This window comes from Equus asinus, chromosome 8 (genome assembly GCF_041296235.1).
Source record: "Equus asinus isolate D_3611 breed Donkey chromosome 8, EquAss-T2T_v2, whole genome shotgun sequence".
Lineage (NCBI taxonomy): Eukaryota > Metazoa > Chordata > Mammalia > Perissodactyla > Equidae > Equus > Equus asinus.
Window position 1 is genome coordinate 84912956 of NC_091797.1, and position 273233 is coordinate 85186188.

General features: G+C 48.4%; 10 protein-coding genes, 1 long non-coding RNA gene and 2 other non-coding genes across 36 annotated transcripts; 3 read left to right on the forward strand and 10 right to left on the reverse strand.

Annotated features, from left to right (window-relative positions):
- Nucleotides 1-7242: 7242 nt before the first annotated feature.
- GCN1 (GCN1 activator of EIF2AK4) lies at nt 7243-65903 on the reverse strand. Of its 2 annotated transcripts, XM_014862439.3 has the most exons (58): nt 65795-65899; nt 61386-61488; nt 58194-58257; nt 57488-57619; nt 56875-56983; nt 52360-52458; nt 52133-52267; nt 51199-51267; nt 50962-51070; nt 50292-50366; nt 49897-50025; nt 49323-49373; nt 48889-48987; nt 48498-48671; nt 47025-47177; nt 45807-45899; nt 44648-44723; nt 44335-44494; nt 43339-43528; nt 43121-43245; nt 42151-42329; nt 41755-41848; nt 40423-40536; nt 40104-40302; nt 39047-39202; nt 38387-38568; nt 36552-36632; nt 36066-36209; nt 35005-35132; nt 34649-34838; nt 34369-34439; nt 33596-33761; nt 33053-33247; nt 31257-31503; nt 30674-30795; nt 30210-30324; nt 29261-29440; nt 26104-26324; nt 24793-24861; nt 24453-24591; nt 24167-24363; nt 23837-23979; nt 21274-21391; nt 20945-21160; nt 19624-19788; nt 18158-18319; nt 17784-17876; nt 17405-17548; nt 17039-17308; nt 16680-16793; nt 15982-16212; nt 14098-14291; nt 13842-13956; nt 11293-11389; nt 10747-10895; nt 10171-10278; nt 8495-8713; nt 7243-7960 (listed from the first exon to the last, which is right to left on the reverse strand). In XM_014862439.3, the coding sequence occupies exons 1-58, from the start codon at nt 65810-65812 to the stop codon at nt 7835-7837; spliced, it is 8016 nt and encodes a 2671-aa protein (XP_014717925.1). In that variant the 5' UTR covers nt 65813-65899; the 3' UTR covers nt 7243-7834. The 2 variants fall into 2 exon arrangements, 1 of the variants encoding a protein (XP_014717925.1); XR_011505376.1 differs by lacking the exon at nt 10747-10895 and having other exon boundaries at nt 65795-65903.
- Nucleotides 65904-67191: 1288 nt separating this feature from the next.
- Nucleotides 67192-71404, reverse strand: RPLP0 (ribosomal protein lateral stalk subunit P0). Its single transcript, XM_014862441.3, has 8 exons — nt 71293-71404; nt 70930-71031; nt 69780-69955; nt 69585-69672; nt 69312-69458; nt 69016-69201; nt 67793-67933; nt 67192-67425 (listed from the first exon to the last, which is right to left on the reverse strand). The coding sequence occupies exons 2-8, from the start codon at nt 70981-70983 to the stop codon at nt 67264-67266; spliced, it is 954 nt and encodes a 317-aa protein (XP_014717927.1). The 5' UTR covers nt 70984-71031; nt 71293-71404; the 3' UTR covers nt 67192-67263.
- Nucleotides 71405-74323: 2919 nt separating this feature from the next.
- PXN (paxillin) lies at nt 74324-120823 on the reverse strand. Of its 11 annotated transcripts, none has more exons than XM_044775760.2 (15): nt 120638-120819; nt 86305-86531; nt 85883-85998; nt 85301-85437; nt 84988-85189; nt 84010-84145; nt 81646-82488; nt 80296-80571; nt 79729-80040; nt 79009-79110; nt 78563-78733; nt 78267-78440; nt 77597-77678; nt 77307-77455; nt 74324-76464 (listed from the first exon to the last, which is right to left on the reverse strand). In XM_044775760.2, exons 1-15 carry the CDS (start codon nt 120648-120650, stop codon nt 76198-76200), a joined length of 3207 nt encoding a protein of 1068 aa, XP_044631695.2. In that variant the 5' UTR covers nt 120651-120819; the 3' UTR covers nt 74324-76197. The 11 variants fall into 11 exon arrangements, with proteins under 11 accessions (XP_044631695.2, XP_070372277.1, XP_070372276.1 ...); XM_070516176.1 differs by lacking the exon at nt 120638-120819 and adding an exon at nt 116317-119616; XM_070516175.1 differs by lacking the exon at nt 80296-80571 and having other exon boundaries at nt 120638-120818.
- SIRT4 (sirtuin 4) lies at nt 119943-153553 on the forward strand. Of its 4 annotated transcripts, none has more exons than XM_044775766.2 (5): nt 119943-119998; nt 143345-143842; nt 146352-146646; nt 146773-146985; nt 149218-153553. In XM_044775766.2, exons 1-4 carry the CDS (start codon nt 119967-119969, stop codon nt 146923-146925), a joined length of 978 nt encoding a protein of 325 aa, XP_044631701.1. In that variant the 5' UTR covers nt 119943-119966; the 3' UTR covers nt 146926-146985; nt 149218-153553. The 4 variants fall into 4 exon arrangements, with proteins under 4 accessions (XP_044631701.1, XP_070372286.1, XP_070372285.1 ...); XM_070516185.1 differs by lacking the exon at nt 119943-119998 and adding an exon at nt 134677-134802; XM_070516184.1 differs by lacking the exon at nt 119943-119998 and adding an exon at nt 137887-138484.
- Nucleotides 122668-125153, reverse strand: LOC123288041 (uncharacterized). Of its 2 annotated transcripts, none has more exons than XR_011505379.1 (3): nt 125026-125153; nt 124363-124557; nt 122668-122802 (listed from the first exon to the last, which is right to left on the reverse strand). It is a non-coding gene; the product is annotated as an uncharacterized lncRNA (long non-coding RNA). The 2 variants fall into 2 exon arrangements; XR_011505378.1 differs by having other exon boundaries at nt 122668-122866.
- Nucleotides 134338-134478, reverse strand: LOC123288478 (U4 spliceosomal RNA). The gene has a single exon (XR_006532178.1). It is a non-coding gene; the product is annotated as a U4 spliceosomal RNA (small nuclear RNA).
- On the reverse strand, nt 135142-135282 carry LOC123288479 (U4 spliceosomal RNA). Its single transcript, XR_006532179.1, has one exon. It is a non-coding gene; the product is annotated as a U4 spliceosomal RNA (small nuclear RNA).
- Nucleotides 153554-156022: 2469 nt separating the features above from the next.
- PLA2G1B (phospholipase A2 group IB) lies at nt 156023-163465 on the reverse strand. The gene is made up of 4 exons (XM_014862454.2): nt 163300-163465; nt 159990-160149; nt 159327-159454; nt 156023-156234 (listed from the first exon to the last, which is right to left on the reverse strand). Exons 1-4 carry the CDS (start codon nt 163331-163333, stop codon nt 156113-156115), a joined length of 444 nt encoding a protein of 147 aa, XP_014717940.1. The 5' UTR covers nt 163334-163465; the 3' UTR covers nt 156023-156112.
- A 10331-nt stretch (nt 163466-173796) lies between these two features.
- Nucleotides 173797-195907, reverse strand: MSI1 (musashi RNA binding protein 1). Of its 5 annotated transcripts, none has more exons than XM_044775757.2 (15): nt 195299-195508; nt 195089-195129; nt 194448-194529; nt 194265-194349; nt 191307-191348; nt 189656-189748; nt 186122-186170; nt 184909-184991; nt 184067-184184; nt 181012-181092; nt 179752-179808; nt 176828-176896; nt 175851-176005; nt 175338-175401; nt 173797-174349 (listed from the first exon to the last, which is right to left on the reverse strand). In XM_044775757.2, exons 1-14 carry the CDS (start codon nt 195355-195357, stop codon nt 175360-175362), a joined length of 1056 nt encoding a protein of 351 aa, XP_044631692.1. In that variant the 5' UTR covers nt 195358-195508; the 3' UTR covers nt 173797-174349; nt 175338-175359. The 5 variants fall into 5 exon arrangements, with proteins under 5 accessions (XP_044631692.1, XP_044631690.1, XP_044631694.1 ...); XM_044775755.2 differs by having other exon boundaries at nt 175851-176038; nt 195299-195501; XM_044775759.2 differs by lacking the exon at nt 179752-179808 and having other exon boundaries at nt 195299-195501.
- A 42499-nt stretch (nt 195908-238406) lies between these two features.
- COX6A1 (cytochrome c oxidase subunit 6A1) lies at nt 238407-243852 on the forward strand. Of its 3 annotated transcripts, none has more exons than XM_070516190.1 (4): nt 238407-238651; nt 241060-241854; nt 241999-242141; nt 243575-243852. In XM_070516190.1, the coding sequence occupies exons 2-4, from the start codon at nt 241521-241523 to the stop codon at nt 243656-243658; spliced, it is 561 nt and encodes a 186-aa protein (XP_070372291.1). In that variant the 5' UTR covers nt 238407-238651; nt 241060-241520; the 3' UTR covers nt 243659-243852. The 3 variants fall into 3 exon arrangements, 2 of the variants coding, with proteins under 2 accessions (XP_070372291.1, XP_014717943.3); XR_011505380.1 differs by lacking the exon at nt 238407-238651 and adding an exon at nt 242279-242441 and having other exon boundaries at nt 240933-241854; XM_014862457.3 differs by lacking the exon at nt 238407-238651 and having other exon boundaries at nt 240933-241854.
- Nucleotides 243853-245347: 1495 nt separating this feature from the next.
- On the reverse strand, nt 245348-247343 carry TRIAP1 (TP53 regulated inhibitor of apoptosis 1). Its single transcript, XM_014862460.3, has 2 exons — nt 247161-247343; nt 245348-246312 (listed from the first exon to the last, which is right to left on the reverse strand). Exons 1-2 carry the CDS (start codon nt 247341-247343, stop codon nt 246229-246231), a joined length of 267 nt encoding a protein of 88 aa, XP_014717946.1. The 3' UTR covers nt 245348-246228.
- On the forward strand, nt 247338-261984 carry GATC (glutamyl-tRNA amidotransferase subunit C). 3 transcript variants are annotated; one of them, XR_001401472.3, is made up of 6 exons: nt 247338-247487; nt 247582-247754; nt 253577-253680; nt 255302-255464; nt 259328-259402; nt 261838-261984. XR_001401472.3 is itself a non-coding variant. In XM_014862459.3 (4 exons), exons 1-4 carry the CDS (start codon nt 247407-247409, stop codon nt 255352-255354), a joined length of 411 nt encoding a protein of 136 aa, XP_014717945.1. In that variant the 5' UTR covers nt 247363-247406; the 3' UTR covers nt 255355-256233. The 3 variants fall into 3 exon arrangements, 1 of the variants encoding a protein (XP_014717945.1); XR_006531530.2 differs by having other exon boundaries at nt 261843-261984; XM_014862459.3 differs by lacking the exons at nt 259328-259402; nt 261838-261984 and having other exon boundaries at nt 247363-247487; nt 255302-256233.
- On the reverse strand, nt 256756-263230 carry SRSF9 (serine and arginine rich splicing factor 9). Its single transcript, XM_014862456.3, has 4 exons — nt 262905-263230; nt 260371-260531; nt 258668-258840; nt 256756-257251 (listed from the first exon to the last, which is right to left on the reverse strand). Exons 1-4 carry the CDS (start codon nt 263090-263092, stop codon nt 257108-257110), a joined length of 666 nt encoding a protein of 221 aa, XP_014717942.1. The 5' UTR covers nt 263093-263230; the 3' UTR covers nt 256756-257107.
- Between the last annotated feature and the right edge of the window lie 10003 nt (nt 263231-273233).

The window sequence follows — 273233 nt, forward strand, 5'->3', positions numbered from 1 at the left end:
GAAGCCTCAGTGCAGCCACCAGCCAAGCACACTCAACCCTGACCAGTCAGTGCGGCAGGAGATGACTCCACATCTTCTCACTCTCCTCCAGAGTCGGAGAGACTTGGGTTCAATTGCTAGCTTTGAAATCCTGACTCCATCCCTTAAAAGATTTGAGATTTTGGATGTCACCTCACAGTGTCTCGGAGCCTCAGTTTGCTCACAGAGTAGTTGGGAGGATTAGAGATGTTTGTAAATTACCTGGCACCTATAGGCATGTGATAAACAGTAACTAATGCTGCTAACCAAGGTCATTTTGCATGGACTTATTCATACTTGCAGCCATTTCCTATTGTGGACTCTCATACACATTCCCAAGGCAGCCTCCTGATAGCAGGGCTGCAGGATACTTTCGAGAAATAGAGCAGAATTGGCCATTATAAAGACCAGATTCCTGATTTGCCTGCCTGTGTCTTCTGGAAAGCAATAGGCATTACTTCATTTATTCAGTAACTATTTAATGCATGCTTTTTATGATGTGCCACAGATTGCAGAATAGAGCCTTTTCCCTCCGGGAGCTTACGGTATCATCAGAGATAAGACATACTCATGAGGAATTAAAAATACAAGACAACACAGTAGATAAAATAGCTGTCAAATAAGCAGTCTAGACTTCAGAGGAGGAGAGCTATTTTTAGCCACAATGAGGGGGAGAGATTTCATCCTAAGATTTCATGATGGAATTGGAAATTTAGAGAGCCTTGAATGACAGGTGTATTTAGACAGCTGCTGTCACAGCCTGTGAGAATCATCAATTTTGGCTTTGAGGGGGAATTCCCTATGGGCCAGGATATGTGCCTGGCATCCCAAAAATGAAACTGAGCACATTTCCTCTAGAAACATTGTTTTGCATTTATTTAAACTACAATTCAGTGACTGGAGCTGTGTTATGGTTGATAGATAGACAGAAACTTTATAGAAATATCCACTTCTGTGATCTGAGGTGAGTGTTGGTGTGTCAGTGGGAAATGTCCGCTGTTCAGAACAGCCAGCTGACAGATGAGCTTCTGCAACACCACCTGTTTGTACCTGCGAAACTACAATGGGGACGCATTGAAAGTTTTTGAGCAGAGGAGCAATATCAAACTATTACTTTAGGAAAGTAATCTGGCGTGAGCATGCAGGATGGATTTTAGCTGCAGCGCTGTAAAGGAGGTGATTGTAAAGCCCAGGTGTGAGGTAACAGCAGGAAGGGATGGATGCAAAAGACAATATGCAAACAATATCAACCAGACAAAGCAGCATTAAAAAAAAAATCCTGTAACTTGCCTGGCAACTGGATTCATTTGCTACTTCAACAGATATTCGTGTGCCTCCCAGGTGCCAGGCACTGTGCCGGGCACTGAGGATATAACATTGAAACAAAGCCCCCTCCTCATGGAGCTTACAGTACAAGGGTGGAAGACACGGCATTCATTCTTCCACAAATATTTGAGGGCTTACTGTGTGCCAGGCGCTGATGGAGGAGCTGGAGAGGTAGCAGTAAATAAAAATTTAAAATCCCTGCTTCCATGGAGCTTACATTCTGGTAGAGAATACAAATAAATGTGTGTCTAAAGAGAGAAATAACTGAGAGTAATGGGGAAAGGAGTGTGCAAGGTTTACAGGAACAGACAGTGACACCATGGAGGTGGTGGAGGATATACTAGTCACTCAAGTGTGGCCGTGAATGAAAAGAGAAATAGAAGGGTTGGTAGAACAGTGGGGCTGAATGAAGTATTTTTCAGGGTGGTGGAGATAGAGGATTAGCAGCCAGTGAATAGTGAGGATTGAGTAGTAAGGACTGAAGATGGGTTAGGGGCACTTCTAAGAGCTTAAATGGCAAAGAGAGTTGGGAAGTGCAGTGTCACCAACAGGGAGGCTGAGAGGGTAAAGGAGAGGAAAGCTCAAGCCTGAGGCCTTGGAGACAGAGCCAGCAGTGCCTCAAGGGTAGCAGTCAGAGAGATGAAGATTAGTGCAGCGGGGGCCTGGAGAGACCTGTGAAATCCAAATTTCAGACTGGTCAGCAGTGGATTCTAACGCTGAGATAGGTAGCAAGGGAGGAAGCACATGCAAGAAGGTGGGAGTGGGTGATGAGAATTTAGAGAGGGCAGGTAAACTGAAGGTCAGATTGAATTAGGAGGGGGCTGGGGCACCCTCCAACATGCTGGTCAAGGAGGGAAGGAATAAAGGGGGTTGCATCCAGTCTCCCTTTGATGAGACTGGAAATTGGCCCTTCCCCCATACCTGCATGCCTGATGCCATACCAAGAGACTTGGCCATGGCCTTGCCCTCAGGTAGCCCCCAAAATCAAGTGAGCATTAAGTTCTTTGACTGCAGGGACCATCCTGATATCCTCTGGGACCTAGCTCATGGGGCACTTGGTGTCTGTTGAATTAAAGTGAAGCCACGAGCCAGCCCTGATGGACTAATGGTTAAAGTCCGGCGCGTTCTGCTTCAGTGGCCTGGGTTCAGTTCCTGGGCACAGAACATCACCACCCGTCTGTCAGTAGCCATGCTGTGGCAGCAGCTCACATAGAAGAACTAGAAGGACCTAAAACTAGAACATACAACTGTGTACTCAGGGAGAATTTTTCCCAGCAAAAAATAAGTAAAATGAAGCCACTGACAGAATTTAAAGAGTTAGAAGGAACATCAGAAACAATCTAGTGGAACTCTTTCTTGAGTTTGCTTTCTGTGGGGTGTGGGCCAAACTTGGGGTCTCTCACTCTAACTCAGGGTCAACACCCACTCCCTCTGCTCCTGCCAAACCCTTCAGTAGGATTTTCCCCCTCATCTTTTAGACTAGATAAGTGGTTTTCAAACTAGTCTGACCCTAGGGCTCCCTAAAACCCTTTCAAAGGATCTGCAAAGTCAAAACATTTTCATGATACTAAAATGTTATTTGCCTTTTCCACTCTCATTCACTTATGGGTGTACCATAGTTTTCCAGAGCCTACATGATGTGATATCACAACAGATTGACTGGGAATCCAGACATTAAAGAGACTTGGAAAAATGTAAAACAATGCCACTCTCCTCACTAAACTGGCTCTTGTTTTGGAAACTTAGTTATATTTGTTACGGTTATTTATGCTAACAGGTAATGGGTCTATTAAGTGAATTAATAAAACTTTTAAAGCTGACCAGTTTTGATGTCTAGGATGGTAAATATTAACAGATAAGATACATATAAGCAAGAGCTCTTTGGGGTCCTCAGTAATTTTTCAAAGTATAAAGAGGACCTGAGGGGCTGGCCCCGTGGCTGAGTGGTTAAGTTCGCGCGCTCTGCTGCAGGCGGCTCAGTGTTTCGTTGGTTCGAATCCTGGGGGCGGACATGGCACTGCTCATCAAACCACGCTGAGGCAGGGTCCCACATGCCACAACTAGAAGGACCCACAACAAAGAATGTACAACTATGTACCAGGGGGCTTTGGGGAGAAAAAGGAAAAAATAAAATCTTTGGAAAAAAAAAGAGGACCTGAGGCCAAAATGTTTGAGAAATGCTAGATTAGATACCCCTGTGCCCCAGCTTCCCACCCCCTTTTTTATGGGAATCTAAATGGTAAGAAGGATCTAATGTAACTTATGACCAGCTGCCATCTCAACCAGAGAAATCTGAGAACAGCATCAGAAAGTAACCGATGTATTCCACTCCAACACACTCAGGAAAGTCTCACCCAGAAATCCCACTGAGGTAATAATCCTTGGACCAGTTTTTCCAGTTTCCGAAGCTTTGGTAGTATCAACACCACCCTTCCACGCGGGCGGGCTGCAGGGAACGCTCCTACCAGAACTGAGGGGCAGCTCAGAACCACTCAGGGAAGTAACTGGGCTCCAGCTCTTCCAGAAAGTGAAGCCCAGTCACTCCACAGAGCCACATGCCCAAAACTTGACTAGTTTTTGTTAAATTCATCTCTAAAATTATCTTTATAGAATGGCCCTGGGGCTCAGTGACCAGGGTATCAAGAAATACAGGTTTTCTCCAGTTCTGCAGCCAACTGGCTATATGACCTTAGAGACGCTCCTTTCCATCTGTACCTCAACTTTACTCCTCATGAAATAAGCCCCATCTCCTCCTGGCCTCTCCCACGAGTGAGTCTGCTCTAACAACGATGGTACAGTGCTTTCCTGCCCAGGCACAGGGAAGACCCATTCACATGCTGACATACCTCTCATTCAGTGTTTCAGATATTCAAACACAGTAACGGTCATTCCTCAAAAGAAATCTGATTTTCAAACTTCAGGCTCAAAAAGTTAACAATACATCTGCAAATTCGGGTCCAGCAATTAACTCCTGAATACGAGAGCACTCATATGCTTGGGACACACCTGCTGCGGCAGGAGCTGCCTATGGCTCAGTCTCTTTTCCTTGACATATGTCATTTTACTCATATCATCCACGTACCGAGCACCTCCCATGTGCCCAGCCTTGTGCTGAGTGCATTACCTCATTCCCTCCAGACAAGCCTGCGTGACTGAACCATCACTGTACAGCTGAGGGTACGTGGGCTCGGAGAGGTTAAGGAACATGCTCTGGGTCACCTAGCTTAATATTAAGCGGTAAAGTTAAGGTTCAAACCTGACTTCAAAGTCCATGTGGCTCCAGTACAGTTAGTACACTAGACTAGAACTTTAAATTGCTATCTGCATTTCCATAAAAATATTTTAGAACCTAGATCTTTAAGTTAGACTAGTTCCTGTTTTTCCCTATTGTTCTAATTTAGAAAGGCTTGAAACAATTTAAGACATGTACACAGAACCTTACTTAGAAGAAAAACTTTCCTAACTGCCCATCTTGTTTCAAAATCTGCTCTCAGTAATATAATGTCTCAAAACCCCTGCAAATAAAATAGTGTCAATCCTACAGGACCCTTCCCCCCCACCTCCCCGCCCCAAGCCCTCTAGGATGAATGGAACTCACCTGTAGGTTTGGTTCCTAGAAGGCATGCCATACTCTCCCACATTTTAAAATAATCTTGATTCCAGAGGCTCCCAGAGTTAGTTGAAGGGTTGAGAATGCTCAATTTCATTTTCCCTGGACTAGCTAAGGGCGCATCATTTTGTCATTGCTTTCAGACACGTGGTGTCCTGTAAATGCGGTGAGGTATCAATCAGCCCCGCAGAGCAGTAGGTGGGGACTGGGGGGGGGGGGGGCGGATAGAGCCCCGGGCGTCATCTGGAGCCGCCTCAGCCATTTAACCGGCATGCAGCACCTGTATTTCCATTGCCTGTGTGTGCCAGGACAAAGTTCTGGAGGCACTGCTCTAAAGAATGAAAAAGCTGGTGCCTAACCAGCCAGCACAGTGGAAGTAAGAGAAAGGCTAGGAATATGAGCTCTGGGGACAAACTGCCATTTATTAGCCATATGATCCTGGGTAAGTGACTTCTCTGTGCCTCAAGTTCCCCCTCTGGAAAACAGTAGTAACAAGAGAACCTACTTCATAGGTTGAGAGGATTAAATGAAAAAATGCTAAATGTCATCTGTTATAACTACTATTAAATCCTAAAGGATAACTTTTTTAAAGGATAACAACAGAGCTCTCTTGTTCTCAAAGTTATCCTTTAGGATTTAATAGAACTTCCATTCCAAATTCCTCATTTTACAGATGAGAAAACTGGCCCAGAGAGGTTGGATGACTTGCCCAAGGCTAAACAGCTCTACCAAACCACCAGGGCAAATAGCTTTGCTTCTCTGCTGCCAAGCTCCATTTCCTCCAGGGTGTTCAGTCTGAGCTGCTGTTTTCAGGATTGCCACGACTCTGAGCTGACAAGGTCCTTTTTGCCTGCTCTGCTGTCAGTCTGTGACAGCCCTTCACAGCTCACTTCCTGGGAACTCACACCCGCCTTCCAGACTCAGGGAATGCAATTTAGCATGCTCTGGGAGCCTTTGAGTCATCTCCGTCTGTGAATCAACCTTCATCCATCTATCCTGAACAGAGAGATCTCATCCTCCTCCAGTTTCTGGAACTGGAGCCTGGTGTTTTTCCTTTGGATTTTGCTTACTATCTCTTAAGTACATCAGGTCCCATCCCCCACCTCACTCCCACCCCCACTTCCAGACTGGGGACTGACCACCAGAGGTGGACACAAGCACCTACTCTCAGATCCTGGAGGAAACACTGAAGACTACCTTAGGGGCTTAACAGAGGTTTTCCCACCCATGCCCCCTCACATAAAAACTTCATCTGCCTCCCCACAGCTAATTGGCAGAGGTAACCTATATGCATACAGCTTGCCGGACATATGCCCCAGGCAGCTGGGAGGACACTGATGACCATCTGAATCCCAGAAGCAGAGAAGAGTTACCATGGTTACCAAAAGCTATGACCGTTGGCTGCTTTAGCTATGGGGACCGACTCAGCTGACCTCTCAAGGTCCCTTCCAGCCCCGGGATTCTACAATTACCTCGAGCCAGCTGAGACCATGTCTGCTGCAAGAAAATAGGAAGCCCTGTGACATATAAGGCTCGGGCATAGAAAAAAAAATTTCATCAGAAGTATTGTAGAGGTCACCTTGTCTTATTCATCAGAAGCGCTGAGTCACAAGGCTACTTTCTGCTGCATTATTAATAAGCAAAGCCTTGTTTTTGGTATAGCATGTTAGACCTTTTACAAAATGAGTTCACTACCACATTTAATTTTTCTTCCTTTTACAACTCTGACCAGTAATTTTGATAGAGGTTTGTTCCATATTGTGACCAGAGAAACAGCCCAGGAAAACTTGCGTCACCGGGCCCAGAGGGGCGTGCTCCATCAGACAGGACGGGTGGGTCACGAGCCTTCTAAGAACCAGGAGGAAGGAAGTCATTCACAAAGGAGGCAGATGCTGAACTGCAACTTTGGTTTCCTCTGGCAAGTCCTCTGACTACAGGAATGTGGTTCTTTCTGACTCCACAGAGGGGAGGGATTTCTCTTTAAAACTTGACTACCAGAAGCTCTCTGCCTTTCTGAGTCAGGAGAGAGCAGAGAAGTGGCTACTTGGACCCTTGCCTTCTCCATGCGGGGTGAGATCGCAGGCCTGGCTGCACACCTCTTGAGACCCGACCTCAGGACAAAGAAGTCTGCAGACATCGACAAGACTCTGAGAGCAGGAGAGAGTCGCCCAGAAATCAGAGTGCCGCCAATGCTTACAAAACAGTCGCAAGCCTTGCCTTATTCCTGATGCAGGAAGCTTCATGTTAATGGATGTTTGGAGATTTTAAAAAATCGGCTTATAACAAGATTAAATCAAAGCCTTTATTAAACATTCCTCCTTCAAATAACTGCATTTAAACCTATACCCCTCCCCCAACTTGGGAAGCGCCGGGGCTGTGGGAGTATCATTGCCACCTGACAGAGGTCTGATCCAGTCAGCCCGCACAACACTGAAAAGCCATGCCAAGACACACCACACCAGGCAGACCCCCTCAGTTCTGTGCCCCACTCGGGGTCAGGAAGAAAGGTTGACAGCACTGGCTCTGTAACCAGAGCTCAAGCAGAGGAGAAGAGGAACCAGAGGTCTGACCCAACTGCTCTAGACCTGGTCATGCTAAGCTGGACGATCAGCTCTTGACCGCCACTCAGTGAGGCTCACGCATGTGCTTTTTCTTCTCTTCTCCAAAGAAAAGGGTGAGAGATGGAGGAGGCAATTTTCAGTTGTGTGTGGGTTTGATTTAAGGCTTTGGCTGTGGGCTGTTGATATATTAAAATATTTTCTGGGAACGCCATCTCCTAAGCTCCCCATCGGAACAAACGTATTTTCAAAAATGAAAACACTGAACAAAGAGGTGGAGCCGAAATGCTGATGTGGAGCCCAGTGGGCAGGGCGAGGCCCATCATGTCAGAATGGTGTCGTCCACCTGCTCTGTGGAGTCAGCCTGGCTGGCCAGCTTCTTCAGGGACCGCCGGTTACACTCACTCAGCACCTCCAAACTGGCCACATCCAGGATCTTGGAGACGGACTGTGGGGAAGATGGAAATGAGGAGACAGAGTCAGAAAATGGCTTAAGCTTTCTCTGATCAAAGACAAAAACGAGTGTTTACCTCAGTAGTAGAACCACTGAGGTGAAGTCTGGCAAAATAAGGGAATCAGATGGATCCAGGGAAAGCCAAGAAAACACTCCTCATGCTTTTCATGTGGGGAGGTGGCAGTGATCAGAGTTTTCAGTGCTTTCAAGGTTGCTAGGAGGTAGGGGACTGAGTGAACAGGGCCCTGGCTTCACAGGCAGCCCTACTGGGATCTGTTTTCTAGGTTTAGGAGCATGTGACATTTTATTTGAAGAGAGGGCTCTGTTGCTGAAAGAGTGTGAACACAAGAATAGAGGAATGTGTTTTCAGGCACTAGACCAGTCACCTGATCACAATCTGCCCCTCAACACTCAGGCTTACAGGGAGGCAGGGAAGAGAATGATGCTCAAATACTGTCATGCAGAAGAAGACTGCAAGAAAAATGCCCACAGCATGCCCTGGGGAGGCACTCCGGTCCAGGCTCCCACCTGAAACACCTCTTCTCCCTGCCTCATCTTCAGGAGGTTGACAATCGCCTGGTCACTGTAGGCCCTTACGACAGTGTTTTTATCCTTGGTGTTGTCGAGAAGAGCCTTCAAGATGGGTTTGATGGCCTGGAGGTCCAGGGGAGGCAATGGGTCCTTGTTTGCCCACCAGATCATCTTCTCAGCCACCAGCCTGATGTCACTGGATGGGTTCTGCAGACACTATGAAGAGGAACACAGGCTTTTAGTCAAGCAAATCCCATCTATTTCTCAAAGAAATTCAAAATTCTGCCCTGACACTCTTTCTTTATCACGGAAAGTGACCCCACTACTCTCTTCTGATGCCTTCCCTCCCATTGGAGGGTGACAGGTGTGATTTGGCCCTGTCTTCCCCTCCACCTCATCTCGTGCCACTCTCCCCTCTGCTCACTATTCTTGGCCCACATGGGACTTTCACTTCCTCAAACATACCATATTCCTTCCTGCCTCAGGCCTCTGCATCGGCTGGTCCCACTGCCTGGGACATGCTTGCCCCGGATCCTTGCTTGGTTGGTTCCTTCTTATCCTTCAGGTCTCAGCTCACATGTCAACCTTCAGAGGTCTCCCCTGACAACCCCATCTAAATTAGGGCTCTCCCCACGGGCTTTCTATGTCTCCAACTCCAGAGATCTTGTCTGCCCTGGTCATCTCTACACCTTCAGGGTCTTGCCCAGCAAGCACACAAAGAGTCCTCAGCAAACAAATGCTGATGACCAGCTGCACATAGGGTGCTGCCCTCCTACAGGATCAGTCTGATCGGGCCCTGTACACTCCCAGCAGGGCTCTGGGTGTCTGCAGGGAGGGGGCCATCACCCTTTAGAACCTCACTACTCAAAGCCATGTCCATGCACCAGCAGCACTGACATGCCTGAGAGCTGGTTACAAAGGCAGTCGCAAGCATGGCCCCATCTCTTAAAATGTAGATTCTGGCTCTGATTTGTGTGCACGTTAATGTTTGGGAAGCATGCTTCACTAAACAGGCAGTGGGGGCTCCACTGTCGGGCTCCCTGGCTTTCCTAACTGAGGCCTTGCAGCAACCACACCAGCCACACTAATAAGTGCCATGCCAGCTAAAGGGAGACAGGGAAGAGAAGATTTGAACCCAGGTTTGTTCCAAATTTTACAAAATTGAGGTGCCTAGAAAGAATGCCTAAAATAGTGGTTCTTTTTTTTTTTTTTGAGGAAGATTAGCCCTGAGCTAACTACTGCCAGTCCTCCTCTTTTTGCTGAGGAAGCCTGGCCCTGAGCTAACATCGTGCCCATCTTCCTCTACTTTATATGTGGGACGCCTACCACAGCATGGCGTGCCAAGCGGTGCCATGTCTACACCCGGGATCCGAACTGGCAAACCCTGGGCCACTGAGAAGCGGAATGTGGGAACTTAACCACTGCGCCACCGGGCCTGCCCCAGTAGTGGTTCTTAACTTGATTTGGGATCACAGGTCTATTTGAGAATCTGACAAAACGGGCATTCTTCCAGAGAAAAATGCACACAGAACCATTCTGCACTCCATCCTAGGGGTTCAGAGTTCCTTGCAGGCTACCCATGGAGAACTCCTAGAACAGAGCCAGTCTCAGGGCACACTTCTGGTGTTCTCTGGTCATAGGTCCTTCTCACAAGCCAGGCTGCCCCCGCTCACCTTAATGAACAGGTTGGAGAGTTTGGATGGCAACTGTCCTCCTCCTGTCTCGATGTGATGCTTCATCAGGAAGCCCATGCCCCGGACCCCGCTAACCGCGATGGGGATCTGTGGAGAGAGGAGAGAGCTAGACAGGACGACATCCCACTCCTTCCTCGGAGCAGCAGGGCCAGGCACAATCCCATTCTCAAGAATCTCCAGGACCCCGCTTCTTACCACCAGCCCCCCTACCCTCATTACTTCATAGCCAAGACTCCTTGATAGCTCTCATGCAGACAGGCTGCCCTGGCTGTGAGGCAGATGAACAAAGCCTGCATCACTGGTTCCCAGGAATAGGGATCAGAGACTTTCTGACCTAGAAGGGACCTCTAGATGCTCCCACCAAACTCCTCACTGTTTAGGTGATGAAATTGGGGCCCAGAGAAATGAAGTACTAGTCTAAGGACACAGGAGGTTACCAGCAAAGACAAAATTTGAATCCAGGCCTGGCGTTCCCCATGCTATGTGAGTAAAGCTATGGCAGTGGAATTCTGACTAGGAGTCGGGAGGACTAGTCTCACTTCCCCAAAGCCTTACCCTGTCTGCCATGGCATTGCTGAGGATCATGTCCTGAACTTCACTGCTGTATTTGCCTGCACAGAGTCTGCTGGGAGCTACATTCACAGCCACAGAGAGTGCCAGGCTCCGCCCATGCCGAACCATCCAGTCAATGCCAGACACGTCCGCTGGTTGGAAGGACACAACTGGGGTCAACCTGCACTTTACAGCATGCCCCCAACACCCATGCAGCCCACAGGTCTACCACACCCCTGAGACTAGCATGCCGACTTGGACCTGGCAGAAACCCCAGTGCACTGTACAGGGACCGCCCTGCTCAAGGTGGCCTGTTAAGGCGAGGTCTCTCGCAGACTGATGCAGACTTGCAGCTGTGCTCTGTGAGCAGAGATGCTCGGGGCTACAGGATCACTGGAAACTCCATTTTGTTTTAACAGCTGAATTCCCAAGGAAAGGGTGGCCCAGCTGTCAGAGACCTTTTAAGGGGAAGGGAAGACAGGCGCACACAACTCTCCTCCAAGGCTGGGAGGCTCTGAAGGGGAAAGCCCCAGTGGACGAGAGACCTACCCAGCAAGCACTGCTGAAGAACAGCACTAAGCTCCTCTTCTGTCAGAAAGGCACACAGTTCCCCCAGGCATCCGGCCGAGGAGACGCGAGTGTTGTCCTGACAGGGCAGAGAAGAGAATGAAAGGTGGTGTCAGCCACGCCACCAGCTCCATGGTAACCAGGGCAACCAACTATGGCCCGGATGGAGGGCAGGGAAGAAGGCAGAACAAAGCAACCCAGGAACTCTAAACCAGTCCTTACCCCAGGCACTGGTGCTCCTGCTGCCAGACTGGGACTGCTGTTCACTGCAACTGCCACTCAGCGCGGAGTTAAAAATTACACACCCGGCACTTCACTTAATTATAGAAAACTCCAGTGTGTGTGCATATGGTAATCATCATCACAATAGCAATAATAACCAGATTTACATAGCACCTTTCTTTTTAGGAAGTCTGAATGCTTTACATTTATTATCTCAGTTACTATCAACAGCCCTGTGAGGCAGGGAGGGGCACGCAGAGGGGAGGTCCCTGCCCACAGTCACCAGAGGCAGCCAGAGAACCACTCTGAGCTCCATTTTTTGTGTGTCATCTTGTGTCCAGAGCAACTCCCTGCTATCTCTCTACTGTGTTGGGGCCCCACTGCCACCTCCATTATTCAAGTTTGTCCTAGGAAGTCAAAAAGAAGCTGCTAATCAACCCCAGGAAGACAAGTGACAGCCATGCTTTTTCTGTTAGAATCAAAGCCAGATACGTGGGGCCAGCCCCGTGACGGAATGGTTAAGTTCGCAGGCTCTGCTGCGGTGGCCTGGGGTTTCGCTGGTTCAGATCCTGGGCAAGGACATGGCACCGCTCGTCAGGCCACGCTGAGGCAGCGTCCCACATGCCACAACTAGAAGGACCCACAACTAAAATGTACAACTGTGTACTGGGGGGTTGGGGGAGAAAAAGCAGAAAGCAAAAAAAAAAAAAAAAAAAAGAGTGGCAACAGTTGTTAGCTCAGGTGCCAATCTTTAAAAAAAAAAAGCCAGACATGCAAATGGCTCCTTGATGCCTCTCCCTCGTCGGCTAACTGCAAGATCCTGAGCAAGTGGGTTTTAAATTATGTGCTATATTATTAATAAGTACCAACTTGACGTGCCTCTCCCAAAACAACCCACCAACTAGGGACTCAATGACCTGTGGGGAGGCTGACACCAGGCTGGCACCCTGGAGTGCCACCTTCGATCCAGGGGAAGTTCTGAGTTGGGGGAGGATGGTCTGCCAGCAGTTTGGGCCTCTGAGCTCCAAGCAGAAGCCCAGGTGCCAAGCAAGGCTAAAGTTGGCTCTCTCTGACACCCACTCTCTCCAGCAGGATCTATTTTAATTTCCATTGTGGTGAAATGCAAATTGGTTTAAATACTAACTTTTGCTTGTACTGTGCATGGCCCTGTAAAAACCCTGACAGATTGTGACAAAAAGAAGGCCGAGTCTCCCATCTGCACCCCCAGAGAAGACCAGGGCTTTAGTCAGAGCAGGCAGCTGGGGATTAGACCAGACCTGCGGAGCCGTGATAAGTGCAGCAGCAACAATGGCCAGCCCCATGTGTAGACACACAACAAAGTGTGAAACCACGTGAACCCAAAGGCCTCTCTCCACAGATTAGGCCCCACAACAGAGGGCTGTCTGTCAAAGGTGAAAGAGAAAATTCTTATCCACAAACTCATCTCCTACTAGACCTGCCACAGTCCCGGGAAGCCGACAGGTACTGAACAAATGCCCCCAGACTGTGTAAGGAAGGGCTACACTGCTGGGACCCAGACAGGACAAGGAGTCGCAGAGCTCCGATCCTGGTTCTGACTCTACCACCTGCTAGGTGTGGCCCCAGGCAAGTCTTTCCCTTCCCAACAGTGCTAAGACTTTCCCCCCGGACAGACACCAGACACTAAGTGTATTGAGGGCTGTGACCATGCTTTAATCACCTCTGGGCTAGGCCCTTCGACTCAACAAATGTTTTCTGAACCAATAAATGAACCTCTTCATTTTTTTTTTTTTTTAGGTTTTACTTTTCCTTTTTCTCCCCAAAGCCCCCCGGTACATAGTTGTGTAATTTTAGTTGTGGGTCCTTCTAGTTGTGGTATGTAGGACGCTGCCTCAGCATGGCTTGACGAGTGGTGCCACGTCTGCACCCAGGATTGGAACTGGGGAAACCCTGGGCCGCCGAAGCAGAGCATGCGAACTTAACCACTTGGCCACAGGGCTGGCCCCTGAACCTCTTCATTTTACAAATGAGGAAATGAGAGGCAGAGAGGGAAAATGATTAAGATTAGAGATTAATGAGAGATATAGACTTTAAAAAACTTACTTTCCTTACCTATAAAACATAATAATCAATATCAATACTACCTGCCTTTTCTCCCTCACAAGCAAATGTTAGATAAACCATAAAGAGTGATATGAATGTCAGGATGATTATGACTACTGACCAGCTGGCAGCTGTACCAAATTCATCTAACACAAGCAGAGACACCAAACAAATAAAAGAAGGAAAGCAGTCAAGCCCACCAGCCCCGCCACCACCTACAGCCATACCTCGTCGTGTCCCAGCATGTTCAGCAGGAGTGAGACGATGTTTTTCCGGATGACTGTGTCCACTTTGGCCCCTGCTCCCTGAATCACAAACCTCAGGGCCTGCAGCATGGTGTCCCTATGGAACCAACGCACCCAACTTAAAACCTAGCTCTCCTGCACCACTGCTCCCACCCACACAGGTACAGCCTGGCCCGGGGCTGCTTCAGCAGCTGCCTGGCCTCCTTGCAGCCACAGCACATCCCCACTGGCACCTCACCTGACACCCGGGTCCTCCATGACACGGATTCCATTCAGCAGCTCTGTGAAGAGGGGATCCACCTTGATGTGGATGGAAATGAGCTTCCCCAGTGCATCAGCAGCCTTCAGGCGCACCCCTCGATTGGAGTCCTGCAGGGCTTTGGTAAAAGTGGTCTGCAGCTGGGGCAGGAAGGGCTTCAGGGCAATCCCAACCTGTTGGAGAAACACCCAAAGGCACAGCTGTGGTGGAGCCCCAGGCCACAGTGTACTACAGGCACAAAAACAATCCAAAACCACCACGAGCTGAGCCAGCTCTCATACACGGGCTAGGAATAGATATCCCAGAAGAGAGGAGCACCAAGCACAGACAGGTTATGCTCAGCCTCCTCTTCCGTTTTCAGCATCCTTCACTGCACTGGGAGGAGCGGGGGGGGGGGGGAGGGGGGAGGATGACGAGGGTGACCACCACCACCAAGACATGGTCAGCTTGGCTTGCTGGAGACCTATCCACGTGGACAAGTGACTGGAAACCTCCATCTCCAAATACATTAAAGAGCAGGGCAGGCAGCCGGCGGTCAGCACCAGTGAAGAACTGTTCTAGTGCCAACAGAGGGAAAGAGACTGAGTGTGTAAGGGCAGGTACCATCCAGTGAGCAACCCATACACAGGTTGAGCACTTGACAGTTAGCCCTCAACAATCCTATGAAACAAATGATCTCAGAAGTCATCCCTGTACACATGTGCACACCTCCAGTAAAAATCCAGTTTAATCCCTGACCATATATAGAAAAACAGGCACACTTGTGACAAAATACAGATGGGTCCAAGACTAAAGATTTACTTATTTGCTAAATGGGAAAATCACAGTAGCTGTTTGGCAGTCTGGAAATACCAGGGTCGGGGTTTGCAGGCTGCTGGAAGGCACACGACAGAGTGAAGCCAGTAAATCTGAGGTGGGAACCATCTGCCCAGGGGTGACATCTGACTCATGGCCTAAGGGACAAATTCTGTGAGGGAAGGGCTCCATTTGTTCAAAGAATTACAAAAATACCACAGAAAAAAGCACAAGATACAGATAATACTTACTTAAAAAAAAAAAAAAAGACTCAATTTGCTATAGAATGAGGCTGATGCTCACAATCCCACTTTTCAGCTGGGAAGTTGCTCCCCACAACCTTCTCCCAAAAGGAAAAAAAGCTACACATTTCAAGTTTGCTTTTGTTTCCAAACCTCAAGCAAGAATTCAATTTTTTTTTTTACAACAACAAATCTTGGCTTTGTTCATACTTTTTTAAATCTAAAGGGCTTAATTCTTGCCCTGTACAACATTAGAAATGGTTAATATGTTGTATCTTTGCGTCTTACACTTTTGGCAAAAACCGAAATTATTCCAGCTGCTCTCAGACTTCATTCTCTCATCAGATTCTCAGCATCTCCCTTTGCGAGGTGGCAATAAAGAACAGGAGCATATTTAAACAATGTTTTACTTGTATTGATGCGGCCCTGGATTTTTTCCTTTGAAGCAGTAACTCTTCAAAATAATAGGAATTAGCATGTATTGAGTGCTCAGAATGTCAGGCACTGTGCCTGGCATTATTTCATCTAAGTCCCACATTTCACAGCCCTCCTTGAGGCAGGCAGAATTAGCACTCTCAAATTATAGGTGAGGAAACAGGCTCTGAAGTTATATGACCAAGGTCATCCAGCCACAAGGCTACGAACTGGTGGACCTGGAATTGACCATTGTGTAGTGTGAGCCTAGAGTCCAAGGTCTTAAGTCCCTCTGCTATGCCATAATAAGCTGTCACTCTGCTGCCACGTGACACCATGTACCAGTCTCCTGCAGATGATCTGTTCTCTAAGATCCAAATGGACCAAGAGAATGAACTCGTCAGTCACTCACCTTGGCCAGCAAGAGGCTGAGTGTCTCGAGCAGAGCTGCCTTCACGTTCCAGCTGAATCGGTCCCCCAGGATTCGAATCAGAGGGCCAGTGATGCTGACCACGGAGGGCCTCAGGGCGTCAGCTGAGGTGAGGCGGATCACCAAGCCTAAAGCTTTGGCTGCTTCCTCTTTCTGTTCTGGGCTGCCAGTCAGGACTCCCTCCCGCAACACTGGAAGGATGGAGGTTACTCCCTGACAAGAGAACCACACCTGAGAGTCAAATCTCAAAGGCACTGGGCCCAAGTGTCTCCCACCCAAAGAAAGGTGCTCCTCAACTCCACAAAAAAGACTAATTCAGGCTGCCAGCATCACGGCCTGAGAGGGTGCTGGCTGGGGAATAGTTTTGACTTGACATTGACAAGACGATAAGAGCTTCCAACAGGCCTATTAACACAGAGGGATACACACTGCTGTCACCTCTGTGACTCACTTGCTCTGGCTAAGGTGGCCTCCACAGTTTAAACCAGATGCAGCATGAACCCTGTCCTCATGTGGCCACCAAGGGGAAGAAACACTGTCGGGGCAAGTGTGGAACAGCACCTAGGGTGCTAAGTCAGATTAACACATGGCTGCTCCAGCTGACCCAGAGTGGGAGTGGGGGTGAAGGTAGAAGAAGGCCACATGCCCACAGCAGCCTGCACCACGAGCCCCTGGCTTACCTTCTTTGGGAGGCAGAACCCTGGCACGTGCTCCCCTTTGCTCTCATTCCCTATGAGCCGGATTTCTTTGTGCAGTTCTTCAATGAGTGCCAGCTGGTTGCCAGCATCCAGCTTCTATGGGAAGTCAGGAAAAAACAGAGAGGATGTCAGAGTTCTAAGTACAGCCCTTTCAAGACTGCTTCAAAATAATACAGCAAGGGAAGGGGTATGGGTGGGAGTATAAACAGGACTGGCCATGGATTGATAAATGTTCAAACTGCATAATGGCTACCTGGGGGGTTATTTTAAGAGTCTAGTCTTATAAGCATCTGGAATTGTCTAAAAGCAAAAGCTGGTTGTGGGGTCAGCAGTCCCCTGACCTTGGTAATGGCATTCAGGGCATCCCAGCTCTCCTCCAGAACCACAGGGCTGGAGTCATTGAAGAGTCGGATGAGGCCGGAGACGAGGCTCCGCAGGTGGCTGGTGTAGTCCGCCTTCGAGCGGGAACAGTAGATGTTGAGGATGATGGCAGCAGCCTGCCTCATGCCCACCTCAGGGCTGCGAGTGGCTTCCAACAGATCCTCGATGATGATCCGGTGCCCGGTGTCATCCTCTACTGAGAGGATCACGGCCTGACAGTTGGCCATCTCCTAAAACCACAGCGGACACCTGGGCTGAGCACGGCCTCACAGGGGGAAGGACAGGACAGCCGTTAGAAAGCTGGCGGGAACCATCATGACACTCACCAGCTGCTCATCTGGAGTCCCGAGCTTCTCCTTCAGGGCCAACATGACCGCTGGGAGGATCACTCCAAGATGACGGGTCAGGGCGTCGCCTGCCACAGATGAAAGGAAAGCCAGCACCCGGGTATTGACAGGGGGAGTCGTCAGCTGTAGAATGAACAACGTCAACTCAATGAACGCTGCCCCGTACTGGCCACTGCACTAGGCTCTGGGAGAGCCATTCTCATTGTTTAGGGCTGAGTGTCTGCTCCAGGGCATCCTGCATCCACCACCAGCCTCCTCTAACATCTGAGTTCAGAACTGGGCTTCATGGCAGGCCCATGAACAATGATGGGGCTGTGGCTTCTGGGCCAGAGAGGGGTTCCCATGTGTTGGGATTTACCTTGGGCACAAGGTAGGGCAGCACCACACGACTCTTGATGGCCATAACTTGCTTCAGACCGTCCAAGGCAAATTCTGACACCTCCTCATCATCCTGCAGAGGGGCAATGAGGGCAACACTGAGGAGCTGGCTCCCATCCCCACCTCTGCTGTCTAGACTAGCCACTGCCAACTTCCTTCTCCACTTTCTTCCCTCCCACTGTACCCACACTTACTGACTGTCAAAGAAGAAGCACAGAGCCAAGTGTGATCCTGCCGCACCCACTCCCTCTGGGGGCCCACACTGCGGCTGCCTTGGCACAATAAGCCCCCTATGTTTTGCTTCTACAAAGATAATAAAAGCCAGACTGGTAGGTGTGTGGCAGATCCACTCACCAGCTGCTTCAGCAAAAATGGTAGAATGTCCTCCAGAGCCTGGTGGCCGATGGTGGAGTGCAGCTGCTCGAAGGTCTTGGCCGCCGCCTCTCTGACCTCCTCCAGCGGGTCACATAAAGCCTTCCTCGCCGTGGGCACAAGGGACTCAGAGAAATATAGCACCTGCAACAGCACACGTGCACTGTACCTGACACAGCAGAGACACGGAGGGAGCGGAAGCGAGGCCCTCTGGCCCAGCCAGGCCTCCACCACTTCCTTGGCTTGACTTTTAACTTAGCTGTTTTCTGTGAAAATGTGCAAGTATAAAAAAGCAGAGAGGATATGTAATCTAACCCTGAGGACCTTTCACCCCGACTTAATAATTAACAGCTTGATTTTTATAGGTAAGTTCTCCAGATACTCCCCATCTCCTACAGGAGGAACTCCTAACTCCTTGCCCCAGTGAGGCTCTCCATGATGTGGCCTCCTCTCCTCCGACTCTTTCTTTTGCTTTTCCTCTTGGAACACTCCAAGTCCTTCTTCACGTCTCACTCAGACACCTGCTCCTCTATGAAGTCTTTGGGGCTATAGCAGGGCCAAGGACAGCTCTGTCCCCTTTGTAACCAATTCCACCAAAGCAAAGCTCACTATGACTCTAAGGACGGGTTATATGTTGGCCTCACCATCGGCAAAGTCTCAGCCTTTGGGGGACTCAGTAACTGTTCAATGAATCACAACTCTATTTGGTTGAGTTTTCTTGGCCAAATATGAAACCCTAAATGTAAAACATATAACTGATACACACAGGACAAGGATCTAGTAAATCAGATGAGGATGCTCAGGCTAAGCAATTGGCTATGTGCTTACTTTCTGACTGGCCATCCACTCCACTTTGGCACTTTCATTCCAATCAACAACCCTATGCATACTCAACCTATTCCCAGGAATGCTTCCAGGATCAAATACCTTAGAATGTAAGGTCAGTGAGAATGACTCCAAATCAAATGTTGCTACTATGGGAACAGTAGGATTCCTGGAGAGAACACATTTCCACCCACTGGGTACTTACTCTTATCTACTCCACTCCTTCTAAGAACAAGCGCACTCCCCTCCTGCTCCCTGCTACCCTCCTTTCCCTGCTAAGGATATCACACATTTTAACTGAACTGACATAGCAACGCAATAGGGATTCATGTGGAGCAACCTCAGAAGTAGTGAGAAAAAGTTCATCTCTGATTTCTAAAGGCCACTCAAGACCTCTAAACCGCTTAGTTTTCAGCCTGCAAAACTGATAGGAAAGCTGAGAGGAGGGAAATCCCAGTCCATGTGTGGCCCACCAACAGCCCACTGCCAGAATGAGGTTCACGTGTCCTGAGGGGGAAGTGAAGTGTCCCTGGTGGTGCAGCTTCTCCTGTAACCGCCTCCCAGCCCTCAGAGTCAGGTCACCTGCAGGGGCAGGGCCTGTGGGGTCCCTGAAAGGTACTCACGGCGTCCCGGCTGGTGGACTTCATGATCTCACTCAGCCCGATGCACACGCCCTGCCTCTCATCACTCTTCTGAGACCGCAGGCCTTCCTCAAGGATGGGGATGATCTCGGGTAGGATTTTCTCCCCTAACTTTCGGACGAGATCTCCCAACGTCCTCGCTGCAATCTGTCAGCAGAGATCAAGCCAGGCATCAACTCCCTGCAAAGCCCAGGGCACCCAGAGGACAACTCCAGAGTGAGGGCCCTGGCACCTCTTAGACTTTATCTCAGTCATTGACTTAACTTCCCTAAATGCTCTCATCTCTGAAAAGCCCCCGCCAAGATGCTTACAAAACACTACAAAATAAAATTATGTTTGTGTCACACATACCTATACAACCTAAAGCAAGAGCTGGCACCTTACATATGAATGGGAAGTTCATCATATGCTCTCAGTCAAGGGCCAATTTCCCTGGATTGAAAACTGCAGCCTAGAAGTCACTTAACTACATGCTCTCGCCCAAGAGGAGTTGAATTTGGAACAAATGCTTTAAGGAAAAAACCCATCTCCTCTGAGGCCACATGCAAATCTTTCTTCAGAGCCAAATATGCAGTGTCCTAGCCAGGGATGGGGGCTGGGAGTGGGCCAAAGGGGACTGGCAGAAGTGATCATCAGTGCAGGCTGGGCCTCTCCTCCCAACCAATGAATGTGGCCTACCCCAACCCAGTGCGTCAGCCATATCTCACGCCATGCTTGTGCCTGCCTGCTTTCTCACTCCAGACTCACCAGCCTTTGCTCAGCCCCTACTGTTGGCCATGTCCCTGCCCACCACAGGGCTTCTGCACATCCCACCCTTGTATCTAAAGCACTATTCCCTCTGTCTGGAATAGTCTTTCACTGACTCCTCACCTGGCTGGTGCTTACTCATCTTTCATCTTCAAGCATTAATTCTTCTGAGAAGCCTCCCCTGACCTCCCTAGCCAGGTCCAATGTCCCTGTGATAAGCATTTGCAGCGCCATGTAGCACTTGCCATAGCTGCATTTACATCTGTCTGTGTGATTATTTGATTAATATCCTTCTCCTCTACCAGACTGTAGCTCCACGAGGACAAGGAATGAGGCTGCCTTTCTTCCCCATTCTATTCCCAGGTCTTAGGCCCCTGCTTAGCACCTAGCAGATGCTTAACAAATATTTGTTGAAAGACCAAGTAAACAAACAAACGTTCCCCTGTTAAGAGAGGGGACCCTAAGCACTCTCCCGGTCTCTGCAGACCCAGCTTTCTAGCCTCTGAAAGGAGGCATCAGGGCCTGCTGGGTCAGAAGCAAGGTCCAGGAAACTTACCGTTCTCTTATCTGCACATGTGCTGGCTAGGAAACCCAGCAGGAGCCCAAAGAGAGTGGGCAGGATCTCACGCAAGGTGCGGGGAGTATTGGAGACCACAATCTTCCAGACGTGCAGGGATGCTTGCCGCACAACCAGCTGGGTGTCCGAGCGGCCCATGTACAGCCCTGCCAACACCCGGTTCCGCCGATCTACCCCCAGGGCAGTGATGATCGCCTGGAGCCAGTGGAAAGAAACAGAGAACACAGGGGGTGAAGCCTCCACAGCATGAGTGCCAGGGCACGTCCCTACCATCAGCAGAGCAAGGAAAATCAACTCAAGGCACGCACCTTGTTGGACTGGGCAGTTCCAAAGTTATCATCTTCAGAGGCAGTTTCTGTGGTCATCTTGCCAGTGACTCCTGAGATGTGGAACAGGAGATCCCCAAGGAGCTGAACAGAGCTGAACCTGGGAAGGATGCCAAGAGCAGAGTCACACAGCCACAAGGGGTAATCTCAGGGCACAACCAAGCACAGGGCAGAAAAGAGACGGGAAGGAAATGCACCCAGAATATTCATGGTGGTTAGCTTGGAATGGGAGAAAAGTTACAGGCAATGGTCATTTCTTCAGACTTTCCACATGTTTTCTTGCCAAGTTTTCTACTAATAAGCTTTAATCATGGAAAAAAATAAATTTTTTTTTTTTAAGGAAGATTAGCCCTGAGCTAACTGCTGCCAATCCTCCTCTTTTTGCTGAGGAAGGCTAGACCTGAGCTAACATCCGTGCCCATCTTCCTCTACTTTCTATGTGGGACGCCTACCACAGCATGGCTTGCCAAGTGGTGCCACGTCTGCACCCGGGATCCGAACCGGAGAACACCGGGCCACCGAAGCAGAACGTGCGCACTTAACTGTTGCACCACTGGGCCGGCCCCAAAAGTAAATATTTTTAAAAAGCACATGTAAAGGATTGGTCCGGTGGCACAGTGGTTAAGTTTGCACGTTCTGCTTCAGCAGCCTAGGGTTGGCTGGTTTGGATCCCAGGTACGGACCTAAGCACTGCTTGTCAAGCCATGCTGAGGCAGGTGTCCCACATATAAAGTAGAGGAAAATGAGCATGGATGTTTGTTCAGGGCCCATCTTACTCAGCTAAAAGAGGAGGGTTAGCAGCGGATGTTAGCTCAGGGCTAACCTTCCTCAAAAAAAAAAAAAAACAAAGCACATGTGAAAATTTCTATAATATAATCTATCAAAGAACAGAAATAGAGCACAGAGGGAAGCATTAACAGGAAACCAAAAATGCTGATCATCAGAACTGGAGACATCAGAAGAGGCCTAGAAGGCTAAACTTTATTTCTCTTCCAATTAAATGAGGTTTATTGTTGTTGTTTTTTTTTTAAAGATTTTATTTTTTCCTTTTTCTCCCCAAAGCCCCCCCGGTACATAGTTGTATATTCTTCGCTGTGCGTTCTTCTAGTTGTGGCATGTGGGACACTGCCTCAGCGTGGTTTGATGAGCAGTGCCATGTCCGCGCGCAGGATTCGAACCCACAAAACACTGGGCCGCCTGCAGCAGAGCTCGTGAACTCAACCACTCGGCCACGGGGCCAGGCCCAATTGCTTTTTTTTAAAGAATGGCACCTGAGCTAACAACTATTGCCAATCTTCCTTTTTTTTTTTTTTCTGCTTTTTCTCCTCAAATCCCCCCAGTACATAGTTGTGTATCTTAGTTGTGGGTCCTTCTAGTTGTGGCATGTGAGACGCCGCCTCAAGGTGGCCTGATGAGCGGTGCCATGTCCTCGCCCAGGATCCGAACCGGCAAAACCCTCGGCCACCAAAGTGGAGTGCGCGAATTTAACCACTCGGCCACAGGGCCCGCCCCTAAATGAGGTTTACAGTTTTTAATGATCATAAAAAATAAAAGCCATATTCAAACTGAAAATTTTAAAAATACAGAAAAATGTAGAGAGAGTATAAACAATCACCTAAACTCCCACCACCCAGACAACCACCCTGACACTCTGGTGACATTCTTGCACACACAGCCTCTATAGACACACACTCCCCCGCACAATGTGGGAAGTGGGCCCGTACCACATGCACTGGCCACCGCCTGCACTGCTCCATCAACAAGAGGCTGAGGAGCTTTCTGTGTCAGCTGATATAGTCCTCTTATGCTATTCTTTGTAATGGCTGAATAAAAGTTCATGGTGTGGATGTACTGACTTTTTTTTTTTTTTTAAGGAAGTTTAGCACTGAGCTAATATCTGCCGCCAACCCTCCTCTTTTTGCCAAGGAAGACTGGCCCTGAGCTAACATCCGTGCCCATCTTTCTCTACTTTATATCTAGAACGCCTGCCACAGCATGGCTTGCCAAGTGGTGCCATGTCCACACCTGGGATCTGAACCGGCGAACCCAGGGCCACCAAAGCGGAATGTGCAAACTTAACTGCTGCACCACTGGGCCGGCCCCATGTGCTGACTTTTTAAAATCAAACTCCAATTTTCCCAGTGATAAACACTACTGCGACAAACATCCTTCTATAGACATCTTTAGGCACTTGACCAAATATGTCCTTGGTATAAATTCCTGTAAGTAGAATTTCCAGATTAAAAAGTATATTTGCGCTTAAAACTTTACTACAAACTGAAGGACTGAACAGAGAGAAGTTTTTAAAAGAGAATCAGAATAAAGACCCTGCTACAGGAAACTGGCGAGTTAGACAATGGTTAAAAGCAAGAATCTGGGGGGGCTGGCCCCATGGCTGAGTGGTTAGGAAACTGGCGAGTTAGCAAATGGTGAAAAGCAAGAATCTGGAGAAAGTTGAGAGCGTTCTTGGCAACATTCTGCTCATTTCTCGGAGTTCCCAGAGTGCAAAGCTGGAGCCATTGGGCCTTCCCACCTGAGTTCTCACCTTATTCTCCAGAGGTCATCAAAGAGGCCTTGCTCCAGCTGGGGCAGCAGCAGGGCAATGGCCGTCTCAGCATACATGGAGATGACCCGCTGGCCCGCACGCAGGGCGGTATCACGCACAAACTCGTTCTCATCTGCAAGAGCCTGCACACACAGAGGGTGGGTCAGCCAAAGTTGCCACCCCAGGCACCCAGACCCAAAAGAAAATGGGACTCCCTGAATAGCAGGATGAGGACTCCTGCCAGCCAACCCCAATTGGCAGGGAGCCCAGCTCTCTGGGAGAACACATGCCCTCCTTAATGCCATCCTCAGCATGGTCTTTGGTGCCTACTTTGAGGATACAGGGGATGATGGGCCCCACATAAGGAGTGAACTTGTCCCCGAAGGTGATGGGCAGGTAGTTGAACATCATGATATAGCCATCTCTGACATGGGGTGCAATGTCCACTTTGCTGGCTGTAGCCACAATTTCCGGCATCAGCTTCTCCAACTTCTCCACCCCTAAGCCAGCCATGACCTCAGCCAATCCTGTAACAAAAGGACAAAATGAACCCACTGGATCTGAGGGCCCCTAGAGGGCATTCCTGGACTGGCCCCTGGGCCTGCTCTTGCCTCACCTTGCGCAGCGCCTGAGCGATCCACAGAGCTCTGCTCATAGGTCAGCGTCTCCATCAGCCACGGCAGCAAGTCCTCGAAACATGACTCCCCCATGCCCTTCACCATGGCCCCAAGAGCCTTTGCAGACACTGTTCGCACCTGTCAGGTAACCAAAAACAAGGATGGTGAGGAAATCTGACTGAAAACTAGGTGACCACGAAGAAGCAGAGAGGGACCCCTCGGGTCTCCTTCCCTCTACCAGACAGACACAAAAGCAGCTTAAAGAGAATTCTCAGAAATCAATTTTCTGGGGACTGGGCTAAAATAACAAGCTCCTGCCCCATCTCCTCCCAGACTCACCTCAGGTACAGGGTCCAAAAGAGAGGCTTTCAGGCCAGGTGTCACGCTTGGCAGGTAAGGAGCCAAGTCCTGCAATAACACAAGAGGCGCCTCAGGCAGAAGCCCAATTCCTACTTTCTCCAGGTTCTGTTCTACTGTGGACCCTGATCTCACTATTCTGCTGACAAGGAGTGCTCAGTAGGGGTGCTCCCAAAACAGGTGGGGAAGGGCAAGTGGCGAAGAACTCCCCCCTCTGACTAGTTCCTCGAAGGCCCCGTGCAATTGCTTAGGGAAACCTAGAAGGGACCCAAGGCCCATTCTCAAGATGTCGAGAGAGCCACCAGCTACAGTTCAATGTTCTTCCCCCGCTGGTCCTCCTCCTGAGACCAAGCCCTGCCCAGCCTCTGGAATCTAGGAAATTATTTCTGGTACTTTCCTTTCAGAATTGCATTATCATCTTCCCTTTCTTCACCTTAAATGGTTTACATCTCTTGATACAGCATTCAGCTTAGGAAACAGTTTTAAATATAGAAAAAGCCTTATGTTCACTGAAGCATTACTTAAAATAGCAAAAAAAACTTTGGACACTATATGACCGATGATAGAATTATGTAAGTTATGGTATAAAAATTTGTTGGAATATTACAAAAGTATTAAAAATCAGTTTTATAAATAACTTGTTTTAATCTGAAAATAAGTTTATGTTCAGTAACATAATTTTTAAAATATAATAAAAATCATTAACAGTAATTGTTTTAGTGTTGGAAGGCTATCAATAAAATTTTTTGTCTTTCCAATTTCCCAAATTTTCTAGGATTGACATAACTTCCCACTTTGTCTCTTGTGTCCCTAGGCTGAGCAAGCAAAGCAGAGATGTGGTAGACAATGAAATCACACATGCAAGTCCTTGGGAACAAGTAAACAAACAAACAAACAACATAAATCTCAACTAGGCTAATTTCCTCTGAGAGGTTTCCAGAAGCAAATGCTTGTGACAAGAAAACATTGCAAGCAGTCAAAGCAGCAGCCACTTTCCCAACATTCCTGAAAGGCCAGAGGCGAGGCTGGACCTTTCCTCCCTCTCAATCGGTAAATGGGGCCCACTGGGATGGGCCTTACCTGGGGGCTGAGCTAAGAAGGACTGGAACCACTGCGCTCTGCAAGACGCCCACAGAGCCTAGATTTCCACCCTCCACCCCAAAATGGTCCGTTTCTCCCTCTAAACATAATCAGGGACCAAATGCCCACAGCCCTCCCACGTCTACTGTAGGACTCTCTGCCCTAAACCAGCATCTACTTGTCTGAGCCGGACCAGCCCCAGTGGGCTGCTACCTTCTGGTCTGTCAGGGAGTACATGTTGCCAATAATCTGGGCTGCCATCTTCCGAGTGTCGGTGGAACGGTCCTGGAAGGCTCTCTGGACGATGGGCATGATGAGGGCGAGCGACGGGGCATCAATGAAGTGGACAAACTTTGTGTCAAGCAGGGTCTGCAAGCATTTCTGGGTCTTCCTGGAGGGATCCGTCAGGGCATCTAGCAGGACTGGGGCAATGGCTGCATGTCCAAACAGGAGAGAGGCTGGTTTGTACAAGTCTATGGTGTGGCAAAGCCTCTAGATCCCCAGAACTAGAGGGGATCAGAAGAGAAGGGAGTCCAGGCCATGCCTCCCTGGAGCCCCACAAGTCACCAAATGGGGAAGCCAGCCTGTCTGCAAAGAGCAATCCTGCTCCACCAAGAGAAAGCTGTGTGGAGGCGGCAGCCGTCAGTCCTCTGCACTGTAGCGCTACGATCTAGCTTCAATGGGCACTGAGCTGGGGCCACAGTGCTGGGCCTCCACAGGAGAGCTGGTTGGGCACGATGGACCTTACTTACCCTGGAAGCAGTAACACCAAGTGGTTTTGTGAAAAAAACTTTTAAGACACCAACCAAAGGCCCCTGAACCAGTGGTTGGAGGGAAGCACGCAATGCTCAGAGCAGCCAAGCCCAGGTAAAATGAGCTCTCAAAGTCAACATCATGAGCCCAGTAGAAGGAATTCCCAGAGGAATACTTGGCTTATCTCTTCCACTAGCCCAGGGAATTTAACCACTATGAAGACCCGTGCTGGTGGTCAACAAATAAAAAAACCGAATAAGCCAATTTAAAAATGGGCAGATGGGCCAGCCCCATAGCCAAGTGGTTAAGTTCATGCGCTCCGCTTCAGTGGCCCAGGGTTTCGCTGATTTGGATCCTGGGCACAAACCTAGCATCACTCATTAGGCCATGCTGAGGCGGCGTCCAACACAGCACAACCAGAACCACCTACAACTAGAATATACAACCATGTGCTGGGGGGCTTTGGGGAGAGGAAGAAGAAGGAAAAAGAACCAAGAAGTTTGGCAACAGATATTAGCTCAGGGGCCAATCATTTTTAAAAAAAAAAAAGGACAGATGATTTGAATAGACAGTTCTCCAAAGAAGATATGCAAATGGCCAATAAGTACGTGAAAAGACGTTCAACATCATTAGTCATTAGAGAAATGCAAATCAAAACCACGAGATGCCACTTCATACCCACTAGGATGGCTGTAACCAAAAAGACAGACAATAATGGGTTGGCAATTAGAACTCTCATGCATCGCTGTTCAAACGATACAACCACTTTGGAACAAACAGTCTAGTACTTACTCAAAAAGTTAAAGTTATGACATGACCCAGCAGTCTCATTCCTAGGTATCTAACCAAGAGAACTGAAAACAGGTCTAAAAGAGTCTTGTACACAAACGTTCACAGAAGCATTCTTCTTAATAGGCAAAAAGTGGAAACAATCCAAATGTCCATCAACTGATGAACAGATAAACAAAATGTGATCTATACATACGATGGAATATTATTCAGACATAAAAAGGAATGAAGTACTGACAAATGACACAACATGGATGAACCTCAAAAACATAATGCTAATAGGGCCAGCCTGGTGGCGCAGTGGTTAACCTCATGCACTCTGCTTTGGCAGCTTGGGGTTCGCAGGTTCAGATCCTGGGTGTGAACCTAGCACCACTTATCAAACCACACTATGGAGGCATCTCGTATAAAATAGAGGAAGACTGGCACAGATGTTAGCTCAGGGACAGTCTTCCTCAAACAAAAAGAGGAAGATTGGCAACATAGTTAGCTCAGGGCCAACCTTCCTCACACACAGACACACATAAAAACCAAAAAAATCCCATAATGCTAAGTGTAAGAAGCCAGACACAAAAGGCCACATGTACGATTCCATTTACATGAAGCGTCCAGAATAGGCAAATCCACAGAGACAGAAAATAGATTGGTGATTGTCAGGAACTAGAGGAAGGGGAGGAAATGAAGAGTGAATGCTAAGGGGTACGGGATTTCTTTCTGGGATGATGAAAGTGCCCTGGAACTAGACAGTGGTGATGCTGATGTAGTTTTGTGAATATACTAAAAAACCAAAGAATTGTACATTTTTAAAAAGTGAATTTTATATTATGCAAATTATTTCTCAGTTAAAAAAAACCTAAGCTGGATTCCCAAAATGAAGAAACTTCCACTCATCTGATAGAAATGAGACTGTTCCAGGCCTTAGAATTCCCCAGGGATGTTGGACATTGTAAAAAAACAACAACAAAACCCAAGTATATCTATTCATCCCTTAAAAAAGGAAAACGGGCTGGCCCTGTGGTGTAGTGGTTAAGTTTGGTGCACTCCGCTTCAGTGGCCTAGGTTCACAGGTTCGGATTCCGGGTGCAGACCTATATCACTTGTCAGCCATGCTGTGACGGTGACCCACATATAAAGCTGAGGAAGACTGTAGCAGATGTTAGCTCAGGGCTAATCTTCCTCAGCAAAAACAAAACCAAAACAAACAAAAAATTACATCATTTTCTGAATGAAAAAAACTCTGGCTGAACTACACTGAATGGGCACTGATGCTCCATGTTGAAGCTTAAAATTTAACAAGTGATGCACTAGTCAAGGTGGCCGCTGGGCTTTGTTTCTAGAAATCAACCTCTTCCTATCGCTCAAGAAAGAGTTATACTAAAGAGGACAGTTAAGGGGAACATCCTTTCCTTATCTTCCCCTTTATCACAGGTCTCCTGGAATGAGAGAGAATAGAAAGTTCCCAAAGAACCTAACACTTTGAACGATGCTGATGTGGTCCAGAGCTTGCCATTCAGTTCTGTTTTGACAGCAGGGCTCAGCTTAGTGCACAAGGCTCTCTCGGACTCAAGCTGCTTCTGAGCCAGTGACTCAGTTCCCCTACCTGTGCAGTCAATGGCAACTGCTCCAGACCAGTGGGAAAACAGAGTGCTTCCAAACTACTTTCCACTAATTATTCTAGGAAAAGAGCTTTCCAGAATTTAGAAGTTATTTCAATATGAAAATATCTGTCCTCAGAGGGCAAAGATTTTTGCTGAACGGGTGTGTGTTCCCAGCACCATCAGGGATGGGAGGAGGAGCAAGGGCCAGAGCCCTTCTGGGAGAGGCGTACCCAGGATCTCCGGGTTCCTGATGACGGAGCCGATCTGCCTGAGTGCCTGCTGTCCAGCCTTTTGCACTTTGACGTGGGAGTCAGTGAGCACCTCCGTAAGCTTGGGCACGATGTTGGGCAGGCAGGATGACAGCTGCTTGGGAGCACAGTACGCCATCGCCCCAAGCAACTCCACCGATCCTGCAGACGATAGACACACGCCCAGCATGGAATCACTGAGCACAGCCTGGCAAGTAGCCTGGGCTGCCTGCCCAGGCAAGGGACAACCAGCCTGCTCCTCTGCAGACTGTGCTCAAGCAGTCCCTGGGAAGAAGGCAAAGGGGCTGGCTCCAGCAGAGTGGGCAAAATGCTCCTGAGGCCTGCTGAGCCATGAGATCCTGGGTGAGGGGCAAGGCAACATGGGGGAGAGAGGCGAGACCAGGATGGGGAGACTTGGCTTAGTTCTGGCGGTGATCCAAGGCAAATTCACTAAATTTTTCGGACCTCAGTTTCCCCATCCACAAATGAAGAAACTGATTTAGATCAGTGATTTTTCGAACTGTAGAGCAAAGCCTGAAGGATTGAGGGGGAAGTCTAAGTGGGAGGGCCCCAGACCTTGACCCAAACCAGAAAAGCTCTGCTTGTTATCTATATTAGAATTCCAGATAAGAATATATTTTCTTAAAAAGGGGTTTAAAGGGGGAAAAAAGCCTTAAAGTCACAGAACTAGCCACAGACTAGCTTTAAAGCTCTGGGATTTCCTGACTTAGGGCTGTGGCTCCTGTCAGAGGCTTGTTCTTTGTGTGAAAGCACACAAACTACTGAAGGATTGAGCTGTCTAACGGCTCAGAGAGTCGTGGCCATATCCCTGGGCTGGGAAACATACAGACAGGACAAGGGCTGTGGCCACCTGGATAGGAAAGTTTTCAGAAAAGGAAGCTGTGAGAGACGTGGAAGGGAGCAACCTTACCAGCTTTGGTCCTCCAGGATTCCTCCTCCAGGGCAGCCAATAAGGAGGGAAGCACCAGCTTCACCCCATGAGCACTCAGGTTGCTCATCACAGCCTTGGCACAATCATCTGCAGCCTCAAGGGAAGAGAAAAGACATTCAGGGGCTTTCTTGCCCAAGCAAGGGTTAAGGCTTGATGCCAGATCAAGAGTTCCCCCAGTGACAAACACTTACTGGGGGTCCACTGTGTCAGACCCTGTGCCCGGGCCTGCAGATACAGCTGAGAAGAGAGATCGTTTCTTACCTCAGAGAGCTTCACTACTTCACTGGGAACCAGAGGAGTCTGTCCTAGTAACCACTGCCCAAGGTATGCGCAGAAGGGGTTCCAGCCACAGGGCCTTACACCATTTGAGACTCCCTGTCGAGTCTCACCCCAGGGGCCGCCCCCAGCTGCTGACGGTTCTCACATGCAGCCTCAGGACTTACCTCACGAACGTACTGGTTCCCATCCCCGAAGCAGAGCAGCAGATGGGGCAGCACGTGAACCACATATGGCTCAAAGAGCTTCCCCAGCATGGTGCAGAGCATCTCAAAGGCAAAGAGGGCTCCTAAGGGAGGAGAAGGAGGGAGAGCTGGGAACAGAAGGTCCTCTGGGGGCAGCCACAGGACAACCTCCCTGCTACCTCCTCACCCTCTGGAAACACTCAGGCAGCTATGGGACTAAAGTGGCTGCCCCATGAGGGAGCAGCAGCATCTGCCTCAGCTTGAGAAGCCCCAGAGCAGGGATGGAGCTGAGTAGAAAGGAGGAGAGAACAGGGGATCATCCATCACTTCTTGGCACTAACAGCTAAAAAGGCAAAATCTCTCAGCTAAGGGTATTGCTGACTTCGAAAGTCCAGGCAACATCAGCAAGGACTGGATGGAATGGCTCACACACAGGTGCCCCCTCTACAGCACACATACACAAACACCAGCCCTTCGGTGAGGAAGGAAAGAAAAGATTCCTTTCTCTGGCAGCTGTGGGGACCAATTTCACACACCGGGCAGCACCAAGCTCAGAGACACTTACCCTCTCGCCGGCGGAAGTTCTTCTTATCCTGGATGGCATCGGTCAGTGCTGCCATCATCTCCTGCTGCTTCAGTGAGAGAATGCCCAGGCCTTTCACCAGGCCTGCCAGCCCATATGCAGCCCCTTTACGCTCTGCATATTTGTCAGACTCCAGCAGCTGTTGCATCAGCCTCTGGATCATCCCTCCTGCATCTTCCTTGATGGCTGGCACAAGGGGCGGCAAGCAGCTGGCCACGGATTCCTGGACCTGTGGGAGGAACCCGTCTTGTCACTGTGGCACCTCAACCATAGCCGGTTCCTGGTGTTTGACACAGTCCTCCACAGTACCTCACCACTAGATGTCCCCAAACCTCACCACAGCCCCTGCCTATCAGACAACTATACAGGGCATTGGAGAGGCAAAAAGTGTCACACATTCATAAATGACACGAGCTCCATCAAACTGAATACTCCATCTGTTAATGACGAGAGCATCAGCCATTCTGGTGCTATTTCTGGTCTAAATGGGGAACCTAGGCCTGGGTGGGTGGGAGAAAAGTCCAGGAAGACTAAACCCCTTCACAGAGAAAGATCCAGAGGGAAGCAGGCTACTGTGTTTCCTTAAAAAAGGCCCAACTCTTTCAGTTTTCAAACTTGTCCAAGTCACAGGGAAATGCAGCTGGCCTTACAGGGCCAGGCCCAAATTGAGTGGCACCAAAAGACCCTGTCAATCTTGCCTCCAGCTACAGCTCATTAAGCCCAACTTGACAGTAGAAAAATATCATGCTGCCAGGGTCCCAGGCAGGACCCTTAGCAGGTTGGGTGTTCTGAGAACTTATTTCACCGTAATTTTGTGAACCTGCATGTGATGAGAACACTCTGGGTGGTCCAAACTGCAAGTCACAGATAATTCATTCAAAAAAGATTAAATTAAAAAACAAAATTCCGGGGCCGGCCCCGAGGCCGAGCGGTTAAGTTTGTGCGCTCCGCTTTGGCAGCCCAGGGTTTCTCCAGTTCGAATCCCGGGTGCAGACATGGCACCACTCCTCAGGCCACGCTAAGGCAGCATCCCACATGCCACAACTAGAAGGACCCGCAACTAAAAACACACAACTATGTACCAGGGACTTTGGGAGAAAAAGGAAAAAAGAAATCTTAAAAAACAAAATTCCTGAGGCCGGCCCAGTGGCGCAGCGGTTAAATGCACATGTTATACTTTGGCGGCCTGGGGTCCACTGGTTCGGATCCTGGGTGCAGATATGGCACCGCTCATCAAGCCATGCTATGGCAGGTGTCCCACATATAAAGTAGAGGAAGATGGGCACAGATGTTAGCTGAGGGCCAGTCTTCCTCAGCAAAAAGAGGAGGATTGGTAGATGTTAGCTCAGGGCTGATCATCCTCAAAAACAAAACAAAACAAAAATCAAAATCCCTGCACTGTGGCTTGGAGGCTGCATTAAAAGGCCCCTGAAACATATAACAAACACACAGAGAGGGTCAGAGAATGCTCAGTACAGAGAGAGCCTGGTTTTTTTTAATCTTTGTATCCTTAGTGCCAAATATATACTAAGTGCAAAAGAACGATGAATGATATTAGTAAATGAGTAGAAAAAATGAAAATATTCAGGAGGTTGTTTAGAACAAAGTAACAAGAAAATTCCCTCTCCAGGGGTATTCTTGACTATAAACCAGGCTGTCCCCTGAGAAAGGGGTCAACTCCTCACAGGTAACTGGGCCTTCTGGACCCTGACAGCTAACTCAGCCCCAGCATCCCACTGCCTATCTGCAGTCAGGGCCCCAGGACAGGTGACAGGTACCTGCTGGGAGGGGGTGGAGAGGGCAGCGATGAGCTTGGCAACAATGGGCTTCACTTTAGGGTCACTCTTGTCCAGGTGCTTAGCCAGAGAGCCCATCAGGACCACCACGCTCTGCCGCACGGCATCGTAGCTGGCGTCGTTGGGCGCGTTCTTTAAGAACTCCTCGAACACTGGCAGCAGCGAGTTGACGTTCTCCTGGAAAGCCAAGTGCACCCAGAGCCTCACATCAACCTCATAGGCTCCATCTGGCAATGACAGTCTCTGCCCCAAGGACCAAGCCCAAGTCTGGCTCTGGGACAGGCATCCTGGCAAGCCAGCCAACAATGCCAGCAGGTTTCCCAGTTTTCTGGCAGGACTGCAACAGACTTATAAGAATTTAACACCCTCTTGGGGTCTTTTTGGCTCAGAAGAACTACAAATGGAATTTTCACGGGGGCCAGTGCCCTGCCAGAATTTTTGGCCCTCCTTGCGTCACCACTGCTCAGCCTGCCTCTCGCTTGGCCCGGTCTTCTCCCCACCCATCAGCTGGCTGAAATCTTTTACCTTCCCATGGATGTTGAGCGTCGCGAGGGCTGCATCTAACATGCATTTCCGGACATCAGGGTTTCGGTCGTTGAGGGCATCAGGGACAAAAAACTGAAAGAGTGGCTTCACCTGAGAGCTATCCAAACACTGGGAAAGCTTGTTCAGGGCCAAAGCCAGGCCACACCTGGGAAGGAAGTGGGGGCATGTCAGCGGGGGAGGGCCACCTCTGCTGGTGGGGTCTCTCTTGGTGTGTCACAAGGAGAGGGAGCTGGCCAGCTGCAAACACCCCTTTGGAGGGTAGAGCACAGCATGAAGTCTGTAACAGCCCACTTGTCAAATAGAGACCTGCCATCTGCCTGGAGTTTACCTCCTACAGGGTGACCTTGGGCAGGAGACCACCTCTGCCTCCATTTCCCCATGTGTAAGTGCAATGTCTACCCCCCTACTGCCAGGGCGGGCTGCAGGAGGAGGAGAGGTAAAGGAACTAGACGTGAAGGCACAGGAAATGGATATATTCTACAATGAGAAAGTGCTGTTATTCTTTTCGGCTATAAAGCAGTAAGAAGATCCCCGGGGCCGCTGAGGAAACAGAGGCCTGGAGGCCCAAGCTCACACGGCTAGCACAGGAGGAACCAGCACTTGAACTCAGGTCTCTCTGACTCAGAGGGAGGTCTTGCCCTTTCCCTCTACTGGTCCATTATTCCATGCTGTCTCCTCAGAGCACCTAGGCCAGCCAACCTGCTACATCTCAGAAAGCTCTGAGTGGAACAAGATTATAACAGCTGTTATACCTGGCTTCCCACTGATCTGGAGGAGATTCTGAGATAACTCGTCCCAAAGCATCCAGCACTGGGGGCGGCCGCTGCAACAAGACAGGTTGATAAATGTACTACAGTGTTCTCTCCAGCCAAGCCGGGCAAGCCAGCAACCTGGGTGTGAGGCGGGAGATCAGTCACAGCCACCCTGAGCCAGTGACCTCCAAGACTCCTGTCTGGAACAGGCCGGAGGCTGAGTAGAGTCCAATCCACCCTTACACCACCCAGACCACATCAGAGTGCACAGGCTACTCACGTAGAGCTTCTCCTGGTAAATCTCCATGAGCCTGCCCATCACCTCTGCCGCCTGTCGCTGGTAACGTGCCACTGCTTGGGAGAGGGCTTCAGCCCCAGCCTGCCTCACAGCTGCCTCGTGATAGATCACATCGTCGATCAGCAAGGAGCAGAGGTCTGGCTGCAGATCTAGGCCCATCGTCAACCAGAGCCTGTAACAGACCAAAGGCAGGGGCTGGTCACACAGGGATCTCCAGCGCCCATGCCACCAAACCCAACCACCCAGCCCTTCTCTCACTGTAGGCTGAGCACATTGGGTCCAGTTATTTTATAAGGGGAAAAACAACAGAGCAGGAAAAACAACCTTTTGGCTCTTACCTCTCAGCCAGCTTCCGGATCTCCTCCTCTTTGTCGAACTTGACCACCCAGAGCCTCCGCAGAAGGTTCAGACCATTCTTCTCATCGGTGTCAGGTGCTGGCAATACCATGTGGAGTTCCATCAGCCCCTGACGGGGGTGGGATCGGACCGTGTGAGGCATGACCTTTCAGAAGAGTCCCTGACCTGCCTCCCTGCCTCCCTCCAGGGCTGCACTGTCCAAGATGTAGCCACCAGCCACACATGGGTCTTCAAAGTTAAATCAACTAAAATTAACTCTAAGTTCCTCAGTCACACTAGCCACATTTCAATTGCTCAATAGCCACATGCTGGCTTAGTGGCTACCGCATTGGACAACACAGATATAAAATATTTCCATCACTGCAGAAAATTCCATTGGTCAGAGCTGGTCTAGGGAACGCTATGAGTCAGCTCAACTCAGTAGCTGCTTAATCTCTTCAAATAGTTTTTCTTTTGTGAAATGATGGTGTGTGGTGGTAGAATATTTTTCAATGTAAAATTTAAAGATGCAACTCTAAGCAAGACAGATAAAACCCCAGAAGAAGGGCATTTCCTCTAAAAAAAATTTACCACATTGCCATCATTTTTCAGATTTTACCAAAGACCAGTGAAAGCTCTGTAACAGATCAACAGCAGGAGGCTGCAGAGTGGCATTCGGGAATCATCATCTCATACTCTAAGGGGATCCTTTAGTTTTTAGTCGAAAAGCACCAAGAAAAGGCAAGTACAAGCTAGTAGGTTAAAGAAATGAACTACTCCTATGAGTTATGTTTCTCTATAGAAGTATCAAGACCCACATTCCATTTTAGAAACTAGGTGACATCTTTAGAAGTGAAGAAAAAAATACGATACATCATGACAACTGCTTCATTTTCGGATTCCCAAAATGACCCTTTTTGCCTCCAGGACACACTAGTGCAGATGTAAGGCATCTCCCATCAGAATTGATGGGACATTTGAGAGAATGTCCCTCGTGCAGCTCAAACACTTGCACAAGTGACAAGGGACACTGCAGTGGCCCCAAGAGGGAGTGGGCACGTACCCGAAGCACAGTGTCCCGCACACTGGCACACGGGGACTGCAAGGCAGAGAGCAGCACGTCCACCTCCTCCTGCTCTGCGAAGGCACAGCCATCCTCGCCACTGCTGCTGGCACACAGGGTGGTCAGGGTGTCTGAAGCCAGAACCTAAGGAGAACATCGATCCACTGGGCGCAGTTCAGCAAATTATCTACTTGTATGGGGCCAGGTGATGTGCTGAACGGCCCAGAGAGGGATCTGAACTGAGAACATCCACCTCACAGCCCTATTAGGGCTGAGACCCCAGCTCCAGGCCAACGCCAGTGACAGTAACCAAACAAAGCCCCTCACTAGCCGAGAACAGTCAGGCTGGCTCTCAAAAGCAGCCCTTCTGCCCAGATCCAAAACTGGGGGCCAAGAGAGAGAACTAGGACTCAACCTCAAGTGCCAGGACCTGAAGTTGAGGTTATCAACTAAGTCACAGCAACAGCCAACTGAAAACCAGATTACCTGTAGGCGGGGAGAGCCTGTCCCAATCACCCAAGTCAGAAGGCGCAGCATGGCCACACGAGGCAGCAGCTCTGGGCCATTCTAGGAGAGAAGAGCAGATAGTCAGGGTGAGGCTCTGGGGAAGGTCTGTAACCAAGTTTGGTGGCACAGGAAGAAGCATCCTCTCACACACTGGGCAACAGTCAGGGTCATATGGACGAGTCCACTGTAGAAAGACCATCAGTTTTACAACTAAATCCACAGGAGCCAACCCCAGTCAACCATAATCCTCAGGGACTCAAAATAAATAAACCCTGAAACTCCCTTGAAATTCACAGAATAAGAAATACAGATGGCCCCTAAACACACAACGAGACACTTATTTAACCTTACAAGTAAGTAAACAAACACAAAATGAGATACCATCCTTTCACCCATCGTTGGCAAGATTTCTATTATCTGAGGTTGTGTTCAGTTTGGAGAAAAGGGAACTCTTAGTGAGGGTATAGCTCAGAACATGCCACATAACCTAGCAACTCCACACCCAAGAATCCGTCCTATGGAAATTCTCACATGGGTGCACAGGGGCCATATACATAAAAGGGGGCACACCATAGCACTGCTCCCAACAGAGAAAAATTAGAAACAACCTTAAAACATCCATCAACAGGTAAAGACTTAACTAAAAGATGCTGTAGCCATTGCAGAGAATCCCACAGCGCCTGTAAAATACTTCATCTATATGCAATGACATGGGAGGAGACCCAGAGTATATATCATATGAAAAAAGCAATACTTTTTATTTTTTTTAAAGACTGGCACCTGAGCTAACAACTGTTGCCAATCTTTTGTTTTTGCTTTTTCTCCCCAAATCCCCCCAGTACATAGTTGTATATTTTAGTTGTGGGTCCTTCTAGTTGTGGCATGTGGGATGCCGCCTCAACGTGGCCTGATGAGCAGTACCACGTCCGTGCCCAGGATCTGAACCGTCGAAACCCTGGGCCACCGAAGCGGAGCATCAAACTTAACCACTTGGCCACGGGGCCAGCCCCAATACTTTTTTTTTTTTTAACAATATTTTTACAATATTTTTGCTTTACTGTGTGTGAGGGTGTGAGTTTTACATGTGCTTGCTTAAAAAAAGGTTCACGTTGGGGCCAGCCCAGTGCCATAGTGCTTAAGTTTGCATGCTCCACTTTGGCAGGCCCAGGGTTCGCCAGTTCAGATCCTGGGTGCTCACCTATGAACCACTTGTCAAGCCATGCTGTGGCAGGCGTCCCACATAAAGAGTAGAGGAAGATGGGCAGGGATATTAGCTTAGGGACAATCTTCCTCAGCAAAAGGAGGAGGACTGGCGGCGGATGAGGAAGGTTAACCTTCCTCAAAAAAATAAGAGGGTCCACGAGGGTATACACCTAACTGCTAGCAACTGTCCCCTCTGGGGATTGGCATTTCTGTACTGTTGGAATTTTTAAAAATATGCATGCATTACTTTGGCAAATTTTTAAAACATAATCTATTAAAAAGAAAACGCCTCCATGAATAAGGTCCAATCTCATAATTGTAAGTCACAGGAAAAGGCAGCAGTACTATCTTCTGAGTTAGAAATAAAACAAACATAGTAAATTGATACAAAATCCTTCAATTTCTTCAGGTCATAAACTATCAGACACAAGAAACCCATTAAGCTTCTTTGAGGCCTTGACAGCTGCACTAAACAGAACATCTGGGTTCTCCTCACCAATGGCTGCTGCTGTAGGTGTAAACACACACTCCACTGCCCCACCAAGGTGCTGAAAGCCCCTGCCTCCCCAACTTCCCTCAAGCCAAGGGGAGAGCGGAGCTCCCCTGCCAACCTCATCCACACGCCCGGGCGGGTTGCTGGGTGAGGCCCTCAGCTGGGCATGGACAGTGAGGATCTGAAGAATCTGGGCCATGCGCTCCTCCTCCTCCTCACTGTGGCAGGGCATCTCGGTCAGCACCATCTTCAAAAACGGGAAGACTAAGGAGAAGGCTGGCGCAGACAGGGGCGCGGCATCTGTGAGAGCAAGAGGCAGACACAATCCTACAGGCAGGGCAGGGCACAGACGCTGCTGCCTCAGTCTCCATCCTCAGAGCGAGTGGGCAGGGGGAAAGGCTGGAAAACCTTTCTGACACCCAGAAGCACACAGTATGATGACAGGGACGACAGCTGGTAGCCCAGTTCTAAAGCCAGTCCTGCTCCTACCCCAAACACTGCCCAGTTCCAGAATGTGAGAGTTAAAATGGACAAATAGGTTCCACTGACAAGAAGTAAACCCTCAATGGAGGTCTCAGCAACTCACAGAATGCCAGGATTGAACTCAAAAATCCTTCATCTAGTCCAACCCCCACTTTTTGGATGAGCAAACCAAGGCCAGGGAGGGAAGGAAGCTGCCCAAGGCCACAGCCTCAAGAACTCTGGGGGACGCCACAGTTCATGGATTCCCCACCCCGACTCATATCACCTCTAGCCCTTTGTCTGCCCTGTCCCTTACCTGGCTCACCCTTGCCCCCCCTGCTGGTGATGGTGTGGCTGTGCAGCAGGGTCACTGCTCTCTTCACAGCCAGCGACAGCTCTTCCTGGCACCATGACTTATCCAGGGCACACTCTGGCTTCAGCAGGCGCAGAGTCACATGGCTCACCAAAGTGCCTGTGTCCAAGAGAAGGGACTCAGCAGAGAATGACCCATGCAAAGATGCAGAATCTGGCCTGGGTGCAAACCAGGGACACAGGGCAAAGATGCCACATCCCTCTGACTTAACAGTAATCAATTCTGCCGTGCCAAAATATCCTCACCCTAACTTCTCATTTCATCTCTGTGACAGTGCTGAAGGGTAGGCAGGCAGGGAGCTGTCCCGACATTAAGAAACTAAAAGTATGCTGAGAAGAGGCAAGAGCCACCCAAGGATTATTCAGCCAGAAGTAAAGCTCTACCTGTATGGCATTCCTACCTTCCACGCAACAGCCCAGCCAGCCAGGTAACACTTCTGGCAGCTTCTATATGTACTGACTGACTTTTCCCCTCAGAACAGTTCCCAGATTCCACCCTCACCCATGGCAACATATCCTTTAGGCGAGGAAGTCTGCTCAAGGTCATTAAACAACCCACAAAGTGAGGACACCATAATTCCCAGTCACTCTACCTGGTCTTTGTTTCTCCAAAGCCAAAAGAAAGCTAAAGGTCACAGAGACCTCTAATCACCGACAAGTGGGTGCTCTGGGCTGCGCTGACTGGCCACGTGGCATCAAACCTTCCCCAGCACCACTGAATTTCTGACTCCCTAGTTTTAAAACTCCTACAGAAAGATCACACTGACTAGTACCTAAACCTTGGTCCTCAGAGTGAAAGCACAGCAGACAAAACGGGAGAGAGGTGGCATTACGTCATTCCTAAGGACATGCAGCTTGAGGTTCCCAAAGCTGCTTCCAGATGGAAACAAAAGTCAGTAGCCTAGATCACTGTGTACCTCCCCACAAGCACTCAGGGGCATCCGCTGCCCGCCTCTCAACCTGCCCCAGGCAACACCCACAGCCAGCAAACAAGGACTAACCCAAAGCCTTGAGCCGAGGGGGCATGACACAGCCAGCCAAGGACAGGAAAGGGTTCTTGATCCTAGGAGCAGCCAGCGGAGATTTCAGCAAGGGCAGGAAAGAATCAACCAAGACAGGGATGTACTGGGTCAGGCCAGATGGGTTCTTGGCCAGGATGGTGTCCAGCAGTCCTAGCGCCGCCTCCAGCTCACTATCCAGCTGCAAGTAGAGTTGTCCCAGGGGGCAGGTCAGCAGGGCCCTGCTCCAGGACAGCAAAGAGTGGGGCTGGGCTGCCCAGCACTCTCACGGCACAGGTGTGTGGTGGCAGCAGCCGCTTACCTCCTGCAGCCGCCTGCGGATCTGTGCCTCCTTGTCCAGCTGAGCCTGCAGCATCTCCTTCTGCTTGCTGGTCAGCTGCACCTCCTCTTTTATGCCCTTCTTCTTCTTTATCTCCTGATGGGAACGAGCAAAGCAATTTCATCTCCAGGGAACAGACCTCCCTCCCTACTACAGAGGAGGGCAAGGTCAGTTCCACAAGCACCATGCTAGCTCTAAGTCTGTGACCTGGGCCACCAAACCTGCCATGTGGCCTCCTCCATCTCCCACAAAGTCTGCAGCCACCTGCTTTCTACAGAACGGAGAGAGTAGTGGAGAAGGGATTTCTTACTGGACTCTCTACTGACAAACACAAGGGAGCCCTTTGATACGTTAGAAAAATGAAAAGTCCCCCAATGTGCTGAAAAGGGTATTTTGGTACACACATAGCTTCAGAATCAAAACTTCAGCCTCCCCTCCTGGCCAGGACCTCCCTACAGAAGCTCTCCCCAGTCTAAGCTGAAGTCTGGAAAAGGTCGAGAAAGCACTCATTCATTCAGCGAGTATTTACTGAGCACCTACATTGTGCCAGGCACTGTTCTAGATGCTGGGGAGACCATGGGGAACAAGACCAAGTCTCAGCCCTCACAGAGCTCACAATCTAGTGGGCAAAGATAACAATGAGCAAGTAAATAAATACACAAACAAGATGACTTCAGATCACGACAAATGTTATAAAAGGATTTAGGAGGATGCATAGTAACCAGGAAGAAGGATGGAGTTTACTTTAGATGGGGTGGGCAGGGTGGTCACCTCTCTAAGAAGGGAACACGTAGACATGTGAAAGATAAGGGATGGGAAAGAAAGAAGAACCCAGTCTGATAAAGACCGAGGAAAGAACAAAGTCTGAGACAGGAAAGAACCCTGTGTGTTCTGCTTCTATCGGAACCAGTTCTGTTAGAAGCTGAATACAGCAATCAAACCGCACTTCCTCAGAGGCTACATTGTGCCACACCCTGTGCCTGCTGTCAGGAGGAAAGACAGGTCCCAGCCTTCCAGGAGCTGAGAGGACAGGCATGGAATCAAGCAACACCACTTAGTGGAGGAACATATGAACTGCTGCCGGCACCCAACAAAGAGAGAAATTTGTTTTCCTTGAGTTAGGGGTGGAGAAAGCTACTGAGAAAGGGTAACTAAAGAGTGTGAAGGACCTGGGAGGGTGCGGGAGACCAAAGGAGTGTGCCATGGGTCTCAGGATGACCCAAGGGAACAGTATATAGTGCACTAGGAAAAGTCACCAGCCTGAGGCCACAAAACTCAGCAGCCACTCCATGTGCGATGGTTCCGCATACTCACCTCCTTCAGCTCCAGCTCGATGATCTGCTCCTTGAAGGAATAAGCTTTGTTCTCCCGCTTCATGTTGGCCTTTTTTATGCTGTCTTGCTGGGCACTGAAACACCAGAGTAGGTGATCAGCCAGCTTCAAAATAGCCAGCAGGCCCTTCAGCCTCCCACTAGCCATGAAATCCCAGCTAGCTTTTAGGTAGTATGCACCAGAAAAGTGCTGGACACTCAACATGCTCTTGTATCCCGGGACTAAGCATGTGCCTGGAACAGAGCAGGTACCTGTCCAGTGAATGCATAGGTTGTTTCATTTGTTCCTCACAATGACCCTAAAAAGGAGGTGTTGTCTCCATCTTACAGGCAAGAAAACTAAGCCTTGGGCCAACTGAGCCCAGAAGTGGGGTCTCACCTCTGGATGATGGATTTGTCATACAGTTCCCCAGCAGGAGTCTGCATGATGGCAAACTCCTCCCGGGTCACCTGGCGCAAGGCGGGGTTCTGCACAGAGGCGGTGATGGTGCTGATGAGCTGCGGGAGGACTCGGTCCGGCGACAGGATGGAGAGGGAACCCATGGCATTCATGGAAGACTGCCAGGCAAACACAGATACAGTCAGTGTGCACTAAGGCTGGCATTGGAGAGGGGTCCTGCCACGCCTAAATGCCCCTAGCAATTGGCTCCCCTTCTTGCCACTGCCTTTTCTTTTTGAGCACTGCCTGCCAGAGTGGACAGCTGTGGCATGTTCCTGCCTTCTCAAGAAGCATTTACCCCTTTGTCTGGAATAGCAGCCTGATTTGGGGGACACACTCCTCCTCCACTCTCAATCTCTATGGTTCAGGTGAAGCTGTCCCCACCCTTTCCAGAGGTGGGCACGTGGTCCAGACCAGAAGGAGAGGCTCAGCGACGAGCATAGGAGCCAAGTCAGGTCAACCAGGGACAGTGAGAGCACATGCCAGTTGAAATGACTAGAAAATACACGCTGCTTCTACTGGAGCTGATAAGAGGACAAGCTGTAAGCCTGGAACTCTAGCCACTATCCTCCTACCAGAAAGGGGAATACTATCTGAGAAAGGAGCCCACATCGTGGAAAGCAGGGATGAGACAAGAGAGACGGACAAAGAGCAAGAGAGACATCACCTACAATGTCCTGAGGACAACATCTGAGTCCCTGCAGCCAGCATCACCTGGAGCCAGTCATATCCAGGGACTTAGCAGTTAGACGAGGCAGTGAGTTGTCTCTGTGCTCAAACCAGTTTGCATTTTCTGTCACTTGCAACCCCAGGGTCCAAGCCCACATTTCATCACATCTTCAGCTGTTTCTTTGAATCTTCCCTTCCCACACTCTGACCCGAGGCCAGAACCAGCTCAGGCACTAATCACCTGGTTGAGGGGACTCTGTGTGGTGATGCTAGGAATGATCTGATCCAGGTGCCTGGTGATGAAGGCTTCGGGATCAATCTTCATCCTAGTGAGAAGTGCTGGCCAGAGTCCAGATTGCACTGCCACTGAAGGGGAGTGGAGCTCTTTGAGGCTTTCTGCTCAGCCTGCTCTTACAACAGAGCCCTCCCACCCCTTGCACACCCACCCCAGCCACAGACCTAAGGATGGGTGGTGGGAGATGATCAGCATTTCCTGGGCCAGCTGTTCAGTGTTGGTGATGTCACCCTCCAGCCCTGGCACCCCAGAGATGACACACAGAGCCTCCTGCAGGACTCGTGGAGGCACACAGGCCTTGCCTGACTCAGTCACCTCCCCAGCATCGGTCACCAGAGCCTCTAAGGGCAGCACCTGTGTGGAGACAACACATGAGCTCCCACTGCTCAGAGTGCTGTGCAGGCCTGGCACACATGGACACAACTGCCTTTTGCTCATGTTGTTCTCTGGGGCTCCTCCTACTGGATAAAGACTGATACCCAGCTCCCTGCATTGGGACCTACAGGCTGTGAGATGTGTCTGGAAGGAGGAAGCACCTGTGACTTTGCACCTAAAAAGCCCACAGGGGAAAAGAAGGCAAGAGAAACTGGTCCAGGAGACCCAGCTGACAGACCCACCCGTCTGTCACTGGCCCACATCCCTCAAGCAGGATTAGGGAGGGAGGGAAGCAGGGAAATGGGGCACAGAGGGCAGTGAAACAGGAGCCAGGTCTTTGGAATCTACTCCTAGTTCCGCCACCCACTGGCCAGGAGACCCTACGCAAGTCTTCCAGCTGCCGGAACCCTGGATAACTCATATAAAATAAGGGTAGCAAGCCTGTCTGCCTTTTAAAGGCATTGTGAAAAAGCAAAAGGGAGAATGGGCTTTATAACATTCATGAAAATGTTATAAAGGGCTTTAAAAACAAAGTGTTATTCCATTAGTCAGGGATAAAAAGGTTGCACTACATGTCATAAGATGTGGGAAGAAAGAAAAGGGTCTATGAAAAGGAAAAGGAATTTTACAAAACAAGATGTTACTGGAGCTTGAGGGCAGAGAAGATTCTAGCATCACACAGGGTGTGAGTGAGTAAGAAGAGCCCAGGAGTGGCCCAGCCAACACCCCATGGCATAAGCAGGGTCAGGAAGCAGCTCTGAATTCTGGTGCCCAGGTGCCCTCACCTTGTGAGAACTGAGGACAGTCTTCAGCTCCTCTAGGAGTCCGTACGCCAGCTTAAAGCCCCCGAGAGAGGACAGCAGCTTCCGAACTGTCTGCTGAGCCTGCCTGCGCACGTGCCAGGTGCGACTCAGGAGCACCGTCACCAGAGCCCGGTGGTACTGCCTGCGAGCACAGGGACAAACCTTCCTGGGGGACGGCCAGGCGCGGGGCTCTCCACAGCAAGCCCTCCCACCCCCTGCGCACCGCCGTTCCTCAGGCTCCTGCCAGGGTTTGCCTCGTTTGGCCCAAGAGGAAAGGTAAGTGAGCCTCACGTACTGAACTTTGTTGCCTGTGAGTCTCTGAGGGTGGTCAAGGAAAAGTCTCTCCGTCAGCTGCAACACAGTACACAGGGCTAGCAGGGGAGAGAAACAGCACACGTGATTTTAAAATAGAGAACACATCCAGAAAAAACTGGAAAGAACTGGAAAATGAACACCAAAATGTAAATGCGATTATCACTGGATGTGAAATTACAGCTCATTTGAATTCCCCTCTTTTTGCCAACTATGCACACATGTATTTTGGAATATGTAAAAATATACACTTTGTTTTAATTAATTAAAAATTACTATGCAGTTCTAAAAAAGAATAAAGACACTCATTACATACTGGCATGGAATGATTTCCAAGTCTAGACAGCATAATGTGTACAGCAGGCATGCTACCATTTGTGTAAAAAGGTAGAGAACTAACACATAAAGATATTTGCTGGTATAAATATAAAATACCAAGGATACACAAGAAGCTGATAAAATTGGTTCTCCATAGCCAGGGACACTGGGTGGCCAGAGATCAAAGCAAGGGTATAATTTTCAGTGTAGACGCTCTTGGATCTTTTATTTTTGAATTACGTGAATGTACTTCCTATACAAAAAACTAGCTAAATTTTTTTTTAAAAACCAGAAAGTGACTAACAGTTATAGCTCATTAATAGGATGTTGTGATCTGTGAATCAATACGACTTTTCAAATCATCAATTAGTGGCAGACACGCCTAAGGCAACCTAGAATTTTAAACCTACATTTAAAGATCAACTGTTTCTTCTCTGCCAGGATAGAAACCAGCAGCTTTTGTGCCTCCTGGTAGGGGAGTGGAGCCAGCCACATTCTACCAGAGCTTCTCTTAATAGAACAAAACCTCTGAGACAGCACCAATTACCCAATCAGCTATAATTACACCTAATATCACAGCCCCACAACCATTAGTGCTCTGTCTCCACAAATCTCCCACTTCCCCTCATCTTCCTGGCATTATACACGCCCCGCAGGAATAAATTCATTCTCATGACAGTCAAGCTGCTGGCCAGATCACCCTGGTCCAGGTTTTTGCAAAGCTGACTAGTCAAGACAACAGATAATCGGGGAAGGGTCCAGTCCGAAGACCTGCCAGAGACTTGGCCCCAACCTCAAGTTCAACCAAGGGGAGAGTAACTCACCATCCTCTGAAGCCATGAGCAGGAATTTCTCAGAAGTGAAAATCTGCTTCTTCTCATCCACAATCAGCTGCCAAAAATTGCTCAGTTTGGCCTCTGCAAGAAACGAAAGGTTGCTCCACAACCCAGCTCACCACGTCCAGCAGAGCTGGTCCCCTCATCCTGAAGCTGTGGGGCTGGCTTTGCTGACAGACCCTCAGCTACAGCAGGCAGGGGTGCTCCGCCAGCAGGGATAAGTCATTCCCAGGCCCTCTGCCTGCCCCCATTCTGAGAACTAACCGTCCTTCTAGTATCATCGCCTGTATGAAAACCTTTGGTGGTTCTCCGTTGTCCACAGGATCCCAGGCGAGCTGCCTCCCATCTGAAATTCCCACCTAGCCCAGGCACCAGGCTGAAATACTTGAGGTTCACACATGGTGCTTTCCCTGCCCTTCTCTGACTGGGGCTGGTTTGAACTCACACTGGGCCATTCCCTTCCAGCTGGCGAAAGACTTCCTAGCCTTCAGGACCTTAGTTCAAATGCTCCCTCCTTCAGGAAACCTTTCCTGGCACCCAGCCAGTGCCCTGGCATATACAGAGATGGCATATGACTCCATTTCTAACCATGGGAATAAGTTCAGGTATGTCTGCATGCAGAGTAAAAAGTGGACTGAAGAAAGCATGGAATAGCACATAGACACACAAAGAAGTTCTTTTTGTTGTACTGATTTGGAATCTTTTCCAAGATACGCTCAGTATATAGCATGGCATATACAGTTTGTTACCCAGCATGTTTAGTTGATGACTCACTGACTATCCTTAGACACAAAACTGGTAATACTGCCCAGGAAGGGGAACTAAGTGGCTGGAAGACAGGCTGGCTAAGGGGAAGTTTTTCACATTATATCCTCTTGTACCTTTTGAATTCTGTACTCTCTAACTGTACAACCAATTTTAATAAAACGTCCCCTACTAAACTCAGGTCAGTCTGGGCATTATCTACCGGCCCTGATCCCAGAGCACTGGATGAAAGAGGACAGTGACAGAGTCCCCTGACTGCATTCCCATTGCTCACTGCGACCCTGAAGCTTATCCCTGCAGATGACAAGCAGCCCTGTGGCTGACCCAGAGCAGTAAGTGGCCAAGCTGAACCTGTAAAATTCTAAACACCAAGACACTCCTCCCAAGGACTTTGAAAGAGGCTCTTGTCTACTACCATCCTAGACATTTCTGGACTCTTACCAGCCTGTGAGTCAGCCATGGAAAGCTTCGAGAGCAGCAAGGCTGCGGCGACTCCTTCAGTGACTGTGGGAACCTGAGTGCTTTGGGAGGCTGCCTTCTCCACTGTCTGGACAAGCAAGGGCAGTAAGTCCAGGGCCTGCAGTAGTGTGTCACCTGTGGAGAGAGGACCAGAACCTCACAGAACACTCTGATCCTTGGGAGTGACAAGATTACTCAAGAAAGGAGTTATCCACCTAGATCTGAACCGGCTGACTAAAACCCTTCAGTTACCCTGTCAAATATCTTGAAGAAGTGGAATTAGAATCTGAGGCTTAACTCAAACTCTACAGCCATAAAGTTAGAGTTAGAAGGATCCTAACTAATCCAATAGTCCAGCTATTCATTTTTATGGAAAAGGAAACAGACCAAGAGAGGTTACATGAGTTGCCCAAGGCCACATATCTGGTTGAGGGAGAGCCAGGGCCAACCTCAAGCCTATCAATTACTATCTGGGGTTCTTCTCCCATACCAGATGACCTCTGGACCCAAATTTCAAAAGCAGAACTAATTTGCTGACCTATGAACTATGAAACTCAGGAAAAAAAAGGTAGAAACCTATTAAAACTATAGCTAAATCCATGTTTTCTTAACTACTAAACTGGCGTATCAGAACATTTCACAATGAAACCAGTTTTCCTTTCAGATGGTGTCATGGATTTGAATTCAAGAAATGTTTATTTTAAAAGTTTATTTTATATTATGTTTATTTTAAAAGCATCAAGCAGAACTAACTCAAGCTGCAGAGACTAGGTTAAACCATGCCTTAGCTATCTAGAACTCAATTTAAAATCAAGGCTGATCAATGCAACCAAATTGCAAACTGATATATGAATATAGGAACTATATAAAACAGTGTCCCCTCTCTAAAGGCAGCTGTAGAATTTCCTAGACATTTCCTTAAACACAGCCATCCTAAGTTTAAACCTTTTTAAAAGACATACAAGCCTATCTCAGAGGTGGAAGTCAACGTTGGAGATTTTCCCCGTGGAGATCAAGCTCCTGTACGAACACGAAAGTTTCCCCTAGCTCTTCCTGGGAAGAGGTGGATGCCTATGTCCAAATAACAGTAGGTCTGCTGGCACTGAAGCAAGGGCAGAGGTTGTTTTTAATAGGTCCAGCACAAAGTTTATATGAAGTTGGACCTTTCCAATCAGTCCTATCAGAATCACTTCTCCATGATCTCAGATAATGTAGTGGCAGGTTCTGGTTCCGGGTCCTCTCTGAATAAGCTTTTTATTTTGAAATTCTGCTAAGGAGGAGAAGCCAGAATTTGCTGTGAAGTTGGACTCTGATTCTGAGCTTTATGGATGACGAAGCCAAATGCTGCCAGAGATGTAAAACTAAATGATGCAAAATAAGCTGAACCAAAAGGGAAAGCCTGGAAAGGTGATCACGCCCTGGAGACTTGGTCCCCTCCGCGGGGCAGGATCTCACCTCGGAAGCAGGCCAACATGCACTGCAAGTAGGCGTGCCTCACTGCAGAGGTGGAGGTTTTAAGGCTGAAGGCTTTCTTGAACCATTCAGTGAGCTTCTTGGGCACTTCCGTGGTGAATCGGTTACACCAAAGAGCCAGGACAGAGACAGCATGCACCAAGGTAACTTCATGAACTAAGGCAAGAAGCAGAAATCCAGTCAGTCTGACATTTTAGACCCACGTCAAATCACTGCCAGCAGTGTAGGAAAGCAAGCAGGAGTACCAGGGAGAGAAAACAGTGATGCTTCGGGAGGAGATGTGCCTTCAGAAGAGGTTCATGGCAAGCTGAACACGAAAACCAGGATCAAGGTTGGGTCTAGACTGCATTCTCACTATGTTGCACACAATTACCTTCTTGCTGGAGAAACGGGATGAACAGCTCAGCAACGGTCCCATTCAGGACTTGACTGGAATGCCCAGAAACCACGTGATGACTGACACTCCCAATCCCTGGAAGGTAGGGGATCCCCTGCTCAGCCCCTCATCAGCATGAAATCACCAACACATGAGTCTTTCCGCCACTGCCCACCTCCGCAGCAGCCATGCCTCTCCTCTGGCCATTACTGACCCTCCCTCAATCCCCCCGCAAACACCCTGCCTTCTGTAGAAGCCAGGCCTCCCACTAGACTTGCCAAGCAGGCAGGCAGCAGAGTCCTGGGAGCCAGGCTGGGATGTCCAAGATTGTCAGAAGAGTCAAGATCCAAAGAAGGACTCGCCTTACCCAATAGTTACATTACACCTCATCTACTACCACACTTCCTACTACCCACAGAGAAATTCAGTACCTGAGAGGACGCTGATCTTCTGGGCTACAATAGTTAGTTTTCCCTCTGAGCCTGAGAGGAGAGACAGTAGAGATACAAAATTCACATCTGCCACATTTCCCAAGGGGTGAATATTGTAGTCATGTGTGTGACATCCAAGATATAGTTTCCGATTCCATTAAGTAGTCTTTCTGTTGTGAAGCTGGGTTTAAAATAACATTTACTAGCTCTTTTCCCCAACTAAAAAAGGAATATGTTTTTACAGAAAATCTAAGACACAGAAAAAATACAAAGAAAAATATTTTAAAATCATTCATGTTCCCACTACTCAAAGACACTATTAACATGTTGGTGTATTTCCCTCTAGTTTTTTCCTCTATGCAGACAATAATATATATACCTAAAAAAAAAATGAAACTGAGAACACCTCTATCTACACTGCCCTGCAAGTGCTTCTGTTCACTTTACACATTCACAGCCTACGGCCTTCACATGGCCTTGCCACGAGCAGCCTCGGAACACCAAGTGCTAGTCAGGTCTTGGAATGCTGGAGGCCACCCCTCAGCCATCTCCACGGCCAAGAAGGCTTGCTCACCTCCAAGGATGGCAAACAGGTGCCTGGTCAGGGCTTCCATTGCCGAGGAGTCACTGCATTGGTGGGCCAAGTTTCGCAGTGCCAGCACGGCTTCGTCCATCAGGCGTGGACTGTTGGATTTCAGCTGACCTGGACACACAAACAGCCACAGCTCACAGGTTGCCGACAGGTGAATATCCAGGCTTTCATCTTTGACTTTTCCATGCTCCCCACTCTTCAATCCTAGCTCTATGTTCTCATTATAGAGGATCTCAGGAAAGATACCATGCAAACACGGTTAAAGCCTCATTTCTAATCTGAGCTGTCTCCTACCCCTTTTTCTATAATAATTGGGACAAGTACAACCAAAACCCAAGGTGTCACTCTAGGGGCTGGATAGGGGTCAAGATACTCACTGGCCAGTCCTTTCACGATGTCCAGGGCATACTGGCTGAGATCGAGAGTCACTGATGCCAGCAGACTGGAGATAGCTGAGGGGCAGAGAAAGCACTGATCATGTCAGTCTCAAGTGTAATACCCATTTTTGCCCTACTCCCCAGCCAATGTCATCAGGCTTGCCATCTAGCCACAAAGAACCATGACCACTCTTCATCTCTATATGGTCACATGAGTGGTCACACCTTTGCTCCAAGCTCTGATGTCAAGATGTATAGTGCCCCATCCCAATCAGCAAAAAATCACCCCTCCAACAGTCCACCTACACCTCTTACCAAGATTAACGGGACAGAGACTCAACTCAAATCCTATGGTTTCAAGTGCCACTTCCACACCAAGTTCAAACTGTCTAGAGAAGAGGTTCTTAACCTGGTCTCCAGAAGGTTCTTGGACCTCTAAAATTATAGGCAATATCCTAAATAGATATACTTTTGTGCATTCTTCTAGCAAAAGGGCCCATGACTTTCAACATATTCTCTTTAAAAGGGTCCCTGATCTCTCTCCCAAGGTCCCACTGAAACAGTGAATACATCCCCCATCCTCCCCAATGCTTCCTGCTGCCAAGTATCAGGGATTCAGCTTATCAGACAACTTGCCTCCCTCCCACTGTCCTGTTTGGCAGCAACCTACTTTCAATAACATTTTCTGGACTCCTCAGTAAAGACTTCTGGATGGTGGGCAAGATCAGATCCTTAAATTCCGAGTGGGACATGTATCGGAGCAGAGGGGCACAGTTATCCTACAAAGAGAAAGGAGTCAGGCACCCAGCCCTCCCAGAACAGACCAAGAATAAAGGACAGTTCTGAATTACAGAATTTAAAATGGGATTTAGCTTGTCCAGGTGAGTAAGGGCCACCTCTCACTCACCAATAGATACTTCTGAGGCTTTACTTTGCTCATCAGGATGTTCTTCATGTAAAAATCCAGCAGGGCGCTCTAGAGAATGCAAACATCTGGTTACACCCTGATGTTCTGTGGCATCTCATCACTGGCCTAAGAGACCCCTCTTGTGGGAATGCCTCTAAAAATACAAATCAGTGCCCCAAATTTCACAGTGTCAAGTAGAGAGGTCCCATTGATCATGCCATTCCCCATTTAAACACCTTCCACAGTTTTCCAGCACTCCTGGAATCAAGTCCAAAGTCCTTGGCTTGGCTCTTAGGCCTGCCTGCTACTCGGCTGGCTGCATCTCACACCTCTCTAGCCCACTCGTGCCACTCTACCCCACTCGCCTCCTCTATGTCCCTTCCCGCAGGCTGCTTTCTCTGCCCTCAAAGCTCTTCCTCATCCCTTGACCTTGCTAAGCCCTCTTCACCCCGTAAGATCCTTCGCTAGAGATGTGTTCCCCGACCTACAGCCTAAGTCAGGTCCCCCATTAGAGAGTAACACAGCTTCTTGCACTTTTCCCTTGAAGCACTTATCATGGCTTTAATTAATTAGACGACTGTCTGTCTAATGGCAGACTCCTCCTCAGACTCAGTTCCGTGAGGGCAGGGAACACAGCTTCCTTGCTCACTGTTGCATCTCCAGCACCTGGCACGGTATGCGGCGCCTGGCAGCTAATCAGCTGTGGGAGAATAAATCACTGCACTAACAGGCAGACCCTCATCCCAATAACCTTGCCAGGTTTCACCCCAAGCCAGAGCTGGAGGGAAAACTGTCTAACTCCTCAAGGTTCACGTATCATGGCAAAAGGCCAGGGTCTCACGGGAGAAAACAAACAAGCTTCAGATAAGACCAGCAGCTTGAGCCACCAGGGCAAAATCAGTTCCCCCACCTTCCCTCTAGTGAGTCCACTTGCCTTGTGCTGGTTGACCACGTCCATCTCCTTGTGGCTCGTGCAGAACTGCACCAGCAGCCCCAGCATGCCTGCATAGTTTTGGTTGGGTTCTAGGCTGAGAATGGCTGACAAGTACTGTTCCACCAGCCCGGGGTTCTGAAGAGGAAAGTGTAAAGCAGGTACATCAGATGGCAAGTGGGGTGGCAGGGAAGAAGCACTGCCCACCACTCCCTGCAGCCTCCTGTCACCTCTTTCCAGAGTTTGGTGAGCTTCTTCACAGCACCATCCACAGCATGCTTGTGGGAGCCGCCCAGCACCTCCAGTAGAAGCAGGCACTGCACCTCCACCTGCCAGGACCAGGAGAGGCTCAGGTCAGGACATGAAACGGGAATGGAGGTCCCATGGCCCTCAGAGCCTGCCCAAGCCCTTCATCTGGCCCACCAGAACCTGGGTTCATCTCCACTGGGCCTCTCCCACTCAACTCCAGCCAGATCCGCTTCCCTCCAGCCCCGACACTTAGCCGTGCCATTGAATTATATCTGTTCATTTATTGAGCACCTACTGTGAATCAGAGAATGAAGACACAAGGGGACCAAGACAGATATGATCCCTGCTTTCATGTACTTTATAGACCAGAGGGAGAAAAAGGTATCAAACAAATAAACACACAAATGAATATATAATTCCAGCAAAGCAAGTGCCATATAAGAAGAGGACAATGACCCTGTTCCGTGTATTTCTTTATCTGCCTTGGCTTTTCCTTCATTAACTCCACAAATACTCACTGAACACTGACTAAATGGCAGGGACCATGCTGGGTACCGTGGATACAAACACAAAGACTGATGTGATGGTCTCGGCCTGTGTGAGCCCACTGTCCGTCCCAGAGTGAAGCGCCTAACAGGTGCTCAACTAAAAAACCTCAGAGACTTTATGGCCACAAACACTGAAGGTCACTGGTGAGCAGTGTGAATGGCCACCCTGAGAAAAAGGGCATGCTTAAGAAGTCTGCTGAATTCTATCTGAATGTGTACAAAATGGCATATGTACAAGGTTATTCACTGCAACATTTTCTATAATGATAAAAGATTGTAAACAACATAAATGGCCATCAACAGGGGACTACTTATATATACTGTGGCACATCCACTCAAAGGATTAGTAAATACTTATCAAGAATAAGAAACCTGGTAGAAGTAATCAACAACTACAGCAAAGTTGCAGGGTACAAAATCAATTTGCATAAATCAGTAGCATTTCTATACTCTAATAACAAACTAACAGAAAAAGAACTCAAGAACACAATACCATTCACAATCGCAACAAAAAGAATAAAATACCTGTGGGTAAATTTAACTAAGGAAGTGAAGGACCTATATAATGAAAATTACAAGGCCTTTCTGAGAGAATTGGATGACGACATAAGGAGATGGAAAGACATTCCATGTACTTGGATTGGAAGAATAAACATAGTTAAAATGTCCGTTCTACCTAAAGTAATCTACAGATTCAATGTCATACCAATCAGAATCCCAATGACATTCTTTACAGAATTAGAACAAAGAATCCTAAAATTCATATGGGGCAACAAAAGACCCTGAATTTCTAAAGCAATCCTGAGAAAAAAAGAACAAAACGGGAGGCATCACAATCCCTGACTTCAAAACATACTACAAAGCTACAGTAATCAAAACAGCATGGTACTGGTACAAAAACAGGTACACAGATCAATGGAACAGAATTGAAAGCCCAGGAATAAAACCACACATCTATGGACAGCTTATCTTCGACAAAGGAGCTGAGGGCATACAATGGAGAAAAGAAAGTCTTTTCAACAAATGGTGCTGGGAAAACTGGAAAGCCACATGTAAAAGAATGAAAATTGACCATTCTTTTTCACCATTCACCAAAATAAACTCAAAATGGATCAAAGACCTAAAGGTGAGACCTGAAACCATAAGGCTTCTAGAAGAAAACGTAGGCAGTACACTCTTTGACATCAGTATTGAAAGGATCTTTTCGGACACCATGCCTTCTCAGAGAAGGGAAACAATAGAAAGAATAAATAAATGGGACTTTGCCAGACTAAAGAGCTTCTTCAAGGCAAATGAAAACAGGATTGAAACAAAAAAACAACCCACTAACTGGGAAAAAATATTTGCAAGTCATATATCTGACAAAGGCTTAATATCCATAATATATAAAGAACTCTCACAACTCAACAACAAAAACTCAAACAACCCAATCAAAAAATGGGCTGGAGACATGAACAGACATTTCTCCAAAGATATACGGATGGCCAATAGGCACATGAAAAGATGCTCATCATCGCTGATCATAAGGGAAATGCAAATCAAAACTACACTAAGATATCACCTTACACCCAGTAGAATGACAAAAATATCTAAAACTAATAGTAACAAATGTTGGAGAGGTTGTGGAGAAAAAGGAACCCTCATACACTGATGGTGGGAATGCAAACTGGTGCAGCCACTATGGAAAACAGTATGGAGATTCCTCAAAAAATTAAAAATAGAACTACCATACGATCCAGCCATCCCACTACTGGGTATTTATCCAAAGAGCTTGAAGTCAGCAATCCCAAAAGTCCTATGTACCCCAATGTTCATTGCAGCATTATTTACAATAGCCAAGACATGGAAGCAACCTAAGTGTCCAGCAGCAGACGAATGGATAAAGAAGATGTGGTACATATATACAATGAAATACTACTCAGCCACAAAACAGAACAAAATCATTCCATTTGCAATAACATAGACGGACCTTGAGGGAATTATGTTAAGTGAAATAAGCCAGCTAGAGAAGGAGAATCTGTGTATGACTCCACTCATATGAGGAATTTAAAAATGTGGACTAAGAACAGTTTAGTGGATACCAGGGGAAAGATGGGGTGGGGGGTGGGCACAAAGGGTGAAGTGGTGCACCTACAACACGAATGACAAACATTAATGTACAACTGAAATTTCACAAGATTGTAACCTATCATTAACTCAATTTAAAAAAAAAAATAGGAAAAAAAAAAAAGAATAAGAAACCTGGGGCCAGTCCCATGGTGTAGTGGTTAAGTTTGGCACATTCTGCTTTGGCGGCCGGGGTTCAGAGGTTCGGATCCCAGGCGCAGAACTGCACCACTCGTCAGCCATGCTGTGGTAGAAATCCACATACAAAATAGAGGAAGACTGGCACAGATGTTAGCTCAGGGCTAATCTTCCTCAAGCAAAAAAAACAACGAAAAATGAGGAAGACTGGCAAAAAAGAGTGAGAAACTCTTTACATCTTACTCTGGAACAAACTCTAGGCCTGGTTAAAGAAAAATAAAACAAGATGAAAGAAAAAAGTAGGTATGGTATGCTATCATTTGTATTAAAAAATCTATTTAGTGACATATGCAGAGTAGATATCTACACACATAAGGAACTAGTAATAGAAGGGACCTAAATGGTTAGGAAAGGGGTGAGAGGGAAAATAGTATATCCTTCTACACCTGTTGAATTTTGAACTGTTTATTTTTTTAATTAAAATAGTTTTTCAAGCTTGGTGATATCACATTCAGAACTATACTGTTGTTCCCTCTTCCTGGAATGTTCTAACCCTTATCTGGGCATGGTTTGCTCTTTCATATCCTGCTCAAATGATACCCTCTTCCAAAGGCCTTCCTCCCACCATCACCCTCCACCGCACTCTCTTTTCTGCAGCATAACTTTACATCTTATCATTTATTTGTGGACCAGTTTGTTGTCTATCTTCTCCACAAGAGCTGCTTTAGCCTCTGCTTCTGGAACAGCACCCAGCAAGGAAAGGGGAAAGGCCCTCAACAAATACTTGGGTGACTAAATGAACTACAACCTATGGGTATGGTCGACATCAGCAACGAGCAAAGGAAAAACCCAGATTCAAGACACAGAAACACTAAACATGGTCTCAAGCTCCCGATGCATTCTGTTCCATAAACACAAATCTCCAGGGTTGACCCCTCCCAGTCACTAACCCACAAGTATACTTATCTATCTTGGACAATGGTTATAAGAATTCATTGGAGAGAAGCCAGTGAGGGAGCCCAGGATGAACCATCTTATAAGAAGGCCTTTTGGTAACAATGAAACCCACATTCTGAAGCGGGTCCAATTCCAGCACATCCACTACCTGCGAGGTTTCAGTATCTTAACCCTCAATCAATCACTGATGGCCATTCCAGTCAATCCAGAAGTGTGCTGGATGAGCCCAGGGACGAGGCCATCAATGTGTTCTAGCTGCTGCTTCAGGGAGAGGCACTTACAGTTCCTAACGCGCTCCTCGTGTACCTGCACAGCCCTCTGTGAGTTTCTACAGCCCTTTCACACCTCATCTGAGCCCATCTCCACGACAACTCTTCCAGGTGGATGGGGTGGGTGGTACTTTTTGCCATTTTGCAAATGAGGAAACAGGCTCAGAAGTTAAGTACTCGGCCAGATTTCATGGGCAAGGATCAGATCCAAATCAAAATCCTCAGACTCCTTTTCACAAAACCGTAAGACCAGTCCTCTTGCCCTCCACTAATCATATCTAGACCTTCAAAAGAACCTCCCAACCTTACATATTTGATAAATAGATGAATGCTATTATGTTGCACTCATGCCTATCCACACCTCGGGACAATTCAAAGTGCCTGGTCACCCAGCACTGAAAAGAGCACTTGGTCAGCACATGCCCCAACTCTGTGCAGAGAGCTGACCATCGCTACTCCAAAGACCCAGGGAACTTACCAGTTTGTTCCAGAGGTCTCCTTGCCGCTTGGCTCTTGAGGGAAAGACAATGCGCACCAGTAGGCAGGTCCAGGACAAGGCCAGCAAGGCGGCCGAGCCGCTGCTCTTACTGCAGAGGGGAGGGAAGGCGAGGGGTGAGTGCAGAGCAGCAGCCTCCATCTTGAGGACGAATGCTCACCACAAAGCCCTGCCTGGTATGTAAGACCTGCCCTTGACCTAAAACTGGGCAGAACTTGAAACCACTTTCCCCACAAATCATCTGTAAAAATTGAGGACAAGGACTGCAGGCCTCGTTGGCCAACCTGCCATCTCTTAGCACTCACAACTATAAAAACAAAAAGACAGCCTCCCCCATTCACTGCCTGGTGGGCATCTGGTTTCCCCTCAAAAGGGCCTTTCTTCCACTGGCTTCCCAACTCTGTTCCTCAGCAAAGTGGTTTCTCTAATGAGCCTGCCATCCTGGCTTCTCCCTCTACTCAGAAGGCAGACTGCCAGTGTCATTCAGAGCTGGAAACGGGAAAGGGGAAGGGACAGGCACGCTCACACCTGCTCAACACAGCTCATCTGAACTCAGTTCTCCAGAGAGGGCTCCACCAACCCCTTTCCCTCTTACCTGGGGACACCTGCTTTGGAGCCAATGCCTGAAGACTGCAGCGAGTGCAGGAGGTTCTTAGCAGTGGCTTCTGGCTGGGCCTCAGCCAACTGCTGGATGGCTGCCTGTAGGGCCCTGCGGGAGGCTGCATCTCTAGGGAGAGAATGAACGGGAAAGGTGAACCTGTGGACCCAGGGAAGGAGCAAGGCAGCTCAGGCCGGGCACTGGTCTTTCTCAGGAAAATTGGATTGCGCTGTATTCCAGGGATCATAGCTGATGGGATTAGGAAATAACTAGATAAATCTACCTTCTCCCAGAGTTCTAGAAGCAGCTAGTATGGGCAAATGAGCCACTAAGGCTATAAGGGCAACCTCTACATTTATGGAGTACTTACTACGGGACTCAAACTAGGCCAAGTACTTTTACATGTATGACTGATGACAGCGTCCACACTGAGCACTCATGACATGGCACGCACTGTTCCAGGCACTTTACACTTGCTAACAACCACGTATGACGTAGATAACAGCATCATCCCCATTTTGCAGATGAGGAAATTGAGGTACAGAGAGATTAAGTAACGTGCCCAGGACCCAGTAGGTAGGATGTAACACAGCCCAGATTTGGACTCAGGCAGTCTGGCTCCAAACCCTGGGCTCTAACCACTACCCTATATCACCTCTCTGCACAAAGTGCTTCGGACACTGGGCCCTTGGCTAGGATTCACCTGTATCGATGCAGAGTCAAGCAGAATAATTTGCAGAGCCCTTTCACTGCTCCCTCCGGCAGATCTGAAACCAAAGATTACACAGAGATTAGTCAATAAAAACTACCTCACGAGCATCTGCTTGAGCCATCATTCTGCCAGACATGATCTCTGCCCCCTGGACACTCCCTGTTCATTTCAGAAATAATTCCCAAGAGGAAAAAGCAATGACAAAATAGGACTCTAGGAAAAAATCTGGTACAGAAAAGCTCTCGGGGGCACATCTGTTAAATAAATGAAACTAAGGAAACACAAGTGGCCCCAAATTTAACACGCTATGGAGTGGAGGTGCTGGAATGCTGGGACTCTTCTGCTTCTTGATCTGGGTGCAGGTCACGTGGGTGTATTCAGTTGATGATAACTCAGTGAGTTGTTCATTTTTGATATGTGTACTTTCTGTATATCCTAATAAACAGTTTTTTAAAATAGTACAAAATTCAAGGTCTACAAGGGATCAGAAAAGGGAAGAACGCCTGTAACTGGATGGTTTCCGAAGGTTTTAAGGACACAGAAGCTTGGCCTAGCAGATTAAGAAGCTATGGAAAAGTGGAAAGAGAGGGAAGTACATGCTGAGTGGGGTTAACACGAGCAAAAGTATAGGAGTGAGACAGCATAATGCCTATTCAGGACCTGTGAGAAGGAAGAGGAGGAGGAGGAATAAAAACACCCAACACGTAACTAATGCTCACAAGGCGCCAGGCCCTGCTCTAAGCAGTTCACATACATTAACTCATTTAATCCCTATAAGGTGGGTACTGTGATTGAGTCCATTTTAAGACGAAGAAACTGAGGCACACGAAAGCAAGCAGACCAGCCAAGTGAAAGAGAAACTTTGGTTGAACAACAGAGCTCAATAATGGAAAACCAACCTGTGCCAGGTCCTGCACGCCAGACTGCAGCATGCAGACGAAAGGGAGAAGGGTCTGAGCAGGGGAAATGTAGGCAGCGATGTAGGACAGATTACTCTGGGAGGCACCGAGAGCAGTGGGCCCACGAAGGGCTCGCACAGTGCCTCACACGTCAGGCATCTGAATGCTAGGCGCAAATGAAGGAAGTGCAGGGACCCAGTACCCCAGGGCCCTGAACACTATTGTGGTCCACCAGATTTGGGGCTATTTCAGTAATTGAGAAAAAGAGAAACTGGGGCCAGAAACAGTTGTGGTTTATCATAGCCGGGGACTGTGTTAAGCACCATCCATACATGTTCTCATTCACTCCTCAAACTAACCCTTTGAGGGAGGCACTATTGCCATCTCTATACTCAAAGCAAGGAGACAGGCTGAGACAGGTTAAGTAAGCTGAACCAGGTCACACAGCCTGTAAGTGGTAGATTCAAGGATAGAATGCAGAGTCCATCTGACCCCAGAGCTGAGGGCTTCATCACTGCTGCTGCCTACAGACCTGTGACTGGGAAGATCAGGCACAGGAGACGCTGCAGCAGCGAGTCGCCAGGTTCAAGCACACGAAGGCAGGATGGAGCAGAGCATCAGAGAGGCCTCAGGGCCAGGCGGAGCTGAGCCATGCTGACCAGCTGCATCCCGGGTTAGACAGCCCTGACAAAGTCTTCAACTCCTCAGCCTGGCTAAAAACATCTCCCTCCACCTTAGGTTAACTCACTTGGTTATCTGCTTTCTACCCTAAAAACAAGAGAGGCCTGAATAATTATCACTACGCAAAGGCTCCTCCTTAGACTCAGAAATTGAGAAAATTGAGAACTAATGATTTCATGCAGGGGTAGTTAACTTCCCATAATCGACTCGCACATCAAAGGCTACTAAATACTTTACAAATATAATTTGCCCTGAATTGTAGAATTTTAGGGTGATTAAAGAATAAAATCACCTTGAAAAGGTCCTGAGTAGTTCATAAATTTCACCCATACACATCGAACTCCTTACTCCATAAAATGGGGAAAAAGCGTAGTATTCAGCAGTTATTTAGCAGGGAGTCAACCATCATGGTTCAGAAGGTCTGTACAGCTACTCTCTTGTCACACGGCAGCCTTGTCTAACTAGAACCTTGTTGAGAAAAGTGACCAGAAAGACTTTTGAAGGTGCCATAAAACTCATACACTGAAGCATTAATACACAGGAGAACCTCTGAGAAGCTCACAAACAGCAATTTACTTAATTTACACACCTCTTTAACAAGCTTGGGTACGTTACCAGGTGACAGTAGATCAGAAGCGGCAAACAAGAACTCGGGGGAAAGGGTGGTAGGAAGTAGGCTCTTCACTAATAAGAAGGGAAGGTTGACGGAAGGGGCACCCAACTCTATACCGCCATGGTTCTCAAACTTTGGCAAACCCAGGAAGCACCCAGAAGGCTTGTAAAAACACAGATGTTGAGCTCCACCCCCAGAGCTTCTGAATCTGAGTTTCTAGGGTGGAGCTGAGAACTCGTATCTCCAAAAAGTTCTGGGGTGATGCTGAAGCTCCTGATCTAGGGACCAGACTTTGAGAATTAATGCTGTATAGTAAAAGCACACCAAAGGGAAACTCAAAAACTAATCAGGATTTATTGGGTGAAGGCAAACTAGGCTTACACACTGCAATAGGAGGTAGGGATAGCCCTTGGTTATGGAACAGAATCAGGATAACCATACGTGCTCAGCACTTCCCAAAAGGTGTTCCCCAGACCATGAGCAGGTTTGCAACAAAAAAGAAGTTCAAGGAAAACATCAGATTGAAGAAAGCTTAATAAAGTTAAAACACCTTCCTGGAATATGCTGCAAGTCTCCCAGAGGGCATTAGAAAACGTGACATCTCCCAAACTTATTTGATCTTGGAATCCTTTACTGGCCAATCACCTATTACCATCTTGCTGACTTCCATGGAGCAGAGATTGGGAAAAATGGTGCCCCAAGTCATAAAGAAAATTTTTTGACATACACTAAATTACTTAAGAAAGACTGTTGGTATCTTTTAGAAATACATATTTCCAATCAAAATGGTTAAAACTGTAAAAAGCTTTGGCACCTAAATGGATAAACTCTCCACCAACCCAACTGCTTCAAGTGTTTCAATGCACATAACAAGCAAATACAGAAAGTGATCGCAGAAGTTGCTGTGAGAGGAAAAGAAGACCATGGTTCTAAACAGAGAACACTTTGAAATGGAATCATCTCCAGGCCATGGGGATGGAAAATAAATACCTTTTCCAGAAACACATTTCCCAAGTTCACTGAGGATTTCTCTCCGTTCCTTCACACTGGCTGTTGTCACCTTCCCTGCAAAACGCTTTAGTGTCTCGGAAACCTGTGAAGACCAAGCCCACAGAGAAAATTTCACCCATCAGACTACAAAACAATGAGTGTGTGTATGTGCTATGGACGGGGGGTGCAGAGTTCAGTGAAGATCTAATGCAGGGTTTCTCAACTTCCACACCACTGACATTTGGCTGGCTAACTCTTTGTTGAGGGGGGGCTGTCCTCATACATTGTAAGATTGTGAGCAGCGTTCCTGGCCTCTACCCACAAGATGCCAGGAGCAGCACTCCATTCCTCCTACCCCAGGTAGGACAACCCAAATTGTCTCCAGACATTGTCAACTAGTCACTATACCTTACCTAAACTTGGATTAAAAAGAGGCAAGGCAAAAGGCAAAAACCTCACAACAGAAAATATCCTTTCAGAATTATGCAAAATCCAGTGAGGGCCTACTAAGTGTTGGGCATGTTCCCTTTCTATCAGCTCATGTAAACCTCCCACGAGGGAACTGTCAGTATCCCAGCAAGTCACTATTGGAGCATAAGCATAGTGGCTGAAGGGTGAAAGGTTAAGAGACTGAATCCCAGCTCTACCAGCTGTGGAAACTCAGTCAAATTATGTCATCTCCTTGATCTTCAGGTTCCCCATCTATACAATGCAGATAATAGCACCTCCCTCACACGACTGCTATGGAGATTAAATGAGATAGTGTACGTAAGCACTTCCTCTCATCTCAAGCACAAAGTCAGCTACAACTACCAACAAGCGTTGAACTAGGCATCAGCATCCCCATTTTACAGTTGACAAAGGAACTGACTCCACGAGGGAAAGCCATTGCTCTGACTAGAGTTGAGAGCCACAGCACCTGCATTTTTGATACTAAACCTGAAACCAACAGGTCTAGAAACTGATGCTAACAAGTCCTTAGCTTTCAACCACCAACCATGTTACCACAGCTGCATCCCCTGCACAGAGATATAAGCATAAGACCCAGAGAGGGGCCAGGTTGCAAATATTCCTGAAAATCTAGTCCTGTGCAGTATTTTACAAGCTACGAGGTAAGCAGGTCATGGATACAAGAGCAGTAGAGCAGGGCATAACAAGACCAAGTAATAACACATTGGTGCCAGGGTATTTCACAGAAAGGCTTTATTAAAATAATATTCAAGGGTGCATAGAGAAATCAAATAATGCTGAGTTTTCCTTATACTTAAAGCCCTGCTACAATTTAATTGGTAATGAATAAACTCATGTCCAAAACTCTGTCTTCTATATAAATGTTTTAATAGTCATACATGCATATAATTAAAGAGTCAAAGTTGAAGAGTTCTGGGAGGTTTGCTATGAAAACCAGTCCCTTACCCTCACTCCCCAAGGACCGTCTCTTTCACCAATTCTAGCTGGTTATTTTGGTATTTATCTCTAGATAACTTGCTTGTGCTGGTACTTCTTGATTTTTCAGTTTTATGGCCTTTCCACCATAGCTCTTTCCTTCTCCAACCCCACTACACACCCTCCCCATTTCCCTGATATAATTCCTGAGTTTCACAATGTGGGCTAGCTCAGTAGTCAGTGCTTACATGTAAATGGTATTCAACTTCCATTTAATAAACTACATTTACTACCGTGCACAGCTTTTTTATTAACCCTGGAGTTAAGTGTCTTTCCCACCTCACCTCAGTTTGCCTTGTTTTATCTAATTAATAATTCAACCCCAAACTTTCTGCCACTTGTCTAAATCCCAATACATTTAGGCAGATCAGGTGTTCTATTAAATTGCAACTTCCTGAAGAAGCCTCGCCCAGAGCTTTCTGACCTGCCCCAATTTGGCAGGTGACCCTCTACAGCTGCGACGCAGTTTATCACCCTGAAAAAGTACTCTTTCTTGTGTTTGGGTGAAGCACACCCTCCATTTTGTGTAGTCCTCGCAAGTCTGAAAATGTTCTAGCCTTATACTTGATTTAAGTGTGCCTGGATTCAAAATTCTAGGTTCAAATCATTTTCCATCAGAATACCAAAGACAGTTCTCCACTGGGTTCTAGCTTTCAGTGTTGTTATTCAGTCCAAGGCCATTCTGATTCTTGATCCTTTGTATGAGACCTGATTTTTTTCCCCTGGAAGCTTCTAGGCAGGATCTTCTCTTTGTGTCCAGGGATCTAAAATTTCACACTAATGTGCTTTGTTGGGAGTCTATTTTCATCCATTGTGTTGAGCATTTTTAGTCTGGAAACACATCTCTCAGTTCAGGGAAAGTTTCTTGAATTATTTTGTTGATGATTTCCTTGGACACTGGATGTCCCACACTGGTCTTCACAATGATCCTGTTTCTTACACTCTCCAGAGAGAAAACTTCCAGTCTTTTGCCAAGGGGAGAAAGACAGCCTGGGATCTGACTGCATTGGAAAAAAGGGCTTTCAACCAATCCTCCTAACTTAGCCCGTCACTTCCAGAATTTAGCTGATACCACCAATTGCCAAATGTCAGAGATTCCGCAATGTAAAGCAGGTTGGTTCTCAGCTTTCCTAACTATTGGCTTAGGAATCCTTTTCACTGGGTCCGCTAAATGCATTCCACTCACCACTTTCTAGCTTCCAAAAATTTGCTGCTATTGTCTGCTCACCATTCTCCCAATGGCTTAGGAATCATTTTCATTGCGTCTGCAAAATGCATTCCACTCACCACTTTCTAGCTTCCAAAAATCTGTGGCTATTGTCTGCTCACCATTCTCCCAATCCTTGTGAGATTTTTAAAAAACCCTTTACTAGTTTTAGTGATGTTTAAGGAGACAGCAAAAATAGATGTATGTATACAATCTAACATCTAGCTAGAATTCCCACATAGCTGTCTTTCCACGATAATATTAAATTCCTGGCTCATTTCTCTCACAAAGATGAAAGAGCTTTTCAGGTTCAAGGCTCTTCTTTTCCTTAATCAGAAGATGAATGTTACCCACTTGAGACCCTGTCAGAACAAAACTGAGGAAGAGCACGCTAAGATCCTTCAGAGAAGTTATTTGCCAGAGAAATCAGATGCAAACAGCCATAAAGTTCACAGGTTTCTCTCTAGAGCAGCATTGTCCAACAGAACTTCCTGTGATAATGGAAATGTTCTTCTGCACTGTCCAATACAGTAGCCACTAGCCGCATGTGGCCACCGTGCACTGAAATGTGACTAGTGCAACTGACGAACTGAATTTTTAATTTCATTTAATTTTAACTAACTTAAGGAGCCATTTGGCTATTAATTAGCCAAGTGGCCAGTGGCTACCACACTGAACACCACAGCTCTAGAGAGATTTGTTTTTTTTCTTGCACTTGAGTATTAATGTTAAACATTCGGCATGTATTCCCTCAACCCCTTTCAAAATACCCAACAGACTAAGCTTTTCTTTCCAGGACTCAACATAACACAACTTGGAACAAATTACCAACCCTTTGGTAACAGGCACCTCTCAATATGGGTCTTTTGAATATTGAGGTTAAGTGGTCACTCTCCGGTCTCAGGGCCTCCAAATCAAAATCAATTTATCTCCTGACCCTGGAGACCCAAGTGAGCCAAACTGTCCACTTGACACCTATTTTTTTCCCCCATAATATTGCCTTTTCACCCTAAAACACTCACAGCTACAAACGAGCCTGCGGTGGCGGAAAACGGTTTTCCCAAGTCCTTCCGAAGGACAAGGTACCCACAGGTGATAACATTCAAGGGTGACAAGACTCTTCCTGGATAGTGACAGTTCTTTTATCTAATTCTAGACCTAATAATAACCAACATGCTGGAGTCCTACTTTATCTCATGGAATCCTCACAACAACTCTATGGGATAAGTATTATTTTAAGCCCATTTATACACAAAAATACTGAGACTTGGCGGGGTTAAGTAACTTGCCCAGCGTCTCATAGGAATCGATGAGCTAGGACTCAGACGCAGAACTGCATAAATCCAAAGACTGTGCCAGAAGTCCCTGCACATAATAGGTGCTCGAGACACATCTGCTGAATGTAAAGTTTAAGGAAGAGTTGGCATTGGCCCAGCTCATTGCCGGAGGGCTTCGGAGAAACGGAGCAGGGACTCCGGGAGGTGAAGGTCTGCAACCCCAGGGTCGGGGGAGGCCCCTCCGGGGTCCAGCTGCCGAAGCCGAGGCCAGAGCCCCTGGCTCCTCGAGCGCGGGGTCGGTCTGCGCCGCCCGGGCCGGGCCGGACTCGGAACAGTGAGGGACCGGCCCGAGGCAGCCCAGGGGCCGCGCCCTCCGCAGCCGCCGTCCCCTGGACCCCTAGACGAGCGACACGAGCGGTCGGGCCCCGCCATCCGCGCTCACTCGCTGAGCGCTTCGGCCCCGCAGCCGCCCTCCTCACCTGCGTGTCCGCCGCCATCCTGCCGGCGCTGACTCCGGAACCGCTTCCGGAGCGCTTCCGGGTCACAGCGCGGGCCCACGCGGCAGGGCGAGGCCGGGAGCCCGCTGGGGCCGGGCCTGGCGCCCCCGGGCGGGACGGCGGCCGCTGCAGCGCAGGCTTGGAGTGGGGTGCCGGGCCACGCGCCGGAGACGAAGGCCTCCGCCTCAGGGCCCGCCCTTCAGCCTCGGGCCGGTGCCCTTCGCCGCCTGGCCTCGTGTGAGACGGGTCTCTGAGGATTAGTAACGCGGTGAGATCGCCCTGCAGTCCCCGACCCCCTTCGAGCCCATAGGTCCAGCCTGGACACTCCCATGGGGGCCTTTCCTGAGTGAAGACCACGTGCTTTAGAGAAATGTGTTTCCTAGATGGCAGGAACTGAACTAGGTAAAAAGGAGACAGCGAAATATAGTGTCTTGTCCTGAAAGTTTGTAACCCAGGGTGGACGATCAACGAGTTATAAATCAGGGGTAGATATGGCAGTCAGGAAGGGATTCAGGACCAGAGGAAACCTTGGATGCTCCAGGCTGGGAGCTTAAGCCAGGCCCAAAGGGTGGGATGCTGGGGGAAAAGAAAAGGCCTCACGGTCCAAGAAGAGTTGTCTGAATTTCTCATAGTGCAGACCTGCCCACGCTATAGACTAATTTAGAGAATGGAGTCTGCATAGCTTAGTCGTTGGTCCCTCTACCAGCAGTGGCTTTCAAACTTTTGACTGAGACCCATTACAATAAATACATTTACATCATGATCCAGTACAAGCTTATAAATGAAATATAAGCTTCACAACAAAATGCCTACCCTTTCAGCAGTCAGGTGGTGTTTTCTCTCTTTAAATCAGTCACCACCTAGTCTTTATGAATTGGACAGCCACCCAGTTTAAAAAACCCTGGCACTCATTGAGCGCTTCTCTCAAGTGACTAAACCTACTGGTGGCTAGTGGCTGGATGGCCATGGAACCAAGAATTCTAGTATAATAAAAAATATAGTTATGGGCCAGCCTGGTGGGGCAGTGGCTGAGTTTGCATGCTCTGCTTCAGTGGCCCAGAGTTCACCAGTTCGGATCTTGGGCATGGACCTACGCCACTCACTTATCAAGCCATGCTGTGGCAGGCGTCCCACATATAAAGTAGAGGAAAATGGGCACAATGTTAGCTCAGAGCCAATCTTCCTCAAAAAAAACAAACAAGTTAAAGGTGGGTCTAGAAAAAACACAGGATGTTAAGAGAGCAATACTTCACTTACAAAGAGGAGACCCAAATGTCAACTTCAAATAAAACTCTGGTTTTACCATGACTTTAGTTTCTATCATACAGCACATAAACCTCAAAATGCAAAAAAAAAAAGAAAACAAAGGAGTCCAGAGATTTTTAAGAGAAGTAAGCCTTTATTTCTTTGTTTCACAAATAAAGCTGGCTGAATTGGTTGCTTTTTGGTGATTAGTCAAAGAGACCAAATCCCATATCCTCGTCCGACTCCTCCGACTCTTCCTTTGCTTCAACCTTGGCTGGGGCTGCGGCAGCAGCAGGAGCAGCAGTGGTGGCAGCGGCCACGGGGGCAGCAGCCACAAATGCAGATGGATCAGCCAAGAAGGCCTTGACCTGAGGCAAGGGGAAAAGTCTGTGGTCAAAAGGGTCATCCGCAACCCCTACTATTCACAACCCTTTGGCCTCTGTAGAGCTCTAGTTTAATGGCCAACATCTTTCAAACCAGTGAAGCCTACCCCGGAAGTGACCGGGGAGAACAGCCTGGTGAGCTTAGGCCCAGGTCCTACCTAGTAACTAACCCTTCTTTGGATCTCTTGTCATTTCTAAAGTCAAGGACACACCTCCCCTGCCCCTCAACCTCTCTAAACTACACTTAAAAATTTTACCTGCTATGTAAAATATAAAAGCACTAACTCTGCAGGCTGCCATTTATCCCCCTGCTAACTGTCAGGCCACCTTGGTCCTCATGGGTTCTTTTTACCTTTTCAGCAAGTGGGAAGGTGTAATCAGTCTCCACAGACAAAGCCAGGACCCGCTTGTACCCATTGATGATAGAATGGGGTACTGATGCAACAGTGGGGTAACCAATCTGCAGACACACACTGGCAACATTGCGGACACCCTGTAGAGAAGGAAAAATTATACTTTAGGTGAGACATCATAGAGAAAAGACAGTGAAGTCCAAGCAAGTTCAAGGGCAGACAAGACTGGCTAGGTTAGCATCTTGGCCTCACAGAGAACACTTCATCCCACACCAAATGCTTCTGGCAGAGCAATTCATAAATGCTTTTTGCCCTCATTCCCCATCTGGATATTCCCTATACCATAATGATGGTGTTTACTTCAAAAGCCACGATTTTGTGAAAAATATAAACTGTTAACGTAACTGCTGAGTTCCATGAGAAAAACATTAAATTCCAGGGGCTGGCCCTGTGGCCAAGTGGTTAAATCCACATGCTCCGCTTTGGTGGCCCAGGGTTTTGCTGGTTCGGATCCTGGGCGCAGACATGGCACTGGCTAAGCAGGCCATGCTGAGGCGGCATCCCACGTGCCACAACTAGAAGGACCCACAACTAAAAATATGCAACTACGTACCAGGGGGCTTTGGGGAGAAAAAGGAAAAGTAAAAAAAAAACATGTTTTAAAACATTAAATTCCAGATGTGAATTTCATCCACTAGTAAGATTTTCAAGAAATAAGATGAAGTTAAGAGTATATATATTTGCAACTTTTCATTTGTCCAAGAAAAGAAAAAATTTCATCTTCTATCATGTTATTCATTAATTAAAGGATATTTTAATGGCAAAATTAAGCAAGACAGTCTCAGAAGAGTCAATCCTCCCAACAAAGGGTTCTTGGCAACATTCATGTATTATTAAATTGTCCACGTTTTTCTCATTTTTCCTTTGACTCATGACACTACCCAAAATCTCACTTTACTGCAGATTTATTATTGCTAGAATAGCCCTCATTATGTGCCCAGCACTATTCTGGGCTGGGTAAGGCTTTATACCCATTAATTCATTATGTCCTTCAACAATCTTATATTGTTATTGCCATTTTACAGATGAGCAAACTGAGGTAGACAAATTAAACTATCCTTGGTTACATAGTTAGTTTCAGCTGCGTGACCGGGATTCAGTTAGATGCTAGTCATGCTCTCAACCATTAATGTAAGAAGGGGCTGGAATCAGCAGCATGTACCTCCAGGAAGCGAGAATGCAGAGTTTCCTCTGTGATGTCAAGCACTTCCGGGTTGTAGATGCTGCCATTGTCAAAGACCTGCTGGATGATCAGCCCAAAGGAGAAGGGGGAGATGTTCAGCATGTTCAGCAGTGTGGCTTCGCTGGCTCCCACTTTGTCTCCAGTCTTAATCAGCTGCACATCACTCTGAACAAGAAGATAACAGTTGACAGTTAACACCTGGACATCTAGCAGGCGCAAGGCAACCATGCCCCAACCACTTGCCTGGCCAGCACTGGCAAGCCAGGTCCACTCACCAGAATTTCAATGGTGCCTCTGGAGATTTTAGTAGTGATGCCTAAAGCCTGGAAGAAGGAGGTCTTCTCGGGCCCCAGACCAGTGTTCTGGGCTGGCACAGTGACTTCACAAGGGGCAATGGCACCAGCACGGGCAGCAGCTGGCACCTGAACAAAAACAAGAAATGTGAGACGTCTCCTCTGCACAGATACAACCTGAGAATGGTCCATTTTCCTTTTAAGGAGCCAAAATTAGTGATAAGGTCTCTTCTGCCAAAGTAATTCTCCCCTTACCTTATTGGCCAGCAGCATGTCCCTGATCTCAGTGAGGTCCTCCTTGGTAAACACAAAGCCCACATTGCCCCGGATATGAGGCAACAGTCTGCAAAGAAAAGTTTACAGGAGATGGTCACCTTTCAGCACCATTCTTCTCCAGGAAAAAGGAGAAGGGGACAGAGGAGGACAAAGATGCCCAGAGAATTAACTGACTTCTCCAGAGCTGGGTTGTTTTCCAGATGCCCTCGGATAGCCTTGCGCATCATGGTGTTCTTGCCCATCAGCACCACAGCCTTCCCACGGAGGGACATGCGGATCTGCTGCATCTGCTTGGAGCCCACATTGTCTGCTCCCACAATGAAGCATTTTGGATAATCATCCAAAAGTTGCTACAAAAACAAGCCAGAAACAAGCAAAGTTTACAAGGAGAAAAGAGGAAAAATATCAGGAGAAACTAAATCCTACAATGGCTGGTTTCAATCTCGTTCCCTTTCTTCTGTGCTTTTGAAGTGACTCAGAGATTGGGACAGTTCTTCCCACTAGGAGCCACCAGAGTTCTAACACTGCCACATTTGTCAAAGATTTGCTTGCCGAGTATGAATGGTGAAAATTAGGTTTGTACGTTCAACCAGAACATTTTTTTAATTTTAGCTTTCATTTTTAATTTTTTCCACTTAAGAGGCATGTTTCTGATTCACTAAAATGGCTGAGTTAACAAAAAAACAGTGCTCCAAATAAGGCTAGATTTACAACATTCAAAACACAATGTAAAGCAAATACAACATAACATTACTTGCAAAATCTGGATTTTGGGTATGTGATTATTGTACGAGTCTCGTGTTTTGTGTGTCTGAATACCTTCATGATAAACAAGGGAGGATATAATAAACTACGCTCCACAATGCAGCCTGAAGGGCAGCACGGTCAGAATTTCCAGGGAGGGAAGACCCACCTGAAGTCCATCAAAAAGATAACATTCACTAGACTTTTAGCTTTTTGACTGACAGGACCTAAATATGCAACAACTTGCCTCCTTATGACGAGTCATTCCTTGCCTCAGCCCTTCCCAAAGATGGAGGCAGAGAAGTAAAAGCATGATGAGCCTATCTGGAGGACAGGCAGACCTGGGTATCAATGCTGTCATCACAGGAGCCACCTAACCTGCCTGCGCCTGTTTCTCTGCAACAAGGGTGGGAGGGGGGCCGCAGAGGTCAGAAATTTGTGAAGATCAAATAAGACTCGATAAGTGTCTAATTCAGTAACTGGCACCAAGTAAGCGCTCAGCACACAGCAGCAGACTGTCCCTGTAAGCGCCCGGGGCCGAGGCAGCATGATGGGCGGCCGCGACCCATCCCGCACTTACGATGATCTTAAGGAAGTAGTTGGACTTCCAGGTCGCCCTGTCTTCCCTGGGCATCACGGCGGTGCGTCAGGGATTGCCACGCAGGGTTTAAAGACGATGTCACTGAGGAGAGAGAGGGAGCTCAGACACCCCGACACCGAGCCCCACCGCCCCGCCGGGCTCCAAGCCCGAGGCCTATGCGGAGCGCGCCCCGCGTGAGCGCCCGCTGGCTCGGCCTGGGGCTGCCGCCGCTCGGGGAGTGCGAGCCGCCGCCGCCGAGGCCCCAGCCAGGATAGGCCTAGACCACGCGGCCCCCAAAACCCCGCAAACACTCCCATCATTCCCTCCGCCGGTTCCCGGAGCGACTGCCCCGACCACACGAACCTCTCACGAGGACGCCTGGCAAAAGAGATACCGCCCGCCGGCGAGTACCTTTTATCTGTGAACGAAGCCACCAATCAGAAGCCGCGGACGGCACCCCTGCCTATTGGCTAGCGCGAACGCCTGTCAGGTGAAGCAGAACTGACCTAGGCAGCCATTGGGTGATATCGCTGCCACTCCAGCCAACGGGAAGCCGTCTCTAAATTAGGTATTTAAGGAAGGCTCTGCCTGATACCGGAGGAGGTTTCTGAGCTGCTTCCCTCTGCTGGCCTGGAGCTGCTTTTGTGTAGGAGCTAGAGTGTGAACTGAGACCTGGTTTCTCCCTGCCAACTGGCCAAGTCTCAAACTAAAGATAATGACGTGGAGCTGAGAAATAATTGCACATGCCTTAGAAACAGAATGGTCTCTGGTCTCCTCTACAGTTTGTTCTTTCCCCTACCAAAACAAAGGGATGCTTTAAAACCTAAGTCGGGGGGCCAGCCTGGTGGCACAGTGGTTAAGTTCGCCCCTTCCGCTTCTTAGCGGCCCGGGGTTTGCCGGTTCGGATCCTGCGTGCGGACATGGCACCGCCTGGCAAGCCAAGCCATGCTGTGGTAGGCGTCCCACGTATAAAGTAGAGGAAGATGGGCACAGATGTTAGCTCAGGGCCAGTCTTCCCCAGCAAAAAAGAGGAGGACTGGCAGTAGTTAGCTCAGGGCTAATCCTCCTCAAAAAAAAAAACCTAAGTCGGATCATTTCCTCATCTGCTCAGAATTCTTCAAAGACTCCCCAGTTCCCCTGAGTAAAAAATCTAAAACTTAAACTGCCTGCAAGGCCCTATATGATCAGCTCTCCGCCTCCACCTCTATAATCTCACCCAGACGCTGCTCTTTGCTGCTTTTCCAGAGTATGTGCCTACTTTAGGGCTCTTGCCCTACCTATTCCCTCTTTCTCGAAGGCTCCTTGCCCATATCCACAGGAGTAACTCACCTCCATCAAGTCGTGGCTCAAATATCACTTGCTCAGAGGCCTATCCTGATTGCTCTATTTAAATTTACAAAAAAATCCACTCCCACTCCCCCTTACCCTGTTCTATTTTTTCAGTAGCACTGACACCTTCTAACACATTATATAATTTATTTATTACACTGTGGTTTTTCTGTCTCTCCCTGCAAGAACGCAAGCGCCACAAGGTAGAAATTTTTGTCGTGTCCCTGGCACACAGTAGACGTATAATAAATGTTTGTTGAATGAATGAAGGCAGAGTTTGCAATCAGATGACCTAGATCCAATTACTTATTCTGCCACTTCCTAGCTGGGTCATCTTAGGAAGTGATTTCACCTCACTGACCCTCTTTTCCCTTTCCTTATCTGTGAAATGGGGATAATAATAGTATCTACATTCTAGAGTTGTTATGAGGATTACATGAGCTATGTGTTAAGACAACACAGTTCCTGGAATGTAGGAGGAAGTCACTAAATGTTAGCTTCTTTTATTATGCATCCATTCAACACTTATTTGAACAATTGTGTTATATCAATAAATTTTTTTTAACGAATGAGCTTAGATCCTTGGGCCGAAGGAAAATTTTTCTCTATCTCCACCCTTTTCACTCCACCAAGTTAGAAATCTCTGTATTTTGTTTTAAACCCTCTTAGTGCCTCTGATGATGAGCCTGTTTAGTGAACCGCTGGAGTCGATTACTGCTAAGATCCCTTTTTGATGACAACATACATGCATGCTCAGCATTGTGCTAAGTACTTTGTGTGCATCACCGCTGTTGATCTTTACGGCAATTCCCTGAGGAAGTATAGTATTGGTATTTCTGTTTTATCGATAAGAAAATTCACAGAGAGGTTAAATAATTTGCCTAAGTCCCTCTGCCAGTAAATGATGGCTTCAGAACAGAAATTGAGGAGTAAGTTCAAAGCCCATGGGCCTTACTATGCTATAGTTCCTTCCAAACCCTGACTGTCTCCCACTAAACACACTTTTCCAAGTATGTACATACTCCCGTGGTAACTTTCCAAGGACATCCTGGCTCTGATTATATAAATATCATCTCTAATTGTAGTACATCAATATAATGGAATACCATGAAGCCATTAAAAAATGATGCAAACCTATATTTACTGACACGGGAAAACGTTCACTATGTACAATTGAGTGAAAAAGCCAATTACGAAGAAGTGTACCATATCCATTTCTAAAAAGAAAAAAAGAAATTCAACATGGGCTGGAAGAATACACCAAGTCATTATCTTTGGGTGAGGGTTGAAGGTAATTTTCACTTCTGAGCTCACAGTGAAATGGTCAAAGTTCAGACTAGAATCCAACATGCTGCTTTTGGAGGACCATTCCAAACAGGGAAACCGTGCAGCCACAGCTCAAGGGGGAACAAAGCTGTCCAGGAAGCTTCTGGTGCCCTTAGCTGGAGTTTCGGTCCTGACAGGAGCAAGGAGGAAGCATGCAAATATGCACATGACCACAAGGGAGCAGTAGAGACCCATCTTCAACTGTAAATCTGCAGCCTTCAGTTTGGAAGGTTCGACACCCAAGGTGTGCCAGCATGTCGAGGGTGGCGTGTCCTGTCAACGGAGGAAGACAGGCAGAGGCCAGCCCCGGGGTCCACATCCTGTCTCTGTGCTCACTCAGAGGCTTGCCTCATGCATGTTGGTTCTCCTCTCTGAACCCTTCTCCATCTGCAAATGAAAATAAGGCCACCCACAGGACCATATGAGGATGCCCTCAGTGAATCCACGGCAAAGCACCTGGGGCAGGGCCTGACCCACACAGGGCCCAGTAACACTGCTCCCCAGCCTGCCCCCACCAACTACTGAGGAAGGAGCAAAGCTCACACAGGAGCCAGGAGGACCTGTGACCACAGACAAGTGTGCTGTGGGGCAGGATCCCATCCCCAGGGCTTTTTGCCTCAAGTAAGGGAACATCAATGATTTACCCGCAAACTGGTCCTAGCGAGTCTGGGGAGGGTTTGGTCTCACTTCTGAGACTAAGCTGCTATCTCAGACCACAAAGAAAAGGCATTAACACAGGTGAAAATAATGGCAAACTTTATTGGCATAAATCACAGGAATTGAAATGGGGAAAAGCCTGGTTAAAAGTTTACAGAGAAAAAAAATCAAATCATCAAATAACCATTGACCCAGAGGGTGGACCCCAGAAACCCCAGTCCCTGTAGGAGAGTGGCCTGGGGCAGGTCACTGTAAACACAGCAATAAGGCCTATGGGTGGAAGTGGAGACTTTAGACCTGTGGAGGGGTCTGGCTGACCTCCCCTGCTCCCAGCCCTGCCACAAAGGAGGGACCGTCTCCTGAGACCCCAGTGCACTCAGCCTCTGCCATGAGGCTAGCAGAGCAGTCTGGATCTTCCTCACTTCAGACCCCACTGGGGCCCCTTTCTGCTGACCAGGAACCCCAGGTGTGCCTGCTCCAGTTTCATCCTTGGGGAAGAGAGCTGTGGGGCTTGCCATTATTTCAGCAGGATCCTGTCCCTCTGCCCAGAATCCTTTCAGGCCCCTTGCAACAACCTGGGCCCTTTCCCCAGACCCTTAGTCTCCAGGGAGGGCAGGAAATTTGGGGAAGTGATGCGCCCAGTGGAATCAATAAGACCAATGGTCAAAATCAGACACCAGCTTTCCTGAGAAGGCAGAAGAGAAGCAGTGAGGAGGCCAAGAATGTTCAGTGGGTTCTCTTTGTTGCCAAAAAGTTCACAGGGGAGCAGATGCTCCTAATGGCTTAGACAGACAGGAAAGTACCCTTAAAGCGTACTTTCCTCTTCTCCTCCCTCAGGAACAGGACGGATGAGGTTCAGAATTCTAGGCCCCAAAGGGCAAGACACCCTTAGGCCAGTTTCAGTTAAGAGCTTGCTGGCCTGGGTAATAAGGAAGGGGTTTCAAAATACAGCAGTTTATAAAACAGTCCTGGTGAGCTGTGAAGTTAAAGGAGGGGAGTCTCAGAGCTGCTCCCAGTTCACCTGCTTATGCTAAGAAAAAATAAAATACAAATTGCTTCCCCACCCCAAGCCCTCAATACAGGTTAACCCCGTACCACAGCCACCGTGACCAACAGTACCAGCAGCAGTGGATAAGGAGTAGAGTACAAAAGGGGACAGCTTTAAAATGTCTTCAAAATCATTTTGTATAGAGAAGTAAAAGCAACGCGGACGATATGAATTCAAACCTCAGTGTAGAAATCTATCAAAGTCAGTACAGTGCCAGGCATGGGGTGACTCCCCGCCTCACGCCATCCCTGGAGATGGAGGAAGTGACTACAAAACATTATTGCTGGAGAGGACTTTCTCAGTAGAACCAGAGCATTTATGGGAGGGTAGGGGGCGGTCGCCCAGGCCTGGGGAGACTGGAAGGGCAGGAGGAGCACAAGGAACCTTCCATGGCCCCTTGGGCACGTCCATCTTTGAACGGATGGATTTATGCTGGCATTGTCTGGAGGGAGCCAGGTGTCCCCCAACACTCTCAGAACAAAGGTAATTAGGTCGAGGGGGAAATAAGGATAAAAAGAGACCCCATCTGACCCTGCCTGCCCTCCCCGCTGGCTCTACTGCCAAAATATGAGTAAGAGATGGCTCCAGTGTGGGGTGCTGGCTTGGCCAGGCGAGTTTGTAGGGACACGCATGGGGTGGGGTGGGGCCCTCCAGTCCCCATCTCCAGGGAGGATGAAGAGCTGGCAGCCTGGGGAGAGCTGCAGGAGGAAGGAGGCCCAGAGGCTGTGGCAGGGGGAAGAAAAGCTGGCAGGGCCCCACATGGCCCTCTTGCCATCCTGCACCAGCTGAGGACACAGTTTCCAGTTTCAGTCGGGTTTGCCCCTTCACCCCTGGGCGAGGCCTCTGGGTCACAGTAGCAGTTGGGGAGGCTGGGCCAGGGGAGAGGGCAGATGAAGGGACGAGGGCGCCTAGCAGAAGAGCTTGAGGAAGCAGTTCTGACAGTAAGGCTTGTCGTTCTGCTCCTTGAAGGTGCCCTTGTTGAGCTGCTTGAGGCAGAAGGCACAGACGAAGTGCTCTGGGTGGAACTTCTTGGCCATGGCGGTGATGCAGCGGCCGGTGATGGGCTTCTGGCAGCCAGAGCACAGCGAGCCACGCCGCTCGTGGTAGTGTACCTCACAGTAGGGCTGCCCGTCGTGCTCAAAGAAGCTGCCATTGACGAATGGCGTGAAGCATTCCTGCAGGCAGAAGAGGCAGTGGGGCAGAGGGAAGGGGGCTCAGGCTGGGGTAGGAGGGCTGAGGCAGCTCCCAGCATGAGGGGCAGGAGACAGTCAATGGTCGCACGCTCCTAACAACTCCCACTCACTAAGCATCTCCTATGTGCCAAGTGCGGCACTAAACACTTACTGAATTCTCCCAACAGAGGGGGCAACTGAGGTGGTAGAAGGTATGTGACTTGCCCCAGGTGAGGCAGCTACTAAGTTGCACAGCCTGGATTGAAACATAGGTCTGACTCCTGAGCACTGAACCAGGTGGCTGTAAGGTGTGCTCAGAAACCATGGTGCTGAGAAAAGGGTTCCATGGTCCGACTCTGCATCTTAGGTTCCCGTTTGGAGATTCACATGCACACAGGCATACAGTGAACGGTGTTTCCCAAACTTATTTGGTCAGAGGGCCCTTGTTATTAGATCCCTAATAACATCTGTGGGTCCCCGTTACCCTCCAGAATACAGTTTGGAAACCACTGCCCATTTCCATTGAGGCTACAAAATGCTTGCATCATCCCACTTAATTCTCACTTACCTTCCTCCTGAACACGACCAGTCCCAGGGCTGCCACACAAGACGAGGCCGTGGAACATGCTAACTTGCTCCTGGTTTCTCCCAGCCTCAGTATGAGCCCTGGCCCAGGACCCAGTGGACTTGAGGAAGTGTACCCACTGCCTGCTCACCCCATTAATAACCCCAAACAAGGCCTCCAGTTTGTCCAGTTTGGATCCAGAAAGCACAAGAGAGAGGCCCTTCTCTCCCCAATGCCTGCTCCCAGCAGCCTCAGGATGCGTGGGCAGGGGGCTCCTTACCCGGCACACGAAGCACTCAGGATGCCAGAGGGTGTTGAGGGCCGAGATGTAGTTCTCCAGGATGGCCCGGGCACAGCCGCCACACTTGGGCGCAAACATGTCAAAGTAATCCTTCCGGCAGTAGGCCTTGCCATCTTTCTCATGGAACCCTGAGGAGTAGGGGTTTGGGGGGCAGAGTTAGGGCCTCCAGAGGCAGAGCAACCCCGACTCCAGCACCAGTAAAGTCTCCCAGCCCCCCACGCCCACCCATGCTACTCCCGGGGGCAGCAAGTTAGTCTGCCGGTCAGTACCTTCAGGACCGAAGAAGGCGCCACACTGGGCACAGAAGAAGTGCTCGGGGTGCCACGTTCGGTCAAGGGCTGTCACCACTTTCTGTGAAAGCAAAGTGTGGGATTAGAGCCAAGGTGTCAGCCTAATGGAGAGATCCCATGACTGAGACCCACAGGCAAGGCTGTGCTTTCCACCCTCACCCCCAGTGCACAGCCAAGGAAAGAGCAAATACTCACAAGGTCAGGGTCTCTCCTAATCGTGCTCTGAATACCACCGAGAATTCCAATTTGACACACTCTCTCTTCTTTAATCTTTACATGGGCTCGAGGTCATAGGTTCTATTGTGATTCTCATTTTATAAGTGAAGAAACTTGGGCTCAGAGGCTAGGCATTCCCCTCACATCACACAGTGGGAGAGTGAGTGAGCTGGCATTCTACTCCATTTATCTAGGCAGGGCTCCTAACCTCTGGGAGTCTCTGTGATGGGAGGTGGAAGGGAGGTGGGGCTGCTTAATGTGCCCCAGGCCTGGGTTTGAATCCCAGCCCCACTGTTTCCTAGCTGGGTGAGCTCAGGCTTGTGACGTGACCTCTCTGAGCCTCAGAATGCACCACCTGCACCCTCAGAGGGTTATAGTGAAGACGAAATAAGCCCACGTGGCTGCCTATCCCCGCTGTGCCCCAGGAACTCACATCCAGGATGGGACCGTTGCAGTAGTAGCAGCGCGGAGAGAAGAGGTTGTGATAGTCCTTTTCACAGTACGGCTGTCCATCCCGCTCAAAGAAGTTCCGGGATCCGATCTCCTCCTGGCAGTGGGTGCAGACGAAGTGCTCCGGGTGCCACGTCTTCCCCATGGCAGTCACGACCTGAGGACAGAAGCAGAATGTGGCTCAGCCCTGACCTGCCACATTGTACCCTTGAGAGAGCAGCTGAGGTCCCCGTGCCCACCTGCTGCTCCCTCCCCTGCCCCGCCCCTACCCATCATCACCTGCCCGGCAATGGGCTTCTTGCAGGCCCCGCAGACCCCTTTGGCAACCGTGGCGACGCCCAGTTTGTTCAGGTCGGATTGCAGGCTCCCCAGCATGCTGTCTAGCTGGCTCCCGGGCTTTGGGGGCCCCCCTGGGGGAGAGCTGCTCCCCGTCTTCCCCTGGGCCATGAACTGTGGAGACAGGGAGAGAGGACTGGTCAGGACTTCTGGGCTTGGGGATGGTGTCTCACAGCACCACAGTGCTGGGGGCTTTTCTCCCTCCTGGACAGATGGGCTGATTGAGGCACAAGTGCAACCTCCTCCAGAGGCCTCAAGAGCCCTCAAGGTGACAGTGGCATCTGCAAGACACCCTGGTGGTCAGAGGGGCTCACAGTACCCTGCCGGCCTGACCAAGGCCCAGGAAAACATAGCAAGCAGGACACTAAGCCCCCAGCCTTGGCACTGACCCCTCCCTCGTCCTGCCCTTCAGGACTGCTCTGCCTGCCGTTCGGAGGCCAGCCAGCTGCCCAGCACAGCTCTCCATCTGCTCTTTGTTCCAGGCCCTGGACCTTAGATAGGGGAGGAAACGAGGAGGAGAAATTTTTTTTTAATTAAGGAAGAAAGAAAAAGAGACCTTGTTATTGGACCATTTCACAAAAGGGAATTTAGAATGAGATAAGAGGGTTTTTTTTTTTTCCCCATTGGCAGTACCAAAATCAGAAGAAAAAGTCTAGAGAAAAACAACCCAGAGAGAGAGGCCGAGGGAGTGATGAAGAGGGAAAGGGAGGTGAGCCAACCAAAGGCATGGGACACAAGAAGGAGAGGTGACGGGGCCAGAAAACAGAGAGGCCTCCAGGTCCCAGGCCTGGGAGCCACGGGAGGAGGAACAGATTGTGGTTTCCCTTCAGGACCTGGGGCAGGACTGAGGGGGAGCAGGAAGGGGCAGGCAGAGGAAAGCCCCACAGGGAAGCAGAAGACACCTGACATCCCTGGGATGGGAGAGCGGACATCAGATTAAGTGAGAGTCCATGGTCAGGGCAAGGTCTAAGGAAGGACTGTGGTCTGTGCTGGGCTTGTGGCCAGAGAAGCAGAGGCTGTGTGTGTGCACATGTGCACAGAGTGGGGACACCACTTAGAGAACAGGATAGGGACAGGCAGGGGCGGTGCTGGGGCCCCAGGAGGCCTGCCTGCATCGGGGGGAAGAGCGGGTCCTCGTCGGTCTGGCAGCCCACAGACCTCCCAGTGTGGGGCGCAGGAGGGGGAGGGGTGGGACCCTGTGCATCGTCTTCCCAGGACCCTGCCTCATCACTCTGGACCCCAGAGGAACCATGGGTGAGAGCTGAGGGCCCCAGGACAGATGGGGCAGGCAGGCTGGGCTTGGGAGAAGAGCTGCTGGTCGAGGCATCTTTGCGATCCTGGAGCAAAGGGACAGGAGGAGGAGAAGCCAGAACAGAGAAGGTTCTTCTCAGGGGAATGGGAGAGCCAGGAGGGAAGACAACCTGGGAAGAAGAAAGGAGGGAGAGAGATGAAGAAGGTTGAGGAAACATCAGCTCAGTGAGCAAGGACACAGAGAGGTGATGTCCCCAGACTCCCCCTGGGCCTTCCCACCCTGGCACCTAGAGCAAGGCCAGCCTCACAAGGCCACAGGATGCAGGACCACCCACACACAAAATCTCCCCTCCAGCCAGTGCTGGGGAAGAATCGGGGCACCTGCTGCCCTGGCCCTGGCCCAGGCCTGGGCATCTCCTTGCTACCTTCTCTACAAGCTGCCCCCCGGCCCGCCTCCCGCGTGGCTGCACAGTGATGATGACGCCCTCGGTCAGCCAGTCCTCGACGGAGGCCCCTGCTGCCCCCGCTGCCTCCTCTGCCTCCGGCTGGATGCCCAGCCGACCCTGCAGCTCTGCGATGAGCCGCTCCTGGGATGGGGTCCTGCTCAGGGTGGCGGGGTCCAGCCGGCGGCGAGGGGAGGGCTCCCGGGACATGGGGTGCGCGTGGCCCGTCTCCCGGCTCCTCCTGATCACAGAGCGGATCTGAGGGGGAAGGGGGAGGCTGTCACAGTCCCACTCCAGGCTCGGTCCAGTGCTGCTCAGTCCACACTCAGGTGCCCTGGGGAGGGGAGGGCAGAACAAATCCAGCAGAGAAGAGCCAAGCTGAGGTGGGGTGGAGGCAGGGGCAGAGCAGACTCCCTTCACGCAGCACTCACCTCCAAGGAGGCACTGACCTTGGGCAAGACACTTTACTTTCAGGGGCCTCAGTTTCTCTATCCTTGAAATGGGGTTACAGTATTTTCCTGGCTACTTTACAGGATTATTACAAGAATTATTTGAGAGGATGTTAAGTGGACATTCTTGAAAGGGCATAAGGCTTTTTCTTTCTTTCTTTTGTAACAGAAAAATGAAGTCTTTTCTTCCAGTAAATCTTTCAACTAGTTTTTTCCTTCTTGTTTATATTATAGCCTATTTGTCTGTAACAGTTTGGGGTTTTACTGTTGTTGTTTTGTTTCGTTCTGTTTTTGGAAAGGGCATAAAATTTTAATCAAGCAATAAGAAATAATAACAGGAACATCAGCCATGGCTTGAGGACTGCGTACTGTGTTCTAAGCACTTTCCAGGCATTGTCTCATTTAGTCCTCTGGACAACCTTGGGGGAAAATGGTCTATTATTACCCCTATTCTAAAGATGAGAAAACTGAGGCTGGTGGGGGGTTGCCCAAGGTCACATAGGTAGCAAGTGTTGGAGGCGTGGTTTGTATTCAGTTCTTTCTGGTTCCAAAGCCCATGCTTCTAGCCATTTCGTACACATCACATCAGGATGAGGGGGGAGCTCATCTAAAGGCAAAAGCCTTAAACAAACAAGAGGTTTGCTGTCACTAAGAGAATGAGGTGGGTTGTCACTAAGAGAAATCCTGGGGCCCAGGAAGCTCCACTGGCCCCAGAGATCCCACTGCCAAGTGCTGGCTGCCAGGGTCACAGGCCATGGTATCCTGAGATTTGCTGCCCAAGCAGACATGCGTAGAGTGGGAGGCTGCATGCAGTTAGCCAGGAGTGGCGCACACTCAGGCCTGCCAAGGGCCATGCCTAGCAGCTGTGCGAGCTTGCGCCTGCCTGGCCGGAGGTGGAAATCCTCTCAGTGGTGCTGGGGGTGTCCATGACCGCGGCATGTGGAAGCTCTGGCTGTTCCCGCTTGGCCTCGGCAGCAGCTTCGGTGGTGGCCTCTGGCCGCCTGGGGGTCTCGGGTCCCTGGGTTGGCCTGACCAGGCTTCCCTTCATGGGCGTCTCTCCACCTAACTGCTCATCAACTGGGACAGGGTAGCTGCCTTCCGCCTCCCCTGGCTCTGGCCTTGCCCTCTCCTTCCTCTGTCCACGTTCCTTCGTGGGCCTCCAGGTATCTGGGAACACAGTCTGACGGTCCACAGCCTTGACAGCTGGCTCGGTTACTTCCTGGAAGGTGGGCGTAGCTCCATGGGGAGTCTCAGGCCTGAGTGCCTCCAAAGCCCACGGCTGCGACCAAGTGGCAGCCATAGACCCCTCCGAGTACAAAGGACTTCTCGACGGCCCTTGGGCGTCTCCAGGCTCCTGGGGACCTGTACACCCAGCTCGGGGTAGAGAGTGGCATGGGGGAGCCCTGGAGAGCTCACTCATGAGGTCTGGTGGGTCCCTCCAAACTTGAGCCTGGCTCTCTGTACCAGATGGCCCCAGAGAACCCTCTGCAGAGGGAATCCTTGACTTGGGGGTGTCAGGCATCACCCCGAGGCCAGCCAAATCAAGCCAGCTGGGGGCCACAGGAGGCAGAAGGCCCCGTCCACTATCGTTGCCCTCAGCGCAGAGGACCTCCAGGGTGTGACCATGGCCTCCAGGAGGAAGAGGAGAGGGAAGTATGTGGTGTGGGGATGGAGCTGAGTTGGGCAGCAGCCCCAGGGCACTCAAGGCCACAGCAGAGGAGCTGGTCTGGAAGAGGAGAAAGACAAAAGGCAGAGGGGAGAGGAGAGAGAGACGGGAGAGGTGAGAAAGCAGGCTCGCTGCAGGGGGTGGGCTCGGCCATGGGGCTCTGAGAGCCACCATCGACGTTGACCAAGGTGGCTGGGAAGCTGAAGCATGAGGACTGGCCCTCAAAGAAGAACCAGACCCCCAAAAAAGGTTTTCCTGGACTCCAGGTCCTTGGACCCCATCAAACCCAGGCAGCAGAAAACAGCCACTGAGCCATACCTGTGGGGCCACCACAGGCAGAGCAGGTAGGAAGGAGAAAAGGCTAAGGTGAGGTGGGCCATGGGGAGACAGGTGACCATGGGGAGACAGGTGACCAGGGAGGTCAGCCCAGGCACCAATCAAGGGAGAGTCAACTGCAGGCAGCTGCCCTGTCTCCTCCAACCTCAGCTCAACTCTGGCCTCGATCTCTCCCAGACAATCCCAGCTTTCCTACATCCCTCAAAACCTTGCTCTAGGGGCACGTCCAGAACCAGTGCAGCTTCTCACGGGGCATCACGACTCTGGCTGTCCCACAAAGCAACAGCAGGAAGAGCGCTAGGGCAGGGCTCCCTTAGGCCCACACCTGAGTCCAACTGACTTGCTTCTGACCATGGCTGCTCAGAACCACCCGCACACAAGGGTCACAAGCCCAGGCTGCTCCCATGCCCCACTGTGAAAGCCAGCCGAAGGGAGGCTTGGAGGCACCATCAGGGCCAAGAGCACTCGACCGCTGGCTCCCCTTCTCAGATTCCCTAAGTACGCCCCAAAGGTCTGGGCCGACCCACGTGGAAGGGTGAAGTCAGCAACTGTTGGCAAGTTCAGTCAGTATCAAATCCCACGGAGGCCCTGCATCCTCTAAATAAAACATCTCGGGTCTGGCAGGCCTGGGGAGGCCCGGGAGGGGAGGGGGGGGCCACCTCCTGCAAGATTGGCCCAGTAGCTGACGGGTTAGATTTCCCACAGACAGAACTTGTGGGGACTCAGAGGCCTCTGGAGGGAGAGGGGGAAGGATGAAAGGAGGCTGGTAGAGCAGGCCTGTGGATTCAGGAGCCAGAGACAGAAAGAAAGAGGACACGTTGAGGACAGCCAGCACGGGAGATGGGGCTCCAGGGCAAATGACCTCTCAGGCACAGGATCCCAAGTCCTACGTGGCCCAGTAGAGAAGGCCCTCCCCCACCAAGAGCAACCATCAACACAGAGCCCTTTGTCCCAGCCTCCTGATCCCCTCGCCTGGGTGGCTGGGAGCTGGGAACACCGAGGAGGAAGGAATGTCCCTGCTGCGTACTTCTCTGCCTTCACAGGCTGTGAGGCAGCTCAGTCCCCACGTGGGCTGACCCTCCCTCCCCCGAATCATGGCCCGGCCAGGGCACTGCAGGGTCCCTGGCTCGGGGAGAGGCATCCAAACATTGAGGGGCTGAGTTCCAGCTACTCACACTGAGGTACAGAGGGAGAATGGGGAAGGCTGAGGGGACAGGGCATGGAAGAGGAGGGGCCTCAGGGCACCTTAAAATCCGACAGCGAGGCCATGAGTTCATCTAGCTCCCTGGTGGCAGAAGAGGCTGAGATTCGAGTCTGCTGCTGGCTGGAGGTGACTCGCTGAGGGCTGCTCATCTCGCCCTGGTTCACAGTGATGGCAGGGCTGCAGGGTAGGCATGGCATCAGCAGGGACCCCAGAGTCTAGGCCCATGCTCCCCCAGAGTGGCCCTCCCCTCCTCAGGCGATCAACATCTTAGCTCAGCACTGGGGTGCTGCCACCCCCAACCCAGAAGATGCCCACCAGCTCCCAATCTCTCCTGGGGACCCATCAGTGGGAGGTGGTTACTGTCAGCTAGGGGGACAGAGCGCTGCAGTGAGCTGACGTAGGAGAAGAGAGGGCAGCTAAAATGGCATCCTTCCCAGGATGACGCCTCTGGCCCTCCTAGCCCAAGTTCAAGCTTGCCTGTTAAACAAGCCCAAGCACCCTGTGCATCCTCCACAACACTCTGTGTATATGTGAGATTGTTCTAACGACATGGTAACACCAAGAAGAACTAACATTTAGTAAGCACTTGCCGCGTGTATTACAAGTTACGAGCCAGAAACCATTCCAAGTGCTTTACACGTGTTAATTGGCCTTATCCCCACTATCCCACATCCCTTTACCCATTTTATAGATGGGAAAACTAAGATTGGAGAGACACCACTTAGCCAAGATTTGAACCCTATTATGTGGCTCCAAAGCCTGTGCTGACAGCCACTAAGCTATGCGCACCCTGGGTATCACGATGTCTGTCTTTTTTTGATGGATGGTGGCTCATTGAAGGCAGGGATGATGTCTGTCTGACTCACCACTATCCCCCCAGTGCCTAGTGCAGGGCCTGGCAAACAACAGGCACTTGTGGAGGCAATGGGTAACACTGGGGCTAAGTGGACAGACAGTGGAGCATGGGCACTGGCCAGGTGAGACCTTCCCCAGCCTGGGAGAGCCCAGCGGATACTCACACGGGGCTGGGCACGGAGCTCTCCAGTTCATCCAAGAGACTCTCCACGCTGGGCCGCACGTCCTCCAGGCCCCGGCCCCCATTCCGTTTGGGCTTCTCTTTGGTCAGGGTCCCAGCTTTGCCCCCCAGCGGGCTGTTATTCTCCGGGATGCCATAATGGGGGCTCAGAGCCCCAGGAAGCGGGGGGCTTGAGTTGGCCTCATCTTGAGAGACAGAGAGAGAAAGGCTGCTCGGCCCTAAGCCCTCCAGGGATCCAGAGGTCATCCAGGGTCCGGGGGTTCTGGCAGGCCCCTGCCCCAGGGACCCAGACCTACCTGTGGGGAAGCCAGGGGGGTTATGCTGCACAGCGTTCAGTTCCAGCAGCAGGCGGTCGAGTTCGGAAAGGTTGCTGCCCAGAGAGGAGCTCATCACAGTGGGTGAAGGCTCAGCTGACTTCTGTTTGTTGGGGAAACTTGGAGACGCAAAGGGAAGACGAAAGTGAGATGCTCTCCAGCTTTGGTGGCCCCAAAAATTCTCAAGGAAAATACAGCAGAGGAGATATAAAGTCTTGCCCAGCAGGAGGACGGATAGCGGGGAAGGGATGTGGTAAAAGGAGGGAGGAAGGAAGTCTTGCCTCAGTTCCTCAGCTACCCAGGGTGACATGACAGCCCAGTCCAGCCGCTGCACGGAGGTGGCAGTAATGAGGCCATCGGAGATAAGAGGAGTCGAGAGGCATTATGAACTGGCTGGGAGCCTCGGGGCCTTCTGCAGTTTAATCCAACGACCCGACCCGTGAGGCAGAATCCTCCTCTGGCCATTGCCGTGCCTGATCCCTGGCCTCAGCTGCCTCCAGCCCCACTGGACCCTTGGATTTCCCAGCAGGAGGAGAACGTTTGCGGGGAGGGGCTTGGGAGTACCTGTAGACGTGCTCTTCCTCACCGGCTCGGGGACACTGAGGGCCCACGCTGTCCTGGGGGACCGAGGCACTGGAAGTTTTGGCACTGGAGCTGTACACGGGCGACGGGGACTGACGCTGTGAGAAGGAGAGTACTCAGAGCCTCCCTCAAGGGGAGAAAGAGGAACAGCCCAGTCACCCACAGGAGGCTCCTGCGCACAGCCAGTCTCACCAGGGAATTTCCACACTCTGGCCGGGAGACAGGTGATTAACACTTGGTCACTGCCCCCCTCACATGGCGTCTGGTGGGGAAAGCCCGACGTTGCCTGGCCCCTCTCCCCATTCCCCTGATCCCATTTCTCCGCTGGTTCTCCAAGCCACTGCCAGACAAGCTCCTTTTGCCCCAAGGCTTCTGGGGGCTTCTGAGCCTCTGTCCCCACCTACCTGCTGGTGGACAAATCGGGAGGCGCTGGGCTGCCACTGGTCTAAGGGGTCAAGGATGGTGCCATTGAGGGCCTCACTGGATGGGGGTGGAGGGACAGGGGGTGGCACGGCAATCTCCTGGTACGTGTGGTTTCCAGTTGGGTATGAGTAGGGGGTCTCCTCTGACAAAAACACAGGCCGTTTGGAGATGTGGGAAGTGGTGGACTCCAAGTCTGCCAGCAGGGCGTCTACGGAGAAGAGGCGCGAGGAGCAGGTAAGAACCAGGGATCCCAGCAACTCTCCAGTGGCAGTGCCCTCCCTTCCTGCACCCAAGAGCTAATAACTTCTGAGCACCTGCCCCGCCCATGGGAAAAATGACCAGCCTTAGGACAGGAAGATACCAGCCCAGACCAGCCTGCCTAAGATCCAGCTCCCAAAGCTGACCTCTTCTCCCCAGACCAAGACTGAAGGTGCTCTGGAGGCTCTGCGGGCTGCCCTTGGGGGTCTCCTACCTCTGGGAGCCGGGCACCTGCCTCTGCCTTCCCTCCCGACAGGGCTGTGCCGCTGGCTGGCTGGCAGTCAGAAATGCCTGCCTGGAACTCAGCACTCTGACTCCGCAGGGCAAGGCGGAGAGAATGGGCGGGAGGGGCCCCACGTCACAGGGAGGGGCCCGGGCAGTACCAGGTCTCACTGAATTTCCAAGAGCTTAGGCTTCCTCAGCTCCTAGACTGGAGAGGTGGTACCTGCCTTCCTGACCAGGGAGAAGCAGAACCCCAGGCTCCAAGCTTCTCCTGAGGCTCCGGGCTATGAGGTGAAGTATATGGGGAGGGGGGCTGGAACAGGCTGGTGCTACATTCCCCACCCCCTTGGCCAAGCAGGGGGTCAAGACTGCTCCATAGGCTGTTTCTGCAGCAGCCTGGCAAGCAGCCTGGCCCCAGAGGCTGCAGAGCCCCACTATTCTGCTTTTAACAGCAACGTGGGAGCCGAATCAGCCCTCAAGTGCAAGCTTCCCTTTCCCTGGCACTTGGCAGCCAACAGGGGGGCCCCGAATCTCCCCAGTCTCCAGACAAGAAGGGTACAGCTGGGGAGGCGGGGGTAGGAACTCCCCTCCTGGGACCCTCGACAGCCCACAGTCCAGAGAGCCTGGCCCTCAACTTCATTCCTGCCATGCTCATGGACTTGCTCCTTCTCACCTCCCTAGTGACCTGTGGGGGTCGGGCAATGTTCAGCCCCTGACCCTGAGGATAATCATCATCAGAAAGCAGTGACTGTGGTGGGGCTGGCCCAGTGGTGCAAGGGTTAAATGCGCACGTTCCGCTTCGGCGGCCTGGGGTTCGCCAGTTCAGATCCTGGGTGCGGACATGGCACCGCGTGGTAAGCCATGCTGTGGCAGGCATCCCACATATAAAGTGGAGGAAGATGGCCACGGATGTTAGCTCCGGGTCAGTCTTCCTCAGCAAAAAGAGGAGGATTGGCAGTAGATGTTAGCTCAGGGCTAATCTTCCTCAAAAAAAAAAAAAAGAAAGAAAGCAGTGACTGTATTTATTGCCATTTGCTAGTAACAGGCAGGCGCTAGGCATTTTGCATACCTGGTCTCTCAGTTAATCCTCCTAACACCCTATGAACTTGGAATCCTGATCCTCCCTTTACAGATGCAGAAACCGGCTTCGAGAGGTGGTGGGACTTGCCCCAGATAACAAAGCTGATGAGTGACAAGACAGACTCCTCAGAAGCCCCAAACCCCAAAAATCTGGCCTGGAAGATGCTGCCGTGACCACAAGATGATGCTATATTTAAACAGTACAATTTCCCGAGTGACAGGGCCTGAGCTCTGAGGGCTGTCAGTCTGATCCTTCCTTGACGCCCTGTCCCCAACCCCATCCCTGCTCAGAGGAAGTAAGAGAGAAGCAAGGCCCACACCCAGGGCCTTGGTTTGCGGGCCCACACCTCCCAGCTGTCTGCCCTGGTCTCCTACCCCAAAGGTCGGCCACACCTTCCCCAGGCTCCTACTCAGCAGGTCAGAGGGGAAGCTTGTTCCAAGGCCCAGGACCCCAGGGCCATCAGCCCAGCACAGGTCTCCGGACTTCCAAGAAAGGTCAGTTCCTGCAGCCCCCTCCCCCTCTAGGTCCTTGGGAAGAAGTCTAACTTCCTGTCTCCAGCAAACCGGAACTAGAGGGAGTCAGTGTGTGTCTAGGTAACAGCGGAAAAGGAACGAGTGTCCAGGACCAATCCCAGTGGCCTCTCCACAGCCACACCTGCTGCTTTGGCTTCACACAGCGTCCATTTCCTCTGGGCCCAGTCCAGCAGGGGCGGGGTCCCTCCTTCTCCATCATGGGCAGAGCCAGCTCCCCAGAGCAAGCAACAAGTGCAGCCCTGGTGGAATAACAGGAGCTCCTGGCATGCTTGAATGCCCAGCATGCGCCAGGAGCTTTGCCTGTGTTACCTCCCTTCCAACAGGGCAGCAGAGAGGAGGCGCGAGGAGCAGGTAAGAATCAGTGATCCCAGGAACTGTCCAGTGGGGGTGCCCCCCCTTCCTGCACAACACTAGCACAGCTGGGAAAACTGAGGTTCCAAGAGGCAGAGTCGCACCCCCATGCTGCCAAAGCTGACTGAAGTGACACAGCTGGGATCTGAACTTGGGTCTTTCAGGCTCTAAACACTCAATAGAAGACAGATGGTTAACCTGCCCGTTACACCTTCTGAGTCAAGGACGCCACTACCCTCTGCACCAAATACCCTCCCCCCTCCTCCATGCATGACCTGACTCTCAGTCTGGATTATTGCTTTATGTACTGGATTCTGGTTTATGACTTCAACGGGCTCTTTTCAACATGAAAACACCTGTCGGTCAGAAGGAGCAGTCCTGAGGGGCGGAGACAAAAGATCACAAGTTGAGGGGTCAAGCGAGACCTGAGTTCAGGTCTGAGAGGACCTCAGCTTCTCTAGCCACGGCCACAGAGAAAATCACTTAGGTTCCCTGAGCCTCAGTTTCCTCTAGAAGTTGGAGTTCATAATTCCTACCTCACAGCATTGATGTGAGATTTATATGGGACAGCAGATGCTATAGTACACGGAAAGCTACAAACATCAGATTTTATTTGCTTTGTGAAATTCAGAAAAAGATCTTCCTCCAAGGAGATCGGGGTGGGATGCAAAGTCCTGACTTCTCCTCCTAAGTCGTCTATGGGTAGAATCTGGGCAAGGCATGAAAAGGGCGACCTTGAAGAGAAACGCAAAGCAATAAAGTAACATTCAAAGTGAGACACATGTGGGTGTCAGGGAGAAGGCACATCATTTTCCAAATGTGCAGCTGAGTGAGAGAGGAACTGCGGCAACCGGGTCCGTGCTGTACCTTCCTCCTCTCTCTCTACCCTTAGTCTTTGCTCAGTGACTGGACAGGACTTGGTGTCACTGTCCCCCAAACCCCCCACGAATGCCTCAGGGAAGAGCCAGGAATATAGGAGGCAGCCAAGGAGTACACTCTGGCCTCTATTCTGATTCCTATGGGTACAGGAGCCCGCTATCTCCCCACAGGCTGCAAAATGGTTGCCGGCCAAAGTTTCCTTGCAAGCTCAGCAAACCCCTCCCCTGCTTGAGTAAACAGAGGCGCAGAAGGAGGACTGCACAAAAGAGTCCACATGCAGGCAGCACCCCATTGTGGGGGTGGGAGGTCCCAGTTTTCAGCTACAGCTCCTGCCTGGCACCCAGCTCTAAATACCCTAGGGGTAGGCTCAGATTCCTTCTACCCACACCCCAAAGGAGGTGTCAGAGAAAATGGTGCCCACTGGAACACACCCTCCCCTCCCACATGTTCAAAGGACAGCTCCAGATACACAGAAGCAGTATCTGAAGAAGTCGGGGCTTGCTCATTCAGACTAAGGAAGGCCTCAAACTTCCTCAGCGTCTCTCCACTAAGTTACTAGGTCCAGGCCTGAGACCCTCAGAACAAGTAAGAGCCACTAGGCCCACCCCCGTCACCCTGTGGAAGGAAGCTCTCCCCGGGACTCTCGAGCCCCTTCTAGAGGAAATCACCCTAAATTCTGCAGGCTTTTGCCTCTCTGGGCCAGCCTACAGCTTCTATCCACAGAGAAGGGAAAGCAGAGGTCTCTAGGTGAGACCTCCAACATGTGTGCAGAGGGGAGGGCTTCTCCTCTATAAGCTGCAGGCGAGGGGGGACAAAGGGGCTGAGCGCAAAGTCTCCAGCCCACAAGGGGCAAAGGCCACTCAGCTACGCCCTGGCGACGAAGGGGTGCGGACCATCCGCCGCTGCCCGCCAGAGGGCGCTATCGGCCCGTCGGCTCCCTGCCGCAGGAGTAACCGAAGGTAAGTACGGAATTACGGAATTTTCGAGCCGGGGATGACCCGGGAGGCCCCAGCCACCGTGCCCTGGGGAAGCTGCAATGCAGGGAAAGCTCAGCTGAGCTGGAGGGACGAAGCAGGCTACAAGCAGGAGCGCGAGGGGGCCTGGGTGCCAAGCCTCCAGCTCGTGCTTGGAGCACACTATCATTTGAAGGCGCAACCCAAGAGTGACGCAGCCCGTGGGGCTCTAGAAACCCGCAGGGACCCACGCCCTGGCTGCCAGCACCCTCTCCGCAGACGCAGCGAGGGGCCGCCCCTGTCCCCACCGGGTGGCCGCGCCTGGGCCCCAGCAGCCGCTCAGAACCGGCAGCGGCTTCTGGCCAGGAGGCAGCCCCAGAGCAGGCGACTGAGCACCATGGTCCACCGTGGGCAGGCCCAGACGAGGAGCCCCCCACCCCCCACCCCCGGTCCCCAACCACCACCGAGCATAATTCTGACGGCTGGGTGGGAGCCGCTGGGTCTACAGCCCCGAGCAGGTTAGTACGGCAGGCATCCCCTGCCCTGGGAGGGAGGGGACTTAGGGGCCGGTCTGCCCGCATTCCAGGGCAAATGCCGCAGCTGCACACCTTGCATTCCCAAACCAGCCCAGGGGTGCAGGAGGCGGGAGCTCCCCGCCCGCTCATGCCCCCAGTGTAGGGAATGTCTCCCAGACTGCAGCTCTAGGGACCTAGGCTGACCCACAGACACACAGCACCCAGTAAGTTAATCAATGAAGCCCTTCCACTTCCACCCCCAACAAAAACAAGTGAGGGCTCTTTCAAAGGCCTGGCTTCCTCTTACCCAAGCCCAGCCACTTCTTAGCATGTGATAAAGACTGTCAAGACCAGAGGCCTACAGCTGGACAGAGGCCAAGAGCGTAATAAAGGTCCGTCCAGGATCCTTCAAGTGTGTGTGTGTTGAGGGAGGGAGGGAGGGAGGACCCAGAGCTATTTCACCCCTTCCTCTCAGGTTCTGAGCACACTACATGTTAAAACTCACACAGGGGGATTCTGAGTCACACAGACTCTGCTCAATGGCCAAGCTGCTCAGCCGGCTGCTTAACTGCTCCTGTGCCTCGGTTTCCTTGTCTGTCGGATGGGAATTCCACCATCTTACTCACAGGAGTAAGGATTACGTGAGGAAATGGATATACAGTGCTTGCTTAGCATAGTCCGTAGAACAGAACACACGCTCAGTAAATGGGAGTTACTAAGCAGACGGAAGCTCCCTCCCAGAGAGATGGTTAGCCTTGGAGGTGAAAAAGAAAGCTCCCGATTAGAGATGGTTGGCCCTGGAGGGGAAGAGAAAGTGCCTCCCCATCCCATCCCACTCCTGAGGGTAAAGGATGCTGCAAGCCTGGATCAGCAGTTAGAGGCATCATTCTGAGGAAAAAAGTCGCCCTGGAGAAGACTCCTTACCCAGGTCTCCAGGGATGGGGCTGGTAAATGTGGCCATCATCCAGTCCCAGAGCTCACAGGCTCCCCTGCCACACCCGCCCCAGTGCTGAGTTCCTCACCACCTCGCCCTCCGTTGCCACTCGGGACTCCTCCACGGGCAGCCCCAGGCAGAACTAGAAGAGGTGAGGTCCTTGGGCCGTCAGGAAGACTCCACCTTGACAAGTCTTGTACTCTTGAGGCCTGGCCTAGGAGAGGCGCACTATAAGAACAAGATCTTTTCCAGACTCAGCTCAGCCACCTTCTTTCTGCAGGCCAGTTTAACTCAGCTTTCATCACCCCAGACAGGGGCTGGCACAGTTTCCTGAGGAGCTGACGAGCAGAAGGAAGGAGCACCAAACACCACCCTGAGAGCTCCAGGAGAGGCAGCAAGGAGCTGCCAATGCACAAGGGCCTTCCCACAGCCCAGGGCCAGCTGTCCATCCTGGTCACTTCATATGAGACCAGAACTCTCAGAGAGAGCACCAGCTCGGCAAGACCCTCCCCTCCGGGTCCTGGAAAAGCCCAGCCTTACAGCCTATCCTGCTGGGCTCAGATCTCTGGGCAAGGGAGGTTTCGGCCCCCTGCTGACCATCTGCATGGGCTTTGGTGACCTCGAGTATCAGAGGAGAAGCTGCCCAACCTCATTACGGCTGCCTGAGCTCAGGGATATAAGCCGTGAGCGGGGCTCGGCCCTTCCTAAGGAAGGAGCTATGCAAACAGCAGGACCAGCTCCTCAGGGATGGTCTCATCTCAGCCCCTTTGCTGACACTCTTCCCGATTAGGAAGGAAAGCAGAACAGAAGGCGGGTCTCCCCCCTCCCCCAGCCCCGAGCTCATGAGCAGTTGGAGCAGAGGTAATCTAATCCGCAGCGGGGTACTTTTACTTGGTGAGTAACTCCCCAGGAATGGGGAGCTGGGTATATTTATCCTGATAACTGTCCTGGGAGGAAAGGCAGATCTGTGACCAGTGGGGGCCCATCCACAATTAGGCCAGATCCGTTCTGCCCCCACCCAGCCAAGGGACCCAGGGCCTGGACACTGACTAGGAACTCAATCTCCTGGAGGGGGCTCCCCTGCCAATTTGGGTTCTTGTCAACCGACTGTCTCCTCTCCAAGAATTAAGCTTTAGAGAGCAGGGGCCTCGTCCATCTTGCTCGATGCCATATCCCCAGAATGAATGGTTGACTGACAGAGGCACTGTGAGGAGGAAGATGGGCAAGGAGCAGCGGGCAGAGAAAACAGCCAGTGCCAAGCGGAAGCCAGGACGCTATGATTCCAGGCCTAAGCTGCTGGGTGCCTGTCAACGGGTGGTACACCTCTCTGGGTCATCTTCTCTATCCGTAAAATGGGCAGAACCCAATTTGTCCCCATTTCTGGTAGCAAGCTCTGAGGGGGAGATAATACAATTTCAGGTGAGATTTACCATATAGTACCTTGCAGGTCTTCGGAGTTTGTCTAAATCCAAGACATCATTATTATCTGAATCCCAGACAGGAAGTGCTCTTCCTGAGGGGATGGATGAGAAACAATCAATGCGGTAGTGTCACTTAAATATTTAATAGCTGTGCCTGGAGGTTATGAAGACTCAGCCACCATTCTCCTTCGCTGACTCATGCCTCACTCAACAGGAACTGCCATTTTCCTGTCAGAGCCCTGAAGGAAGTGTGGGCTGGGGGTGACACACTGGAAACCAGAGGAGAAGGCCAGTCTTCCAATCTGCTCCTGGGCGAGGCAGGAGGTGGCCTTTGGATATGCCGTTTCTTCCCTGGGCTTCCCACATGCCACAGGAGGGTGGCCTCCTTCCTGTCTGCTGAGGAGCCCCGCCTTGCAGGGGCTGACACAACGGGAATGTGCTGGCAGGTTTACTTTCCTTATTGGGTGCTTGGCTTGCGCCCAAGGTCACACAGCACAGGTAAGCAGAGACTGGAGAGAATAAAGGGGGAAAGGCAACTCGGGAAAGGTCACCCTGAACTCCAGGCAGAAGCCCGACGTGCCACGCCCCATCTGCACCAGGCACCCACACAGTGCACCCCACCCACATCAATCAAGCCCCTGGCTGCCATCAAGCTTCCCCATCTGATGGGGCTCCCGGAGGTTAAGCAGCAGGTGGGAGGAGCCGCCCAGGTGTACTCTGCACACCTCCACCCCCTAGGGGCACAGGAGCAGGTCCAGGCTGGCAGGACAGCACAGTCTCTCTTATATTGTAAATACATCATCTCTCTGTCCAGGATCAGCCAGCCCCGCCCTCCCCTACAGGTCCCATTTCATTGGTCAGATTTCTTTTTTTTTTTTTTTTGAGGAAGATCAGCCCTGAGCTAACATCTACTGCCAATCCTCCTCTTTTTTGTGGAGGAAGACTGGCCCTGAGCTAACATCTGTGCCCATCTTCCTCTACTTTATATGTGGGATGCCTACCACAGCATGGCTTGCCAAGCGGTGCCATGTCCGCACCCGGGATCCAAACTGGCGGACTGCAGGACACCAAAGCAGAATGTGCGAACTTAACCGCTGCACCACCAGGCCAGCCCCCAACTGGTCAAATTTCATTTACCTCTTTGGGTCACCCAGAGACCCTGGACTTTTTTTTTTTCTGGTCAGGAAGATTGGCCCCAAGCTAACATCTGTGCTAATCTTTCACTTTGTATGCAGGACACCACCACAGCAACGGGGGTAGGTCCACGCCTGGGATCTGAACCAGTGAACCCAGGGCCAACAAAGCAGAATGCACGAACCTGACCACTACACCACTGGGCTTGGCCCCTGAGACTCTGGGCTTTTTAAGGTCAAGCCTAGGGCCCAACTCCAGGCCCAAGCCACAGTTCCCTCAATGGGTAAAACACTATTTACATACAAATAGGCAGACAGCCTGGAACCCAGGAGGCTCCCGTGCTGGAAATTTTCTCAGCTATTTCAAACCCAGTCCAATCCATTCCTGCAACCCAGGCTCTCTGAGGCAGAGCAGGGCGGCTCCTTGGGCCTCTCACCCCTGCTAATCACCAACAGAGGTTAGGAGGGGCTCAGAAGTGAGTCACCCGCCCTACAGAGACCCAAACAGAAAGTCTGCCTGTTCCAGGAATGAGCTGTATAGTCTTTTCATGCCATTGTGGATTTCACAGCACTAGTTACCCTCTCTTTGCCGGTCAAGTTCTGACCAATGAACACAGGCCACGGTGGCCACAGAACAGGTGGGTGCCTCCCCATCTCAGCCAGCTGGGTCGTTTCCCTAACCCACTCTCTCTTGCCTGCCTTGCCTGTTCTCCTATTAATACCTGTAATAGCTCCGGCCCTCTTCTAGCTCCCCACCCTTCACTGGTCACCAAGTCCTGTCGATTCTTCCTTCACGGGCCGATCTCCGTTACTTGCCTCCCTTTCCTTTCATCACAGGCAGCCGACAACTTGGACTGGCATCCGAATCCTCACTCAGCCCCTTCCGGAACCTGCCTACAGCTCCTGCTCTGGGATCTCCCAATCCGACCCTTCCAGCAGACACCAGCAGCATGAACTTCTTGGAACCTCACCTTTCTTGTGTGCGCCCACCCGTCACTCTCACTTCTCCCATTAGACTGCACGCTCTGTGGACAGGGACCTGCTTCCCCCTCACTAGATACCCACAGCTCAAATACCCTCTCATAAAGTGACTGAATGTGTGCTGAGCAAGGAGCCACAATATTTAGGCACTGATGGACACTCTCTGCCTACAGGATGAGATCAGAACCCCCGGGGTTGGCAGTTTGGTCTTGAGCTTCTCAGAATATGGCCCCAAAGCAGCGTCTACCTTCTCCTTGGGCCCCGTCACTGCAACCTGCCTCTCCAGCCAAACTGGGCCCCTCTTCCCTTTTCCCAGCTGAGTGTGCCTTTATTCACAATACTGAATGTGGCCCCCTACCACCACCATCTTTTACCAGCATATTTACACTCCCAGGCGACCGCTGGAGGCAAGGGGCACAGGCAGCACCTCAGGATAAACCCAGAACACCTTCTGAGGATCAGATTTACTCAGGAGCAAGTTTTAAACCACTGCCTGAAATTAACCAACAAGGCTAGGTTATGGAGTCAAATGCAAAATGCAAATGAAATGTAAGATAAGAAGTGAGGCTTCAAAGAGACTTCTTGCACTTGCACGTTGGACTTGGGTGAACAATTTTAAGCAGCACCACAAAGCCACCACTGCCCACACATAAAGCCACTCCTGTCCATACCACAGATTTGGCTGCTCCGGCGGTGTTGGGAGCTGGGTCAGTAACTGTCTGCTCTTCTGGCATCTCAGCCCACCTGGCAGTGTGGCAGAGTGGCCTCCAAGCAGTGAGGCAGACGGGTTCGAGTCTACCACTCACTAGCCTGGGAGGCAATTTACCAGAACATTCTGGGCTCTACTTACTCAGATACCTCAAAGAGCACATGGTGAGCAATCAATGAAAAAGTATGGGAAAGCCACCATGAGGGCTGGGGAGAGCCTCCTCTGCCCTCCCACTGTGACACAGAGGAGGAGACACTGGGTAAATAAATCCGTGTCACTGATTTTCATCTCCCTTAAGGATGGGAGGGGGAGGAGGTGGAGCCAGGGACTGCGGCCAGGAATCTTGGGAGCTGCGACAGGTCCGTCACTAACTCGGGCCTCCTTGCTGAGCAAACCACTGATCTCACCCCTCCGTGCCTCGGGTTCATTCCAAGTCCTCCTCAGAGAACATCAGCTGAGCCCAGAAGCCTCCAATTCACTCCCTAGCAAGGACAGAGACAAGAGAGAGAAGCTGCAGAGCTCCAGCGCCCCCCACCCCCACACCAGCTTTACTGCCTGCCGGGAAGTCACAGCTGTCTGAGAGCCCTGTGGCTTTGAACCTGGAATCATGACAATAGAAGGAGCTGCCCAAGTTCCATGGAAGTCCCCATCGTCTGACCTCCCAGAGGAGCAAGCCCAGCAGGCAGCAGCCTCCGCTTCTGCCACTGATGCTCCGAGCCCAGCAGAGTGCCACAAACAGACCCAAAGACAGGGCTGCATGGCCAGAAAAAAGCTCAGACAGGGGGAGGGGAAAGAGTGAAATAATCCTTACTGAGCATCTGCGAGGATCCTGGCCTCAGAACCCCATTTTACAGATAAGGACAAAGAGATGTCCAACGAGTACACTCTGCAGGCAGAGGGAGTCCCCCATGAGGACAGCTCTGCCTGACTGCACAGCTCATCCATGTTCTTGCCATGACACCCCACGAGGAGAGGAACAATCATTTTCAGCAGCCGTCCCTCTGCCTGTCACCACTCTCTTGCTCCCAAAGCACCAGTTCCTGGAGTCCCTGGAACGATCCAAAAAGGCAGGGCTCTCCACCGCTGCCTTTGCTCTAGTCTCCTTTCTTCTCTCCCCCATGCCTCTCTTCCTCACCCTCTGCCTCAGGCAGGGTCCTGAGCCACTGATGGGCCCCTAGTGGTGGCACTCAGAGCTCAAGAATTCAGAGAAGGCTGGAGCTCCATATTCTAGGCTAACTTGTTGTTATACAGGTTGACGTGCATGGGTTTTCCTCCTGCGTTCTATGGCCAGCAGCCCCATCTGAGCAGCATGATGCAAGACGGGGCTGCCCCAGGCACTGACCTCCACCCTTGCTTACTGCCAGGCAGTCTTCTTATCTGGACAACAGAGAGGGGCCTGGGCCATTTGTTCTGGGGCACAGACAGATCAGTGGTTTCTCAGCCCCTTCAGAAACAGGCAGAGACAGCATGAGAATCATCAGGAGACAGATAGGTGGTCAGGGTCCCAATGAACGCACCAAACAGTCAATGGCACCAAACAGCTAACTGAGGGCAGGAGAGAGAATTTCAAGCCTGATGTGTAATCAGCCATGAGGTGTGCCACCACCCATCTTTGACTAACAGTCATAAAGTATTGACATTTGCAACTGATCTGCTTTTAATTTTAGAAAATAAACTGAAGTGGATCCAAGATTACCCCATGACCGTCAGCCCAAGCCACGTGTGTTCCAATATGCTTTCTTGAGTGAGAGAAAGAGCTGGGAAGTGCACCGAACCCCAGGAAGAAGGATGGGCAGTGCATGATCCTTATCTACAAGTGTTATCTTCAGGGTATGTCACTGTGGAAGACAAGCTGAAACCACTATCTGAGACAGTGCAGAGTCTGAGAAGGGGCAGAGAGAAGAGAGCCAGGGCCACCTGAACCGTGTCCCGCAGTGGACCCTCAACGATACTTTCGCTTCCCTCGAGGCATCTGCACCATCCAGCCCTGGTCTTCTCTGTCTTACAAGTTTTGGAAGCCATCTGCTCGGTTCTGGGCAAGACCAAGTTCTCCTGGGGTCACTTGACAGCCAGTGTCAGGACTAACTGCAGGCAACTCTTGAGTGAGGGGATGGGCATCGCACACACAGAAGCCCCGAGTTTTGTCTCAGTCCCTCCTGAGCTCCCCACACTCACTCCCCGTGCTGGCAGGCGGCAGGCCTGACCTCACCAACCTGAGGCCCCGGTGGGATGGCGTCACTGATCTACAAAGGAGAGATGCCTCCAGCCACTGTCCTGAGGAGGGCGAGAAAAATTTCTCCCCAAACCCAGATGCCTGTCGACTCTCCGCATTGGGAAATCGGCCTCTTCCTGGATAGCAGATGGAGGCCACAGTCCTCATGGCTTTGGCTAACCAGAGTCACACTGGGAAACCACAACAGAAAAAAAGGAGGGAAAGAAAGGGAGACCTCTGGGCTGCTAGTCTTGTTGGCAGGGCTCACATGTAGGGACATCAAGGTGCAGAAGGGGAGCACAGGGTGGGAAGAGAACCAAAATTAGACCCTGTAATCTGCCTGCAAGCAGCCCACCAATCCCAGAGCTGAGGCAGCAAGCCAAGCTGAAGTCAAGCCTCATGGGAGAAGTGAAAGGGGCGGTCTGTGGCCTGGGGCTCATGCGGCAGAAAGGGTCCCAGGGCTCCGGCTTGGCTTGGTGTGGTGTGCCTGGCCTCCCTCCACCACGCCCAGCTGGTTACTCGAGCAGATTGGGGGAGCTGGGTGGGAGGGTTCCACCTCGGCCCTGGTTTAGATTTTATCAGAGGAGACACTTGGGCTCTGGGAATCCAACCCAACAGAGCCAGGACAGATGGCAACAGCAGTGCCCAGCCGTAATGACCAAAAACATCACACGGTAAGTCCCAAGGCACACAAAGAATATTCCAAAAGTTTGTCTGGAAGTTGGATTTTGAACCGTGGAGACTGTCTTCTAACAGAAACAATATCTGACAGGGAGACTGGGGTGACTGTTCAGGTAGACCGTTTATGTCACTCATTCCACTGGACGCTAAATTCCGCAGTGTCTACAGGGAATGCTTTCTCACTCTGAGGGGCCAAGGAGAAGGGCCACTTGGGGCAGGGGGCAGGCCAGTCTAAGTTAGGAGCTTTGAGCCCCATCATTCCACACTCACGGAGCCTGTGCTGTGCCCAGCAGTGTGCTGTGCACTGGGGGGTACAGCGGCCCTGGACGCTCCTGGTCTAAATTTCCCAGGACAGAAGGGACAAGAAATTCTGTGCTTCTGCCCCTGAACAATTGTACGGAAAATCAGGGATTGTGGTTACTCGGCAACCTCGGATCTGAACAAAACTGCCAGTTGGGACTGCTGCCTCTTCCCCTGTCTGGACAGGAAGTGGTCGCCAAGGAAGTCAGCGAGCTGATCAGGCACCACCCACTACTGCCCTGACACCACTTGTTTCTCCTTTTTAAAAGTGCAAGCCTCTGTCCCCGTCCACCCTCCCTATTGTGCCCCAAATGGTAATGTCTTCCTCCTCTGTGGGCACCGTCCCCTGGCAGGGGGTGCCTGGCCCCACTCCCCCATCTTACTCCACACCTAGTCGAGGTGGAAGCCAGGATGAGAGGAGTCAAATCTCACTGAGTATGAACAATGACTCCTGTTTCCACCTGAGAGGGACGAACTTCAAAACCCAGGCACAGAGTGGCCACGGCCCTCCCCTAGTGTCCAGGTCCTCTGAGGGAGGACCCCAGGGGCTGTGCCAGCCTTGGGGCCCAGGGCAGCTCAGTGTGGGGTGCAGACAGCAGGAAGTTTCAGCGGCCTCTGGGGGTGGGAAGTAGGCACCCAGGAGCTGGTGGTTAAAGCCCAGACTGCTCAGCCCGTGGGCACAGACTCCCAGGTATAGATCTTACATTACCTTTCCATGTCTCCCACCTTTTTGGTAAAATAGGAATCATAAATGACTACGGGTTGGCCCAGAAAATCTTCCAAGATCTCTTTTAGCAATGAACTCTGATTCTCCTTCCAGAGGGGACTCCAGGGCAGCAGGACCAGGGGTAAGGGAAACTACAGACAACACAGCAGAGACCCCAGCCCGATGCCCGCAGGCTGACCCCACCCCCTACATGGATGTTTGTGCCTTTTAAGAAATCTGAGCTAGTCTTAAGAAATCAAGAGATTTCACATGAAAGCCAGGATTTCGGCTTCCAGGGGCAGTCAGAAGAGCTAGCCATACTGGTCTGCTTCCCTGCAGAGCAAGCAGTGGCTGTAGCGTGAAATCAAGCTCCCTTTCTTTTTGGCCCACTTCATCCATTTACAACTCCTGCCCGGCCTCAGCAGGACGTGAGTTCGCAACATACTGTAGTGTGGGTTCTGGAGTTGAACAGCTTAGGTCTAAGTCTTAGCTCTGCCACTTGCTAGCACTGCACCTCGTTGAACTCAGTTCCCTCATCTATCGAACTGGTGTAATAACAGCCTCTAACCCCTTGGGGATTGCAGAATTCCCAAGCCTCACTCAAGCCATCTGGAGGAACAAGTAAGATAAAGTACATAAAGCAGGCCTGGCTTATCACAAGCACACCAGCTGTACATATCATACATGCCTACCTCACCTGGTAACACTAGGCGATGCCAGGTGACAGACAGGGGCTGAGTAGCTGTCCCACCTACAAAGCTGACATCCCTGACTAAGCAGGGGCAAGGGAGCATCCAGTACCACCAGCCACAAGCCATCACACAGAAGGTGCTCTGAAGGGTGGCAGGTGGCCAGCCCAACCCTACCACACTGCCCCCCCAGATCCATTTGTTAATACCCCAGGACCGGATCACTGGTCTCTGCCAACAAGGAGATCTTGCCTAAAAAGTTGACAGGTTTGTGCAGGACCCAGCCAAAACTGATCTCTCTCCCTGGCTTCAAAGCCATTCCCAAGTTCAAAGACTCGCCAAGTGGGAGCCACCATAGGCCTGTATCTCGCGGCATGGGGAGCTCAATGCACAAGGCCAGAGGAAGGAAGGGCACTGCTGGTCCTCCTGGAAGCCCAGTCCAAAGGCCAACCTCCCAGCCCCACAGTGTCATCTGTTCCGGACAATCCAAGCTCTGAGGAAGGAGTCCAGAGATGGGGCAGGATAGTCCCTGCTGTATGTGCCCATCTGAGGTCGCTACCTCCTAACCCGCCAGAGAGTTCAGCCTTTGGAGCAGCATGAACACAGGCTGCCCTGGACTTACTCCAGAGGCCCTGAGTGTCGGATATGACAAGCGCCCAGCTGCTCACTGTGGCCTGCACCCAGCCCTGCAATCCATCCATGGGGCAAAAGGATTCCTCATTCCCCCAGGACAAGGAGGTGGAGCGCCCCACAGCAAGGGAGCACAGCTTCATACCAGAGGTCTGAACCTGGCATCCACAGACAACCCTCCAGGCGATGTCTGGACCACCCGAAATTATATACAAAACGTGTGCATGTCCCTACAGTATTATTCCGGGGAGACGGTTCACAGTGTTCATGGCCCAAAGGGAATGGCAATCCACAAAGGTGAAACCACTGCCCAGGACGAGGGCTGACAGTGGCCACCCTGCACTTCTCAACTCACTGTTGCGTCCTCTGATGTCAAATGTGATCATTTGGGGCTGAAGCAGCCTCATCTCCACCTCAATCCCAGGTGACCGGCATTTCCGGAATGGGCCCTGCTGGGCGCTAACTCAGGCAACACACACCCCTCTCCAGCAAAGCGACCACCGCTCAGGAGGCACAGAGCGGACACACACAGCCTCACCTGGGTAACCAAGGCTATCCTCAAAAAAGGCAAGCTCTGTGGATGCATCTCACCTGCTGCCTCCAGTCCTTCCATCCCTCTCCCTGGGTGCCGCCTCATCTTTACCAGTGGTGACCCTGACAGCACCCACAAATGCCATGCTGGGCACAGAGGAGACAAAAATACAATGTCTGTTCCCAGGGAGCACTAACTAGTGGAAGACTGTCACATCGGGGGGAGGGCGAGAGGGCAGGAGGGGCTTTCCGGGCACAGGAAGGAGCAGAGACAGAGGTGAGAAACAGCCAGGCGGACAGAGGGGGCTGGAGCTCAGAGTACAAGTCCCAGCTTGGTGGAAGATGAGTCGAGGACCCAGGGCCTGCTGCAAGGTCTGGACTTACAAGGGCAAGCCACGGAAGGCTGTCGGCAGGAGGGCAGGACCAGGCTTGCTATCAGATCACTCAGGCACTGTTTGCAGGAGAGACGAGGGAGGTGGGGCTCCACCGGAGGAAGACCAAGAGTTACAATGCTCTAAATAAAACTAGGTAAAATCAACAAGACCTGGTAATTGAGTGGCTGTGGAGAAAGAGGGAGGAGTGCAGGATGCCTCCCACATTTGTTTCCTGCGGGAGGAATGGAACATCCATCAGATGAGATAGGGAAGATGGGATGAGCAGGGAAGAAGGTGCATGGCAGGGTCAGGGTGACAAGGGCAGTAATCAAGCACAGACAGAGCCACAGAGCCACCAGAGCGGGGCCCAAAGGCCTTTCTTTTCCCCTGGCCAAGTCACTGATAAATCTCTCAGGGGCGCAGAAAGTAGCAATTTGGGAAATGATACAGGGTTGCCACTCCAGTGTGCTCTTCCTCTGAAAACAAGCAGTTCTCCCAGCTCGGCCTTAGAGGAAGCTGTAAACTGCATGCAGCCGGCTCCAGGAATTCTCAGAGCGCTCGGGAACACCAGGGGTTCCCTCCCTCCGTCCTCTCTTGGGGCTGAAGTCTGCCCCTGAAATCCAAATACAAACCCAACTCTGTCCCCTGACAGCTGCCCTCCGGAAGAGGGGCCAGGCCAAGTGTGTTATCACAGGAACCAGGTCCTTCCTGCCACACGAGCACATGGGCTCGCTACTGGGGCTGGCGGGCCCAGGACACAATCTCAGGCCCCAAACTCTTGTGGAAATGCCCTTTAGGACCGGCCCTGGGCCCCACCCCAGCTGAGTCCAAGAAGAATTTGCAAGAACAGAGCTCAGCATCTGACTGGAGCATAACAGAAGCCCCAGAGACCAGTCCTACCTCAGCTGCCCTACCTAGGCCACTGCAAAAGGTCATTCCACTGAGGAAACAAAGGTTAGCAACTGTCCTTGGACTTGTGGCTCAGGCTGAGTTGATTAGTTTCTAGGATCCAACTGGGAGGACACAGAGTGCCAAATCATAGACAACAAAGGTAGTACACACACATGAAAGCCCCCTCCCTCCAGGCCTTTGCACTGGCTGTTCTCTCTGCCTAGGCCACCCTCCTGTCTTTACCAGGCCAAATACTTTCTTATCCTTTGAAACTCATCACAGTTCAGATGCCTCTTCTGCAACACAAGGATAAAAAGGATCCGCCTGTTCTACCTAAAAAACAGGAATGTGTGGGTTTTATGCTGGGGGGCCTCTTCTGTAAGATTCCCAGACCTTATTTTGGAACGGCCATCTACACAAAGGATGAAGGTTTTGGGCTTTTCTAAATGTCAAGATTCCAGTTAAAATAAATGCACAACAAAGAATCAGCTTAGGGTACCATTTCCTCCAGGAAGCCCTCCCTGACCACATTCCCTACACAGCATTCAAGGCCCTTCCCCTTTGAGTTCCCAAAGCACTGTGCACTCCCCCTATGAGAGCACATATCAAACTGGTAGGAACTGTCTGCCTAAGTGCCTATGTCCCATCAGCTTGTCACAGCTCATGGAGGGCAGGGAGCGTGTTTTTATCCATCTTCACCTCCTTGCATCAAGCAGAGCCCAACACATAATAGGTGCTCCATGGACAACTACTGAACAAATGGACAAAACACCCTTGCCAAGCCCATCTGCTGCAGGGACCTGCCTCACCACTCCAGTCCATGCCACCTCCGGGCCCTCCAAGAGTGCTTGCTACATGCAAAGCACCACGGGGGCCAGCAACACACGAGCACAGCACCCAAGCCCTCCCCACTCACCTATCACAGGAAATTTTCATCTACTGTGATCTAGTGACCACCAACCCTCCCCAACAAGCACCACGCCTACCCTTCAAATAAAAAAAATCAAAGGAACACTCCACAAGACTTTGTGGCCACAGCACAGCAGCCCCTTGTGGGTATTTAAGGTTTAAACTCACTGTGTGGCCTGTCTGGCTTCCTCTGTGGGTGGGGGAGGGCAAGCCGGCGAGGTGGGCTGGCTCACAGGAGTGAGGCCGCTGGGAGGCAGTCTGGGTACCCAGGCCATCAGAACCAGGGACTGGGAGGCACTCTCACTTGGGGCTGGAGGAGGAGGGGGGAGGTATTACCAAGCGACAGGACAAGAAGGAAGAGAAAGAATGGCAGGCCCAGCGTCCTTAGATCTTGTCACACCTCTCCCCAGGGGGCAGAGGGGGCAGGAGACGTGAGCTGGAACGTGGGGATTTCTGAACCATCCGCCACTGGAATGTGTTAGCAACACTAGCCATGGGGCTCTGTAGCCTGGAACAGCTGATAGCATCATTGATTATCGTGACTGAGCCACAGAGGAGATGAAGCACAAAGCATGCCGAGAAGATCAGCAATGCTGAGGGAAGCTCCACCGGCACGGAAAGAAAGAGGAGGACAAGCTTTTGGAAGAGAAACTGAAAGGGAGAGGAAGGAAGAAAACAATGTTTTGCAAACATTTTTGCTAATTTCTTTAGACTTTAAAAGGCCCTTTTTGCAAAGGAATAAAGAGTGCGAGAAATAGTAAATTTGTGGGTAAATATAAAAGACTAACAACACAGAGTGGGTTTTATAATATATGGAGACATAAAATTTATGACAATAACACAAAGGATGGGAGGAAATGGAAATATGGCGTTGTAAGGTTCTTACATTATACGTGAAACAGTATAGTGTGGTTTGAAGGCAGAGTGTGATAAGTTAAACCTGCAAACCGTAGAGCAACCACTGAAAAAACAAACCAACGAACACTAGTTAAATAAGCCAATAGTGGAGATAAAATGGAATCCTAAAAAAATAATGAATCCAAAAGAGGGCAGGAAAAGAAGAAAGAATAAAGAACAGATGGCACGAATAGAAAAATGGAAAGATGGCACACTTAAACCCAATCATACCAAAAATTAAATGTTGGAAGGTCTATACACTCCAATTAAAAGGTAGAGACTGTCAGACTGGATAAAAATGCAAGACTCAACATATGCTGTCTATAAGAAACACTTCAAATATAAAGACACTGATAGACAGTTCCTACCAGTTTGACATGTGGAAAACGGTGGAGAAAAATATACCACGCTAGCACTAATATCAAGAAAGTTGGAGTGGTTTTGTTAATATGAGACGAGATACACTTCCAGACAGGAAGATTACCAGAGATAAAGAGGGACATTTCATAATGAGAAAAAGGTCAAGATGCAGTAGTCCTAAATGCGTATACAACCAATAACAGAGCTTCAAACCAGAAGATGCAAAAATTGACAGAACTGAAACGAAAAACAGACAAATCCACAATTGTAGCTGGAGATTTCAACTCTCTAATTGAGAAAGCAATAATCAAAAAAAAAGTCCTTCAAAAGGAAACCAGAGGAAGATAAAAGCAAATAATCCAAGAGGTGAAGAGCAGCTGGACAGAGGCCCTACAGAGCTCTGGTCTGAGGAACAGGCGGAACCCCAGGCCTTTGCTCCCTGGAGCACAGGGGGCTGGGATGTGGCCATTGAGCAGGAAAGGCCTCCCTCCTTCTGCTCGGCCCACAGACCTCCCCTGAAGGGGAGGTAGGCACATCAGCTCAGACCACACTTCCCAGTGGTTTTCAGTCCCTGACAAATCTGGGTGGGGTAAGCGTTCAACAACCCCCTCATACAGCTGGTTGATCATTTTCTCAATTACTACACTCTGAAGCACACTGATCCACATCCACAAAATACACACACAAACACACACCCACCCGCCCCCTCTTCTCCAGTGGCACTCAGTGGCGTCGCTGAGGGGGAATCAATGTACTCAAAGGGGGCTGCAAGGAACACAGTGGGCTACAAAAGTCTCCGGATTCCAATCCTGGCGTGGCCAGTTACCAGCAATTCACCTCAGGTAAGTCACTCACCTTCTCTGTGCCTTAGTGTCCACACCTATAAGAATACCTACTTCATAGGGTTAATGTGAGGAAAAAATGTGGTGACACAAGTAAGGCACTTAGAACAGTACCTAGCACAGAGCAGACATTATATTAATACTGGTAGCTATTATTCCAATTATGTAAATATATATGCACTGAAAAGATTTCACAGAAATGCATTAAAATATGAATTGCGATTATCACTGGATGATTATCTCTATGAGTTCTCATTATTTCCTTCTTTGCGCATCTCTGTAGTTTTCAAGTTTCCTACAAAGAACATGTATAACATTGATAATCAATAAAAAAATTAAATATTACAAGAAACATGAATATAATTAGACCTTTTAACAGATATTTACATCAATATAGAAAAATAAACTTTAAAAATAACAAAGAGATGTAAACCCAAAAGAACTGAAAACAAGTAGTCAAATAAATACATGAACACAAATGCTCATAGCAGCTCTATTCACAGTAGCCAAAAGATGGAAACAAGCCAAATGTGCATCAACAAATGAATGGACAAACAAAAGGCAGTCTACCCATATGATAGAATATTACTCAGCTATTTAAAAGGAATGAAGTTCTGATCCACACTACAACAGAGATGAACCTCCAAAACATAATGCTCAGTGAAAGAAGCCAGACACAAAAGGCCACATCTGGTATGATTCCATTTATATGAAATGTCCAGAATGGGCAAATCTATAGACAGAGAGCAGATTAGTGGTTGCCAGGGGCTGAGGGAGCAGGTAAGAGGAAGAGACTGCTTAAGGGGTACAAGAACTCCTTTGGAGATGATGAAATGTTCTGGAACTACATAGAGGTGATATTTGCACAACTCGCAAATGCACTAAATACCACTGAATTGTCCATTTAAAATGGTTAATTTTATGTTATATGAGTTTCATCTTAGTTAAAAAACAATGAAGGGTGTGTATATCATATGCACATTTATATATTTATAAACCTATAAAAAATGGTTGGGAAAGATAGACAGCAAACTATTAACAAGTTACCCCTGGTGGGAGAAGGAAGAAAGAACTTTCACTTCTGTACGTTTTTCTTCTTTTTACAATAAGCATGTATCTTCTTTAACAGAAAAAGTTTACAAAAGTAAATAACAGTATCGGATACAAAATGACATGAGAAAGATCCCTAGGAAAAAACAAGGCTCGAGGCTACACTGTGGCAGGTGTGTAGTTCTAGAAATGAAGAAAACTAGGACCCCAGATATTCTCAAAAAAGAGCTAGAAAGAGGAATAAGCACAAGCTGCTCTGCTACTAAGTGTCCCAGGAAAGTGCTTTCTCCTCAGAGGACCTCAGTCTGTCCATCTGTAAAACGGGTGAGTTGAACCTCGTAAGTGATTTTCAGATGTTTTACATTTTTATTTTCAAATTTTTAAAAAGCCACAAAACCTCTTCTGCAACTACAGTCTTCGATGGAAGCCCAATATATAAACTGACAAAAAATAGGCAGTTCTGACTGAAGAAGGTGATGGGCAGGCAGGGACCCCAAGCATAGGAGTAGGTAACATCCTAAGGCTCCTTCCAGCTCTGGAAGCACGGGGATCTAAGAAAGACTGAATTAGTCCAGAATCACAGAGATGAGAGTGTTGACTGATCATACCCAACAAAACATTCAGAAGCCAAAAGGAGCTGCCACCACCGACGTCATCAATAGCCAGTTACTAGCAAACCAAGGGTGCCCCAGGGGCAGATGGACTGTGACACACCAGGCCCCCAGGCCTCTGTCCAGGGTCAGGCAGATAACAGCTGTCTCCAGGTCAGTGCTCCTGCTGCTCTAGGGGCACAAACAGGATGTTTGGAAACAGATGACCACAAGCAACAACAGGAAGCCATGACAACCACCTCCAGGTGATGCTCCTCGTCTTCCCCAGCTTGTTTCTGGCGTGGCTGCCTCAGCAGACCAGGCAAAAAGACTTTAAGTGCTGACTTCCAAAGAGAGAGAAGGGGCCAGAATTCCTGGAAAGTCCAGGACACAGCAGAAGAGGCCATCTGAGGTGGTGAGGCAGGGAGGAAATGAGGCCACCCAGCTATCCCAAGAGCTCCCTCACCCCAAAGACGCAGCTAGGCTGACACTACTGAGGAGGGGTTAGGAAATGGCACATCCACTCATGAGGACAGAGGACTTTCCAAGACAGGCAACACATGACCCAGCAAACTCAGGACAGCCAGGTCGGGTCTCCAAGGCATGAGTGGAGTGTTCCGGGCACCACAGCCGCTCCTTCACGCCCACTCAGCTGTCCTGGAGCTCACCAGCAATGAGAAACCACTCCAACTGGCCAGCCGAGCCAGAAGCCCACAGGGGAAATGGCAAATTCAAAGGAAACCAAGTGCAGGCCATGGGACAGTCCCATTTCCACCTAAGGAAGAGGAATGTTCCTGGAAACAGAGTGAGGAAAAGCCTGTCCAGGACTCTCTGACCCACTTCAAATCCCCAATGGGGCCTCAGGCTGATGCAACAGGTCAACTGCTCCTAAGAGGGTACAGAGGCAGGCAGAGTAGCCCGATCAGTGCGCCAGCTTCCAGCTAATGGCTGTGCCCCCTCAACTGACAAAAACCGCAGGTCACAATACAGAAGAACACTCTCCCTTTTCTACTGCTACTAGGAGCCTCATCAGCCACCTCCAACCTATGAGGCTTCACAGATGTCATGGAGCATCCTTTAGGGCCTGCTTTGACCAGAGGAAGGCCTGAGGGTTCAGGAGAAGCCCAGTGCCTAACTGGAAGCGGATCCCACAGCGGTTCTCTGCAGCAGCTCTCAAATGTTAGCGTTAGATAAGTGATTAGTATAAACCAAGCCACCAAACAACCTCCCCCACAGCCGCTTCCTCCTCAAAGCCACCAAAGAGGCTCAGGAGAAATGAAATGTCACACAACCAAAACCCAACTTAATACCACCAGCACTAAGGTATGACCACTTCACCTGTAGAGCAGGGCCCCGAACACTCACTACCCCAAAGGGCCATGCAGACTCCCAAATCACATTCTTCCAGGAGACAACTGAAGTCAGCCCCCTCTCCCAGGCCCAGCTGCCCAGGCAGTCAGGCTCACGTGCTCTAAATGCATGCCATCAAGGCCACAGCAAACACAGGCAGCAAATATCTGAAGGAGAGAGGGTGGCAGAGAAAGCCAGACCCGCAGAGCAATGTCTAGATTATTGCAAGGATGAACAATAATGATAATCATTACCATTTACTGAGCACTTTAAATTATTTTAGGAAATGTGCCTGTTTCATAGATGAGGGAACTGACGCTCAGGGAGTCAGTGACCTGCTGAGGTCACAGTGAGTGAATGGCAACATCAGGACAGATCCACGTGTGGCTGATGGCGGAGCCTGTGTTCCATCTGTGACACTATGCTACCTCCCCACCTGGAAACCAAAAACTTTTTCGCTCAGATTCCCCAGCAGAGGAAGTGGTTTGCTAGAGGTTGGGCATCATAGCGGGTGTCCGCAGCTCATACCCATTTAATCATCAACCACCGTCAAATATTTATTAAGTAACCACAGAGAGAACCGAGCAGTATATGGCGGTTAGAGACGTTTGAAAGGCAGATAAGATCCCTGTCTTCAAGGGGCTTACTGGGCAGAAGGAGAGACAAAAGGAAAGAAGCCCAATTCACAGAGATCTGTGAAGTTATACTGAAGTGGGAGGGGCAAGAGGTTGGCTGGTTTTAACTGGAAAAAAGCCTTCTCAAGAAGGTGGCTGCAGCTGAGATCTTAAGGCGGAGGGGGAGGGAGGGAGACAGGCGAAGAGGCTATTTCCTGCGACGTGAACAAAGATCCAGGCTCCGGGGCAGAGCTAAGCACTGGGAGGGGTCAGAAGTCAAATCTAACTTGGAGACTGCAGTTCCAGAAACCCCTAGACTTGGCAACTGTGTGTTTGCCATCCATATGGGGCAGAAAGAGGGCATTCTTAGAACCTCCCAAAGCAGGGCCAGGTAGGAATATGCACGAGGGAGAAAGGCCCACCGCAGGCAACAGAGAGGGCCAATACGAGGGCTGGAGCTGTTGAGGTCAACCAAGTGGTGCCACCGAGGACGGGCGTCCAGTGTAGCCAACTCTGATTTTTCAAAAGAAATGACATATGGATTTTTAGGTACAATCTCTTGATGCTTTAAATGTTGGCAACTAATTTGGAATATTTGTAAATACCATGAAGGGCAAGCAACACGGGTCTGCAGGCCAAACCCCGCCCGTGATTTCTCATCTCTGCCTTAAGATTTCCAGTATGAAGCACCAAAAAGAGAATGGGTTGGGTGCCAGAAGACCTAGGTCAAGCTCTTGCATCATTATCTGTGGTGACACTGGGTGTGTCCCCTTCCTCTGTGTCCCCTGAGCTTCAGTTTAGCTTCCTCATCTGTAAAACGGGGAAAACCACCACCTACCCAACAGGGTTGTTGTCAAGATCGTATAAAAAAATGATGAAGCACATGAAAATGTTTCCTAAACCTAAAAATGCCGCACAAATGCTCATGATTTCACACAGGCCAAGAGAAGAGAGGGGAGAATAACAGAGAACACAGACAATAGAGGAGGCCACGAAGAGAGAGTGAGAAGGAAATGAGTTGGGTCTTTGCTGGCGTGCAGACCGGAAGAATCTGGACAATAGAATCCACGTCAGGGGCAGAAATTCAAATTTAGGAGCCGCCAGCACACAAGTGATAAAAGAGGTCACGCAAGTAAATAAACTGACCTAGGTACCTCAGAGAAAAAAAGGTGGCCCAGCAAAAGCCTTTGGAATAACACAGAGGCACACCCCCCAGGGAGGGATCAGGGAAGGAAGGGGGGAAGGCAGTTGGGGGTTCTCAGGAGAAGGGGGTTCTGTAGAGAAGGGGGGGTTCTGAGGAGAAGGGGGGTTCTGTGGAGAAGGGGGTTCTGAGGAGACGGGGGGTTCTGTGGAGAAGGAGGTTCTGTGGAGAAGGGGGTTCTGTGGAGAAGGGGATTCTGTAGAGAAAGGGGTTCTGAGGAGAAGGGGGGTTCTGTGGAGAAGGGGGTTCTGAGGAGACGGGGGGTTCTGTGGAGAAGGAGGTTCTCTGGAGAAGGGAGTTCTGTGGAGAAGGGGGTTCTGTAGAGAAGGGGGTTCTGAGGAGAAGGGGGTTCTGTGGAGAAGTGGGTTCTGTGGAGAAGGGGTTCTGTAGAGAAGGGGGTTCTGAGGAGAAGGAGGTTCTGTGGAGAAGGGTGTTCTGTGGAGAAGGGGGTTCTGTGGAGAAGGAGATTCTGTGGAGAAGGGGGTTCTGTGGAGAAGGGGGTTCTGAGGAGAAGGAGGTTCTGTGGAGAAGGGGGTTCTGTGGAGAAGGGGGTTCTCAGGAGAAGGGGGTTCTGTGGAGAAGGGGGGTTCTGTGGAGAAGGGGGTTCTGTGGAGAAGGGGGTTCTGAGGAGAAGGGGGTTCTGTGGAGAAGGGGGTTCTGTGGAGAAGGGGGTTCTCAGGAGTAGGGGGTTCTGTGGAGAAGGGGGTTCTGTGGAGAAGGGGGTTCTGTGGAGAAGGGGGTTCTGAGGAGAAGGAGGTTCTGTGGAGAAGGGTGTTCTGTGGAGAAGGGTGTTCTGTGGAGAAGGGGGTTCTGAGGAGAAGGAGGTTCTGTGGAGAAGGGGGTTCTGTGGAGAAGGGGGTTCTGTAGAGAAAGGGGTTCTGAGGAGAAGGGGGTTCTGTGGAGAAGGGGGTTCTGAGGAGAAGGGGGGGTTCTGTGGAGAAGGGGGTTCTGAGGAGAAGGGGGTTCTGTGGAGAAGGGGGTTCTGAGGAGAAGGAGGTTCTGTGGAGAAGGGGGTTCTGTGGAGAAGGGGGTTCTGTAGAGAAAGGGGTTCTGAGGAGAAGGGGGTTCTGCGGAGAAGGGAGTTCTGAGGAGAAGGGGGGTTCTGTGGAGAAGGGGGTTCTGTGGAGAAGGGGGTTCTGAGGAGAAGGGGGGTTCTGTGGAGAAGGGGGTTCTGTGGAGAAGGGGGTTCTGTAGAGAAAGGGGTTCTGTGGAGAAGGGGGTTCTGTGGAGAAGGGTGTTCTGTGGAGAAGGGGGTTCTGTGGAGAAGGGGGTTCTGTGGAGAAGGGGGTTCTGAGGAGAAGGAGGTTCTGTGGAGAAGGGGGTTCTGTGGAGAAGGGAGTTCTGAGGAGAAGGGGGTGTTCTGTGGAGAAGGGGGTTCTGAGGAGAAGGGGGGTTCTTAGGAGAAGTGGGTCTTAAGGAAGAGAGGAGGAAATATGTCAGCTAAAGAGTGAGAGGCAGTCTTAGCAAAAGAGAACAGATGGAAGAATGGCCCAGGCTATGTTAAAAAAAGAAAAAGAGGGCTGGTGCAAGGGTTAAGTGCACCCGTTCTGCTTTGGCGGCCCGGGGTTCACAGGTTCAGATCCCAGGTGTGGACATGGCACCACTTGGCATGCCATGCTGTGGAAGGCATCCCACATAAAAAGTAGAGGAAGATGGGCACGGATGTTAGCTCAGGGCCAGTCTTCCTCGGCAAAAAGAGGAGGATTGGCAGCAGATGTTAGCTCAGGGCTAATCTTCCTCAAAAAAATAAGTAAATAAATAAAATTTTAAAAAACAGAGAGAAAAAGCCTTCTTTTTAAAAAAAAAGAAAGAAAGAAAGAAAAAGGAGCAAAGTAAGGCAGTTAGGAAGGGCAGAAGGTAAAAAGAGGGAACCAGAAGAAAAAGAGGTCAAGGTAAACCGCAGATGGAGAATATCTGGTCACATTAGGCTAAACTGTCTACACCAATGGGATATACTGGCGGGGGGGGTCACGGGGAGTTCTAAAGGGTGTCGAGGTGGAAAAACAGATGTGTGAGGTGGAGTTAAGAGTGAATAAACAGAGAGACCTCGTGGAGGGTCTGTCTGCCGTGTGCCAGGCACGACCACAGCCCTCATTTCACACAGCTGCCCAACTGCGTGAGGGGCAGGCATTAGGCCCATTTTACAGCCTGCTCCCAAGAGGCTTTTTCCGTTGCTACAAGAGGCCCAAGTCTCCATGGCTCATTCAAAAAGACACACTGGTGTCCAGAGGAGAATCAAGCAGCCTGAGGATCCTTGAGCCAAATCAGAAAGGAGCTCCCCGGAGGCTTCCACCCACCTTGCTGTGCTCACCCAGGGTTCTACTGTTCCCAACAGCTGGAAATGTGTGCCCCGCTCTCCCCAAGAAGAAAACAGAACAGAACATGGCTGTTTCTGCCAAGTGAGTTCTGAATAAGCTGCATTCCATTTCATTAAAACAATTACCTGAGCCCCAGCCAAGAATTACATAAAGCTTCCTCCCAGCACCACCCCCTTCCCCCACCAATAAAACACACATCACGCTGCTTTGCAAACAGGCAGAGTAGGGCCGAGACACACCACTCTGAGACCACACTAGGAAGATCCCACCATCCCTTCAAGTGGCCAGCCTCTGCGTCCTTGCAGGCTGACAGAGAGCCGTGAGGCTCAAAGAAGACCCTCACATGAAGCGCTCCCCTTACAAGGGCCTGCTGGCTGCCCAAACGTTTCTAGTAGGCACCAGGGCCCTCAAAGCCAAGGGGGCCACTGGTGCCAGAATCCAGCTACTTCTCCCAATCAGACGGGAGGCTCAAGTGGCAGCTTTTGAGTCAGCACAAACAAGAGGGACCTGGGAGTGGGGATTCCAGAAGAGGGAGCCTGAAGTCTGGAGAACTGGATGGCCAGATCTGAGCTACAAGCAAGAGCCTGGGGCCACTCCTGCCCACGCTGCCCACAGGCTAATGGTGTTCCTTTGGCCACAGATAAGAGGTTCATGATGTGAAGAGAATGGCATTTCATCCCCTCCCCCAGGCTCCAGCTGCCGAGAGGCTGTTCTCCGCCTTTTGTAGAGCCTTGCTCTGTGTCCTACCACCCAGACCACCTCTTCTAAGCTCCAACCAGAGCTCAGCATCTTCCTTGCCCTGACCCTGGTCCAATCAATGTCACCCAAAATAACCCCAGAGGCTGCCTCCCCACCATGGAAGCTCGCTGTTCTCTGGCAGGCCCTGTCCTTTTCTCTGCACAGGTCATGCCGGCTGTGCCCCCATCTCCAGCTGACAATTGCCAGTCACGATCATCCCAAGCCCACTTGGCTCCTGTCTCTGCCCACCTAGTCTTTCCACCATCTGGCTGAGAATCACAGCAGGCCAAGTCACTGAGGTCAACCACAGGCAGACGCTTACAAGCACCCCCTGGCCAAACGACCCGGAGCCCAGTAGGGAAAAGCAAGGTTTTCTTACTTTTTTCCAACTTTGTATCATGAAAATGTCTAAACATACTGAGAAGTTGAAAGACCATCACAATGAACATCCGAATACCCTCCACCTAGGTTCAATCATGAACATCTTGCCATTTTGTATAAAAATGTGCATGTACACACTCTCTCTGTATGTATCTTTTTTAAAACTAAATTGCAGACATCATGTTATTTTACTCCCAAATACTTTAGCATGCACCTAACAATAACAATATTCTCCCATAAAACCACAATACCACAATCACACAAGAAATAAGCATTAAAAGGCCGTCTTTAAGGGAAAACTTGGCCACCAGGGCTCTGCTGGGCCGGGCCAACCACATGTTCTGCCTGCCACTGGCCCAGTGTCCAAGGCCTCCCTGGAGAGGCCAGCTCTGGCCCCACTGGTTAGGCAATCAATTTGTTGGCTGGAAGACTTATCAGGATGAGAAAGCGCCCTCAAGGCCAGATGTGAGACTCCCAACTAGACCCCAACTGAAAAGGCGAAGTGGTCCTGGGAGGCTGTGGAGGCTCCAGGCTATCCCAGGGGAGGCGATGATCCCCGACACTCCTTTTAATCAGTTGCTTTGTCAAGATTTCTGGGAAAACTCAGCTTCTTAATTCTTTCTCTCCCTCTCCCTCCCACAGGACATCCTCAATTCTCCACCTTAAATTAAGTTTTCAACGGGGGCCGGCCCGGTGGCGCAGCGGTTAAGTTCACAAGTTCCGCTTTGGTGGCCCAGGATTCGCCGGTTCGGATCCCAGGTGCGGACACAGCGCCACTTGGCAAAAGCCATGCTGTCGTAGGCGTCCCACATATAAAGCAGAGGAAGATGGGCATGGATGTTAGCTCAGGGCCAGTGTTCCTCAGCAAAAAGAGGAGGATTGGCAGTAGTTAGCTCAGGGCTAATCTTCCTCAAAGGAAAATGAAAAGTTTTCAATGACTTCCTCTTCTGGAAATGGGATGGCTCCCAATGGCAGCCACATACAAACATTTGAACAAAGACAGGAGAGTGTCTGTATAGGATGGGGGGCACAGGAGCTTGTGATTCCAACCAAAGAGGGAGAAGAAGGACCGCAGAGGACCTGCCCCAGGTGCTCCCCAGCAGCTGTGCTTTCAGCTCACAGCTCTGTCTCGAGGGTAACAGGTGACCAGAGAGGTGACGGGTGAGGGAGGAGTCGGGCCATCCACTGAGCAGGAGATACACCACAAGTGCCCGGCGTCCCATCCTGAGTCCCCAAGAAAGAACAAAAGAGACTGATGAAAAGGACTGATGTGGGAGACTGAACAGAGAACTGGGGGTGTGGGAAGGGGACAGAAAAGATTTTTAGGGGCCGGCCCCGTGGCCGAGTGGTTAAGTTCGTGCGATCCAATTCGGCGGCCCAGGGTTCCGCTGGTTCGGATCCTGGGCACAGACATGGCACCGCTCGTCAGGCCACGCTGAGGCAGCGTCCCACATGCCACAACTAGAAGGACCAACAACTAGAATATACAACTATGTACTAGGTGGATTTGGGGAGAAAAAGCAGAAAAAAAGGATTGGCAACAGTTGTTAGCTCAGGTGCCAATCTTTAAAAAAGAAAAGATTTTTAGCATCCTAGAAATGGAAAGCAATCAAACCAAGAGGCAACCAAGATCCAATCCAGTATCATGAACTGAGGTGTAAAGAAGGGGGACAAGCCCAACTCTATTTAAATTCCAGGCCTGGATTTAAATCCTGGCCCGGCCACTCACTAGTTATAGAACTTGGGCAAGTGGGCTCACCTTAAATGTGCCTCAGTTTCATCATCTGTAAAATGGGTAGTAGCGATAATAACAGAACCTGCGCCTCATATGGCCCACATGATTCAACGCATGCAAGGCGCCCAGCACAGTGCCTAGAAAGAGTAAGCACTCAGTTAACCTGATAGAAAAGAGTTCTGTAAACACCGTAAAAAAGAAAAATGTCCTATAGACGTTTGGCATTATTAATGAAGGTACGGAGATCAGGACGACCCAGGGAAACGCTGGAAGGAGAGTGAAGCTGGGAGGAAGCTTTTTCAATGCCTCCGGCCTTGGAACAAGGTAAAGGCCCAAAGGCAGCTTTGAGAGTCAGCATCCCCCACGCACGATAAGCAAATGGGGGAAGGGGGCTGCTTTGCACCTCAGCCGTAACTCTGGCCTTCCACTGGCCCCTCCAGCTGAGGGCCCACGCAGCTTGGCCAGTGCATGGCCATCACTAGGGAAGCTGGAAGAAAGGAACACTCAGATGTTCCCTCAGAAGACCTCACACCCACAGTGGCGAGGCTATGGCCCCAAGCAGCCCGAACCTCTCCACGTTAAGCCATGGCTGCCCAGGCAGCAGACAGCTTAGCACAGCAGAAAAGGCATCTGCTTAAGAATCAAACACCCTGGGGTTTGAATCCCAGCTCTGCCTCTCACTAGCGTACAGCCCAGGAGAAGATCTGGCGCTGACAATGAGCCCAGGAGGAGCGCACCATCACTCGATGCGCTGCCTCTGCCACAGTCCAGCAGCTGGGTGCCCTGACCCTGGCCCAACACACAGAGGCACCTCAGATGGGCAAGCCCAAAGTCCAGACTTTCCATGGAAACAGGGAGGCTCCGTAGCCCGGAATGCCCCAGGCAACTCCCCTGCCCCCTAGCACTACCCCTGAGGACAATGAGGCACTGTTTTCCAGAGGGTCAAGACTGCTGAGAAGCTGAACGAAGACATGTCCAGATTCCAGCAGCAACTGGGTATTGCCAACAGCTGGCCGGTTCCCCCTGCGAGAGATGGGGAAGGCAAACTATCTAGGCCTCAACTGGACCCACCCTTTGCCATAGAGGCCATTTCCTGGGGATGGCCCCAAGGACAGAAATTTTAAAGGTAACTAGCAATTACTCAGCAGGCCCCATGGCTCATCCCCTGGTTAGTCACTGAGCACTTACTACCTCATTACAATTAAGATGACCAGATCTGGAACTGGATCAGTCTGGGTTCCAATCCCAGCTCCCCCACTGAACTTCCGAGAGCTCGGGTTTCCACATCTGTAAAGCGGAGATAAAACATCTCCCTCTCAGAATGGCCATGGCTTCGACGATACACGTAAAGTGCTGAGTCCCGTGCCTGTCTCCCATCAAGCACCCGTAATCCCGACGGGACGGCAGCCGTGGTCACAGGCCCCCGCAAGCGCACGAGGAACAGGGACGAGGGGAGAGTGAGGAGTTGGGTCAGAAAACGTAATCAGAGTGCATCTCAGTGTTGTGGGAACTCTGTCCAGGAAACTCCAGCCAGAACTCGAACAGGGAGAACTCCCAGCCAAACCAGCGTCTAAACAGTAATGAGAAAAGCCACCAGCAGCCACCCCACAGCACAAAGCGAAGAGAACACACAGGGAAGGGCTGTGTTTATGTTTTTCTGCCCAAAGAGCTATAAATTTGTAACTTATTAAACAGCACATGGTGAGTCTGTCACTAGCAGGTATGGGGAGGGAAGAGTTCGCCAACTTTTTTTAAGAACAAAAACCAAAGTCCCAGGAGAGACTCTGCCCCCTCCCGCCTGGCCACAGGACAGACTGTAAACTCTCCCCTGTTTCAGGGACCAGGAGGCTCACAGCTGAGAGCACTCTCAGGAGAAAAATAAAAACAAGAGGCCCGGCCTTTGTGTCCACCCTAACTAAGAAAAACAGCTGACGGGCAGGGTGCTGAGCAGCCATCCGGACAGCTGATGGGGCCTGAGCACACAGGCAAATTCCTCTCCCCTCCTGCACACCCCATTCCTCCCCACCCTAGGCTCCGGATCAGCCAGGCGTGGCTGGCCCCCTGGGAGCTCAGGCCAAGGAAGTCGGGCAGCCCGGATTCAAACAACTGGGGAGCGTGTGGTGGAAAGCAGAGCCTGTGGTGGAAGGCAACAGAAGTCACAGGTGGCAGCCATCACCCTGCTGGGACCCCTCCTTCACACGCCTGCTAGCCCCCTCCTCAGGAAGAAAGGCCTCTGGGTACACAAGAGCTGCAGAGCTAGAAGCTAGGGATTGGGCTTCAGGTCAGGGTTTTGTCATTTCATGGCTGTGCAGCCTTGGGCAAGTGAGTCAACCCCTCTTAGTCTCAGTCTTCTCAATTTGTAAAAGGCAGGTAGTAATGAGGGCAGTGGCCCTAAGGGGATCTTATAGAGGGTTGCGGTGAGGACAGGACAAGTTAAGGTACGGGGAACCACTCCATAAACAGCAAATTTAAATTCCTACAATCCCCTCTGCCAGTACACTCTCTTTCCTTTCATAGACTAACTCAGTTTCCTGGCCCTAAATGGAAGACTGTCAGAAGACAGGAATTCCGGACTTCGACTGTAAACTCCTCAAAGACTTTCTCAGTCCTTCAAACAGCACCAGGACCGTGCAGAAGCAACAGAACCACACCAGCATCTCAGAAACTGTAACTCTGCTCCCCAGTTCCCACTGGGAAAGCATCGAGACTTTCAGATCCTGATTCAAAAAATATCTTCCAGCCTCCTTTCAGCTTAGTTATTTTTATGTGAAAAAAAATACCTGCCTGGAAGCCATGCCAACCTTGAATGTGTTGGAAAAATGGGTGCCAAGCCTGACCCAGAGGCAGAACTATGCTTGGCAGCCATCACACTCTGCAAAACAGGCAGGATCGTACACCATCCCCAGCTCCAGGATCTCTCAGGGGCAGCCTGATGCCCCCAGAACGCTGCCAGGTCCCAGTCCTTCTCCCTGGCCCCTTGGAAGTCTAGTGCCTACAAACAGCCAGTCTTAACTTAGTGCCCTGTGTGCTTGGGGGAGGCCCGTCAGTGCTGTCTGATGAATCCAGTCCTCAGAGCCTGGGACAGAGAAAGCATCAGTGGTCATACAAGCCACCCACAGTCCAGAGAGGGAAGACAAGGCTCCTACAGAGAAGAAACTTTTCCCCCCTCCTCACCTCCCCAGTTTAGAGGCCCTCCAGCCACAGGCAAGAAGGGGAGGGAGAGAGAGTGAATCCTCCCACTCCAGGGTTCATGCCACCAAGGCATTCCCAGCACCCTGGCCCAACCTGCCTTGGGTTTAGCGTCTGGTTCCAGGAGATACTTTCTCCCGCCCCAACACCAGATCAGGAATGGACTGAAAAGAGGCGTTTTGGAGCTCCAATAACACGAAAACAGTAAAACTCTGTTCCGGGCATCCTGTCCTCTTTACCTGTGTGGCTTCCAGCACGATCTGATATTAGGGGGCTGGGGGCACTCTGCCAGCCAGGACAGGTTCAGAGATCCCCATACCTTGGGGCCCACTTCCCTCCTCATTCCCCTGGCATTTCCCCAGAGTCTGGAAGTGGGGGGAGAATCATGTCTTACTCTCCCAGGACTAGGCTGGTCTGCGATATGAAAGGGGAGGAGCTGGTCCACAGAGTGCAGAGGGCGGTCAGTGAAACGGAGTGACCGGTCCATGAAACAGAGCGGCCAGACGCGAAGTGGGGGGTGAGTGGGACACATGGGAAACTTGTCTTTGTGGGGGTGTGGTCATCAGAGCCTCATCAAGTTGTGAATCTGACTTGGGAAATGAAAGGGGTGGGCTCAGAGGGGCTATCCCTGAAGTGGGGGTACCAGACTGTGAAGTGGGGGCGGGAGCGGGAGCAGGTCCTAGAAATGAGGGACCAGTCCATGGGCTCAGGCAGCTGCTCCCCGAGTTGGGCGATCGATCTGTGAGGTGGGGGTGGGGGAGCGGTCTGTGAACTCAGGGTCCCATTGCTAGGAGGTGATCTGGTCCAGGCAGTAGGGGTCCCATCCTCGAGGCGGACGGGGCACGTCCCTGAGCTGCAAGCTGCTCGCTGGGGCTGGTCTGGGAGATGGGGGTGGGTCCCCGAGTCCAGGGTCCGGAGGTGGGGCCGTCCCCGAGGCGGGGGGTGGCGGCTGTGAGGACGGCGGCGGAGCCGGCCTGGCCCGGGACTCGGGCCCAGCCCTGGATACCGGCTCCGCGGAGCCCCGGCGGGCAGGGACCGGAGCCGAGACGCGGGCCGCCGCGGGTGGGATCCCGCCGCCCCCGCCGCTCGCTCGCGCCCGCCCGGGCCGGGGCCGCGCGCCCCTCGGGCTTCCTCCCTCGGCCTCCCGCTCACTCACCCAGGTCGTCCATGGCGGGGCCACGGGCGCCGGGAACCGGCTCGGCGTCGCGCTCGCTGCCCGTCCCGGGGCCGCTCCTCTCCGTCCCGCAACTTTTCCGCCGCGAGCCTCGGCCCAGAACGGAACGCGCCGCCGCTAACGCGCGCGCCCGCGCCCGCCGCGCGCCCCGCCCCCGCCGCCGGCCCACGGGCGCGCGCCCCGCCCGCGGTCGCCCCCGCGAGCCTGCTGGCCCCACCCCGTGCGCACGCCGGCCCCGCCCCCGCCGCCGGCCCGCGAGCGCGCGCCCAGCCCGGACGGTGGGGGACACTGGGCGGGGCGGCGGCGCCCCCTCGCGGCCCAGCCGGCCGGTGGGAGGCTCCCAGGCTTTAAAGGCGCTGCCGTCAGTCTTTCTGTCTGTCTCAAAGTCACATGCCTGACCGTCTGGCTGACGGCTCCATCCGCCTGTCTTGACTTCTCCCAGTCTGACCTGTGCCTGTCCATCCATCGGTCACTCACTCATCCCATGTCTATCCACTGGAGAGTCAGATTTGTCGGCCTGTCTGTCTCCTAGTAGGTCACCTCCCAGAAGAACCCTAAATGAGTCCAGGCAAGGCCAGGAGCCTTTGAAGGAGCTTTCCTGGGATTGCCTTTTGCACCCATGGCAGTGCGGCCTGCAGGCCAGACTGTGGGGCCAGATTCAATTCTTTCGAGGTTATATATCCTTTAATCTTCCATTCGTCCGCCCTCCCTAGAGGGAGACTTTTCCAAAACTCTGCATGGAGCAAAGAGAACCCCACCTTAGACATTAAAGGAAAAACTACAGCGAAGTGGGCACAGTTTCCTGAAATACCCCATTGCCATCCCAGACCCCAGAGCGGCTCTGCTCCCACACTCGGAAATCAGGAGATAGCAACAGCTGCCTTTATTGAGTGCCAGGTAGTATATAGCTACTATCTAAATTAACTCTCACAGTTATTACTATCAGCCCCTCCTCACACTTGGGAAAGGGCAATGGTGGTCTGTCGATTTTATAGAAAAGTGTTCTGTAAACACAACGTCAAGCTCTCCTTCCCGCGGGAATCCAGCCCCCAAGACCCTGTGTGTCAGGTCAGGTCCTCCAGGAAGCAGATGTTCGGAAAGTGTTGGAGGTAACGCCTGTGAAAGAGAAAAGGGAAGAAGCAAGATTGAGCAAGGAGGGCGTCAGAACTGACAAAGATAGGCCAACCCAACTGGGAGCCCCTGAGCAAAAATTCTTAGAGGAGTCCTCATTGGGCAGAAGCTTGCGGGCCCCAGTCTTCAGCCGTTGGCTGGGGCTGCCCAGGAAGCGTGTGGCCTTCCCCTGAAAGCTTGATCTGGAAGCTGTCATTCCTGGAGCTGGATGACAAGCTCTGTTTTGAAGGTGGAACCAAGCAGCTCACTTCTGTGGCTGCTGCATCTTCCTATACCAAAATTTAAGAGCCAAGACTGCTCCCCAGCTAGGCAGTCGCTCTATTTCATCCCCTTCCAACCTCTCGTGGACCTCTGTGCTGTAGGTACTTCTCACCGCTGCTGCTGCCGTTTACATTTAGTGATGGGATTGTTTAACAAATGTCTCCTTATCAGACTAAAAGTATGTGAGGGCAGGAACCATGTGCATTTCTGCTCACCCCATGTCCATACTTACTATGTGTGTGGCACATGGGAGGTGCTCAATATATATTTGCTGAATGACTGGCAGGCATTTTGCCTGACACTTGGAAGAAAGCAAATCATAGTCCCGTTCCTCAGAAAGTTCACAGTTTAATGGAAAAAACAGAAGATAAGGTAGTCAGATCCCTCATTAAGTCACTCAATGATGAGATATTTAACAGTGCTTGCTCTGGACCGGGAGCTGTGCTGAGGTTGGAGATACAGTGATGAATAAGACTGATGTGGTGCCTGCCTTCTTGGGGTTTACCGGCCAAAAGGGCAGGCAGGCGAGCAAACAGGCCATAGTCATCCTTCCTGTGTAATTTAAAATTTTTTAATGGCCACTTTAGAAAATGTAAAAAAAAATAATAATAAAAATAAAATTAATCTTAAAACATTTTATTTAGGGGCCGGCCCAGTGGTACAGCGGTTAAGTTCACACGTTGCACTTCCCGTCGGCCCGGGGTTCACCAGTTCGGATCCCAGTTGCAGACATGGCACCGCTTGGCAAGCCGTTGCTGTGGTAGGCGTCCCACGTATAAAGTAGAGGAAGATGGGCACAGATGTTAGCTCAGGGCCAGTCTTCCTCAGCAAAAAGAGGAGTATTGGCAGTAGTTAGCTCAGGGCCAATCCTCCTCCTCAAAAAAAAATGTATTTAATCCAAGATATCTTAAATGTTATCATTTCAACTTTTAATCAACATGAAAAATCAGAGATATCTAACTTTTTTTTCATACGAAATCTTCGAAATCCAATGTGTATTTTACGCCTTCAGCATATCTCAGTTTGATTAGCTGCGTTTCACATGCTCAATAGCCACGCGTAGCTAGCGGCTACCACATTGGACAGCACAGCTCTAAATGTTAGCTGGCATCATTATTTTTGGGGATTTCAACCTAAAAGCCATTTCCTCAAAAAACCATTCCCTGACCTGCGGGACCCATGTTATTAAGATCTTTTTTTAGCACCCTGGAAGCACTCCTCATAGTTATAATTAAACAATTCTGGGGCCTGCCTCATGGCCAAGTGGTTAAGTTCTCGAGCTCCACTTCGGCGGCCCAGGCTTTTGCCGGCGCGTCCTGGGCACAGACATGGCACCACTCATCAGGCCATGCTGAGGCAGCACCTCACATGCCACAACTAGAAGGACCCACAACTAAAAAAATACACAACTATATACAGAGGGGATTTGGGGAGAAAAAAAGCAGGAAAAAAGAACCCCAGTTCTTACGCACTCATTATTTGTGTCCGTCATCTCCTAATAGACACTCCCCTCCACGAAGGCAGGGACCGTGTCTGTCTGCAGGGACCATGTCTGTCTGTAGTGACCATGTCTGCTCTACCCCAGTGCCTGGCATGGGGCACAGCACACAGTAGGTGCTCAATAAAAATAGGCTGTGTGAATAACGTTTATTAAGTACTCACTTAATGAATTAAGCTTAGCACTGCACTAATGGGAAGAAGGAGAAGGTTAAGGAAAAAAATATTTAGAACAGTAAATTTCTTTTTTTCTTTTTTCTTTTTTTTAGCTGAGGAAAATTCACCTTGAGCTAACATCTGTGCCAATCTTCCTCTATTTTGTATGTGGGTCACCGCTACAGCATGGCCCCTGTCTAGTGGTGTAGGTCTGCCCCAGGAACCAAAGTGGAGTGCGCTGAACTTAACCATCAGGCCACAGGGCAGCCCCTAGAAGAGTAAATTTCAGAGCTTACAATATAGACGTGGAAATTTTCTGTACAACAGTTGCTCATTCTAGAAAGAAATTTAGAAAAAAACAGGTACACTAAGAGATGAAAATTAGAATTGTCCATATTCCAAAAAAATTAATGACCAACTGAATATTTTCTAGACCATTCTTTCACACACGTGTATCTTTATGTAAATATAAAATGTTTAAATATGTATTTTTGTATGTCTGCACACCACTTTGAAACTTGATTTTTTTTTCCCCACTTAACACCATTTTGAGGACATCTTTTTGTGGCGTTCGATAGTCTTCTAAAACATCATTTCTTTGGGCGAAATAGCATTCTATCGTATAACTGTGCCAGCATTTACTTAGCCAGTTCCCTGGTTACCTTTAGCTATTTCCAAGTTTTCACTATAATGAGCAATGCTGAGAAGAACAACCGTGTAGCTAACTCTTGGAACACATCCTTAATTATTTCCTGAAGATCAATTCCTAGAAGCGGAAGTGCTGTATCAGAGGTTAAGTGCACTGTTGTTAGTCCTTTTGCTGGGTGTTGACAAAGTGCTGTCCGTAAGAGGTGTATCTAGGTAAATATATAATAAAGATTTCATGAGCACTGACTTGCACACAATCTTTTAGGGTGACCCCATAAAGATTCCCCCCAAAACTGGTACAAGTGCCACCAGTGGAATGAGAGATGCGTCAATGACACGGGGACAAAGCTTTCTTATTTTAATGGTTACGTATTTATGTATAATAGAAAAACATCTAATTAGCACATAAAACCAATATGATAGTTCAGGATGAGGCTAAGTAAGAAAAAAAAAGTGGGTCATTTGCAGAAAAATATTTAGTAAGTCATAACACAGTGGGTTCTCAGTTACAGCAAAAATTATGACTGGAGTTTGAGACACTGCCTGGTGAATGGTCACTCCCCGAGAGCATGGTGTAGTTGAAGAAGTTAAGCTGGAGCAAAAGTGCACTCAGAAAAAAAACAAACAGTGTAACAGAAAGTGAGAGCTGAGCTGGAATCCCAGCTTTCCTCAGTTACCAGTGGCAGGATTCCGGGAAAGTGAATGAACTTCGAGAAGCCCCAGCTTGCTCATCCATAAGGCGAGAACGCTGCCGATTCTTCTCCATGACCGACGTTCCACACCTCCCAGGGAGGCAGGGCTTGTACACAAAGAATCGGAGGGTCAGAAGGGATCTCAAGAGATTATCTAGCCCTTCTGTGGAGGGAGCCGGATTTCCCTCGGAAGCTCCCCGCCCTCACTCTCCCTCACGTCCGTTAAGGGCCCCACGTGTTGACAATACGCACACATGGAAGTCATCCATGAGTCCTCCGTGTCCTCGCTGTCATAGCCTGCGTCCCTCCCCTATTTCCACCTCCGCTGTCATCTCCCTCGTGGCAGCCACGCCACCACCTGGGATTACGACACTAACCTCCAAAGTGGGCCCCTAGGGTTTGTTTTCCACCCAGAAGCCAATGTCTTTAAAAAAAAAATCAACTTAATTGAGGTATAATCTGTACCCAGTAAAATGCACCCATTTATACACATCCATGTATCCACCTCGTCAATCAAGACACAGAACTTTCCATCACTCCTTCGTGCCCTTTGCATTTGATCGCCTGCCCACTGCTGGCCCCAGGTAACCGCTGATTTGCTTTCTGTCACTATAGAGTAGTTTGCATTTTCTACAATGCATCTATATAAATGGAGTCATACAGTATGTGTTCGCTCTCTCTTTTTTTGAGGGGGCAGGGAAGATTAGCCCTGAGCTAACATCCGCCGCCAATCCTCCTCTTTTTGCTGAGGAAGACTGGCCCTGAGCTAACATCTGTGCCCATCTTCCTCTACTTTATATGTGGGACACCTACCACAGCATGGCTTGAGGAGCAGTGCATAGATCCGAACCCAGGATCTGAACTGGTGAACCCCAGGCCCCCGAAGCAGAGCATGCGAACCCAACCTCTATGCCACCAGGCTGGCCCCATCTCTCTTTTTTTTCCACAGGATGTGGGGAGGTCTGGCTTCTTTGGCTCAGTGTGTTCATGAGACACGTCCATGTCTTGCGTGTATCAAGACTTTGCTCTTTTTATTGCTGAGTCGCACTCCATTGTATGGATGTACCACCGTTTGTTTCTCTATTGTCCTGTTGACGGATATTTGGGTTATTTCTCCAGTTTTGGCCGCTGTGAGTAAAGCTGCTATGAACATTCATATAGAAGTCTTTTTGTGGACATGTTTTCATTTCTCTTAGATAAATACCTAGGAGTGGAAGGGCTGGGTCACAAAGTAATGTTTAAAAAATGTACGTTGTCTCATCATCATTCCCCTGCTTAAGCATTCCAGTGGTTTCCTGTTGCACTTGGAATAGAATCCAAACTCCTCAAAGGGTGTCCAAGGCCACACCTCAGCTCTCATCTTCTTCCAGTCTCCCCTGGTTCCTCACACTCCAGCCACACTGGCCTCTATTATGTCCCTTGAGCACAGAAAGCTAGTTCTGACTTTGGAGTGTTGGCAGCTGTGAGCCCCTTTCTGGAATGTTCTTCCCAGATCTTGGCCTGGCTGTTCCTGCTCATAATTGAAGTCTCAGTTCGTGCATCAGTTCTGTGTGTCCTGGACATTTTATCTAAAGTGTCCCCAACCCCCATCAGACCCTGTCCCTTTATCCTGGTTTATTTTATTTACTTTTCCCTTCTGACATTATGTTCTGTGTCAATTTGTTTACCTGTTTATTATTTGTCTCTCCTTCTCCAATTAAAATGGCAACACTATGAGAAAAGGGACTGTGCCCGTCACTGTCTAGAACGGTGGGTGTTCAGTAAATATTATTTGAAAGAATAAAAGGCTGGGGTCACCGAGGTACAAAGAGAAGTTGACGGGGCTGTAGAGTTCGTTGCAGGATCAGGACGAGAACCCCAGCATCCCAGTACCCAGCCCAAGCCTGTCTCCTTTATCACGGGCCATTCGCGCAGTTTCCCTGGACTGACAGTAAAGACCCACGTACAGTGTTCTTAGTTGCAGTGCTGTTTTTAGCAACCCAAATATCCATCAATAGGGGATTGGTTAAATAAATTACATTCAGTCCTACAATGGAAAACCGTGGAGCCACAGAAGAGATTGAGGAAGCCTATTATGTACTGATATGAAACAGTCTCCAAGATCTAAAAAAATACAACTGGACAGTGTATGTAACATGTGTATCATTTGTGGAAAAAAGTAGGAAACAATATGTTTGTTTATGAGATGCTTACACATGCTGGCACAGCTCTGGAATACGAAAACACTAGTGTTGAGGAGTGGGGGGCAGGGGGAATGGGCGGCTAGGGGGCAGGAGTGGGAAGATTTCACTAAATACCCTTTGAATCTTTTGAATTTTGAACCCCATATACAATTTTACCTATTCCCAAAATGAATTAATATTTTAAAATACAGCTACATTGTAAAAATCACACAACTGACATTAACGTGAAGGGGAATCAACCGCTTAAGAGTGCTTCAAATGAGGCTTGTAAAATGTTTCCTGGAAAAGAGCTAACTTGACCTGATTTTGGGAGAATGGGAGGCGGTGGGAAGGGCATTCCAGAAGGAAGGGCGGGTATTCAGAAAGTACGCCAAGAGCCCCAGAATAGGGGCAGGAAGACTGAAAGTTTCCAGCCTCCTCTACTTATCGTACGGGTGAGCCAGGTGGCTCAGAGAGTGGGTCCCAGCAAGCACTTCAGCCCTCTTTGGAGAAACCCTTAAGGTCCAGGAGTCCCAAGACAGACAAGAGTTCAAATCCCGGCTCTGCCACCTGTCAACTGTGCAGCCTTGGGCACGATCCTCATCTTTCTGAGCCTCGGTTTTCTCATCAGTACAATGGGCATGAGGCTCTGCAGGTCTGATACTTAGCTGGGTGTTTTGGGCAAGTGTTTAACCACTCTGAGCCTCAGCTGCCTTAACCATAAATTCTGGATAATAAAACATACACCTCCCAAGGTTGTGATGTGGTTTCAACAACAACAACAAAAATGCAAGAAAAAGGCTGAGGAATTGTGCATCTAATTATCATGGGAGAACCCAAGTGGGACTTTCAGGCTAGAGGAAAAAGGACAGATTTGGGAATTTATCCAGCCACCAAAGGGTTGCAGAAACAAGGTCATGAATATTATTAATAATGTTAATAATTATCATGAATAATTACTATTCTAATAATTCTCTAATGGCGCTTCTCTCACATTAAATAATAAATGTTCCCCCAAATCGTCATTATTCTATATACTAGAGAACATTTATTGTTTAATGTGTGGGTAGCGCCATGTTAAGTGTTTTTACATTATTACCTCATTTAATCCTTGCAAAGATCCAATGGAGGTTTTATGACTATTTTACAGACCAGGAAACTGAGGCTCATAAATAAAGTCACCTGCCCAAGGCCACCCAGGTATGAAGTGGCAAAGTCAGGATTCAAATTCAGGACTGTCTGACTCCAGAGTCCATGTGCTGGCTCTTGAAGGGGAGCGTGGGGGGTTGTGTCACGGTCCCTTGGCAAGTTCAAGGTCCCCAGCTGGCTTGGACACAGTGCCTGAGAAGGCCCTGCTGCCTCTGAATTTGGGGGGAGAGCACCATCTGGGTCACTCACCGTCCTACTGAAAACCTTCATGACATCAGAATAAAGCCAGTGATTCTCCATGACCTCTGACCTCAGGAGAGGACCCAGTGCCATATGTCTTCTCCCAAACTCTTGCCACTTTCTCCCTTCTCAGCTCCAGTCGCAGGGAATGACTTTTGATTCCTCCAAGAAGCCACAACCTCCTGGCTCCAAACCCCTGCAGGAGCTGTTAACCCAGCTGAAATGTGTCCTGCCCTCTTTCTCCTGGTTAACACCTTTCCTTCAGTTCACAGCTCAGCCAACCCATCCTCCAGGAAGCCTTCCCTGATTACCACTCAGCCTTGGATAATTGGTCCCAAAACCCCAACCAAAACATTTAACTCTGTGTCAGGCGCCATTGAAAGCCCTTTCCCTATATTATCTCATTTAATATCCATGAAATTTCCATGGCAGTGGGTCTCATCCTTGGTGGCACATCAGAATCACCTAAGAAGCTTTAAAATATATATATATTTTGCCCAGAACTAACGCTCAGAAATTCTGATTGAATTGGCCTGGAATGCAGCCTCCACATCAGGATTTTTAAAAGCTCCCCAGGCGATTTTGTGAGCAGCCAAGGTGAAGAGCCACTGGCCTCTGAGATAGATGTAATCCTGACACTCCTTTTACAGCCAGGGAAAGTGAGGCGCAGAGACATTAAGCCAGTGGCCTAGGGTCACGCAGCTAGTGAATAGTGCAGCAAGGATTTGAACCCAGAAAGTCTGGTTTCAAAGCTTCAGGGGAAAAAAATCGATTGGCCTTAGTTAATTTCCCCAGTGATGGTGCTCTGTGAGCCAGCTCTTTTCTGAGACAGACACTGAGAGCCCTCGGGCATGGGATATTTTTAACCTACAGAAGCCAGTGATTCTTGCAGACATCTGCGGTGACATGAACACTGAGAAGATTGTTCGGGGGCTGTTAGACCCTTTCCCTGATGAGATAGTCCTCAGATCCAGCATTTCCATCCACTGGAGCCAGTGGGTCCAGGCTGGCTCCAGAGACAGGGTGGGAGGCTGGGGTGGGGGTTGGCTCCATAAGGGGCTGATGTTTCCAAAGATATTTCCATACATGGTGGAGGGGCAGAGGGTCAGCATTACCTCACCCAACCCAGCCCCTTCTCCCTGCTCTCTGTCTGGAAAGGAGCTGGAAAACAAACAAGTGTTGGAACTGGATATGAAATCCACCCTCCTCCTTCGTCCCCTCCCTACCCCGGGAGAGTCCTGTGAAAGCTGCAGAGCACGTCCAAACATCTCTGTCAAACATTCTCCAGATGCTCTCCTACGAGGCTTTGTGGGCAAATACACAGGTACAGCCTTGGGGGAGCCAACTTCAGCCACCTCTAACATTCAAAATATGCACATCCTTCACACAGGCAATCGCACCTATAGAAATGTCCCTAGAAATAGCCCACGAGTAGGCAAAATTCCCCTAGAAATACCCCGTGCGAAGGCAAAGATGCACATCCAGGGGCCGGCCCTCTGGCGCAGCGGCTAAGTTCGCACATTCTGCTTCGGAGGCCTGGGGTTTGCCGGTTCAGATCCCCGGTGCGGACCTATGCACCGCTTGTCAAGCCATGCTGTGGCAGGCATCCCACATATAAGTAGAGGAAGATGGGCACAGCTGTTAGCTCAGGGCCAGTCTTCCTGAACAAAAAGAGGAGGATTGGCGGCAAATGTAAGCTCAGGACTAATCTTCCTAAAAAAAAAAAAAAAAAAGACACACATCCAAAGATGTTCATCATAGCATTGCTTATAATCGGGAAAAACTAGAAACAACCTACATGTCCACCCGTAGGGGGTAGTAGGATATATCCATACCGGACAAGGGTAGCTATGCACTGACACGGAAAATACATCCATGATATATTGTTTAGCAGAAAGAAAAAAGAAGTAGTAGAACTGTGTGCAGAGTCTAATCCAATGTTTGTTAATAATTATTTTGACATATGAATAGAATAATTTGGAGGAACAGTGCATCTGCCTGTGGCGATCTCCTTTAGCAGTGGAGGTGGGATTACAGTGGGAGTTGGTTTCATACACATAACATTTGGATGTTATATACAAACGTGGTAATTTTGTAACCAGGAAAAAATTAGGTTGTGAAACAGAAAACAATAATAGGTAAAAATTGCATGAATCCACTTTTTTTTTTTGAGGAAGATTAGCCCTGAGCCAGCTGCTGCCAATCCTCCTCTTTTTGCTGAGGAAGACTGGCCCTGAGCTAACATCCATGCCCATCTTCCTCTGCTTTATATGTGGGACGCCTGCCACAGCATGGTTTGACAAGCAGTGTCATGTCCACACCCAGGATCTGAACCGGCGAACCCCAGGCCACCGAAGCGGAACTTGCACACTTAACCGCTGCGCCACCAGGCCAGCCCATGAATCTACTTTAAAATGGTTAATTTTATGTTATATGAATTTTACTTCAATTAAAAAAAAAGTCCAGCCCTGTGGCCAAGTGGTTAAAGTTCCATGCTCTGCTTTGGCGGTGGAGTTCGCAGGTTTGGATCCCAGACACAGACATACTCCACTCCTCAGCCATGCTGTGTAGGCATCCCACATCCAAAAAAGAGGAAGATTGGCACAGATGTTAGCTCAGGGAGAATCTTCCTCAGGGAAAAAAAAAAGTGTAACTCAAACTACCCAGCCAAAGGAAGATTCTAGTAGAACTGAGAGAAAAAATATTGCATGTATGTTCCATAAATTTTACTTTTTGTTTAATATTGTCTTGCTTTTCTTAAGCTATTTGTTGATCTTTTTGGTGATTTTTTCATGCTTTTCTTTCTTGTGTCTGCTTACAAGTGAATCATTATTTTACTTACTTGCTATTACAAATTCTAAGAAAATCACACACACATCACCCGGGGCAGTGTTTGCCAGAGCATCATCTGACTTTCTGATCAATACAAAATTTGCCATGGGAGGGAGTATCCATCTTCTATGGCTTCCAGGTCTGTTTGACACCCAGATTAGCCATCTCAGCAACCAGCTAAGGAGGAAAGAAACGGCTGGAGCGCATTTTCAGACCACGCTATCAAGGATACTTATAGCTCCTTGAAATTTCAGCCTCTGGGCCGCACACACTGACTCCTCTTGCAGTTCCCATAATCAACAAGAGGCTCCACACGCCCCTTTGAGCAGTTAGCACTGACCCTTCCTTCCATCACGTGTGCCTGGTTCTGATACATTCGCTTGTCAGGGGACTGTTTTTAACTTCCTAGGACTACGGGTCCTGAACACAGGGTATTCCCTGGTTCCGGGAAACCCACCCTGGGTTCCAGAGAAGAACTGGTGTTAATTTATCTCAGCCATATTCTGAAGACTGATCAGGAAGTGGTTTAGGGGAGTGGTGTGGAAAGCAAACGGCTTTTAGCATCAAACAGTTGCTATGTCAGGGATTGTTCATTCCTTCCACAGATTGCTGATTACATACAGAAAAATGTACTTTTACAGTAGAGAGAGAGCAGTTACTACCTTACCCAGGTGCTTACACTCAGCATCACTCATAGTGGAAGGTGCAGTACAGAGTTCACAGCACCACCTCTGAAGTTCTCTTGATCTAATCAAGCTTTGAGGTCTTGGTTACAGGAAATTCAAGGGACAGAGGAACACCATGGGGGACACAATCAGATAAATCATCACGTGGGACTTCTACAAGATAACTATCTTTGGGGCTGGCCTGGTGGCATAGTGGTTAAGCTCGCTCGCTCTGCTTCGGTGGCCAGGGGTCTGCGAGTTCAGATCCCAGGAACAGACCTACACACTGCTCATCAAACCATGCTGTGGCAGTGTCCCACATACAAAATAGAGCATGATTGACACAGATGTTAGCTCAGGGCCAATCTTCCTCACCAGGAAAAAAAAAATCACTATCTTGGACTCTTCAAAAAATCAGTGTTGTGAAGCAAATAAGAAAGACAGGGAGACTTGTCTAGATTTAAAAAGACTGCAGATGGAATGTAAAATAGTCCAGCCACTCTGGAAAATAATCTGGCAATTTCTTACAAAACTAAACATGCAATTTACCGTATGGCCCAGAGAATTAAAAACTTACGCTTACATAAAAACTTGTACAGGAATGTTCTTAGCAGCTTTATTCATGATAGCAAAATGCTGGAAACAACCCAAATGTCCTTCAAGGGGTGAATGGTTGAACAAACTCTGGTACTTCCATGCAATGGAATACTACTCAGCAAGAAAAAAGGATGGACTATTGATCTATGCACCAACCTGAATGGATCTCAAGGACATTAGCTTAGTGAAAAAAAGTCAGTCTCAAAAAATCACATATCATATGGTTCCATCACACAAAACTCTAGAAAATGCAAACTTCTATAGTGACAGAAGGTGGGGGGAGGCGATGAGAGGGACAGGTGGATTACAAAGGAACAACAGGAAACTTTTGGGAGTTATGGGTGTGTTCACTATCTGGATTGCAGTAATGGTTTCATGGGTGTACATGTTTCAAAACTTATCAAATTGTATGCTTTAAATATGTGTAGTTTAGGGCCCAGCCCAGTGGCACAGCAGTTAAGTGCACACGTTCCACTTGGGCGGCCAGGGGTTCACCGGTTTGGATTCCGGGTTTGGACATGGCACCGCTTGGCAAGGCATCCCACATATAAAGTAGAGGAAGATGGCATGGATGTTAGCTCAGGGCCAGTCTTCCTCAGCAAAAAGAGGAGGATTGGCAGTAGTTAGCTCAGGGCTAATCTTCCTCAAAAAAAAAAATGCAGTTTATTGAATGCCAATTATACCTCAATAAAGCTGTTTGTAAAAAAAAAAAAAAAAAGGAATGGGGAGATAAGTTTCTGTGAAAATTAAATGAAAGGAAGCATGTTAAGTACTTTGCACACAGTAAGTGCTCAGTACTTGTTCTTGGAACTTGACTGGTCTCCTGAGTGGCTCTATCACATCTTCCTGTTTCTTCATGGCACTGAAGCAATCTGTAATTATCTGGTTTATCTGTTTGTTTACTTATTTGTGGTGTGTCTCAAGGCTGTGAGCTCCCTGAAGTAGGGACTGGGTCTACTTTACCCCTGGGGCAATTTTCCCCAGTGCTGCTTTGAACCAATAGATGCCATCCTGCCACCTTCACCCTTAGTAACCACATCCTCTTGCTTACAGGCCACAGGAGTGTTAGATGGTTGGTAGCCTAAGTAGGTCCAGCTGGATCGGCCATGCCCAGGGGTAGGAAGGCTTTTGTGCGGGGACATCCCTGGCCTTCCTAACAGGACAAGACTGGAGGCAGCCAGTGTAGTGGGCACCAGCGCACCACTAGGGGTGAGGGGCCTTGGTGCCAAGCCCAGCTCTGCCCGGGATTCCACAATGGGACCTGAGCAAATTTACTGCGTCCACTTCCCTCCTGGTTGTAAGGAAGAATTTGGACGAGATGCTGCGAATTTGTAACGCTCTGGATGGGGTTGTCTACTTCCGCCGGGACGGAGATGGACTCATTCGATAGCTGTGAGCTTTTTGATAGAAAATACTACTACAACCAAACGCACGCACTCCGCAGTGAGAGGCCTCCAGGTACACCTCTAGACATAAAGAAAGCACGCACTCCTATAACAAGGGCAAGTGTCACACATGCCCCGCCAAAATCTAAGACAGTACCCAACATAGGCGAACCGAACAAAAGCGAAGACAAACACTACCGAAACAGAACACAAGAACAAGCACGTCTTAACTCTTAACCGCTTTCATTGAACTTCATAAAGATTCAGTCTCCGTAGAGACTGTCAAAAATTGCCAGTGCCGACTATATTTCAAGTCGTCACGGCGGGGTATTGGGAAAAGTTTTCAATTAGCAATAATCGCGCCTCGGATAAACCTCATTGGCTACGATACTGCCACTGCGCAAAGCTAAAGAGAAAACCGCAGCCACACCGCTCCCCTACGGATGACAATAGCCTTACAATGAGGGTGAGCGACTGCCAGCCAGATCTTGGATATGACGCGTTCCCCGTCGCGGAGTCAGATTTGAGGCCCGTCTGCGTGAGAGGCTTCTTGTTGTTGGATCATCTAGTGTCAAACATTCAGGTTTTGGAAACAAGTGTACATCCGCTGAGGATGCTGGGGAACCTTATGCAAATCACCATGACGTCACAGAGACAACCATATTGACTCCAATTTTGAGCGAGAAACACTGAGTCGCGGGAAGGCGTGGAAACCCCGGGTGAGCAGAAGAGGTAAGAGTCGCTGGGGCTGAGGCTGCAGAAACTGGGCAGGCAGGGGCTAGGGTGGGCATTTTGTGAGTAGTTAAAACTTCAAACATTAGCGTGGCGAAGACAAAATAGAGAAAACGCACTGTGAACATAAGAAAATACGCCCACGAGAACAAAAAAAAAAAGGAAACTTGACTTGCTTATCTAAGCTGAGTTGCTGGAATCGATCAACAGCTGTAACCAAAAACGAATCGTAGTCAAACCAACACGCTGACTACTATAAAACTTACAGAACCGAACGCATAGAATCTACTAAAACCCGCAATGGAAATCACGTTTTTCTTTATAACCTGAAATATTCAGTCTCCGTAGAGACTGTCAAAAATTGCCAATGCCGACTGTATTTCAAGTCGTCACGGCGGGGTATTGGGAAAAGTTTTCAATTAGCAATAATCGCGCCTCGGATAAACCTCATTGGCTACGATACTGCCACTGCGCAAAGCTAACGAGAAACGCCCCCTACGCATCACCCCCAATAAGCAAGGTTCCTATTTCAGAAAGAGGAGTTTGAGTCGCCTGGAAAAACCTTCAAATGTTGTTTGGTTGGAAATTATATAAACACATGAAGAGCTCTCGGAATGCATAAGCTGTTTCTGAAGATTCAGTTGTTTGATTTAACTATGTTTTGGTGGAGAATGAAGCAAAGCATTATGGGAGAGATGTTCTCTAATAACTTAATTCAGAGAATGAATGGGGCGGATGAGGAATCGACTCAGTATCAGGATGCTGTTCACTTGGCTCCCATTTCCCAGTGTAACTATGTCTCTAAAAGTTTTTTTTAATTGTGATAAAATATACATAACATAAAATTTACTATTTAAACATTTTTAAGGTACAGTTCAGTAGCGTTAAGCACATTTACAGTGTTTGCAACAATCACCACTATACCTCTCCAGAACTTTTTCATCATTCCAAACTCTGTACCTATGAAACACTAACGCCCCCATTCCTCCCTCCTCTAGTCCCTGGCAACCCCTGTTCTGCTTTCTGTCTGTGAATTTGACTACTCTAAGTGCCTCATATAAGCAGAATCATACAATATTTGATCCTTTGTGTCTGGCTTATTTCATAGCATAATGTTTTTAAGGTCCACCCATGTTGTAGTACATATCAGAATTTCATTCCCTTTTATACCTAATATTCTATTCTGTGGAATTTTGTTATCCTTTTATCCTTCTATAGACACGCGTTCCTTCCTCCTTTTGGCTATTGTGAATAAGGCTTCTATGAATGTTGGCATCCAAACGTCAGTTTTGAGTCCTTGTTTTCAATTCTTTTGTGTATATACCTAGAAGTGGAATTTCTGGATCGCATGGTAATTCCATGTTTAATACAAAAGAGTTTTCTGTGGACTTGTTAATTCAGAGGAGAGGGGCTGAAAGAAAGAGGTTATTTCTGCAGAAATAGCCACAGTTCATGAAGTTTGAAGTAATTTTCACTTTCATTGCCTATTTTCCCTCAGCAAGTGGAAAGCTGTTAGAAAACTATATCTGGCCTTGTTTTCTCCCTGAACTATAGTCTCCAAAATACTTTTGGTTTTTGTTACTCATTAAGATGCAAATAGTAGCTCCGAGAAACTGACATTTTCCCCATTTTATTGTAAAAAATTTTGAACATGAAACATTCAAAGTATCATTCAGTGAACATTCGTGTTGTCATCATCTGGATGCAAAAATGGCATTTTAAAGACCTGTTTGATGCTAATGTGTAGTTATTTATTTATTTGTTTGGTCACAGCCATAACTGCCAGGGTAGGCAAAACCAGCAGGAAAAAGGAAAAGACTAGCGAGCTGATTTAGGTTATTTTACTTTAATCCAATCAAGGAGTTAGTCATTAATGTCCGCTGTGGTGGAGTTGTGAGAAATAAAAGACTAGGGTTATCCAAAGAACATCTCAGCCCTTGAGAATGTCTTGATTGGATGGCTCATTACACTCTGTCAGTAGCTATCAAGGGAAATCGTGTGTTTCACCAGCTGTCTTGGATGCCTTCACCCTCCACAGACGCCTTTTCAATGCTATGAGAAAAATGGAAAACTCCGCTAACTTCTCCCCAGAACATGAGACTCTCTGGGGCCCAAAAGCACAATAGTCCTGTATGTCCAGCCAATCCCTATTAATGATGCTCATTCCACTTGGAGAACTAAAAAACTAACACGGGTTTGAAATGTTTCATAATAAAATTTGACCGGGGGTGGGGGGGAATGTCACCATTTTGGCATTTCCATAGGTTTTGATCAAACACCATGTGTGGAGAAAACGTTCTAGATTACAACTTTTTGACTTGGCAAAAGTTTCTATTCTGTGCTTTGGTCCTTTCTTTCAGCTGATGTGGTCATGCTAACTAAGGCACAAAAGGCCTTCATGTCAGGTGATCCTCCCCACCTAGTAAATCCTACAGCTAGTGACCTATCCCAGCTGTTGCTGGAGGTACTGCTGCCAAACTACTGGACTGATTTACCTTACCAATATTTACCTCGGTGCATACAATGAGAGGGCCGGGACTCACACTCTGACTCCGGCCTCCGTACTACTCCCCTGAGCTTCAGTTCATCTTAAAATGGGGGAAGGGGATCCTTAGGTGGTTTTCAAGGTCCCCGCTGGCTGCCCTTTGATTATGTTCCAAGACACCCACAAATTGATATCTTATTTAGGCGATGCTATAGAGCAGCAGTTCTCATTGGAAACACATTAGAAACAACTGGAAAGTTTGTAAATCGACTTTGACGTCTAGGCGTCTCCCCACACAAATTAAATCGGAATCTCTGGGAGTGAAAGCCAAGCGTGGTGTTGGTTCATTTAATAAAAACACAAGATGACAGGGCTCGGCCGTGCCCGAGTGGTTAACTTCGTGCACTCCGCTTGGGCTGGGCAGGGTTTCACTGGTTCGGATCCTGGGCGTGGACATGGCACCATTCTTCAGGCCACGCTGAGGTGGCGTCCCACATGCCACAACTAGAAGGACCCACAACTAAAAAATATATAATATACGACTATGTACTTGGGGGATTTGGGGAGAAAAAGCAGGAAAAAAAAGATTGGCAACAGTCCTTAGCTAAGGTGCCAAACTTTAAAAAAAAAAACACGAGATGAGAAATTAAGAAGCCAAGTGAGTAAACACATTAGTCCCTATATATTATATTTGGCTTTCATTGTTCATATTAATTGTAAAAACAATTTTTCATATATTTGTGAAAGAATGTAGTCACAACCCACTGCAAGGTGGGAACTTGATTCTGTCACGGTGAGTGGAAAGGACCATAAACATTGAAGTTGAGGATGAGTCAAATCTTGCATTATTAAAGCTTCCATCTTAAGGGAGAATGCATGCCTAAATTAGCGCTGTTCGGATGTACTGTTTTGCACTCAGGACGTTGGTGTCCAAGCTTTTAACCGCTTCTCTGAGACAACTTGCTGGCTTAGGTGAGAAAGGCACATCGCGAACCAGGGTTCAAGCCTCTGAACCTTAGAGGAGAGGCGGACAGGGGGCGCCACTGGACAATCTGAGTCCCTCAAGAGGATTGTGGGACTTGTAGTTTTTTCTGTATCACTTTAGCTTCATGAACTACATTTCCCAGAATGCAAATAGGGCCGGTCAGTCCCACTGTCGGGGCGTAAGGTGTCCTTTAAGCTGTGAAAGTGTGGAAGGTAAGTGTGTTCTGTGCGGGCTGCAGGTTTCTACAAGTTGTGGATTTCTTGTAAGAGATTCCATTTCTCCTTTTTGCCCTTTGGTGGGACCTGAGAGAGACCAGCTGTTCCAGGAGAGCGTGTTTTCAGCGGGGTTTCTCGAGCCCTGTGGTCTCAAGAATCGGGACTATGTATTTGTTTAGCTGTTCACGTGTTGCTGCGGAATGTCAAGGAGAAATTGGGGTCCTGAACCCAGATCTGGAGAGCAGAGCATAAAATAATGTTTACATACGGGGTACGTGTCACTAGAGAATTTCTGCGTTACATCAAATATGTCAAAGCCTTGTTTTTACAACTAGAAAAGCTGACCCGCGGGGGTAGAATGTCTTGTCTGGTCTCAATACTCTTTGCTGTGTGCAAGTATCAGAGTTTGCAATTGAGGGTAAGCTAAAAGAATATGGGGAAAACGAAAGAATAAAATGTGTGCATGTGCTTAATTACATTAATAAAATCAAAAGCCTGAAAAGTCTGAGTAACCACTTCATCAACACCCGGCATGCTAGAAGTCATATGTGATTCTCTTAGGTTATGAAGAAATAAGATCATTCTAATTTATAAAATAGAAGTAGGTTTATGGAGCACACAGTCCCCAAGGGATGGTATTCACTAAAAATATAAATGTATTCCTCTTGTAGAGACATATTTAGATGTAATCATAGATAGAATGACAATGGACTATTAAGGGATTTAAAAGATTTGGGGCTAAGCCGTTAACCTTTTGAAGTTTATAAGGAATTCAGTTCTGACCAGCCATGTATTTCTGGGAGAGACAGAATAGGCCTTAAGTTAGGCTAGAATCCTGCTTTACCAATTTTTGCTTTACCTTCCTTCTTTTTTAAAATAGACTTTATTTTTTAGAGCCCCCCCCCTTTTTTTTAAGATTAGCCCTGAGCTAACGTCTGCCGCCACTTCTCCTCTTTTGCTGAGGAAGACTGGCCCTGAGCTAACATCCATGCCCATCTTCCTCTACTTTATATGTGGGATGCATGCCACAGCATGACTTGACAAGCAATGCGTAGATCCACACCTGGGATCCGAACAGGCGAACCTGGGCCGTGTGAACTTACCCGCTGTGCCAACTGGCGAGCCCTCTTTTTTTTTTTTTTTAAATAAACCAAAATACATAGTTTCCCTTAGATGCAGAAAGGCTTGGCAGATTCACCAGCCATTTTCAGTTATTTCCATCTGATGGCCACTGGCATAGTAGAGCTGTAGCTGTGGGTTCTTAAGAGGTTAGGAAGACAAGATGGCTTGGGCTGTTATGAAATAGTCCAGTATGGAGACAAGATTTTAATATGTGGAAGGTATTAGAAATTGTTGACCAAAACAAATTGTTAAGGTAATTAAAAGGTAGGCTTGTTGTTCAGGTTGGACTTCATGGGACCCAGGAGGGTGTTCTGGAATCAGTTTGTACCAGTGAGGATCAATTGTTAAATATTCAGGAATTTGCTAGTCATTTGTTAAACCATTGGTGGCCTGAAATTGGCCATTATGGGATATTTTTCTTTTTTGAGGGGGAGGGTATGAGGGAAGCCAGTTTACCAGCATACCTCTGGCAAGGGTCAGTTGTCTCTAAAGCCTGGAGCCACAGTGTTCAATACATCCTTGAATTATCAGATCCTGAGCTGGCTCACCCTTCCAAATCTTACAACAGACTGGATTACAAAATAAGATTATAAATACACTCTAAGTGTGTGTAGGGGGCAGGGGGCTGTACCTTTCCAGTGAAAGATATTCTTGTTTATTTGGGGGCCATCCTTCAAGGTACTGAAGTCATTCATTCATTATCAATAGGTTGTTGAGATAAACATGAAATCTGCCGCTGGAAGTAGTATGGTCTGCAGGGGTAGTTTTCTTAAATTATATAAAAACCCATACTCCAATACATTTTTCTTTTTTTTTTTGAGGACGATCAGCCCTAAGATAACATCTGCTGCCAATCCTCCTCTTTTTTGCTGAGGAAGCCTGGCCCTGAGCTAACATCCGTGCCCATCTTCCTCTACTTTCTGTGTGGGATGCCTGCCACAGCATGGCTTGCCAAGCGGCGCCATGTCGGCACCCGGGATCCGAACCGGTGAACCCCGGGCCACCGAGAAGCGGAACGTGCAAACTTAACCGCTGCACCATCGGGCCGGCCCCTTCCAATACATTTTTCTAATACCTAGATATTCTCTTTCAGAAGACAGTATTGTATGCAATGCCAACAAATTCCTACTCCCCAGCCATTTCTCAATATCATGCTTTTGGCTCTCCTCACCCTTCTCATAAAACATTTCAGTGTACAGGTTTACTGATTATTAGATACCTTTTGGGTTGGCAGCTTTCAGATATAAGTTGGATGAGTCTTGAAATCTCATCAGTAACCTGCTCCCAAATCCCATTTAGGGTGGACTTTTTTGGGGCAACGCCACCCAAGATTTCTTTTATTAGTGATTTCTTGCCTAGAAGTTAGTTAGGGTTTGTCTATATATTTTTAGGCCAACCCTAGCCCCTGTTTATCACTGTAGTGTTGATAATCATGTGCCCTTGCTTTCATTTTTGTCTAGATCAAGGGCAACGTGAAAGAGGCAGACTTTAAAATTACCAGCCCTAATTCACTTTGTGCATTTAATTTCATGTACGTTTTCTCCAAAAAACTATATGACTGTCGATATAGTCCAGATGTTGGAGTTTTGTCTACCTTTAAAGTAAAACATTCCACATTTTAGCTTCTCTTCAAACTTCTCCATTCTTTCTTTTCTTCTCACTTTTCTGATCATATCTCTTAAACTTTTAAAATATTCAAAAGAATAAGCATTTTCCTTCATCTCATGGCTTTTAGCATTCCTGCACTTCCACTGTCCTGGATGCACTAGGACGTCTTCAATCCAGACATTCCTCTAAATAATTATTATTATTTTTTTAAATTTTATTGCAGAGATAGAATAATATAATGAACCGCCATTCATGAACCCATCACCCAGCTTCAACAATTAACAATTCATGGCTAATCTTGCTTCACTTATATACTCCTATCTACCCCCCCTTAATATTTTGAAACAAATCCTCCCAGATATATCATTTCGTCCAAATATTTCAGTATGTAACTCTATAGGATGAGGACTTTTAAAAAAAATCACAATACCATTTGTCATATATTAAAAAGTTAACACTAATTTTTTTTTTTTAAAGATTTTATTTTTTCCTTTTTTCTCCCCAAAGCCCCCTGGTGCATAGTTGTATATTCTTGGTTGTGGGTCCTTCTAGTTGTTGCATGTGGGATGCTGCCTCAGCGTGGTTTGATGAGCAGTGCCATGTCCACGCCCAGGATTCGAACCAACGAAACACTGGGCCGCCTGCAGCGGAGCGCGCGAACTTAACCACTCGGCCACGGGGCCAGCCCCAACACTAATTTTTTAATATCAAACATCTGGTTAATGTTAAATTTTCCAGTTGTCTTATGTCATATTTTTAAAGTGTATTTGAATCAGGATCCAAATAGGGCCCACAGTATTATAATTGGCTGGTATGTCTTTAAATCTCTTTTAATCTATAATTCCCGCCTCGTATCTCTCTGTCTTTATCTCTCACAGTTTATTTGTTGAAGAAACCGATTTGTCTGTCCTGTAGTTTCCCATAGTCTGACTTTGCTGATTGACAAATGGTATCATCTAACACATTACTTTGGCCTCTGTATTTCCTATAAATTGTTAATTAGCTCTAGTGACTTGATCAGAGTCAAGTTCAATTTTTTTTCCAAGACCACATCTTGGGTGGTGGTGTGCTGTTCCATCAAGAGTCTCATAATTCTGGTTCTCTCTCTTTTTGTAATGTTAGCAGCTGTTGATATTCAGTGCCTAGATCCTACTATTGTTTTTCGGCTATAAAATTAATGAAGTTCTCATACATTCTCCCTTCCTCCAGCCCCTGGCAACTACCGGCCTGCTTTCTGTCTCTATAGATTTGCGTGTTCTGGACATTTAAGTGGAATCATATGATATATGTCATTTGGTGACTGGCTTCTTACATCTAGCATAATGTTTTCAATGTTAATCCATACTGTAGCATATATCAGAACTTCATTCCTTTTTATAACTGAATAATATTCCATTGTGTGGATAGACCACATTTTGTTTATCCACTTATTAGGTGATGGTTACCTTTGGGTTTTTTTGGTTTTTTTTTTAAAGATTTTATTTTTCCTTTTTCTCCCTAAAGCCCCCTAGTACATAGTTGCATATTTTTAGTTGTGGGTCCTTCTAGCTGTGGCATGTGGGATGCCACCTCAGCATGGCCTGATGAGTGGTGCTATGTCCACACCCAGGATCCGAACCGGCAAAACCCTGGGCCACCGAGGCAGAGTGTGCAAACTTAACCACTTGGCCACGGGGCCGGCCCCTTACCTTTGTTTTTAAAAACCAGTTTCTAAAAAAGAAACCCAAAAATATCAAACTGATAGATAAAGAGAACAGATTGGTGGTTACCAGAGGCAGGGGGTGAGGGTGGGTGAAATGGGTGAAGGGGGTCGAAAGGTGTAAAATTCCAGTTATGGAACAATTCATGGGGATGTAATGTACAGCATGGTGACTATAGTTAATAACACTGTATTGCATATTTGAAAGTTACTAAGAGAATAAATCTTCAAAGTCCTCATCACAAGGAAAAAAATTTTTCTCTATGTATGGTGACAGATGTTGACTAGACTTATTGTGGTGATCATGTCATAATATATATAATATCAAAATCATTATGTTGTACACCTGAAACTAACATAATGCTACATGTCAATTATACCTCAACAAACAAGCAAAAGTTTCTCACATGAGGTTTCTTTCTCTCTAGAATGAGGATGAGCTTTGGGTTGACTTTCAGGACAGCAAAAGGCCGCTGGCTGGTGAACCTCAGCCGGCAGTGCTCACATGGATCCACTGGGTTATTTGTGCCACCAAGTCCTCCTCTGGACCCTGAGAAAGTCAAAGAGCTACAGCGCTTCATCACCCTTTCCAAAAGACTCCTAGTGATGACCGGGGCAGGAATCTCCACTGAGTCGGGGATCCCAGACTACAGGTCAGAAAAGGTGGGACTTTATGCCCGCACTGACCGGAGGCCCATCCAGCATGGGGATTTTATACGGAGTGCTCCAATCCGCCAGAGGTATTGGGCGAGAAACTTTGTGGGCTGGCCCCAGTTCTCCTCCCACCAACCTAACCCTGCACACTTGGCTTTGAGCAACTGGGAGAGACTCGGCAAGCTGTACTGGTTGGTGACCCAAAATGTGGATGCCTTGCACACCAAGGCAGGGAGTCAGCGCCTGACAGAACTCCATGGATGCATGCACAGGTGCAGGAAGGCCTAAATAGTTTGAACACAGAAACGTAGGCTTCCGTAAGAATGGGGACTTTGGCTGTCTTGATCACTGTCGTCTTCATTAGACCTTGAGAAAAGGATTTGGGAGCAAGTTGTTCATTTTGGAGTTGATCCCAGCAAACTCAGTGAGGGAGTGGGGAAGTGAAACAGGGAAGGGAGGAAAGCCAAGAAAAGGGTAGGTTAATGAATGGTTACTGCTTTGGGCAGCTGGGGCTTAATTTTGCGAGGGACCCCCCCAGACTGTCTGGAGCATGTTTCAGAATTGTCTCACTGAAAGTTGAGGAAGGTGGGGTGTTTATCCACCGTCTCCCTTCCCTCATTGGCTGAGGGTCACTCTTGGGGAATTAACTCCCTAACACTGACTCTGCTCCTCTTGAGAAGCCTTCCTTGTTCAGAGAACACCGTAGGCAAGAGAGATGCAGAAAGTTGCTTATAGGACCACTGTGTGCAGTGGCTCTAGGGTATCCTGAGGGGACTATGAGCAGAGCACCAGCAGCACATGCTACACACTGCTGGGTCTCAGGGGCCTTGACACACAACACAGTGTAGCCTGAAATATAGTCAGAACCCAATAAACATTGATGGAATGAACACATGTAGCCCCGGCAATAACTTGTAGCTAATTGCAGACCATTTCCTTATCTTTAAGCCCCAGAGATCCTCCGCTGAGAACTAAAATCAGTCTGCCAACTGTAAAATGTTTATTGGGTGCCTGCAACATGTGGTGTGTACTGGTGTGCTACTTGTTGGTGTGGAGGGGTTAAAGCCAAAATATAAAACATGGTCTACTTTATGTGTGAGAACTTTGCAATCTGTTTAGGGGGAGACCCAAAAACAACAGGTTTAATGACAAACAGCTCTATACAGGATTGTTAAGTTGTATAATCCTTGATAGACAAGCTTTACAAGTTCAGAGAAACAGATTTAGTAAAGATTGGAGTAATAAGGAAAGCTTTTATGGGTAAGGTGGGGCTTGAGACTGACTCAGGTTTGACCAGGCAAAGAGCAGGAAAGAAGGCTTTCTCTGTGAAAGGAATTTCTAGAGCCCAGAGGAATCTGGCTTGGCCTCTGTAGAGACTAGTATGAAATCAGATTGTCTGGGTCAGATTGTCTGGGAAGGCTAGACCCAAATCATGGATGCATTTGAAAATTATGCAGTGCAATCTGGGACTATTGTGAGAGACCAAAGGGGACTATTAGTGGTTTCTGAGCAAGAAAACAGCATGATAAAAATAGCATTTGAGGAAGGCTAAACAGGATTAGAGAGAGTGGCTCAGGGAGGTCAGCCTGAAGGACCTAGATTAAGGCGGTATCAGGACAAAGAGAGACCTAATGATGGCCATGGGTCCATTAAAAAATTATTTTTTCATGATGAAAATTTCAAACATCCACAAAAGTAAAGAGAATAGTATAATGAGCTCCCATATACCATCACTTAGATTATCAACGAGTTTTATCTTGTCTACTTTATCCCTTCTCTCCCTGTCTCTTCTTAAATATTTTAAGACAAATCCAAGACTTAATGTCATTTCACAGGGGGCCTTGTAAGTAAAAAAGTCAGCATGATCTGATGGCTGACTAGAAAAAGAGTAAAAGGAGAAGAATGAGTAACTAGTTTTTTCCAAGGGTTTCAGCGCAAGTAACTGGAGAAATGATGGTGATGGAGAAATTGGGGAGGCGAGGTTGAAGACAGAAGGGAAGCTTGACAGGACAGCCAAGAAGACTTGGAATTGGACTAGAGTTTGGGAGAGAGCAGGAGAGGAGTCTTAGATAGAGGGAGAAACCATTAGCACAGAGGTGTTCGGCAGTGAAAACGGAGAGTCCCCAAGGTGAGGACCGTAGGAAGAAAACAACCTGGAGGATTGAAGAGCAGAGGAGGAACCAACTAAAGCACCTTTCCTTCCTTCAACAGCTATTTAGTGAGTGCCCACAGCGTGCAGGCATTGACCTAGGTGGTGGGCCTAGAGCAGTGATCAAAGGACTCTAAGTTCTTGCCCTCACGGAGCTCACGTTCCGCTGGTTAGAGAGGTGAGAAGAGAATCAGAAGATATTGTGTCATAGACACCAAGGGGGGAATGTGTCTTAAAGAGAGGGTGGTGACCGACAGTGACTATTCCAGCAGATGAGGAGAGCAGAGGATGGAGGGAAAAACACTGGTTTTGGCACTAAAGAAATCATTTGCTAAAGCATTTGCAGTTTTGTTAAGGATAAAAATGAGCCAGCAGAAAGTTGAGCAGGGAGTGTGTAGTAAGGAAACAGAGGTACATCACTTGTTCTAGAAGGTTGGCAGTGGAAGGAAGGTGAGAAACAAACGATGGTAGCCAAAGAAGTCATGAAAAGGTATTCCCAAAATGGAGAAAAACTGGGTGTTAGAAAAAGAAAGCAATGATGTAGGGGCTGAAAATGGTCGAGGATGAAATATCTTCGGCAGCTTCGTGCCTCCCAGGACAGATGGTTCAGTCGGCCTCCTCTTTGGTTTCAGGGTCCTCTGCTTGCATTGTGGTGAACAGACTCCCCGCGGGGTGCTGCAGGAGCGGTTCGAGGTCCTGAACCCCACCTGGAGTGCCGAGGCCCACGGCCTGGCTCCCGATGGCGATGTCTTTCTCACAGAGGAGGAGGTCCAGAACTTTCAGGTCCCGTCCTGTGCTCGATGTGGAGGCCCCCTGAAACCAGATGTCGTTTTCTTCGGGGACACAGTGAGCGCTGACAAGGTTGACTTTGTACACAGGCGTGTCAAGGAAGCCGACTCCCTCTTGGTTGTGGGATCGTCCTTGCAGGTGTCTGACTTGGTTGCAGGGGGTAACTGTCCCTTTTGGGGGATAGGGAGCCCTGGAGAAGCTCCCCTCCTGGTTTCTCTCTTTGTGCATCTAGAAAGCTCTTACCTGGCTCTTCTCCTGGTACAGGTGTACTCTGGTTACAAGTTTATCCTCACTGCCTGGGAGAAGAAGCTACCCATTGCAGTACTGAACATTGGGCCCACACGGTCGGATGGCTTGGCATGTCTAAAACTGGATTCTCGTTGTGGAGAGTTGCTGCCTTTAATAGACCCACACTGACCACAGCCTGATGTTCCTGCGCCAGAAACTGGAATTTCCACTTGAATCCTGCTGCTAAAGGTAAATGCCTTCTCAGATATCAGATGCCAGTTTCCAGTCAACTGAGAGCACTGACAAAATACAGAAGGTTCTAGGCTGCTTAATGTGTGGCCATTCTTAATTAAAACCAATTTTTTAATGTGCATTAAGCTATAGTGTTTGAAAGACTATGATTTTCAAATTCTAAGCACATGGCTATTTAAGACAATGTTCCAAAATCTCCTGTTTTTTAAAAAAAAAACAGCTTTATGAGATATAATTCATATATCAGAAAGTTCACCCTTTAAAAGTAGACAATTAACATTTTTTTTTCCGTCTTCTCCCCAAAGTCCCCAGTACATAGTTGTATATTTTAGTTGTAGGTCTTTCTAGTTCTGCTCTGGAGTCGCTGCCTCAGCATGGCTTGATGAGCAGTGCCAGGTCCATGCCCAGGATCCAAACCGGTGAAACTCCAGGCCGCTGAAGCGGAGCACGTGAACCCAACCACTCAGCCACAGGGCCGACCCCATAATTAACTTTTTTTTTTGAGGAAGATTAGCCCTGAGCTAACTGCTGCCAGTCCTCCTCTTTTTGCTGAGGAAGCCTGGCCCTGAGCTAACATCTGTGCCCATGTTCCTCTGCTTTCTATGTGGGACGCCTGCCACAGCATGGCTTGCCAAGCAGTGCCATGTCCACACCCAGGATCCGAACTAGCGAACCCCGGGCTGCCGAAGTGAAATGTGCAAACTTAACCACTGTGCCACCGGGCTGGCCCCTACAATTAACTTTTAATACACTCATGAAGTTGTACGTTAATCACCACTGTCTAATTCCAGAACATTGTCATAATCCCAGAAAGCAACCTTGTACTCATTAGCAGTCTCTCCTCACCACCACCACAGTTGCCCCCAGTCCCTGACAACAGCTAATCTTTCAGTTTCTGCCTATTTTAGACATCCCGTACAATCTGTGGGCTTTTGTCTCTGGCTTTTCCACTTAGCATGTTTTCAGTGTCATCCACATTGTAGCATGTGTCAGTACTTTCTATCTATTTTAACCTATGAGTACAGCCACTTAAAAAAATAACAGCTTTACTGAGAGATAAATCACATACCATCCAGTTCACTCATTTAATGTGTACAATTCAATAGCTTTTAGTATATTCTCAGAGGAGTACAACCACTTTTTTTTTTAATAGACCTTAATTTTTAGAGTAGTTTTTTTAGGTTCACAGCAAAATTGAGCAGAAAGTGCCAAGTTCCCATACGCCTCCTGCCCCTGTACACTCAGAGTATTCATCATTCTGCTCAAGGACATCTTGGTTGCTTCCAAGTTTTGGGAAACTATGAATAAAGCTGCTCTAAACATCCACGTGCAGGTTTTTGTGTGGTCATAAGTTTTCAACTCATTTGGGTAAATACCAAAGGAGCAAGATTGCTGGATTGCATGGTAAGAGTATGTTTAGTTTTGTAAGAAGCTGCCAAACTGCCTTCCAAAGTGACTGTCCCACCAGCAATGAATGAGAGTTCTTGTACAACCACTTTTTAAAAACTGTTGTAATTGAAGTATACTATACACACAGCCAAGTGCACATATCATAAGTGGACAGCTTGATGAAGATGCAGAGCATTTAGATCGAGGAACAGAACATTACTATACCCAACAAGTCCCCTTGGCACAAACATTTTTTAATATACTTTTAATCTAGCTCCTTTCTTTCCTTCCTTTTTTTTGCTGAGGAAGATTCACCCTAAGCTAACATCTGTTGCCGATCTTCCTCTTTTTGCTTGAGGAAGATTTGCCTGGAGCTAACATCCTCTATTTTGTATATGGGTCACCGCCTCAGCATGGCCACACGAGTGGTGTAGGTCCAGACCTGGGAACTGAATTCAGGCTGCCAAAGTGGAGCACGCCGAACTTAACCACTAGACCACAGGGCCAGCCTCTAGTTTCTTATTACTGGAATAATACATATTTATTGTACAAAGTTTAGAACAGACAGTTAAGTAAAAAGAATAGAATACAAATTGCCCATAATCCCACCCCCAAGATAACCAAAGTTCAACATTCCAGTATAACTAAATCTGTTTTCAATTGAATCAAGCTGTGCATAATGCTTTACTATGTCCTGTTTTCACATAATAATATATAGTGGCCATCTTTAGATGTCCTAAATGCTATGGTTTTTTGAAAGGTAGGCTGATGTTCAAAATCATTTCCCCCACCCCACTTTCTACTTATTTTGGCATTAACTTGTTTCATTTTTTTTTCCAGATCCCTAAGAATTCATCCCTTCTTCCTCGAACTAATGGAAGCTCACTGAGGGCAGCCTGTGGAGGGCAGCAAACCAACATCTCTCTGCCAGCCTGTCTCTGAACTGGGCCGGTTTCAGAGCCAAGCAGTTAAGTTCTTCAGGCTGATGAGATTTGCCCCTGAAGAAAGACTTTTTCAGAGCAGCAGCTTCTCTTGATAGGAAAACTGCTTTCTCTTCCTTTTTACCTCCCCAGGTAGAAGAAATGGCCCGGTTAATATGTAGGCCAGAATGGTCTTTGGAGTGCTAATGTAGGGATTTCACTAATGTAGGGTGTAAGGGGAGAAGGAAATGACTTAATTTATAATCTCAAATGCTTAAATGTTTTTAACTGAAGCATTCTGATACATTTTTTTTTTTTGAAAAGATGAGCAATGGTATGAATGAATTTTTTTTAACCAAGGAATAAAGGAATCTTTTTAATAACATACCAGGTATGCGGGCTGTACATTTCTATTCTTTTTTTAATCAGGTGAAAGAGAATGGGGCTTAGTAACATGGTTCTCTAAGGATTTCTGCTTGATTTCAGCCGCCAGAACAAGACACCTGCCTTGAACCCAGCCTGTAGACAGGAAACAGTGAATTCCCAAGTGGGCTCTTAAATTGTTTTTGCCGAGGAAAGCAGCAAGACTTGTTTGATTACTGCCTTAGCCAGAAAGAATCATTGTACCAGGCTAAAGCTTTCTGCACAGTCTCAGCAAAAAGTGAAGCGGCTGAAAGAATCACAACTATTCCGGGTAGTCTTTTGTCTAAAATTAGGGCAAGCAATACACATTCATCCTGCACCCGCCTAGAAAGCAAAGTCCCGTTAACTGGGATAATCTAAGCTCTTGAAAACACAAAGAGTGCTTTTCACCTGCACAACTGTAGGTTTGCTCATAGTCATTAATTCTGCAGAGGTTGTTGTAAATCTCAGTCCAGCTTTTTTGTAGGTGAGGATCCTAAGGTGCTTTGAATCAGATTTGCTCAGTTACCCAAAGTCAATACCAATAATTGTATTCAAATCTGGGTCTTTGAATGTCAAGCCATTCTCACCCACAAATCTCAGAAATGGTTACTGACAGTCACTGTATTAAGGTCCCAGGGCTACAAAGAAACAACCTCTTGCCCTCGAGTGTCTCACCGAGGATGAGCTATTTCCTCACCCTTATTCTCTGCCAGAAAATGTCGGAGTCATGCATGGAATGACAGAATGAGAGAAAATTTAGTCCATCCCCCTTCATTTAATCTTTGAGGAAACTAAGCTCCAGGCTTACCTAAGGCCATGGTATGTGGTTTCCAAGCCGGGACTAGATCCCAAGTAGACTTCCCTCCCAGTTCTTTTCTTTTTAAACAACAATGCTTCTCTTTTGTTTGAAGGCTATGGTTAGAAAGAAGTCAGCCAGAAGTAGAAGTAGAAGCCAGCAGTACACCTGGCCAAGGAGACCAGAGATGGTTAAAATGTGGGCAGTGGAGAGCAGGTTAGGTTGCCAGGGAGAGAAGGCAGGCTCTGTCATCACCTTGATGCTGGCATGATTCATGAAACCAAGTCTTGAGGACCTTAGCAATGCTCATTTTGTTCATATTTCCTCCTGAGATGGAATTCTTTCCAAAAAATTTGTCTCAAGAGGAACTTGGTATTTCTTGAAGGTGATGCTTCTCATGGTGCCTTCCTTGACATCTTTTGCCTTCTGCTCAATGGCAGTTCCTAACCCACTGTAAGTGCCCTCGGTTGGACTAACAAACATCTACTAGTAGGTGCTATCAGTTTGTCACCACCCAGGTTGCATACTTATAATTGCATAACCTAGTTTAGCCATGACTTTCAGTCACGTCCTTTCTCATTGCTGCTGCGGTTCTGCTCTGCTATCACAGTTTCGTAAGCAGAAGTCACAAAGGCAAACAACTACATAACACTCGAAACCTCCTTCGCACTAACTCCTACTTTTTTTTCTTTTTGAGGAAGATTAGCCCTGAGCTAACTGCTGCCAATCCTCCTCTTTTCTCTGAGGAAGACTGGCCTTGAGCCAACATCCATGCCCATCTTCCTCTACTTTATATGTGGGACGCCTACCACAGCATGGTATGCCAAGTGGCACCATGTCCACACCTGGGATCCGAACCAGCGAACCCCGGGCCGCCGAGAAGCAGAATGTGCGCACTTACCGCTGTGCCACCGGGCTGGCCCTAACTCCTACTTCTTTTTATGCTGTTGTAAACTGAGTATCCTTCTCTCACCTCTCCCTTAAATAACAGCATTTCTTGAGCACACTATATCCCAAGCACTATGCAAAGCATTTACGACACGTTAGTTCACTTATTAAGAGTTAACTCCACAAGAGATCTTGGACATGCACAGGGGTCGGTCTTCAGTGAATGCTGGGACTTTTCCTGACAGGACCAAAGGAAGGACCTATAGGAAATTCAACACTCCTAGGTGGGGTGACCAACTGTCCCAGATTGCCCAGTACTGAGGGGTTTCTTGAGATGCATGACTTTCAGTGCTAAAACCAGGATGAGTTGGTTACCTTGCTCCTGCAAATAGTGCAGGTTGCCACCAGGTGTTAATTAATTCCAGCTGTATTATCCTTAAGATTCAAGATGGTGCTCTAAGATCCAGATTTTTCACTTTGATTTGTTACAAAACAGATAAATTCTATTTCATAAAGAAAAAAAAAATTAAACTCATCCAAGAAGGGAAAGTGGTTTTTTTTTCTTCAATTCATTAGAAAAGGAATATAGCATGGAATTGAAGCTCTTATAATATAGACAGACTTGGATTTCCATCCATTTCTTGCTACTTGCCAGTTAGATGAACTTGGGCAAGTTGTATCTAATTTTAGTCTCTTTATAAATGAAGGTAACAGTAGCTACCTCATGAGTTGTTATGAAGATTAAACAAAGTAGGGGCTGGCATGGTGGCATATAGGTTAAGTTCGAGTGCTCTGCTTCGGTGGCCCGGGGTTCGCCGGTTCAGATCCCCAGCACCAATGTATGCACCACTTATCAAGCCACGCTGTGGCAGGTTTCCCACATAGAAAATGGAGGAAGATGGGCACAGGCGTTAGCTCAGAGCCAATCTTCCTCAGCAAAAAGAGAAGGATTGGCAGCAGATGTTAGCTCAGGGCTAATCTTCCTCAAAAAAAACCACAAAACACCCAACAAAGTAACCATGTGTGTGAAGCTCAGAGCAGTGCCTGCACATGGGAAGCAAATGTCAGCCATTATCATTAGGATGTGGGAAGAGAGCAGATGGTGGGAGGGGAAGCCAACATACCTGCCAAATCTTTGTCCGCTCTTGAGTACTCCTTTAACTAGACTCATAAGGATCTTCCCCAGAGACACATTTCCTTTTCATGTGAATGTTTGTCTTTTTTAAAAAATTACAAGAGCCAAGTCTTACTTGATGTAATAAAGCCCTTCTAAAAAAAAGTAAGTGAATATCCTTTTCTATTCCCTTGGGAAAGTAATAATATTAAACATTTACTGTACAACAAGCACTATAGAAAGCATTTTACAACGCAGTGACTCACCTAATTCCCACAATCCTATCATCTGCCCACTTACTGCATTCGAAAGATTAGGACCCTGAAGCTTCGAGACCTTATTTAATTTGCCCAAGGTCACCTAGGGTGACCAGACCAGTAATCAAGCCCGTTCCGTCCAGTTCTGAGCTCGCTCTCTTCCTTTAATGCTCTAGAAACGCGGTGGGGTAACTGAGCCACTAAACTTTGGGAGGGAAGAGGGCGAGGCTCAAGATACTTCCAGAAGTGACCCCAGCTGGGTCCTGAAAGATGAAGAGACAATCACGAGGCGAGAAAAAGAAAAGCATTCCAAACAACAAAAGCAAAAGCATAGAGGTCAGAACTGCAAATCCCTCCACTCTTTTTTTCCTTCTTGAAGGTGGGGGTGGGGATTCAAGTGGGAACTCGGGGCGCCCCAGAGGGCCTTGGCTCGCCCCAAATCCACTCGCCTCTCTCGTTGGCCATTCCTCCTCCTCGCCCCATTTTGATTCCCTGCGCCCCACTGTCCCAGGCCCCTCGGTCCCTCCCCGGCCTAAAAGCAATGGAGGAATTACCAACCGGAAATTGACGGGGAGGCTGGGGGAGGAGGGGCGTGTGTGTGTGCGCGGCGGGAAAACCGAGAGAGGGATGAGCGCGACAGCAAAGTTGTCCCCAACGTCACACCCTCGTGAGTTCGCCCTCTTTTCACAGTCGAATCGTTCACTCTGTCCTTTCGGCTGGATTTTGGCTCAGGAAAAGAGAGTACTAGGAAGCCGCCACCTCACAGGAACGCCTCCTCAAGCTACCATTACCAACCACTGCGCCTGCGCCGGCTCGGGCTCTAAGCGTCAGAGGGCGGGGCCTGAGCCTGGGAGGTGCGGAGATGGTGCGGGGGCTGGGCTGCTGTTCACCAATAGAAAGGAGGAGCCGAGAGCCACGTGCCCACAAGCTATCCAATCATATTTCCTACTCCGAAATCCCTCCTACTCTGGGGCGTGGCCGGCGGATTGACAGGGTTGGGCGCACAGGATCACGTGATCCGAAAAGGTAAATACGGTAGCGTGGTTTTTTCTCGACAACCCTTGCTCCGCACTAGGATGTTCGCTGAGCGGTTATTTAATGAGCGTGTTTGATGTGCTAAGCGCTGTGAAGGTACTGTGGCTGGTAGGATGTAACCCCGACTTCAAATTACTCTCAGTCCAGTTTATTTAATTATTTATGCATTTAAATCTTCCCAGCCACTGTACTAGTGTTTCTCGCATTCCGTTTCCTGTAATGAACACCCAGCAGATGCTTATTAACAGATTGTTGAAAGAGTTTACTCTCTCTCCCCCAACCCTTGTGATAATGAAAAAGAGTTAGGTTTTTAAGTTAGAGGATATTTTTAGAGCCAGCTATAGCTTTTAGTACTGTGTGACTCGACTCTGTTTCGTCATCCAAAAAAAATGGGATAAACAACAGTCTCCTAAAATCCCACCTTTCTTCCATCCAAACAAGGGCTTGCAGTTTCTTTCCATTGAAAAAAGACATTTGTGACCTTTACGGTTCGTTGAAAGCTGAGGCCAGGTATAACTTAATTTTGCATCCTTTGCAGTCCTACTGTGGCACAGAATGTCTATTCAATCTAAACTTGTTGACTCTAAATTTGAAAATAGTCCCATTCTAGCCTGCCAAAATCCTGAGCACTACTGACCAATAGGTCACTGGGCATTCAGCAATTATGTATTACATGCCCCCTATGTGTCAAGTATTGTACTGGGCAGGTAGGGATACAGAAGTGATTGACACCTCACTCTGCCTTCAGCAAGTTCACAGTGTGATAGCACTTTTCCTCTAAATTGTCCAGATGTGGCTTCTAATCTCAGCTGTGCTACCTATGAGTGGGTGATCTTTGGCAAGTCACTTGCTTCTTTGAGCCGGTTTCCTCGTCTGTAAAATGAGCATGTAATAATACCTACACCTGTAGAGCTTTTGTGAAGATGACAAGGTAATCGTGCAAAATGCTTGGCACGGTCTGGAGCATGTGTAACAGTGCATATGCCGGTTCGAAGAGCAAGAAGAAAAGCCTTAGAGAAGACTAAGCTGCAGGCAGCTGCTAACAATAAATCATTGTCTTGAGGCCAGCCCCCCAATACATTGTATTCTCGGCATTTTGTACAGTACCTAGCCCAGAGTGATTGTTCAATAAATATTTATTTAATGGGTGAATGAAATGAGGGAGAAATTGGACCAAAGGACAAACCCATGCACACTACTTTGCTGCCTACCGTTTGCCCAGCAGTGGAACGTTCGCCCAGAACAGTGGAGGCTGTTCTGTCAGCCTCTGGTGGTTTAAAACTGCTTAGTGGTGGCTTCTCATAGTCAGCATTGTTCCTTCTCATCTTTGCTTTTCTAATTCAGTTCCCATAATTCAGTTCTAATTCTGCCCTCCCCACTCTCTCTGGTGAATTTCAGCGCCAGTGTAGTCATAAATCCTCCTAGAAAAACTTGGCTGAATGACTTAGTGGTTAAGAGCTCAGGCATTGCCGTCAGACAGATCTGGTCAAATCCTGACTCTGGCATTTGTGTGACCTCCAGCAAGTGACTTAATTTCTCTGAGTTTTCAGTTCCTCATCCATAAAATGGGCTCAATAATATTGATCTCACTAAAACTGGTTTGAACGTTCAATGAAATGAAGTGTGGAAAGCCCTTAGCACAGAGTGATACGCAATGAGTGCTCAAGAAGTCGAAGCTGTTATTGTTTATTATATTTGATGACTACAAAGTAAAAATCAGGTTGTAGAGTGTGGTGAAGTCTCTGAAGGGCTTAGAAAGAAAAAGAGTTGCAGAAAAAATGGTTTAACACAGTTGGGAATGGAGGCAGAGAAATGAGCGGAGGCAAGATCTGGCTCAAACTGAAACAAGAGCCCACCACTTCAGGCAGCACAGAGTAGTGTAAGAGTGTGTGTTCTGTTGTCAGACTCACTGGGTTCAAATCCCTTCTTTGCTACTTCCTAGATGCGTAGCGTTGGGCAGGTGACCTCTCCTATTGAGCCTCAGCTTCAAAAAATAGGATTTGCTAATAGTGTCAAAACCTAATAGGGCTGTCTGAACAATTTAGAGACACACAGTCCTGGCACAGAGTAAATAATCAGTGGTTGGTAATCATTATTCAGGTCTCATGGTGCTTGCTTGCTGGAAATATCCTTCGAATTCAACTTCCAAGGCTGGAAGGAATGATGCTCACAAAGGACTAGGAAGAGACTTAGTATGTTCAGTAGTAGAGAATAAAACAATCTCCAAATGTGAGGCCTTTCAACAGATGCTTTATTGGAGGGCGCAGGGTGGGGTGAAGGCCATGAGGCAGGTAGGGATGACTGTTTCCAGGGGTGATGCTTAGGCTTTACACCTCTTGCTGTCCAGGTTCTTGTTCTCCGGGTTGTATGGGGCCTTTGAAAAGCAGATGGCAGCACTTCGGTCACAGTTACAGATAAAGGCCTCACAGGCGTTGTTTTTGTCTGGAATAGAACAAGAGGACAAGATTGAGCCAAGGTGGATCCTGCTTGAGACAGTCCAGGGGCAGGAAGAATTAACTGGAATAATCCAGTGGCCATTCCATCAGTGCAAATTTAGGGTTGACAGATTAAGCAAATAAAAATACCGAAACTGCAGATCAGCAATGAATGCAGTATTTGGGATATAGACTAAAAAATTGTTCATTGTCTGTCTCAAAGTCAAATTTAATTGGGCAACCTGTTTTATTTGTTTTATTTGGTGATCCTAGGGGTGATTTGGAAAGTCTTGTCTATTTCACACCCCTAAATGAGCTCCCTGCTTTTAAAACCCATATAGCTGGGGCCGGCCCAGTGGCCAAGTGGTTAAGTTCACGTCCACCGCTGCTTCAGCCCGGGTTTGCGCCGGTTCAGATCCTGGGCGTGGACATGGCACCACTCATCAGGCCACGCTGAGGCGGCGTCCCACATGCCACAACTGGAGGCATCCACAACTAAAAAATATATGCAACTATGTACTGGGGCGATTTGGGGAGAAAAAGGAAAAATAAAACTACAGATCTCTGATGACATAGGCAAGCAGTTATAAACTGTATGGAAAACACTAAAACATATACTTAAGGCGGCAAAGTATTAGACATTTCAACCTAGTGAAGTTTAGTAAGCCGATTTCTCTGCTTTAAAGCACATATTAAAAATATTACAGAACATCGTTACAATAGAATATTATACACTTAAAAGAATTAAGTATGTCTATATGTGGAAATATTTCCAAGATATTTTATTAAAACCCAGCCCTAGTGGTCTAGTGGTTAAGATTCTTTGCTCTCACCACTGTGGCCCAGATTTGTTTTCCAGTCTCCCAGTGGGGGAACCACACCACCTGTCTTGGTTATCACACTGTGGCAGCTGCGTGTTGCTGTGATGCTGAAAGCTCTGCCACTGGTATTTCAAACACCAGCAGGGTCACCCATGGTGGACAGGTTTCAGTGGAGTTTCCAGACTAAGACAGCCTAGGAAGAAGGGCCTGGCCACTCACTTCCGAAAAAAACTGGCCGTAAAAACCCTATGAATAGCAGCAGAGCATTGTCTGATAGAGCTCCAGAAGGTAAAAGGATGGCTCAAAAAGACTGGGCAGGGTTCCACTCTGCTGTAAACAGGGTCACTAGGAGTTGGAATTGACACAACCTCACTGACAACAAGTCTTATTAAAGGAAAGAATAGCCAGTAAATGCCTAAAAAATATATCCAACTGGTTATCCTTGGGTAGTAGGAACAAAGATGCCTTCCACTTTCCATGACATATATTTCTGTAGAGTTTGAAATTACATTACTTTGGCCTCATTTACTTTGTAACCAAAAGAAACAACACAGATAACATTTTAAATGCATTTGAATTTTATTATCCATAATTTAATTGCGTATCTCTGCTTACCTTCAATAATCTTACTAAAGCTTTGTTTCTGTCTGCTCCTTTCTTTTAAAAATCACAAATGTTTTCCTCACCCAGTAAACATCCCTTAAAGCCTAAATTAGCAATTATATTATAAAGTATACACAAGATATTTAGTGAGTTATTGTTAATTAATATGAATAATTGGGAAATAATTGATTTCCCATATATTTAACTTTCTAAAGTGGAGCACAGCTGAACTGTTACCAGGGGAGTGTGTAAGCAAATTAAGCCACGGTATGCAGCAATTAAAGGAGTAACAATGAAGAGTGTATGGCAATATGGGAAAATGGCTGTAACATGGTGCTAAGGGAGAAAAGGCATAACGCAAGATTGCGTCCATGCATTCACCAAATATTTCCTGAGCACCTACTCTATGTCAGGCACTGCTCTAGGTTCTGGAGATAACAGCGTTGAAGAAAACCGACACCCACCCCAGTTCCTGTGGATCCTATTTTCTAGTGGAGAGATAGAAAGTAAAGAAGTAACGTAATATATCAGATGTTAAGTTCTGTGGAGAAAATAAAGCAGAGAAAGAAGATAGAGAATGGTGGAGAGATGGAGAGAGTGTGTATGTGATTTAAAAGAATGTGGTGAGGGAAGACCTCACTGAGAAAGCGACTTCTGAAGAAAGATTAAAATGATATGAACTTATTCCAAGGATAAGGGCAGAAAGTAACAGGGAGGCATGACACCACTGATTTCTTAGGATGGTGGGATTCTGGGTAATTCTTTTTTTTGACACTTTTGGATTTGAATTATGGTTCTTCCAATGATGTTTGTACAGTTTTGAAAAGTGAGACCTGTCTGTGAGTGCAAAGTGGTGGGCTATGAAAATCCAGAAGGCTAGCCTGGCACAACAATATCCTTCACCTCTCTAAAGAGTCTGCTCTTCAGAACCGCCTTCGTGGAGGGATACAGTTCACCATGAGCGCTGCCTAACTTAGCGGTTAAGACCACAGCCTTTGAGGGGGCTGGCCCTGGTGGCGTAGCGGTTAAGTTCTAGCCCTCTGCTTTGGCAGCCCAGAGTTTGCAGGCCTGTATCCCAGGTGTGGACCTAGCACCGCTTATCAAGCCATGCTGTGGCAGGCGTCCCATATATAAAATAGAAGAAGATGGGACAGGCTCAGGGCCAATCTTCCTCAAAAGAAAAAAAAAGAAAAGAAAAGAAAAAGAAAGACCAGTCTTTGAAGTCAGAAGCAATTGAATTACCCTACCATTTACAAGCTGTGTGATTTTTGGACACGTGGCTATTTTTGAGCCTCAGCTTCCTACCTTGTAAAATGAGGTTAATAAAACTTCTCTCATATACATCTATAGTCTAGTACCCGGCATGTAATAAAAGCCTAATAAATGCTAAGTTCTTTCTATTAAATAACAAAACAGTATAGCATGACAGTTAAAAGCAGAGACTTTGGAGTCATATAGACCTGTGTTCAAAAACCAAACGCCACCATTTATGAGCTGTGCGCCCTTGGGTAAATGGCTGGGCCTTCTGAGCCTCGGTTTCCTCATCTGTCAAATGGGGATAATAATAGTCCACTTCCCGACACCAAGAAAATGATCAATAAGTGGTGGCTATCATTACTATTATTTCCTCCAATGCCTACTGAGGACCTCTGAGCCAACAAGGGGGTAAACGTACCGCTGCAGGTGACCTCAGTGCCAGAGCATGAGAATTTGTAGCTTTCAGTGTAGGGGTTGTCCACCAGGAATCTACAGCTGCTCAGTTCCTTGGCCTTAGTGTAGCAGTTGTCGTGTACCTGGCAGCACCTGGAGAGGGGGAGGGACAAAGATGAGGCAGCAGCAGGCTCTGGGCAGCAGGTCAGCCTGCACCTGCTCTCTCAGCAGCAGGTGGGGATGTTTTAGCTGACATGCTCCAAGAGATATTGGTCCTGTGGCTTGAAAAAAACTTAAGTCCTTTTTATCGTGTTTATTGAAAGCGATTTAAGAATGGTTGCAGAAATACGGTACAATCATATATTCTGAAAATGCAACGATGGTTTTAACACCGCTGGAAGTTAACGCTTGGATCGTTGTTGGAGTGTCTTGTGTTTCAATATCCTGCCACTAGAGGGCAGCAGCATCCACTACTTTACATCTCGACCTTCCTCTTCCCATCCCTAACAGAGCGCTAGATTCAGGGTCGTTTGGGAACATATTTGTTGATATGACAAGAGGTGAAAATATGTAATCCTTAGCAAATATGCGAATCCCCTTTCTGTGCCCCCTCGTCACGTCTTTGACTTGTGCTCTCCCCTCACCCCACGGACACTCCACTCTCCCTGCAGATCAATCAATTACTCACGCGTCCAGTTCATCCACAGGAGTGCCAGATCCACCCAGGCCACAGTAGCAGCCGTAGTCATTGAATTCCAAATAGGGTTTGCTGTTGGGGATCGTGCACTGGATCATGCTACGGAACTGCCACACTGCCCGCGGGCTGATGCCGTTCTCACCAGCGCCCACTGCAAGAAGACGCAGCCTGGGTTCAGATCCATCCTGGTTGGCTCTGCCAGCGCCCCGGGGCCTCACGGCCTGCCCGCTCTCTCGGGCCCCACGCTGCCCCCCCCAACCCCCGATCCCTGCCAGCTGCCGCTTCGTAAGAGAGCTGGACACAGGAACCTGGCAAAGTGAGTAGGGATTTTTTTTAATGAAAACTTTTTAAAAATAATTTTTTATTGAGATAAAATTTACATAACATAAAATTCACCATTTTAACCACTTAAAGTGTATAATTCAGCAGTTTTTAGTATATTCGCAGAGTTGTGCAGTCATCACCACCAATTCGAGAACATTTTCATCACCCCTAAAGAGCACCCTTTCCAATTGCTCCCTGTCTCCCCACCCCTCTGGCAACCACTGCTCTGCTTTTTGTCTCTCCAGATTTGCTTCTTCTGAACACTTCATATAAGTGAAATCATACACTATGTGGCATTTTGTGACTGGCTTCTTTCACTTAGCATGGTGTTTTTGAGGTTCATCCACGTTATAAAATGTATCAGTACTTTATTCCTGTTTATGGCTGAATAGTATTCCACTGCGTGGATGGACCACATTTTGTTTATCCATTCATCACTTGATGGGCATTTGGGTTGTTTCTACTTTTAGTCTATTATGAATAATGTTACTATGAACATTTCTGTGCTAGTTTTTGTATAAACATATGTTTTCGGTGGGGATAATTTTAAACTATCCCCATTATCAGTGAAGAAATAAAAAAATCTATAGGGGCTGGCCCCATGGCCGAGTGGTTAAGTTCGCGTCCTCTGCTTCAGCGGCCCAGGGTTTCGCAGGTTCAGATCCTGGGTGCAGACATGGCACCACTCATCAAGCCATGCTGAGGCAGCGTCCCACATGCCACAAGTAGAAGGACCCACAACTAAAAAAATATATACAACTATGTACTGGAGGGCTTTGGGGAGAAAAAGGAAAAATAAAATCTTAAAAAATCTATAACTTCCTTGAACTTACATCCTACTTGGGGAGAAAAACAATAGATGAAACAAATAGAAAAAAGAAAAAAGAAATAGATGTAATATGGGGCCAGCCCCGTGGCCAACTCATTAAGTCTGTACACTCTGCTTTGGGTGCCCAGGGTTTTGCCGGTTCGGATCCTGGGTGCAAACATGGCACCACTCATCAAGCCAGGCTGAGGTGGTGTCCCACATAGCACAACCAGAAGGGCCTACAGCTAGAATATACAACTATATATTGGGGGCTTTTGGGTAGAAGAAAAAATAAAAAAATAAAAGTAATAAAGAAGGAAATCAGATATCGTGTTAGAGTGGAAAATTGGAGCAGAGTAAGCGGAATCTAAAATGGTGGGGAGGTGTCAGGATTGAGGTAGGGCAGGAATGTAAGGAATAGCGAGGAGGCCTGTGTGGCCTCCCGTCTTCAACAGGACAACCTCTTTTCTGCCTGAAGGCCCACGCAGCTGCTGTTCCCTCTCCCTGGCACACTTGTCATCTCACTTTTCAAAAGGCTGGAAGATCTTGGTTTAAATGCTACCTCCTCAGAAAGGCCCTTCCTGCACATCCAAGCCGAATGGCTCTTCTGCTATTACTCCTCTTCGTGTTCTTTGCTTCTCACAATCTGTATCCATCTGCGTATTTAATGCCTGCCTCTCACAGGACCAGAACCTCCTCAAGAACAGACCTCATGTCTTTTGTGCCCCAGGGCCGAACAGGTGCCTGACATATAGTAGGCACTCAATAAATAAATGATGAGTTAAATGAATGAAACAATCAAGAAATGGATTAGGGGCCGGCCCAGTGATGCAGTGGTTAAATTTGCACATTCCGCTTCGGTGGCCCGGGGTTCGCTGGCTCGGATCCTGGGTGCGGACATGGCACCATTTGTCAAGCCGTGTTATGGCAGGCATCCCACATATAAAGTAGAGGAAGATGGGCACGGATGTTAGCTCAGGGCCAGCCTTCCTCAGCAAAAAGAGGAGGATTGGTGGCAGTTAACTCAGGGCTAATCTTCCTCAAAAAAAATAAAAAGGAAAGAAATGGATTAAAGAATTGCCTGGCACATAGTAGATACTCAATACATATTTCTTGAATAAGTGAAAAAAGTCTGCCTCTAGCTGAGTGTTTGCCCAAACTGAGCACAAGCCTTGGCACAGCAGACTCGGAGAAGCAGAGCCCCATCACCCTGTTTGCAGAGCGCTCCCCTGTGCGATGGGTGCCCTCAAGAGAAGATGGCACTAAAGGACTTGGGGTCCTGTCCAATTAGCCACCAGTGTTACCTCTTTGCCCCATGCCTTGCCCTTTCTTTCCTTCATCTGCTAGGCACACTGGAGCTGCAGCATGTGCCCCAGTCCCGGGGGGAGGGGAGGGGCAGCAGCTGGTTGTTGTCCCCTCTGAGCGGCCTCCCAGGTGGCTGGCAGAGGCTGCATCCAGCAGCAGAGGCCTGGAGCCTGCTCAGACAGGAGTGGCCTGGCTCCCTTGGCCCAGCTCCAGTCACTCTCCTGCTTCCCTCTGTTTCTCTCCCTCCAGTCCAGCCAGCGCTCATTGCAGAGGCCAGAGCTACACAAGGCTACTGCTTGTGTGCGTGTGTGTGCGTGTGTTCCTTGGATAGGGAGCCTGGCTCTTTCATCTCTGAGTCCTCAGTCTCAACCCAAACCTGACCCTGAAGGGCTCTGATACCATCAGTGTTGAATGAATGAATGAACCATGGATGAATGAGGTGGGATTTGAATTCCAACGTGTCTGATTTCATTAATTCATTCAATATGCTGTAAAACAGCATAGCCCTGGTCTCATGGAGCCCATGCTTCGGTGTGGGTAGGGGATGCAAAAGGAAATGAATCAGAGAGAGACAAGGTGCAGGCAGAGGTCCTTGCCCCGAAGACCCTGTGGCAAGGCAGTAGCATAGAAAGAAAAGAGAGGGGCCTTCCGTAGCTTGGGTGGGCGGGGCAGGCCTTTCTGGGAGAGGTCATCTGAATTCAGACCTGAAGGTTGAAAGGTGCCAGCTGTGGGGGATTTGAGGGAACCCCAATATGGGAGCTCTTAAGCCCCACCAGGAGCCCTGAATAAAGACTAGCCCTGTGACCCATTCCAGAGGAGCGAGGTCTTAGCACCGAGTGGGTGGAGCTGGGGAGACTCGCCTACCTGTAAGCAGAACAGCCAGCACAAGGAGTTTCATCTTGGCGTCAAGTTGGTGACTGAAAGGATTCAAGCCGCCTGTGGCCTCCTTCCTTATAGCTGCCTCACGGCCCCAAGATAAGGCTGTGGTGTTTGCTTTGCTCCTGGGCTGATTCTACGTTGGCCTTGAGTTTATCTGTTGCAGGAATGACCCTGACCAGCGAGCAAGCCCTGCCAGCAAGGGGTCATTGGAAGTAGTGGATGGGTGTGTCGTCGGCACTTTTTAACAAAACTGGTTATTTCTGGAGTCGAACATCTTGAAATCTTGACCCTCACACCCACCGCTTGGCACTCAGCCCAGTTTCATCGTTGTGGGGGTGTCAGCAAAGCCAGATCCCCACTTAACAACTGGAAGAACAGGGGTAGGAAGGAAATGTCTGCTGTTTCCGTGTCTTCTCATGTGCCTGGGTCTGAGCTGTGGGACCATCGAATGGTCCCATCAAGCATGCACTTTGCAGACAAGGAAACAGGTTCAGAGAGGTGAAGGAAATTGCCTGAGGTCACACAGCTAGCAAATGGCAGAGCAGAGGCTCAAACTTAGGCGTGTCTGATTCTAAGGCACACGTTTTATTTTTTCCCACTATGCCAATACCACCCGTCCCCCATTCCCCACTGTGGGTTTGTGAGAAAACCCTGGGCTTTGGAGTTCTAAAGGCTTGCATCTGACTTATAGAATAAAAAAGGGTTTCAGAACTGCCACATCAAATGTCTATATAACATTGTTTGGGTGAAATTCACATAGCATACAATTTAACCATTTTCTTTTTAAAGTGAACAATTCAGTGGCATTTAGTACATTCACAGTGTTGTGCAGCCACCATCTCTGTCTAGTTCCAGAACATTTTCATCCTCCTCAAGGGAAACCCTGTACCCATTAGCAGTCACTCTCCCCAGCCCCTGGCAACCACTCATCTGCTTTGTGTCTCTATAGATTTACCAGTTCTGGATATATAAGGGTTTACTTGCTGCTCTCCTGTTGAGTTCTTATGCGATCTCTGCAACAACCCTGTGAGTTAGGAAGGCCTTGTTGTTTTAATTTAATTTATTTATCTATTCATTTACTTTTTTTCTTGAGCAGAGAGGTCCTGCATACCCGCCCCCCCATAGTTTCGTCTGTTGTGCATTTGTTACAATTGATGAACCAATATTGATAACTTATTATTCTTAAAAATAATATTAATAACTCAAGCCCATAGTTGATTCAGATTTCCTTAGTTTTTACCAAATGTCCTTTTTCTGTTCCAGGTTCCAATCCAAGACAGCTCATGATGTTAAGGGGCCATGTCTCCCTGGCCCTCTTGGCTGTGGCAGTTTCTCAGATGCCCTTGTTGCTGATGACCTTATAGCTCTGAAGAACACTGGTTGGGTATATTGTGGGACACGTGTTTACTGGAATCTCATGTTTTGATGATTCGATTGGGGCTTGGTTATGGGTTTCAGGGAGGAAGATCACAGAGGTAAAGTGCCCTTTTCATCATATGTTTTGTTTCATTCTCTCTCGTCCTGGGAGGCATCTGGGCCTCGTTCCAGATGAGGACACGGAGGCTTAGCTTGGGGTAAAGCCGGAAAAGGCCATGCCCAGACTTGAACCCACACCTGCCCTTTCCCCTGGGCCACTTCCTGGCTCCCTCCCGGGCGGTGTTATGCTGTGTGTGAGTCAGCGCAGCCTCAGTTGGCCGAATTCTAACGCTGTGGCCTCTGCTCACGCACTCCAGGACTCCAGCTCTCTGCACTCCTCCCTTGAGAAGGCGCTGGGGCCAAGGAAGAAGGCCATCTGGAAGGACTTCCCTGCTTCCTCCCAAGTCCACGAGCCCCAGGAGAGGTCCTTCGGCTAAGGCGATAACACTGAAACAGCGTTTAGTAAGCAGAGGGGGAAACTGAGGCCCAGAAAGGGGAAGTGATTGATTCGCTTGGGCCCGACTCTGCCCCCATTTGACCCAGGCTTGTTTCATGACACTCATCTCTTCATACTTGCCTGAGGGTCCTACATCTGCCCCACGTGGTAGCCATTAGCTGTATGTGGCTATTTAAATTTATTACTATTAAACAATATGAAAAATCAGTTTCGCAGTCCCACTAGCCACATTTCAAGTGTTCAGTAGCCACGTGCGGCTGCTGTATTGGATAGGGAAGATATAGGGTGTTTCCGTCATCACAGAAGGTTCTGGTGGACACTGCTGCTCAGGACGTCACGGAGTCTGCCTCAGTGCTGGCTCAGAGGTGGGAGGGGGCTGGGAGAGCTACGGAGGGAGGGTAGGGTTAGCTCGGGACCCCACATCAGTCTGACGAGTGCTTCTGCCTCTTCAGCCCCCAGAATGAGTGAAGGCTGCCCAAGGAAAGGGAAGGCTTGGCCAGCAAAATGCTAAGTCCCTCTTCTGTGGGCTCTTTGGTGTCAAAATGAAACTGAGGAACGCACGCTGCTCCTCCTGGGAGTGGTCTGAGGAAGGAGGAGTAGCGGATGCTACAAAATCCTCTAAGGCTAATAGTATCAATGAGCATTCACTGAGCACCAACTCTATTCCAGGCCCATGCTGAGAGCCTGGCACAAACCTCTGAGGTAGGTCCAGTTACAAACTCCATTTTACACAGAAGATGATTGAGGCTCAGAGAAGTTAAGGGACTGCCCCAATGTCACACAGCAAGACCAAGATGTGAGTCAGATCTGGTGCTTATGCTACCACCACAGCACCTCATGGCAGGGAATTGTCGTAGGGGGTGGGAGCGCTGAAAGCCCCTTGAGGCCAGAAGGAGGTTTAGTCCTTCCTACATCCCTCCTTTCCTCCTCCCCCAGTCAGCTGGAGGCCTTCCACAAGGACAGGCTGGACAAATTCCCACGTGCCATTTGTGCCTGGGCTTAGACAAAGCACCTGGTGGGGGAGGGGTCAGGCTGCTACTAGAACCCTCTTCTCCCTGGAAAGAGACATGCTAAATGTGACAGTCCAAACCTCTTCAGAAGACACAGAGGTGGCAGAGGAATGGACCCTGCAGATCACTGGGGAGCCCACCAGGCCCCTCCACTCTTTGTGCCATGACCTTTGGCTTCCCAGGTCCGTCCCCAGGTGTGAATGGCACAGCTTCTCCCAGCCTGAGAAAAACACACTCCCCAGTGGAAAGAACAGCTAAGGATAGCTTCTTGACTCCTTCAGGTGACAGCATACCCACACTCCAGCGAGGTCACACCTGCGCAGCCCTAAAGGACAAGGCTCCTGCTTCCAAGAAATGCAGAAAAGTAGCCACTAGCTTCATTTGCTGAGTGCTTCCTTATGCGTGGTACTGTGCAAAGCACTTTCCATATATTGTTTTTCGGCCTAACAACAACCTTCTGATATAGTTATTATTGTTGCCATCATTTTCCCCCTTTTACAGATAATGAAACAGGTTCAGAGAGCTTAATTAACTTGCTCAAAGTCACACAGCTAGAAAGTGGTGGAGATAGGATTTGAACCTGTGTGTACCTGTCTCAGTCCAGGGCTCTCTTCAATAATGTTAATAATAATTAATAATAATAACAGCAACCGCAGCAGCTAACATCCCTTGAGTGTTGTGTCAGGAAAGATACCAAGAGCTTTACACAGATTAGCTGACAATGAAGTGCTGTTACACATGAGCAAATTGAGGCAGCATACAAAAGTATCTAAACCTTTTTCCATACCCAGATCCACCGTCCTCAGCATCTGGATTTTCATCAGTCTCCTAACTACTGTAGCAGCGTCCACGCCCTACCTCCCCCATGCATCCAGAGAAGGAATTCTTTATATATTCTGTCTATTAACCTCTTATCAGATAGATGATTTGCAAATATTTTCTCCCATTTCATAGGTTGCCTTTCACTTTGTTGTGTCCTTTGATGCACAAAACTTTTTAAGTTTGATGTCGTCTCATTTGTCTATTTTTGCTTTGGTTGCCTGTGCTTTTGGTGTCATATCCAAGAAATCATTGCCAACTCCAATGCCACGAAGCTTTTCCCTTATGTTTTCTTCTAGGAGTTTTATAGTTTCGGGTCTTACGTTTAGGTCTTTAATCTATTTTGAGCTAACATTTGTAGATGGTGTAAGATAAGGGTCCAACTTCCTTCTTTTGCATGTGGAGAACCAGTTTTCCCAACACTACTTGTTGAAGAGACTATCCTTTCCACACTGAGTGACCTTGGCAGCCTTGTTGAAGATCACTTGCCCATATAAGTGAGGGTTTATTTCTGGGCTTTCTATTCTGTTCCATTGTTGGCTTATGTCTGTCTCTATGCCAGTACCTCACTGTTTTGATTACCGTAGCTTTTGCAGTATGTTTTGAAATCAGGAATTGTGAATCCTCCAACTTTTTCAAAATTGTTTTGGCTATTCAGAGTCTCTTGAGATTCCATATGAATTTTAGGATGAATTTTCCTATTTCTGATAAAAATGCCACTGGGCTTTTGGTAGGTATTGCACCGAATCTGCAGATCACTTTGGTAGTATAGACATCTTAACAATATAAGTCTTCCAATCCATGAACATGGGATGTCTTTCCATTGACCTGTGTCTTCTTTAGTTTCTTTCAGTAATGTTTTGTAGTTTTCAGGGTACAAGTCTTTTACCTCCTTGGTTAAGTTTATTCCTAAATATTTTATTGTTTCTGGCGCTATTGTAAATGCCATTGTTTTCTTAATTTCCTCTTCTGATTGTTTACTGTTAGTGTATAGGAACACAATTGGTTTTTGTGTGTTGATTTTGTATCCTACAACTTTGCTGAATTCTTTCATTAGTTCTAACAGTTTTTTGTGGTGTCTTTAGAGTTTTGTACATAAGATCACATTGTCTGGGAAGAGAGAGAGTTTTACTTCTTCCTTTCCAATTTGGATGCCTTTTATTTCTCTTTCTTGCCTAATTGCTGTGGCTAGGACTTCCAATACTTTGTTGAATAGAAGTGGCCAGAGCAGGCATCCTTGCTTTGTTCCTGATCTGAGAAGAAAAGCATTCAGTAGGAATTTTTTTAAACATTAACTACAATCCCATGATCACACTTAACAAAAATAACGATAATTTCTTAGTGGTATCTAATACCCAGACCACTTTCAGAGACCTTTGATTGTCTCAAAATGTCTTTTTACAGTTTTTCCAAATTGGATCCAAATAAGCTATATATATTCTTTTTTTTTATTTTTTTTATTTTTTTTTATTTTTATTTTTATTTTTTTTTAAAGATTTTATTTTTTTCCTTTTTCTCCCCAAAGCCCCCCGGTACATAGTTGTATATTCTTTGTTGTGGGTCCTTCTAGTTGTGGCATGTGGGACGCTGCCTCAGCGTGGTTTGATGAGCAGTGCCATGTCCGCGCCCAGGATTCGAACTGATGAAACACTGGGCCGCCTGCAGCGGAGCGCGCGAACTTAACCACTCGGCCACGGGGCCAGCCCCAAGCTATATATATTCTTACATGTGAGTCAAATACTGTATGAAAGAAGAAAAATAAAGAAAAACAAAACAACTATGGGGTCAGAAGGACCTAGTTTTGAAGTCCCATCCTGCCACTTAGCAGCTGTGTGACTTTGGGTAAGATACTTCACATCTCTGAGCTTCTCTTTCCCCATATGTAGGATAAGAGTGCTGGGAAGATTAATGTGATAAAGCACAGAAAGCACTGAGCTCAGTATGTGGCTGATGGAAGGTTCCCAGAAGGCCTTAGATAACATTGGGCTATTTTAACTTGGCCAAGGTCACCGTAAGGTGCTGATTCCCATTCCTCCTCTTATCACACTGTGTCTCCAGTTGCAGCTGAGCTCAGCTGAGAATATTTCTCAAACTGAGCACAACCACCAAGGAAGCTGACCTTCTTCAAAGCCTGGGGCTTTGGAAATCCAGAAGCTGTCCCAAACATTCCCTCTCTCACCCCCTTCTCCGTCTAGTCCCATCCCAAGTCCAGCTCTCAAGCCATGCCCTTCTTTCAACCTCCAACACCCTGGGCCATGCCCCAGCATCTCCTGCCCAGATGATAGTAGCAGCCCCTTCAGTGGCTCGCCACTCCCCTGAGCAATGGCCTCCCTCAAATCTGTTCCCCACTGTGTAGCCTGATGACCTTTTCAAATGCAAACCTGATTATGTTCTCACTCTACCACTCCACTGTCTAAAACCCTTCACATCTTCCCAGTGGCTCTTATGGAAGAAACAAAACCAGCCTAGAGGGCCAGTCTGATCTGCCCCCCAGCTACCTTTCCACCAGGAGTAGGGTGGGATACCCTCTACTCCAGCCATAAAGGGCCTTCTTTCAGCTTCTTAATTAAAGGCCTCATGCTTCTTCCCATTTCAAGGCTTTTGCACATGCTGGTCTCTCCTCCTGGTATGCCCTCCCCCTCGCATTACCTAGTTAATTCTTACTCTTCTTACAGATCTCAATTGAACTTGACCCCCCAGACACACACTCAAACTAGCGCTTTAAGGGGACCAATTGTCCTGGTTTTCCAGGGACTGAAGGGTTCTTGGGACTCAGAGCTTCCCATTCTCAAACCAGGAAAGTCTCCGGCAAAGCAGGACAAGATGGTCAGCCTATAGTGCCTTACACAGTGTCTTACACAGTGTCTTACGCACAGTAGATGCTAAAGGAAAGTTTGTTGAGTGAATGTGTGAACCGCAAGCTGTTGGTCCCACTTGGGAGGGGGGCCACTGCTGAGCTCCGATCATACATTTCCGGGCACCTGGGGCAGCTTGATATATGTATTTTTTTTACAGAATGGAACCTGAGCTAACATCTATTGCCAATCTTCTTTTCTTCTTCTTCTTCTCCGCAAGGCCCCCCCAGTACATAGTTGTATACTCTAGTTGTGGGTCCTCTGGTTGCGCTGTGTGGGACACAACCTCAGCATGGTCTGATGAGCAGTGCTGTGTCTGCGCCCAGGATCTGAACTGGCGAAACCCGGGCCACCGGAAGCGGAGCGCTTGAACTTAACCACTTGGCCACGGGCCAGCCCCTAGGGCTGCTCAATGTTAATAGCAGCTACTATTTGCTAAGCTCTTACTGTGTGTCTCGCCTGGTGTTGAGTCCTCTGTGTTCACCCTTCCATTTAATTCTCAACCCCCGAGTTACTGCTAGCATTCTCTTTTTAAATTTATTGAGGTGAAATTCCCATAACATTAACCATTATAAAGTGAACAATTCAGGCATTTAATATATTCACAATGTTGTGCCACCACCACTAGTAGTTCCAAAACACTTTCATCACCCACAAGAAATCCCTGAACCTTTAAGCAATTGTTCCCCATGCCCCCTCCCTCCAGCCCCTCCCAGTGTGTTTTCCAGCTCTATGAATTTACGTCTTCTGGGTATTTCATATAATGGAATCTTAGAATGTGTGGCCTTGTATATCTGGCTTCTTTATTCATTCCTCTTTGACAGATGCAAAAATTGAGGCCCAGAGAGGCTGAGGAACCTGTTCAATGTCCCCCAGCCTGGAAGGAGAGGAGCCAGGTGTTGGCACCCACACATCTAACCATTTGGTTGTACTCACCCCAACCTGAGGTTCCCCCACTTTACTTTCTTAGGATTCTGTTTGAGTTAAAAGCAGACCAGAGCACAGGGTCCAATGCTAAGCTTTTTTGTTTCAAAGATTTTATTTTTCCTTTTTCTCCCTGTCGACGAAAATAATCCATAACCAATCTATAAATGAAAATTTGGGTGAGTTTATTCTGAGCTTAAATCTGAGGATTATAACCCGGGAGAGTCTTTCCACAAAGGAACAGAGCACTCCAAAGAAGTGGGGGTATAAGGGTGGTTATATACCCTCAAAGAGGATGTTTCACATAGGATTGAAATGTCCCTTTTACAATAGTCGCGAGACTGCTCTGTCGGCACAGCGATTGATGGAAATACCAGGTAGGTCTGCTGTCTCTGTGAACACAGCAGGGTGGCAGTCTGTTGTCTCCAGCTGGGTGGTCACAGGTGAGCTGGGAGGTGAGTGCAGCAATCAGTTCCTAGCCTAAAGAAAAATGCTAATGTCGGGGGGAAGTTGCATCTTTATCTCAAGGGCCTTTGTTCTGGCCAAAGGAAATGTCTAAGCAGATATGCAATGCGTGCTCAATAGCCCGTCAGGCCCTTTGGGAGGAAAAAAAAAAAGAAGTCAGGCCGAATTAGGTTTATACCAAATGGCTTCCTCATATACTCCAATATATCCTATTGCTTGCCATTTTTATTTGTCATCCCAAAGCTCCCCGGTACATAGTTGTGTATTTTTAGTTGTGGGTCCTTCTAGTTGTGGCATGTGGGATGATGCTTTAGCGTGGCCTGATGAGCGGTGCCATGTCCACGCCCAGGATTCGAACTGGCGAAAACCCTGGGCTGCCAAAGCGGAGAGTACGAACTTAACTACTCGGCCACGGAGCCGGCGCCGTAAGCCTTTTTTTTTTTTAAATTGGAGTAGAATATACATAACAAAATTTACCATTTTAAGTGTACAACTCAATGGCATTAATTATATTCACAATGTTCTGCAACCATCATCACTATTTCCAAAACTTTTCATTACTACAAATAGAAACTCTGTAACCATTAAGGAATACCTCACCTTTCCCTCCTCCCCAGGCCCTGGTGACCTCTAATCTACATTCTGTCTCTATGAAGTTACCTATTCCAGGTACCTCATATACATGGAATCATATGATATTTGCCCTTTTGTGACTGGCTTCTTTCATTTAGCATCACGTCTTCAAGGTTCATCCATGTTGTAGCACATGTCAGTACTTTATTCCTTTTCATGGCTGAGTAATATTCCATTGTATGGATAGACCATATTTTGTATATCCAATTATCTGTTGATCCATACTTGAATTGTTTCAGCCTTTTGGCTGTTTGAATGCTGCTGCTATGAACATTGGTGTACAAGTATCTATTTCGGTCCCTACTTTCAGTTCCTTCAGGTGTATACCTAGGAGTGGAATAGTTGGAACATATGGTAATTCCATGTTTAGCTTTCTGAGAAACTATTGAACTGTTTCCACAGTAACTGCACCACTTTACATTCCCACAGCAATCCAATTTCTCCACATCTTCACCAACATTCGTTATTTTCTGTTTTTTTGATAATGGCCATCCTAGTGGGCATGAAGTGGGTTCCCATCGATGCTAAGCTTTGAGGCTGGTCAAAAAGTTGGAGATGGAAGCTGGGTCAAGTGGCAAGTGAAGACTGTTCCAGGAGAAAAATAGGAGAAGGGAAGGGGGAACAGGGCATCATTGGGGTGCCTGGACCTGAATACACACAGAGACGCAAGACACTCAAGTCCAGTACCGTTTTCAAATAATTTATTAGGAATTTAAAACTGAAAATAAAACCTGGAAAAAGAAGTTACAGATGTGGAGAGAAGAGACACCGGAGGGTGGTAACTTGCTGGCTTTGAAACACCATGTAACATCTTTTTAAAAAATTCCCCAAACAAATCAGAAAACGGAATTCCAGGGCCCTGAGCCCATGGGTGGGCCCAGCGGGGTGGGGGGAGTCACAGGAAAGGGGAGGAAAGGGAAGCTGAGTCTCTCATGACTCAGCTTAAATGTGTAGAAAATTAAAAATAAAAACCAATAAAATGCAGCTTCTCTTTTATTAGGAAACATTAAAAAAAAAAAAAAGAACACGAAGAGCCGCGCATCTCAGTAACAAAGATTATTGCTTTGTGTTCTCAGGGCTAATAGGTTAAGCACCTCACACGCACAATTAACTCTCCAAAGGGACTTTTAAGGGGCGGGGACTATGACGGGGAAGGGAGCTTATGTCTCCAGCCTCAGACCTGGGGGAGAGGGACACAGACAGCGGGGACAGTGACGGGTGGGCCTCAGCCCTGCCACGCCAGCCAGGTCACTCACTGTTCATGAAGTCAGACCCTGAGCCTCTTTTTCCTTTGAACGGGGCTCGAGGGTGAGGGGCTGCCAAGGGGCTCTGGCCATGGGACCATCCTGGTGGGAAACTTCAGTGAGAGAATGTGGGGGTTCCCTGAGAAGCCCTTTGCTTTCCCCTGGGGTCCACCCCTTCCCAAAGTGCCCCCTGATGCCCACTCATGGGGGGGCTCAGAGCAGAAACCATGAAGGCCTGACCTAGGTAGGGGGCAGGGGGAGACCTTTGGAGAGTTAATTCCTTTCCAGCAGTGGCTCCGGGCGAGCCCTTCTCTTCCCTCGCCCCTTGCCCCCATACTGGGTTTCCGGGGTGAGCAGGCCCAAGGCCTTGACCCCTAGGGCCTGAGAGAGTGGGCCTGCCTTGGCCACAGTTGAGGCCTGCAAGCTTACAGTAACGGTGTCTGAGGAGGGGACAGAAACACAGGGGGCGACCTTTGCCGGGTGGGGCGAGGCGATGCCCTCACCCCAAGGGGTCTTAGAGAGGGGTGGGGGCTTCACCTCCCAGTATTTACATATGATACAGGACGGGATGGTTCCAGGGGCTCGGCCTGGCCTGCGCAGCCCTGTTCTCCTCTCCAGGGCTGGAGGGAGGTGGCCAGGGGCCCACACCCACATAGATATTTTGTTCTCAGCTGGTGGGGGGCACCTGGCCCCTTGCCCCCTGAGGCCTGGGGCTTCACATTCACAAACCTAGAAATAGTTTAAAAAACAGTTTCTTTAAAAAAAAAAAAAAGGGAGGGAGGAAAGGAGGGAAAATCAGAATAAAAAACAAGCGTTGGGGCTGCGGCCTGTAGCAGGCTCCCTCCGCCCTCACTCTAGCTATGCACAAATACAAAAGCCTCCTTGGGGGGGTCCTATGGGGGCGCGGCGGGGAGGGAGGGGCGCAGACCCGAGGGGGAGAACCAGGGGCGGTGGGGGGCAACCGGCTAATCCAAAATAAATAAAAGCGGGCAGGAGAGGGGCAGGCGGGGGAGGGGGCCAGGGGCAGAGGAGGGGCGGTTAGTAGGGGAGCCCGATGCCATCCAGGGGCAGCAGGGCAGGGGCCGGGCCCGGGGTCGGGGGCAGGCAGTAGCGGTCCGAGTCGCTGCGGGGGAGGGGGCGGCGGCTGCGGCTGAGGTGTCCCGCCCCCTCGCTGGCTCACTCGTGGTCCTCAGTCAGCTGCAGGCTGGGGCGCTGGAACACAGCCGAAGGTTAGGGGGACCCGGGGTCCTGCCCCCTGACCTCTCCAGCCCACCCTGCCTCTTTGCGACCCCAGAACACGTCTCCCGGTGCCTAATGCCTCTTCCCTAATCCCCTCCTGGACAAGCTTTGTTCACACACTTGGCACTTGCCTTTCCCTGTCTGGAACACTCTTTCCCCAGATTTTGAATGACTGCATTTATTCATGTGTCACTTCTCAGAGACGCCTTTTTCGAACCCCTAAGCTGAAGTAGGCTGTTCATGCACAATTCGGAATGATCTCATTTGTTCACTTGATTTTTAACTGTAGAATGAGCCAGGGGCCTTGTCTGTCTTATACATCCCTCTTTCCTGGAATAGCGCTCAAAACAGTTGTTTGAACGAAGGAATAAAAAAACAAAATGTCACTGGTTCAATGGTGCCCTGCCATCTGGCTGTACAGTACATGAGGGCTGTGCATACAGGGCTCTCTCTGTTTACGTACATATATCCATGGCATCCTGTTTTAACAGCTGTGTAATATTCCATTGGGTGCATAAACTCGAATTTGTCTAACCACTCTCCTTTTCATGGGCATTTCAGTTGTTTGCTAGTTTTAAAATAAATGCCTAGAAGCAGAATCACTGGGTCAAGGGTATGAATGTTTCAAATCTGGATAAACACTGCCACACTGCCCTTTGGAAACCCTGAGCCAGTTTGCAGTTTCCCCCACAGCCTCATCAATGATGGGCATTAGCAATCTTAAAAAAATCCTCGCCCGATGAGTGGCATGTGCTGTCTCATTGTTTCCATTTACATTTTTTATGTAGCAGGTCAAGCAGCTTTTCATGTCCACTGATCATTGCTGGCATGAAGGTCTGTCGCCCCACTGGACTGTGGGTTCCGTGAAGGCAGGGATGGGGTCTGTGTCCTAGACTGGGCTGCCCAGGTACCATCCTCCCCAGTGCCAACCCCATCCCAAGACTTCTCCCCATCTCCTCACCTCCTGCCACCTGTCTCCTGCTTCAGTGGTACCCATTGGTGAAAGCTGTGGCAATCAAGGGGCCCTGGAAAGAAAAGAATTTGACTCCTAGATTCTCGGGGGAAGCAGAGAAAGCCCTGGGGCTCCTACTCTCTTGTTCAGGAAACCCAAGGTGAGGTGCAGACTCTTCTCTAGCCCTGCCCATATCATCCCCACTGCAGACCCACTTAAAGATTCTCCGGGGTAGGGCCTGGGAATCTGCATATAAGCAGGACCCTGGGTAAAATGAGAGCACCCTGAGCTAGTATCTAGCCTCTGTGCAGGCAGAGATGAGTCTCATTGCACAGCATCCCCAGGGCCCACCTAATGCCTGGCACATGCAGGGTAATCAGTAAAGGCCCAGAAAATGAACGACGTCCCCCTTGGTGACACTGTCTTTCTCCATCCATCCTCCCTTGCCTCCCTTCTGCCCCGAAAGATAGACAAGGCCTCTCCCGCCTCCAACTTTGGGTTCCTCCAGGACCTGCCACTCACCCCAAGACTGTGGCCGAAGCCAGTGCTGGGGGCGGGGCTGGCAGCACTGATGTAACTGCTGACCCCCGAGTCCTGGTTGGCTGCCCCATAGAGCTCCGCCATGGGGCCGGGGCTGGTGGTTCCCAGGAAGCCCCCTGTGCGGCTGGGAGTCGAACCTGGAGGGGGAGCCATCGTCCAGGGGTGAGAGCCTGGCAACCCAGAAAGAAGACGGTGATAGCCCTGGTGCCCTCTGCTGCCCACGGCACCCCTCCAATCTGTTCCACCCACCCTGACCTTGACCCCTCCTCCTCCCCATCCCCCTCACATCCCAGTCCAGCCTGTGGGTCTACCTCCTGGAGATCTTTGCAAGTCTATCCCCCCCACTAGCCCTGGCCCAGGCCCCCAGCATCTCTTGTCTGACCCCTCAGCAGCCTCCTCACTCATCTCCAGGCCTCCCCTCTTGAGCCTTTCAAACCTTTCCCCACGCTGCAGCTGAGTGTATTTTCTAAAACTGACATCATACCACTGCTTACAATGTTCAGTATCTCCCCAGGGCCTGGCTCCTCCTTCCTCCTCCTCCCCACTCCCCATCCCTGCACTCCACCCATGCTAACTGGCTTCTGAGCCTTTGCACATGCTATTCCCTCTGCTGGAAACACTCTTCCTCCTTTTTGCCTTCCAATCGGAAGTTAAGAGGCCCTTCCTCCTGGCAGCCTTCCCGAGAGGCCGTGGTGATGAGCTCCTCTGGTACCTGATATCATCCTTCAATCTTATTGCCTTCTAAAACCTGCGGTCCCCACGGGTCTGTGAGCTCTGGAGGACAGAGACCACGTCAGTCTCCTTCCTGGCTGGCTTGCCAGGTGCTAGTTCATCCTTGGTGAGTGAATGAATAAATGAGTCCCTCTGAGAAGGGGTGGCAGTGGCCACTTTCCTTCCCCTCTAGACTTCCTGGCCCCCTGCACCCCCTCCCTCGCTTCCTGTACCCCCGAAGGCCTCACCTGTCCCTCGAACCACAGCCGCTGCTGCTGCCGCTGCTGCCATTGGTCCGTAAGCAGTGAGAGGAATGGCTGGAAGGAAAGGCATGCGTGCTTCAGCGTGGCGGGTGAGGGGACGGAGGTGGACGAAGGACCCCCCTCTTGGCAGAGCCTCTCCAGCCTGACCCCACCTTAGGGGGGTCAGTGTAGCCCCAGGGTCAAGGCAGAAAGAGCTCCCTCGGGCTGCCATCCGTGCCCTGACCCACAGAATGGATGGAGAAAGGAGAGAGGACAATTTCCCCCTGGACTCCAGGGACACACTCGACCAACACAAAACTCATGGCGGGGCAGGGGCGGGCACCCCAGCCTGAGCGGCTCTGAGCATTGCCCACAGCTGCCCCTTTCTCCAGGGAGTACCCTTGCCGCCTGGGGCCACCTAGCCCAGAGGTACCCAGGAGGTTACGTCCCTAGTCCCAACCCCAGCCCACTGCAGCCAGTGACTGACCAATGAGGGTTCAAGAAACCAGGCCCATTGCTTAAAGGGGGGACTGATTCTGAGGTGCAGGTCGTGCCCCAGAGCCCCTTGAGGGATCAGGCTGGAGCTGGACTCCGGTGAGGCCACAAGTCTGCTTCCCTCACTCCTCTTCTAGACCCTCAGGAAGCTGTGTGCACCCACCGCCCTGCCTCAGGGCCCGCTTACCGCCCCCCAGCCAGAAATGACCACTCCCTCCCCCAAACTCCCTCAGCCCCTTTTCTCTGATCCCCTCTTCAGACACAGGCATCTCATTCCCTTGTTTGCTGTCTGCCTCCACCCTGACCTCCACAGCACCTAGCACTACGCTGCCTTGTATACAGTAGGTGTTCGATAAATGCCAGCTGAAGGAGTAGAAGGGAGCTCTGCTTCACCAATTGGTTGGCTTGAGCCTGCAGCTCCCTGGGGCTGGGGGTGAGCGCCCCCTACTGCTTGGCTCTGCCCGTGCAGCCCCCAATAGGCTACACCCCGCCCAGAGCCAGAGCCCGGGTCTGCAGAGGTGGCATTTGCCCTCAGGAACACCAGGCTCCCATCCCAAGATGCACCCCTTGGGGCTGTTTTGGTGACCCTGGCCCTGAACCGGAACTGGACCTGTGGCTAGGGACTCTCGAAAAGGCCCCTAAAAATCCTTGGCAAGGTCACTGGGCTGGGAGATTAAAATCTAGGACAGCATGGTTCCTGCACCACGAAGAGCCTTGCCTAAGATCTTCATAGAGTTGGCTCCTTCTCACTCAGACATCACCTCCCCTGAGAAGCCTTCCCGGGCTACTCTCACTAAAGCAGCCCCTTGCGTCCAACCCTAGCACCTTAGCACATCCCCGTTTTATTTTCCTCGTGGAACTTCCTCACCCTTCAAAGTATCTTATTTATTACTTACTTGTTTGTTTACTTCTTTATTGCTGTCTCCCTCCACTAGAATACCTGGTCCGAGAGGGCAGAGACCTTGTCTATTTCATTCACGGCTGTATCCCCCCCACTGCCTGGAACAGCATCTGGCACACTAAATATTTACTGAATGCATGAAGGAAGCACTCATATCTCCTAAAAGTGAGAGGAAAGTTTGGACCCCAGACCTCCAAGAAGTGCTGAGCCTTGAACGCACTTCCTCCCCTGCCAAGATGTCTGCAGAGGGGGCATTTCCTCCCTCAGTTCTGGAAGGGCAGGCGCCGGACTCTGAGGTCTGGTTTGGGGTCCCTGCGGGCATTTCCACAAACCAAAGTCAGCGTGGCTAATCTGAGCCAGTGCTTATCACAACCGTCAAGAATTACTTATTTGTATAAAAAGCATTTAGTTCCCTCTCTAGACTACAAGTTCTGTGGAGCTGGGCCTGCCTCTGTCTTGCTCCTGCTCTGCCTCCGGGGCCTGGCAGCGCCCCCCACAGTAGGTCCTCAGCACAGAGTTCTTAAATGAGTAAAAAAGACCCCTTTCCGCCTCCCCTCACTCTGCTCAGGAAAGAGCCTCTATCACGCCCACCTCCAGGGCTCTACTCCCTCCCCTTCCTTCACTTCGTGTCTCTCTCCTCTCTCCCCCATTTTGGGGGACCCCTGAGCACCCCTTGGAAGGAAGGTCTCCTCCAAAGCAACACCCATGCTCACATCCTCCACACACGGCCAGGTTGGGGGGAGAGTCTGAGGGTGGGGGCGGGGGGATAAGCAGGTTGAACAGAGAAACCCCTTGCAGCACCCCCATCCGCATATGCCCTTCCCCTGCCCCTGGCCTTGGCCTTGGCCTTGACCCCAGCTCCAGAGCTGAGCTGATGACCCAGAGGAAAGCTCCCGCTGGAGAGCTGGCTCTGGATGACCAGCACTTTCATCCTACTTGCCCAGAAGTTGCAAGTGGACAGCCCGAGGGCCGGATTCAGCCCTCAAATATGTTTCATTTGGCCCAAAGTATTTTAAAAATTTGGAATTTCTTGCCAACATTTGAAAATAATTGAAAAATTCCTTCAAAAGCAAAAGCCAGATTTCTGGCTTCTCTTGGAAGATGAGATCTGAAAGTACTGGGTCTGCATCCCGTCCGGGGAAGGTCACTGACACCAAGTGGAGGCATGCCCACTCCAATCTGCCAAAGTCCTCGCCCAGCCCACTCTGCTCAGAGTTTGAGACCCTGGCTTGTTCACCGCTGGATCTCAGAGCCTACACGCTGCCTGGCACGCAGGAGGTGCTAGATAAATATTTGCCAAATGGATGAATGAGCAGCTTCGCCTCCATCTGCTGGGTTTGGCCCTACGCCCCACCCTTAAGGGCCATGTAACTACACAGGCTGGCCAGTGCCCGGCAGAGCCTGCTGTGTCCCCACAGCTGGAGGGCTGGCCGGCAGGGGAAAAGGGTTCCACTAGCTTTCCCGGGAAAGGTCCCTGAGTCCTTCTCTTCCTCCCCGTGTGGCCTGTGAGATGTATGAAATCCGAGCGACTGACCTGTAAGCTCGGGGAGGACTGGGGCGCTCGGGAGAGGGGTCCGCTCTACACGGAATTCTAAAATGAAACGTAAAACAGCTTAGGAAGATGCAGGGGAGGCCCCTTGGGCACGGCCCACGGAGGACAAATGCACCCACAGGGACACTGGGTGGGGAGACAGGCCATGCACAGGACCAAGAGCTGGGGATGGGGAGAGCATGACCCTCAGCAGGCAAGGCTGGGGAAGGAGACAGAGAGAGAGAGAGAAAGAGTGGGCAGAGTTGCCACCTATACCCTGGGCACAGGGCCATGTTGGAGCTCCCGTTCCTGGTGTTTCTTAAAAGGCTTGTGATTGTACCAAAATATCTCCCAGAATCCTCCTCTCCTTCTATTTTTGGGGGGAAGGAGGAGCTGGGAAGGCAGCACTGATGCAAAGTGATGATCCCAGAGCAGGTCAGGCTCGGGTTGGGCCCAGCTCCACCACCTTCTCACTGAGCCATCTCAGCAAGTCCCTTTTCCTCCCGGAGCCCGACTCCTCCCTATATAATGGGGGTCACGCTCCTCTCCCATGAGACTATCGTGAAGATTCGACAATATAACGTGTACAGAGGATTCCAAGCAGGACAGCTCAAGACACAAATGATACGAGTTGTCAGAGATCTTCTAAAAAAATAAGACCAAAAAAAAGAAGCCTTGCAAAAATATATTTCAAGGAAAACAACATTGAAAAGTCATCATGGGAAAGTTCAGCTCCTTCTTGGGCTTTCTGCCACTTATTTGAAGGCCTAGTGTTATTTTTATTTTGAATTACAAATGAGGGTGATGATCATCATGCTTTTAAACTATTTTTCAGCATTCACGGTCTCCAAAGGTCTTAGCCTTGAAAGGGCTCAGGGTACCATGAGGTCATTCTAAGTGTGTCCATAAAGACAACCGATGCTGGCCCTCAGGGAGCACCCCCCCACCAGCCCAAGCCCAGTGCCCTCTTTGGTGGAAGTGGCAACCCCAGAGTGGGATGGGGAGGAGAGAAAAGCAGGAGGCAGGCAGAGAACGGTGCCATGCAGGGCCGTGCCGGAACCCCCCCGCCCCCAGCTTCTGGGGAAGGGGTGAGGAGGGGATGGGTGGAGAGAGGCGCTCCTTCCTCAGACATGCCCTTCCTTCCAAGCGTCCAGCAGGCAGACCCCCTCCCCAGCCATGCACCCCTAGACACCACCCTAAGGAGTGAGACTTCCTGGGAACCGGGGACATGCTGGCAGCAGAGGGACACTGAGCAGGACTTACCGGGGAACTGGTAGGTATAGCCAGGGGCGAGGCCTGTATAACTCCTGCTGGCGTAGGTTGTGGCTTGGAAACCGGGGTAACCTGATGGAGCAAGGGGGCTAGCGTCACATGCCTCACCTCGAGCTCGGACCCTGCTCCAGGGGAGGGTCTGAGCCACTCATTTCCCTCCCCATTTCATATCACAAATAAGTCACATTTGCCAAATACCTTCTGCATGTCAAGCTCTGTAATAAGCCTGACGCACCCTTTATCCTCTCATTAAACCTCACAAGAACTCTAAGAGGTAAGTCATATTAGGAGCACCATTTTACAGATGAGGCTCAGAGAGGTAATGCTTATTGGCTAAGAATACTGCAAACCCCTTATCAAGGCCCTTTGTGCTCTACCTCCTGCCTCCCTCCCCTCCTCATCTACACTCTGCCCCTCGCTCACTCTGCTCCAGCCACATTGGCCTCCCTGCTGTTTCTCAAATTCACCACACACCTTCCCACCTCAGGGCCTTTGCACAGGCTGTTTCCTCTGCCTGGAACATTCTTTCCCCAGGTTTTCGCATGACTGTGTCCTTCTCATTGTGCAAGTCTCAGCTCAAATGTCACCTCCTCAGAGAGGTCATCACACAAGAGTCCTCCCTCCCTCCCACCAGTTACAATATTTAGCATGTCACTTTCATAGTACTGCTGATGGTCATTTTTTGAGCTCATCTCAGGATTTCTTAAAGTGCTGATTTTCTGTCTTCCCCATCTTTTATTTCTGTCCTCCAGCACGAGCACAGTGCCTGCTATTTAGCATGCATCTAATAAATATTTGCAGCTTTGAAAGAAAAATCATACAGTGAGTAATAATGGCACAATTGGGATTCAAATTCAGATCTGACTGGCTCCAAGGTTCTTAACCACCATTCTCACTATTTGTTAAAGGTTTTCTGGAGGCTGGCCCCATGGCCAAGTGGTTAAGTTTGCGCGCTCTGCTTCAGTGGCCCAGGGTTTTGCTGGTTTGGATCCTGGGTGTGGACATGGCACCGCTCATCAAGCCATGCTGAGGTGGTGTCCCACATGCCACAACTAGAAGGACCCACAACTAAAAAAAAAATACACAATTATGTACTGGGGGGTTTTGGGGAGAAAAAGAAAAAATGAAAATCTTTTAAAAGATTTTCTTTCTTTTTTTTTCATTTTTTTTTCCTGGTGAGGAAGACTGGCCCCAAGCTAACATCTGTTGCCAATCTTCCTCTTTTTGCTGAGGAAGACTGTTGCTAAGCTAACATCTGTGCCAATCTTCCTCTATTTTGTTTGTGGGCCACCACCACAGCATGGCTTGCTGAGCAGTGTGTAGGTCTGTGCCCAGGATCCAAACCTGCAAACCTTGGGCCACTGAAGTGGAGTGCACGAACTTAACCACTACGCCACCAGCTGGCCCCTTTTTCACTTTTTAAATGGGGTAAAACCAGCTAATAAATCACCTTGAAAAGAAAACTTTCTCAATGTTCCAGATCAAAGGAGACCAAAGAGATAGGACAACTAAACGGAATAGCCTGCATCTTGTTCTGGAGGTCAAAAACATGCTATAAAGAATATTATTGGGTCAATTGATAAAACTGGAAAATAGATAGTAGATTAGATAAAAACATTGTATCAATATAAATTTAGTTGATAACTATACTGTGGTTACATGAAAGAAGATCCCTAATCTTAGGAAATACGCAAAAATATTTAAAGGTAAAGGGCCACAATGCATGTAACTTACCCTGACATGATTCAGGAAAAAATCACAGGTGTACTGTGTGTGTATACATATATATGCTTGTATATATACACACACAGAGAAAATAATAAAGCAAATGGGGTATAATGTTAACAATGGGTGAATCTGGTAAAGGATATATGGATGTTTTTTATACTACTTTATTTTTGCAACTCCTCTGAAAGTTTGAAATTACTTCCAAGTAAAAAGTTAGAAACTTTAAGAGAAGACAATGCCCCACTTGGAGGGTGTTCTCCTCACCCACCCCTTCTGTGATTCCAAACCTGACCCTGTAGCCCAGGCCATGCCCCCCTCCTCTGAATTCCCAGACACCCCTCCCCCATACCTGGCATAAAGACCCCCTTGTACTGTTCTCTTTCTGTGTACACATCTTGCCTCTCCAGGGAGTCTGGGAGCTTCCTGGGGGTCCGGCTCACATTTTCCACCCTCAGTCATGGGCCCCAAGCACTGCTGACTCCTGCTCAAGTTGCAAGGCTCACGACAGCCTTCACCTCCTCCAGGGAGCCTTCCGGACCCCCAGGTGGGTTTGAGTGTCTCCTTGGGCCTCCCACAGCCTCCAATCCCTCTGTGCGGACACTGCCCATTTACTCCTGTCTCCCAGTTGATGGGGAACCCCACGAGGGTAGGTCCTGCCTCTCAGAAGCTGCTCAGTCAATATTAGTTGTAGTAATTAGCACGGCCTTCTTTTTGCCTTCCCAAAGGCCTTTAGGTCTTTGGAAATGTTCTACCCTCCGCCTGAAACACTTTTCCCCTTCCCCTCTCCCCTGTCCTCCCCCAGCTAGCTCCTACCCAACCTGAAGACTCAGCTTAAATGTAACTTCTTTTCTGGCTTCTCCGAGTCTTGATCAATCTCCCTACGACCATGCTCCCTTGGCACCCCACAATTCTCAATCCTAAACTTATTTATGTTCTTACTTATTTCTTTTCCTTCCCAGACTGTAAAGCGCCAAGGAAAGTCACGGTCACACTTCCTGGCACAGTGCCTGGCATTTATAGTTTCTCAGTAACTATTTTCTGGATGGACAGATGGATAGATGAATGAATGGACAGAAGGACCAATTAACATGGAACAACTGTACCATTCCTCTAGTTACCACCAGAGGGCAGCACCCCACAACCAAACCACCCCACCTTTGGTAGGACTGCCAGACCTGAGATCCTTGGTCTCCACTCCGGCCCAATGACTCAGGCAGGAGGACAGACCACAGAGGAGATGCAACACCCACACAGCCCCTGGTAGCCCGAGGAGCAGTTCCGGGCAGGAAGAAGCCACAGGTGCAGGCCTAGCACATACCCAGCATGCCGATGCCCAGCATAAAGGCGTCCATTCCGTAGGGCATGACTCGAGACCTCCCCCGGGCCGAGCCTGTTGGCGACATCACCTCTTTTGGCTGAGCTTTCTTACATTCCACCTGCAATGAGACCTGGCAGTCAGTCTCTCTTACAGTCCTAGCATCACCAACCCTCCTATTCCCTGGCAGGCCTCTTTATTGTTAATTTCAGCTACCATTTACTATGTGCTACTTACATAGTTACCACTCACTATGCGCTAAGCACTGTGTAAATGGCTTTGCATGCAATAGTTCATCAAATGCTTACACTAACCAGATGATGGAGGTGCCACTGCCACTCCCATTTTACAGATGAGGAAACTGAGGCTCAGAGAGGACAAGCCATCTGCCCAATGACTAGATTAGCAAGTGGTGGAATGAGGATTTTAACCCAGGTCTCTCTCAGTCCACTAACTATACTTTTTTTTTGGTGAGGAAGATTGTCACTGAGCTAACATCTGTGCCAATCTTCCTCGATTTAGTCTGTGGGACGCCACCACACCATGGCTTGCTGAGTGGTGCACAGGTCTGTGCCCAGGATCTGAACCCACAAACCCCAGGTCTCCAAAGCGGAGCACGATAAATTAACCACTACACCACTGGGCCAGCCCCAACCACCAGCCATACTTTTTAACCACCACGGGACACTGCCTTCCTGTGCCGATTTTTGGGGGGTGGGAGGACTGGTTCTGCCCCTCTGACCGTGAGGCCCCTCTGCCTGCCTCCAGAACCCCACGCGTCCCCGGCGGGCTCAGCCTGGAGCCTGTCTTCCTCAGCACCTCCACCAGATCCAATCCCCCCTCACCATTTTGTTGTTGATTTCATGGAAGTGAATTTCACACACTTTCTCCACGATGTCCTCGCTCTCAAACGTGACAAACCCGAACCCTAGATGGCAAAGGCAGGGTCAGAACTGGGGTTCATGGTCAAAAGGCAGTCCCTAGTCATACCAAGACCACCACTCCTCTCTCACAGGCTGGTGTCTGAGAGTTACCATAAGGCTCTGCCCACAGCCTAGGAACCTCTCAACTATCTGCTGAGATGGGGTTTCTAGTCCCAAGTCACAGATGGGAAAACCAAGGCCCAAGGTCATACAGTAAGTTAGAAAGTGGCAGAGCTGTGATGAAAATACACTCAATGTACTTTTTCTCTTTCTCAGATACTTTCCAAAGAGGGAAGAAAGAACACATACAAATACTTCTTTAAATCTACACAAAGATGTACACACTCGAACGTTTGTCACAGTCACACATAGACACGACTTGTAGTGCACACATACACAACCAGGCGCTCATACATCACACAGACACTCTCCAGTGCTCACAAAGGTCCCCCACATGTACACAGTTACCCTGACACACCAGACATACACAAACATTCAGACATAGACACCATCACACGCACAACAGCACATACCCCAATCCCAAAACAGGCCAAAACACCCAAAGCCCTGAAGCAACTGGAGAAACAACCCCGCCCCCTCCCGGGTGTGCCCCAGGGGCTGGAATGGGATTTCTCAGAAGGCAAGGCCCTTGGGAGAAAAACCACCAGGCAGTGTACACACTGTGGCCCAGAGGCTCACAGCTTCAGGGGCAAGGGGGCTGGGGGCTGGGCTCTGCCCGTGGGTGGGGGTTAGGGGGCAGTGGCAGGAGCAGACTGCCCATGATTGTGGAGTCCGCCTGACCCTGGGGCAGCCTGGCTTCAGCTCTGGTTACCAGGGACAAGGTAAGCCCCGGCAAACACAGGCTGGGCAGACACCGGCTGGCGGGGGTGGAGGGCCCGGTCTGCAGTGAGGAGGTCTGCTCCTCTGCTCCTCTCGGGTGTCTGCAATTCGGCAAGTTTCTAGCACAGGAAACGGCGGGACAAAAGCCTTCTGTAAGGCCAGGCCCGAGAGAGGATGCAGATCCTCGGGGATAGGATGTCAGGAGGCGAGATGAAAGGGCAGCTGTGACCTGCAGCCCCCTGGCTGACCACAGTCCCCCAGCCTGGCCTGGGAAGGGGGAGGGGGCCACACTCACCTCGGTGCCGGTTGGTGGTTTTGTCAAACATCAGCATGGCATCGTCCACCTGAAACAGAGCCTACCATGGAGGACCCACCAGGTACCAGGGGACCCACCACAACCCAGGAGCAGGGGCTCCCACACCCACCCCCTCTTGCCCAGTCTAGGCTTTATCTTAAACCTGCTCCCTGGGCAGGGGACAACTTTCCATCTGCAACCCCAACTGGATGCCATAGCACCCTTCTTTCAGCCACCAGATTCTCAATGGACCAGCCTGCAAGTATTAAGCACCAAATATATGCCGGGCACTTTGCCCCATCATCCTCTCCACATTCCCCATATGGTAAGATCCTCATTTTGTAGATAAGGAAGTGGGCTCAGAGAGGTGAAGTCACCTGCCCAAGGTCACACAGCAAATCCTAGACCAAGCCTGGGAGGAGGAGGCACAGAATGGGTGCTAGAGGAGGAAATACAGACACAAGATATGAGATGGAGAAGTGAAAGCCTCTTCCCTTTTTGCAAGAGGGCAGGAGGACAGCAGCCGCTCCAGCCAGACTTGACTCCCCTCTCCTGGTACAGATCTTTTCCTCTAATTGAGGTTTCCTTTCGCTAGAGGCTGTAATTAAAGCAAGTAGAGTTCAGTGCCTGGGCTGCTTGCCTCCCACTGACTGGGGGAGGGGAAAGGGGCTGAGGAAGAGGGGGGTCCACACATGATCATCGCCCCCCCCTTGGACCCCAGTCCTCTCTTCTTGCTCCTCCTTCAAGACACCCCCTTGGGTACAAGGACAGCCAAAGGCCTTAGCTTGCCTCCCGCAGTCCCATCTCCCTCCCTTTCCCTACATCTGGTGCTTCCTCCTTGCCCTCTGAATTCTTCAGCCAATGTCAGCTCTCTCCTGGGGTTAAGCTAAGGTCTGATTCATCCTGGGTGGAAATCAAGGGCTGCCTCTGATACCCCCCTCCCCGCCACTTCCCACTCCAGCTGCCGACCCTCCCCCAAGTGGTCAGACACTCAAAGGATGAAGACAAACTTCTCGAGGCCACAAGGCACAGCCTGTCCCCCACTCTCTTTCCAGGCCCGTCACCTGCCTCATTAAATTGGAAAGGGCAGCCCTGAACCTGGTGGTCCTCCAGCTCTCCTTAGGCACCACGCTGTGCCAGGCCTCTGACTTTCCCCCAGAGTACTAGGACCCCACTGAGGCAGGAGGCAGCTGGGTCCCCAGAAAATCTCAGAGAGAAATGACATCTCCCTCCCCAAGGAGCTTCCTGCCCCGGAGTGCCACCCTCACTCCCATCCTTATGGACTCATCCCAAATCAGCTGGACCATCCAAACTAGACCGAACACTTCAGGATCAGCACATCTTCCCCTCCCCATTGCATAAACAATGGAAAAGAGAAACCCAGAAGGAAGGGCTGTGATAAAAATACAGGCTTTGAGTAGGACAGGCCCGAACTGGAATCCTAGATCCTGCATTTGCTGGTTGAGTAACCTCGGGCAAGTGGCTTTATGTCTCCATGACTCAGGTTCTTCATCTGTAAAATGGGCGTAACAGTGTCTATGATATAGGGAGGAGTTAAATGAGATAGTGCGTGTCACGCTTTTCATTCACAGTACCCGGGCTACAGTAAGTACTTGTGTCAGTTATGACCATGACCATCCAACTGAGCTCCTTGACTTGTGCTCAATAATTATTTTTGGAATGAATGAATGAATGAAAGAGCCAGCCACACCCTCTTTCCTAATACTACAGCTTTGACCTTCTGCCTGACCAACAAATTGATTCAGCACAAATCTACAGCCTTCTCACCTTCTTCTCCCCAACCTTCCAACTCCACCATCCACAGCCCCCCAGATCCTTCAACCTGGACGTTGGCTGGACAGACCCCCTAGTGGGGCAATGGGCTTGAAGCCAGGGCAGGGAGCCAGAAAAGTGGCTGGGGGTCCAGGGGACCCTCACTGGTGTCCCCTCCTGGGGCCAGCTGAGGGGAGGGAGGCTCCCAGCCCAGTGTCCTTAATAGGCTTTGGTCTCCATGGGAACCCGGGGGCAAGGGGGCTCGGGCTGGGGGAGGGGAGGCGGCCGAGGCCTGCTGACCATTGGGAGCCGCCAAGTTCGGCGGCCGCTAAGCCTGAGTGGCAGCCATGGCGGCTGACCATTGTTCCCCCCTCGGCGGCGGCCCCTCGATGCGGGCGGGGAGCCCCCAGTCGCGGGGCCCTTGGCATTCCCGGCTGTCCCCCTCGCTCCCTGGCAGCCTATTCTCCGGCTCCCCCTGGCCTCCCCGGGCCGGTTTCACATGCCAACGCCGATTTAGGCCCGAACAAAAGACGCGGCCGCTGACGGCTTCTCCTGGGGCCCGGTTGCCATGGCAACGCCGGCCCCGGGGGCAGGCGGCCTCCAATCACAGCTGCTGGATCAGATTAGTGCGAGCTCTAATGCTCGGCGCTCAGACACAAAGACACCCCGCCGGAGCCGAGCGGGGCCTGCTGCTTCCCAGGAGCGCCCTTCCCTCTGGGGCCCAGGCCGCCGACCTGCCCTCCGTCCTGTACCCAGGTCCCCACGGAGGAGCCTGAGCCTAAGCCTCTGGCCCCCACGCCGCCAGCATCCGCTGGCCAGGGGACCTCCCACCCTCTCCCTTTCTACCTTAGAGACAGGGGGCTGGAAACCCACCCAGTCCCCGGCTCACATCCCATTCCCAAGCCACTTCTCCTTTGCCCTTTGCCTAACAGGGAACTGAAAATGCCTTCATGGGAAAGTAGAGACCCAGCCTGTAGTCTGTCTCCCATAGGAAAAGACCAGGGACCCCAGCACTAAGCAGCCGTACTTCACCCCAGACTTAAGCCTTGGTCCCCTCATTGCCATCTCTCCATGGGACGTTGATGTTCACATCGCTCACCTTTCTGGGGACACCCTATTGTCTGATGTCGCCCCATCTCTTACTTCTTCGTAGACTAAACAGCCCAGAAATTTACGCTCGATGCACCTCAGAGCTGAGAGCCAATCCTCTGGACCTGATCAGGAATTTGGGGTGCTCTCTTCAACTCCTCCCCAAACAGCCAGGGGATCAGCACCCCCCACCCCCAGGTTGTGCCCCAAGCTCCCGATCTGTGCAAGCAGGGTGCTGAGTGCAATCGGGAGTCTTATTTATTGCCTCCTTATCATCATCACCAGGAAGGAGTGGGGGAAGGCACAACCGCCCCGTGGCCTGGACAGGTGCAAACTCCCAGGAGGCCAAGGGGTGACTGGATTGAACTGGCTATGGGAGCGCAGCCTCCCTCGGGAGAATGAAGATAAGCAAGAGAAAAACACAGGGGAAGTGCCATAACAGGGACAGCTACTGTGTGGCTTCTCTCCCTGGGGATGTGTCCAGTCTGAGGCCCATAGATAGGCCAGGAGCCGGAACAGTGGGTTGGCCTGGCCTCACCCACAGAAGGAACCAGCCCCCTTTCACCTCTTTCAGGAACTGGAACGACCCGGCTGGACTCCGCTTGCTACTGACCAATTCTGCAGGGCCCCAATTCTAGACAGTCCCAGCAAGCACCCCCAGTTTTGACCCACCTTCCCGAACTGCTCAAAATATTGCTTCACGTCCTCCACCGTGGTGTTCACTGATAGCCCCCCCACAAAGATCTTCTTCGTTCGAGTCACCATCTGTTACGGGGAGGGAATGAGAAAGTAGGCATCTGAGTCCTGTGGCCTACCGCCACCAGCAGGGGCTCGAGCCCTCCTGCCAGGGCGCCAGCTGACAAGCTCTCTGTGGCCCCAGCCACTCGAAAGACCGCCCCCCACCAGCTCCCTCTTGGACCCCCGCCTCTAGGCCTGTCATGGGCAGCTGTGTACCCCACAGCCAGGCTGTGCCTCCCTCCTACCTACCTCCCTGGGGTTGGGAAAATGCCTTCCCCAAGGACCAACACAGGTAAAGGGGCGGGTAGTCACCCAGAGCTACAGCCTACTTCAAAGACCCCACCAGCCCCCCTGAGGGAGGGCAAGGCCCATCACAGCGTCCCCTAGAACTCCACAACAACATTTTCCTCATCAACCTCCTCCCAACCCAACCTCTGGCAGCCCCGTGGCCCCAGCCCTGTTTTAGGAAGAACACATGGTCCTAATTACCCCAGGAGCGCATGGCTAATCCACGGCAATTCCCAGCCCCATCCTAACACTAAAGCACCTTCTGTCACCAAACTGCTTAATGGAATTAACCCAATTCTGACCATGTGCTCCCTGGTGCGGCTTCCTTCGAATACCTGCTCCGTAATTGCTTTCAGGCCCTCTGCTGGACCCTTCCAGGGATGCCCTTTTCCTGTCTCCTAAAACTTGCCCCTCTCACTTCACTGTGGCAGGAGCTCAGTGCCACGGCTCAAAACCTTAAAGCATCCCACTTCCCACCAACCCCTTGCAAAGGGGGAGACTGAGATCTCCTGGAGAGGGCCATTGTCCTAGGACACATGAGAAGCCAGTGGACTTGGGGGGCCTGCTCCCTGTACTATCTGTAATCGGCCTTCCTGTCTCCTATTTTCAACCGCTTAAAAATGAAGACCTGGCTAGTTGCCCTGGGGCCTGGAATAGAATCTTAGGCCCCTGCCCTGCACCCACAGTTTCAGGTGCTATATGGCTCAACTGCTCAGAAATCTGCTTTCCACACACTCAGAAAAACTCGCCACAGCACCAGGGAAAGAAAGCACTGGGAGGGCAGCCCCACTCACTCAAGTTGAAGGACAACAGGTGACAGATTCTATGGTCCCTTCCCCCTCTGCAAGCCCAACACATCTCACCCCAGAGGTAGGAGGGCGACTGGGGGGTCAGAGGTAGCTCCCTGGCCTGACTCTAGCTCAGCCTCAGGGGGTAAGTCTGTCCTGTGTTTGACCCCCCGAGGCACCAGGCACAGAGGCTGTGATCTCTGAGGGCAGAATCACACTGAAGGTCCAAACTGTACTGGCTTCAAAAACACGGCAATGAATTGACTGAGGGGTTCCCCCTTCTCTCAACACAGGCAGCCCCCTCCCCAGTCCACCCCAGAGCACAGATGGAAAGATGCGTGGTGTCTGCAGTCCACAGAGCAAGGACATCAAGAATCCTCCCTCCTCTCATCCCAGTCCATTCCAGAAACACTCCAAACAGAGGTTCTGGAAGCATCTTCCATAGAAGGGAATGCTGGGAAAATCGCTGCCCGCAGTAATGAGCCCCTCCCAGACCCAGTTACACCTACCTTAGGTTGTGCTCGTCGAGGAAAGGCCACCTTGGGATCAATCTGAAAGAGAAGGAAGGGGTAGAAGAGGCCTTGGTTATCGTACTTCAGATGGGTGACCACAGCCTTCAGCCCTGAGGACCTCTCTCGTCCCAGGACACAGAGGTGACACAGGGATGACAGAAACCACCACAGCCTCTGGCAGAAAGAGTGTAGTAGTTAAGCATTTAGGCCCCAGAGCCAGGCTGCTGGGTTCGAATCCTACTTCCACTCTTTCCTAGCTGTGAGACCTTGCACAAGTTACTTAACCTCTCTGAGCCTCAGGGTCGAGCTCACCTGCAAAATGGGCAGATAATAACATCCACCTCAAAGGGTCAGCTGTGGATCAATGTTTACAAAACATCTGGCCTGGTGCTAGCTCACAGCAAGAACCAAAAGAAAACTAAGTAAAGTCTTACTCCTTCAAGTACCAGGTATACATATGAAGGGCCCTCCCCACACAGCTGACTTCACACGCTACCCGTCTAGGGGAGGCATGCAAACCAGACTCTGGAAGCCTGGTGAATGGAAATACTCTGACTGAAAAAGGCTTCAAGATAAGATTTCATAAACCAGCAGGAGTGGCCTCAGTTCTGCCTCCCTGAGACCATGGACATCTAACGGCCTCCTTGAGGCTGCCAGCAAACAGCTCCCTGATAATGCAGCCAGGCTTGGGGTGAGGCAGAGTGCAGGCCTTGCTGACGTGCAAGGACGCGGGACTTAGACTCAGAAGCTTTGGGCCTCTAGCCAAACCTGTGATCTTAGTAACTTGCCTGACCCCTCTGAGCCTCAGTTCCCTCATCTGCAAAGTGGGGACAATCACACCCACTTTTCCCAGGGGCAGCTGTGGGGACTCGAATGAGATAACGTGGGTGAAAGCAGCCCTTTGTGAACTGCCCTTCATTGCACAAACAAAGGTGCTATTGCCAGTGGGCCACCTTTGCCCTTGGCTGTGAACAACCAGAAGGGAAAAGCAAGATGCACCTGGGTACTATACCTGTACTCACAGACAGCACAAGCCAGAGCATGACACTGGGACCAACGCAGGACCTACAACGCCCGGTCAGGCCAGCGTGTCTTCCCTTCACATGGGTGGACGCCACTCAGAAGTTCACCAGCCAATCGCAGGGAAGATCTATCTTTCCCCAAAGTTCCTTCTGTTCAAAACTTAGCCTCGTTCTAGGCAAGCGGCTCTGGCTCCTCTCTGCCTGAACGCCACGAACCCAGGGACAGGCCTCCTACAGGCTCCCCCTCTGGAACTGCCCCTAGAGAAGGAACCTCCAAAATCCACGCTGGGGCAATGCCTCCTCTCTCCCAAAGTCCCACTGGGCTCCAGAGAAAACCAGAGCTGCCCATTTCCCCAGTCTGGAGGTGTGATTTCGTACCTCCAAAGACATTTGCATCCTTCTACTTCTGGAAGCAGCCTCCCCAGCCACCAGAGAACCTCTCAGATAGTCCCCCTACATAGACCCTGCCAGGGAGATGGTACCCACGCCACATCCCCGCAGACCCACGCACACCCGATTCCTGACACACCCCACCTCCACTCTGACTCACAGAAGGCAACATAAATAAAACCCAACAAGTAAATAAAAGGTGAAAGTCAGAACCCAAAATAGACTCCCCACAATAAACCTCCCTCCCCCCCTCCCTCCCCCCTTTCCCAGGCCAGAAACTGCCAAACACAAAGCCCTTGCCCTTTTGGAGTCCTGCATCTCAGAACGATGCCCATCTCACCTTGCTTCCTCCCCTCTCTCTTCCCTTTATCAATCTGCCACGGCCCCGCCCCCAGCCCCAGCCCCTAACTCTCAGCTTCCTGAGCGCTGCAGAAGCCATCAGTGCCTTCTGAGGACAGGGGATGGTAGGAGAACAGGCAGCTCGATGGCAGATAATCACCAAAAACAATAGGCCACTGTCTCTCCATTCCCAGCTTGGGTCACTCAGCCTGCGCCAAGAAGATCCTTTCAGAGCCGGCAAAGTTGAGGCCTGGCCTCATTTGCTCATTACCGCAAGAGAGCGAAGTGGGAGCCACTGGGCAGAGATAACAGGAGCTGGGGACAGGCGGTAATTTAACAAATTCTTGGGCACAACCAGCTATTGTTGCAGGTAAACAGGAGCCAGTGACTGACCCAAGCAGGGAGGCCCAGGGCTGGGGAAGAGTGGGGGAGTGTGGACAGAGATCACACTGTCCCAGGCCCCTGGCAGACGGTCACCCCCATCACAGACTAAGCCCTCCTCTGACTTTCTCCTTTTCCCTCGCCCCTTGAGCCAGGGCCTGGGCCAGCGCCCCCTGCAGGGCCCAAGACACTGGGGAGCAGTGGGACAGCAGCAAAATGTTCCAGGAGTTTGAATGCCAAACAAGCAGCTAAGAGCTAGCCCTCAGAAGGGCTCTTTCCAGGCAAGCTAGCTCCCTTCTCATAAATCCCTTCATGGGCCAGGCAGGTCGAGTCTTCCACACAAAGCAAGGAGCTCATTGACCAAAAGTCAGTGGAGGGAGGGAGGAAGTGGGGGGGATTCAGTGATGCTTTGCTATTGGTCTGGAAGGGGGGGTGGTGTCGCAGAGCCAAATACTAGTTAGAGTTCAGAGAAGCCACGGGATGGGTCACTGCAGCCCTGACTCACCCAATTTGGGCTAGGGGAGGGACCTAGCCCCACCCTAAGCTCCTCTCTGAGGCATCAAGATTAGTACCTATAGGGAGGAGGTGGGAGCTGCTCCGGAGGGGTGGAGGGATGCAGCATCTCATGGCAGGCCTGGGCTTTTTCTCCTCCCTCTCCTCTCAACTCTAGTGACAAAGTTTCAGAGCATGGCAGCCCTTTTACTCAGAAAACTCCCTCCTTCCTTAAGGACCCCGTTCAGCTGTCCCCTGGGGAGAGTCCTGACCCTCTCCTCCGGCAGCCTCCCTCTCCCAAAGGACCCCCGAAGCCCCGAGGACCACTCACTGTTTTGGAGTCGAGTTCGTGCCGCGATTGCGCCAGCACTTTATCCACCCCCGCCTGGTCCATGAAAGTGACGAAGCCGAAACCCCTGCGCGCGGTAGTGAGGGAGAGGCAGATGGTTACAAGGCAGTGAGTGGCGGTGGAGGGGGGCGAGCCGGGAGCAGGAGGAGGGGGTGAGGGGCTCACCTGGATCTCTTGGTCAGGGGGTCCCGCATCACCAGACACTCCTTCACCTCCCCGAACTGGCCGAAGTATTCGCGCAGCCCTTCTGTAACCACACACCCGCCTTCGCACCAGCCCGGGCCCCGCGCCCTTCCCCCCTCCCCCGTCCTTTGCCCCCAATGACCCCGGAGCGGCCCCGCCACCCCCGCGCCAAGCTGCCTGCGCGCTCTCCACTGCCCCCCCACCCCCAGCCCTCACCCGGCTCCGGTGGAGCCTCCTGGCGCCCACCCGGGCCCCAGGAAGCTGAGGGCCGAGCTTGGCTGGAGGGGGGACGGCTCCGGCCGGGTTCCCGCCGCTCCGGGAGCCGCCTCACAAAAGTTTGAGCCGCAGGTGCGAGCGGAGTTGGCGCTGCCGCCGGCGGGTCTCGGGGGCCCAGCCCACCCCCCGATGCCCCCTGAACCCCTCATCTCCTCCCCTCCACCCGCTGGGCCGTGCGCGCTTGCCGATCGTCCTGCGCTCTCGGGGTCCCCGGGCGGGGCGCGAAAGAGGGCGCGGGGGCGCCCGGGGTCAGCAGGGCGCAGGGCCGGGCTGGGGTGTCCGGTTCCGGGGCGCCGGGGGGTCCAGGGTGCCCTGCCGGGCCGGCGGGCGCTCCCAGGCTCGCTCACCCTGCGTAGTCTGCCAACTGAGTCCCCCGATGAACATCTTGCTGCGGGAGGAGAAGAGACACAAAGGGCCCGCGTGAGCGCCGGGCGCCAGGGCGCAGGGGGCGCGGGCCCGGGCCCCGGGGAGGCCCGGCCCGACCCAGATCGGCCATGTTGGTGGGGCCGGGGCGGGCGCGGGCCGGGCAGGCCGGGCCGAGCCGGGCCGGGCCGTACCAGGGGTCGTGCGGCGAGTCCGGGGAGGCGAGGCCGGGCTGGGGCGCGTCAGTCTCCATCGGGAGCCGCGGGCGGCGCGGGCAGCGGAGCGGCGGCGGCGGCGGCGGCGGCAGCGCTCGGCGCGGGGCAGATGAGGAGCGCGGCGAAGGGGGCCGGACGGACAGGCCATGCTGCCCCCTCCCCCGACCCCGCTCGGGCGGGCGGGCGGGGACGGCCGAGGGGAGGGCCCGCCGGGGGCCGACCTGCCGGCTCCTCCCCCCGCCGCCCTGCGCGCATAAAGCCCCGCGCTCGCCCGCGCGCCCGGGCGCCCACGGAGGTGGCGGCGCCGGGACCCCGCTCCCGCCGGGCTCGCGGGTCCCCGAGGGCGAGAGAGACCCCGAATCCCGATGCGGGCCGGGACCAGGGCGCGGCCGCACCCCCACCCACCCCAGCGCGGGGGCCGGGCCGCGGGAACGCCCTCCCGGAATGAAGCGCTTCCCGGTGCCTTCAAGGTAGCTCGGTTCCGGATCGGGGACCCCCCTAGTCCTTCCTCCCAGGTCCCCCGTATCCAGAACCTAAGAGATCCCCAATCTTCCTGGGTCGGGAGGGAGATAGCCCCAGTACCCCCGAATCCCCCCACGTTCCAACTGGTAAGATCTCCTCCATTCTCCCAGTTGGAGCGAGATGCCGCCCTCGGAGCCCCCAATTTTCTCCGAACCTAACTTAGGGTCCTCCTTTAGCGGCCCTCAGTCGGCTCCCAGTGTCCCATATCCCCCATATTCAATTTGGGGAGCCCTCTTGCGTCCCGAGTGGGGAGCCTCTATCAGCACGCCAGTGGAGACCGCATCAATTTCCCCAACCCTTCCTCAGTCCTTACTGTCCCGAGTGAGAATCCTCCTCTGCCCCCTAAATCCCTTCGGTCCACAGTTGTGGACTCTGTAGTCTGTTGAGAAGCCCCCCTGCCCCAAGCCCGGGTTCCCAGTTTCCCGTCACCCCCACCCCCAAATATGAGGAGTCTCCACTGTTTCTCTGACTCGGTGGCTCACTTTTGTGAGCCTCACTGAGACTTCTGTCCGGATTCGGGGAAGCCGGTTCCAGACGCTCAGCGCCCCCTCCCCACGGAGGCTGGGAGAGACGTCAGTGCCTCTTGGAGCCTCCCTTTTCCAGTTTAGGAGTCCGGTGGTTCAGCTGTGCTCCTTCCCCTCCGAATGACCCCCTTCTTTTGCAGAGTTCTAAGCCCCGCCCCATCGGATTGGAAGAACCTAAACTGCCTTCCCACTGCGTTTGGAGTTACTGCTCTCAGTCCGTCTCAATTTGAGACTGCTCCCCAGGAAGGCAAACGCCTCCACTTCTCCTTCCTCCTCCCCGCGTCCCCATCTTCTGGGTCTCTGAGATCCCCCAGAACTTTCCCCCAAGGCTCCTGGGGGCCGCCTCACCCACCACGAAAACTTCCTCCCTCCAGCCTGGGAACCCTGAGAAAGTCCCCTCTGGAGCACCTCCGGAGCCAGGAGGACCTCGCCATATCCATATGCTCTCCTCAATTCCCTGGCTGAATCCAGCCAAGAAAGGGTCAAAGCAGGAGGCTAAGGCAGCCACTCCTCCCTCCATCCCTATCCCTGCTGGGAGTCTCAGTGCCACACAAGCCCCTCCCTCTCAACTCACCTCCCACCCCTTCCCCCTCCCTACCTTAAATCCTCCCTGTGTAACCCAGTGACAACCCTTGATGACGCCTCTTGCTGCTCACCTTGACATCCATCCTCCAGTCAGCCTTCTTTTATTAATGTGTGCAGCAGCTCTGGGCATCCTAACCCTGACCCTGGAAGGGTGCCCTTCCCCCCGTCTTAGAACACCTTCCCACCCCCCCCACCCCAACTACCACATATAGAAGAACGTGAGAGACTCAAGTTAATGGTTCCTTCAGGGACCTTCTGGGAACACTCAGCGGGTGTATCCTGCCACCCTGTGTGCATAACACTAGAAACCAACTTGCTTTTTCCTGTTTTTATCATCCTACTCACCCACAGTTTCTCAGCATCCCCCCGACTGGGGGTGGGGACACCCCACACAGGGCATTTCTCACCATCTCACTACAAACTGGAACATCAAGTGTGTCCTGGGAGAGACACGGATGAGGGTCAGCAGGTAGCACCTCCAGTTTTAGGGGAACTAACTATTCCTAGGTCTAAACTTCAGGTTCCTTGTGTGTAAAAGGGGGCAAATGGGAGGTACAGGGAGAGGGGAGCCCCAAAAGTTCGTGAGCATTGATTTATGTGCTGCTACTGTTGGGCAAGTGGCTTGGAGGGTAGGAAGTGGGTGAGTCATTTGTTCAGAGCCAACCAAGCCTGCATGAGTAGTAGGTTGACATTTGTTAGTGTCCTCATTTAGGACCTCAGAGGAGGATGGGTTTACTTTGTCAATACCTGGTTTGTAGCACAGTAACAGTAACCTGTGGGCTAGACTTACAGAAGTCCCCTCCTACTGCAGGTTCATCTCGGCCCTGCTGCTTCTGTCCACTTCGTTCATGGTAGGGGCCACAGGTCCTTCTGGGGTAGTCCTCACGGGACCATGCAGCTGTAAATGCATGATCCTCATCGTAAATTGAGGATCTCAGTGGCATTAAGGAAAAATGATCTTTAGAGCAACTGGCCCAGACTCCAGAATTAGGAGATTAGAGGATGCGGTTCTAGCTCTTTCTCTCTGGTACTACATACACTGCGCATCACTCAGATGATTAAAGAATAATTTGCTTTATTATTTAAAAAATAATATCCTTTTGAGAAAGATAGCGGGCAAATGACATTATGCCCCAGCACTAAGATGCAACTTGGCACATTCACTCATTCCACAAATGTTTACTGAACACTTGCCAACTAGCAGACACCGTCCTGGGTGCTATATGCCGAGGACCTGCCTTTGTGAAACTTGCTTTCTAGAGACAGGAGTCAGATAATAAATAAATAAGTAGATAAATAAGTAATATGTCATTAGATGTTGGTAAGTGCCATGGAGAAGGAAGGCAGGGAGGGAGGGAGGGAGGGAGGCATAGGGGAGAGGATGGTATGCAGTTTTAAATCAGGAAAGTTCTCATGGGGCAGGGTATGTGTTAGCAAAGACTTGAAGGAAATGAGGTACATTAATCTACTGTGTTATCCAGAACTCTCATTTAAACAGAATGTCTATATCTCTTAAGTACAATGATAATTGCTATTCATAATTTGATTTTCACTGCTCGAAAACAGTGGTTCCCAAACCTTAAAGTGCATAAAAAAATCACCCAGTGATTGTCAGTAGACACAGGGTGGACAGGGGCCCTGAAAACCGCATTTTTTAACAAGCACCTCTATCAGATGATGCTGATAGCTGAGGTTTTCCTTGGACCACTCTTGAAGAAATACTGCCCTAAACTATACTAAAGAGTCTTCTAGAATGATAACAACAACAAAACTAAAGACTAAATTACAGTCTGTGTGGTTTTAGTGTTGAGAGTAATTCACTGTGTTCTCATGCTTTGAAAATGCAATGCCCAAGTAAAACCCTGGATTACCCAGGACATCCCATTTCTTGTCCATGCAGGAGAAGGGACAGTTTACCGTAGGCTGATTAGGAGCCAAACATTTATAATCAGTCTGTTTTACACCCTTCTCCTCCTTTTTGACCCTAATTTTTCTCTGTACTTTTTCCTTTGCCCGTATTTCTGGACTCAACTGGCAGGTGATCCACCGGGGTAATGAGACCACTTGACTGAGAGTTAAAAGATGCGTAGGTGGGTCCTGGAACCACCACTCTTCTGGTTGAGTGAGTCTAAGGATATGCCACTCAGCCTTCTGAGCTTCCATTTACTCTCAGACTTGCGTCAGGACTTAAGTGAGATTGTGTATGTGAAAGCACCTTAAAAATTCTAGAGCTCTGGAAAGATAAGGAAGAAGGAAGCTCTATGACATGACGGTGCATTCCCTGATCCAGCTAATTCGGTCCAGCACAAGTTTAGTTACTTCGAGACACTGTGGAACTGGCATAGGCTGTACATATAGATCAGTAGAATAGAATTGAGAGTCCAGAAATAAACCCCCGCATTTACAATCAACTCATTTTTGATAAGGGTACCAACACAATTCAATGGACAAAGGACAGTCTCTTCAACAAGTGGAGCTGGGACAACTGGGTGTTCACTCGCATCTTGAAGAATTAAGTTGCACCTCTCCCTCACACCATGTACAGAAAGCAACTCAAAATGGATCCGAGACCTAAATGTAAGAGCTAAAACTATAAAAAGGAAGATAGATCAATCGGACATTATTAAAATTAAAAACTTTCAGGGGCTGTCCCGGTGGCCAAGTGGTTAAGTTCACATGCTCCACTTTGGTGGCCCAGGGTTTCGCCGGTTCGGAGTGTGGGTGCGGACACAGCACTGCTTGTCGGGCCGCGTTGAGGTGGCGTCCCACATGCCACAACTAGAAGGACCCACAACTAAAAAAATACACAACTATGTGCTGGGGGGCTTTGGGAGAAAAAGGAAAAATAAAAAAATCCTTAAAAACTTTTGTGTTTCAAAGGACACCATCAAGAAAGTGAAAAAACAATCCAAAGAATAGGAGAAAAATTTTGCAAATCATGTGTTTGATAAGGGATTTGTATCTAGAATATATAAAGAAGTTGTATGACTCAATAATAAAAAGATAAATGACAATTAAAAATGGGCAAAGGCTCAGAATAGACATTTCTCCAAAGACAGTATATAAATTGCCAATAAGCACATGAAAAGATGCTCAGTATCATTAGCCATCAAGGAAGTGAAAATCAAAACCACAATGAGATACCACTTCACCCCCACTAGGATGGCTAGAATCGAAAAGATAGATAATAACAAGTGTTGGTAAGGATGCGGAGAGATTGCAACTTTGCACATTGTTCGTGGGAATGCAAAGGTGTGCAGCACTGTGGAAAACGGTCTGGAAAAGCAGGTCCTCAAACAGCTAAACATAGTGTCACCATATCACCCAGCAATTCCACTCCTAGGTATATACCCTAGAGAAACGAAAGCGTATATCCACACAAAAACTTGTGCATGAAAGTTCATAGCAGCGTTATTCATCACAGCCAAAAGTGGAAGCAAACCAAATGTCCATCAACTCTATACAATGGAATATTATTTGGACATAAAACGGAATGCAGTACTGACACATGCTACAGCACAGATGAACTTCGAAAACCTGATGCTAAGTGAAAGAAGCCAGAAACAAAAGGTCGCATATCATATGATTCCATTTACATGAGATGTCCACGGTAGGCAAATCCACAGAACAGGAAGTAAACTGATGGTTCCCTAGGGCTTAGGAGGTGAGGAGAAGGTTGGGGAGAAATGGGGAGTGACTGCTAATGAGTACAGCTTTCTTTTTTTTTTTTTAAAGACTTTATTTTTTTTCCTTTTTCTCCCCAAAGTCCCCGGTACATAGTTGTATATTCTTCGTTGTGGGTCCTTCTAGTTGTGGCATGTGGGACGCTGCCTCAGCGTGGTTTGATGAGCAGTGCCATGTCCGCGCCCAGGATTCAAACCAATGAAACACTGGGCCACCTGCAGCGGAGCACGCAAGCTTAACCACTCTGCCACGGGGCCAGCCCCAGTACAGCTTTCTATTGGGAGTGATGAAAATGTTCTAAAATTGATTTCAGTAATGGTTGCTCAATTCTGTAAATATACTAAAAAACCGTTGAATTATGTAGTTCAAATGGGTACTTATATGTTGTGTGAATTATATCTCTATAAAGTTGTTACCAAAAAAAAAATTAGTTACCTATTATAAACCTTTCTCTGATCCCAGTGCCTAGCCATCAAAATAAATTTACTCTTTTCTCCCATAGCAGCTTGTTTTTATCTTTATCTTTATTTTTTTATCTAGAAATTATTAAGTACTTTCCATATACCAAACTCTGTGCTAAGCTCTTTTCAGAGATTTTCCCATTTCATTCTCCCAGCAATTCTGCAAGGTAGGAAAAATTGTGTTTTTATTTTACTGATCAGAAAAACAAGTCTTAGGGAAGTAATTTCTCCAAAGTCACATAGCAAATGGGAAAAGTAACAGCTAAGGTTTATTGAGCAATTACTATGTTCCAGGCACTGTAGTAAGCCCTCTGCTTCAGGATACTCATTCAATCCTTCCAACAACTCTGTGAGGTACGTCCCTATTTTACAGATCCATAAACAGAAGCATTGAGACGTAAACTTGCTAATAAAAACCAGAATGGTAGCAATTGAGGGAGGTGAGATTTGAACTCAAGTCTGACACCAGAATCTCTACCATGAACCACTACATATTATCTATCTATTTAATGTATAGGCAATCCCCTTGTTATTATAGATGGCTCTGGACTGTCTGTTATGCTGGAATGAGAGCTGCTTAATAAGGGCAGTGTCCCCCTGCTAAGCCTTTTTGCAATCTCCTTCACCACCCTTCCCGTCCTCAGGACCATACCTTATGCTAGGTGTTCAATAGTTGTTTCTTAAGTACTTGCCTAAAACCAGTCACTGTGCTAGTGCTGGAGGACGCGATGGTGAATGAGACAGACATTATCCCTACTCTCGCAGAGCCTACAGTGCAGAGACAAATATGCACAAGAGTTATGTACATCCTTTTAACCAGTTCATCTTAATCACTGCAATAATCCAATGCAGGAAGTTCTATTCATATGCCTGTTGTACAGATAAAGAAAGTGAGACTCAACACCTGAAATGACACGTCCAAGGTCACACGGCTAGGGAGTGTGTGGGGCCAGTCAAAGAACCCAGCTCCATCCAGCTCAAGCATTATGCTACATTCTGTCTCCATTCTTTCCCCCTGCGTTTTCCGCGCTGCCCTGGCAGGGAGGGAATTAAATAAACTGTTCTGCTTGCCCAGCTGAGAACACCCCACAGTCTGTCCAGACCTGCTGACTCTCCCACTTTCCCACTGTCGCTTCCAATGACAGCCAGAGTCAATTTGATGTGTTGGTGGAAGGGGGATGCTTTGGGAGTTTTATGGTTTCAGCATCTGAAGTCCCCTCTCTGTTGTAATTAACTATTTGATTTATTCTGGTCAATTCACAATTCCACAATTCTGGCGCAGAAGACAAAGACGCTAAGAGCGTGCTTCCTTTATTTTTTATTTTTTTAAATGTTTATTTTGGGAAACTGAAACTGCAGACCTGGAGAACAGTAACCACACGTCTGTCAGTGGTGGCTATGGGGGAGGGGATGCCAGGCTCTTGGCGGGGGCTTCCGGTTACCTCAGGCAGGGCAGAAAGATGAGGGGCTGGCTAGAGGGGCGGGTCTCATCTCTGAGCCCTGCCTGGGGAACACACGGTCTCTCCCTAGAGATCAGATTTTCAGGGACCCCAGGGAAATAGTTTTTGGAGTCAGTGAATGTAGTAGAAAAAGCATTAGACAGAGAGTCGGGAGCCTGGGGCTCCGTCTCTGACCTTGAAGCAGTCTCTTCTCCTCTCTGAGCCCTAGTTTATTCATCAACAAAATGAAAGGAGGCCAGATTATTTCAGAGATGAGAAATTCCTTTCAGTTTTTCTATTGATTAGTAGTGGCTGGGGCTGGGAATGGATAGAAAGCTGTAATTGATTGGCGATGTCTGCCATGGATACAGGTAATCAGGGAATAGTAGAAGGAGTGTCATGTATTTGCCCTTCCTAGACCATCCCTACTTCTCCAGTTTTGGTCTTCTAAAAACTTTGGAATAAGAAGGGCAAGGATCAAGAGATATGCAGCCATTCCCAGGGGTCAGGCAGTCAAGGTAGGAACCACCAAAGTGATAATTTTATTAATAATGATAATACATGATTCTATATGTGGAAGAAAAGTTCTGAAAGGATTTACATCAAACCATAAACCATTAACATCAAACCGTTAACATGGCAAGGGGAGAGGCACATGTTGTGTGTTAATATACATATGGATTTTTCTCTGAGTATGGAGTCATCTTTTTTTTTTTTAAAGATTTTACTTTTTCCTTTTTTGTCCCCAAAGCCCCCTGGTACATAGCTGTATATTCTTAGTTGTGGATCCTTCTAGTTGTGGCATGTGGGATGCCGCCTCAGCATGGCTTGATGAGCGGTGCCTTGTCGGCGCCCAGGATCTGAACTGGTGAAACTCTGGGCCGCCGCAACGTGAACTTAACCACTCAGCCACGGGCCAGCCCTAGATTCATCTTAACGATCAAAAATCATAGTAGAAATAATTTGAACCAGACTATTTAAAGACTTTTTCAAGAAGTCATAGCAACATTATTCATAATAATCAAAAATTGGAAACAATACAAATGAATATTAACAGGACAACGGATAAGCTATGATATATCCATACAATGGGATACTACGCAAAAATAAGAAGGGACAAATGACTGATACACGGATGCATTTCAAAAACATTATGTTGAGCAAAAGAAGCCAGACGCAAAAAAATAGATTCTGTATGATTCCATGTATATGAAGTTCTGGAACAGACAAAACTAATTTATGGTACAAGAAGCCAGAATAATGTTTATCTTTGAGGGAAATGAAGCAGATATTGACTGGGAAGCAAGGGAATTTTCTGGAGGATGAAAATGTGCTATACTGGCACTGTCCAACAGAAAGAAGATGCAATCTGCACTTGCAAACCGTATATGTAATTAAAAATTTTCTACTAGCCACACTAAAAAAAAAGTAAAAGGAAACAGGCAAAAGTTACTTTAGTAGTAAACTTAAAACAGTACATTTCAACATGACATGTAATCCATATAAAATTAATGAAATACTTTACATTCTTCGATATCCAAAGTATAATTTGTGTTTACAGCACTTCTTAGGTTGGACCAGTCACATTTCAAGTGCCGTGTAGCCACACATGGTGAGTGGTCACTGTAACAGACAACACAGCTCTGTATCCTAATCTGGGTTGTAGTTATATATAAAAATTCATCAATTTGTCTGTTTTACTTTATGTAAATTATAGCTCAATAAAAAAGAGAATGATACTTTACTTCATTGTTAGTGCTGTCGAGTCCATTCCGACTCCTAGCAACCGTATGTACAGCAAAGTGGAACCCTGCCCGGTCTTTTTGCGCCATCCTCTCACCTTCCAGCGCTGTATCAGACAATGCTCTGCTGCTATTCACAGGGTTTTCATAGCCTATTTTCTCAGAAGGGGTGGCCAGGTCCTTCTTCCTAGTCTATCTATCTGTCTAGTCTGGAAGCTCCGCTGAAACCCGTCCACCATGGGTGACCCTGCTGGTATTTGAAATATTGGTGGCATAGCTTTCAGCATCACAGCAACACGCAGCTGCCACAGTATGACAACCGACAGACGGGTGGGTGGTGTGGTACCATGACAGGGAAATGAACCCCGGGCACAATGATGAGAGTGATTAGACCACTAGGGCTGGCTGATACTTTGCAAAAAAGGCAAAAAAAAAAAAAAAATTTAAAGAGGTATAGGATGAGAGAGTAGGGATAGAGTAACCAGGCAAAGGAAGAAAGCTACATGCGTAAATCTACTTCCCGTCTTAGCAGGGAAATCCACTCCCCCTCAGGACCCCCGAGACTGGGTCAGAAAACCACAAAAGATCAACCTTGTCAGAAGCTAATCAAGAACTTAGTTTTCAGTCTTCAGCATCGGATCCTAATTTTCTAGCGTGTTACATGTAACTAACAGTAAAAGTAAATACTGACAACTTTATTGAGCCCTTGCCATATGCTCACGATGGTGCTAAGAACTTTCCTGCATGATGTCATTTAACCCTCTTCACAGCCCTCTGACATTGGTTCCATTGTGATCCTCCCATTTTGCAGACCAGGAAACTGAGGCTCAGTAACTTGCCTAAGGTCACTCCGCTCAGAAGTGGCAAAGAAGGGATTTCAACGCAGGTCTCCCTGGCTTGTGGCTGGTATTCTTAACCACTGCTCTACTGAAGCTTGAAAATGCTTTATTTGCTTTTAAAAAAAAAATGAAGAAGAAAAAGAAATAAACAAATAAGGAAGAATGGATTCAAGGTTATGTCTATAAATAACGGTCCTCTTGCTCCCTGCCCTTCAGATATGCTCTCCTGATGGGCGAGAGGAGAGCTGGGGTTATACAGAGCTTCAGGCTATCTTATCTGAATGCCCACGGAAGTGTGCGTCACATGGGAATGTCATTCATCAGGAGTGTCCCAATTTCAAAAAGATTGAGAACAACTGCCATGGAGAGCCTCCGATGCTCCCTTCTTGCTTTACAGATAGAGAAACTTAAAGATCCCGAGAGAGAGAGAGGAGTCTTGCCTGGGGTCACAAGCTAGTACTTGATGATTCCATCTTTATCTCTTCACTTTCCATTGAAGGAATCAAATACGCCTCTTCCACTACGTCAGGTACTTTGGAGGGATCCAAACCTGATTAAGATTTCCTGCCAATTCTTGAGGAGTCTACGCTCGGTAAAGGGACAAATTATATCAAGTAAAGCATGAGGACCTTAAGAGAGCTTGGGAAGCTCAAGGGAGGAAGAGAGTACAGAAGGTTGGAGAGGAAGGGAAAGAGTGGCATTTGAGCTGAATCAAAAAGCAGAAATAGAAGTGTGGGCACTCCCCAAGGGAGAGCCAGTGGGCGCCCATGTTGGCTGAATTGTGAATTTCCCATCTGCCCCAACTATCGCCCTATGTCTAATGTCCAGCGCGGTGCTGGGTTTACATTAAGGCTCAACTAGTGTTGGGTGACTGACAGGGTGGGACTCATTCATCAGAAATGGAGAGAGAAAGGCGCCTTCATTCATTCATTCAACAAATATTTACTAAATGTCTATTATGTTCCACGCATAGCGCTAAGTGCTTTTCCTGGGGCTTCGGTCAGATATACTAACTGTTACCAGGTCCACCCCGCTCCATCTGACACAATAGAACAAGAACAATAATGGCAGGATTAGGAGCTGTAATGACCATTTGTCACATGCTTACTATGCGCCAGGTGCTTTGCTGAGCAATTTATATTAGTTGACTCATTTAGTCTTCCCCTCAAAACTAGGTAGGTACATTTATTATCTTCACTTGACGGAAGAGGAAACCCAGAGACAGAGAGGGTGTGTAGCATCTTAAGGCCACACAGCAAAGAAATGGGAAGGTGGGATTTGAACACAGGCAGGTTCTAAACCACTCTGTGATCTAATTGCTTCTATCCATCTTCTCGTCCACCACGCAAGTCCAGACACCACCTCAGTGAGATGTCTATAATAGTATACCTGATCTTCCGGCAGCTGCTGTCACCTTCTGCCCCAGCTGAAAACCCTCCAATGGCTCTCCTGCACTGGCAGAACAAAACCCAAACCCTTACAGTGGCTTATAAAGCCCTGCATGATCTGGCTCCTGCCTCCCTCTGCAGCCTCATCTCCCTCATACCCTACTGCCCCTCTTCCCTCTGGTCAATGGACCTTTCAGAGCCTGGAAATCAGCAAGCTCCTTCTCAACACAGGGCCTTCCCCCAGCCTAGATCAGCCATCCCTCAGCCTGCAGCATCCTTTGCTTAACCTGGAGCACCTTCGTCTTAGCCCAGACGTCCTTCCTCAACCTGATCATGCCTCTCCCAGACAGGAACGGCCTTCTCTCCTTTCTGTGCCTGGTTACTTCCTCTCCATCTTTCAGATTTGAGCGTAAATGCCACTTCTCCATGAGACCTTCCCCGATCTCTTCTCTGATCCTTTATTCCTTTGCCTTTTCTCCATTTCCCTTGTAGTGCTTGCCCCTATGTGTATCTGTGTATATGTATCGCTTGGTTAATGTCTATGCACCCCTAGGTCATAAGCTTCTTGAAAGGAAGGACTGTTTTCCTCTTGTTCCCGTTGTCTGCTTGGCATATAGTAGGCACTCTATAAATCTTGGTAAAAATCTTGGCAAATAGGTAAATAGTGTGGTAGATACATTATCCTCCTTAGGCCTCAAGTAATAATAATAATTACTGTTATTTATCAAGCTCTTATCACAGGGCAAGCAAGCACTTTCACATGCTGTTTCATTTACTCGTTAGATAACTCTACAATGCGGGTATAATTATTATATCTCCTTCTACAGATGAGGACTCTGAGGTTCAGAGAAGTGGCACCACTTGGCCAAGGTCAGATGGCTGGTAAGAGGAAGAGTAGGGCTTCAACCCAGGCCTTTCCAGTCCAGGTACATCTCACTCATCAGGCCATACAGCCAGCCTCTCCTGTCCCTTCCTTCAGTTCCTCCAAAGAGGGGTAGCTGCTTTGAATTCTTCAGCTAGCAGAAGAGGATCAGAAGGTCTGTCAGGACTTGGCTCCTTAATATAACAATAATGATCATTGTTATTGTTTACTGAGAGATGACAGGTGCCAGGCGCTGCACTCGCTTGCGTCACCTCACAGAGCCCTCATCACAGCCCTGTGAAGTAAGGACTATTATCTGAGGCTCAAAAACGAAAAGCCGCCCACCTGAGGTTACGCAACTAGGAAATAGATAGAGCTAGGTTCCAACACCTGTCCTTCTGACATTGGACTTTGTGACCCAGAGAGGGAAGTCAGACCCAACCTGGAGAGTTCGCTCCCGTGCCACGCTGCGGCAGTCCGGGCTGTCCCTTTAGAAGGACTGCTGACCTTGCTCTGCCATCAGGACCAGCAGGCCCCAGAGAGGGTCCAGAGCCCTGGGAGCACTCAAGATGATTCACCAAGAAAAGACCAGGCCTCCTAGATGTATTTTATTCTAGTTCATCTTTTAAATTTTTCTTTTGTGTATGTTTTATAACACAGATATTATAACAGTATAATTATACATATATATATTTTGTAAATAAGTACATCTACATTTATTAAAGCTATGGACTCAAAGATTATTTCCTCTTGGGGATGCATGATCACAAAAATTTGGAAATCATTGGTTAAGATGGCAAGGACAAGGATTAAAAACAATTATTATAGAATGTCTACATGCAAAGAAAACGAAGTTAGGCCCCTATCTCGCACCATATTAAAAAATTAACTCATAATGGATCAAAGACCTAAAACTACAAAACTCTTGGAAGGAAACGTAAAGGTAAATCTCCATGACTTGGAATTAGGCAATGAATTCTTAGTTATGTCACCAAAAGCACAAACAATAAAAGAAAAAATAGATTAATTGGACTTCACCAAAATTTAAAGCTTTTGGGCATCAAAGGTCACTACCAACTAAGTGAAGAGAGAACCTGCAGAATGGGAGGACTATTTGAAAATTATATATGATAAGGGTCTGGTACCCAGAATATATAAAGAACACTTACAACTCAATATCAAAAGGATAAACAAGCCAATTAAAAATGGGCAAAAGACTTGCCTAGATATTTTTCCAAAGAAGATATACAAATGGCCAGTAAGCACATGAAAAGACGCTCAATATCATTAGCCATCACAGAAATGCAAATCAAAGCTACAATGAGATACCCACCTCATACTCAGTAGGATGGCTATAATAAAATTTTTTTTAAAAAAACTAACATTACATGTCTTGTAATTTACTTTTCTGTTATCAAGAATGTGGAGCAATTGAAACCTTCTGTACATTGCTGGTGGGGATGTAAAATGGTGTGGTGCGGTAGAAAACAATTTGGTGGTTCCTCAAAAAGTTAAACATAGAATTACCATTTGACCCAACTCCTAGGTATATACCCAAAAGAATTGAAAACAGATATTCAAACAAAAACTTGTACATGAACAATCATAGCAGTACTATTCACAGTCAGCAAAAGATGGAAACAACCCAAATGTCCATCAAGTGATAAATGGATAAACAAAACGTGGTCTAGCCATACAATGGAATATTACTCAGCCACGAAAAGGAATGAAGTACTGACACATGCTGCAACATGGATGGACATTATGCTGAGTGAAAGAAGCCAGACATGAAAAGTCATACATTTTTGTGATTCCATTTGTATGAAATACCCAGAATAGGCAAACCCATAGTGACAGAAAGCAGGTTAGTGGATGCCAAGGGCCAGGGAAGGGAGGAATGAGGAGTAACTGCTTAACAGGTAAGAGGTTTGCCTTTGGGGTGATAAAAATGGTTTGGAATGAGATAGAAGGGATGGTTACACAACACAGTGAATGTACTAAATGCAACTGAATTGTACACTTTAAAATGGTTAAATTAACCTCAATAAAACAAAATTAATTATTACGAAAGAAATACATTATTGTGGTAAGAAAATAGTTTTTTCAAACAGCACAGAATGGTACTGAGTGGTCTCTTCCCACTCCCCATTTCCACTCCCCAAAGGAAATAAACACAGATGCTACAATTTATTATGTATTCTTCAACTGTTTTCTACACATATAGAAATGTGCAATACGCGTGTGTGTGTTTATGTGTAGATATTTCCTTTCCGTTTTTACACAAATGGGATTATATTACACTCAGCATATTGCCTTTTTTCTCTTGGCAATGCATCAATGACCATTCCATATCAATACATTCTTCTTAATGGCTCCATTATATGAAACGCCCATACTCTCCCAGTCTCTCCAGCCTGAGTCCTGAGTTCCAACTCCCATCCTGCCACAGACTAGCCTGTGACTTTGACCTCGGATTGTTGCTTCTTCAGAAGGCATTGTACAGTCTCTAATACCCAGCAGGTGCCTGGGCCCTGGCTTTGTGAAAATGACAGCCCCCTCTCCAGCACTCTGTCCTACTCTAGGATCCGCTGAGGGTAGTGAGGAATAATACTCAAGTCTAGACTCTCCCTCTTACTAACTGTGCGACCTCAGGCAAGTTCCCTAACCCCTCTGAGCCTCAGTTTCTTCGGTTGCATTGAGGAATAGTCCTACAGGATGATGCGCGTGAAGCAGTGAGCACAGGGCCCAGCTCAGAGCCCACTGGAATCCTATGCTCTTTCAATCTTTCAGGAAGAAAAGGCGGCTGAGCCCTGCGTCTGCGGCCACCTGCCTTTGGGTAGGGCTCTAATGCGGGGTGCTGAGGCGGGAAGGTGAGGCCGAGCTGGGCGGCCCTGGGAACCCGGGAAGGAGGCGAGGCTGGAGTGGAAACGATTAGAATGAGAACAAACTGGCTCCTGAATAGAAGCTTTTATTCCTGCCGGAGAGGGCTTTGTTCCCCAAACACGTGACGCACAAAAGCCTCTACTTGAATTCGGGAACCCTAATTGGTTCTCAGGTGGGGGAGGAGAAGGGTGTCCGGATTTAGGGATTCCTTAAAGGGACAATACTATGGAGAGCTGGGCTCAGGGTTCGGTCTCATTGTCAGGGGGAAGGGGTGGGGTGGGGTGGAGGGGGGAAGAGCTGGACCAGTGGGGGTGGGGCAGCTGTTCAGAAGAGGAGGGGGAGGGGAGAGGAGGGGAGATGGGAAGAGAGGGAGAAGCCTGGAGAAAGACACAGCCCTCAGCCCCTGGCCCAGTGCCTGGAAAATAGTAGGGAAGGAAAGAAGGAAGGAAGGGAGGAAGGAAGAAAGGAGGGAGGGAGAGAATGAGGAAGAAGGGAAGGAGGGAGGGAAAGAAGGAAGGAGGGAAGGAAGGAAATCCACATTTCTTACCATGTCCCATAAGCCCAGCCTGGTTAGGGCCCTTCCTCCCTCCCCAACCTCTTCCCACCCCACTCTCACAAGCTCCATCCTGCCCCAGGGTCTTTGCACTTGCTCTTCCCTCTACCTAGTATGTTCTCCAGCTCGCCTCCCATCTTCCCAGGGCTATCCTGAAGTTCAAATATCACTTTCTCAGGAGAAGACTTCCTGGGCCCCCATGACTCTAGCCGATCACCCTGTTTCACTGTCTTCAAGGCACTTGCCACTCACAGAAATTACTTGACTATTGTCAGATTCCAACTGCAGGAGAGCACAATGACTGACTATATCCATCTTGCGCTCAGCTCTATCCCCAGTGCTCAGCATAATACTTAACACACAGAGATGATCAGAAGACCTGATTTTTGGGCTGGCTGGGAAAGGAGTGGTGGCTGCAGTAACTTCCCTGGTCTGGAGCCATTGTTTTTAGGGTCAGCTGGGCTCCTGTCTCCCTTTGAAACTTTCTAGCTGGGTGGCCTTGGGCAAGTCACTTGTCTTCTTGGACTTAATTTTCCTCTTCTTCAAACAGTAAAGAACCAGCCACTCGGGGGTGTTTTGAGGATTGAAGAGAACATTTAAGCACTGAGCACGGACTGGCATGTAATGGGCACCTGATAAACAACAGCCACACTGGTAGTGACACAGCAGATGATTCTATGGAAGGCAGAGAGAGGATTCCCATTCACTGAGCCCCAATCATGTGACAGGCACTCCCATATGGTATTTTAGCCAGTGCTTGTAAACAATGTTTAAAGCAGGCTTTGACTGTCCGCTTCCTACAGGTGAGAAAACTGAGCCTCAGAGAGGTTAGGAAACTTGCCCAAGATCACACAGGTGATAAGCGGCAGATTTAGGATTCAAACCCACCTCTGCCTCTGTGTTCTGCCCATTCTAACTGATGTGTTCTCTTTGGCTGGAGGAGATCTTTGGCTAGTTCAGGACCCTGAGGGTGGGAATGGGCAGAAGGAAGACCTTGAAGGACCCACAAAGATGAGGCTGCCTCAGTGCCCTCCATGAACACCCAACCTGGGGCCTCATTATATCAGTAGGTAGAGTCCTAAGTTCTGGAGCCACGGGCTCTGTGCTTCAGTTGCTAATCTGAGCACCTACCCTGTGCAAAGCATCAGCATACAGCTGTGAACAGGACATATCCTACAGCTGTGCACTAATGAGGCCAAGGAGGGTTGAAACAGGAAGCCCTTTGAAATCCCTACTGAGGACAGGGAAACTATGGCCTGGAGTGGTGGCATCCACACTTTGCCAGAGCTGAAGGTATTGTTGGGGCTCTCTCCTGCTCCCAGCTCCAGCCTGGGCCCAGGATGCAGGGGCCCTTTAAGAAGATCATGTCCCCCCTCCTCTGCCCCCGCCCCCCCATAATTAGCCAGCTAAAGAAAGAGCTGGCTTGAAATGGGATTGTGCAGACCCAGCTTTGGGCCCCGAGGACGCCGGATCGGGGATTGTTATGCTAATCGCCTGAGATCAGCAGTGTCCGTGCCCTTCAGATGGCAGGTAGCGATGCTGGGCTCTGCCCAGCGGCTGTGGCTGCAGTTCTGCAAGGGGGCTGGCCTTTTCCTCCGGCTTCCTGCTTCTGCTGCTCCCCTCCCATCCCCCTAAACCCCCCTCCCCACCTACCCCGTCAGACTTACCTTGCCTGTCCTCCCACCTGCCCAGTGGCTGGGAGGCTTGGCCTCTCCTAGAAATGTCCAGCCCAGCTCTTTCCACTCTCCAAAGAAAGTGGACAGCTACCCTCTTGCCTTCAGATTGGGTGCTACTGGGGGACTCAGAGGCGTGAAAAAGAAGGTACCCAGCTCCTCCTTACAGCTCACTCTCATTTCCAGGCACTGAACCTCATCCTTCCTGGGTCCTTCCTACCCCCCAGCTCTGGAAACCACACTGGGTGGTGGCTTTGCCACTTACTAATTACGCCATCACGAGCAAATGACTGCCTCCCAGAGCCTCAGTTTCCTCATCTGTAAAATAGATTGGCAATAATAGTACCTACCTCAAAGGACTAAAATGAGGATGGAACGAGAGCAGGCATCTAACATGCCCGGCTCATCAATCCAGCCCTTGACAGGAGCTCTGGTGTAGAGCCAGCCCTGTGCTCAGTCCTTTTATAGGGTGTTATCCCATTTTGCCTTTCAACCGTCTAGTGAGGTAATTAGCATTATCACCCCCCTTTTACAGATGAAGAAACCAAGAGTCAAAGGATCTAGCCCATTTGCTCAGGATCCACCCTGAGCCGGCCTGTTCTCTTAACCTCTCTTCTGCAGCTTAGCACGTGGACATTGATGTTGCAGAAGGTGATCTTGGTTAATACAAAGATATTCACATAAACATGTGTAATAGTTATGTATTTAATGTGCAGGAGAAAAAAAGAAAACTATCATTTCAAGCCTACGAATTCGCAAATAGTATTGCTTAGGTTAAATATATTTAACTCCATACAATGAGTAGTAGAAGTCTGATCACAGCGGCTTTATTCATAGTAGCCCAAAACTAGAAACAGCTGAGACTTCCTTCAATGAGAGAATGGGTGAACAAACCGTGGTCCAGCCGCACAGTGGAACACTCCTCAGCCAGCAGTGAAAGGCAGCAAACCAGTGTTCCAAGCCACAAGGTGGATGCATCTCAGAGACACAATGTTGAGCGAATGGAGCCAGACTCAAGAGAAAATACTAGTATACGGCTCCATTCATATGAAGTTCAAGAACAACTAAAACGAATCTATGGTGATGGAAGTCAGACTAGTGGCTGCCAACAGGGGAGGAGGGTCTTGACGGGGAAATGACCCAAGGGAACCTTCTGGGGGGATGGGAATATACTATATCTTCCCCCCCCCCCCCCCCCCCCCGCCTTCTTCTCCTCAAAGCCCGCCAGTACATAGTTGTATATTCTAGTTGCACATCCTTCTGGTTGTGACATGTAGGACGCCGCCTCAGCATGGCCTGATGAGTGGTGCCATGTCTGCGCCCAGGATTCGAACCAGCGAAACCCTGGGCTGCCAAAGCAGAGAGCAGGAACTTAGCCACTTGGCCCGGGGCCTCCCCGGGAACATACTATATCTTGATCTAAGTGCTGTGACATAGGGGTCTGCGTGGGTAAAAATACACTTGGAGGTACACTTAATATTTGTTCAAGTTAATGTGTGCATCAGGAAATTACTGCTAATAACTGAAGTTTAAAAAACACAAATTCATTTAAAGAAAAATATCAAGTATTACCTAATAATAATTAAACTATCTAATAGTAGCTCAGGAGGTATGCCGATATGGCCAAAAAGCAAAAACAAAAAACTCCAGTGACTGAAGTTGGGAGAACATCAGCATAAGTGCTGTGCGGTGGGGTTTTATTCCACTTCCCCCTCTCCTAGGGTGCCAGATAGCATATAGGGCGCCTAGTTAAATTTGAATTTCAAGTAAAAAACAAATACTTAGTATAAGTATGTCCCATGCAATATTTGAGACATACTTACACTAAAAAAATTTTTCTTTTTTGCTTTTATTCGTCGTTTATCAGAAATTCGAATTTAATCGGGCGTCCTGTATTTTTATTTGCCGAATCTGGCAACCCTACCCTCTGGGAACCCCGCCCCGTCTCGCAGCCCGGTGCCCACCGCAGGCGGGAGCGCCCAGCGCAGTGCAGTCCCGCCGGGCGCAGCCTGGCAACGCGGCCACAAAGGGAGCCCGGGAGGCGGAATCTTTCCACATGCCTGATCAATGGGGGCGCGGAGACGGCGGCGCAAACAGGCCTGAGACAGCCGCACAAAGAGGAGGCCCCTCGGCCGCTCCCGCCTTCCATTGATCCCGGCCCTTTGTGGCTCGGACAACGGGGGCGCGCGGGAGGCGCCTCGCGGCGACTTGGCCCACTCTCATTAGAGGGAGAAGGCCCGGGAGGACCCCTGCCCCGCCGCGCCGCCCCACTGTTCCTGCTCCCGTGGGCTCCAGGCCTCAGGTCTGGGGGTGTCCAGATCCCGTCAGGGGCCCTGGGCAGGGCACAGGGTGGGGTCGGGCCAGGCCAAGGAAGGCCCTGTATTTCAGAAAGATCTGGAGCTTGCCAGTGGGACCAGCCACCCAGATCTGGCCTCTTGAGGACCCCCCAGTCTGCTCTGGCAGGCCTTCTCTATCCCCCTGGTTACAGGCAAGCCTTGCACAGTCTTTTTTTTTTTCTTTTTAATTTATTGAGCAAATATTTATTGAGCGTTTTTCTCTAAGCTGTTCCCATTCTGTTTTGCCCCCATGGCCACTTAAACTGGCCAACTCCTCAGAGGATCACCTCTCTGGGAAACCATCCCTGACCCCTCTCCCACCCCAGCTTGGGTAGGGAGACCCTTCTCTCTCTGTGTGTGCCCTGCAGCTCCCTACTCTTCAGTCAGGATGGGAACAGCTAATGATCATTGAACACTTACTATGTATGCTGTGCTAAGCATGTGACATTCCCCGCCTTCTTGCCTTCTCTCAGCAGCCCTCTAGGTTGGAGCTACTATGATCTTCATTTCCAGAGATGGAAACTGAAGCTTGGTATGTTAAGGTGGTCATCCAAGGTCACACAGCTAGCAACTGGCAGAGTGGGGATTTGAACCCAGGCGGTAGATTCCAGAGCCCAGGATCCTTACCACCCCAAGTCTGGGGCTCTGCAGGATTCATTACTGTGGCCCAGCAGGTGCATGCTTGATGTCTCACTTACCCCATCAGAACATTTACTGCACTGTGTTGTGTCTATTTGCCCATATTCTTCTGTTTTTCCCTCTATACTGATTGCTCTGTCCACCTTAGTGCTCAGCACAAAGAAGGTGCCCAAGGAACATTTGTTGATTTGAACTACTGGGTTTGAGAACAGTTTGCTAGGCCCTGGGGTTGAGAGGTGGGGGGAGGACCTAAAGATGAATCTTGTTCACTTTCTGCCCACGAATGAGCTTGAAATCAGACACTCAAATAATATAAGGGTTGCAGGGCTCTGGAATCTGGTACACAGTTTTTTCCCCCTCTTTTTAAAAATCAACTTCACTGAGATATAATTTACATGCAATAAAATGCCCCCATTTCAAGTGTCCAGTTCAATGAGCATTGACAAATGAATACACCCATATTACTAGCATAACTGTGAGATGTAAAACATTTCCATCTTCCCAAAAAGTTCCCCTGTGCCCCTTTGCAGTCAATGCCCGCCCTCCACCCCGGTTCCCAGGCAACCACTGATCTGCTTTCTGTCACTATAGGTTAGTTTGCATTTTTCTAGAATTTCATATAAGTGAAATCATACACTGTGTACTCTTTTGTGTCTGGCTTTCGCTCAACATGCAAGTTTGGAGGTTCATCCATGCTGTTGAATGACCCCTTGGTTTCAGATCCCTTCTCTGCTCCTGACCTCTTTGAGCTTCAGCCTCTTCATCTATAAAATGGAGGTGAAAGCTGTGAGATTTAGTGGAGGAAGTGTCTGCAAAGTGCGCAGGATCTGTGCACAGTAGGCGCACAATAAATGTTCTGGCTTAGTACAGCTTTTCTGGCAGACTGCAAGCTCCATGACACGGTAGGCACGAAATCTGCACAGAGTAGGCATTCAATAAATCCTCTTGGTTAGCATAAACTTTCTGCTAGACAGTACCATCCATGAGGACAGGCACCTTTTCTCTTTTGTTCACCACTCTCCATTAATGGCAGTGACTACCATTTATTACGAAGGTAAATCTGGAGGCTCCGAGAGGTACAGCAACTTGCCCAACATCACACAGCTAGTAAGAGGCAGAGTTGGGATTGAACCCAAGCAGCCTAATCCTGGGGCTTTACTCTTTTTTTATTATTATTATTATGGCAAAATATACGCGATCCTTTCTCTTTATCACTATTCTAACAAGTCTCACAAGTGACTTTTCTCCTCTCCCACAATCTCCCTGCACCTTCCTTTTTGTCACCTTCATCCTTTACCGACCTCTCCATGGAGGCAGCATAATGCATAAAAGAGGAACTACACTATTAATAATAAATTTGGGGGGTTATGTGCCGGGCAGTATTCTAAGCACTTCCCATATATTAACTCGTGTAATTCCCAACCACGCTGTAAGGTACCTTCTGTGTTTCTCCCCATTTTACCGGTGAAGAAATTGTAAGGTAGCTGAGAGGCTGTAGTTTTGGAGTCAGGACGTCCTCCTTTTGAAGCCCAGCTTGGCCGCCCTCTCCATGGGACTTGGACAAGTGTGTTCCCCTTTCCAGGTCTTCCCTGCAGCCCCTCCCTGACCTGCCATTTTTCTGGACACTTCTCTCTGACCCCTCAGCAGGGTTTTCTCTTCCTGCCGTTTCTAAGTTTCTTTTCCGAGTCCCTCCCCGGCCTTGGCAGGCCCAGGCTACAATTTCAAAAGGAGTTAAGTTCCTTCTGGAAAGGGGCTGGGACCGAGCCCCTCCCCTCCTGTCTCTTCCCATAAATACCCCCTGTGTGCAGCGCCCAGGGGCCCCGGGAGCTGGGGAGCCAAGCGGCTGACCTGTAATTAGAAACTTTTCTCCCTTCCCCAGCTGGGAGGAGGGAGGGCCCGAGTCTGGGCCAGCCATTTTGTTTGTCATGAATTATTCAGGAGATGGGGAGTGGAGTGGAGAGGGCCCCTCTGCTGACCAGACATCTCAGGCCCTGCCCAAAGCAGCCTAACCCCCCGCAGCTCTGTCCCTTCCACCTTCTCAGAGCCCGAGAATAAAGAAGCCATGTGCCCGGCCCATTTACAGAGGGAGTTTTCCTCAGACCTCGTGAGGGAGTTGTGTTCTTCAGCTGAGAGAGATGACAGGGACTTACCCAAGGTCACGACGCTAGGAAGAGGACAACTGAGCTGGGATTCCACCCTAGGAACGGAGCTGGAGGGAGGAATGGATGAAGAGGAGAGCCCAGGAGGCTGACCAGGAAAGGCAGAAGGGGCTTTCCTTTCTCTCCTTGCGGTGGCCCTTGCTAAATCTCTGGGGTGAGGAGAAGGGGGATAATGCGAGAGAACTACCTTCTGGGTGACACCCCTGGGTGGCAAGCAGGCATTATTTTGCATGCAATGCAAATCCTCACAACCCTCTGAGGAAGGTGTTATTATGCCCATTTTATGGATGCGGAAACTGAGGCTCAGAGAGATTAAGGGAGTTTACTTGAGGACACATACAGCTGGTTAGTGGCAGGACGAGGGCTCAAACCTGGCACATCCTCCATAGCGTACTCTTTTTCCACCATTCCTGGGTGGGTGGGAAGGCAGGGCACCAAAGAATCCAGGCTCTTAAACCCACAATGATCCTTGGATCAGACTTCTCTTGTTGTCAAACCTCTTGGTATCCATGGCACTGAGTTCATGGCGCTGCTCCAGGACAAGCCTCTGAAAATCATGAATGGCTCTAAAGGAGCATCAGGATGCTATCCACCACCCCACACCGGGCAGCCTTTGGAAGGTAGCCCTTTAGAAGGCTCAGTGCTTCCTCTTAGGCATGAAGCTGGCAATTCTGAGAGACAGACCAACTCCAACTGTAGTTCCTGGAGAAGCTAAGAGCACAGGATTTGGGAAACGACTGCCTGGTTCCATTCTTTACTATCTGTACGAACTTGGGCCAGTACCTTAAACACTCTAAGCATCAGTGTACCCATTGGTGAAATTAGATGATGATAAGGAATAAATATGAGGAATCAATATGATAACTCATATAAAGCATTTAGCATAATGCCTGGCACATAGTGAGTTAACGATTATTGTTATTAATTATTAATTATTATTCTTATTCCTGATGACAGCCTCTTCTTAAGCTTGGTTAACAGAGAGGCAGGAACTACCAGATGGTGAATATGTGTCTTCTTCTGGAAACACCCCGATTTCCCTGGGGAACTCTCCCTCTGCCAATATCAGTCCCTGTACCTTGGATGGGGCTTACTCTGCCTTTGTGATCCAGCCTGGCCACAGGATTCAGTGAAAGGTGAGCGTGTGACCCAAAGACAGCCAATGAGGGAAGCCTGAGATTTTAGCTGGAGAGAGGCAATCCCTTTTCCGCTAGGAAAAGAAAGCCAGTGCGGAGTTTCTGAAGGCCATCTTGTCACTCTGGGGGGGAGCATGTCCACCTGAGAACGAAGTCACAGAAGAAAGCAGAGCTAAGACATGGCAAGGACACTAATTGAAATCTTGGAACACCTGGATCCACTTGTGAGCCACTAAGTAATAATTATTAACTATTAATTTTTTTTGTTTGCATCTGTTTGAGTTGAGTTTTCTGTTGCTTACAACCACGACTTCTGACTAAATATTCTGCCCGATGATTCTCTCTCTCTGTATGTATATATATACACACACACATATATATCTTTGATTAAAATGACAGTGTGTGTTGAAGACTCACTTCTAATTATTACTTTTGCTTTACAAACTTAGGTCAAGAGAGAATATCGAGTAAGATTTTAAGATTCACAACACCTAGGTACAAATTATGGGCCTTTAACTCGCTAAACTTATACTGTCATGGAGTCACAGACTTAGAGTCATGGCTTGGCTTTGACTATGGTTTTCCTTTCTGCTTTCAGGAAAACATTTAATTTCCACCCTGGGCGTAGGCTATCCCAGCTTCCTTGTGGTGCGCTGTTTCTGTCTGCCTTTTGTCTGTGTGCTGGTGGTGTCAGAGCTAGTAACTATCTGTTTACAGTTTCAGACAGAAGCATTAATTGCCTTTTGAACCTCCCATTTTCCTCTAAGAACTCCCTGCTCAACTCTCTCACTTACATTTCTTTCTGCACAAAGAGAAACATCTATTTTTTTTTTTTTCAGAAAGTCTGACCACCTGCAAATCCCTACATATTCTCTTGTGAGTAGGCAACATGAGAGAAAAACGTGCAGGCGGCAAAATATCTGCATTGAATGGAGCTTCCAGGACAAGTTGTCACAACCCAGAAGCTTCTAGGCCAAACAAGGAGGCAGCTGTAGGGTGGTAGGAAGAGCGCCGGAGTTGGGGTGAGAGCAACATTTGAAAGCTGGTTTTGTCACTCACTTGCTGTGTGACCCGGGGCAAGTTACTTCATCCTACTGAGCCTCAGTTTCCTCATCTATAAAATGGACATGATGGTACCTGCTTCACAAGGTTGGATAATGTAGCTGCTTGACAAAAGCACTTTCCTCTGCTCTTTACTTGTCTGGTGTGGGTTCGAAATAATAATTAAACTAGCATTTATTGAGGATTTGCTATGGCCTCAGCATTATTTCAAGTGGTATTCAGCCTTACCACAGACCCTAAGAAGTAGTTACTTTTATTAGACTCCTACCTTTCAGGGGAGGAAGTAGAGGGTCAGAATGGGTAAGTAAGTTGCCGAAGTTGCACAGCTAAGAGGCTAAGCTGGGATTTGAACCCAACAGTTTCACTCCACAGCCTTCTCTTACCCATCACTACGTGGCCCCTAGGGAGGTAGTAGATCCCAGCCACCCCTACTGGAGGTCAGGCAGGGCCAGAGGCTGGGGTGGCTGCCTCCTGGGGCAAACCGCATCATTCTCTGACTTCCCTGCCCTGCATGCCACCTCTCCTCCACAGAGAGCTTGCTGTTCCATGAGTGCAGACACTCCCTACTCTTGGGAGGCATGATGGGAATAAGGAAATGGCGATTTGGCTTTGGAACCCAAATCCTGCCCTCCCACGTATACACACTCATACCTCCTATGTACCAAGGAGAAGGAGTCGGGTCCTGTGGGAACCCGAGCGGGGGACTCCATGTGCACATGTATCCGCACACACCTTAATTGGTCACCCTCATGCGAGCAGAGCACACGCTAACATGGACACGCACCAGTGCTGTCACATTCACAGTGATCACCTGTGCACACCTCCACCCACCCCACCCTGTGCGGAATTCCCGAGCTTGGTCAGAACCTCATCAGGCAGTGGAGCAGGACGGGCAATCACACAGACCCTGGCTCCTGACTGCTGGGTCTGAATCCTGGTTCTGCCACATACCAGCTGTCTGATTTGGGGCAAATCCTCTCAGCTTTCTGTGCCTCAATTTTCCCATCGGAAAATGGGAGTATTCATAGGATCTACTCCCTGAGGGTGTTGTCAGAAATTTTATAGAGAGAGTACATGGTGAGCGGCCTTGAAGTGATGCTGTATCCTTTAGCCAATAGGCCGGGTTCTCTGGAAGGCAGACTCAGAGATGGAGTCTCATGTAGAACTTTGTTAGGAGGTGCTCTTGAGGTCAACACCCATGGAAAGGAAGGGAAGGGAGGAGGAACGGGCAGAGGAAGGAATTGGGCTGCTGTAATGTAGTCTCAATGGCAGTCCAGCCAACACCATGGGGGGCTCTGAAGCTGAGATGGTCCATCAGAGTTGTCCCGAGTTGACATGAGGGAACTGCGTATTTACATTTGTGTTGACCAGTCCTAGGATTTGAGGTGCCCTGAGAAGGAGGCACGACCTTGGTGCAATGGCTCCTTTCAACTGTGGGCAGGCCACAGAGATGACTCAGTTGTGACCTGTCAGCCACCAACATCTCCAGCAGCTAGGGAAATGCATGCCTGGGTCCTGAAGGGAGTTCAGGGCAGTGCCCCACAGCATCTGCTACACAGCCCCCCAGACCACAGCCATTCTCCACCCTCCTCTCATCTCTGAACTCCAAAAAAGGACCCTGAAAACAGTGAATCAAGGAAGAGGAACCTCAGCTTTCCCTGACTTGGGCCTCAGACCAAGCTGTTTGCTTTTGCCTCTGTATTCCACGGCCCCTTATTCCTAACTCAGGACCCCATTTAGCACATCCTTGAATAATAATAAGTGGTGCTAACATTAAGGAGCAGTTGCTTAATAGATATGAACCAGTTCTAAGTACAGTAAGTGGATTAACTCATTTAACGCTTACAACAACCCTACGACACTTCATAGATGAGTAAACTGAGGTACAGAGAGGCTAGGTAATTTGCCAAAGGTCACACAGTTTGCATGCCGTGGAACCAGGATTCTAACTCAGAGAGTCTGGTTCCAGAACTCAGTCTTAACCAGAATGCCCCTGTGATTAGTGGTTAGTGTTAATGTGGATGATGGATATCTGTGGATGGACAGAAGCATGGACAGACGGATGGATGGGCGAATGAGTGGGTGGATGAAGAGAAACACTAGCAAATGAATGGACAAATCAATGGATATAAGCATCAGTGGGGCCAGCCCTGTGGCATAGTGGTTAAGTCCGGTGTGCTCCATTTCAGTGGCCCCGGTTTGCAGGTTCAGATCATGGGCACAGACCTACACCACTTGTCAAGCCATGCTGTGGCAGCAACCCACATACAAAATAGAGGAAGATTGGCACAGATTTTTAGCTCAGAGTGAATCTTCTTTACAAAAAAAAAAAAAAAGAATGCATGAATGGGTAGATGGACAGTGGATGGACACACGGATGAATACATGGATAGCCAGTGTCCTGGACTTCCTGGAATTTTCCATCAAGGATGATGCCTTTCCATCCTGAGCATCTGGATCTAATGAGCAGGGAACACGTCCCCGCCCCTAGAAAGGAAGACCGGTCTACATCTTCACCTCCTGGAGCTCTGACTTTCAGCCAAGAGATTATGGGACAATGTAACAAAAGGAGTTCTCAGAGGCAATGGCAGAATCCTAGGCTTGCCAGCTCTGTGGCCTGGGGAGAGCCTTCCTCTCTCTCTCCAGGCTGCTGAGGCCTCATCTGTAAAATGCAGTGGCTGGAACTTCTGAGCCAGACACCCTACAATTCTTTGAAGTGAGAACTCAGGTTAGGGCATTTAGTCCTCCTTCACGGGCAGTGACCAGCCGATTCGCCATTCACTTCTTCCAGGTACCTTCTGTTTCTCCACTGTGTGTTCTTGCAGCCTTCCCACAGAACACACTCCTTCTTTGGACATTTTCCTTCTCTCTTCTCACCTCTTTCTGTTCCTCTGAATACTTCATACTTCTACCCATGGAATGGCCGTGGCTGAACATGCACTGGGGCTGCCTGCTCTCCTCCCTGTCTGGGCATGTGGGTGCTTAACTGCTATTTCCTTTTTTTTATGACAGACAGGCAGCACCCAGCCCTGGAGGGGAGACGCACAGCTGGGGCTGTGGTTCTGAGAGACTCTGAGTCGTGTTGGAACCCAAAAGCCCCACAAGAAGATTTTCTCAGGCAAAGCATTTTGGAGCTCCTGCCGTCCTGACTCCCTGGATTAACGCCCTGTGACCAGACAACGGAGCATAGTGGGAAAAAGTTCAGCAATCTGGGCTAGTCTCTTCTTCTGACTTTGGGCAACTCACATCCCTTTTCTGCCTTAGTTTTTCTATATTTACAGGTAGAGCTTGGTGAGTCTGTAAATTCATGTTGAGGGAATCAGATTGCCTGGTTTAAATCACAGCCACACGCTTATCAGCTACAGAACCTTGGGAGAGACACTTACTTCTCTAAGCCTCAGTTTCCTTATCTGTAAAATGGGGATGAAAAAACCACGCATCCTCACTGGGCTCTTGGGAGAAGGAAATGAGCTAACGCATGTAAAGTGTGAAGCGCAAAGGAAATGTTCAGTAATTGGTGGTAGTTACACTTTTAGAGAAGAGAAAGAAAAGAGAGAGCTGGCAGCAGATGGCAGAGATATATATCTAAATTCCAGGTGTTCCCACCCAGCCAAGTTGAACCCACCCCTTCCCGTCTCCTCTCCTCCTCCAGAGTCTTCTCTCCTCCTCCAGAACGCCTGTGCCCGTCACACTTAGTGAAATGGACAGGACATCTCATAGACTGTGGGTGGGGTCGTAAAGAAGGGTAACACTTGAGAAATGATTTGACAATGCTTTTTAAGAGCCTGAAAAATGGATACACCCTTTAGCCCAGTAACTCCACTGCTGAGCTATGAGGACATTATTTGACATAGAGGAAAAGATGTAAGTATAAAGTGTTCATCTGAGTTGTTTATAATCAAAAAACTTGGAAGCAGCTTAGCAGTCGGAGTGTTTGAGTGAACGATTTTTTATTGCTGGGATATTTTGTAACTATTAAAATTCTATTTGCAAATCATTTATAATAACCGGGAAAAGCATATAAAAATAAGTGAATGAATAAAAGGAAAACACAAATCTACATATATAGAAGTAACGGTGTAAAAAAGACCAAAATCCACTCCCCAAAGAAAACACTGCAGAGAAGCATTCAAAGTTTATACACTAAAATGTAAACAGTGGTTATTTCTGAATAGTAGGGTTTGAGTGATATTTACTGTCTGACTTTTCTACAAATATATCGTTCGTGTACATTTTTCCATTAGTATATTTTTTAAAGTTAAAAAAATATATTTAGAGATAAAACTAGAAGGAAATCAACCAAAATGTTAACAGTGGTTGTCTTGTGATGGCAGACGGGATTATATTTTCTTTCATCAACATCATATTTCTTTAATGAACTTTCTGTTTATTTAAAGAACATTGCATTTTCTTTAATGAACATATATTAGAATTATATATAGTTAAACTGCATTTTTATTAGCCAGTTTTTTTGAATTACACATATAACATATGTTCACATTAAAAGAAAAATTCAATCACTACACAAAGGTATAAGATGAAAAGTAAAAGTTCTTGACCCCTCTTTACTCCTTAGTCCCTTTCTCCAAAGTAACTGTTACTAGTTTCGTGTATGTTCGTCCAGAAATTTTCTGTGCATAGACACTTAGATATGACTGTCCGTTAAAAAAAAGAGACACACACATACACAATATAAATGACTCTGCAACTTGCCTTGTTATTCAATGTAGTATAGATTTTTCAGTACCTTTGCATGTATGATATTGTCTTATAATGACTACAAACAATGCCCTGTAATGTTACATGATAACTTAATTAATCCTTTCCTTGCGACCATCAAGGTTGACGACGAACATCAAAGTTGTTAACTTTTGCTTTTATAAACACGGCTGCAATGAATATATTTGTTTATACTATTTACCTTTTCCCACTCCTATGAGTATATCTGTAGAATAGAATTTCAGATGTGGAATTGTTGACACCCAAGGGTTCGTGTATTTTAAATCTCAACATTTTGCCATCCAGTAACATAAATACATACATAAAAAACACAAGAGAAAAGACAAATGCAAGAAAATCTCAATCCGTTGCGTCAAAAGTGTGTGGTATAAGTATGCAAAACACATAAAAATAAAAACTTTGCATAGAAATAAATCATCAAAGGCTATATACCAAAATATTAAAAGTGGCTTTCTTTGGGTGGGCTCATGGGTGTTTTTATACTTTATTTTCTCAGTGTTTTACACTGAATCTGAATTCCTTTATAAATTAGAAAATAGTGTCACAGATATTATGAAAAGTATCTCTTTTTCTTTAATTACAAAAAGCAATACACAGTCGTAAAAAGTGAAAAATAAAGAAATGTTATAAAAAATGTTAATCATGTCCCTCTCCTCATCTCCAACTTCACCCCTGAAGTAAACAATGTTCAAGGCCTGGTGAGAATACTGCCACATTTTCTAGAGCGTGTTATTTTTGCACCAGAAAAGAAAGAATAAATAAATGACCTTCCAAAAGAAAATTTCTTCTAAATGTAAGGCTTCCCCGGGCCCTTTGGCGGACCACTCCTCCCTACCTCCCACTCAGCCAAGCTGTTTGCCCTCTTTCCACGTCCAAACATCTTGCGCTCAGAGAAACCCACTTGGGGCCCTGCTCCCCGGAGGCACCTGCGCCTCTGCCTTGGCTCAGGTTCAGCAGAAATCAAGGCCAGGCCGAGGAAGCGCCCGCCCCGGCCGGGCGGCCCCGAGAGCAGCGCTCCCAGGCGGGGAGCCGGGCGCAGGCCGGGCGGGGCAGCGCTCCCGCAGAGGCCTCCCTCCGCCGGGGTGGAGTCTGCGCCCGGCCTCCCGCCCGCCGCTTTCTCTCGGAGTAATTAAGAGTGAAATCCTCCTCCTGGTGACCCCGGTGCTCCGGGGCCGGGCTGATTTACACATGAAAGGTCTACGGAGGGCCTGGGCTTTCTCCTTTCACATTCACAATGAGGCGCAGCCTATAAATAAAACCTCTCTGAGAAACAAGAGGCTTCAGAAATGTCTTTGTGTGTGTGTGTGTGTGTGTGTGTGTGTGTGTGTGAGAGAGAGAGAGAGAGAGAGAGAGAGAGAGAGAGAGACCCAGTGGGTGAGGGAGAGCTTGAAAGAGCCAGGGAGGGGGAGAAGGCAGTGAAAGAAGGGCATCCTAACAACAGCTGGTGTTTATTGAGTGCTTACTGTGTGCCCGCATCCTCCCATCACCTTTGTGAGAGAGACATGATGGTCCCTATTTTATAGACCAAGAAACTGCGGTTCAGGACGGGGAAGCCCTGCCCTAGGTCCCACAGGGAATGAGAGGGGAAGCTTGGACTCAGGAAGTGGGATGAGCATAGGATGCAAGTGATGTTCTGTGTCTCCATTATGATGGTGGTTACAGGACCGTATGTATCTGTCAAAACCCATAGGACTATCCCCGAAGACAGAGAATTTTACGCTATGTAAAGCATACTGCAATAACCCTGACGTTAAAAAGGTAAAATAAAATAAAATACAGACCAAAAATACAAAGACGCACATGGGCCTTGAGTGGTTGAAGTCCCTGGGGTGCTTGGGGCCTCTCTGGACCCTTCCCTCTAGCAAGGCTGTTTCCTTATTTGCCTCTGTATCTTCAGGCTCAGGGCCTGAAACTTGGGAAATGTAGATACTGGGGAAATATTTGCTTGTTTACATGAATGAATGAGCTAAATAATTCTCTCTGGACCCATTTCTCCATCCATAAAATGAGAAGTTGATGAAACACTAAGGCGAACTCCTCCCAATCAGCTCAGAGGTCACCTCCTCCAGGAAGCCTTCCCAAATCCCCTCCCACTTCCGGACTGGATCAGGTGCCTCTTCTGGGCTCTCACAGAGCCAGGACGGATTCCCATCCCTGCACTGATCATACTTATGGTATTTGTCTGGTTCTGTGTGTCCTTCATGTGAATATTCAAGTTCTCTGTAGTGGGGCCTGTGTCTTGTTTCGCTCATCTCTGTACTGCCAGTGCCTGGCACAGAGCAGGTAGAATTGTCTAATGAATTAACGGATTAGTACTTCTGGTCTGAGGTCCAAAGTTGAATCCTGCTGGTGTTGGCTGGAGCTGGGCGAGGGTCCGAAGCAGCAGAAATGGGCCAGGGGACAGAACCAGGAAATCCTTGCGCAGCAGAGATGAGCTGAAAGCCCTGCAGAGATGAGTTGAAAGCCCTGCCTTCTAGAGCTCGGAGAAAACAATCCTGCTGTGACCTCGGCAGGAAATTCAAGCCTCCTCCTGCATGGGGCAGGGGGGCCAGGAGGAGAATAGCCAGATTCTGGAGGGCAGATGGTTTGGAGGGGGGCCTGGCTCCGGGAGCTGGCAATCTGCCTGCATCTGTTTGGGGGTGAGGATGGGGTGGGGGTGGGGTGGGACTCATGGGGCACGGGGATGTGGTCAGGTTCCTGCTCTTCTCCTTCGCTGTCATTCAGCCTCACCAACCCTCAGTCTCCACATCTGTGAAGCGGGTAAGGAGTATAGTTACACTTACCTCAACGTGTTCATGAGGAGGGCAAAGGGATACAATGAGGTCAAAATGTCCGCTATTGTGTAGCTGCTCAGAAATATTTTAAACTCCCTAATATCTTTTCATTCTTCTCCCAAATGTTTTCACCCTAATTAGAGCTGCCACTCATGAGTTCCTAATAATAATATTAACTATTCCTATTTACTGGATGTCTGCTGTGTGTCAGGCACTGTCCTATGCACTTGAAATGTATTATCTCATTTAATCATCACGAGCACCTCATAAAGCAGGTTTGCTATTATTCCAGAGAGGAATACAGATTCAGAGAGATGCGGAGACTTGTCCGGGATCACACAGCCTCTAAGAGGTACGCCTGGGACGTAAACCATCTGTTAACTTGAGTGAGCACCATAATGCCCAGGAGGGCCTGTTCAAACACAGATTGCTGGGTCCCACCTCTAAGTTCCTGATGCAGCAAGTCTGGGGTGGAGCCTGAGAATTTGCATTTCTAGCAAGTTCCCAGGTGATGTTGCTGCTGCTGGTCCTGGAGCACACTTTGAGAACCACAGCCTAATACCAAGATTTCTCCACTGTCATTATCCCAGCTAGGCATGTTATGTCATGTCCAGCCTATTACAATAGGCTCGGTTCAAGGAATTTGAAGTCTAGCATAGTTCGCTTAGCACTTGGCACGTATGACCCTATATTCATTTCCCCCCCATATTTTTAATTAACTAAAGAAAAAAAAAACCTTCCATCTATTTTAAAGATGCAAAAAATAAAAATATAAATTAGCGGAAAGAAGGACAGAATTAGCTCCACTCTCATCAATTACTCAGAGAGATGACTTTTTGTTATACACGGTCGTATAGTAGAAGCTTTCTGGATTAACTAAGTCACTGGGTCAAGCTCACTGGAGCTGGCTCACTGGATTGACCACCACTTGCCTTCCCTACTGTAGAACCCAGAACTATGCAACGCCCACAGCAGCTGGTGGACGCATCTCCAGCATGACCAGCCGCTAACTCCTCCTGTTGACCTAACCACGTGACTGTGTGCTTACCAAGAGTCAGCTGGGTTGGTTCTCTAACCAGTCAGTTACTCTTGTTATTAAATCATTTAATTGTATATGACAAACTGATGACACAGGAGCGGGAAAAGAAAACTGATGTTTCTATAAAGGCGGTTGAACGCTTTCGAAAGTTAGTTTGTATGTGTCATTATAAATTTACCCAAACCCATAGAATGGACAGCACCAAGAGTGAAGCCAAATGCAAACTGTGGACGTTGGGCGATAATGATGTGTCAATGTCGGTTCATCAATTATAACAAATGTACTGCCCTGGTGGGGGAGGTTGGGAATAGGGGAATCTATGCATGTGTGGCAGCGGGGGTATATGAGAAAGCTCTGTACCTCTTGGTAATATTGTTGTGAATCTAAAACTGCTCTAAAAAATAAAGTCAAATAAAAACGGGAAAGAGGCTGGCCTCATGGCCGAGTGGTTAAGTTCATGCACTTGGCTTTGGCGGCCCAGGGTGTCGCCGGTTTGGATCCTGAGTGCGGACCTAGCACTGCTCATCAAGCCATGCTGAGGCAACACCCCATACACCACAACCAGAAGGAGCTACAACTAGAATATACAACTATGTCCTGGGGGGACTTTGGGGAGAAGAAGAAGAAGAAAAAGAAGATTGGCAACAGATCTTAGTTCAGGTGCCAATCTTTAACAAAAAAAAAGGGATGAGAGGAAGGAGGAAGGAAGGAAGGAGTAAAGTCCCAGCGTGACCCACAATGGCTACAGAGTGTGAGCAAAAAGTACACTTTTGTCATAAGCCACTGGGACCCGGGGAGCATTAGTTGGGTTAGGTGTGGCCTAGACAACTAGACCATTGGGTGGGGATGGAGGTGGAATTCTAAAAATCTGGACAACTAGGGCCTTCAAATCTACATCAACTTTTAAGAAGCCCAAACTAGAATTCAGGGGAGTGGTTCATGCAAGAAACATGTGGGGGAACGCCAACCAGCTGACTCAGATCAGGCTCAAAGAAAAGGCTTTGGCCCTCCAGCAAAAGATGGGTGAAGGAATATACAGGAATAGGTTTCTAAGTTAAAATAGAATATTTAAGGGTTCTAAATATTATTTTTTATCATTTCCGCTTAGCACCGCTTAGCAATTCATGCTGTGGTAGGCATCCCGAGTATAAAATAGAGGGAAATGGGCACGGATGTTAGCTGGGGGCCGGCCTCCTGGCTTAATGGTTAAGTTTGGTGCACTCTTTCAGTGGCCTGGGTTTGGTTCCCAGGCCCGGACCTACACCACTTGTCAGTGGCCATGCTCAGGCAGCGACCTACATTCAAAATAGTGGAAGATTGGCACAGATGTTAGCTCAGGGTGAATCTTCCTCAGCAAAAAAAAAAAAAAAAAAAGAGAGAGAGAGAGAGAGGGGATGATACGGTTCTTATTTATGGATTTCTATTACATCTCTCTCCAGCCATTAATATCTAATATTGGCACAGCACTTTACAGTTTATAAAGCACTTTCAATTCTATTTATTTTATTTATGTCTCATAATGACGCTGAGTAGCAGGCATTATTACCCCCTTTCTACAGGTCGGGAAACAGGCTCAGAGAAGGGACTTAAAGGCTTCAGGTAAACTACCTCTAGAACATTCAACTAGGGAAGAATTTGGTCTTAACTGAGGAAGTGCCTAACTGCCCCAGGCATCGTGTTAGCAAAGGATCCGGAATAAAAGCATTAGGCCTTTACCAGTTGAGGAGGAAATGCCTTGGGGCAGGAGGTAGGAAGTAAGAAATAAAGGCTAAGATGTGACTTTTTCTGGTTCATCTCTGGATCCTGGCACACTAGGCCCCAAGAAATATTTGGTGTTTGGTTGAAGAAATAAATGAAGTGAGAAAATGAAGTGAAGGGAGTGAATGAAAGAATGAAGTGAGAAGATTGGAGCAAGGCCCCTCATCTTTCTGGTCTCAGTTTCCCCATCTTTAAATTGAAAGCTAAGGTTTTCCTGCTTAGGACGACGGACGGACGTACACAATTTTGTACTCTATTTCTGGATGTTCTGGAACACCCTTCTGAACCCCTACTATAGATTACTCAGGAGAGGGAGATCCATCGAGCTCTGAGTAAGGAGCCCCTGAATTTGAGGATCTGAATTTGAGGTCCCTTCTAGCTCTGATGTTAACAGTTGTAACGATAATAATAGGATCCGGAAGTTTTTGGACCCTGCCTGGGCTAAGAGCTTTACCTCATTCAGTGTCTTCACAGCCCTGTGCTGCGGGCATGATTATTATCATCTCTGGTGAAGAAACTGCCTCTTAGAGAGACTAAATAACTTGCTCACGTTGCAAGTCAGGAAGTAGGGTCCTTAGTCTCCAGTTTAGCACTGTGGACACCAGAACCTCGATACTCTCCCACCTCTACTCCAGAAGAGTACAAACATATAACCTCCATGTGGCTCGGCCAAGGACGAACTCAAGTCGCTGTGTTTGGAGAACGTGTTATAACCTGGCAACCATCCATTCAACATCTTATATGAACACCTCCTCTGTGCCAGGCACAGACTGGCTGATGCGGCTCACGATGATCATGGTCCCTGCCCTCAAGCAGCCTCTTTTATTGCGTTGTTCCTCTGCCTCCCTTGGCACCAGATTCCTGATGTGAGCTGTTACGATGCAGATTCTCAGGCCCTGGTCCGTGGAATCAGACTCTCTGAGGTTGGAGGCGGGGATTTTTACAAGCTCCGCAGGTGACTTACAGACCCTGAGGTGTGGGAACCCCTGGGTGGAGGGGGGAGTGACCCAGAGGAGCAAACAAGCAATTATTACACAGAGAAATACTTTCTATATGGATTGTGGGGGTTGCCAGGGAAGGCTTCTTGGAGGAAGTGACCTTTAAGATGAGACCTGAGGGGTGGGTAGGAGTGAGGAGGAGGGGGAGGGGGGGAGAATGGCAACCTAGCAGAATGATGGACCCAGGGGGCTGTGGGAACTTGGAAGACGCGCCTGACTCAGCCTGAGGAATCTGAGGAGTCAGGGCGACTTTGCAGAGGAAGTGCCCGTGGTTTCCAATGCTTTGTCAGATATAAGCATCTGCTTCATTGCATCTTGGGGGAAGAGAATGGGCGTGGAAGAGAATCAGGGCTGGCCTGGAGGTGTGTTCTCCCAGGACGTTCGAGGCCCCTTATCAGCCGACTAACGGTGGGCGGAAGCCGAATCATCCTCTAATCTGGCTCCTGTTTTCACCTCCATTGTCAATGCTAAGCCTTTGTTTGTTTGAACTAAGTCCTTCTATCTAAAGTTCTTAGTACCCAGCGGTAAATGGCGACATTTGAATAAGTGGCGAATTCCTTTGTAATGGGACCCGGAGAACACCTGCTTCTTAGATCCACCCTATTAGAGGAAGCCGGATCCCTTCCCTCTTGAAATAACCCTCAGGGCCATCATTGATGACTCACAGTTAGGTGGGTAGCAGGACTCTGGCCCCGGCCAGGCTGGATTCAATCCTTCCCTGTACCACTTGCTAATTACTTGTCCTCGGACCCACGTTACAGGACCTTCCAATGCCTCAGTTTCCTCCTCTGGCAAAGGAGACTAATAATAGTAATACTATTTCCAAAGAGTTGCTTTGAGAATGGAATGAATTTTCCTATGAAATGCTTAGAAGAGTTCCTGGCACACAGTAGGACCTCAGAAAATGTTAGATATTATCGTTCAGGCACCAAGAACAGTGCAAAGTGTTGAGGATACACCAACAAAAGACAAGCTAAACGCCTTCTTAGAACTTATGTTGTAACGGGAGAGATGAACAACAGAGTAAATGCAATAGAAAGAGCAACACAGATTATGATTTGTGTTATAAAAAAAATGTGATACTTGCTATAAAGAAAGAGGGGCTCCTTCAGAGAGTGTGACCAGGGAAGGCCTCTCTGAGAAGGCTGATATTTAAGGGGGAGACATACCATGTGACAAGCTGGGGGAAGAGGGTTGCAGGCAGACGCCACAGCCGTTGCAAAGGCCCTGAGGTGGGCATGAGGTTGGCTTGCTGAAGGAACTAACAGAAACTTGATACAGCTGGAGTGTGGCACAGGAAGTGATGGAGGCAAGATTTGAACCTGGGTTGAGTTTGCCCAGGAATTTTATTAAGTGTTTTAATTTTGCCATTTTGCAGCAGGGTTCAAGTTCATTCAATGATCATGAACTTGAAAGGAGACCTAGCGTCTGACTTAACCCTGAGAACAGCCTGCATCACAGACAAGGTTTAAACAGACGTCCTCTCCACCAGAGTCATTTGTGCCAGTCCGACAGCTCCCACACGGGTAATGTGTAATGTTGGGATCGATGCCACGTGCAGAACTAGGGGCTGAGGTAGGGGTAGAAATTAAGGATAGAAACTGACCGGCCACTGTCAGCCTCCCTTCTCTTTGCCCCTGCAAAGTCTATGAATGGAAATAAGGTTACAGATGCCATTTAAATCAACAATAGCTCTAAAGGGCAGGCCCATGGGCGATTTTCACCTGCTAATTTATTTCCGTCTGAAGTTTTTACAAGGGGCATATTTTCTTTTGTCATCATCATCAGAAGAAGAAAAAGCAAAACAATAAAAGTCTTCGATGTAAAAACCTTTTTTTAGAACAATTAGTATTTATTACTATACAGCCTGTCATGGGAAATGCAGACACGGGGGTGTGGTGATTTCCTGGGTGGACTTTAGGATATAGCTGTGGAGCACATGAAGTTGTTAGGTAAAAACAGAACTCAGGACCTTATATTGCACGGTAGAGTGTAAAAGTTGTGTCAAAATTTCAAGAAGCAGAATCACCTCATTTAAAATCTGGTTTGCGTTAGGCACTATGTTTGATGTTGGGATACAGGAATAAGCAAGACAGATGAGGTCTCTGCTCTCATGGAGCTCCCAGGCTACTTAGAAGTTAGTGAGATGAAGAGTCGGAAGAGCATTCCTACAAAGGGGGCAGCATGAGCAAAGGCCTTGAGGTTGGAAGGGTCTTGGCACAGTATTTCAAAAGCAGAAAGAGGGCTAGCTCAGAGGGTGAGTGAGGTGTCCTTGGTGAAAATAGTGGAGATAGGCAGTGATTGTGTCCTTTATGACCTTGGAGGTCAGAGTAAGGCATTTAGGTTTTATCCTAAGGGAACAAGCATCCACTGAAGAGTTGCAAAGAAGAATGGAGGTATAGCCAAATTTGTACTTTAGAAGGATTGCCCTGGCTTTTGTGGAGAACTGACTGGAGAGGGTGAAGCTGTAAGGAGAGAGACCAGCCCGGAGGTTACTGCAATAATGCAGGAGAGAGAGAATAGTGGCGGCGATTAAAGCAGGGGTGGAGAAGATTAGAGAGAAATTTCTAAGGTAAAATCCACTTGATGGTTGATTGGCTACGAGGATGAAGGAGAAGGAGACAAAGAGAAAGACTGATTCTGTTTGTTAGCTTGGGGACTGAGTGGATGATGGCGCTGTTCTAAGACCACATATCCAATGACAAGAGGAGCCTGAAATTAATAATCTAGTGGGAGAGCCAGGCATGGAGACAACCATCCATCACACGTGGTACAATGAAATGCGCTAAAAGAGAGATGCTGGCAGGGGCTCTGGGGGCAGAAAGGGAGCGAGGGATGGATTCTGGCTGGGGAGCCTCCAAGGGGGAAGAGATCACAATAGATGGAGCAGTTGGAGGGAAACTGGAGACAAGGAGGCTGGGGCGGATGACGGCATGATGCAGAGCTTGGAGAGGACCTATGTGGTTGACACATAAAGTGGGTGGAGGCGCCCTGGGAGGCCCTACATGTCAATCCGAGGAGTCAGTGAAGAGAAATTACACCTAGTTCTAGAAGAGGTCTTGGTCCTTCTCATATTTTAGAAAGTCAGCGGTGAGCGTGTGAGAGGCATTACAAGAGGTGCTCGTCTATGCACTGAATATCTCCAGAAGGATCATCAGAACTCTCTGACGTGGTCATCTTCTTTGGAGTGAAACTGGGTGGCTGGAGGACAGGGATCGGGGAGGCTTTTCCTTCTTTATCTTTTTTTTTTTTTTTTGAACCACATAGATGTATTACATATTCCATACTTCAATACTTAAATAATTATTAAGAAAAAAGCATGCACTGGTCGAAAGCAAAGACTTTGGGCTCAGACAGGTGTGCATTTGGATCTTGGCTCTGTCAAGCTTGTCTTGAGTTGTGTCAATTTTTGCTTCTCATCTGTACAGTTTCTTCATCTGTAAAATGGGGATAATAGTAGTTCTTACTTCATGGGTTGTTGGAAGGATTAAATGAGATAATGTATGTCGAGTGCCAGCACTTCAGTAAGGATAGGCTAAATAGGTGCTATTAGTATTAATAATTAATAATGATCAGTTAGATGGGCACACACCCCATCCAAGGATGTCTCAGCTTGACACGTGGGGTGGTCTAGGGAGCGGATCTGGAATCAGACACAGCTGAGGTCTGTCTCTCTAAGTGGGCGCCACCTCTCTAAGCCACAATGACCTTCCTCTGCACAATGGGGATGCTAACACACCTCCTTCCTAAGATCAAAGAGCTACTGGGTGGGGACAGTTAGTCAACTGCCAAACGCGGCGCCCTGTGAGTTATGAGTTAGGAAGATGAAGATTTTCCGGATGGCCTCTCTCTCTCTCTTTCTCTGTCTCCCAGGCAGACAGGGGCCTTTCAGTCTCTCTTCTCTGCCCTCCACTAGGGCGTGAGCTGGGGAGGGAGGACATTCTCTAGGAAGTGAAGTTTTCTCTTGTTCCAATCGGGGAAGATGCAAAAAAAATCTCAGACGCGAGACCTTAAGAAGGAATCCTGAGGCCCAGGCCGGGCTCTCTCTATCCCTCTAGCAGGTTCCGCCTCCCACTCCACTTTAAAGATCCTGAGATCAGACAGCCACGTTGAAGGTCGCAGGCACGACTCATCTCTGGCCAGACTCGTGGGCGGCGCCCGCACATGCGGAGCCTGCCACCCACAGGGCGAGCGCGGTACTGCAGGAGCGGGTGCCAGAGTAACCCCTATCCTGTCGCTTTTCCGTCACTGTGTCCTCAGCGCCTTTTCTGGGCCAGGCAGAAGGGGTCCCTGCCTTCATGGGGCTTATAGTCTAAGAGGAAGAATACCAGCAGCGGAAGTGCTGATAGCAACTTCACAGTCTGCTTTTTGGTGAAAGCCTTTGTTCTTATAACACAAGTAATATATATTCATTGTAGAAATTTTAAAAAGAAAACTAAAACCCAGACATAACTTCTTTTTTTTTTTAAAGACTTTATTTTTTCCTTTTCTCCCCAAAGCCCCCCCGGTACGTAGTTGTATATTCTTCGTTGTGGGTGCTTCTAGTTGTGGCATGTGGGACGCAGTCTCAGCGTGGTTTGATGAGCAGTGCCATGTCCGCGCCCAGGATTCGAACCAACAAACACTGGGCCGTCTGCAGCGGAGCGCGCGAACTTAACCACTCGGCCATGCGGCCAGGCCCCATAAGTTCTCTTAACATGTGAATACAGCCCTTACAGTATTAGTCCATGCATTTTACAAAAATGGAAATGTGCATTTCATAATATTTTGTAGCCTGCTTTTTTATGTTTAACAGTTTTATTGAGATACATTTCACATACCATACACCAGCCTTGTTTTTAACTTAGTGTAACAGATGATTAATAATAATATTATACGAATTGCTGCTATTTGTTGAGCAAAGTGCTAAGTGTTTTTACACACATCATCACATTCAGTCCTCCCAACAACCTTGTAAGGTAGGTCCTATGATTTTCCCCAATTTGCAGATGAAGAAACTGAGGCATGGAAAAGCAAGTGATTTGTCCAGCAAAAGTAACAGAGCCAGGATTTTAATCCAGCTTTGTCTGAGAACTTGAGTTCTTAACCAGTTTGTTATGCCTGCTCTGTGCCACGCTGCGTGGGAATTCAGAGGAATCTGGAAAAAAAGGGGGGGCGGGGGAGTGAATCTTTTGAAGCTCAGAGTGAAAATGAGGAAATGGAATAGTCCTCATACAGGATAAGTAAGCTTAAACATCACTGGGGGCCCAGAGGCCAGGGAGCTTGGTGTAACTAGGAAAGGCTGCCTGTAAGAGGTGAGGACTGGGGGGTGTGTGTGCTATAGGGTGGGAAGGGCCAGCCTGAGCAAAGCCCCAGGTGCAAACAAGAGTACAAGCATAAACAGGGAGCAGTAAGGAACAATAATTGAGCACCAAGTTCTGGGGGGTTAGAGAGATGGACAATACCTGGGGTCTGTCCTCCAAAAACTGACAGTCTAGCTAGACAGAGGGTTGAGGGGAACCGTAGAAATAAGTAATAGCTACCCTTCACTCTGCATGCCAGCTTCTCTACCTACACTATCACATTTAAGCTCACAACGTCCTTGGAAGATGGGCAGTTATTACCCCGCTTATAAATGAAGAAAAGAAGGCTCAGAGAGGTAAAGTGGCTTGGTCTAGGTCCTCTGGGTAGGGAGGGCTAGAGCCAAGAGGCTCAACCCAGGTGGTTCAGGGTTGAGTCTAGGGCTCTCACCCGCACAGCTACACTATTCTGCATGCCACGAATGGCCCGCTCCCACCCCAAAGAAAGAGACTCTCACACCCAGCCCCCATGCAAGCCTCTAGGCGTGCTGCCCTCAGGGATCTTTCTAAATTGCAAAGCTGATCACCTCTCTCCCTGCTTAAAGCCAAGGCTTCTCAGTACCCCTAGGGTAAATTCCTGACTCAGCATGGCCTGTAGAACCCTTTGAGATCTTGCTCCCTCCCTCCCCTCACACCTCCAGGCTTAAGGCACTGTTTGGAATTCTGGATACAGTACCCATATCTTTTCTCTGTGCTGATGTCTCCCTGGAAAACTCTTCCCATCTCCCTCCCAACCCAAACTTGTCCCCGACTCACTCATATTTATATGGGGGGGGGGGGGAGCCATGACTTAGATGCCACCTCCTATGGGAAGCCTTCCCTGACTGCCCCTCCAAAGTCCAGGCCAAATGCTCCTCTGTTCTGCTTCCATAGACCCTGTACCCTCTCCCTGATCATGATAGTAATAATAGTTAACAATCATTGAGCAGTCACTTTGTGCCAGGCACTGTGCTAAGGTCCCTTGAGTTATTGAAACAGCATCTCATAGTGGCTAAATGTGCAAGCTTTGAGGTCAGACTTCCTGGGTTTAAATCCTGGCTTGATCAATTAAAGGGCTGTGAAACTTAGGCAAATGACTTAACCTCTCTTTGTGCCTCAGTTTTCTTCATCTGTAAAACGAGGATAAGAATGGCACGTATCTCATAGGAGTGTTTTAATGACTAAATTAATACATGTGACAGATCCCATACATAAGTGCTTAATAAATGTTAGCTAATGTCTATTATCTTGTCAAGTCCTTGTAATAACGCCAGTGCACAGGTGAGGCTCTAAGAGGTGACTTGACTTGCCCACGATTACACAGCCAAGCAGCAGACCTCAGACTTGAATCTGATGCCAAGGCCCACGCTGTACTGCCTCCCATTGTAGAGCCCCCACACTGGTTGTATTAACTGTTTACTTGTCAGTCTCGCCCTCTAGAGTGAGTATTCCATGAGGGTCACTGCTGTTGCCCCAGCCCAAGGACACAGTGTCGACCCTAATGAAATGAATTAATGATGCTGAGTGGCTCAGACAAGTTATTCAGAGGATGGAGGTGGTGGTCATAACACCCTGACTTCCCATGCAGCCTGCTTGGAAAAATGCTTCAGTGCCTTCTCCTAGGATTAGACTCTCAGCAGACAAATATTTATTGGTCTAGGAACTGAAGGTGCTCTTAACTGGGAAAACCACAGGAGTAGCATGCAGGATGCCCAGATAAGCTTTCCTCTAAGCAAGCCATGTCCTTGACTAGGCAGCCTCCGCCAGTATTATTCCTATGCCTCCCCGCCATCAGCAGCTGCCCCCAGTATTGAGGCGCACACCTGCCAGCTCCCTGTTTCAAAGAAATAGAGCATCAGAGACCTTTGTGGCTTCAGCATGAGTGTAAACATCACCAGCTGCCAGAGAGGATGACGTCAAATCCAGGCCTGGCTGGCCATGGCCTTGGGGAGGCTTCCTGTACTAAGAGACCTGATGCCCTGGGCGTCTACGAGTGAGGCAGGACGAGCTAAGGACTGCCAGCTCAGCATCTTGAGGACACATTTGATGATTCTTTCCATTCTCAAGGACCTCATAACTTGAAATATTTTTCTTTCCAAACCCACTGAAGTCAGAAATTAAATAGCTGTTGCTTTTCTTGCTAATCTCTATTCAGAGCATCAGATCAGCAGGAGCTTGACAGAATGACCTTTCGGAGTTGGTATCATTCTACCAAAAGGTAAGTCTGTATGTCTCTGAGGTCAAAAGAACTGGCTTGAGTCCCAGACTGCCTGGGTCCGCCACTTGCCTAAAGCTTTGTGACCTTGGGCAACTTCCTGCACATGTCTCAGTTTCCTTATCTGAAAAATGGGGAGAATAGTATCTAGCTCACAGGATCACGGTTGGGATTAATGTATATTCAATGAGTGTCTATCATGTGGCAAGTGCTGGGGTCACACCAGTGAGCAAAACATAGTTCCTCCCCTGATGGTGTTTGGTGAAGGAAGGCAGACAATAAACTGATAAATATTTAATACAGCAGATGGTGGTAAGTGCCACAAAGACAGATAAGGCAAAGTAAGGAGGATAGAGTATCAGGGTGGAGAGGAGTTATTTCATTTCAGGGTGGTCTGGGAAGACCTTTCTGATAATATGACTTCTGAGCAGACCCTGAGTGAAATAAGGAAGCAATTTATGGGGCTATCTGGGGGAAAACACTTCCAGGCAGAGAAATAAACATGTGCAAAAGTCCTGGGGCAGGAATGTGCCTGGGATGTTCAAGGAAAAGCAAGAAGGTCAGTGTAGCTAGAATGAAGCGTGCAAGGGGGCGGGTAGAAGGGATGATGTCAGACAGGCGGCTGAGGGCAGGGTTTGTAGGGTCTGGTAGCCCCCAGGCATTTACTCTAAGTGAGGTGGGAGCCATTGGAGGATTTTAAGCAGGAGGGGAAGGTGATCTAACAGGTTTTAAAGGATTCCTCTGGCTGCCACGTAGACACAGACTGTAGGGGGACCAGGCAGCAGGGAGACCAGTTAGGAGGCTGTTGCAATTGTCCAGGTGAGAGATGAGAACACCTTTGATTAAACTGGCAGCAGTAGGTATCAAGAAGTGGTCAGTTTCTGGATATGCCTGAAGGAAGTGCTGGCAGGATTTGTTGATGGATTGGATATAAAGTATTTGTGTGTGTGCACGAATGTGTGGGTGTGCATGTGTGTGTGTTTGTGGAAAGAGAGAGAGAGACAGAAGAGTCAAAGATGCTCCAAAGTGTTTGACCTGAGGAATGGAGTGGCCATTTACCAAGGTGGGGAAGACACCTCACGTAAAGTGCTTAGCATAGATATGAGCACAAAACAAATACTCAGTAAATATTAGCTAGTCTTTGTATTGATGATTTTGGTTTCCTGGGCTGTCTAAACTCAGTCTCCTAAGGCTTTGCAAATGCTAAGCATACCTGACCATCATGCCAGAGTATGTCCTGTGTGCCAAGGACAGGATAGACAGAATTTTTACTTAGCGGTACCACCCTGCATGGTGTATGAAAGCCCAATGAGAAAATGAGCATTAGTTGAATTCTTAACATATTCCAGGCGTTGAGCATTTTTCATTTAATCCTTTCTCCACCACTAGAATGTAAGCTGCATGAGGGAGACCTTACAGCTCTTCTGTACTACTCCACACACCTGGAACACAGTAGGCATCTTAGTTAATATTGAGTAAACAAATCCTCATTATTAAAGACGGAGGTTGAGTGACTTCCCAATGGCCCTGGTTTTAATACATATTTGTCGGATGAAGGGATGAACAAATGCGTATTACATTCCCATTTTAGAGAAGAGGAAACAGGTGGTGGCAGACCAGACCTCTGAACCCAAGCTGAGCTTGGACCCTTTCCATAGCCACAGTGTGGGGCCTCATATACACCCTTTGGCTGTGTTTGAGGATGCCTAGGGATTTGATGACCCTGATTACACCATAATATATAAAAACCAAGGCTACTCAGAGAAAGTAAGATCAAATGCTAGATCAAATTGTGAGGCTCTAGCAATAGGATCCTAAATTTTTGTCTTCATGAAACTGCATGACCTTAAAGAATTTGCTTTTTTTTTTTAAAGATTGGCACCTGAGCTAACAACTGTTGCCAATCTTCCTCTTCTTTTTTTTTTTTCTCTGCTTTTCTTCCCCAAATCCCCTCAGTACATGGGTGTATATTTTAGTTGTGGGTCCCTCGTTGTAACACATTTGTTTAATCTAACTTGTCCATGGTCACACAGGCTGTAAGGGAAGGAAATGGGACCCAGTATTCCCACACCAGTCCCTGCTTGTTCCCCTACTCAGGGGTTCATAACGCGGGACACAAGGACTCCCAGGGGGTCTCCAGAAGGTACTTTGTGGTACCTTCTTCCCCCAATATTGTCTACTAAACTGTGTGGCTCAGGAGCAGGAGCGTTTTGGGGGGAAAGGGTTCATAGCTTTCATTATATTCTTAAAGGGACCTATGATCAAAAAGTTTAATTTTATCTTACGTATTTATTTTTGAACTTTTATTTTTAAAACTGTTTTTAGATGAGTAAAAGAAAAAGGAAGAAGCAGGAGGGGAAAAAAAAAAGAATTGTAGAGACAAAACGTAACATGCCAACTTTTGTTTCCAGAGTTTCACGGGAGAGAAGGCTAATGTAACTAAAGAAGCTACAAGTTGAGGCTGTTGAGCTGGGATTCGAATCCAGATCTTCCGGCACCAATTCCAGGGCTCTTTCTGGTTCCCATGGCTATTCATTCATTCACTCACTCATTCATTCATTCATTCAGACAATTTGTAGTGAGCACCTGCTCCGTGCCAGGCACGATTCCAGGCTCTGGGAATGCTGCAGTGGCAAACTCTTGAATCGCAGAGCTTATATTCTACTAGGGGAGACATACAAAATAATAACGACGACGAATATTCTGTTAGGTACGATGAAAAACGATGTCGGGGTGGGGGGCATTTTAGATAGGGCGGCTGTGCTCTGAACCTCTCGTTGCTGTCCACGGACTCCAACGAAGAGAGCTGGCCCCGGAGGCCAGCGTGCCCTCCACCAACCTTTCTTTTGCGCATAGTCTCACCCGGTTGGGCATGGTAGGGACAGGGGAGCGCAACACGAAGCGCAGAGCGCATGCTCCCTCAAACAGCGCCCGCGAGGATTTTGACAAGGACTCGGTCGGCCGGGAAGAGAGTGCGCAGGCTCCTCGGTTAAGGAGAGCGAGAAGGCACCGCCCAATGGGCGCTTCCTTTGGAGCTTGTGGTCCCGCCCCCAAGGCCACTTTTCTGCTTCCGCTTCCGGCGCTGCGGCGGTCCAGATCGAAGATGGCTGCGGCAGCTGCGTCCCGGGTTTCTGGGCTGCTGGGTCGGTCCCGGGCACAGCTGGGGCGGCCTATGTCGAGTGGCGCCCACGGCGAGGAGGGCTCAGGTACCCGGGCTGGGGTCGGCGAGGCGGGCCTCAGCCCCACTGGAGCGGGGCGGGGCGGGACTGTGACCTTGGCTTGAGGCCTTAGAGGCGGGGGCGAGACAGCGCGGGCTCATGCCGGGCTTGAGCGGTCGGTCCCCTCCGCAGCTCGCATGTGGAAGGCCCTCACCTACTTCGTCGCGCTCCCCGGGGTGGGGGTGAGCATGCTGAATGTCTTCCTGAAGTCGCACCAAGGGGAGCACGAGAGACCCGAGTTCGTCGCCTACCCCCATCTCCGCATCAGGTCCAAGGTACGCCCTTGCAGTCTGTCGGAGTGTCCTTTCTCCTTTCATTCCAAATGCCCCTCGTTCTCAGGAACAAATTTTTATTTTCTCCGGTTTTACGGAAGGGAAAGTCTCAGGGGTCACGTCTCACTCTTTTCTTCAAGGTCATACAATAAGTGCCTTTCAGTTTTCCTTTTCTCCGATTCATCCCACCTTCTGCCTTCTGAAACAGTTGTCGGTTGTATAAAACTTGGAGGTCTGGGACACCTCCTTAGAGTGGCAAAGCCGGACGGTGGTTCACCTTTCTAGGACCTGGGCGTCTGGCAGGTACTAGCTGCATGATTAGAGACTGACAGCTTTCCCTGTTCCCCGCCTTTAAGCTAGTTATCTTCACAACTATTTTATCCTTTGGCTGTTGATACAGATAAATTATAATCATTTATTTTCCGTTGCTTTCTGTAAATATTCTTTTAGGGGGGCGGGGGAAGATTAGCCCTGAACTAACATCCGCTGCCAACCCTCCTCTTTTTGCTGAGGAAGACTGGCCCTGAGCTAACATTTGTGCCCATGTTCCTTTAGTTTGTATGTGGCACACCTGCCACAGCATGGCTTGATAAGTGGTGGGTAGGTCTACGCCTGGCATCCAAACCCGGTGAACCCCGGGCCACCCAAGCGGAGCACCGGAACTTAACCGCTGGGCCACTGGGCCTGCACCCTGTAAATATTCTTAACAAGAGCCTCTTCTGGTTCTTTAATAACTATTACATCACTTAGCCTAAGCAGGACTGGCTTCATAGAAACTTAACCTAAACTCTTAGATTCAGAAAGAACTTTTGAGTCTTTGAGCCCCACACTCACCCTTGTACAGAAGAATTAGAAGCCATATATATAGCAAGGTTTCTCAACCTCAGTACTGTTGACATTTGGGACTGGATAATTCTTGTTGTGGCAAAGGGCTTTCCTCTGAGTTGTAGGATGTTTAGCAGCATCCTTGCCCTCTACCCATTAGATGCCAGTATTACCTCTCCCCTAGATGTCTCCAGATCCGCCCAGTGTCTCTGGAGGGGCAGAATCGTCTTGAGTTGGAAACCACTGCCCTAGAGCAATGCTTTCAGGTCTGAAATGGATCCCAGAAATCTGCATTTAAATAAGCATCTCCTCCCCTAGACCCACCTCTACCATTCTGATACAGGTGATTTGAGGATTACACTTCATAAACAGAGCAGTGATAGACTACGGTTACCAGAGAGAGGCTTATGAGTAAGGAACTTGAGCTTGCTTTTCCTACTGTCTAAGGGTTCCCCTGGAAGTTGTAAGCGCTCCCTTAAATTATGGGAAGGCTAAAATATGCCAGTAGTTATAAAGGACTAATTTCCATTTTGTTTTATATCTTATCTGTTACTTAGCTTATCTATTTTAAGCAGTTCATGGAATTGCCTAATTACATCTTTACTCCACAGCCCTTTCCTTGGGGAGATGGTAACCATACTCTATTCCATAACTCTCATGTGAATCCGCTTCCAACCGGCTATGAAGATGAATAAAGGGAACCTGGACCACTGCCCAGTGGGGACCACAGCACTGGTTTGGACCATTACTCTGCACATGGACCAGAAAAGTGTACTGGACCTTAAGCTCACCTTCTTCACTTGTATCAGATGATGACCAATATCCTGACCTTCCGTCCCTTTGCTTATGGCAGGAGATGGCTTAAATAAATAACTTAGATTAGTCATGACCTGGGAGTTGCATTTTTTGGTGGTGTTTTTCCCTCAGAAATTAGCATTATTATTTGTTTCTGCAATGAAGGTCTGTGGCTGCTGTTTACACTGTTTCGCGTCCAGTTCAGGCCTCTGAATAACAGTGTTTGTAACAGGCCTGTCCTTGGTTTCTTGTGCCTGGAGTGAGTGAAGCAAAGGGACCATGAGTGGAGTTAATTAAGGATCACGATTGGGTCCTGACAGACTTGGGATGGCAAAGACATTGAGTGGCCAGCAGAATGGCTGCAGTTTACATCTAAAAGAGGTCTCTGTGATTCTCAAAAGGAAGTGCTTCCTCTGTGTCTCAGCTTTCTCCTGTCCCATTCCACCAGCATTTGCTGCAGAATATTCCCTTGCGTCATAATTTTTTCCAAGGGTGTCAAGTTCTCCTCTTGGGGTCATATCTCAGCACCCTCAAGGCTGGAAGCATCAGAAACCTTTGGGGAAATAAAGGCAGTATGATACATTTCTGCATATAGTAGTGGCTTTATTTGTTTCTGGAATTAAAACCTTTCTGTAGCCAGAAGAATTAGGGAGAAACAATAGTAATAATTATAAAATCACCCTTAAAGAGCAGTTAAGAATTCCTCCTCAAAATGTAAAACCTTTGAAGTAGCTGAGCTAGTTGGAGGCACTTTATGGGGAGGATAAAGTCAAAATATTATGAGGAACAATCAGAAAAACGTATTCCCTCAGTAGCAATTATAGTAAAAGAACTGGTTGGCTTTGAGCTAGTTTTATTCTCAAGGCTCAACCAGACAGTTTTGTGATAAAATTCAAGAGGCTACAAGGTTTTGGTCTTGCATTGTACATACAGTAAAGTGGTACTGCAAAGGTGAGGCACGTGGAAACACGGTGTGAAAGCCATGTACAGTAAGGAAAAAGGAGTCCCTGCTATCTTTGCTGTTTCATGATCTGACCCCAGCCTGTGCTTCCAGAGTCCTTGCAGAGCTGGTGCGCTTGTGCCCCGTCTGAGGTCAGGCAGATGTCTAGCCTCCCTCAGCTGAGTTCCAGTTATCTTTTATAATCCTTGTATGATGGGCCTTAAACAGTCAAAATATAAAGGTAGAATTTTTTTTTTAAAGAATGTTTTGAAATGACATTAAGGACTGGTCACATTAAATATGAAGTAATAATGGGTAAATCAAGTGTCATACTATCTTTGGGCGTATATAATAAATTGAACCAAATTACTCAAGGTAAGCAACTGTGGGGGACTACGTGACATTCTGAAGTCCTCACCATATCTTGACATTTTTTTTGTACCATTATATAAACACTTTAAGAAGATATTTTTGTAGCCTACTGTGGAAATAAATTTTAGAAATCAGATTTCTAATTACCATACTACCTAGCTTAGATAAATCTTCACTTTTTCTTCAGCTTTAAATTACAAAACATAAAACTCCCCCCGGTGTATATATGGGATATGTGGGGTTACAGAGTAATAGTTGTTCCATAAAGTGCACTGAGTTCCAGGGGCAAATAATGATAGAAACTACATGTTACAATTTATTCCATCTTCATGATTACAGACATTACACGGCAGGGTGGGCACACAAGGCAAATCAAACTCTTCTCCCATTGAACCAGATGCAGCATTTTGGCATTTTTATGGTATACAGGTTGACTTAATGCATTGGCTTCAGTTGAAAGCTGGCAACAGCAAATCTTTATAATTTAGGATCTTCCTCCATAGTGAATCCAAGGATCTTAATTCCTGAGTCTGCACTATGAGCTCTGAAGTGGTGTTTGCTGCAACATTCTTGAAGCTTTCACATCAGAGTCTGAGATCTAACACTTAGAATCTGTCCTCCTCTTGGCTAACCCAGTCCACCACCAATCTTAACAGTTAAGTTACTATATAAAAATAAAACTGTGCTCTCAAGCACTGATTAGAACTGTTGTGCTGGGATCCCTTTGCAGAGCATAAGCTCCCTGAGAGAAAAGAGGTCCTAGCCAATTGCTTTTATGAACAATGACCCCAGTACAGTGTCCCTAATGTCCTTTGCAGCATAACTCAAGAGGTCAGGCAACCCTGACCATCCTGACAAGTTTATCACTATTTACATTCAAGGTGTATTTAAAGCCAGATCAAGTATTGCAACCATAATCTCAAGAAATCATTCAGTTTTAGCACAGTGAGTTTCTGCAAGATGCCAGAGCAAGTGAGAAATCATCTCAAAGCAGAGAGATGGTTCATCTTTTACAAGTAAGAGGAAAACAGTGGAGGAAAGAAAACTCCTCCCTCCTAAACTCATCAAATCAATCGCTAGCTTCACAGCCTTAACAGACAAAACCCAGAGTCCTCAATTTCTTGATTTGAGGAGCCCATTTTCAAGGTGACGTCAAGGTCAAGAAGAGCTTTCCGGCTTTTCTTTGCCACGTCCCATGAACTCCAGTCCTTCAATGGGAATCTCCTTCTCCTTTATTGCTTTCTGATGGGAGGAGACAACACATAAAGGTCTGTATGAAGTCTGAGAACCAAACTTTGTAAACAAAATATGATAGTACAAAAGTAAAATCAGACTGCACTATAAGGACTCCCAACTATGATTCAAACTCCATAGTTTTTAACATAAGTACCATGTGAAGAAATTAAGTGTAAGACCAGGGAGAGATTGGAAAGTAGTTGTGAGGGAATCGTCAAAATTCGCAACTGGAATTTAAACACTATCACCACTCTATTGTGACAGGCACAAGTTCAAATCTAGGTTCCAGGACTTACTGGCTATGTGACCTTGAGCAAGCTCACTTTCTTATCTGTAAATGAAATAACGATAGCAGCTCCACCTGAAATTACCCCGAGGATGTTTTAAGTTAACTAACCGGGAGTGATTTGCCCAGTGCTGTTCTTACAATTCAAACCAGTTTCACATTCATTGGGCTGGAATGAAAATTTCCTAGCTAGTCCAGAGAGAGAAAACAGGCCAATGAAGGGATTGTACCAACAACAAAAAAATCAGACCCTTCATGATGTCTAACAAGCCAGAGAGACGCTAACACCCTGCCTCGCCCTCATCCCCCTAAAAGTAGCGGAAAAGTGCACCACCCAAAAAAATCAAGGAAACTGGATTCTAGTGAACTTGGACTAATCACTTCCTATTTCTGGGCATGCGTGTTCCATGTATAAAACACGACTAAGTATGCCAACTTTGCAAGTTTCAGATGAGCACCAAATGGACCAAAGAATGTTACTGTGTTCCAGTGACATGCGTGTGGCCCGGGACGCCGTAGAGAACCGGGGCCGGTGGGTAGAGGCGAGAAGGCTCGGGCCGCAGCTCACCTGAACACACTGCTGGTAGCGCTTGAAGAGGTCGGTGCACGGGTCCCCGGAGCCGTCGCCCTTGAGGAACTTCTCGGCAAACCAGCGATTGAAGCACTGGTCGTACTCGCGCTTCATGTCCGTGCAAGCCTCCCCTACGCTGTTCATGGCGGCGGCGGGAGAGGCGGCGCACTCTGATGTCATCACCCTTAGGCGCGTCGCTTGGCTTTTTGTGAAGACGCACTACGGCGGCTGAGAAGGAGGGAAATGTGGGCGCGGGCGTGGCGGCTGGGCCTTCGGGCCCTGGTGGGTGGGCGCCGCGGCTTCACTTGCAAGGCGGATACTAAGGTAAAAGCCAGGAGCGCCGAGGCGGGTGGGGAAGCAGGTCGGGAGGCGGAGCAGGCCCCACCTGTGACCCACACCCTCCGCCTCATCCCCCCAGGGAAGTGGCAGGATTACGGCCGAAGTGATCGAGCACCTGGAGCGTCTAGCGCTAGTGGACTTCGGGAGCCAAGAGGCTGTGGCACGGCTGGAGAAAGCCATCGCCTTTGCCGACCGGCTCCGCGCTGTGGACACGGACGGGGTGGAGCCCATGGAGTCAGTACTGGAGGACAGGTAAACTCGCGGCTGCGGCCCTGGAAGCCTTGCCTGCCATTCATGTGGCGATTAGTGTCTCATTTCACAGAGAGGGAAAGAAGCTTAGCGAGATTCAGGAACTTGCCCACAGTCACCCCGCGGGTAAGTGGTTACACTCTTCCCCTTGTTCATTACGGATCCTTTCACTCCTGTTTAAAATCCTGGAGGCCTCCCAGTGTAACTAAGATCATCGCCTTCGAGGTTCTACTTCAGAGAGTCCCTGCCTACCACTTGGACATACTCATCTCGTCATATTCATCAGTACAGCGACATTGGCTTTCTTACTGTTTCTCCAGCATACCAAATTCGTTCCTTCTCCAGGATCTTTGCACTTGCTATTCCTTTTTTGTTGGACAGTCTGCTTAGCAGGTTTTAGCTCATCTCCTCCGAAGGGCCTCTCCTGACCACTCCAAATCCCCTCTTCCCTTCCAGTCACTAACTCCTTATCCTGTCGGGTTGGATTTTCTTCTAATATTTTTCTTATCTTATTTTTGTTGTTTTGTCATGTCTCATGCTATTAGAATGTAAGCTCATGTCTGAGTTGCTTACTGTTGGATTCCTGTCTCAAAAATTTAAATGTACGTATTTTCTGAGCTAGTGGTTCCCTATGGAAATATCTGTGGCAGTGCATCAAGATGAATGCACAAGTGTCCAGGGTATGCAAATCTGTTTATAATACAAACAAACGAAAAAACCAGAAAAAATTCTAAGTGTCCTTCATGGCTAAATACATCATCATACAATGGAATATCTGGCAGTTGTTAAAGCTAATTAAACTGATAACCGTAGTATATGCAGCTATGGAAAGGTCTCCAAGATATATTTAATAAAAAAGGCAAAGTTCTGAACATTGTGTATGGTATTATTGATACTTTATGTGTAATCTATTTTATATATTCTGGTGTATGCATTATTTATTTTTTGTGCTGAGGAAGATTTGCCCTGGGCTAACATTTGTTGCCAATCTTCCTCTTTTTGCTTGAAGAAGATTGGCCCTGAGCTAAAATCTGTGCCAATCTTCCTCTATTTTGTATGTGCGTTGCCACCACAGCATGGCTGTGGATGAGTGGTGTAGGTCTGCTCTGTGGAACCAAACCCCGGCCACTGAAGTGGAGTGTGCCAAACTTAACCACTAGGCCACCGGGTTGGCACATGCATTAAGTTTTGTTTTGTTCCCTGAAAGGGCATGCAGGAAACTGTTAACAGTGATTAGTTTTAAAGAAAGTGGGGATGCAAAGGAAAGTTTTAACCTTTCATTTATATCAAGAGCCAAAAACAAATGCCTAAGGGGGCAGGGTAATAATACAAGTAGTGAAGTAGTGTAGTCTAATGCAATAGGGAAGGGCAGGTCTTTGACAGAGTAGCTCGTGAATACTATATAGGCACTATATAAAGGCACAGCCTTTACCCACCTCTACGTATTGCTGCCCAATCTTAATACATTTTTAAAGAAAATGCTCTTTTTTGAAAAGCATACTTGTTTGCTGTTTGGGACTGCAGCGTCTTGGGAAGGACGGGTATGTAGCTCATAAAGACAGGCACAATCTACAACTTTTCCTTATGGAATTAGAAAAAACAAACTCCTAGTACAGGTGGGAGCAAGAAAAGGTTAGCCATTAGTCAGTGCCCCTAGGGAGAGACAGACCTATCTGTCACCATAACTTTTGTGTAAAGTGCTTTCTAGCCTCCTTCTCTCACCTCCAGGCTTTGATTCCTTTAAATCCTTTCTCTATTTTGTAATCTCATGCTCAGGTGTAGAGAGGTTAACCAATTTCTCAAAGTTATACAGCAGTATAAAAAGAAATCTGTTGGCACTCTCCTACCCGAGCCCTTCAGGTGGCTTCCCAGTGCTCTTTAGGATAAAGACAAGCTTCCCCATAGCCTGTAGGGCATCATTTAACCTAGGCCCTGCCCACCTCTCCTAGACAGGGCTGTAACTTTCAATTCCTTGAGCTCTCCATTTTTTTTCCTGCTTAGAATTCTGGGCCCTTGCCTTTACCCCCACCTCATCCCACTCACTCGTTCTTCCCTACTTAATTTCCTTCCTTCTTCAGATTTCGACTGCCACTTCCTCAAGGAAGTTTTCATTCTTCTATTTTGAGTCAGCTTCCCTTTCAGGACCTATGGCGCTCTCATGGTATGCAATAGAGCTATACTTTTACATGTATTTAAACATCTATTTGAGTGGTTTTCATTCTCTGCCGCTCTCCTACTACTCATCCACATTCCAGGGAGCATGTCTGTTACTGCTCATCATGTTCTCAGTATCTAGCACTGAGCAACACTCAGTAAATGTTTTTAGAATGTTCTTCAATAATATCTATGGAAAAGGAGGGAATAGAAGCACAAAGAGGAGTCAGAATTTCTCAAGCCATCTAGAGGGTAACTTTTAAAAAATGTACCCATTATTCAGGGAAGAGTCTGTGAAAAAGATGAGGGATTTGGATCTGGTAGCTGGAATAGTGACTTGGTATTCAGTGATCTGCAGTCTTGCCATAAATTTGGATACGACTGTGGGTTAATGATTCCATTTTAGAAATGTGACGTTTGTAGGATTTCATGTTTTGAACATACTCTCTGGCATTTGAAATGGAACCCAGCGAAGTGAAGAGAAGTGTTAAACGGTTTTAGGTGATAGCCACACTACCTGTAAAAGCTCTGACTGGCTAATAGAAATCTCTTGGCACATTAATAACCTATCATTTGGTTTGAGCTAAAAAGCATTAGTGTGCTTACATGCCAAGCACTAAGATTTTATATGCATTATCTCAGTTATCACATTCAACCCTGGAAGGTAAATGCTAGTGTCTCTTGTATAGGTGTAGAAACTGAGGCTCAGAAAGGTTATGCCCCAAAGTTACACAGGTAGTAAGAGAATCCAGGACTTGGAATTCAGAGCCCCTGCTCTCATATACTGCTCTAGATATGCCATCTAAAGTCAACCCCTAGAAACTTTATTATACTCTTTCATCTCAAATCCAGAGACTGACTCAGATTATGACATCTCTGATTGCAGCCAAATACTTATGTTTAGGATGTTGTTCAGAGCCTCATTTGAACCAAAAGCTCTTAGCCAAATTGATTAGCTCTCATTCCAGTCTGCATCAAACTAGAAACAAATTAGGAGGGAGGGAAAAGGCTTGTAGATGGAAGTAGAGTAGTGCCCAGAGAAACTCCTGGGAGCCTGATACCAGGAGGAAGAGGCAGAAAGAAACTAAAACAGCGGCACAACTGTCCCACTGGACAGTCCAAGGGCCGACAGAGGCACTTCCGCTCCCTCCATGCTGCCATAGTGCTCTCCATTAAATGAAAGATTTTTATTAGCATTTCCCACATTTACTGGTTTAAGTGCCTTGTCTGTGAGCCTCAGAGGGGAAGAATTTCTAGTTCACAGGTGAAGCCTTCCTCAGTCAGGGTTTTCCACCTGAACCAGAACACAGAAAGATTCAAGTGACTCTTTTTCAGTTCTCCCAAGGATGGTACCTAACTGATATTAGCCCAGATGCATAGAAGTTGATTTATCATCGAAATAAGTGTCCTATGGTATTTGGGCTAAATTCTTCTGTAGAACCCTGACTGAGAAGATGAGGTAATCAATAATTGATAGGCACCAAAAGAGCTCATCTGGTCCTGTTCTGTGTTTTATGCATGATTTCAAGGTCAAGAAAAGTTAAGCAACTTACCAAGTGAGGGGTCTGCTTGATGACTAAGAAAATCGGGAGGTGTGGGTTTATTCTAGAAACTCCATCATAAACAGTAATTAGGCAGAAATGCGTGATATTTAAAGGGGTGAATTTTGTTTTTCTGGAAACGTCACCTGCATAGGAACCCTGATTACCAAATGAGTGAATAAATCAATTACTATTAGATCTGCTGGGAAGCAGCACCACCTGTTTTAACCACCTGTTGATGGTAGCAGTCTTACTTCTGTCAAAACCTCCAAGTGCTCAGGAACAATTAGCAGCCCCCGTCTGTGCGGGCTAGGCAGGTTACGTGTGACTGCAGCAGGTTAAGTGCACAGGCATACTCTGAATGAGCGGTGGGGAGTGAGGTGGACCTGGGGTGCACTAACTCCTTCTGAAAGGAGCAGGTGCTCTTCAGCACTCTCCTCTTATTGCCCTGAGAATGAAGGCCTAACATTATCACATTGTCTTTTTTAACATTATTTCATTTAGTCTTCCCAGCAATTCTATGAAGCGGTCTACACATAAGGAAACTGTTACATGGAGAGGATAAGTAACTTGCATACATGCCACACCTGGCTCTGGGATTTGAACTCAGCTGTGATTCAGGAGTCCAAGTTCTTAGCCATTTTGTTATATTGTCCAACATAAACTCCAGAAAAATCCAATGGTCATCTTTACGGATGATTTTTATTTTTGTTCTCCAAATTTTCTTAAATGAATACATAATCCTTGTATGGTTAAAAAAAAAAATCTAATGCAGCCTTCACTTTTTTTGGCAAGAAACTTAGGTTTGGAAAGACCACACTTGTTCAAGGCCACACAGTAAGACAGTGCCAGATCCTGGAATAGACTCCAACTCTCCACTCTCCACACCATGAATAAGTGTTTATTGTGTCTAGCTGTAGGCTGAGTGCCACAAAAGAAACAAGAACTAGTCCTTTCTTAAAAGAATCTTATCATGACAACTTAGGCCTTTAGACAACTTCTGTCCAGATGTTCATGTCACATCCTTGCCCCTTTGTCTCACTAGGTTTAGCCCTCAATGTCTGGCTCAAAGCAGAAAGAACTTGGCTGCTCCCCTATCAGTGACTGAGCTGTCTGCTTCTCTTCCAGCCCAAGTATGTGGAAGTAGCTCAGACCTTGTGATGCACTTTTAAACCTTTAAACAGTAGTGAAGCCTCCTAGGTATGTTCAGCTCGTTTGCTTTCACTGGTTTGCCATCCGGATACTTTAATGAAGCCACTAGGTCCAAACAACAGTGGGAGATTCTTGAGCTGTTTGTGGTAAATCTTGCAAAGGCAGGCACTTTTATTATCCCCAAAGGTGGCTGCAGTGAAAAAAGCACCATATTAGGGGTACCAGAACAGGGGTCAGATCCCAATTCTGTCACTTAGGAGCTAATATCCTTAAGTCACTTTTGGTGAGGTTGTCCCTGAGCTAAAATCTGTTGCCAGTCTTCCTGTTTTTTCTATGTAGGATGCCACCATAGCATGGCTTGACGAGCAGTGTGTAGGTCTGTGCCTGGGATCCGAACCTGTGAACCCTGGGCCACCAAAGTAGAGCACACAAACCTAACCACTAATGCTACCAGACCAGCCCCCCCTTAAGTCACTTATAACCACTCTTGAGCAAGTTTCTGCACCTGCCAGAAGTCCGTTTTCCCATCCCCTCAATCCAGCTACTTCCTGCCTGTCCTTTAGCAGTCACATCACCTATTCTGAGTACCTATTCCTCACCCAGGCTGGGTTAGGTGCCCCTTTCAATTCCCTTGGCAAACTTTGCTTACGTCTGTTAAACTCAACATTGCACTGTAGTTGCCTTTTTAATTATGTATCTCTACCAAAAGCAATTTACCCATAGTGATCATCCAAAAATATTTATTAAACATAGCAATCCTAAGGAATAATTACCACTTACCTCACAGGGTTGTTGGGAGAATCTATAAACTGTAGACTGTTATTTGGTTTACTGTTGACCACAGGTCCTCCATCTTTGAGCATTCGAACATAACTCAAGAATATGCCGCTCCCTTGTTCTCCCATTCTTGACTCTCTCCACCCATGCCCTAGAAGCCCTGTCTTCTGAGAAGGTAACCTTACGCTTCTGGTTTTATAGATGTCTGTACTTGAGATCCGACCATGTGATAGAAGGTAACTGTGCTGAAGAACTACTACAAAACTCTCATCGAGTTGTGGAGGAGTATTTTGTGGCTCCCCCAGGTACGTGTTCCCCAAAATGGTTTAACAGATTGTCCTACAGTGAACTAAGAATGCAGTAGAAACTGTGAGACCCAAATTTGCTATGTGAAAGCACTCTGAATAGTATGAAGTGGGAATTAGGTGCAGGTGGTCAAAAGGTACAAACTTCCAGTTGTAAGATAAATAAGTCCTGGAGATGTAATGTACAACACGATGACTACAGTTAACAATACTGTATTGTATTTGAAAGTTGCTAAGAGAGTAGATCTTAAAAGTTTTCACCACAAGAAAAAATTGTAGCTATGTGAGGTGATGGATGTTAACTAATCTTATTGTGGTAATCATTTTGCAATATATACATGTTATACAACTTAAACTTATACAATGATATATGTCTACTATATCTCAATAAAACTGGAAATAAAAAATAAAAAACACATGTATTAACAATGAAAAAAGTATAAAGTGCATATAGGTGGTGGCATTAAGGTGGCAGTAGAGTCCAGGAGTCACACTCACCTCTAGGGGCCAGTCAGTAACAGGAACAAGCAAAACAGGACTGGGCAGGGAAGGATGTGTACAGTGGCAGATCTGGAGCTCAAGCTCTCCCTAACAGGGCAACTGGCATTTGCTGCTTCAGTCAGTGCCAGGCAAGAATATGAGCCCATTTTCCCAGAGAACCTGGACACCTGACATTTTTTGTGGTATTTCTGAAATTTTAAGTATTGGCAATTAAGTATTTAATTCAAGATTAAAAAAATAAAATACCATGCAAATAAAACATACCTGCAAGCCAGATGCATCGTGTGAGCCATCAGTGTGCAATCCCTGGTGTGGAGATTTGCATCTTTAAACCTCACTGTAACTATTTTAAATGGAAGCTTTAAAATAACTCTGGGCTACTAGTAAAATCCAGAACCTTGGGTGGGTTGAACTGTTTTTATCTCCTCTCTGCAGATAGGTGGGTTCTCAGAGCTGCTATACCCCTCTGGACATTTGGGAATAGGACTAGCATAAGCACTCAGGTAGACAGCTTTCCAAGCACAACTTCAAGTTCAGATTCCCTCAGAGGAGAACCATTCGAAGCAGCCTTCAGAGACAAATAGCCCTCCAGCTCAGGGATTACCTCTTTGACCAAAACCAACCAGTTAAAGGAAAGCTCTTGTTGAAGCAAGGATGGGAAAGAAAGCTAAAAAAATTTGTGAGCTCTTAATCATGCCTCTGATGCACTAAACCACTTCAGTTAATTGTGGAGAGATTTTATAATTTATCTTAGAGCCTGACAGTTGTCACTGTTTCAGTGGAACTATCCATTGAGCACATATTCTATTTCTCAAATAGAACCTTGTGTCAGACCTTGCTTCTTGGGACAAACTGAGTTCACACTCAGTCTTTCCTTCCACTCCTGTGTGCAGATAAATGGCTAATTAACCTGTCTGCTCCTTACTGAAAAGTACATATTAATAAGGCTTCACTTATAACTGTGATTCTTTCAGACAGTTAGAAAAACAGGACAGTAGCTATACTTATTTCCAGTGCTTATTTTGCATGACAAATCAAGTGATAAGTTAGCTAATAGAGCCAGCTGGGAAGCAGGCTCAGCTATAATATTACATTCTTTTTTGTTATTGTTTTCAAACAGGTAATATCTCTTTGCCAAAGCTGGATGAACAAGAGCCCTTCTCACACGGCTGAGTAGCTATTCTGGGAAGAGGTACCCTGTGAACACATGGAAGCGCAATGATATTTTGTTATTATGAACATTAATGTTCCCACTTTCTTCAGTCACCTGAAAAAAATTGATGGTTAAGTATTTTTTAGTAACTAACTCTTCTGAAGACAGAATTGGGAGAGATCTCAATAAGGCAATGAGTTCCTGATGCTAATGGAATTAAAAGGTATTGTCAGTTTCCAAGGAAATGGATGGATCAAGTATTTACTGACAGGCGGTTCAGTATGGAAGAGGTTATCTCCATTTATCTCCTCCCAAACACTGCCTACCAAACTGCACTTAAGTGAATTTTTCTGTTTACATAACTGTTAGACATTGTATCTGATCACCATGTGAGAACCTAAATTATCCTTTTTAGTTGCTGTTTCCACCAACCTTTTATCTTTATTGAACACACTTGAACATTTGTTCCTGGATACCCACTTTGCTCCAAGCAGAGGGCTAGCTTTCTGCTAAGGTCTGAAGTGTTCAAAGTACACTACAGCTTGGGAACTCCTAACCTAGAACCATCTACTCCCACAAAAGTGATTCTATGCAAAAAGGATACTAGCCACACCTACAGTTTCCCTTTCTGAAAAAAAAAACATACAAAAATAGTCCTGGGATAGCTCACAATACTCTATTGCATACTTAAACTTTGCCAGGAGGGTAGATCTTAACTTACCACATGTAAAGGAGTAGGGAGGAAACTTTGGGAGGTGATGCATATGTTTACGGCTTTGATGGTGGTGATGATTTTATGGGTGTATATGTAACCCCAAATCTAATGAGCTGGATACATTAAATAAGTATAGCTTTTTACATGTCAATCATACTTCAATAAAGTGGTTTTTTAAAAACTAGCCCCAGACCTGGGACAAAGTAGCCCTTCCTCACTATGATTAATGAAGTGAGCAGAATCCAAGATAGTGGAGTTTTTCTTTTTTAAAAAAGCTCAGATACCAATGATAAATGAGACAGATTGAGGAGTAGAAGTGATAGAACCAGGTTTTTTTTTTTCCTAATTAAACTGCCAAAGTTAGTTTTGGCTAAGAATTTCCCCATGATCTTTATGCTGCCGCCCACTTTAAAAGGTCTGTTTTTATTCTTCCCATTCCCTTCCCCTATCTGCAATGCTCCCTTTTTTCTTTAAAGCAGCTTAATTTACAAGCTTGACCGTGAATTACAAGAGAACTCTGAACCTGCCCTTAGGATTGAAGTTCTCAAACCACCACCAGAGCAACTACGTTTATCCCCAAATAAAGTTATCCACTCCTGCTCCTTACTAATTGGGTACAAGGTGCTACTACAACTCAATGATTTTTTTTTAATCAGTGTGCCTGTTTCATGAAATCTATGAACGTAATCAAGGACAACCACACATATCAATTACTAAATGTTTAAAATATATTTCTAAACAGAATGGGCCGACTCAGTCACAGTTAACTGCTGATCTCCATTGCAGAGCAACCCACAAAGACAGAGCACTGATTTTTTTTCCCATAATCAGGTGAAAAATATACAACTTGTTTCTGAACCAAAACCACAATTTCCGCAGTTAAAAAATGTTTCACTGCTAATATGGCCCTGGTAGAAATTATGTAGTTTTATTTCCTTAAAAAAAAAAAATTTAAAAAAATTTCCTAAGACGCTAAATCATCAATCTGGAATGTAGAGTCTGAGCACAAAGCAGCTCAGTTCACCTAAAAAATAAAGAAAAAATTCCCATCACCTGTCTCAGTAGGGCCTGAAAGGAGAGAAGTAGTGTGGGGAACCCCTGCTTTGGTATGGAGAGTCACGGCCCCTTGACCCAGACCGAGACCGTGAGTAGCCATAGCTGGTGCTTCTCTCTGGATAAACTCGAATGTAGGAAGTTTCACCCTGAAATCCAAACAGAAAGAGTAAAGGAAAAAAATAAGTCCCAGAAGAATAAAGCACACCAATATCTAACATGGCCGCCTAACAATAATATTTAAGTATTGAGCAATTACTGTTTGCCTGGCACAATGTTATCTTGTTTAATCCTCACAATAATGCTATGAGGTAAGTACTCTTATTAGTCCATTCCAAAAATGAGGAAAATTGTTCATTCCCCTGCCACCTCATATATGTGTCTTTGGATGGGCACCCATGGAAGGAGCTAACCTGTATTCAGCACCTCCCAGGTGTAAGGGCCTGGGCTAGATGCTCGAGTTTTCTTCCTAAGTTAGCGGCCTGGCAAGTCTTAACAAGACAGTGCTATTAGTGTGACTATTTTGCATTTGGAGGAACCAGGGTTGAGAGAGTAGCTTGGCTAAGATCTTAATAAGCAGCAGAGGAGTTATGTCCAGGCTGGCCCGTCTCCAGGCCCTTCACCCTCAGCCAGCATTATCAGAAGATATAAAGATGCTAAGATGAAAGAAGCAGATGCTTTTCTGTAGGTGAAGTCAGTAATTGCCCTTACTGAGACCCTGCTTTGCAGTGTAACTGAGAACCAGGTGCTATTTTGTTTTTGCTCCAAATTCAAGTCCTAGAGGACAGTCTGAGCAAAAGCACTGTTAAACTATGCAGCCTCCACACCACAAAATTAGGGAATTATATGTATGAATCCTTAAAAAAGAAATGCACCCAGAAATTTATGTCCCCAGACATTCCTAAATCCCACAATAAGTCAGGACAGGATAACCAGAAAAAAATGATATCCAATTGGTGGTCTGGTATCTGGTCTCAATAGGATAGTCACCATGTGAATCAGACTGAGATATCAAAAGCAGAAGCTGCCTTCTTAAAAGAAAGGACATGGAGAACTAAGTCGTGAGGGTGAGGTGATCAACCACAAGAAAATGACAAGGTGGCTCAGGTTTCAAAGAGGATCCCATACTACTTTGGGAAAGGAAAAATGAAGTGACAACTCTGCCTCAACAGCAGTACCTAGAAGGTCTGAGATGATGAGGTTGGCTTGTAGAGCCCAGACTAGACCCAGAGGAGGGACAGCCATAATAATTAGGTTCACAGAGGGACACTGCAGATTAAGCCAGTTGTGAAAGGGGTCTTGTCACAGAACGGCTCACCACATTATGACAGACTGTACCAGTATCCTCTCTGGGTTAAAAATACTATGAATGCAGACTTCTCTCTGTTATGACCCTGTAGGGCTTAGGCATGATGAATTCCTTGACTTTGTCCACTTAAGATAGATCTTTAATGGTACTATGAGGTCAGCAAATGGCAAATGCATGGCCTGTTGCTACTTCTGGTGGGTCAGCTTCACATGGAGTGGTCTGGGTACAAGCTCCTCAACAGAAGGTGGAGACCCACCTCATGAGAGCGGAATTTGGTGTCATCCAGTTTACGCAGGGCATATTCCATGTCTTCTTTTCTGAGATACTCAACCATCCCCATTCCATCCTTCTGCACATCTGCATAACAGACATCCCCAGCCTCTCGCATGTGATCCTTCAGGTCCTGCCAGCTGCCTGATGGAGGAAGTCCTGGGCATGGAGAACATAAGAGAAAAGGCCACATCCTTCAGCCATGTTAAATGCCCTGTTAAAAACTAGCAATACCTAGAGTACCTTCTCCATCAATCACTACTTTTAAATTCTGAGGGTCCCTAAATCACAAAGCTTGATAAGGGACACAAGACCAAAGAAGAACACTAAAGTATGTGTGGTAAACCACTTAACAAGCTGGTCTCTTCCAGAGACTAAGTCTTTTCAACAGAACAAGAAGTCCATTCCATTACAGGTTTAGTATCTCTGAGAATTCATAGCCTCCCTTTCTTTGTCCTTCATAATTAATACCAAACTCCTAAGACTTTGAGTTCTAATTACTTCCATTATGAAATTTATCAGTACCAATTATTTCTTGCCTGACTGGGTTCCCAGGACATAGAAATTTTGAAACCATCCAATGAAACAACTGAAGTGTAGGTGAAGGTAACAACACAACAAAAATCTAAAGTTTGTTTTCTTATAGGTGTGAATGACTGACAAACTAGACAAAGTACCTCTTAAAAGATCACCAACATTCTTCAATACAGTGGGGGAAAAGGTAAGACTCAGACGCTAAAACTAGTTGGGAGTCATACAACCCTACCTGATGTCATGAAAGGGAAATGTGCTCCTGCTCTCAAAGGCTGTGTTTACCGCTCACAGCTCAGGACTGCAGCCATTTCCTAATAGTTTTCTAAGCAGGATTTCAGAGCAGCATGGAGAGAAAAAAAGATATGTATGACATCCTGAAGGAGGGAATAGAGTTCTGGGGTTAAAAAATTACAAAGGGACACAAGATAGGCAGATGCTGACAGTATCACTCTTAAGCACCATGGAAGTCTGCTGTGATTGTGTGACATTCACATCTAAGAACGTGTCAGGCTCAATATATTTCACTCCACCAGGGCCCTAAAATGCCCTGGAATATGCAGAAGGCCCCAGGTCTTTACTGGTGTGTTAATATTTTCAAAAAGATCCAGAAACCTCTGATTTTAGCATTTCATCACTTGTCAATACTAGACATTTCATTCTATACTTTGCAATACAATCCCTAAGAGTTCAAGTTGTTGTTTTGTTTTCTTTTTTTTTTATATATTTCCAAAACCACCACAAAATCTGGCCTTTTTCAGGATCCAAGGTTGGGTAAACTGTTCAAATCTGGGTCCTGGAATGTCCTTCTAGCAAATCTGATACCAGGGTACATTCCAAAAGAAAACATCTTTAGAATTCCAGCTCAAAGGGTTTTGCCATCATTTTCCCTTTCAACACGAGAAAACTCCTTTATAAGAAGCAAGTTTACATTCTACCAAGGCTGTACTACTGGTGCAATTTCATTTGCAAAATACCTGCCTCACTGGCAAGACAGGGCAGGGCTTCAGACTGTCACTGTGCCTAGGTTATTGAAAAGAAAGCCCCACCCCACACATATCCCATGCACTGATGAATAACAGCTAACATTTCTTGGAGGCCAGACACTATGCAAAGTATTTTACATGCATCATCTCATTCAGTTTGAAAGGAACATACCTGAAACAAGAACTCGGAAATCAGATCTTCTTGTAGGAGGCCCATTCCTCCCACCACGGGGCCACCCACCCCGACCTCCGTAAGTCCTGGGGAACTCCACACGAAGCCGACACTGGCCATAATCATAACCATTCCTTCCATAAATTGCATCCTCAGCATCTCTGCAAAGAAAAGTTTGGAGTTAGTGCTGCTCAGGAGGCTGAGTGACTTCCCAGTGAGGGGCATGAGTAACAAGTATAAGAGGAAAACCTAGAGTGAGGAAAAAAAACAAAACCAGCAGGATCTTGATGCACTACTGTTTTGGTCTGAAGACCTTTCCTGATATCGGAATTGAACTTTACAGCTGTCACACACAGGCTTTTCTAGGTATGAAATGATAATGAAAGGGTAAACAGATTACTTAAAGAAGATTAACTCAGAAAAAAAAGAATTGTTAACAGATGACTGATTTTGCCAATAAGTGTTTCTCGAACTTTAGTGAGCAGATTCTCAAAATGCACACCACACACTAGTCCTTTAATATTCTTCCACAAGGCCTAGTACCATCAAGTCCATACAAAGAAAAACTCATTTAAAAAGAAGTAAGGCTCAAAAGACAAACGCAAATTGGTGTTTTGTGAGGAATATGGAACTTTCTCAAGTGTACCTTGTTCTGCATGGTTTGGAGAACTAAGTTGTCAAAACCACCCTCTGGGTACAATTTTGCCAAAAAAGGTAAATATTCAATAAAGTTACTTTAAGTCTTTTCTAGGGCTCTAGGTGAGTTAGGAATGCCAAGTTGGTTCTCCAGTATTAGATGGGAAAAAGAATGCCCTCAGAGCCTGCGTGGCCAAGCAGAGCTGAGGATGTACTAATGAAGGCATCATTCAGTTGTCCCAGGCACATAATCACTTATCAAGATTCTAGTCACAACATTAAAGGCAACGAGGACCACATCCAGGGCCACCCTAGCAATATTTATAGTGCAGTGGGAGAAAGGGTTTAAGAGCAGACTTTGAATACAAATTGACCTGAGTTCAAATCATTCATCTGCTTCTGACTAGTATCTGTCTCTTGGTGAGTAAGTAACCAAGATTTTACATCTCTAACTGTGACTAATATGCCTATTTCACAGGGTTATTGTAAGGATTAAATAAGATACTATGTATGCAGTGCTTTACTTGAAACTTGGCATCTACTGACATCAAAAGACAGCTTTTCTATTATGAAAGAATGGGGAAAGAAATGACAATGTAGCATATCATAAAGTAAGGTTGTATTCTAACGGGCAGAACAGGGGTTCAAATCCTACCTTGGTCCCTTACTAGTCTATCAACTCTCTAAATCCTCCATTTCCTCATCTGTAAAACGTGGTTAACAGTACCTACCTTATACATTGCTGAAAATGCTAAATAATGCACAGCATAGTGACTGTTCAAAAAACCACGCCGAACTGTTACTAATTAACAGAGGCACAACTTTCTCCAGTTTAGGTGTGAAAATGCCTAGTTCCATTTTTTGAGGCAAACGGCCAGAAGCTAGGAAGGAGCTCTGCCAGTCTTCAGCCCTCAACGCCTCAGGATGCTTCCCGCCTCCCCCTCCTCAGATCTCTCCTGCCCGGCACCGCCACACCAGGTAGGCACGGCACCCTGCGGCCAGTCCTCGTCGTGGAGCCCGCAGGGCGCAGCCAGCTAAAGCGTCCCCTTAGACGGCGCTGGAAACGAGAACGGGCTCCCGTTTACCCCGAGGGGAGGGACCAGGACAGTGCGGTGGCTTCTAAGAACCACCAACCGCACTTGTGAAAGCTCCTAGATCTTTTCTGGGCGGAGAGCCCACAATGTTTGGAAAATCCGAAAGACCCCCTGGAGCTGGTTTGGGGATCGAGAGCTTCCCCGGCCTTGGGGCCCTCAGCATGTAGCGGTGCCTCCCTCCCGGAAGAGGGGAGTGGAGGCAGAGAGCCCCGCAAACTGTTTCACAAGTTTTTCCAGATCCCTGCCGCTTTTATCAGGACGCAGCCCTGGCCTTGCGGGGCGGGGCGCGCGTGGCTGGAGGTCTGTCCCATCACAGGGGCCCTTTACGCCCTCCAAAGGCATCCACACGCCCGCAGTCCGCGCCCCGCCAGCGGCGAGTTCTGGCGGGGGCCGGGGGGCGGTGCACCGAGGGCGGCCGGCCGCTCCCGCTCTTCACGGAGTCCTCTCCAGGGCTGGGTCAGGGGCCGAGGCTCCTGGTGCCCGGGCCACTTGCCCTTAGGGGCGCCTCTCGGGCCGTGAGGGAGAGGCCGGTCCTCTGGACCATCCCCGAGGCCGGGCTGGGCGGGCAGGGGCCCTCCAAAGGCCCAGCTTCTGTGTTTTTAAGTAAAGTACAAAAATAATAATAGAGGAAGTGGCGACGGAGCAGAGGACGGCCCGGAGCCAGCGGTGAGGAGGCCTCATGCTCCACCCGGGGGCGCCCTGAGGGGTCTGCGCTGAGGGGGGAGGGGAGCCGGGGGAGGGGAGGAGGGAAGCGGGGGCCCGGGGCCGCGGGCCGGCGGGCGGGCGGACGGAGCGGGGCCTCACCGGGGGTCCTCGAAGCGCACGAAGGCGAAGGGCACGAGGCCGTGCCGGTTCTTGAGCTCGATCTCGCGGATGCGGCCGTACTTGTAGAACAGGTCCTCCAAGTCCTTCTCGCGCACGTCGGTCGGAAGGTTCCCCACGTAGATGCGCCCGTCGCCCTCGCCGCCGCGCTCGTCCGCCCACCCCGACATCCGCACCGCCCGACGCCGCGGGCCCGCCGCAGCCCACGTCGCCGCCGCCGCCTCAGCCGGGGTCCCCCCGCAGCGTCCCCGCGGGCTCTGAGGCGCTCAGCCGCACTGCATTGTGGGGACGCAGAGCGGAAGTGAAGGGGTCGGAGGAGGCAAAAGGAATCCCTTAAAGGGGACGCGGCTGCGATGACTGCGCGTGCGCGCAGGTCGGCGCCCCCTGTGGGTGCGGGCGGGACCCGGGGGCGAGGAGAGGGAGAGCGTGAAGTCGGGGGAATCGGATTCAGTTCTCGAAGGCAATTCACTCGCCAGCTGCTTGGACTTGGGCAAGTGGCTCAGGCTGCCTGGGCGTCAGCTTCCTCCCTCTGCGGCGCTGCCTGCCTCACAGGCTTTTGTGAGCGCTCATTGAGACGACGCGGGGGTAGCGCCCCGGGGGAGGGGGCGCGGGCTGTCACTCGTCTTGCGGGGCATCGGAGGGAGGGAGTCAGGCCTCCGCCGCAGGCTGACCCTGAAGCGGCCTGAGGGAGCCCCGACGGCTGGGCACGGCGGGTCTGTCGCGGCCCTCAGCCTCAGGTCAGTAGTCCTCTGGATCGCGCTGCCCCACTTTACAGTTGCTTGGGACTGAGGGTGTGAGGTGGCCTAAGATGGGTGTAAGAGGCCTGAGATGGACTCCATAGCTTGGACTTGAAGTTCATCGGAGACAAAGAGGGAGGAGAAGAATCAGAACTGTCGCAACTGTCATTATAGAGTGCTTCCTGCGATTTGCGCTTTTGGTCCTCCCCCGGGATGGGGATGGTGGGGTTCCGATATTTCAGGTGAGAAAACTGAGTTTTCCTAGTGGGGTCAGGGTTAGAACCACATCCATGCTCCCAGCCTCTGTGCTGAGTCTTTAAGGGGCTCAGAGCAGGTCGACTCCCACCGTGGCACTTTGCACATTTACCTCCCATAGTGCGGGGCACTGAGTCTGGGGACGGTCAAAAATGAGGCCTTCCCTCAGCAGAGTCTTGAGCTAAAAAGATTTTCATATTAAAGATGAAAGCTCTGTAGATTGATGGCGGGTAGATAGATGAGAAAGCAAGTAACAGCAGAATGTTAACTGTAGAATCTAGACGGTGGGTGTATTCAGTGGGTTTACTGTTCTTTCGACTTTTCTGTATATTTGAAGTTTCATAATAAAATGTTGAGGGGGTATGAAACTTGTGAAAAACCAACTCCATGAATGCCAGCGGTAGCCGGGGAATAAAACCGAACATTTAATCTGAAGGCAGCTGATTTGTAGTTATACCCCCTCTGAGCCTTTTAAAAGCAAAAAACCAAACAAATAAAAAAGTAGGGGGCCGGCCCGGTGGCACAGCGGTCAAGTTCTCATCTTCTCCTTTGGCGGCCCGGGTTCTCTGGTTCGGATCCAGGGTGTGGACATGGCAGTACTTATCAAGCCACACTGTGGCAGGCGTCCCACATATAAAAAATGGAAGAAGATGGGCACGGATGTTAGCTCAGGGCCGATCTTCCTCAGCAAAAAGAGGATTGGTGGCAGATTTAGCTCAAGGCTAATCTTCCTCAAAAGAAAAAAAAAATTGGGGGGCTGGCCTGTGGCCGAGTCATTAAGCTCCAGCACTCTGCTTCGGAGGCCCAGGGTTTTGCTGGTTTGGATCCTGGGAGTGGACATGGCACCGCTCATCAGGCCATGTTGAGGTGGGATCCCACAAAGCACAACCAGAGGCACTCACAACTAGAATCTACAACTATGCACTGAGGGGCTTTGGGGAGAAGAAGAAGAGAAGGAAAAAAAAAAAAAGATTGGCAACAGTTGTTAGCTCAGGTGCCAATCTTTAAAAAAAAAAAATTGGGCACCCACACAGAACTACTGAGTGTATCACCTTTTTGGAAGGCAAATTGATGGTGTACATCAGGACCTGATAATATACATATACCTCTTGATCCAGTAATTTCACTTGTAGGATTTTACCATAAGAAAATAAGAAATTCTGATGATAAATTATGTATGTTCATTGCATTCTGTGCAGTTAAAAAGAATTAAACTCCTGATAATAAAGGAATAGTCCATGCAATAATATTGGATGTTATACAGTTATTAAATCCTATTAAGGTCTTGGTAATTTAGTTAGAATTAAAATGAATTTAAAATGATGTTTAATATATACATATACACGTAGTATATATTCTGAAGGAATCTGTTAAACTAATTGACACCAGTTGTCTCTAAGGAATACAATTGTGGGAACTTTCAATTTAGATATCATACATTTCTGTAAAGATTGTTACTGCAACTATGTTTCATTTTTATATTCTGGAAAAAACAAAAGAAAATTTTATGCAATATTCAGTTCTGTACAAGAGAATATGTATTATATATAAATATATAAATATATAATTTATATATAAATATTCATTGCCTTTAACAAAAAAGCATAGGAAAAAATAACCTTCCAAATGTTTGTGGAGATACCTCTTGATGGAAATAATTTCTATATTTTTATTTTTATTTATGCTTTTGTGTATTTATCAAATTGTAAACAGCTTGTACTACTTTTACAATTGTAATAAAATACAATAAATTATTTCTAAAATAAAACAAACAGAGCCATCTGTTGTATTCTGGATTATGTGAAGCTTCTATTTGTTCTTTGCCGGCCCGCAGAAGGCAAGCAGGAAAGAGCTGGCCAGATGTGATCTGGAGTCCAAACATACAGCCTTATAGGAGCTTACATATCTTAAAGGCATCCTAAAGTCCAGATGCCTCCTCATTTTGGAGATGTGCTTAGGTATGTTAACACCACTCTCTGAGTCCTACCACTCCTACGTAATTATTGCCTGGAAAGACCAAAAAAAAAAAGGTGCTGTTGGAGACAGTTGGGTAGTCTCCTAGGGAGAGAGAAGTGGAGGCAGCTAAGTGACCTAACAGGACTCGGTGGAAGACTGCTTTCAAATCGTAGTGATTCAGCTTGTATTGTGCAAACTCTTGCAGAATGCAATCACTCAAGGAGTTCATACTCACCCTAGGAAATGTACCAGGATGTGGGCATGTGGCAAGTACAGTCTTCCTGGATTAGAAGGAACACAGCTAAGTTGCTAGGAGGCATTATGATCATCCATGGAACCCCAAAGGTGGATTTTGTTTCTGTGAGCCCAGGTACTAACCTTTGCAGGTTAGAACACAAGTAAGGCAAGAATTATGGCCTAAAGCTTAAGGGGCCCATGGACTCCATTCTCTGCTAAGGCTACAGACCCTAGGCAGGGACGCCCTTTTGAGCTTTTGCTTACCTAGTTAGTCAGCATCATTCAGTGTATGCCGTAATTTAGGCCCTGTATGAGACCTACGGCATGTAGTAATACAACTCTCTCCTCGAGGTGTATATTCAAGGTGCTATTCAAAGTCATTTAGAGGGGGTCGGCTCTGTGGCCAAGTGGTTAAGTTCGTGTGCAGCCCAGGGTTTTGCCAGTTTGGATCCTGGGTGCGGACATGGCACCGCTCATCAGGCCACACTGAGGCAGCATCCCACATAGCACAACCAGAGGGACCTACAACTAGAATATACAACTATGTACTGGGGGGCTTTGAGGAGAAGGGAAAAAAAAAAGAAGATTGACAAGAGATGTTAGCTCAGGTGCCAATGTTTAAAAAAACAAAGTCATTTAGAGTACAGTTGTGATAAAGATAAGCTGCTGTGAGACCACCTAACAGTCTTAGAGATTATAAGGAAGGCTTCCAGGAGGAGATGTTCAGGTCCAGCCCTGAAAGACCAGTAGGAGTTACCCATAGGGAAGAAGGAGAGGCCTTTTCAGGCAAAAAGGATAGCATGAGCAATTGCCCAGAGAGAAGACAGCAAGGAAGACTGGGGACAATTCCCATCGCCCTACAGTATGGCTGGGATTAGCAGTTCAAGTAGGCAGAGGAGCTGGGGTTGGGGCTGGCAAGGCCTAGTAGACCACGTTATGAAGTTTGGAGTCTCCTGAGGGCAGTGGGTAGCCACTGAAGGGTTTTAAGGAGTTATGTTCGGATGAGACCTTCTCAGTAGGAAGAGAGAGCTGAAGGGATTAGAGATGCAGCGTAGGGGTGGAGACTGAGAGCTAATTTGACTAGAGTGCAGCTCCAAGTTAGTAGGGGAAGGAAAGGGAGTGAGAGATGTGGCAGCAGCTGCCATGAGAGGGAAACTTGGGGAAAGAGGAGAGAGAATTAAAGGGTTAGTGTAGGAAGTATCGCTGTGTGATTGTAGTGTAATCCTCTTCCTGTGACTTCATAGATTCTGTCATTACAAACTACATCATCGGGGCCAGCCCTGTGGCCCAGTGGTTAGGTTTGCATGCTCTGCTTTGGCTGCCCAGTGTTCACTGGTTCAGATCCTGGGTGTGGACCTACACACCGCTCATCAAGCCATGCTGTGGCAGCGTCCCACATAGGAGAACTAGAATGACTTACAACTAGGATATACAACTATATACTGGGGCTTTGGGGAGGAAAAAAAAAAAAAAACCCTAAAAACTACATTATCCATTAATGATTTTCAAGTTGGATTCTTCTTGTTCTGGGAACATATGACAGTGTGCTCAGATTAGCCTAAAGATGAGTATAGGTGAGAACAGGGATAGTCGCAAATGGCCCATTGACTAGCAGGTTACATGGGGAAGTGATATGGGAGTGGGTGCAGGGAGACACCAACTGGGAGACCACTGCAGTCATCCAAACAAGAAATGCCAGTGGCCTGATGTAAGGTAATGGTGATAGATACTGAGGTGAGATACCCCAAGGAGATGAAATCACAGGACTCGGAGATAGATTGGATGAGGGTTGACGAAGGAGGAGGGGTCCAGGTTGATTCCCAGGTTCCTGGCTTGGGGGACTGGTCAGGCAGTGGTGTCATTCTGAGATGGGGAATAAAACAGAACTGATCTGCAGGGAATGGATGATGATGAGTTCAGATGTGTGTGGAGGACATAAGAAGGAAGGATAAAAAGTGTGACAGCTCTAGGCTCTCTGTGCTCTCTCCACTAAAAAGAGAATTCCAGGTGCATGACCTAATGATGGTGGATGGGCATTGGAATCCTCGGATACGTGGGATAGGACTGCTCTTCCTAGAGTGAGAAGATTTCACTTACAATATATAGGAACTCAAAAAAAATTCATCATTCCTTATATGGTGATAGAATGGCACCCATGGGCTTGTCTTCAGATTGAAAAGAAGGCTTTGACCTTGATAGACTGTTAAAAGAGTTAATTCATTTCCCACAGCAAGCCATTTACTCCCTACTAAGGAGTAGGGCAATGCCCAATTAAAAAAAAAAAATTAACACTGGAGATAAAACATTCTGTGAACCTGCCCATCTGGTTTCCTCCCTTTCCCTATGACATCAGTGCCCTCTGGCATCCCAGCAAAATGTTTTCTTCTCTGTCAAGTTCAGTCATGATCTTCTTCCGGACCCTCGCCCTTGGGAGCAGTGGGCAGAAGAGGAAGTGATGGGGGAGTAGACCATCAGGGGGAAAATGAGTCATCTCGGAGAAACTGGTCCAGGCTGGCAGGGAGAGCTGTGGGCTGGGTCGCTGCGGAATGTGTCCCTTGTCACAGCACCCTGGGAACTTTCTCTCTGTCTTTCTTTGCCACTATATTTGTGCCACTATAAAATAAAATATTCTGGGGCTGGGCTGTGCAGGGAGAGAGAATCAGCAGCAGAACTAGGAGGTTTGGAGAGAGTTTGGAAGGGGCATGCAGAGAGCTTTCGGGAAGCAAGTGCCATGTGTGGGAGGATGAGAAGAGAAAGATGGGAAAGACGATTCAAGAAGAGTTTCAGTGTGTTGTGAATATTATTCCCCTTTTGTGCTTTCTTAAGCGACTGCTGAAAATCTTGAACATTGTTTTTCAATTATTTTTGGATAATAAACTGATGTTTCTTTGAATGCAGCCAGACAGTAACCCAAGGGTCTGGTTTTATACGAGGTGCATTTAAAGCAGTGAGTATACTGAATTTGTAGCCGCTTCGTTGCTCAATTTTTGCCAACTTGTTATATGCTGAGATGGAGTCCTCAAATAGCTTGGCATATCAGGGCTTCTTTTTCTTGGATCCAAGGGCTTCAGGGATCAGTGAACCACTGCCTCCCCCACCTGACCCCCACCCGACCCTGCAGAGTTGTATAAGTTGTAAAGTTGGATGCAAAATACTGCATGTGAACAGAAAAATCTTTATTCTGGGGAGAATATCCATGCGGTGCTGTCCACTAGAACCTTATACAATGATGGAAATCTATATCTGAGTTCTATACAGTAGCCATTAGCTACATGTGGCTATTGAGCACTTGAAATGTGGCTACTGCAAAGGAGAAACTGAATTTTTAATTGTATTTATTGTAATTAATTTTAATTTTAATAGCCAAATGTGGCTAGTGGCTACCATATAGGATGATGCAGTTCACCATTCTCAAAGGTGTGTAAACCACGCCCCCATCTCCCACTAAAAGTAGTTAAGAACCATTGGGACCAACTGCTTACATTTACAGCCTTGTTGTGATGGCACGTAGTAGGTGCTTCCTAAACACTAGTGATTTTATCCACTAGTACTTAGAGAGTTGTCCTAGGTCCAGAAAAGGGGAAATGAAGTACAAAATGGCAAATGGGCTCCTCAAATTCACCATTTTATTTTCTAAGCCCCAAATTCCTTACCCTCAACCCAGAACTTTTCCCTAAATATTTTCTACTCTGTCACATACCTTTGAAACTTAGTTTACGGCAAAGTAAACCAGAAATACGAGCAAAGGGTTGCGAAATGATTAATGACAGTGCTAGTAATGTTTTTTGATGCAGCAAGAGGATGCATTTATTTAATAGAATCCTAATGTTTTTTGGACTCAAATCAATTTTGTACTAAGCAGATTTTTACTGAAATGTGTCAATATAATTTGGTAACAGCACCTCAAAAGTAAAAACATTCCTTAACGGTCAAAAAAACAAATATAGGAAATATCTGGAGATTTTTAAAAAGTGGAAAAAATGAACAGAGAGCCAAGAAGCTTCTAAGGCACACATCCCCCAGTGTAACGCGTGCACGGTAGCTGAACTTCCTTCTCTCTGGCTGAGGCTGGCTCTCCCCCTCAGTCAGCACATGGGCAGGGCTCCTCTGAATGTCACATTGACAGACCTTCTCTGGAGCTAGGCAGATGGGGACCCGTTTCTTTTGTTATTCCATCCTTCTCACTGGCTGTTTCTTTTGTTATTCCATCCTTCTCACTGGCTGCCAGTTTGTGGTGTCGTGGCACACTCCTTGAAGGTGCCTGCAGGAGACCAGGTTTTTTCCCTCATGGAATGCTTCAACTCCAACTCTAAGAGCCCAGGGTTGTGTACATGGCATCTGGGACTTTGGTGACTTCTCCACTCCTTGCCCACTTGACATTTATTCATTCATTCAACTGATATTTATTAAGCCACAGAACTGCCTGGCTCTGTGTTGAGCGCTGGGGATATGATGGTGAGCAGGACCCAAACTCTGCCCTCACACCATCCACAGACAACTAAAACGGCGACTACAACGAAGTGAGATATGTGCTATGAGAAAAACGGGGCTCCTGCAGCTCTCAAGCCAGACTGGAGTGGGGTGTTCAGTGAAGACTTCCTGGAGGGAGAGGCTTCTAAGCTGAGACCTGAAGAAGAAGCTGGTGTTAGCCAGGTGAATGAGGAGGAAAAGAAAAGCGTTCCAGGCAGAAGGAAAAGCATGTGCAAAGAAAACTGAGAGGACAGAAAAGAGCTTGGTGCTTCAAGGAAGCTAAATCGCACAGTCAGGGCATGGGGTGGGGGGCAGGGGTGTTCTTTCTCACTCTAGAGCCACAAGTGACTTAGAGTGAGATGCCCTGATGTAAATCAGAGCCTGGCGGGGTTAGATTATACATGTAAGTCCTAAGTATTTCAGCAGCTCAATGGAAATCAGTTTGAGATTGCCTTTACCGTACAAATGTTTATTGTACATCCCTGATGAATAAGATGCTTGTAAAGAGGATGAGAGGTTCAGGCTGGGGGGAGGGGAGAGCCTGAGGGGAGTATAGTGTCACAGTCTCCAAGGGGAGCTGGGAATAGCAAAGGGGTGCTTGTTTGCAAGCCAGAAGGAGAGCAGAACAGGACCAAACAAAAATCCAATGATCCCTCCTGGGCCTGAGGAAGAAGGCGCAGGGGGAGCTGTATTCAAAATGCTAGGATGTTTATTAATAATAACTATGATTCCAAAAAAACCTGGAAGCAACCTCAAGGTCCCTCCAGAGGAGACTTGTTAAATGAGAAATGCACAGTTCTGAATACTATGCAGACATTCAAAAGACCAAGTCCATATGTGCAGGTATGGAAGGATCTCCAAGATATCTATGGAATGTCTGCTGTGTGCGCTGAGCTAGATGCTAGGGTCACAGCAGTGTAGGAGACAGTGTCTGCCCCCCTGGAGAGATCCTCATCTCCACACCTTTATCTTGGCCCTTTGTTATCTGCCTCACCAGCCTCTCCTCATGTCCCACTTCTCTAGGATCTGCTGTGTCTGAAGACTAGTGGTCTTTGCAGGTCTTTTCCTTGGAACATTGATTCTCTCTCCACCTCTGCCTCCCCAATCTTTTGCCTGACCAAACCCTCCTTGGCCTTGAGGTCCTTGACTTAAGGAGTTGGTATTCAGTGGTGCCAAGAACTGTGTGACCCAAGTCTAGAACTTTTCTCCCAGTTTGCACCTCTGAAAGGCCTAGTTGTCCCCTGTTGTTCCTTTCATTCCCTCAGTATTTTTGCCGGTTGATTTGTCTAAGCACATTCCAGAATCTTTTTATCAAGTTCTATATGGCATCCTGCTGGTATTTTAATTGGAATGATGTTAAATCTGTAAATTTACATGGGGAAATTTTTTTCATTCTTGCTATATTTGGCTTTCCCATCCAGAAACTTGGTATCACTTTCCATTTATTCACGTCTTTTGTTCTCTATTTGTGGCTTATAATTTTTATATTTATTGAAGTCTCTATATCTAGCACTGTGCTAATACCCAGTGACTTCCTGTGGTGTCTCTTTTTTGATATCACCTCTGGCACGAAATGTGTCATTTTCCTGTATCAGTTCTCCAACACTAACTGAGTGTCCAACAATTCGATTCTGACACCCAGAGTTAGTGCAGACCCCCACACGTTAAGGGCTTAGTCCCACAAGACTTACCCTCATTCAGATGCCAACTGCAAATAGGGATCCCAGTCTACCCACACTTCTTCCTGGCTGGCTACAAATTTGGGGGTTCCTATAGACTGAATGTTTATATACCCCCCAAAATTCATGTGTTGAAACCTAACCCCCAATGTGACAGTATTAGGAAGTAGGGCTTTGGGAGGTGATTACGTCATAAGGGTAGAACCCTCATGAATAGGATTAGGACTTTTATAAAAGAGGCCTCAGAAGGGCCAGCCCTGTGGCATGGTGATTAAGTTCATGCGCTCCAATTTGGTGGCCTGGGTTCACAGGTTTGGATCCCAGGTGCGAACCTACACCACTTGTCAGCCATGCTGAGGCAGCGACCCACATACAAAATAGAGGAAGATTGGCATGGATGTTAGCTCAAGGCTAGTCTTCCTCAAGCAAAAAAGAGGCAGATTGGCAACAGATGTTAGCTCAGGGAGAATTTTCCTCACCAAAAAAAGAGGCCTCAGAGAGCACCCTCGCCCCTTCCACCATGTGAGGACACAGTGAGAAGATGGCAGTCTATGAACCAGGAAGTGGGCCCTCACCACAACCTGACCATGCTGGCACCTGATCTTGGACTTCCAGCCTCCAGAACTGTGGGGAATAAATTTCTGTTGTTTATTTATTTTTATTTTTTATTATTTTTTTGAGGAAAATTATCCCAGAGCTAACATCTGCTGCCAATCCTCCTCTTTTTGCTGAGGAAGACTGGCCCTGAGCTAACATCTGTGCCCGTCTTCCTCTACTTTCTATGTGGGATGCCTGCCACAGCATGGCTTGAGAAGCAGTGCATAGGTCTGCACCCAGGATCTGAACTGGCAAACCCCAGGCCGCTAAAGCGGAGCATGTGAACTTAACTGCTGCGCCACTAGCCTGGCCCCAAATTTCTGTTGCTTATAAGCCAGCCAGTCTATGGTATTCTGTCATAGCAGCCTGAACAGACTAAG

Excerpts from the sequence above, each read along its gene's own strand:
- PLA2G1B (XM_014862454.2), bottom strand. The coding sequence starts at position 163,333 with ATGAAACTCCTTGTGCTGGCTGTTCTGCTTACAG. Across the intron at positions 160,150-163,299 it reads GCTGGCTGTTCTGCTTACAG|TGGGCGCTGGTGAGAACGGC; the intron begins GTAGGCGAGTCT and ends GTCTTCTTGCAG. Across the intron at positions 159,455-159,989 it reads CCTGTGGATGAACTGGACGC|GTGCTGCCAGGTACACGACA; the intron begins GTGAGTAATTGA and ends CCCCCTCTCCAG.
- MSI1 (XM_044775755.2), bottom strand. The coding sequence starts at position 195,357 with ATGGAGACTGACGCGCCCCAGCCCGGCCTCGCCTCCCCGGACTCGCCG. Across the intron at positions 176,897-179,751 it reads AGTCCTCCCCGAGCTTACAG|CCATTCCTCTCACTGCTTAC; the intron begins GTCAGTCGCTCG and ends CTTTCCTTCCAG. Across the intron at positions 175,402-175,850 it reads GCTTCGGCCACAGTCTTGGG|GGCCCCTTGATTGCCACAGC; the intron begins GTGAGTGGCAGG and ends TTTTCTTTCCAG.
- TRIAP1 (XM_014862460.3), bottom strand. The coding sequence starts at position 247,343 with ATGACATCAGAGTGCGCCGCCTCTCCCGCCGCCGCCATGAACAGCGTA. Across the intron at positions 246,313-247,160 it reads GCTACCAGCAGTGTGTTCAG|AAAGCAATAAAGGAGAAGGA; the intron begins GTGAGCTGCGGC and ends TCCTCCCATCAG.
- COX6A1 (XM_070516190.1), top strand. The coding sequence starts at position 241,521 with ATGGTAGGGACAGGGGAGCGCAACACGAAGCGCAGAGCGCATGCTCCC. Across the intron at positions 241,855-241,998 it reads CCACGGCGAGGAGGGCTCAG|CTCGCATGTGGAAGGCCCTC; the intron begins GTACCCGGGCTG and ends TCCCCTCCGCAG. Across the intron at positions 242,142-243,574 it reads ATCTCCGCATCAGGTCCAAG|CCCTTTCCTTGGGGAGATGG; the intron begins GTACGCCCTTGC and ends TTTACTCCACAG.
- RPLP0 (XM_014862441.3), bottom strand. The coding sequence starts at position 70,983 with ATGCCCAGGGAAGACAGGGCGACCTGGAAGTCCAACTACTTCCTTAAG. Across the intron at positions 69,673-69,779 it reads AACAACCCAGCTCTGGAGAA|ACTGTTGCCTCATATCCGGG; the intron begins GTCAGTTAATTC and ends TTTTCTTTGCAG. Across the intron at positions 67,934-69,015 it reads TGCATTCTCGCTTCCTGGAG|GGTGTCCGCAATGTTGCCAG; the intron begins GTACATGCTGCT and ends CCTTCTCTACAG.
- SIRT4 (XM_044775766.2), top strand. The coding sequence starts at position 119,967 with ATGAAACAGAGCGGCCAGACGCGAAGTGGGGG. Across the intron at positions 119,999-143,344 it reads GGCCAGACGCGAAGTGGGGG|AATGAGGATGAGCTTTGGGT; the intron begins GTGAGTGGGACA and ends CTTTCTCTCTAG. Across the intron at positions 143,843-146,351 it reads CTCCATGGATGCATGCACAG|GGTCCTCTGCTTGCATTGTG; the intron begins GTGCAGGAAGGC and ends CTTTGGTTTCAG.
- GATC (XM_014862459.3), top strand. The coding sequence starts at position 247,407 with ATGTGGGCGCGGGCGTGGCGGCTGGGCCTTCGGGCCCTGGTGGGTGGG. Across the intron at positions 247,488-247,581 it reads CTTGCAAGGCGGATACTAAG|GGAAGTGGCAGGATTACGGC; the intron begins GTAAAAGCCAGG and ends TCATCCCCCCAG. Across the intron at positions 253,681-255,301 it reads GTATTTTGTGGCTCCCCCAG|GTAATATCTCTTTGCCAAAG; the intron begins GTACGTGTTCCC and ends GTTTTCAAACAG.
- PXN (XM_044775760.2), bottom strand. Across the intron at positions 84,146-84,987 it reads AGCTCCGTGCCCAGCCCCGT|CCCTGCCATCACTGTGAACC; the intron begins GTGAGTATCCGC and ends CCTACCCTGCAG. Across the intron at positions 80,572-81,645 it reads GGATTTCCACCTCCGGCCAG|ATCCGCTCTGTGATCAGGAG; the intron begins GCAGGCGCAAGC and ends CTTCCCCCTCAG.
- SRSF9 (XM_014862456.3), bottom strand. The coding sequence starts at position 263,092 with ATGTCGGGGTGGGCGGACGAGCGCGGCGGCGAGGGCGACGGGCGCATC. Across the intron at positions 260,532-262,904 it reads GTGCGCTTCGAGGACCCCCG|AGATGCTGAGGATGCAATTT; the intron begins GTGAGGCCCCGC and ends TTTTCTTTGCAG. Across the intron at positions 258,841-260,370 it reads TTTCCGAGTTCTTGTTTCAG|GACTTCCTCCATCAGGCAGC; the intron begins GTATGTTCCTTT and ends CTCCATGCCCAG.
- GCN1 (XM_014862439.3), bottom strand. Across the intron at positions 52,268-52,359 it reads TCACCAAACTCTGGAAAGAG|AACCCCGGGCTGGTGGAACA; the intron begins GTGACAGGAGGC and ends TTTCCTCTTCAG. Across the intron at positions 24,592-24,792 it reads TTTTGGACCCTGTACCTGAG|GTGCGAACAGTGTCTGCAAA; the intron begins GTGAGTCTGGGA and ends GTTACCTGACAG.